Source organism: Eptesicus fuscus, chromosome 21 (genome assembly GCF_027574615.1).
Source record: "Eptesicus fuscus isolate TK198812 chromosome 21, DD_ASM_mEF_20220401, whole genome shotgun sequence".
Lineage (NCBI taxonomy): Eukaryota > Metazoa > Chordata > Mammalia > Chiroptera > Vespertilionidae > Eptesicus > Eptesicus fuscus.
Window position 1 is genome coordinate 4,923,642 of NC_072493.1, and position 223,637 is coordinate 5,147,278.

The following is a 223,637-nucleotide window of genomic DNA, read 5'->3' on the forward strand; positions in this document are numbered from 1 at the left end:
TGTTGACTCTGCCTTAGACCGGCCCGTGCGCGCAGGCGTCTTTGTAATCAGAGAGAACAGCAAAGCTTCGTTTTTGTGGGAAAGAAACACTCGGGGTAGAGAAACAGTTCTGGGGAGAACACCGGGCGGGGGGCGGGGGCACCGCTGTCCGGCCTGGTACCCGCCCGGCGTTGGGGAACGTGAGTTCCCGTTGGCATTCTGGGCAGAGCCTCCGCGTGGGCATCTCCGGGCTGGGCCCGCCTTTCCCGTAAGCTCCCGGCTCCCTGTGCCCTGCTTAGCGGGGTCTCTCCTGGGACCTCACTCCTGAGACCAGGCCTGGTGGGGCTCAGGGCTGCCTGCCGCCCCCCTGGGGTGGTGCCTTGGCCTAAGAAGGAGGTGCCCCTTCACCAGCCTCATCCCTGTTTACTGCCGCGGACATGGGACGGCCTTCTCCACGCGGAGAGCTGCGGGCTGTGAGCCCGGCCGGCGTGGCTCAGTGGTTGAGCGTCGGCCTAGGAACCAGGAGGTAAGGGTTCGATTCCCCGTCAGGTCACAGGCCCGGGTTGTGGGCTCCATCCCCAGTGTGGGGCGTGCAGGAGGCAGCCGATCCATGATTCTCTCTCATCGATGTTTCTATCCCTCTCTCCCTTCCTCTCTGAAAGCAATAAAAATATATTTTAAAAAGAGAAGACAGCTGCAGGCTGTGGCCAGGCCGTCTTTGCCGCGGCCTACAGCTCCCGGTCCACCCGTCTCTGCAGCGGGAGCTGGGCCAGGGGAGCGGAGAGCCAGGGGCCTGGGAGGCCCTCGTGCTCGGGTGGAGCGCCGGTCCCTCTCCAGCTGCGTTCCTTCCCTCTCCGGGACTCAGTTTCCCGTCGGTGGCTGAGGCTGTCACGGCACCTACCCCAGAGGACAGGAGGTCACAGCGGGTGCCGGCGAGCTGGCTCTTGTTCCCGGCAGAGAAGGGACTTCGCCGGAGAGGTTTCCGGATGCTGTTTGGGATTCTGATCCCGGCCACGTCCTGCCTGTGACGAGTGGCCATCGGAGGCGGCCTGCTGGGACTTCTCAGCCCCCGGCTCGCTGAGTCAGCCCCGCCCAGGCCCTCTCCTGCGCGGAGAGCGCGAGTAATTTTTTCCGCTCGGCCTGTGCCCCGGGAAGGGGGCCAGGGACGCATTTGCGCAGTACCTGGCCCTCCTTCCACGAGGCTGCTTTCCATTCTCAGCTCCCCAAAGGTGGCTTTCCGACTCCGCGTGAGTCACGGCTCAGCCTCCCGCAGGAGGGCCCGGAAATTGGTGAGAAGTCAGAGAGGGAGCATTGATTTTTTTATTTTTATTTTATTTTAAGACACGAATGTAAAAATCTGCATTTGCTTAAAAATGACTAACATGGCCTGGCCAGCGTGGCTCAGAGGTTGAGCGTCGACCTATGAACCAGGAGGTCAGGGTTTAATTCCTGGTCAGGGCACATGCCCCAGTTGTGGGCACCATCCCTAGTGGGGGGATGTGCAGGAGGCCGCCAATCACTGATGTTCTGTCTCATCATTGATGTTTCTCTCTCTCCCTCTCCCTTCCTCTCTGAAATCAATAAAAATATATTAAAAAAAAAAAAAAAAAAGGACTAACGTGGCGTGCCATCAGCAAAGGGCCCTGCCCCAGAGGGTCTGCTTTCCGGGATGGATGCCTAGACTTCAGTTCCTCTCAGTCTTCACCCATCCACCCACCCATCCACTCAGCAAGTAGATACGGTGCACCTACTGTGCACCAGGCACCCGTCTAGTGCCGGGGATTGCACAGCGCGTAAAACGGACAGCAGCCCCGAGCCAGGAGACCCAAAGCCTTGGGGGCTGTTTATTTTCTCCAGCCAGACACTCCCCTCCCTGCTGTGGCCCCTCCCCCTGCCCGTCACACTGGTCAGAGGGAAGGAGCTCGAGGCTGAGGGGGGATCTGCCACAAACCTGCCACGTGGCCCCGGAGCTTTCCCTCGGGCCTCAGGTCTGATAAAAGGCTGTGGATTGGGAGAGAGAGAGACATCCGTGATGAGACAGAACATCAGGGATTGGCTGCCTCCTGCACATCCCCCGACTGGGGATGGAACCCACAACCTGGGCATGTGCCCTGACAGGGAATCGAACCCTGACCTCCTGGTTCATAGGTCGACGCTCAACCTCTGAGCCACGCCGGCCACTCTTTTTGGAGAGGCTTCTTCGTCTAAAATCCCCTGATTCATTCACCCTCGGTGCTTTTAAAGATTTTAATTATTAAACATTTTTAGTGGCTCATCAATTGTTTGTTTACTTGTTTCAGAGAGAGGAAGGGAGAGGGAGACAGGAATAGAAGCATCCATGATGAGAATCATGGATCGGCGGCCTCCTGCACGCCCCCTAGTGGGGATCAAGCCCCAAAACCGGGCATGTGCCCGGACCGGGAATCGAACCTTGACCTCCTGGTTCATAGGCTGACTCGTAACCACTGAGCCACGCCGGCCAGCTTCAGCGCGTCCTTTTTAGAGATGGGGAAACTAAGGCTCACAGGGGCCTAAGAGGGTCCCCTGAGGTGACTGTGGGGCCCCCTCAGCCCGGGAAGGCCCCCTGCTCTTGTCCCCACGCCCCCTCCGGCTCTCAGAGGCCAGGTGGGACTCTTGCGGCTCCTGGAGAAGGTGGGGGGACCAGGCCAGGAGCAGGACGGGGCTCCCAGGCCCTTCCTTGTGCCGCTCCTCAACACGGCATGGCTGCAGGATGTTGGTACAGGTTGGGAAACAGGCGCAGGGACTGGAGGCCACCGGACTGACCCACGGCCACGCCAAGACTCAGGGACAAAGCTCGCAGGGCGACGTAGGCATCTCCTCAGTCCCCTTTGGTGCCGCATCCACCCGTCCCCCAGGCTGTTTCTCCGCCCCCGACGGAGCGGGCACGGCTGCCCGGACCCCCGTTGTACCTTCTACGAGGTGAGGAAATAGGCCGCTGGGCCCCGTGCCTTCAGCCCATCCCGCGGGCTCCCGAGTCCTCTCCTGCCTTTGATGCAGATTCCCCCGCTCTCCTCATCCTATCTGGGCTCTCCTCGACGAGCAGCTCGGCCACTTACAATTCCGGAGAGTTCTGTTGGTGGCCCGCGTTGGCATTAACAGAACCCGCCACCGCCTCTGACCCTATTGTGACAAGCTCGTGGCAGCGCCTCCGGGGACGCGGGGTAATTGCTCCACGCGGCGAGCCAGGAGTCCGCGTCGCGCTCCGCTCCGCTCCGGTGCGTTCGGAAACCGCCTCCACAATAGACGGTCAGGTGCGCGTTCGCTGAGCTTCGAGGGAAGGATTCCGACTCAATGCGACGCTCGATGAGGGAGCCCAGGCTTCCGGCTGGACGCAGCGTCGCTCCCGGTTCGGCCTGCCCGTCCCGCCTCGAGTGGCGACACCAATAATTCCTTCGTAACAAGTGCCTTTCCGAGGGGCCTGCCGCTGACAGCTAATGGGAGTTATTGCCCCTGAATGCATTTCGGTAATTACTTCCCCGAGAGCCGTCTTTGTGTTAGAAGACATTTCACACTTTGGTAACATAAGTGTTTGGGGAGCGCACGCGCAGTAATTACGAACAGGCTTTCCGTGAAAATAAGCCTCAAAAAATTATAAGCGCGAATGCTGATGTTGGTGAGAGTCGGGGAGGGATTGCATTTGATTCATGTATATTTATTCCAAGTGGAAGGACCTCTCCTGCATGGAAACTTCTCTCCTCTCTTCTCTCTCTCTCTCTCAAACAAAAGCACTCATGAGCCACGTAGCCTGCTTTCTCATTTTTGTGTAATGCAGACCCTGAAAAGGGACACGTTGCTTGAGACTGAATAGAAAGACCGCCTCGCAGATCCCGATAGGAGGCATTTGCAGTAATGGGAAACGAAATGATTCGAGGTGTGATCAATAAAAAATTAGCGGCGTTTAATCAAAGGTCCCGGCCTCCTGTTGACTGAAGACCATGGCGAGCCGCCGGAAACCCGGGCTGAGTGGCCAGCGAGGCCGCGCGGGGGCGGGCGGGTGGGGCGCGGGTGTGCGTGTGCATAGAGATGGCTGGGATGTGGGCCCTCCTGGTGGAGGAAGCCGGGTCCCTGGGGTGGGCCTGGAAGTTTCCATTTCTCTGCCCACTTGACCTTTGACCTGTGGCTCATCCTCTGCAGGTCTCCGCTCCTCGTTGTATGGGAATGTGTCTTGGTGAGTCCAGGGCTCCCAGCAGGCCTTGCTCTCACCGGCGGGTGTGGGCCCAGCGCCCTCGCCACCTAAATCACCGCCCCTCCCCCCCCATGGTGTGTTTCTGCAGAGGCCCCTCGGACGCGCTGTCTGGCCCTGTCGTGTGGGTTTGGAGACCTCCAGCATGCCTTGCGGCCCTGTTGTGGGTGGGCTCGGCCCCTCTTGGGGGCTGGAGGGAAATGAGCAGAACGCCAGCCTCAGCAGGCAGATGAGGTTAAGGGATGAAGGGGTGTGTGTGTGTGGGGGGGTGAAGAGCCCACAGCGCGGTGGGTCCATGGAGGGGCCCGGGGCCACCCCTCCTCTGGGTGGGGGGCAGGATGGGCTGTGGGTGCTGGGTGCCTGCAAGCTGAGAGCTGCCATTCGGCCTGTGCCTCCGTGGCTGCAACGCAATGAGAACTACTCCATCCGACCGCCCCTCCCCCTGTGGCTTCTTCAGGGCCCCTGGGACACGCTGCACACCCCGCTGTCCCCCTGCACAGCGACTTGTTACTTTTTAAAAAGTATATACATGTTTATTGATTTCAGAGAGGAAGGGAGAGGGAGAGATAGAAACATCCATGATGAGAGAGAATCATGGATCGGCTGCCTCCTGCACGCCCCCTACAGGGAATTGAACCTGCAACCCGGGCCTGTGCCCTGACCGGGAATCAAACTGTGACCTCCTGGGTCATAGGTCGGAGCACAACCAGCGAGCCAGGCTGGCCGGGCCTTGTTACTGTTTATAGGCGCGATACGGCCTCTCCACTGGGGCTGGGGGCGTGGGGTCCCCGGCCCCCCGGGCCTGCAAAGGAAACGCTGGGGTTGGAGGGTCCCCGGGGCAGCTGGCCTCTGGGTTGCAACACAGCTGGGAGCCCCGGGCCAAGGACAGGGGGTCCTTTTCCGCTCTCTGGGTCCTGCCTGGGGCAGCGGGTGGGACCGGGGCCTGTTCCTGGCTTTGCCCCACCGTCCCTTCTCTCCCCAGAGACTCACAGACCATGGCTGCCTCTTTAAATGTTGTGCTTTTGTTAATTCGCACCCGAGAATAGTTTTCCATTGATTTTTAGAGAGCGTGGACGGGATGGGGAGAGACACAGAGAGAGACACATGGATGTGAGAGAGACACATCCATGGGCTGCCTCCCACACCAGGGCCAGGAACCGAGCCTACAACTGAGGTACGTGCCGTTGACTGGAATTGAACCCGGCACCCTTCCGTCCATGGGCCGATGGGCCGATGCTCTATCCACTGAGCCACACCAGCCAGGGCCAGTGGCTGCCTCTTTAAGTGACAGAGTAGGAAGGGCCCTTCCACATGGCTTCATGCATTCCTTCCTTCCTCCATTCGGCCCTAGGAATCGAGCACCTGCAGTCTCCCGGGCCCCGTGCTGGGTGCGGGTGGGGCAGGGGGAGAGGGTCAGGAGCACCGATGCCGACCTGCTGCCCGGGGCCTGCTGGCCGCACAGGGGCCATCGCGCGTCCCGCAGAGGTAAGGACCGGGACTGCTGGGATGAGAGCGAGCACCCGGCCCGTGGGGAGCAAGCTCGCTGAGCCGAGACCCGGACGCGGGAGCAGATGGCTGGGCGGCCTGCTCACCTGGTTTACAGCTGACCTCCCGCAAAGCCCGCTCCGTGTGGCCGCGGTCGGCGCCGGGGCAGCCTCAGCGCTGTGCCGGGCCCGCCCCTGGTCCTGCCGCGAGCCGCTAAGGCGCACCGTCTAAAGTTAAACGTTTCTATTCTGAGCTCCATGCCTTAATGTGCAGGAGGGGCAGCCACGGCCCAGAGTCAGTGACCATGCATGGCCCTGGCTCCTGGCTCCTTCAGCCTGGCCTCTTGTCCTGTCTTTGGGGTACACACCCCTTCCTTGGCCCCTTCTCTCCCCCCTTCCCCCCGTGGGGCTCCTCTTTCTGCTGCGGCCGCCAGGGGGTGATTTGCACCCCAGCATCCTTGCCTTGAGCAATTAGGCGCGCCAGGCCACGGCGCTGGCCACAAACTAGCTGGATTTATTGAGCTCCCGCCTGCCCCTCTGGCCTCCCCCTCCCCCTCCCGTCTTCCTCCCGTCCGCGCCTCCATCTCCTCCTTCCCAGCGGCCATCGGAGACCAACATGACAGCGAGGCGAGGGCAGAGCGGTCCGAGCCTCGGGAGGCCACGGGGAAGGAACGGCGCACAATTTTCATGGTTCCAGGGTGGCCCCGTCCCACTGTTCCTCATTACTGCGTGCGGCGAGCCCGCGCTGCCGGGACCGGGAAGCGCGCAGGAGCCACACTGTTCACGCGCTGGAAAAAGAGAATTTTCTCCTTTTTGGCGGAGGTGTTGGTGATGGCTTTGTCTCCCGCTTCCTGCTCCTTCCTCCCTCCTCGCCTCCCTCCACCCACCATCTCTCCTTCCCGCCCCTTTCTCCCCGGGCAGAGCTGGGAGCTGCGGGCTCTGCCTTTGTGGGTGGGGCTTAGCACGTGACCGTCCCCAGGGGGTCGAGTCACAGACGCCCACAAGGGCGAGGTGCCGGTGACAGACGTCCGGCCAGTCGGTTCAGGCGCCAGCCGTGCTTTGTGCTTTGACGCAGCACTGGCACGCAGTAGGTGCTCAGTCCACGTTCACTGACCGACTAAAGACATGGACTGTGTGTCTGCTCTGGCTCCAGCTGTGTGGGGGAGGCCTGGGGTGAAGGCCCAGGGAGGCCGCCCCATTGGGAGCCCCACGGGCTGAGCAGGAGGGGACATCATTCCCATTTCCCAGGTGAGGAAACCGAGGCTCAGATGTATCCAATGTAACGGAGGTCGCGAGGCGTGGACTTGAACTTGGGTCCCAAATCTCCAAAGAAGGGACACGTTCACGAGTGCCCAGCGCACCTCCTGCCTCACCCTGGGCTCGAGGGGGCCTGTGGCTCTGGCTGGGCACGCTGCCCGCCCCCAGGCTGCCTCCAGCCTCCACGGGCTGTTGTTGTGCCCCCGCTGAGATCGTCAACCTTGACGTCAACCTTGAGTCATCGGGGAGATTTCACATAAAAATATGAATTTCCTTCTTTAAAAAAATAAACAGCTGAGGTGTCTGCACCGGGACCCCCTTTTTTGTATGGTGACCATGAGGGTTTGAGCAGGGGCTGCACCCTTAGGTGGGTGTACCCCCTCCCCTCCCCCAACCCCTCCCGGCTCATTCTGCTCATTTGCGTGAAGGGAGGCATTGGTCCACTGTGGTGAGTGTCCCGTGGGCTGTCTGACCCATCGGAGCCTCCGCCTGCCCGCCTGCCTGTCCCCCCGTCCGCCTGTCCGCCCATCCGCCCGTCCGCCTGTCCGCCCATCCGCCCGTCCGCCCGTCCGCCCGTCCGCCCGTCCGCCCATCCGCCCTCCGTAGCCCAGGTCGCGGGTGAGGAGGCCAACGAAGTGGAAGGTCTGGTCTGAGGGGAGAGATGGCCGTCACCCTGTGAATCATTTTGGCCTCAGGTTCTAGAATTCCTGACAACGGAGGAGACATCTTCTGGAAGATTCTAGTCATTTCCGTGGCCAACCATGGGCCTGTGGAGAGAGGGGCCGCGTACCCAGGCCCGCATGGCCATCCAGGGCGAGCGTCCCAGCAAGGCTCATGTGACGCAGCCTGGGTCACGTTCAGGGGTCACGTTCAGCGTGGGGCGACCGTGCTTTGAAATTCCGTGCACAGAGCCATCAGCGCTGACCGGAGAGCAGCAGGCACCCCAGCAGCTTCCTTATTTAAGAAGCGGATCTTGGACAGCAAATAGATGTTAAAATATTTGCCTGCAGCTCTGAGTGTTAAATGTCACCCCACTGTCCGCACTGCAAATAGTTTAAACCTGAAGATCAACAGTGGCTGCCTCCCGGAATTTGGGGCCAGCCGTGGGGGCACCAGCCGGGTGTCTGATTGGGTCGGCGGGCTCCCGGCCCAGCCCGGCGCAGCCCCTCCCGTCCCCCATCCCGCCAGCCCCGGCGTGCGTGTGTGCGTGCGTGCGAAAGTGTTCACGGAGCCGTGTCCTCTCCGGCAGGGCCAGGGGTTTGACCTCGCGCCCAGGTGCCTAAACAGAGCTGCCTCCCACCCTGGCCAGGGGAAGGAGCCTGGGGAAAGGGTTTGTAGGAACCAGGCCTGTCGGGCTGGAGTCTGGTTTCCTGTTGGAAACAATGTTGCTCCAGGCTGAGCACGTGGGAAACTGTAGCGACCTTGCTGGACGGGTGTTCTGTTGGGGGGCGGCACCCCAACTCCATCCAGGGGGACGGCGCAGGAAAAGGGCTTGTGAATTTCAGTTTATTACTGCTGTTTTTTAATCCTCACCTGAGAATATTTTTTCCATTGGGAGTGGAAAGGAGGTGGGGAGGGGAGAGAGAGAGAGAGAGAGAGAGAGAGAGAGAGAGAGAGAGACATCGATGTGAGAGAGACATTGGTTGCCTGCTGCACGCACCTGCTCAGGAGCAGGGACTGAACCTACAACTGAGGTACGTGCCCCTGACGGGGAATCAAACCTGCGGCCCTTCTGTGTAAGGGCCCACGCTCTAACCACTGAGCCGCCGTACAGGGTGGGGCTTGTGGAATTTAGAGCGACTTGTCCCCCCATAGGCTGGCGGGACACACCACGCAGAGGTCACTCACTCAAGGTCGCAGAGCCCTTGCTGGGCCTTGGGGGCCGGACGAGGACCTGACACGTGGCTCATTTTCCACTGAGTTGCTGCGGTAGGGAGACCTGTCGCAGGTGCTTGAGTCAGACACACACCCGCCACCTGTGGCCTCGCTTTGTCACCTCTCAGAGCCGCCGCCTCCTCTCCTGTGAGATGGGGCCGCGGTGGCGCTCACCGCCCGGGCTGCCGGCTGGCTGTGCTGGGGAGGGCCTGGCGGACAGCGAGGGCTCGGTAAGCGCTGCTGCCGCCCTCGGTGGAGCCCCGGGCGAAAGCGTGGGGTGTGCACGTTCTCGGGGGTCTGTCGGGGTGGAGTGTGAGGCCGCTTTTCAGGTGCCGATTCCGTCTGCTCCCCGTCCAGGCACGTGGCTTGGTCCTTCCCTGGGGCGCTTCATGCTGCTCCAGGCCGCCCCCAGGAGAACGTGGGTGGGGCCCGCCCGAGGGTCAGGTGCCCTGTTTGGGGGAGCTCTTCCCAACCCTAGGGCCTCGATGGGAAGAAAGGAGCTCCTTGCCTGGCCAGTGTGGCTCAGTGGTTGAGCGTCGACCTATGAGCCAGGAGGTCCCGGTTGGATTCCCGGTCGGGGCACATGCCCGGGTTGCGGGCTCCATCCCCAGTGTGGGCTGTGCAGGAGGCAGCCGGTCCATGATTCTCTCTCACCCTTGATGTTTCTCTCTCCCCCTTCCTCATTGACATCAATGGAAATATATTTAAAAAGAAAACCCAAATGAAGAAACCAGATTTGCATTCTTGGGTGACTTGGTGGGGTGGTGACTTTTGAAAGCCCAAGAGCTGACACTGAACCGCCTCCTCCCGAGCCCATAGGACGCACAGACGGCAAGAGAGCCGACGCGGTGGCGTGCGCTTCCACTTGTGGGTGAGATGCGCTATTCTGGAAAGCGCTGCCAAGGAAATACGGCCAAAAAAAAAAAAAAAAAAAGGAAAAGGATAGCAGGGGATCATTTAAACACGTCTATTAACTCGGGTGTTAAGTAAAGCAGCGCACGCGTGTGCTGGAGGGACGGAGTGTCTAGAGAGTTGGCGCAGTAGATGCCGCCGGGATTGCGCCTCCCTCCTTCCCTCCCTCCCTCCCCTGCCCTCCAGAACGTTTTCTTAAAAGTATATATTTTTATTGATTTCAGGGAGAGAGAGAGAGAGAAGCAGCAATGATGAGAGAGAATCATTGATCGGCTGCCTCCCGCACGCCCCCTACTGGGGACCAAGACCCACAACCCGGGCGTGTGCCCTTGATTGGAATTGAACCCGGGACCCTTCAGTCCGCAGGCCGATGCACTATCCACTGAGCCACACAGGCGAGGGCCAGGGCATTTTTTATCAGGGGAAGAGGCGGTGAGGAGGCACCGCACAGCCTCGCTGGCCGCCGTCACCACGGTTTGGTGGTGACTGACGATAGGGGAGGTTCCCAGCGACCGTGCTCACTTCTTCGCTTCCTCTTTCTCGCCGTCGCCGGAGCAGCAGCTCTGATTTCCGGAGAGAAGCAGGCTGCCTGGCTTTAGATGGGGCTTCTCTCTGGCTTGCCGGGGGTTGGCGTGTTCTGATGATAAAAAAAAAAAAAAAGGACCTAAACATTGTACATCCCTTAATTGGTAAGAGGCGAGCTGTTTTGATGGGCCACCGACGGCCACATTGATTTTCACTGCCTCGGCGCTGCTCCGCGCGGCGTGCTGGGCCCCGTGCCCCGTGCCCCGCCATGGGAGGCGGAGGCCGGCCCTCGGACCAGCTGATGTGTGTTCGCGGGTGCGTGGTGTCGGTGCTTGGGAGTGCGTGTGCGTGCGGCCGGGAGCAACAGAGCCCTTGCCCCCTGGCTGTTTCCAAATTGGTGCGTTTATGGGACTGGGGCTTTCGCCTCTCACCTTCGTTCTTCTGTTTGGTTTCGGGGACCAGCCCTCGGGGGCCTCCAGGTCGCGTGCGGAAGCCTTTCGCTGTAGCTGCAGGGTTGGGGTGACTCGCGCATGCACGCACGCTCCTTTGCACAGGCAGACGTGTTGGATCGGTATCTTGGCACGTAGCAGCGATTTCTCCCTTAAGTTAAATCAGCGCTGGTTTCTGGGCGGAGGTCTGACTTGCATACAGACCGTGGGCGGAGACACCACACACGCCACGCGGGCTCTTAGTCGGAGTCTCTGTGCTCAGTGGGTAGGTGTAACCCACTGGCGTGTTTTGGGATTGTGATCTGCTCTGTGCGTTACGCGGGCTTGTTTTGCACTTGGACGGACACGTCCTCCATGTGTCCTGTTCGTCTCTCCGCTGGAGGCCGGGTGCCGTTCCCCCAGCCCCGCGGGGACGCGCGCCCGACAGCAGGCAGGGTGCCGCGGGCATCGTCCGCAGGGTGTGGGCGCCGCTGCCCCCCGTGGCTGGCTCCGGGCGCCTTTCCTGTGAAATGGGAATAGCACATGGGGGCAGGGGCCCGGCCACATGCCGGCTTCCAGCTGCCGGGCGTGAGCCTGAGGAATGGGTCTGCGCGTGTAACTGCCGTTGACAGCGGGCAGGACGCGCCGCCAGGGTAAGACGTCCTCGTCCCGGTCGTGAGCTCACTTTATTTTTGTTGTTGTCCGTCCTCACCTGAGGATAGTTTCTCCCATTCATCTGTCTTTACGGAGAGTGGAAGGGAGGGGGAACGAGAGGGAGGGAGAAAGAGAGAAGCATCGATGTGAGTGAGAGAGGCCTATCAATCAGTTGCCTCCCCTGACCGGGAATTGAACCTGCAACCCTTTGGTGTCCGGGCTGACGCTCTAACCACTGAGCCACCGGCCAGGGCTTAACGCACTTCCCTGTGCAGATTTGGCGCTTGCTTGCACAGTGCTAAGTGGAGAGTAGGCATTTTATCTGAAAGAAATCGGCCCAGCGTTTCGAAGGCTGGCTCTCCCTGTCCACGCGGATACCGGGCACGAGCGAAGGCTCAGGTGCATCTGACACTTGCGAGCTGACTCCGTGGCCCTGCCAGCAGCCGTGCTTCCTGGTTCCCTGAGCCAGGACATCTGTGCCGAGAGCCCACCAGGGTCAGCGAGTTCCAGGCTTGGTGTGTGCACCGGGGTGGGGGGAGAGGGTGGGAGGTGGGGTGGGGGAGGGGGCGTGAACTTGGCTACACGATCTCCCAGCTCTAAATCGCAAGGCTTTGGGGGAAATGAAACGTTCTGTACGTCCGGAACAGCGGGTGGCGGCTCTGGAGACACGTGTAGGCGAATGGGTTTTGGGAGACAAATGCTGAGGCATTGTCACCTCCCTGATGGGTCACAGCCCCCAGGATCCATGCACAGGGGGACCGGGACAGGCAGTCCCCAGAGGAGATTTGCACCAACAACTAAAGAATCTAGTTGACGCCCTGGCCCGTTTGGCTCAGTGGATAGAGCGTCGGCCTGCGGACTGAAGGGTCCGGGTTCGATTCCGGTCAAGGGCATGTACCTCGGTTGCGGGCACATTCCCAGTAGGAGGTGTGCAGGAGGCAGCTGATCGATGTTTCTCTCTCATCGATGTTTCTAACTCTCTCTCCTTCTCCCTTCCTCTCTGTAAAAAAAAACAAAAAATCAATAAAATATATTAAAAAAAAGAAGAGAATCTAGTTAAGAACGAGGGCACCACATACTACAACCCACGCCCCCCCCCCAACCCCGATATTAACATACCGAGAGGCGCGCAGAACGCTCCCTGGGAGGCCGAGCAATTCAATGGGTCTTCATAAGCGCCGGGCACTTCTCTCCCAACCCTGTCCGAGACCCCGAGACCCCGAGACCCCGAGACCCCGGCCGCTCATGGGGACTGTGTCCTTCCCGTTGGCAGGAGGCCTGGACGGAGAGCCCGAGTGTGAGCAGAAGGCCAGCCGGGCGCTGGAGGACAGGAACAGCGTGACCAGCCAGGAGGAGAGAAATGAGGACGATGACGACATGGAGGATGAGTCCATCTACACCTGTGACCACTGCCAGCAGGACTTCGAGTCCCTGGCGGACCTGACGGACCACCGGGCCCACCGCTGTCCTGGAGGTAGGCTGCCGAGCGCCGCGATGCCGACAGGTGGCTCTGCGGGTAATTGGACGTGGCGACAGCTGGAAGCCTCCAGTGAGATCCGAGAATTAATCATGTAATTTTACAGCGAATGTCATTTTATTGTGGTGTCTGGGGTACCCTGGATCCGCCTTTTAAATAATTAACAATAAACGCGAGCGCGTTCCGGCCGGCGGGAACGGGGGGCGGCTCCCCTCCCTGTCCCCGGTCCCCGAGTCCGTCCTCCGAGGTATAGGGGCCTGCACCCCACGTTTCTGGAAGGCCGTTTCGAGAGGCTGACATGAAGAGGTTGTTAGTGCCCGGGGAGGCGGCTGAAGTGTGGAGAGCTGCGTGTAGCAGGCGCTCCCAGGCAGGGCTGGTGACGGGACGCGGGCGATTGCCCAGGCCAGGAAGAGTCTGTGCAGACACGGACCCGGGTTCACCCCTGTGCATGGCCTCCTGCTTGTCTGAGTGGCTGGTTGGACCAGAGGGTAGTCCTGGTCTCTGTGTCCTTGGTGCCTCGAGGAGGGGGCCAAGGCCAGTGGTTTGCAGGAGCGATTTCAGACTTCTCAAGTCGTGTGTGACTGTGTGTCTGGGGCACGGTGGGGTGTGCGTGTGCATGGAATGGGGGATGGTGACACATGTATTCCCTGGGGTGTGGCAGCCATGGTATCTGTGTTCCTTACACAACTATCTCCAGGCATCATCTTCCATTGAGATTGTTGGATGGAAATACCTTGGATGCTGGTTTATGGGGAAAGGAACCTAGAATCTCAGTCCACTATTCCAAAGGGGGCCTATTATCTGTTTTTTTTTTTTTTTTGGGGGGGGTGGTGGTGGGGGGAATCTGCTGGTAAGAAGTAGGTTGGGACTCAAAGTTCTCACTTTCCCCTACTTTTCATACCATCTTGGAAGTTTGAAAGCCAAGTATTTGGGAAACTGCTATGACTTTCCCTCAAGTGACATCCATACCTGCACCAGCCCTGGCTAGACCATGTGCCTGTTCTCAGTCTCTGAAGGGAACAGTTACCCCAATACAATGCTCCCAAGAGGACTCTTACAGGCTTGGAATTTCCAGGGGCTCAGCAAATCAAACCCCAGTCATTTGGAATTTGTGATATTTCAACCACAGGCAGAGGCGATGGCTGACTGTGGTCTTAGGATACTGAGGCACTGAAAGGTAAGGATGCTTGCTCGACCAAGGTCACATAGCGATTTGGTGGCCGAGCCAGGACCTCCTAAGGACCCTCAGCGGTAGACTCTGTCCTGCTTGAGAAATCGCAGATGCTATTGTATTTCTTCACTTAGCCACGGCCTGAGGTGGACTCTAACCTGTAAGAGAATGGAATACTGCCACTTACCTTTAAAGCAACCAACAAGCTGATCTTCTATAGGAAAGCCATTCCCGTTAGTTTGTAGAGGTGCAGTTCTCGGAGCAGGTCTGCTGAGGGAGGACACTGCTCAGCCGCTTTGTTCATCTCCAGCCCTCCCCCGAGGCCTTCCCGGCACTGCCCCGCGCCCCTCCCTCCTGTCCTCAGAGTCAAGGAGGTGTTTTATTTTATTTTTTAAAATATGTGTTTATTGATTTTTTTACAGAGAGGAAGGTAGAGGAAGAGAAAGTTAGAAACATCGATGAGAGAGAAACATCGATCAGCTGCCTCCTGCACACCTCCTACTGGGGATGTGCCCGCAACCAAGGTACATGCCCTTGACCGGTATCGAACCTGGGACCCTTCAGTCCACAGGCTGATGCTCTGTCCACTGAGCCAAACGGGTTAGGGCGAGGTGTTTTATTTTTAAAAAATATTTTTGTTGATTTCATAGAGTCAGGGAGAGGGAAGGAGAGAGAGAAACATCAATGATGAGAGAGGATCATTGATGGGCTGCCTCCTGCACGCCCCCTACTGGGGATCGAGCCCACAACCCAGGCATGTGCCCTGACTGGGAATTGAACTGTGACCTCCTGGTTCATAGGTCGACGCTCAACCCTTGAGCCACACAGCCGGTCTCAAGGAGGCGTTTATATCTGCCTGCCACACTTTGAAATTGGTGGCGTTTCTAGGTGGAGAAGGGAAACCGTGGGACTTGGGGGCTCTGTGTGGGGGGGGTCTGTGCTGGAATCAGCTCTCTGCGCTGCGGTCCCAGGCTGGACTCTTCCCAGCGCCGTCTCCTCTCTGAGCCCCAGACTTTGTCTAGCGTCATGGCAGCCCGTGTACAGGGAACCCATGTCGGTGCTGGGGTGTCCACCATAGGCCTGCCCGCTCCCTAAGCGGACCCCACTAACGACCTCCACGGGGAAGTGAGAGCCAGGACTATCCCCAACCCTGGAGCCCTGGAGGGAGTCAGGGATCCCTGGGAAGCGTGTGGGAGACGGCCTCGCTCGATAGCCTGCCTGAGACGCCCATTACGCCCCGGCCCGGTGGGACGCGCCTGGGAGAGGTCCCTGACGCGGAGATAGGTGAGGAGTGTGTCCCCCGGTCGCAGGCTCGGAGGGTTACCCAGCGACGGAAACCACTGGGGACCGCGTGTGCGTTGCCCACACGGGCCCCGACCTAGGACGCCCGCACCCTTCGTCCTGCAGTGGTTTCCCAACGCTGTCCCGGCCGTGTCTCTGGGGCCTTGGTGGGTATTGGGGCCTGTTTGGCTCATGGGCTGCCTCCTATATGCTCACCCACTCCTTAAAGTCTGTTTTATACACGGGGCTTCAGATAGGATGATTGGAAATTGGCTTCTGCTTTAAAAGTTTGGAATGGCTACAGAAAGGCAGTCACAGGCCCGCCCTGGCCGGGCTCGGGGTCTGCGGGGCTCGGGGTCGCGCTTCTGGGCATCCGGTCCTCAAGGAAGACACACTGGAGGACACTCGATGGCCCGACAGGACCTTTCCAGGGAGGGCCATGATCTGCTGGGCCCACGAGGGGCCCTCTGGGAGCCGAGCAGACGTTTCTGAGTCTTGTTTAGGGGGAAGGCGGCCCTCCCAGCTGTGGAGAACCTGGGGCCTGAGGGCAGACACCTGCGGTCAGCTGCCGGCTCCTGCCCCCTGCAGAGGGCTGTCCCCCTGGAATGTGGGGCCCGGCCTCCCAGGCAGGTGTGTGGGGGAGGTCAGCCCTCCCGTGTGCAGGGGGCAGGTGTGGGCCCATCTTGAATGCGGTTCTTCTTTTTAAACTGCTTTAGCAGAGCGACCTCTGGGCCAGTAGTGTGGCATTGAGTGTGTGTGTGTGTGTGTGGCGGGGGCAGTGCCTCGTTCCATAAGAATCAGGGGCCGGGGGCAATTTCAAATGAAACTACAGCCAGACACAGCTTTTTTGAATGCTCAAAAAAAAAGAAAAAAAAGAAAAAAAGAAGAGCCCTAGCCGGTTTGGCTCAGTGGATAGAGCATCGGCCCGTGGACCGAAGGTCCTTTGATTCCAGCCAAGGGCACATCCCTGGGTTGCAGGCTCGATTCTTGGCCTTGGTCAGGGTGTGTGCAGGAGGCAACCAATCGATGTGTCTCTCTCACATCGATGTTTCTCTCTCTGTCTCTCTCTCTCCCTTCCACTCTCTCTAAAAATCCATGGGTGAGGATTAACAACAACAACAAATAGGAGGAGGGGAATTCATTAAAATAGTGACAGCAAAACACACACACAAAAGTGCTCCCCGTGGCTGCATCTCACTGCTCAGCCGGGCTGCCCGCCGGGCCCAGGCCTGGGACCAGGGAGCGTGCCAGCCCCTTGGGCAGGGCGGACCCTCCTCCTGGCGCAGGCGAGTGCTGCATGAAGCGCGGCGGGGAGTTCATTACACCCCGTTTGTTCAGCTGTGGCCACGGTGACCCGGGGGCCCTCATCACAGGCTGGGCTCCTGGCGGCTGGCACCTCTGCCGCCTCGTGCCCATCTGCCCGCGGCCTGTGTGTGCCGGCTCGGCCCTCTCTGGCTCCGGCAGCGCGGGTGGGGGCCCACCTGCCTTACCGCGTAGGGTGCCCTGGTCCCGGTTCCATTTGGTCAGAACAGAGCGGGCACGTTCCAGCCGCTGGGCGATGCTCTGCCAAGGGCGCAGGTGCAGGGCGCCGGTGCCTTCCACCCGCGGAGCGCCCACAGCGCCTGGGTGCCAGCCGCCATCTCACCGTGCACAGGCCTGGGGTCTCGAGCCCCATTAGCACCCCCAGGTGAAGACCCTCCTGCAGGCAAACAGCATCCAGGCAAAGCTCCCGCATCCGACGGCCACGGGATGGACAAAGGCCAGGGGCCAATCCAGGAATTACGTGCCTGGGTTTGGAGGGGGCCTGCCCGCAGGATCAGCCGGCGGCGGACACAGAAGAGATCTGAGCCCTTACCCTGGGGTTTGAAGCTCCAATGTCGACGTGTCCACGTCCCCTGAATTCACCCGTTCGTGGAGCCTGAGCCAATGGAGGGGGCGGAGGACGGGCTTAGACTGATGGCTCCCCAGGAGAGAGGCCTGCAGGGCGGGGGGTGCCAGGAGGTGGATGCCCGGCCTGGGCAGGCTTCCTCTGACCTGCTGTCGGGGGCTGTAGGGTTGGCTCCCAGGGCTGTGGGACAGGCCAGGGGGACGGGGGAGCAGACGTGGGCCTGGTGTCCCTGCTGGGCGGTGGGGGCGCCGGGTCCCCGAGCAGGTGGGGTTGGGTGGGAGAGGGTGGCCATTCGGAAAAGAGGAAATTGGAGCCCTGCTCTCAACACCAAACAAATCCCAAACGGACCAGAAATCCAAACATGAAAAGAAAACTTAAAAATATGAAGAGAAAACAAGCAAGTTTAAAAAAAAAAAAAAAAGAATCAGAGGGGGAAGCCTTTTCTAAATATAACCCTCCGCCCAGAGGCCATAAAACAAAAGACAGAAATATTCCGCCGCATGAAAATAAAACGCGTCTGCACTGCCCACGCCACAGTAAATCAAGCCGGGGACACCCAGCGCCGGCCAAGGCGATTTTTCTGAATGTGCGAGGCGCCCCTACCAACGCCAGGAAAATACCCAATAAATCCACAGGACACGGGGCCCCGGCCGGGCTGCCCGAGGCCAGCGCCCACGTGGATGGGTTGTTAACGCACTGGTCCTTAGATAGTTTGAATACCTCCCATGTGCAAAGGACAGAGATGGAACCAGAAAAAGAAATACCACTGACCTTAAACCTTGAGAAAGATTCAGAACTGTCCATGTAAACCACAGAGATTACCTTTTTTTTTTTTTTTAACCTATAAGATTGTGTGCCCTTGATGCTGAGGCTTGGGGGTCTTGGTCTCCTCTCTGCCCCCAGGGTAGCCGCGGCCTGTGGCTGGAACACATAGTAGGTGCTCACTAAATGTTTGCTGATCTTGCCCCCAAGGAGGCCTCGGCCCGTGTGAGGGCCCGAGGTGTCAGATAAGGGAGACCGTGGGAATGCCCTGGATAACGGGCTTTGAGGCTGGAGACAGCAGGAATAAAGATCGGCGGCCTGTGCCCGGACATAGTAGGTCTTCAGTTAATGTGGAACCAGAGTGGGAGTTTAGAGCAGGAAGAGATGATTTTCCGTCATCAAATATCTGTTGAGCATGTGCTACGCGTGGGGGTGGAGGAGGCGAGTCCGTGCCCTCCGAGGCCAGAGCCAGGACGCGTTCCGGAAGCCACAGGGACCCCCACGGAAGGAGCGGCTTCCCGGTGGGCGCATCCGATGACCACAGGGCCAGGGGAGGGGGATGCCGAGGTGGGGTCCAGGGGCTGGCACTGGGCAACACTGCAGGTCCCTCTGAACCCCGAGACCCTGCGAGTGGCATCCCTGACACGACATCCTCACCCAGAAGGACAAAGAGCACCCCAAACAAAACGAGAAGCCAACCACATTTCTCTCCGCTGGCCGGGGCCTGCGTCCGGGGTGCAGCGGCAGGGGATCGGCGCGTTTTTCCTCGCGCTCCGCACACCACCCCGGCCGGCCTTGCAGCTGGGGTTGGGGCAGAGGCTGGGGCTGGGGCTGCCTCGTGTGGGCCGGGAAGGGAGCAAGGCCCCTGGAACCGGGCTCGGGCCCTGGCCTGGAATGAGTGAAGCTGTCGGTGGCGGGTTTGGCAGTGTGTTGAAACGCTGTGTACCAGCCCAGGGGAGAATGTACAGGGGATTCCAAAATGTGTCCTTTTCTGTTCAACTGTTCTATTTTGGAGGCGATGGCTAGGGTTTGGCTGCTTTTAGAAATGACATCAGTGCTGGGGGCCGGGGGGAGTAAGACTGAGGCCGTGAGGCAGCTGTGCAGGTGCGGGGACGGCGACTGGCGTGGTGGGGGCGCGCACACCCTGGCCCTTCCCCTCACCCCACCATCCTGGATGCCAGGAGTCTTGGCCTCGCCAAGCGGTGGGCTGTGCGTGTCAGCGCAGCCGAGGGACGGAGGTCAGATCTGTCGGAGTGGGTCTGCCCCTCTGAGGACAGGTGGGGGCTGCGTGGTGAGGAGGGGAGGAAGGAGGCCGAGGGGAAGGCAGGAGGGGACTGGGGAGGGCAGGAGACTGGCCTCTGCCTGTGGCCTCCCAACCCCTTCCCAGCATCTGCTCCCAAGGCAGCTTCTGCCTGATTCCCTGAACTTGGAACGAATCCATTGCACCGACCTGGCCTCCCCTCACCCCCTGCACCCCAGGGCCTTTGCACAACCTCCCCCTCCCCCTCCCCCTGGATGCTCGTATGCTCTTGCAGGCTTCGCTTGGAGAGCTCCTTCACCTCCTTTTGGGTCTCAGCTGCAACACCACCTTCTGAGCGTGGCCCTCTGACCCCAACCCCCCCTCAGCTAAAGCTGCTCTCCTTCACTCCCTAGCAAATCTCCCCCTTTGAGTTCCCTGACGGCCGTCACTTCACATTCTTCTTTATGATTTTATTTTGGATTATTGTCTTTGCTGCTGGAAGGTGACCTTTGAAGAGCAGTGCCTTTCGTGTGCCTGCATCCGGCTCTGGCCTGGCCGGGGCCTGGCGCACAGTAGGTGCCCAGGAGCTAGTCACTGAGTGATTTGTTGAAGTGGCCTGGGCGTTCCGTGGGTCACTCCCCGGGGTGTGCGAGGACCGGGAATTCTGTGGGCCGTCCCCTCTGGTCTAGAGATGGCTCCTGTCAGAGGCCACCGGCTCCCACACGGCCCTCCCACCTCCTTTCCTGCCCCTGAACGGCTGTGCCACCTGCTTCCTGGGGGCGGAGGACGGGACTGCGGACCAGACCGGCGGGTGCATCCTGCTGCTCTGGGGGATACGGCCCCCTCCCACTTGAGACCTTCCGTTTTTATCAACTCCCTACTGTGTGCAGGCCCTGGCTCGGTGCCGGGGATCGAGCGGGTTCCTTCGGGCGGGGGACATACGATAAAGAGGCGAGCGGATAAGCGCAGGGCACACTGGGGTGCTCATGGGTTGGGGTCAGTGCCGCTGGGTGCCCGCCCCAGGAGCTGCTGTCTCCCCGGGGGAGTGAAGCATAGGGTCCTGGGTGGGATTTGAGGGGCACGGATGGATGGAGTGGCAGGCGCGAGACCGGAGGCGGGCTTGGGGAGTGCCTGTCTTCCCCGTGGACGGGTGGCAGGGCTGCGGCAGCGGTCATGGTGCCGGACAGCCAGGGCACAGGCATAGGGCCCGGGACCCGGGCTGGGGAGTGAGTCCTCACCCGGTTTTCACTCTGGGCCACGGCGCGCCACCGACTCCAACCCGTGTCATTGTGGATTCCTGCGCAGCGATGCCGCATGTAGGCTGCTTCCGCTCACATCCCTTTATCAGGCTCTTAACAAACAGCTTGTCCAGTATTTACTTAAAAAGTTGTTTAAGCCCGTCCTGGCCGGCATGGCTCCGTGGCTGAGTGTCGACCTAGGAACCAGGAGGTCAGGGTTTGATTCCCGGTCAGGGCACAGGCCCAGGTTGCAGGCTGGATCCCCAGTGGGGGGCGTGTAGGAGGCAGCCGGCCCATGATTCTCTCATCATTGATGTTTCTATCTCTCTCTCCCTCTCCCTTCCTCTCTGAAACCAACAAAAAAATTTAAAAACAAAACAAACCAACAACGGTAACAAAAAACCAAATCACGCCGAAGCTGCCCGACGCCATGTGCTCAGAGGGAGAGAGCCGCACGGGGTGTGGCTGGTGAGGGCGGTACTGCTGGGCTGCGGGGCGCTTGGCACGGAGGGCACGTGGCCTGCCCCCTCCGCAGGTCACTCCCCGAGCGGCTCACCGGACGAAGGCGGGAGGAGTCAAGGGCAGCAGAAGGTCAGGGAGCTTCCGAGGAGCCGGTGTTCATTATGTATTTATTTATACGCACGTGCCTTCCATTTGCCGCCGCCGCCCGGACCCCGGAGGATGCGCTGGGGAACCGGGCCCTGAGCACCGAGCTATTTTTATGGAGACGCGGGGCGCGGTCCCGCGCTCCCCGCACGGAATTGGTATGGAGGCGGAATTGGGAGCTGGAGTCCGAGCCGGTCCCCTGTGGGCGCTGCGCCGGGATGCCGTGTGGCTTTGCAAACAGCTTTGCAGACCGTGCCGGGGTGGGTACAGCGGCCATTTGTGGGGACAACCCCAGGCCCCCAGGACCCCCAAGTGTTCCTCTGTGAGGAGCTCATGTCTAGCTGGAGAGAAGGCATGTGGTGAGACGCGGCTCCGTACCCCAGAGCACCCCAAGTGAAGCCTGGGGTAAGGGTACAGGGGCCCGTGCATTCCGACGAAGGTACTTCAGCCCGCGATTTACGCTCCTTCCAGGGCCCCGCAGGCCGGCGAGCCCCCCGGGAATAACAGAGCAGGCCTTCATGCCGACCGCGGCCCCCTGGACTCGCCTGCGGCATATGGGGACCCTCCCCCGGGGGGGCCTGGCGACTGCTGTGTGGGGTGGTGAGGAGGGCTCCCCGCTCCTGTTCTCGCCCTGTTGCCCTGAGGAGAGTGAAGAGCCGGCGCCGTCCTGCGCCCCGTGGGCTGCTCTCCGTGAAGGTGCTCACTGGGGTGCAGGAAGCCGGGGCCAGGGGTGGGGTGATCTAGGCAGATCGCCTCCCTTTTCTACTCTGCCGGGGGCTTCTGAACAGGGATCACCCCCCGAAGGCCGTCCCCAAGCGGCTTCAGGCTTCTCAGACCTGCAAGTGCGTGTGAGTCCGTGGGCCTGGTGGGGTGCAGATGACAAGTTAGCAGGTCGGGGGGTGGGGGGTGGGGGGGCAGGATTCTGCACTTGTTCCCAGGGCTGCAGGGGCTGCGGGTCCATGGGTCACACTTTTATTTTATCTTATTTCCCCATCACCCCGTGTATCCCCCATGCCCTCTCCCTCCTCCCCTCACTCCCCTCCCCACCCCACAACCACCACCCTGTTCTCTGTGTCCCTGAGTTCCCTCCCTCCCTCTCCCTCCCTCCCTCTTCTCTCTCTCTCTCTCTCTCTCTCTCTCTCTCTCTCTCTCTCTCTCTCTCCTTAATCCCTCTACCCCACCAGCACCTGCTCCCCAGAGCCGTCAGCCTGCGCTGTGAGTCTGTCCCCATTTTGCTGGATAGTCCAGGTTGTCCATCGGCTGCCACATCTGAGTGACATCACGTGGCGCCGGTCTTTCTCGCAGTGGCTTACATCACGTAGCGCGATGCTCTCCAGCACGGGCCACGCTTGGAGGAGCAAGGACCATATGACCGCTGGGCACACTCAGGGGCGGGAGGGGGGTGGGGGTGGGGGCCCGGGCCGTGGGAAGGGGAGTTTTCATGGGACCTAGGCTTTCTCGGGGCCAAGGCTGGACACATGGGCAGGTCCCTTCTTGGGACCACGGGCGGCTTGACGTGGCTTTGGGCCCTGCTCTCCCGCACTGAGTGCGTCCGGGCTGGAGCGGGGCTTGATCACGGCGGTGGATCTGTGCTAGCGTGTCCAGGCGGGCGGGGCGGGGGCGCAGAGCAGGCTGGGTCTGCAGTCCGGGCACCCCTGGCCGTGCCCATGAGATGCCAGGAGCTGCCTCTCTGATGACTGTAGTGCTTGAACACTACGCCCTTAAGGGCGGGCGGGCGGGCAGGCGGGCCCGGGTGAGAGCGTGGCATTGGACATGGCCCGGTTGCCATGGTCCAAGTGGCTGGCACTGTCTGTCTGGCACGGAGTGAGAGCTCGGTCTGCTTCCGGGCACTCAGGGAGGCGAGTTCTAATAATCCTGCCGGCTTCAGGGAGAAGCCCAGGTGTGAGCCCCGCTGCTCCTGGCGGGGGGAGAGGGGGGGGCTGCTGAGCCGCACTGTCCTGGCGTCGAGGGACAGCCCGGGGCACAGGACACAGAGGAAGCGTGCAGTATTCTAAGGTCCTCCGTTCCCCCAGCTCCCGAGGCTCCGTTTGCTCTTTTATTTTTGTTTTGTGTGTGAATCCTCAGTTGAGGATATTTTTCCATTGATTTTTTGGAGAGGGAGGGAGGGGGACAGAGAGAGAAACACTGATGTGAGAGACGCACATGGATTGGTTGCCTCTGGCATGCGCCCGACAAGGGCCAGGGATCAAGCCTGCAACCCAGGTACATGCCTTTGACCGGGGATTAAACCCGAGACCCTTCAGTGTGTGGGCTGACGCTCTAACCACTGAGCAACACCGGCCTGGGCGAGGACATATGTTTGTATTTTTATTGTTTCCCCCCATCACCTACAGAAAAAAGTTGTATGTTCTTAGTATGACACACAAAGCCCCAATGATCTCACCTTTGCTTGTGTCTCCAACATCATCTCTCGTTATAAATTCTCTAATCACCACCAGTCTTACTTGCACACACACACACGCACACGCACATATGTACACACATGCACATGCAGTACACACGTGCACACACACACACACACACACACTCACACACACACCCTCCAACAGGACTGAACTAGCTGCAGCTCCCTGTAGCACGTATGTTTTTAAAGCCCCCTGTGGCCGCCGTGTGGAGAGTGGACTCCCCCGTGAGCCGTGCTGGGGGCTGGTTGGTGAGGTTTGCTTTCGGGCCAGCAGTCACGTGGCCAGGCCCCCGTGGGCGCCGCTGCGTCGTTGGCACGCCAGGCCCAGCCGCACTCGGCTGGCTCCGCGTGCCTGGCTCCCTCTCCCCTTTGTGGGTCAGGCAGCCCCGGCCTCGGAGGCCAGATGGACCCGAGACCTTCGGGGCTGCTTAGAGTTCTAAGTCGCTGTACGTTTCACGGAAGTGACCTATTTTGCTTCGATCTCGCTCTTGTGTTTCCGAACGGGTGACAGAAAATGTGGCAGGGTCATCTGTTTTAATTTCCTTCTGAGGCCTGGACGCCATGGTCCCAGTGGCTGGCAGCGTCCGTGCCTGGCACGGAGTGAGGGCTCGCTCAGCTGCTGGGCACCGAGCGGTGGGTGGGAAGGCCACCTAGAGGTCAGCCGTTTGGCGGCAGCTGCCCCTCCAGCGGCGGGGAGCCCCCTCCAGGCGCTGGGCCGGGCCCCAGCACACCTGGCGCTGGCGGAGGGGGGCGGCTGAGGCCGCGGGCCCCGGCCCTGGCCCCGGCCCTCCTAACACAGCGAGCCCCTTCGAATGGGGACGGGCTCCGTTCCAGTGTGGCAGTCAGCTTGGCCAGACGCTGCAACAATGGCTGCCTGGGAGCTAGGAACCTGAAGGCTCCATCTTGTTTGGGGCTGCAGCCCGTCCATCTTATTAATCACGTGATGGAAACCAGTCCTGCCCGGCCGGCGTGGCTCGGTGGCTGAGCATTGACCGAGGAACCAGGAGGTCACCGGTTTGATTCCCGGTCAGGGCACAGGCCCGGGTTGCGGGCTCCATCCCCAGTGTGGGGTGTGCAGGAGGCAGCCGATCCATGATTCTCTCTCATCATGGATGTTTCTATCTCTCTCCCCTCTCCCTTCCTCTCTTTTTAATAATCAATAAGAAATATTAAAAAAAAACGATACCAGTCCTTCGAGGCAAACGGTGGCCTCCCCTGTGAAGGGAGTGGCGATGGGCCGAGCTCAGTGCCCGCAGGACCGCAGCCCGCCTCTTCCCTCAGGCGGCCATGGTGGCGGGCCTGTCCCGACGGGCCGCCTGTCTCTTCCCTTTCCACCCTGCCACGGCCCTTGAATCTGCTGTGCCCTTGCCGTGCCATTCTCTCTGCCTGGCACCCCAGCCACCCACCTGCCACCTTGCTTCCCTGGCAGAGCCCGACCTTCCTCCCCCAGCCTCCCGGCCTCTGAGTGGGTGGCCGCCCAGCTCCTTCTCTGGGGCTCCCAGGAGCACTTGGCCTGCTCCCTTGTTTTCAAAATACATTTTTCTCGTTTCATGCTTGTTAGACACATTCATTGTAGAAGATCCATTAAACAAAGACAGGCCAAAAAATAAAATAAAATCCAGCTGCAATCCAGAGATCCGGGGCGATCTCTCGGCCGTGGTCTTCCCAGCTTGTTCCGCCTCCTCCCCACTCCCCTGTGGACGGTGAACGCTCAGCGTGTGGTTGACCACAGCAGTGGTGTATCAGGGAGAGCTTCCTGGAGGCGGCGAGGTTGTGACAGCCAGGACGGGGTGATGCCGGGAAGGGTCTCCATCAGCCTCCTCCGATTGGCTGTACGGTGTTCCATGGGATGCTTGCGCTCAATGTCTAGTGCAGCGCCCTGTGGCTAGACTGGGTGCACCCACTCGGCCACCCACCCACCCACTTGTGAGGGGCCAGGACCTTGACTTCCTACCTTTGCTCGCCCAGGCGCTGGCGTTGACTGGCGGGTTCATGGACGTGTTTGTGGAATGAATCCTCATGCATGCTCACCTCGCTCCTCACCGAGCCAGAGCTGAGCTTGTATTTAAGGCCTTTTTCTTCTCCCACTGCAAGGACCCTCCCACCTGCCTCCAGAAAGGAGACTCAACCACTTGTTTGACCTTTGCAAGTCAAATCCGAAGGCTGGGGTTCGGGAGGGGGGTGTGGGTGGTGGATGGGGAGGCCACCTCGAGGTCAGTAGCATTGGTACCTGCTGGGAAGCGGCTTCCGCCTGGAGGGAACTGGGAGGTTCTGGATGGCCAAGGGGCCGCTCTGTGGTGAGAAGGAGGGACTGCCCTGCTTGGCTGTCTCCGGCGGCCATGTTTGAAGGCCTCCGTGTGCAGCCGAGGCAGCCGAGGCGTGCTGCTGCCATTGGTGCCTGGCGTGTGTGAAGACACACAAACCTTCGTGCTCCCTCCTGCAGACCTATTGGAACCCAGGGACAAAAGTCTTAGTTTAGGGACGCACGCATGGACTAAACACACGTTATTGCATCCTGTTCCACGCTGGTCCCGCCCCCACGGGGCTCACCGTTTGGGAGTCGGGGTGAAGGGTGACCAGCCGCCTGGGACTGAGGGGCTTCCCGTGGCGTAGGATTCGGAGGGCTAAAACTGGGAGAGTCCTGGACAGACTGGGACCTGTTGGTCACTCTCGTCAAACGGAAATGCAGATTCCTGCATTGCAAGGGGCAAGGGGTCGGAACTCTCGGGCAGGGCTGGGGGTTGGGGGAGGGGGACACAGGAGGGATCATCTGCTACGGGCCCAGCACACTAGTGGGGGCTTTCCATGGGGTTGTGACAGCCTGGACGGGGAGATGCCCCTCCTTAGGCCTTCAGGCACCTCCCCACCCCGGTGTCACCCTCAGGTGCTGGGCGAAGGCAGCTCTCTGGACGGTGGACCCCTGGGGCCCGGGTCCAATCACCTCGGTCAGCCTCCAGGACCAAGTCTCCTTTTGGAAGAAGAGGGTCCCCCAACATCTGTTTTGTAGGGGACACATGTCCTTCGCCCCTTGAGACCGAATGGAGTACATCTACAGCGTTTACTCAGACAGCCTCCTCCGTGGCCTGGGGGTGTCATTCCTCCATTTTTAAAAAATTGAATTTGTTGGGGTGACAGTGGTTCATAAGATGACATAGGTTACACGTGTGTCATTGTATGATACACCATCTGTGTGCCCAGGGCCAAATCCATGCCTCCATTTCTTCATCCATGCCTTCACTCAGCACGCGGTCCCCCCGCATCTAGTGTGCGTGTGCGTGATGCCCTCAGGCCAGGCGCCCAGGGCCCCGCACCCACGCAGGAGCCAGTAGATACAGCCCCTGCCCCCCAGCCCCGCAGCGGGGAGCCAGCCAACTCTGGAAGCCTTAGAATTTCTCCCCCAGGGCTGCTGTGGGGAGCACCCCCTTAAGGCAGCAGAGCCTCATCCATCCCCAGCTGGCCTCCCCCAGGGCTGACACCCCAGTGGGGGGCCAGGGCTCCCCTGCCGGGCACCTCTTGTCCCCAGAAGCCTGCGAGGGGCTGGGAGAATGGCATCCGGCACCTTCTCTTGCAAAAGGCCATTTGCCCATTGAAATGCAGCTTACTTCTCAAAGGAGGGCCAGGGCTTAGGAGGGCCACTGGGTGACCATGTGTTCCTGGTCCCTACAAGCCAGCCCCAAAGCCAGCTTCCAGCGTGGAGGTCAAGTCCTGGGCAGGGCTGGACACAGGTCACCATCCCCATGGGCGCCCCCCCACCCGCGCCCGCTACTGCATCAAAAGAAATGATTTTTATTTCTTAGGGTGCTTTAAAAATCTCCAGTCAAGGAAACCCCCAAGCTGACAATAGTACGGTTCAAAGGGAGTAAATTTAAAAAACAACACCACCACAATGACATTCCTCAGGAGGGTTTCTTTGTGTGCTCGGCCTTGGCTGGGGAGCAGGTCGCCTCCCCGCCCCTCCCCTCGGGGGCTCGTGGGGTGGGGGGAGGGAGGCCCTGGCGTTGAAGCCCGCGCTGGCGTTGGAATGTGCCTGCCTGTGTGTGGTGTGTGTGTTCTATCAACACATGTACACATTTATCACATTACATCTGCTTTTACCTTTAAAATTTTATGAACACGGGCATATGGCGCATTATCCTGCCACGGGGAGAGAGAGAGAGAGAGAGAGAGAGAGAGAGAGAGAGAGAGAGAGTGTGTTGTTCCTCGAGTGGCTGAGAAACTTGGAGAGGGGCGCCCGGGAGCGCGGGGCTGTGGGTGAGCGCCCTCCCCCGGGCCCCGCCTGGCCCTCGGCCCACCAGGCCAGGCATCCATTTCCATCCATCTCCGCCCCCATCACCTAGGCAGCTAATTCCTGGGAGCCCCTCTGCCTTATTAAAGTCACAGATCACTTTCCAAGCTTCACGCTGTCAAGACCAGCGCGCCCCCCGTCCAAACCCCCCCTCCCCGCCACGCTGCTGTCTCTCCTTGGAGGGCTGGGGGGTGGAGGTGCCGTCCTCCGGGGGGTCCCCCCACCCCGCCCTGCCCCCTCCTCCATCGGGCTGCCCGCCGCCTCGCCGCGATCAGCGAGGTGGCCTCGGATTCCTTCAGTAAAGCCCTTGGCAGGGAGACAAGGGCCGGCACAGCTGTGCTGCACAGCCCGGCGTCCAGAGGCGAGCGCGGGCCGGCCCACTCGAAGTGGCGGCTCCGCGCGGGGGTGCGAGGCCCGCTGCCGGCGCGGAGAACACGCCGCCGGGCCCCGGCTGCCGCGGCGAGGCCTCCCCCGCGATGAAATATGGACGGTCCCGCTTCCAGCGCCCGGAGACTCGCTGGCAGCGCCGGGCGTCTCCCAAGGCCCGCCTTGTGCATGCACCTAAACACTTCACTGAGCAATCTGTCAACATGTCAGCGACACATGTTTTGTAAAAAGCTTCCAGTGGGAGTAATGACTCCCACCAGGACTTCCAAAATGCTTTGAATTCAGCAGATTTCTATTGCGGGCGTCCCCTGGGGTGCCTTTACAATGCCTACATTTCAGAAATTTGAGCCACAGACCCCTGGGGGCTTCCTTTCATAATGCCTCGAAATGTAGGGTTATATTGTTGGGCGTCCCCGGGGGGTCTTTATTAATACCTGAATTCTGAGGAACTGGAAATTACACAGGGCGCTGCAGGGGCCCAGAGCCACACCAGGAAGAAGAGAAAAACTCTGTGGGGAGATTTTTTTTTTTGCTTCATGCAAGACTGAAAGAGAAGAATTTGCTAAAGGACAAAATTGAGTGTGTTTGAGCTCCCTTCATTTAATCTGCCTTCTAGAACGCGGCAGCAAAATCGGCGCCGGGGAGGCAGGGGGGGCAGGCGGCGCTCCTATTTTTAAGTCGCACTTTGATATGTTAGGGGCCGGAGTGTGCTCTCTTTAAACACCCGGTGTCCGGGGGCATTGTTTAAAAGGAATTATTTTTCTTTTTGGTAATTGGAAACACCTCTGCCCGGGCCCTCGCCGGGCCTCCCCTCTTCCTTAGCCGGGAAACGCCTAGAGGAGAGCGGGCTCCGGCTCTTTAGCGTTCACCGTGGGGGTCGATGTGCGATATCGGCCCCCTTGCCCTCCAGCTCCTCCTCCTCCCCTCCCTCCTGTGCATTAAAGATGAGAAAATCCGCCTTGGAGATCCACCCCAGAGCATCCTTCCCTTCCAGTTGGGCTGTCGGAGTAGGAGATGTGGAGGGGGCCTCCAGCTTTCTGGCAAGTGTTTTGTGGCTGAAGTCTTGGAGAGACAGAAGGGGTGCCCTCTGCCCCCCACTACACACATGCACACATGCACGTCCACATACACGCACACACACACACACACACTCACATGCACACAGCATACACGTGCACATACAGCATGCACACACACTTGCACGCACAGCATGCACACACACTTGCACGTACATGCACACACTTGCACATGCACACACGAACACACACTCTGCAGTTTCTGTGCGGGGCCTGTTCCACATCTACCATCCGTGCACCCACCTTCACTATTGTTTTTACAGGTTACAAGCCTTGGCCATGTTCGGCCTCGGGGTTAATTTGCACTGCTCTCCCCGCTTCTAAACCTGGCGCTCAGCGGGCTGGCTGAAAGAGGCCTCGCTATTCCTATTACAGCCTCATTGACGGGGCAGGAAAATAACACTGGGAAAGCTAACTTGCATCAACCAAGGCCAAGAAATGCTAAGTTGCTGATAAGACCCTCCCTCCTCCCTCACCCCCCCTCCCTCCCTCCTCCTCTCCGCCCCCCTGCTTTCTGCCAGAGTGAGTGGCTCACACAGGGGACTGGGGAACGCACATTCTCCCCCCTCGGTGAGACTCCCAGCCGGTGCTCAGCCATCTGTGGTCCCGAGGGCCCCGCAGAGGGGGCCTGCGGAGGGGGGTTAGCCCGCCAGGAGCTGGTTGGGTCAGACACTCACCAAGATCCCCTGCACCCACCCCTAGTGGGCTGATTAATTAAGCGATTGCATCATTGATTCAAGGTTTGCTATCGGGTGCCAGGGCGCTGGCTGGCGCGTTCCTCAGCTCTGCTTCCCTCCCCCGGGCCCTCAGTTGTGGGATCCGTTCTCTTTTTCCAGCTGGATTTTCCTCCTTGGTGTCCACACGGGGCCCCATGTCCCTTTCCCCCCAGCCAGGACGCCCTGGTGGCTCCTGGGGGGCTTGATGGGGCTGGGCTGCGGCTCACAGCCCTGGGCCCATCCCGGGGAGGGGCGGCTCTGCTCCCAGCCGGCCCGTGGGTGTCAGCAGGGGCTTGGGGACCCAGGGACCAGGAGCCCGTGGCGCTGACTTGACATTTTTAGCGGAAGGCCTTTGTTCACCGACTTCCAAGCAGCTTTGGGTTGGAGGGCATTCTGCTTTTTTCTCTTTCTTTCTTCTCCTTTTTAAAAATTTTATTTTAAATCCTGGGCCTATTTTTCCTTTTCCTTTCAAAGTGATGAAATAGAGTGTGACCCTGGGAATCCCATGCTTGCCATCTCTCTCCCCAAGTCACCTCTCTCGTCCGACCCAGGAGGCCTGGCTTTCCCAGCAGCCTCTGGGGCTCAGGCTGGGCCGCAGACTCCCAGGGGAGCCCGGTGCCCTGCCCGGGGCCTGGAGCCGCCTCCCGGGGTAGGAGCCGCCATTTCCGTGCCCTCCTTCCTCCTCAGACGGTGGCCTCTTTCTGGGGAGGCGGGGGCCGGGGGGGGGGGTCCACCCAGATGCTTCCAGGACCTCTGATCTCCGGAGGGGAGAGCCACCGCGGTGGGTGGCAGAAGGAACGGGAGAGGAAGGAAACTCGACCCACCTCGCAGGAGCGCAGGCTCTTTCCAGGGGAGCCCTGTGGCAGGAACCCCCAGAACTACCCCTGAGTGGAAGTCTCGTTATAAGAGCCAACTCACGGCGCGGGGTGGGGGGGGGACTGGGGGGGGAGTTGGAATAAATCAAAACCCAAAAACACAAAAGCAACCCCAAACCCAAACAATAGAAACGCCTGCTCCTGCGTGCCTGCGGGTACACAGCCGAGGCCCTGCTTCGGGAAAGGGGGAGGAGGGGTGGGGGGCTGCAAACTTAGCTCGTTTAGGAAACCCGTCCCGTTGGCCCACAGAGACGGCGAACCCCTCCCGCCACTAAAACCATGTGTTTCCAGGGAGGAAGGCGGGGGAGGCGGAGCCCTGGAGCCCCAGATGCCTGGGGCGGGGAGGCCAGAGAGCTTCCTCCCGGGGAGCCCCCGTGTATTTTATTTGTCCCACCTCTCGGCTCTGGCCCATTTATTTATTTATTTATTTATTTATTCATTCATTCATTCATTCATTCATTCATTCATTCCAAGGGGCTGTTTTTGGCGGCTGCCTGGACTCCTTTGTAGCGAAAGCCCCCTTTTCCTAGAATTTCTCTCCTTTATTAGAGTTACAGCTCAGCTTTGTGCGGGCCCGGGGGAGCCGGCCAGCCGCTGGCAATCTCTCTCAGACACCCAATTACCCCCTGACGTCACCGCTCCTGGCCCCGCTCCCCCGGGTGCCTGCGTTTTTTCCTGTGTAACACTAATAGCTGCCTAGCTAAGTGCCTGTCGGCTCCTTGGCAGAGCAGTTGGTTGTGTTTTCGGCTGGATACTAAATCCAAAAACTATGTAAAAATGTCAATAGGTGAGTGCGCATTGATTTTGGTGAGTCACAGTGATATTTGAGCCCCTTCGGGGACTCCGTCTGGGGAAGTATTTTACAAGAAAGATAATATAACAGAAAATTACTGGAGCTCCCCGGGTCTCCGGTGGGCTGCGGAGGGGCCTGCTAAATTGCTGGAGAATCAACAAATGCTTTATTAATCCAAATCTGTGGCTTTTTTGTTCTTTCTTCTCTTCGGAAGGCTGGCGTTTTAATGATGCCGGTGGTGAGGCAGAGCCGCTCGGCTGGGGCACCCTGGCTGGGAGTGAACCCCAGAGGACAGGAGGCTGGAGCGGGGCGGGGTGCTCCCCGCCAGCATCCTGGGGGTGCCGGGCCGCGCCTGGCCCGCAGCTCGCCAGGCTGAGGTCTGTGCGCGCAGATAAAGCGAGGGGCCGAGGGCCTGGAGCAGCTGGGCCCGGCCGGGCTGACTGGGAGCAGCTGATAAGGGCCCAGGAGGCGCCCAGGCGGCCGGCGTGGCACCGCCAGAAATCTGACGGGGTATCGGGACGGCCAAGAACATTAACGGCAGCCGGGGCCGGAGGTGGCTGGGGACCTGGGCAGAAAGATAATGGTAATGGATGGAATCAAAGTCACAGCACAGCCTGTTTTCTTGGCAATTAATCCCCCCCCCCGCCCCACAACTTGTACCCCCCTGGCATTCCGGAGCCCAGGGTGCCCGGGAGCCGCCTGTGCGCTCCCGGTGATCAGCGCCTGCCCTCCTGGCTCGGGGCGGGAGCGGGAGGCCGTGGCAGACTGGTTCTCAGAATCTCTCCCAAACAAACAAGTTGCCGAAAGAAAATGCACTGAGAAGTTGAGGGGTGTCACTCCCGGGGCGCATCTGATCTTGCTCGGAAGGGAAGGGGGAATCGATGTCTTTGTAAGCGTGTGGGGTGCTGTGTTGCCTGGCCAGGCAGGACAATGTGAGCCGGGCAACCCCCCCTCCCCCCCGCACACGCGGACACACACACACACACACACACACACACACACACACACACGCCTCCCACAGGCGGCTGCCGGCGAGATGCGGCGATAATGGGGCCGCAGTTTGCGCCTCTCCCGCGTGTGCCCCTTCTACCCTTTGTCCCTTGACAAGTAGCCCTTCTCAACAATGGCCCGGCCAGCCTGCTTCCCGCCCCCGCTGCCCGCCTGCTCTGTGGGTGAGGCCTTTTGTGGTGCACACGCTGGGACACACCTGCTCGCCCGGACGCGCGTGAACGCACAGCAGCCGGGGCCCTCCTGCCACTGCACGCCCGGCTTGCTGGTTCCTTAGCGGGTCCCCGTGTGCCCCAGGGGCCCCCCGAGTTGGCACCAGGGTCTTCAGGAAATAAAACACCCCCCCCCCAAATCCTTTAAAATGGAAACGAGCGCGTAGTAAAATGGTGCCTGGGTCCCGCGTGCGAGGTCCCGGCCTCCGGGCAGCTGGAGCTCTCAGAGGGAAGCAGGGAGGAGCCCCGCCTTGCAGGTGGCTCCACCTGGTGCTGGGCTTGGCGCAGATGCCAGGACCCCACGTGGGAGGCCATGCAGGAGCCCTCCTCTTGAGGAGGCCCTCAGCCAGGGGACTTTTGCCCCCATCTGTGGCGAGGTGACATGGGCTCTGTCCCGGCAGCCAGGCGACAGACAGAGGGACCCAGTGGGCAGGTCTGCGAGGCCCTGATCTTATTCTGACCCCTGGTGGGGCCCACCCCATCCTGCCTTAGTAGGCTGCTGGCAGCAGGGCCTGAAGGTGGTCAGAGGGGGCCTCCCCAGCAGCCCGCTCCCCAGGCCTGCATTCCTCCCTCAGCCCCCTGAGTGTCTCCTCCGCGGGGTGGGAGGGAGGAGGCGGGACAGGAGCCCCTGGTGACTGTGAGCATCAAAGCCCGGGCAGCAGGCCGGCCTGGGCTCTGCGGGCCAGCAGCTGTTCGGAGGCCTGGAGAGGAGGAAGGGGCTGGTCCTTTGTCCCGGCAAGGAGGCCTCCCAGGCCCAGGCCAGCATGGCCGGCGGCCCCTTAACCTTCCACCCTGGGGGGAAGGGGCTTGCCTGAGGTCAGGCTCATAATGAGGCCAGGTCCCGGCTGTCCCCTGCCTGGGCTCCGGCAACAAAGGCGCAGTCAGGCTGCACAATGGGGGAGAGGCGGGGTGGGGGCGGGTAGGTGCCTCTGGGCCCAGGGTTTCCTCCCACCCCACCCCATGCCGGGCACTTCAAAGGGGCCGCGGGAGAGGCCAGCCCTGCAGGGCGCCGAGGTCTCCTGCCCCCAGAGCTGCCCGGAGGTGGAAAAACACCTTGAGAACGCCATGGAGTCAGGGGTTTGGAATCTGGCGCCACGGGGAGCTCTTGGTATGGGGGCCTCTCGGGCAGCCTTGATTCACTTCCTTTGTCTGGAGCCAGAGCTCATTATGGGCCAGTTCTTTAAATCAGAGCCTCTCAGATCATCATCAACAACGACACCACCACATCCCTGGTAGGAGGACGCACGTCACCGAACTCAGAGCGTGTGCTCGCCCCGTCGCAGTGACATCCTACCTGCCCGGCGGGGCGGGCGGGGGAGCAGGCACCAGCACCCCTGCCTTCAGGTGGGAGGGACAAAAGGAAAGAGCCGATGAGCGGACTCGGGGCTCGACGCTGGACTCTTTTCCTGATCCCTCGGAATCCCCACGGCACTGCTGAGAGTCGGGCCATGGGACCCATTTCACACGTGACCCACTGGGACTCCCAGGAGGGAAACGCACCTGCCCGAGATCACGGGGCTCCGCCGCTGCAGACCCCGCGGCTCCTGTTCTTGGGCTGCCTCAGTGTTCCCCTCTGCAGAATGGGGCTGACGGTAGTACCTCCCGCAGGGTGTGCTGGGAGGATGCGCTGAGGTCCTGGGCGCCCAGGGCTCCGAGTGGGCGCCCAGGGCTCCGAGTGGGCGCCCAGGGCTCCGAGTGGGCACCCAGGGCTCTGAGTGGGCGCCCAGGGCTCCGAGTGGGCGCAGTAAGTGCTCAGGAGGCAGGAGCTGCCGTGTTGAAGGTGTCGGGTCTGGGCCCAGAGCTGGTGATCTTTTTGCCGAGGGACCAAGAAGGGAGCCCAGGGCCGGGGAGGGACGGTACGGGCCACAGGGTGAGTGGCTGTGGCTCCGGGAGCCAGAGGTGCCTCTGAAGCCACTCTTTCCTGTTGGCAGATTTTGTATTTTGTCAGCTTTTGCTTAATTGCAGAGCCTCGTTTCTTTAAGAAAAAAAAGGTTTTGATTTCCAGAGAGAGGGAGAGGGAGAGGGAGAAGGACAGAAACATCGATGCGAGAGAAACATTGAGCGGCTGCCTCCTGCACGCCGCCTGCTGGGGATGGAGCCCGAGACCCGGGCCTATACCCTGACTGGGAGTCGGACGGGTGACCTCTGGGTGCCTGGGTCGACGCTCAGTCCACTGAGCCACGCCGGCTGGGCGCGCCTTGTTTCTGTGCACGATCCGGGACCCCAGTTTGTATCTGGGGAACGCTCATGAGTGTTTTCCTCGGCCCTCCCAGCACGACCCCAAGAAGCTGGGAGGAGTCACGAACTGTAAGTGGCTGTCTGGTCCCCCCCCCCCCCCGCCCCTTGCTGTGGCCCAGGGGTGCCTGCCCTGGCCAGCGCGCCAGAGTCCCGCCCCTCGGAGGCCAGCCTGGGCCCTGTGCGTGGGGCACCCTTCGTGGGAGAGGATGGTGGAAGGAGGTCCGCGGGGTGGGAGGAGGTGGAAGGCGAGGGCATCTCGGCGCCGGCCCAGCGCAGCTCGCCACCCTGCTGCGAGGAGCAGAGGTTGTGTGGTCACCGCGGTGGCAAGGCGGCGCTTTGGGGAGTGGCTGGACCGGGAACACCGGGTTCCGTTAGGAGTCTGACAGGTCGGGTCCTAGTGTGCGTGGACTTGCCGTGAGGACTGAGTGGGCCGTCCCCAGCCACCCGGCGGGACGAGGCGCGGGCTCTGGTGCGGCTGTCACGCTGCCGCTCGTCACCTGTATTTTCGGAAGCCTGTGTCTGCCAGGCCCGGTGCTGGGCACATGGCGGCACGGAGATGAGCAAGAACAGGGGGTGTCCACTCCGTAGCACCACCCTGCGGGCCCCTCTCAGGCACCCCATCTTTGAACCCCCTCCGCATCCCTGTGGGATGTGTGTTTTGGGGATCCCTTGTTTTTATCGACAGAGACCCCAAGCCCCAGAGACGTTCAGTAACTCGCGGCCGGCTGTCCAGCGGGACGTGGCGGGGCCTGGCCCGTCGGGCCACAGCGGCTGGATTCCTGGGCGCCGGGTGGTCCCGTTCCACGGAGCGAGGGTGTGCCCAGCGTCTGCCCGCTGGGAGAGGCCCCGCGTGGCTGGTTTTCTTCCTACAAGTTAGACACCTCCGCCGGGGGCTGGCCAAGGGGGCGAGGGCCCGGGCAGACGGGAGCACGTCTGTGTATGCTCCTCATGCAGGGCGGGCAGGAGGGACTCACCGTCATAATAAACAGTGCAGTCACATACGCAACGTGCAGGAACACACCGGTGTCTCATGCTCACCGCTGTGAGCTCCTTCCACCCGCCCCTGTACCCGTGTATCGCCCCTACGTCTGTGTTGGAGGCTGTGTTCAGGCCGCTCTGAAGGACCCCCGTCTCGGTCGGGCCAGATCCTTCCCACCAAGGAAGGGCCCCCCACAGACCCCGCCTGGCGACCGGAGGCCAAGAGCCAGCAGCTCCGGCGGCTTCCGAGAAGGGAGGGATCGATGACCCCGATCAGGTGCCCGCGCCTCCGGCTGGAGCCACTGCTTCGGGGGCGTCGCCCCTCCTGTCTCCACAAGCTCCCCAGGGCCCCTGCCTGAGACGAGGCGGCTCGCAGGAGTTCATTACGTGCGTCTGCAGACCTGCAGGCCCGCTCTGAGCCTCCTCCCCGCCCCCGCTGCTCTCCCCCAGCCCGCCTTCTCCAGCCCGGGGTGCTGGGCGGGGCCATCGTCGGGCCTGGGCCTGGCCACCCAATTCAGTCCTGGGCGGCGGGAGCCTCGGGGGACGCGCCCTTGATTTTCTGTGCCCGCCTTTGGAAGCTGGTGGCTGGCGTGCCCTGCCCTCTGGGAGGGAGGGACAGAGGCTCACTGTTGGGAGCCCCTTGCCTTGCAGTCTGACCCCGTTCCTTCTCATCGGGAGCGCCTGTGGGGCGCGAGGGGGGACAGTCGGGGTGGGGTGTGAGGCTCCTGACAGGCAGGGCCTCGAGTTCTGTTTGGGGCACGAATGATGATTTGCTTAACCCGACAGCACCTCATGCTGCCTCCACCTCTGGCCTGCGCCCTTTTAGCGAAGGTGCTCATTGCTAGCGGTGCTGCCCTGAGGTGTGCAAAGAAGACAGTCTTTAACCCGACCTTCTGCCCGTCCCCGCCACCTGTGGGTGTGCAGTCTTTCCTCTCTCGGTGAGTCTCCGTTCACCACGTGGCTCACACGTGTACACGTGTGCTTGAAGGTGCGCCTGCTTTGTTCAAGTCCTTAGCCGTTTTCCATGCACCGGTTTCCCGCCCCGGCCTGGCCTCGCACCCTTCACGCAGGAAACACACGTGGGCTCTCATCGCTGGGAAGGCCCCAGCCTGACGCCCCCTCCGGGAGGCACCGCCTGCCAGCGAGGCCTCTTCCCACGGGGGCTCTGGCGGGGGATCGGGGTGGGGGGGCGTGCACTTGGCCTCTCGGGCCCAAAGCTCCATGGACTTCCCTCCACCGAGCAAGAGGGCGGCTCCCACGTGTCTTTTCTGTCTGAACGACCTCGCTGGCGCGTCCCCTTGCTGCAGGCCGGGCCGGGCCTGAGTAAGTTCTGGGGAATGCATTTCAGAGTCCACGCTGCAATATTGGCTCCGACTGTCCGCTGTGGAGGAGAAGGGGAGTTGGCGTTTGAAGTTTAATCCAGCGTCTACTTAAGCCGGGTCCCTGGGCAATGCTTTTTTCCGCCGCTGAGCTCAAACAGCCGGTGCTCAGGTTTGATCCGCTGCCCCACGGAGCCCTGCCCGATGTGAATTTGAAGTCTCCCCCCTCTCGACCAGGAAGACTTGCAAAAAAAAAAAAAAATCGCTGTGCTCTGCGGCTCCACAGCCACGGTGGGTCCCCCACTGCCTCGGGGAGTCCCTCTGGCTGCTGGGGGACTGGGGCCCCCCCCAGCTCCCGGCCCCTCGAGGGGATCCCGCGTCCCTTCTCTGGGGTCTCCGAGGAGCCCCTTTGAGCTCTCTCTGCCGGGGGACGGTGAGCGCTGGGGAGCCTGGGAGTCCTGTCTGGCATGCGGGGGGCCGAGGAAAAGGAGGGAAAAAAGGGAGGGAAATGAAAGGCGTGAGTTTGTCGGGAACTGGCGTCGGCGGTGGACACAGGCGCCGCGGCGGGACGGAGCCCGGCGGCCTTCAAAACTCTCCTCTCCCCTCGAGCCGCGGGACTGAGGCTGCGGGCAGTAATTAAAGGCCCCCCGGCCGCTCACTTTCTGCGCCCGGGCCTTTGATCCGGCTCCTGTCGGCCGAGGTTCCCATTGTCCCTGCCTGTCTCTCATTCTCTTTTGATGGCAGACACGATGATCTTTGATTCCCCAGTCGGAGGTGGGCAGGGGAGTGGGGCTGGCCTTACATAATGCGGCCTCACATCTTATTTTTAAACGAGGGCATAATCAGGCCCGGGTGGAGGCCGGGCGCGGCGTGCACCCCGCTTGGGGTGGGGGGGCTGCCTGCCCCGGGGCCTGGCCCGGCCCGGGGTAGGTGGGGCGGGCAGTCAGTCCCCAGCAGCTGAATGAAGATGCCTGGAGGAAGCGTCCCCCCCACCTCTTTCTAAATATAACCTGGAGGGAGTCTCCCTGAGGCTGCCCTCGTGGCCGAGATGTGCTGAGAGCAAGCAGGACAGCCAGGCTCCGGCTGTTTATCAGTGGATGTTAATAAACCATACGGCACGGCCCACGGGAGGAGGGATGTGAGCCGGGAACCCAGGCGCCGAGATAAGCGGAGGTGCTGTGCCCGGCGAGGGGCGGCGGGAGGCCGCGGGGTGGTGTCCCGTCCGATACATTCGTACGCCCGGCCCTGCTCCTTGAGTCCCACCCAGCAGACTCGGGGCACCTCCCAGTGTCGCGCCCCGTGGGACGGACAGAGATCAGAAATGATGTTTTTAAAAAAAATACATTTCTTTATTGATTTCAGAGAGGAAGGGAGAGGGAGAGAGATAGAAACATCAATGATGAGAGAGAACCATTGATCGGCTGCCTCCTGCACGCCCCCCACTGGGGATCGAGCCCACAACCCAGGCATGTGCCCTTGGCCAGAATCGAACCTGGGACCCTTCAGTCTGCAGGCCAACGTTCTATCCACTGAGCCAAGCCGGCTAGGGCAGAAATGATGTCTTTTTAAAAAATATATATATTTTTAGTATATGTGCTGCCGAAGCGAGCACAAAAAATATATTTTTATTGGTTTTAGAGATAGGAAAGGAGAGGGACAGAGAGATAGAAACATTGAGGAGAGAGAAATATTGATCAGCTGCCTCCTGCACGCCCCCTCCTGGGGATCAAGCCCGCAACCCTGGCATGGGCCCTGACTGGGAATCAAGCCGTGACCTCCTGGTTCATAGGTCGACGCTCAACCACTGAGCCACGCCAGCTGGTCCAGAGATGATGTCTTGGTGATAGGAAGCCTGCAGTCCAGGCCTGGGGTGGGGACGTACATGGCTAACTCGGGGTTTGCAGGGTCAGGTGATGGGGGGTCAGGCCGGTGGGGGCCACGTGGAGCTGGGTAACGGAGGTCACGTGCCTGCTCAGGGCACAGCAGCTCCTCAGTTTTGTCAGCTCTCCTGGGCGCCAGGCAGGGACATGCAGAGTCCCCCACACTGCCACTGTGCGATCCAGAGAGGGGTCCCCCTGATCAGGGTCACTGGTGGGTGGACGGGCTGCTGGGCCCACTCAGCCCTGAGGCTCCCATGCCTGACGCAGGTGCCCGGGCAGGAGGGGTGCTCAGAGTGGGGTGGGTCACCCCCTCGATGGCCACTCTGTTGAAGTCCTGACCCCTCCTCAGAGCTACCAACACAGGGTGCAGTGGTCATGGTTGTCGCCACAACATAAACGCTGCCGTTGGTAGAGTGCTTCGGATCCGCTGCCTCCCACTTCATCACCCAGAAGCCCTGTGAGGGAGTACGGGGCCATCATCCCATTTCACAGATGGGGAAACCGAGGCTCCGAGAAGGTCTCATTTGCCCAAGGTCAAACAGCCAGGAAGCTGTGGGGATGGCAGTTGGATCCGGCAGTCCTCCCTCCCGAGTTCATGTTCTCCGTGAGTGACCCGTCAGCCCAGCACCCCCAGAGCCTGGCTGGCCCTTCCTCCCCTCCCATCGCTCAGGCCCTCTGCCGCTCCCTCGGTGACATCCCATCTGCCGGAGGCTCTGTTCTGGCCCGAGGCGGTGCCCCCTGGACCCCAGGCTGGGCAGTTGCTGCAGGGGGAGGGGAGGGGACTTCTCAGGCCCCCACGGTGCTGCAGACCCTGGCTTTGCAAGTGTGGCCTGGGAGGGCTGGCAGCCTTAGGCGCTTCCCCGCGGCTGGGCCTTCTGTGCCCAGGATGAGCCCCCCACACCCCCTTTCCCTGAGCAGGTGGGCTGGGCTTTGCTTGGCTAGGCAGGGAGCTCAAAGCAAGCCCCGGCTCTCTACTCCCGCCCTGGCTCCTCTCTCCAATGGCTGAGAGAGCATCGGAGTCCGGTGGGCAAGGGGTGTGAGAGGAAGCGGGCAGGCAGGGACATGGGACAGCCCGGGGGCGGGGGAGAGGAAATGGGTGCAGAGGCTGCAGACAGGACAGAGGGCAGAGCTGGTTCCTAAGAGGGAGCCCAGAGGGAGGGGCTGGTAAGGAAGAGAAACGGGGTGGAGCGGGGAGGCAGGGAGGAAGGAGGAGAGAGGCTTGGGCAGGGATGCAGGGGGTTCTGTGTGCGGCACAGAAGGGATCCTGACGTTGGAAGCCTAAGTTAGGACCCGCAGCCGGCAGGAACCCGGGCAGGCGCCTGGCGGTGGTGGCGGAGGCCGGCGGGGCAGCTGGGTGTGCCGCGGGCTCCCCTCACTGGCAGACGGGCCGGAGCTGTCTCTTTGGAGCCCCTGACATTGTGGGGAAGCCCTCGTCTGAGGTCCCCTTGGCCTCTGCGTTGCTGTACACGCATCGGGGGCCATGGCGTGTAAACCGGCCCATTGCTTTGTGAAGTCTTTTGCGACGTGAACCAGACAGCTTAATGCCCTGGAGTGTTCCTCCCCTCCCCCACCCCACCAGCCCGGTCACCCAGCTCAGCTTCCAGGGGAGACCAGGAAATAGAACCAATCTCATTCGCCACTGAAACCTGGGGCAGCAGAGTCTGGGTGCTGGTGGGTCTCCCCAAACTGGCGCGGCACGGCGGCTGCTGGGAATGAGGGGCCCTCCCTGCAGGTGCCCTCCCCCACGCCCGCACGTGGTCTTCCTGCTTTGCTCACCTGAAGCCTGGACCCTCAAATCAGGGAAGCCCTTGGTGTCTTCACTGGATATGCTGGCTGCGTCCTGGGGTTCACAGAGCCGCGGACGCCGTGGGACATGGACTTTCTCAGAACCTTCTCTCGCGTCTCTCCCCACTGGCCTTGATGAACATGGTGCTTGTCTGGCCTTAAAGGCTGTGCTTTTACAAGGGCTGATGCTCCAGTCCTGCCTCCCGATGGTCCAGACCAGCTTCCTGATGGTCCAGACCTGCCTCCCGATGGTCCAGACCTACCTCCCGATGGTCCAGACCAGCCTCCCGATGGTCCAGACCTGCTTCCCGATGGTCCAGACCTGCCTCCCGATGGTCCAGACCAGCCTCCCGATGGTCCAGACCTGCCTCCCGATGGTCCAGACCAGCCTCCCGATGGTCCAGACCTGCCTCCCGATGGTCCAGACCTGCCTCCCGATGGTCCAGACCTGCCTCCCGATGGTCCAGACCTGCCTCCCGATGGTCCAGACCTGCTTACTAAGGCTCCAGACTTGTATACCGATGGACCCTGACATGAATGCCGCTGGGAAGACGGACCTACTGGGTTCCGAAGCAGCCGGGCTGGCAGTGTGGAGCCAGCGTTCACAGTGCCTCTGACCGTTTGTGTGGCGTGAGGACTGACGTGTGTGCCTCACGTCGGGTTCTTACAATGCTTCTTACTCATCATTCATCCGTTCGTTCAAGAAGTCATGGAGACTGGTCTCCCCAGACGGTGTGCCCAGGCACCCGGGCGCCGCCGCAGCCCACAGGAGCTGTGATGCATGAAAATGTCAGGGGACCACAGCAATGCTCAGCCCCTGCTGGCGCGACTCGACCTTCCAGCCCGAGGGGTCCCCGTCGGCGGGACGGCGCTCTGCATGCCGCTGTGTTGGTGGCGTCCTGTCTGCGAAGCTGGGCGTCCGGTGGCCGCGTGGGTAAAGCAAGCCTGACACGACAGCCACCCGGAAGGAGAGGGAGGACGGCGGGTCTGGTCTGATTCCCAGGGGGGAGAGGTGGCTGTCGCCGGGGGAAGGCGGCCTCGGGCCTGTGGGCTGGATGGGGACTTGGCCTTGGGACAGGGGAAGGCCAGAAAGGGACTCGGCGCAGGGCTGTGGCGTGAGTGGACGCACCACAGAGCCCCTCCGCCGCTGTGTCTGGATTAGACAGGCCGTGGGAAAGGCGTGGAGGCCACTGCGTGACCCAGGCAGACACCCGCCCGCCCAGAAGGCGTGGACTCCAGTGGTGGCAGTCGGCGGGGACTCTGGGGACAGAGTTGAGACCTGGCTGAAGGTAGGGGTGAGAGGCACGGCTTAGAGGGTCAGCGGTCCCTGTCACGTGGTCTGAGGTCCCCGCACAGCTGCCCCATGCCCATGAGCAGAAGTCCCTGCCTCCCTCATCCGGGCTCCGAGGGGCCGGCTTCCCGCTTGCGTGTCCAAGCCCCACCGAGAACGTGGCCGTTGGTGGCGCCCCCCAGCAAGGCGGTCCTGGTGGGCCCGGAGCGGGTGGAACTGCTGCTGGCAGGTCTGCCCGCTGTGTGACCACCTGCAGCCACCTGCCTGTGAGGCCTGGGTACCCAGCGTAGGCCCGGGGTGCCAGGAAGCCAGGGCACCGCCAAACACGCCTGCCTCCCTGTGGGATGGCTGGGCATCTCCTGGCCTCCATGGCTGGAGCCTCTCTTGTGGGCTCGTGGTGGTGATGGGTGTCCAGACCTGGGCAGGGGAGTCTCCGTGCGCTCACAGGTGCACACCCACATGTGTGTGCGATCCCAGTTAGTGCCTGGCGGGGCTCCACGGGGCAGGTGGGAGGGCAAGGGACACCCCCGTTCCCTGCCCACCTGTACTTCCTGTTCCCTGGGAACTCAGTCTGGTCCGCGGGTCCAGTGAGCATACGACATTGAACTTGGGGCCAGAGCCGTGCTGTTCCCTTTTGCTCAGTGCACCAACCATCCATCGACCCATTCATTCATTCATTCATTCACTCACGCCCTTGTGCCGCTAGCGTTTATTACTAACCTGGCTGATGTTCTGAGCTGGAGGGCAAAGTCGCTGGAGAAGGTTTCCTGGAAGCGGGAGCACTGTGCTGTGTGTGCCATGCACCGACACACACGAACATGCGTGCACACACATGTGCCTCATGTGCAGGCGTGTGCACATTCGGTCATATGAGCAAAGCCTTGGTGCCAGGAACAGGCGCCTTGGAAACCCCGCCCCGTGCGGGTCCCCGGCTGGAGGAGAGAGGCCGCCGGTGGGCAGAACAGACTTTTCAGCTTGGCTTCGCGAGCGTGTGAGCACTTGGGTGTGTTTTAATTAACTAGAACATTTGCCTGGAAATGAGCAGCGGCGGCAGCCGGCGCAGAGGCAGCTGGAGGGGGCGGGGCTGTGGCCGCCGAGGTGGCAGAGGCTGTGCAGCCAGGCGCTTGTTTCCGGGCCCCGTCCTGGCGAGGGCACCATGGAGCGGTGGGGTGGCCGGCCGCCGCTGGTGCTGGTCACTGGCCCAGCGGGACGGGGATCCGGGGAGTGGCTGGGTTCGTTAGGACAGCGGTCGCCACCCTTTTGGACCTCATGAACCACCAGTGGTCCGCGGACCATCAGTTGGCAACCGCGAGAATTCCCAAGACCCCTCCTCACCTGATCCCAGGGGGCCGGGGTCATGGTTCCAGCACGTGGGTGGGGACCTGCAGCTCCTGACGTGCATCCACGGGCTTTGCACCCCTGAGCCATCCAGCACGGACTGGCCCTCCTCTCTCTGTTGCGCAGCCCAGCCCCTGGCACATAGTGGGGCTCTGTGTTTGTTTGTTGCATGGATGACTCAACACATAGAGCAGCACAAGGCGCAGAGAGGTTAAGCGATGGCCCCAGGGTCACACAGCACATGGGTAGACCAGCTGGACATTTCGACGTTGTCCCCGGTGCTCTCCCCACGACCCCGTGCTGCTGGCGGAGGAGGTGCATGGGGAAGGCGAATCCACGCACCGCAGGAGTGGGTGCCTCGCCCCGTCTCGAGCGGTTCCTCCAGCTGTCCACCCACCATCTGTCCATCTGCACGGGCTTCTCCCACCTAGAGAGGCGGGGGGAGCGTGGTGACGACTGGGGGGAAGGGCTGAGACATCCCTTCCTAAGACATGGGCCACCAGGAGCTCAGAGCTCGGAGTTACAGGAGTGAATCTCAGCTCACACGGCACACTCCCCCCCCTGACCCCCCCCCCGGCTCCCCTCCTCTGCCACCCGGTGTTCCAGGGCCTCAGAGCGTCGCCGGGGCTGCCGTCCACCCCTCGGCCCCCCAGAGCGGCTTGCGGGGGCTTCGTCGCTGGGCCTCGGCTTTTGCTTTCTCTTTGTCCCATTCCTCGCTAGGGCCCTGCCGGTTATTTTGCTGAAATACAGCTTCGTTCATGTCTCCCGCGTGTCCAGGACTCCGGGGCGTGGGCTCCGGGCCGCACTGCCGGGGTCAGATGTAGGCTTGCCCCTTCCCGTCTGTGATTCCACTGAGGGTGTCACCTCTCGGAGCCCCACTCTGCTCACCTGTACAGCAGGAGAGCGCACGGCACACGACTCCTCACACTCGGCCGGGCTCCCGACCCTGCAGAGGCGCAGCCGGCCGCTGCTCACCCGAGGGCACTGTGTCCCGGCACGCGCACCCTGGCTCCTGGCACGCGGAGCGCAGACCCGCGGGAGGAGAAGCAGAGTTCGTCTCGTCTCCTCTCTCCCTCCTCCTGGCACCTGCCCCGGGTGAGGGCAGGGATCGCAGCGCTGCTGACAGCGGCCTGTCTTCCTGAACACACAGCCGCCCACGTGGTGAAAGGCTACACGGCAGCACTCCCGCTGCACCTGCCCTTACTGTTACCACTGTCTTGCCCTGGTCTCTATCCTCTGTCTTCAATAGCTCTGTCATCGGTATCTGTCATCACCTATCACACCTACCTACCTTCATCTGCATCTATCATCTACCTCATCTCTATCTATCATCAATATCTATCATCTAGACCAGTGGTCGGCAAACTCATTAGTCAACAGAGCCAGATATCAACAGTACAATGATTGACATTTCTTTTGAGAGCCAAATTTTTTTAACGTAAATTTCTTCTAACGCCACTTCTTCAAAATAGACTCGCCCAGGCCGTGGTATTTTGTGGAAGAGCCACACTCAAGGGGCCAAAGAGCCGCATGTGGCTCGCGAGCTGCAGTTTGCCGACCACGGATCTATACCTATCATTTATCACCATCTATCTATCTGTCATCCATATCTATCATTTATATTTATCTATCATCTATATTTATAATTTATCACCATCTATCTGTCATCTATATTTATCTATCATCTATCTGTCATCTATGTCTATCATGCCTATCTGTCGTCTATTTGTAATCTACAGTAGGTCCTCGGGTTACGTCAGAGATCCGTTGCTACAGCGCGACGTAACGCGATTTTCGCCGTAAGTTGGAACCCACCTACATAAGCACCTACGTCACTCACATGGAGCACATACACAGCAGTAATGAAGTGAAACTAAAAAAAATTTAAAAGATAACAATTCCTGACCTTCACTTGTGGTAAATAAATAATAAAAAACACAAAGCACATATGTACATATGTCAAAATGATGGAACTTTTTTAAATAAATAAATGGGAGATGGCGACGTAACCACGAAATGATGTACGTCGAGTCCGACGTAACCTGAGGACTGCCTGTATATATATATATATTTGTCATCTAGATCTATCTATCTATCTATCTATCTATCTATCTATCTATCTATCTATTTATCTATCTCTCTATCTATCATCTATCTGTCATCTATATCTGTGGTCTTTATCTATCATTGGTCTCTCTTATCCACTGGACTACTGTCCTCTATTCTCATGCCAGCCGCCTTTCTTGTCTTGACCTTTGCTGTGTCCTCGGCCCAGAATGTTCTCTCCACCCACCTCTGGCCTTTTGTTTTTTCCCACGGTCTAAGACCCAGCACAGGCCTGTCCGCCGTGGTGGTGGCTCCGATCAGCCGGCCAGCACTGAGCTCTCCGGGTCCGACAGGGACCCTCTGTGGTCCCACCCCGGCCTGCCCTGCCTTCTCCGTGTTCCTCGGCCCCCTCTTGGGGGTAAACTCTTGAGGGCCGACCCCACTCCTTCTCACGCACACACAGTGCCCAGACGTGTTGAGCCCTGTCAGTGCGTGTGGAGCGGATGGCTGCATGGGAAGCCAGGCAGGAAGAAGAGTTTTGCATGTATGCATGTGTGTGGAAGCATGTGCACACATGCACATTATATGTATGCATGCATGTGGTGATGTGCCTGCACACATGCGTGTGGAACTGTGCACACACACGTGTGCAGAAGCATTTGCACACATGCATGCATACATGTATGTTCATGTGCACACCGGGGCCTATGTGCATGTGCGCACATGTGCGTGTTTGGGCTTACCAGCTGATGCTCCTGGTAACTGGGTTTCTGAAGGCAGACGCCGCTTTGGTCTGTAATTGGCGATCAGAGCAGTGGAAGACGGGCCCGTGCTGCCGCGGACGGACGCCCCGTAACAAGCCCGGCCTCGGTTTGGCTGGAGGCTGCCGCGTGCTCGTCTGAGCGGCTCGCTGCCTGCGAGGCTGTCGTGTGACGATTGGGTGATGGAGCCTCGGGACTGTGCCAGGCGCAGTCTTCCCCGCAGTCGGGAAAATGCCGAGGGAGAGCAGGCGGAGAGGACCGGGGTGCACCTGAGGGGTCGGGATCCCACACTTGGAAGAGCTGGGTCCCTGCCCTCTGGGGGCCTGCGGAAGCCTGGCCTGTCTGAGGGGATTCCCCGTGCCTGCCTCTCCTATGTTGAGCATATGTGTTGTCGGTAACATGATCCGTGCAGACGGTCAGGTGGGGAGTCATTGCCTGGGCACCAGGGCGGGCGGGGGCCTCACCTGCCTCACCTGCTGGCGGAAACCTGCCCCAGGCTTCTGGGCTCCAGCAGGGCCCGGGCAGGTGTGGGGCTGCCCCAGGGCCTGTGCAGCCTCCAGGCAGGGCGCCTCCTGGTGGCGGTTGGCATGAATACCACCCACGTAGAGACTGGGTTGTGGACACTCTGGGGAAATGGGAAAATGCTCACGTTTTTAAAAAAAATTTGTCTTTATTGTTGAAAGTATTACAGATGTCCCCCCCCCCGCCCCCATTAACCCCTCAACCCTACTCCTGCCCCCTCCCCAGGCCTTCCCTGCACTATTGTCTGTCCATGGGCTATGCATGTATGCATCGAAGTTCTTTGGTTAATTTCTACCCCTCCCCACCCCCGCCTCCCCTCTGAAGTACAGCGGTCTCTCTCATGCTTCAGTGTCTCTGGATCTATCTTGTTCGTTAGATTCCACACGTGAGTGAGACCATGTGATGCTTGTCTTCCTCTGACGGGCTCTCTGGGCTCAGCATAATGCTCTCCAGGTCCCTCTGCTGTCTCCAAGGTGAGAGAGCCTTCTTTTCACAGCTGCATAGCATTCCATGGTGTACATGATGCTCCTGTTTTTCTCAGGAAGCTTTCCATGGGAAGTCACGACCTTGGTCAACTATAGGGCACCCTGGCATGGAGCCCCCAGACCCTCAGGCCAGGCAGCCACGGCCCCCCCTCCCCCGGCCCTGCTGTGTGACGACGGGACAATGACTTCTTACCCCTCGGTGCCTCGCTTTCCGCTTCTGCAACGCAGGGATGGCGACCAGCCCACCCCCTGGGGTCAGAGACACTGCGAGTCCGTAATCCCTGCTCACAGTTCTGAATTCTAGAAAGCCCGAAGCCTGGGTGTGTTCAGTGTTCCTGAAACTCACTTGAAGGGGCTGATGCGAAGCTATTTCTAGTCTTTATTTAATTCGCGTTGGTGACTACCTTTTGCTGCGGAAATATCGATATGTTTGGTTGCTTCTGAGGTGTTCCCCATACCAGGAGAGGGACAGCGTAACCTCCTAGAGACCGCACAGTTGAATTCTGGGACCCGTCTGGCTCCGGGAGTTTGCGGGGGAGGGGGAGGGAGTGTGGACCTGCACTGGCCCAGGGTGGGGGTGGGGAGAGCTCACTGGAGCGTCCTGCCACCAACCACCGAGTGGCAGTGCGTGGCCTTGGCCTTTCCCGTCTGCTGTCCCCGCGCAAGCTGGGCCTCCGCTGGCCCGGGGTCCATCCTGGCCCGGCGTGTGCACGGTGCGCCCGCACACGCTTGCTGGTGCCTTTCCCCCGGCGGGTTGTCCTGGGACACGGAGGAAGGGCCAATGGCTGGCCGGCCCGGGGGTGGGGCGGGTCCTCGGCCACAGGATCGATGCCCTCGGCTTGTCCTGTGTCAGAGGTGGCTGCTGCCAGGCCTCAGCTCCTCGTGGGAGCAGGGCCACGAGGGACCCCTCACTCCCTGTCCCTCTGCCTCTCCCGCCCCCGGGGCCACCATCCCTGTTCTGATGGATGAGCCCCTGCAGGCTGACACCACCTCTCCCGGCCCCCTGGGCGGCCGGGCACCGCTAATGAGGGCCGCCCGCCTTCCTGGCCGTGGGGATCCCGTCGGCTCCGACACCACCTTCCGAAGGGACGGCAGGGAGCCGAGCCCGTCGCCCGCGAAGGAAGGCAATTAGGGAAGCGGGAGCGGCCTCCCTTTCTTTGTGTGCGGGTCTCCCGAGAGGACATTTCTGTTGAGACGCTTGCCCCCGAGTTTCGGGTCTGACTCCCCACAGGCGCTGAGCATTTCTCCTGGCGGTGCTTCTGCCCGTGTGCCAATCCATTCACACCCCAGCATGTGCACGTGTGCGCGCACACACACATGCATGCACACACGGGAACACACACACGCGGGAACACACACACGGGAACACACACAGGAACATAAGCACACGTGCACACATGCACACACGCGCACACACACCATGCTCTCAGAGCCTCGCCTCAAGCCGGCGTTCTCAGCGAGCTGCGCTCTCCCTTCTGTTTGGGTGTAAAACTCCGCAGCTAAGAAAACCTCCTTTTCTGATGAACCAGAGTCGGCGCTGGCTCAGAACGAGGCGGCACGCTGTTTCGTTTGGGTTTCATAGTTTTGGGGGCCGTGGGAGCTGGAGCCCTTGGAGAAACTGAGTCTCGGAGAGGGGGGTCCTTGTAGGAGATGGCAGGGGACAGGCGTGCAGGGGCAGCGGTGGGGTGGGGGCCTGGGGGTCTGCCCGGCAGCCATCCTGCTGGTTTGGAGGAGGGGGCACCTCTGTCCTGTCCATCGCCGTGGTGCCGGGGCCTCCAGGGAGCCGAGTGGGAAACGAGGCAGGTTTGAGACCGTTCTTGGCTCCCTTCCCCATTGCCTGTGCGGACTAAGGCCTCCCAGTTGGGGGTCGGGCACTCCCCGAACTAAACACTTCCCGGACATCATGCCCTTTGACCCTCAGGTCGGGGGGGGGGGAGGGAGGCAATCACTGGTACTAGCTTCACTTGATAGTTGAGGGTTGTGGCTCAGAGAGGGGCGGTCACTTTCCCCAGGTCACACAGCATGTGTGTGGCAGAGACCTCCGCTGCCCACGCCTCTCTCCTCCTTGGGGGTCTGGTGCTTTCTGGGGGGCAGAGCTGGGGAAGCCTGCAAGCACTGGGGAGTTAGCAAAGGAGCTGAGTGCCCAGGTCCCACTGCGCTTACCCAGGAGGCCTCAGGTGGCTCTGAGCCTTGGCTGACCCCCAGGAAGCTGAGCGTGTGTGTGTGTGTGTGTGTGTGTGTGTGTGTGTGTGTGTCTGTGTGTGTGTGTCTGTGTGTGGTCAGCTTGGGCCCTGCCAATCAAATGGGGAATGGGACTGGTCACAGCCACCACCAGCCCAGTGGGACCTGCTGGGTGGAACCCATGTCCAGGCCCCTTTTCTGAACACTCCCTGGGGGTCCCGATGAGCAGCCCATGTGGCAGCCCCCAGGAGGGGTGCCTGTGGGAGGGCAGGGCGGGGGGTAGGAGTGCCAACCTGGGAGCACTCAAGACTTGCAGCCTCAGCTCCCCATTGGGAGTTGTGGTATCTTGAGCCCCCTGCTCCCCCACTTCTGGGCCTCAGTTTCCAAGTCTGTGAAATGGGCAAAGGCCCTTGCCGGCCCCCCTCCCCGCATGGGGGCGTTGAGGCCCTTGTGAGCCTCTGTGTGGGGGAAGCTGCCCTCCTGGGTCGGGGTCGGGTGGTCTGAGGCTCTTGCTGTCCCAGGGGCAGCCACAGCCCCCTGCCCGATAGACTGTCCTCCCCCGCCCCTCCCTCCAGGAGCCTCGAGCCAAGCAGACTCCGTCACAAGTCGCCTCTGCCCCTTGTCGTCCCGCGACATCAGCCCAGGCTCCTCAGCTCTCTGAGCCTCAGTTTCCCTTTCTGTGACTTGGGGACGACCATTGCCCCGTCCAGGGCGCCGCAGTGAAAATCGAATGGAGACGGCGTTTGGAAAAGGCTGTCGGACTCGGGGGGGATGCCTTCCTTCCGGGGGTTCCTGTCAGCCCGGTCGGTTCCTCCTTACACCCGTTTAGTCGCTGTGACTTGCTGTTTGGATTCCGCTTCCTCACTCTGGGGATGAGGGCCGGGAGACATGTACTAGCAGGTATAGAAACACCCACGGTGAGAGAGAATCACTGATCGGCTGCCTCCTGCACGCCCCACACGGGATCCAGCCCGTAATGCAGGGAGGCCGGAGGCTGCCAGCGCTGCCAACACCGAGTTCACCTCCCGTCCCGCCGCCCCGCCCGGCGACCTGCAGCCAGGCCGGGTTAGACCCTGACTCCGCCACGCCCGAGCCCTGAGCTTGACCTCATCCTCCAACACATGGCAAACGAGGAATCCAGCCGGGACCTCCTGGTTCAGAGGTCGCTGCTCAACCACCGAGCCAGGTGGGCCGGCCCGGTAAGCGAGGGAGTGCCGGGAAGCCACCAGCTGTTCTCGGCTGTGCCCCTGGCCCTCTGACCATTCCTGGGCGCCTGTGCCCACGTGCGTGGACGGAAGCAGCAGGAGCCTTTATGCGGCTTGTCTTTGCCGGGCAGTTTCCTGGCACGTCTAGTTTACGCGACACAGCTGTCCCAGGCGGCAAGCAGCTGGTGGCTTCCCGGCTCTCCCTCGCTTACCGGGCCGGCCGGTGTGGCTCGGTGGTTGAGCAGCGACCTCTGAACCAGGAGGTCCCGGCCGGATTCCTCGTTTGCCATGTGTTGGAGGATGAGGTCAAGCTCAGGGCTCGGGCGTGGCGGAGCCAGGGTCTGACCCGGCCTGGCTGCAGGTCGCCGGGCGGCGGCTGCGGGACAGGGAGGTGAACTCCGTGTTGGCAGCGCTGGCAGCCTCCGGCCTCCCTGCCAGGCCCGGGGAGGCCCCTGGCTCCTGCCCACCGGCATCGCGCACCCCGCCTTTTTCCCCTTGGCCCCTTCCTGGCCGCCCGCTCCCCCTCCCCGATGGCCCTAATGACTTAGCCCAGGTGGCGTGTTGCGGGGAGAAACTACTCCGGGGAAATAAGAGTCCTTGCTACCAGCCCGGGCCTCAGGTGTGCGCGCAGCGGCCTCTGGGGCTGGTGAGCGGCGCCTCCCCCTTCCCCGCCCCTGCCCCCCCCCCCCCCCCGCCCTCCCCCCCCCCCCCCGCTCCAGCTGTTAGATGGGAGCCCAGAGCCATGTATCATGGGCCTGTGTGCATATGTGTAGCCTGGTGTGTGGGGGGCTGTACACGCACCACCCTGCCCGTGTGGCTGTGCGTGGGTGACTACAGAATTGTGTGTGTGTGTGTGTGTGTGTGTGTGTGTGTGTGTGTCCGTGCTGTGTGTCGGTCCGTGTGTCTGTCTCTGTGGGGGGGAATCTGGTGGGAAGGGGAGGTGTTGGCCGCCTGGGGCATTGGCAGGGACCTCAGTCCCCTCCTTTGCTGGTTGGAGTGCTTTGTAGAAGTCACGCACGTGTTTAGGTAATTCAAACAAAAGCCAAAGGACAATGCGGTTCAGAGGGATGACGCCGGACCTGGGGGGCGCGTCCCGTCTCCCCGGCCTCGCCGTGTTCTGATTGCGCGTGGGGGGCACCCTTTGTGGGAGGAGACGCTGACATTGGCCCGTGCGCTGCCGCTGTGCTGTGTGCTGCGCTCCGGGCCCACTCGGGACGCCAGGCCATTAGGAGCTGATTAAATGAGCTAATTTTAATTTGTTCAGTGGTTACAGATGCACAGACCTTTCCGTGCCCTTTTCTTGAGGCTCCGTTTATTTATTAATTTTTTTTTCCTGAAAATAAAAAGACCTTCAGGATCCCTCTGCTCTCCCCATCCCCCTTTAAGAATAAACATCGGAAAACATTTCTAACAAGAACTGGAGTTGGGAGAGATGGGCGTGCATGTGGGCTTCGTCGCTCGAGGTACCGTGGGGTCGGGGGGGGTCCCCCAGTCTGTGACGTGGGGGCCGCCTCGCCTGGCTGGGCAGAAGGAACGGAGGTTCAGTGGAAATGGTCAAGGACGTCCGTCTCCCCTCCAGGCCGTTGCATGTGCTGGGGCGTGCATGGTCTCGGTTTCCACCCCGGCGGCATTTCCTCGACTCCTTCTCACTCATCCTGCTGGTCTCAGCATAAAGGCCGCTTCTTCCAGGAAGCCCTCAGCCCAGCCCCACGGGCATCACCGGTCAGAGCAGATATCACAACACACAGCGCCTGTCTCCATCGCGAGGCTGTGAGGCCCCCGGGGCAAGGACTGCCTGCCTGCTGCCCCGCGCCCCCCGGCACCATGGTGCTTCGTGGGCGGCAAGCACATCGCCAACATCTGGCCACTGACCGTAGGAGGGAATGCGGGTGACACCTGCACTCCCCGGACTCCTCTGCATTCCAAGCTCCTGGTGTCAGGGCCCAGGGGCCCCCGCTCCTGCGCTGCCCGCCCGCCACGTGTCCCTGGGCCGGGGAGTCGGGAGTCGGGCCTAGGTCTCCAAAAATGAACGCGTTTGCTCGGCGTGACCCTGACCCCAGGCCCAGGAGGCAGCTCAGGCCCAGGGACACGTGGAAACCGCCCGAAAGTGGGCCCTGGAGGACGTGCCGGCCATGAGGGTGTCAGAGCACAGGAAAGGGGAAGGGGGCGCTGTGGCCGCCGCCGCCGGGCACCCCTGTCTGCCCAGCGGCCCGGTCCCTCCCTGCTCTCTGACTTCTCACACCGCCTCTCTCCCGGCTGGGGCACCTTTGAGCGAGAGAGCGAGCAGCGGGCTGTTCCCCGGAGCTGAGCAGAGCCAGGGCCCGGCCCGATTCCCAGGCCTGGTTTCCATTTGCCGAGAGCTCCTTCCCGCAGACGGCACCCCACCCACCCCACCCGGGCCTCGGAGGGGCTGTCCCCCGCCCTGTCCTGGCAGCTCCGGCTGGCTCTCCGTGTCCCCCTCCAACCCCAACCTCAGTGCCGGCCCAGACCCCTCGTCTCTGCAAGAGCCCCAGAGCCCGTGGCGGGGGGGTGGGGAGTCCCACTTCCCGGCACCCCTGGGGCCTGGGGCCCTCAATTGGGTCAACATCTGGCCGAGTGGCCGAGCCTTTGGCGTCCTGCCTCCTCCCCGCCCCCCTCCCCGAGGCCCTTTCTCTCCCTGCTCGCTGGATGCTACGCCAAGAGCCGCGGCGGGAGCGCACGCTCGCTCAGCCCATCCTTCCCGGCTGAGGCCGAGGGTGGGGATGCGTCCGGGGGCTGAGGTCACCGGTGGGGCAGTGGGAAGCGCCTCCGGCCCTCGCCTGCCCGCTGCTGGGTGTCGGGGACAAGAGCAGCGACCGGCTTGTCCTGGGGCGCCCCGGTGAGCAGGGGCCGAGGTAAGGGGGGACAGGTCTGGGGGAGAATGAGCAAAACAGGCCAGTGTCTGCACCGGACGCCAGGAGTCCCTTTAGCGGCTCCCCGCTCGCCGGGAGGGGGGAGGACGGGGAACCCGGTCCAGAAGGAAGGAGACTTCCTGGATCCAGTGGCAGAGGGAAGGCCGGGCCCAGAGGCGCCGGCCGCCAGGTGTTAGGTCTGCGTTGGGTCCTCCAGCGTGGGGGTGGCGTGGGGCCCGCAGCGAGCACCCCGACTTGTGGGTCTGGCGCCGCGTTTGCTTCTCCCTGTCCTCCTCCGCGTGCTCCGCGTGCGGCCTCCTGGCCCCGCTGGTTCCTCGAGGAGGCCTGGCTGTGTCCCTGATGATGCCCGGGTGCCCTCGGGCTGGTGTGACCCTCAGCGCACGCCCCCGCCCACGCCCTCGTATCTGCCCCACCTCCGACCGCGGTGCCTGGCCTGGGCCCAGAGTGCCGGTTTCTGGGCCCAAACTTGCCACCCACCCACACAGCCAGCGTGGCCGGGCCATCGGCTCCTCCCCAGCCACAGAGGTGAGGCCCGAGAGGCACGGAGACAGGCCTCTGGACTATCCGTCACCGGCTCCTGATTCCCGTGGGCCTCGCTCGCGGGCGGGGGGCCTTCCGTGGCCGGCCTTCGCCTCGGGAGGGAGCTGGCGGGTTCCTCTCCGTGTGCGTCGTAACCAAGCTACCGAGATGGCAAACTCGGATTCCGCGATTGCACAGCGTTTCAGAAGCAAATGGATAGGGTAACGTGTTATTATTGGCTACCGGGTGACAGCTATGTTGGCAGCAGTACCAATCCTGCGTGGCGTTGCTGCCGCAGGCGTGAGAATGGCGCGACGGGGTAGAGAGGCGTGTGTGTGTGTGGGGTGCGTCCTGCACAGCGTGGGGGGCCCGGGGACCCTCCCTCCCTGGCAGTGCTGTGCCTTCTTGGAGGATGCTCAGCCCTGGTGAGCTGTCGCTGAAACCAGGACCAGAGAGGTTGAGACACCAGCTTCAGGTCACACAGTGAGTCGAGGCCGGGGCTGGCTCTGAGGTCCCTGGGGGAATGGATAGCTTGACCTGTGAACTCTGAAGCAGGGCCAGAGCCTCCGCTCTGCGCATCCCGTGGGCATCACAGGAATTGGGGTTTGGAAGGGACCCAGAGGAGCCTGCTCGGACTCGAGCCTCGCTGGGCCCCCTGCCTTCCTCCAGGTCCCGCCCGCTCCTTGCTCGCTGGCTGCGGGTCTGCTAGTGTCACCTGTCTCTGTGTAGAGCAGCACTCCGCGTCCTTCCCTGTCCCTCCCGGGGCCACCTGGCTGTGGCAGATGGAGGGAGCGCTGCATCCTGGGTCTCCCCTCTTTGCCGCGAGGCTCGTGGAGGGCAAGGACTGTGATGCTCACCACCGTCCGGAGCCAGGAGCTGGGCGGCAGCGGAGGCCCTGGTGGTGTTGCTGAAGGAAAAAGACCGTAACCTGCAGGGCCCCTTAGACAAGCGCTGCCATGCCCAGGGGCGGCGTCTCGCACTCCTCCCCGCGGGGCGGGGGGGGGGGGGCAGGTGCCCCCGAGGGCTCACGGTGACATCACTTCGTCCCGCTGAGGAAGCTCATAGGGAGTGAGTGCCCCATCACTGGGAGGGTCCAAGCCTCGTGACAGAGGGGATGTGAGGACCGAGGGGGTTTGGGGCCCCTCGCCGGCTCTTCTGTGTTTGGGCTCCGTGGGAAGACAGCGGGCTCGGCTCCCTCTGTCACCGACGTCACTACCCCCTGCTCCACCGGGGATGGTGGTGTGAGGGCGTGGCAAGCGGGGAGGCGCGGCTCGGCAAGAGCGGGTAGCCCGCGGTGACCCAGGGGCTCCCAGCACCGCCTCTTGCTGCCACTGATCTGGAAACGACACGTGGTGATACGTTCACGGAGGGTCTCCCGTGCGCCCGGCGCTGGGCCAAAGTGCTTAACCTGGATTATCCGGTTTAATCCTCACCGCACCAGCGGAGGCCGCATCCTCTGCCCGGGCGTCCCTGCGTGAGGCTGAGCGAGGCCCAGTCACAGACCCGGCCACACAGCTGGCCCGGGGGAGCTGGGACGCGCACCCAGCCGTCTCTGGCTCCGGGGCTTCCCGGATGCGATTCTGACCCCTGGGAGGCAGGCTCCGCGGCGGGCCGGCACCCGGAGGGCTGGCTGGACTAGCGCTCAGTACGGGTTTGGAGAAGGAACGAATGAACGAAGGAAGGAAGGAATGACAGGAGCTTCCCGAGGTGAGCAGGGAGTGCTCACCTCGTCGGGGAGGGAAGGGGAGCCCAGGGCAGGGGCACAGGAAGGGGCGACACACGTGTGCTTGGCCGGCCCCCTTCCACCCAGAGACACTCAGGGGCCACTGGGCTTATTTCTTGTGGAGGCGCACTTGTTCGTTGGGTAATGAGGTGGGAGGTGAGTGTTGGAGATGCCTGGTGGGGAAGACACACATGCACATGCATGGATGTGGGCACGCTTACACACACATGCACACACACACACCCTCACCCAACCGCTTGAGGGATGACTCCTTCCACAAATAAAAATGTACCCCCCCCACCTCAAATCACAGAGCTGAGCCTGTCCCTTTAAGAGTGTGGAGTCTCAGTTTATTATCTTACTAGAGGCCCAGTGCATGATTGAATCATGCACATTTAGCGGGGGAGCTGGGTGCCTGTCCGCTGGTGCACCAGGCCTTTCAGAAGCCTCCGGCGGGGCTGAGCGGACAGGCACCCAGCTCCCACACTTTTGCTTTCGATCTCGGGGGAGCTGGGTGGTCTGCGGTGGGTCTGTGGGTGGTGAGCTCGCTGCCCCAGAGGCCCCTTCTGTGCCGCAGCACAGCCATGGCGCAGACACTGAGCTCGAGCCGCCGCTGGCGACGCGAGCTCAGCGTCCCGCCGGCCCAATCGGCCACCCCGGCCACCCCGAGTCCCGCCCCCCCGCGCCTCCTGGCCAATCGCGGGCATAGCGAAGGTACGGTCAATTTGCATATTTGTCTATTATTGGGTAGGATTAGATCTGCATGTTTGTTGTGCGCTGGTCTGAATAAATAAAAGCCACCGCCTCCCCCCGCCCCCAGTGTCTCCTCATTCTAATGCACTCCTCCGGGGGTTCAGGCCTCCATCCCTGCCCTCTGCCCCCCCACCCCCCCAGTGTCTCTCGTTCTAATGCATTCCTCTGGGGGTTCAGGCCTCCATCACTGCCTCTCTGCCCCTACACCCCCCAGTGTCTCCTTGTTCTAATGAATTACTCTGGGGACTCAGGCCTCCACCCCTGCCCTCTGCCCCCCACGCCCTTGCTTTCCCCTTGGCCCATGATGTTCTTTCAAGAGGAAGAATGACCAACGCGCTCACCCTGGGCCTGCACTAATTGCATCCTGCCTCAATGTGCGGCCCCCAGGGGCCTCGGCGACACTGGACGGGCTCTGCAGAAGGCGGCCGCTCTGGGCCCAGGCGGTCAGGCCAGTGGTCAAGCTCATTAACTCCTCGATTCCAGCTGGAGACCCACCCGCCGGAGGGGCCCCTAGCACCTCTTTCGGTCTAGCTTTTCATTTCATCCATCCATCCGTCCACCATCCATCCATCCGTCCGTCCATCCTCCATCCGTCCACCATCCATCCATTCGTCCGTCCATCCGTCTGTCCGACCATTCATTCATTCATCCTTCCAGCCAGCCATCCATCCATCCATCCGTCCGTCCGTCTGTCCGTCTGTCCATCCAGTTATTCATTCAAACCATAGTTAGAAATCTATCCAGCCATTCATTCGTCCATCCACCCATCCATCTGTCTGTCCATCCATCTATCCATCCATCCATCCGTCTGTCCACCCATCCATTCATCCATCCATCCATCCATCCATCCATCCATCCATCCATCAGTCCATCCATCTGTCCATCTATCCATCCATCCAACCATCCATTCGTCCATCCATCCATCCATCCATCCATCCATCCATCCATCCATCCATCCATCCGTCCATCCATCTGTCCATCTATCCATCCATCCATCCATCCAGCCATCCATTTGTTCATCCACCCATCCATCCGTCTGTCCATCCATCTATCCATCCATCCATCTGTCTGTCCACCCGTCCACCCGTCCATCCATCCATCCATCCATCCATCCATCCATCCATCCATCCATCCATCCATCCGTCCATCCACCCATCCATTCATCCATCTGTCCGTCCATCCATCCATCCATCCAGCCAGCCATCCAGCCATCCATCCATCCATCTGTCCATCCATCCATCCATCCATCCATCCATCCATCCATCCATCCATCCAGTCGTCCGTCCATCCATCCATCCATCCATCCATCCATCCATCCATCCATCCATCCATCCAGTCATCCATCCATCCATCCATCCATCCATCCATCCATCCATCCGTCCGTCCGTCCATCCATCCGTCCAGCCATCCATCTGTCCAGCCATCCATCTGTCCGTTCATCCATCCGTACGCCCAGCCATCCATACGCCCAGCCATCCCATCCTTCATGCCTTCATTCCCTAGTTGCCAGGTGTTTCCTCTGGGCCAGGACCTGACGTGCACCTGTTCATCCATCCATTAATTTATCGACTTGTCACACAGATAGTTCCCTCCCAGCACCTGTGGGGGCTCCCAGGGATCCTGACATGAGGGGCCCCTCGGCATGGTCTCCAGGCGAGTCCCTGTGGGGAAACCCTTGTGTCACCCTTGGAAGGCCGCGCGCAGGGACAGGTGCAGAGCTGCTCAGATGTGGGCTGGCTGAGGGGGTGAGCAGCAGGCAGCTGGGTCCTTGCCCTGCGCGGCTCTGGCTGGGGGCCTGGCTGAAACACTCATTCATTCATTCGCTCGTGGCCCAGTCAGCAAATGCTGAGGACCTACTATGTGCCGGCGCTGGAGCAGCTGGTAACCAGCCCTGCCAGGGACAGGGGCAGCTGCAGGCCTGGCTCCCCCCTCAGGGACTCTGCTCGTCCGGGCTGGGGTGGGGGCAGTGTTTCCCCTTCGCAGATGCCCGGGGGGAGGACGTCCTCACACCTGAAGGGTGACCCGTGTGTGCAGGGGCCTGGGCGACCGATGATGCTCCCTCGGTCGTCTCTCTCAGTTTGCACGTCTGCGCCCTGCCAGTCTTCTCATCCTCCTGGGTGTGTGTGTGTGTGTGTGTGTGTGTGTGTGTGTGTGTGAGAGAGAGGGGGGGGGTCCCCAAAAACCCAACCCTACTGACATTTTCCCTGAGCCAGGCAGCCAGATCCTCTTGGCTCTGCCTTGGGCCGGTCCCTTCCTTGAGCCTGAAGGGCCTCAGTATCCCCATCTGCACAGTGGGTGGTTAGCGGGGCCCGAGGACCAGGCAGGGTCTGGGTGGGCAGTGGCCGTGAAGGGGCATCATTGGGGGTCACCGTGGCTGGAGCAAGGGCTCAGAGGCTGGGCCGGGTGAGGCAGGCTCCCTGAGAACAGTGGGCGGCTTTGGTGGCTTTTTGGGAGAATTATGGGATCATTCCGGACTCGCTCCACAAACTGCTGTGGGACGCGGCCCGTGCCCTCTCCGAGTCTGTACATGGGGCAAAGGATGGTGCCCCAGCGCAGGGTGGAGGTGAGGCCTGAACGAGGCTGAGTCTGTGACCAGCTTGGCACTGTGTCTGCACACGCCGAGGGCGCTGCGGCGGGCGGCTGCTGGGAGGGGCTGCCAGTCTGAAGTTGAAAACGGGGCTCCGTGTCCTTGTGTCCCAGCCCGGAAAGATCCCAGCACGGGACTCAGGGCTTCCCCACGGACTCGAAAATAAGCAGCAGTACCAAGACCCATGGTTCAGGGCGAGACATGGCCAGCCCAAAGGTGGGGCCGAGGGGTCGAGAAGGAATGGCCGGGGGAATCAAAGAGGACTTCCTGGAGGCGGTGTTTCGGAGGCGTGTCAGCCAGGACGGAGCGGGTTTGGTCGATGCCGCAGTGGCGGGACAGGCTCCCAGGAGCGTTGCTCACCTCCCTCCCCATCAAGGAGCAGGAACATCCACTCCCCATCAAGCCTCGGGTGGGGCGCGCTGTGGACGCTGCGTGCCTTTTCCCTCACGTGGCCGAGGAGACGCCTGAACACCTCTTAGAAGCTTCGAAGACTGGCAGCTGAAACTCAGCGAGCGGAAGAATGCTGCCCAGACAAGCTTACTCCCAACCAAAGGATTGTTTTCTGACTAGGACAGAAAAGCCTCACCTATGCTTAATAGTTTTAAGTTGTTCCGGGTACCAATTAAACTTTTAATTTTGCTGTTCCCTCTGGCAGCTGGAGGATGTGTGTGGTTTGCGTTTAATCAGAGTTTATTTTTTAATTTTTTTTTATTTGGGTGGTGGTGATGGCGGTTCTGGGACAGGGGAGGAGACGAGGAGACCATTTCGGGGTTCCTTCTGGGCCTGTGTCTGGGGGAGAGGCGCCAGGCACTCCGAATTTGGGGTTCCCCGTAGGGCCATGATGGATGTCTCTGGAGTGCCAACCAAGGCCCCCCGGCGGCGGTCGGAGGGGTTGCCGCCGCAGTCCCGCCTGGAGACGCCAACGCCAAGTGAACTCCGTGGACTCTCCCCCAGTTTCCGCAGCAATGGGGTGAGTTTTTATTGACTCACAGAGCACGACCAAGCAGCGCTGCATGAATTAGCAAACAGCTGTTTCTAATTGGAGTGTAGAACGGTACACAGAGGAACTTGTTTGTCTGTTCGCTCCTTTCATTGGTAATGAATTTTAATCACCGCTACAGGTGAGAAGAATGTAGGAACAAGCTTGTATCTCGTGGAAGAAACAAAGGAGAGACAGATGTAACAGATTTGCAGCCTGCGATGAAAGGGAGGTTTGCTGCACGCTACATGCAATTAGCACGCAGCTGTTGCTGGTCCCGGGTCCACGCACGCGGCCGAATGTGGGCTCCGCCGGTCTCCGAAGGGAGCCCAGAAAAACAGTGATTCAACCCCGAAAGCATGTGGCTCTCCCTCCGGGCGCCGAGCCCTTCGCTCCGGGCCTTGGCGGGGCTGTTTCCAGAAAGCTCCGAGATGACTTCAGGGGCATCTCCCTCCTCCCTCGAGGAGGTGGGAGGCGGCAGGGCGATGTTGGGGTGCGAGGGAGGCCAGGCCAGGCGCCGATGGGGGGCCCTTTGGAGCCCCTCCACTAACTACAAGCGCCCCATCTTTGGGGAGTCTCTCAGCGGGGAAGATTGGGGGGGCTTTATTTCCCCCCTAGTCTGTTTAATTTCTGCAATGAAAGTCAAGCTCAGTTGCGTTCTCAATGCCAGTGCTGAGTGAGTGTGTAGTGAAGGAACAGCCGGGCGGGCTGTGAGCTCCCGGGGAACGGCGGGCGCCTCCTCCTTGTCCTGTGGGCCCAGCGGCCCTCTGGGATGGCAGTGCCCTCTTGGGGGAGGGGTCAGGGGAGTCGGAGGGTCTCCGACCCACTCCACCAGGAGCCTGGAGACCCAAGTCCAAGCCCTTGCAAAGCGCTGGTGCCTCAATTTCTCCATCTGTACAATGAGGGGGTGGGCTGGGTGCCCTGGACAGTTGCGTTCCTCTCTGACACCCTGGGGTGGTAAGTGCAGGGGCCCTGGGGCCATGGTGCAGGGCCAGTAGCCTTTGCTTTGAAAACCACCTTTTGGCCCGGCTGGTGGGGCTCAGTGGTTGAGCATCAACCTTGAACCAGGAGGTCACGGTTCCATTCCCGGTCAGCGCACATGCCCGGGTTGCGGGCTCCATCCCCAGTGGGGGGCGTGCAGGAGGCAGCCGATCCATGATTCTCTCTCATCATTGATGTTTCTATCTCTCTCTTTCCCTCCCCTTTCCTCTCAGAAATCAAGAAAAATATATTTTAAAAAGTAAATAAAAACCATCTTCCGCAGGGTAACTCTTGGTCCTTAACGTAAGACCCTCCTGATAGTTACTCAGACCCAGACCCTCCCTGACTCATGCCCCGGGGAGCCATCACAGCGGTGGCCTCTGTCTTCCCCTCTGTCTGCCCTGTGGCCTCAGGTTGAGCAGGAGCCAGGAGCCAGTGACTATATTTATACAAGAGAGAGCATTTCTCGCATAGAACTCTTTATAAATATTCACTTATTTCATCTGCTTAGCAACGGTATAGGTGGGACTGTTCTTATCCCCATTTTACAGATGAGGAAACCGAGGCAGGTCTCTTCGTCTAACAAACAACAAGTGCTGGCGAGGATGTGGAGAAAAGTGAACACTAGTTCATGGCTGGTGGGAATGCAGACTGGTGCAGGCAACTATGGAAAACGCTATGGAGTTTCCTCAAAAAATTAAAAATGGAACTTCCGTTTGACCCAGCGATCCCACTTCTGGGAATACATCCTAAAGCCCTCAAAACTCTGCCCTAGCCGGTTTGGCTCAGTGGATAGAGCGTCAGCCTGCGGATGGAAGGGTCCCGGGTTCGATTCTGGAGAAGGACACGTACCTTGGTTGAGGCTCCTCCCTGGCCTGGGCCCTGGTCAGGGCTCGTGCAGGAGGCAACCAATCGGTGTGTTTCTCTCACGTCGATGTTTCTCCCTGTCTTTCCCTCTCCCACTCTCCCTAAGAATCAATGGAAAAATAGCCTCAGGTGAGGATTAACAAAAAAATACACACACACAAACAAAAACACCTCAAAACACCGATCGGAAAGAACAGATGCACCCTCTGTTCACAGCAGCGTTATTTACAGCAGCGAAGGTTTGGAAGCAGCCCAAGTGCCATCGGGCGATGAGTGGATAAAAAAGCCGTGGGGCCTCTACACAATGGAATACTATGCAGCTGTCAAAAGAGGGACCTCTTACCTTTGGGGACAGCATGGATGGACCTGGAAAATAGTATGCTCAGTGAAATAAGCCCATCTGAGAAAGACAGACATCACATGATCTCACTTATTTGTGGACTCGAATGACCAAAATGAACTGACCCAAAGCAGGGAGGCATGGGACAGACTGACATACCTCGATGTGGGGGTGGGGGGACAAGAAGAGATAAACCAAAGAACTTACACACTTACATGCACAGCCCGTGGACAATAGGGTGGTGAAGACCTGGGAAGTGTGTGGGGGGGATGGTGGTGGGCAGGGACTGGGAGGAGGGGGGGAGAGGGAGAGAAATAGGAGACATCTGTAATACTCTCAACAATAAAAATATATATTAATAATAAAAAAAAAAACACACCCGGCGGAGGCTAATTAACTTGGTGGAGCTGGGAGTCTAAGTCCACGTGTCCTCTTAGCCGCCAGGCAAACATCCGTGTCCCCAGGGCTGGACCCCACCTCACGGGAAAGAAGCAGGTGGCTGGCCGAGCGGGACTGCCCGTGAAATGTGCCCCATAAACATGGCGGCTGACGTTACCACTGGTGGTGCTGATTAGCACTCGCTCTTCTTTTTATTGTAAATATTTTTACTGATTTTTAGAGAGAGGAAGGGAGAGGGCGGGAGAGAGAAGCATCATCCATCCGCGGCCTCTCGCTCGCCCCCTACTGGGGTCGAGCACACAACCTGGGCCTGTGCCCTGACCGGGCCTGTGCCCTGACCGGGCCTCGAACCAGGGACCTTTTGGCGCCGGGACCACACCCAACCTCCTGAGCCAGGGCCGGTGCTCTTTCTTCTCACTGGCAAGCAGTGCTTTCTCTTCAGCAGCTCCAGTGACGGACCCTCTGCAAACCCTGACGTTCACGTGTGCCGGGCGAGCAGCTCCGAGCCGTGGTGCATTGACAGAGCCGTGCGCCCCCGCCAGTCCAGGGTCGGAGCGATCCCCCGACCTCGGCAGGTTGCCTGGCGCCCGTGGTACTCGTCTCCTGGCCCCCCCTTCCCCCTCCCCCCCGCCTCGGCCCAGCGCTCATCCACTCTCTGGAGCCCTGCGCCTCCTCAGGACGGTCCCGTAACGGAGATCGGCGCCTTCCCGCAGTCCATTCCCCTCCGCTCCTCACAGCGGCTCTCCTTCCTCAGATGCGGACAGTGTGCCCGGGCGGGCGAACAAACACGGGTCTCAGGGCAGGTGGCACGAGGTTCGGGAGCAGGTGACCATCCTGGGCCTCACCGGCCTCGGGGGGGGGGGGGTCCTCCCCGGAATGCGGACGGCGGGCCAGCCCCGTCCTCCCGCCACTGAGGCCCCCAGGAGGTCCAGACCGGGCCTGCGCTGGAGCCTGAGCGGGGCCCCTCCCTTCTCACCTGCGCCGGCAGCTCTTCTCCAGCTGACCGCGGAAGCTCACTCAGACCCGCGTCCTGGTGCGGTCATCTCCTGGGGAAACTGAGGCACCGGCTCCTCATCTGTGCAGTGGGAGGGGCCCTGGTTCCCCGCGTTGGTGGTCGCAGGACACGCTCCAGGGCAGCCTGCGTGAGCCTGAGCTCAGACATCGAAATAGTAAAGGCGGGCGTGGGGGCGGGGCCCTGCAGGTCCCCCGCGGCCCCCCCGCTCCAGCCACCTTCTCCCGTGGCCCCTTTGTCTGCGCCTGGAGCCTAGCGAGCAGGGCTGGGAGTTACCAGGGAGGGCGGGTATTTCTAATCCGAGGTGCTGATGGCGCCTGCGTCCTTGCCGTCCGAAGCGCCCCGTAACGTGAGACCCCAAGGGAGCAGGTGCTCACGCTGGGAGGGCGTGCGGGGCGGTGCCTGTGCCGGGCGGGGTGGCTGGGCTCCAGAGGTGGGGCGGCTGCCGGGGATGCGGGGCTCGGGGCCGGGAGCTTTGGCAGTCGTGCCTGCTGGCATCGGGCAGCCCTTCACACGGTCAGGGGTGCGGGGGGCACCAGGGTGGGGGTGCGGCCTAGGAGCAGGCTCAGAGGCAGCCCTGAGGGGCCCTGCCATCTCTCGAGGTCGGGGTTGGCCTGGGACAGCACAGGGAGCTGAGAGGGCCCGGTGTCCCTGTGAGTATGAGTGCGATGGCGGTGACAGTGTGTCTGCAGGGAGTGTGCGTGAGTATGTGAGTGCGTGTGCATGTGTGTTTGTACGAGCGATAGTGCATGAGTGGATGTGCATGTGTGGCAGAGTATGTGATCGTATGTGATGTGTGAAGGTAGGTGTGGCTGTGTAGGTGAGTGTGTGTTTGGGTTTAAGTCTCTGTGAGTTGTGGGGTGCTGCGTGAGCTGTGTGCGTGTGCATGCTGTGTCTGCCTGGGCCGGGATGTGGCCCCCTGCCCCCGCCCCCCTGCAGCTCAGACCCTCCGGCTGCGTCCAAGGCTGAGCCGGGCTGGCGGGGCCGGGGCGGGCCGTGCTGGATGTCCCAGTTACCGAGCAAGGCCAGTGCGGCCGAATCTGAGCCCCTGTCTGCCTCTCCCCTGCGCAGAGCAGCCTGCGGTCGGTTTCACTCGTTATTAAGTTTTAAATCCACCGCCGCCCCTTGAGCCTGGCACACCCTCTCGCCCAGCCCTGGGCTTGCCGTGCTCGGGGACCCTCCGCGGCTCCAGGTGCTGCGTCCGTGCGCCTTTGTTCTCCCAGAAACAGCCAGTCCCTGTTTGTTTCCTGTCCTCTGAGGCTGGGGGGGCCAGCAAAGGCCGGGGAGGAGGTGGGGGTGGCTCCGGCCCCGGGGAGGGGGGCCTCACGGGGCGTCTGTGTGAGGAGAGCCCCGCCCCCCAGTGGATGGAGGGGCCCACAGGCTCTGAGCTCCGTGACCACCTGGGTCCTGGCCCCTCCTCCACTCAGTCCCATCAGGCACCCCCTCCCCGGCCTTGGGTGGCCTTGGGTGAGCGTGGGGTGGAGGGAAGCAAAGAAAAGAGCCCCTTAGCATGGTTTGGGCTGGAAACACAGACCATGCTCCGTGGCCTCCGCCCGCTCCCGCGTGTGCCCTGGTGTCCGATGCCACGTGCCTGTGGCTTCCCGCCTCGTGTGTGTCTGCCACCGGGTGGAGCCGTCCGGCTTCCTCGGGGGCCCCCCATCCCCAACGACGTGGCGCAGCCCAATTCGTGAGCACGCGTGTGTTTCCTTGCGAAGCGGTGCCCATGCCCCCGGACCAGCCAGAGGGCTGCCCGCCGGGGCAGGGGGTGGGAAGGGAGGGGACCCCAGATCTCCATCCGGCGCGGGAACTTGTCTCATGTCCGGTGGCTCTGTCCCAGCAGCCCCTGCACCCCCTCAGGGAAGGGGCCAAGCCCGCCCTTCCCGCGGGGACACCTTGTCCATCGAGGCCCAGGCAGGTGTCGCCGAGGGGAAGGGCACGGCCCCTCCGTTTCCTGCCGCCGGCCCCCGGCCACCCCCTCTGCAGGCTGGAGGGCCCCCGGGGCCACTGCCTTCCCGCCCCCCATCCCCCCCGGCCGGCCAGCTGCAAGCCTCAGCCTCGCCGTGGAGACGCTGTCTCTGTCCTTGTCTCGCGGCCGCCCTGGGAATCGCCTCTAATCCGCTCTCCGCCTCCCCCGCCCCGCAGATGCTGACGACGACCCGCAGCTCTCCTGGGTGGCCTCGTCGCCCTCCAGCAAGGATGTGGCGTCACCCACGCAGATGATCGGGGATGGCTGCGACCTGGGCCTGGGCGAGGAGGAAGGGGGCACGGGCCTGCCGTACCCGTGCCAGTTCTGCGACAAGTCCTTCATCCGCCTGAGCTACCTGAAGCGGCACGAGCAGATCCACAGCGACAAGCTGCCGTTCAAGTGCACCTACTGCAGCCGCCTCTTCAAGCACAAGCGCAGCCGCGACCGCCACATCAAGCTGCACACGGGCGACAAGAAGTACCACTGCCACGAGTGCGAGGCCGCCTTCTCCCGCAGCGACCACCTCAAGATCCACCTGAAGACGCACAGCTCCAGCAAGCCCTTCAAGTGCTCCGTGTGCAAGCGCGGCTTCTCGTCCACCAGCTCGCTGCAGAGCCACATGCAGGCGCACAAGAAGAACAAGGAGCACCTGGCCAAGTGCGAGAAGGAGGCCCGCAAGGACGACTTCATGTGCGACTACTGCGAGGACACCTTCAGCCAGACGGAGGCGCTGGAGAAGCACGTGCTCACGCGGCACCCGCAGCTCTCCGAGAAGGCCGACCTGCAGTGCATCCACTGCCCCGAGGCCTTCGGCGACGAGAGCGCGCTGCTCGCCCACATCCACCAGGCCCACGCCCACCAGAAGCACAAGTGCCCCATGTGCCCCGAGCAGTTCTCCTCCGTGGAGGGCGTCTACTGCCACCTGGACAGCCACCGGCAGCCCGACTCCAGCAACCACAGCGCCAGCCCCGACCCCGTGCTGGGCAGCGTGGCCTCCATGAGCAGCGCCACGCCCGACTCCAGCGCCTCGGTGGAGCGCGGCTCCACCCCGGACTCCACCCTGAAGCCGCTGCGGGGCCCCAAGAAGATGCGGGAGGACGGGCAGGGCTGGTCCAAGGTGGCGTACAGCTGCCCCTACTGCTCCAAGCGGGACTTCCCCAGCCTGGCCGTGCTGGAGATCCACCTGAAGACCATGCACGCCGACAAGCCGCAGCAGAGCCACACGTGCCAGATCTGCCTGGACGCCGTGCCCACGCTCTACACCCTCAACGAGCACGTGCTCAAGCTGCACAAGAACCACGCCTCCCCCGCGCTGCCCTTCGGCGGCCTGTCCGCCTTCCACTGCAACTACTGCCCCGAGATGCTCGCCGACATCAACAGCCTGCAGGAGCACATCCGCGTCTCCCACGGCGGCCCCGGCGCCAACCCGCCCGACGGCAGCAACGCCTTCTTCTGCAACCAGTGCTCCATGGGCTTCCTGACCGAGTCCTCCCTCACCGAGCACATCCAGCAGGCCCACTGCGGCGTGGGCGGCGCCAAGCTCGAGTCCCCCGTGGCGCGGCCCGCGCAGTCCTTCATGGAGGTCTACTCCTGCCCCTACTGCACCAACTCGCCCATCTTCGGCTCCATCCTGAAGCTCACCAAGCACATCAAGGAGAACCACAAGAACATCCCGCTGGCCCACGGCAAGAAGTCCAAGGCCGAGCAGAGCCCCGTCTCCTCCGACGTGGAGGTGTCCTCCCCGAAGCGGCAGCGGCTCGCGCTGAGCGCCGACGCCATCTCCAACGGCGAGTACCCCTGCAACCAGTGCGACCTCAAGTTCTCCAACTTCGAGAGCTTCCAGACGCACCTGAAGCTGCACCTGGAGCTGCTGCTGCGGAAGCAGGCCTGCCCCCAGTGCAAGGAGGACTTCGACTCCCAGGAGTCCCTGCTGCAGCACCTCACGGTGCACTACATGACCACGTCCACCCACTACGTGTGCGAGAGCTGCGACAAGCAGTTCTCCTCGGTGGACGACCTGCAGAAGCACCTGCTGGACATGCACACCTTCGTGCTGTACCACTGCACGCTGTGCCAGGAGGTCTTCGACTCCAAGGTGTCCATCCAGGTGCACCTGGCGGTGAAGCACAGCAACGAGAAGAAGATGTACCGCTGCACGGCCTGCAACTGGGACTTCCGCAAGGAGGCCGACCTGCAGGCGCACGTCAAGCACAGCCACCTGGGCAACCCGGCCAGGGCGCACAAGTGCATCTTCTGCGGCGAGACCTTCAGCACCGAGGTGGAGCTGCAGTGCCACATCACCACGCACAGCAAGAAGTACAACTGCCGCTTCTGCAGCAAGGCCTTCCACGCCATCATCCTGCTGGAGAAGCACCTGCGCGAGAAGCACTGCGTGTTCGACGCCGCCGCCGAGAACGGCACGGCCAACGGGGTGCCCCCGGCCGCCGCCGCCAAGAAGGCCGAGCCCGCCGACCTGCAGGGCATGCTGCTCAAGAACCCCGAGGCGCCCAACAGCCACGAGGCCAGCGAGGACGACGTGGACGCGTCGGAGCCCATGTACGGCTGCGACATCTGCGGGGCGGCCTACACCATGGAGGTGCTGCTGCAGAACCACCGGCTGCGCGACCACAACATCCGGCCCGGCGAGGACGACGGCTCGCGCAAGAAGGCCGAGTTCATCAAGGGCAGCCACAAGTGCAACGTGTGCTCGCGGACTTTCTTCTCCGAGAACGGGCTCCGGGAGCACCTGCAGACGCACCGCGGCCCCGCCAAGCACTACATGTGCCCCATCTGCGGCGAGCGCTTCCCCTCGCTGCTCACGCTCACCGAGCACAAGGTGACCCACAGCAAGAGCCTGGACACGGGCACCTGCCGCATCTGCAAGCTGCCGCTGCAGAGCGAGGAGGAGTTCATCGAGCACTGCCAGATGCACCCCGACCTGCGCAACTCGCTCACGGGCTTCCGCTGCGTGGTCTGCATGCAGACCGTCACCTCCACGCTCGAGCTCAAGATCCACGGCACCTTCCACATGCAGAAGCTGGCGGGCAGCTCGGCCGCGTCCTCCCCCAACGGCCAGGGCCTGCCCAAGCTCTACAAGTGCGCGCTGTGCCTCAAGGAGTTCCGCAGCAAGCAGGACCTGGTGAAGCTCGACGTCAACGGGCTGCCCTACGGCCTCTGCGCCGGCTGCATGGCCCGCAGCGCCAACGGACAGGTGGGCGGCCTGGCCCCGCCCGAGCCCGCCGACCGGCCCTGCGCCGGCCTCCGCTGCCCCGAGTGCAGCGTCAAGTTCGAGAGCGCCGAGGACCTGGAGAGCCACATGCAGGTGGACCACCGGGACCTCACGCCGGAGACCAGCGGGCCCCGGAAAGGCACCCAGACGTCACCAGTGCCCCGGGTAAGTGTGGCCGCCGGAGCCTGCGCCCTGCGCCTTGGGGCTCGGCCGGTCCCCACAGGAGCCCCCACGCTGAGCTCTGTGCTGCCTGGGGGCGCCCTCTGCGGTGGCCCCGAGGAGCAGCTCGCTCACGTGGTGGGCGGGCACCTCTGTTTTGCGGTGGGTTTAGTAGGAACCCCGTGTCGCCAGGGCCCCTCCAGCTGTGTGACACGCGTACATTATTGATCTCGCTGAGCCTCCTTCGCCAAGAGCTCATGTGGGGAAGGGGAGTCGTTGTCTTGGCGTGATAGAACTGTGGGGCCCGTGATGTCGGCCCGTGATGTCATCTGGGGAAGGGCCGGCGCAGTGGCTGATGCAGTGCATGTTGCAATCATAAGTCGCACAGGGCGCGCTCCCGTCCTCCAAGCGTGTGGGGCCCGGTGAGAGCTCCAGTCGTAGTGCTGTCATCCATGTGATGGCTGGGGAGGGTGGGGAGGGAGGGTGGTCCTGAGGGGAAAGCCGCTTTGCTTCCCCAGCTTTAGAGCCAGGAGTCCTGACGACTCACGGAGGTGACAGCCCCATCGAGGCCCAGGCCTGGCGTTCAGGGCTCAGGCGTGCTGGCTCGAACCACCGGCCAGTACCATCCACAGCAGCAGCAGTGCAGTTAGTGCAGTTGCTGGTACATGAATGCCCTAGAAATGGTCCCGCTTACTGTTATCAATAACGATCCATTGACTGATGGATTGTCTTGAGTATCCATTCAAATTTGTCTTGGGTTGCCTAGCAGCCAAGGAGTTAGAAATGGACCCTGCCATGGGAGGTCCCAGACCAGGGGAGTCACAGGCCCATATCCAGTGGTTTCAACGAGGCAGCGGCGTCTGGGCTACTGGAGGGTCCACACGGGCTCTGGGGACAGCGGCCAGTGGGCACCTGATGGCGGGTCTGGAGCCGGCAGGGCCCTCGGGTGTCAGACAGGACGTTCTGGGGATCCCCATGGACTCAGGTAGTCTTGTTCCACACACACCTCAGGGGTGTCTCCCCCTGGAGGGCCGCTGTTGGTGCCGCGGGCAGGGAGGTGGGGTTTAGGGGCTGGTCCCTGCCACAGGAGCCTGTGGGGAGACAGGGGTGTTTGCTGTGGGCTCAGAACTGGGGCCTGGGCCAGGGAACACTGAGGGGGAGAGCTGGTGAGGGAACGAGGAGGCTGGAGAGAGTGAAGGCAGGCTGTGCAGTGGGAAGCACTATGGGGGTCCCTGGCCCAGCTCCCCAAGCTAGGTCCTGATCGTGGCCCTTCCTGGTCACTGCTGCCCGGCTCTGTCCTCGGCCTCAGCGTGCTGGCCGGCCAGTGTGGGAGGACCTGGGAGCATCTGGGCCTGAAGTCAGGGGGCTGGGTTAAAATCTCTCCCGGTCCCACCTGTGACTTTTTTTTTTTTGGTTAATCCTCATCTGAGGATATTTTCCCATTGGTTTTTAGAGACTGGAAGGGAGGGGGACAGAAAGAGAGAAGCATCGATGTGAGAGAGACACATCCATTGGTTGCCTCCTGCACGCACCCCAACCAGGGATCGAGCCTACAACCGAGGTACATGCCCTTGACCGGTATCGAACCCGGGACCCTTCAGTCCGCAGGCTGATGCTCTGTCCTCTGAGCCACACGGGCTTGGGCCCCACCTGTGACTGATGGCTCTGGCCTGTCCTCCCGGTCAGGCCAGCGGGTGATAGAAACAATGGCGTCAGAGCCGCAGCATCCTTCCCCAAAGCGGACACGGGCGGCCGCTCTGGGTGTGTCTCGGCGCTGATGGGCGGGGCCTGCTCCGCGTCAGGGGTTGAGTGTTGTGACTCATTCCCGGGCTGTGTTTCGCGCTGAGGATGGAGAGCGCATCGCGGACGGATGTCCCTGTCGTTTTCCCGTGTGTAATCACCACAGCCGTCTACGGCAGTGGTCGGCAAACTCATTAGTCCACAGAGCCAAATATCAACAGTACACTGACTGAAATTTCTTTTGAGAGCCCAATTTTTTAAACTTAAACTTCTAACGCCACTTCTTCAAAATAGACTCGCCCAGGCCGTGGTATTTTGTGGAAGAGCCACACTCAAGGGGCCAAAGAGCCACATGTGGCTGGCGAGCCGCAGTTTGCCGACCACGGGCTATGGGGATGAGGATGCCCAGAGCTTCACCTATTCAGTGCGCCCAGAGCTCACGAGGAGGCGGAGGCTCAGGACAGTCAGGAAGTGGGCCTCGAGCCCCAGGCCGTGAGCCAGGTGATGGGTGGTGCCACGGCCCGGCTTGACCCACCCTGAGCCCAACCTCCTTACGAGCCGGGCGAGGCCGGCGGGGGCGGGGTGTGGGGTGGTCACCCCCATGCCCCGGCTGGGCCCTGCTCTGCCCCCTCCCGGGTGCACCCGGCCCCATCCCTGTCTCTCGCGCTGCCCGCCGCGGCGCTGGGCTGCTGGAGCCGCCTCCTTCCCTGTCTCAGGCCTGGACCCCACCTCAGGTCCTGCTTCCTGAAGCCCCCACTGGGTAGGTATCGGTTCTTATATCGTTTCCATGGCAACAACCTGGGAGCCTTGCTGTGACCTCTGTCTTGGCAAAGAGAGGATCCAGGCTCAGAAAGGGGCGCCGTGGACCCCAGGATGCACAGCTGTGCGAGGCGGCGCCGGGGTCAGACCCGAGGGGCCTTGTTGGCGGCGCCCGGCGGGCCTTCCTGTCGGCGGCCAGGCCTGCGGGAGAGGAGGGGAGCTGGCGGCCCCAGCTCGAGGCCTGGGCAGAGGGGCCGTGTGCAGACAGGAGCGAGACAAAGCCCGGCACCTCCCCGCGGAGGGCGCCGTCTCCAGGGCCTGGCCCCCTGCCTGGGCACGCCCGGGGGCAGGGGCCCAGCTGTCTGCCAGCCGCCCGCCCGCCCGCCCTCCCCCAGGACTCCCGCAGGCAGGAGCAGGCTCTGGGGGCTGCCGGGGGCTTGGGGGCTGGCAGGCTGGGACCCTCGGGAGCGTATCCATAGCAACCAGCTCTCGGAGGACTGGGTTCCCGTGGGGCCGAGGCTGCTGTTGGCTGGAGCGTGAAGCATTGAGGTTTCCGCCTCCCCCTCTGTTTATGGGTAATAACAACATCACCCCAACTCCGGGCCACGGTGCCGCGCAGGTTATGGGGTGCTTCCCACTCACTCTCCGAGCGGGAATAGGCGTCCAGATCAGAGGGCTCGCCCAGGTCACACCAGCTTCCTGTCACCTGGACCAGAGCCGTCCTCGGTGGTCCGGGGCTGGCAGCCCCGAACGGCAGCTCAGACAGAAGGCTCCGGCGGGAGCCTGCCGGGCCTGAATCCCTGCACGGGGCTGTGGCCAAGTGGCTGAGCCTCTTGAAACTCCACTTTCTCATCCCTGCAGCGAGCTTGCAGCGATGGTGAGCATTCCGAGTAAACAGTGCCTGCACACAGTAGGTGGTGAGCGATGGTGAGCGTTCCGAGTAAACAGTGCCTGCACACAGTAGGTGGTGAGCGATGGTGAGCATTCCGAGTAAACAGTGCCTGCACACAGTAGGTGGTGAGCGTTCCGAGTAAACAGTACCTGCACACAGTAGGTGCTCATGAGCTGTGGTCACATCCCGGAAGCTCAGCAGCTCTGTGTCCTTCCCCTCTCCTGCCCTCCTGACCCCGTGTCCGCATCCTCTAGGGCAGTGGTCTGCAAACCGAGGCTCTTGAGCCACATGCGGCTCTTTGGCCCCTTGAGTGTGACTCTTCCACAAAATACCACGGCCTGGGCAAGTCTATTTTGAAGAAGTGGCGTTAGAGGAAGTTTAAGTTTAAAAAATTTGGCTCTCAGAAGAAATTTCAATCCTTGTGCTGTTGATACTTGGCTCTGTGGACTAAGGAGTTTGCCGACCACGGCTCCAGGGTGTTCTCCTTCTGCCAGGGCCTCTGCGGCTGTGCAGGGCCAGGCTGGGGAGGCAGCCCTGGCCTCAGGCCCTGGGCTCAGCGTTGCTTCTCCTGGGCCCCTGCCCTTCCCTGGGAACCGGCGGATGGGAAAGCAGCTGCTTTGAATGCCAGGTTCTGTGTGTGATTGTTGCCCAGCGGGGCTGAGGCTCCAGAGCGGGAGGGCGTCTCTTGGGGATGGAGAAGGGTGACAGACAGAGAGGAGGTGTTGGGGCGAGGAGGGGGCAGCGGCCCAGGGTGCAGCGGGAAATTAGGGAGGGAGAGAGAGAGAGAGAGAGAGAGAGTCCTCACCTGCTTCTCCCCGTGCTCGTCCCACCAGCCTGGGGACCGACAGCCCTGCCGTTGCCCTCTGCTCTGGACATGGGCGCCCCCGCCTCGCAGGCAAGGCCACAGGCCGTCTCTGTGCCGGGCTGCTGGGTCCACGCGCACCTTCGCGGGTGCGGTGTGGTGAGCCTGTGTGTGTGTGTGCACATGTGGGCACAGGCGTCTGCGGGAATGGTCACGGGGGTGCGTACCTGGGTGGGGCTGTGCACACGGCGTCAGAGGCTGCAGGTGCATGTCGGGACATGGAGATGGTGGGCGTGGCTACGGAGGGTCCAGGGAGGATGCCGAAACTGTGTTAGGGACAAGACTGGATGTCAGCCAGTGTGAACTTGGGGTCTTCACTCCTTGGGGGGTGTTGCGGCTATGCACCTGTGATGTGGGGAGCTGGTTGTTGTGTGGGGTGTGGGGGTGTGTTCAAGAGGGGCTTGTGTGTCACTGGTGAGTTTGGGTGAGGAGAGCATGGGGTGTACATATGTGTGTTGCATGTGCATGTCCAAGCCTGTGTAGATGGCTGTCTGGCTGGATAGATAGGTGTGTGTGTGTGTGTGTGTGTGTGTGTGTGTGTGTGTGTAGGTAGGTGGACAGATGGGTAGATGAATAGGTGAAGAGAAGGATGGGTGGGTAGGTGGAGGATGGGTGGGTGGGTGGAGGATGGGTGGGTGAATGGGTGAAGAGGAGGATGGGTGGGTGAATGGGTGAAGAGGAGGATGGGTGGGTGAATGGGTGAAGAGGAGGATGGGTGAGTGGAGGATGGGTGGGTGGATGGGTGAAGAGGAGGATGGGTGGGTGGAGGATGGGTGGGTGGATGGGTGAAGAGGAGGATGGGTGGGTGGAGGGGTGGGTGGAGGATGGGTGGGTGGGTGGGTAGAGGATGGGTGGGTGAATGGGTGAAGAGGAGGATGGGTGAGTGGAGGATGGGTGGGTGGGTGGGTGGAGGATGGGTGGGTGGATGGGTGAAGAGGAGGATGGGTGGGTGGAGGATGGGTAGGTGGATGGGTGAAGAGGAGGATGGGTGGGTGGATGGGTGGGTGGAGGATGGGTGGGTGGGTGGGTAGAGGATGGGTGGGTGAAGGGGTGAAGAGGAGGATGGGTGGGTGGGTGGAGGATGGGTGGGTGGATGGGTGAAGAAGAGGATGGGTGGGTGGGTGGAGGATGGGTGGGTGGATGGGTGAAGAGGAGGATGGGTGGGTGGGTGGAGGATGGGTGGGTGGATGGGTGAAGAGGAGGATGGGTAGGTGAAGGGGTGAAGAGGAGGATGGGTGGGTGGATGGGTGAAGAGGAGGATGGGTGGGTGGGTGGAGGATGGGTGGGTGGATGGGTGAAGAGGAGGATGGGTGGGTGGGTGGGTGGAGGATAGATGGGTGGATGGGTGAAGAGGAGGATGGGTAGGTGAAGGGGTGAAGAGGAGGATGGGTGGGTGGGTGGAGGATGGGTGGGTGGATGGGTGAAGGGGGTGGTGGGTGGATGGGTGAAGAGGGGTGGGTGGGTGGTTGGTGAAGAGGAGGATGGGTGGTGGATGGGTGAAGGGAGGATGGGTGGGTGATGGTGATGAGGAGGATGGGTGGGTGGATGGGTGAAGAGGAGGATGGGTAGGTGAAGGGGTGGAGAGGAGGATGGGTGGGTGGAGGATGGGTGGGTGGATGGGTGGAGAGGAGGATGGGTAGGTGAAGGAGTGAAGAGGAGGATGGGTGGGTGGAGGATGGGTGGGTGGTGGGTGAGGAGGGGTGGGTGGATGGGTGAAGAGGAGGATGGGTGGGTGGGTGGAGGATGGGTGGGTGGGTGAAGAGACAGAGGGCAGGCAGGTGGAGGTGGGTGGATGGACTGGCACACCCTCCCGCGGGCAGCCTCCCTCAGCTTCCTCGCATGGCCCTGCTGTGAGCTACGCGTGGCGGGGGAGGGGGGCAGGCCCGCAGGCTTCGCAGGGAGCAGCTGCTCTGGAATGCAGCCTGACCCCGTTTCCCTGGCTGGAGAGCTGGTTCGGAAGCAGGCGGGAAGAACACGGCCCACAGCGACTCGAGGGGACCAGAGCCATTCGGGGAACCCCAAGCAGGGCTGCAGGACCTCCTGCCTCTGCGCTCCCCTCCCTCCCGCCTGGCTAACTCCTTCCTGTTTCGGTTTCCAAACAGAAAAAGACCTACCAGTGCATCAAGTGCCAGATGACCTTCGAGAGCGAGCGGGAGATCCAGATCCACGTGGCCAACCACATGATCGGTAAGGGGGCCGCTTGCGCTCGCCGGCCGCGCTGGGGTCGCGGGCATGAGTTCCTGTCTTCACGGCCGGCTCTGAGGGCGAGGGCTGGGACGTGGCTGCTGTGGCGGGGCATTTCGGATGGGAGAGCGAGGGCCGGAGCTGGGCTCCTTCCCCATCCAGCCTCCAGGCCCGGCTCCGCTCCCATCACAGTCGCACCCCGACAGCCGCTTCACCTCCGTGTCCGGGACGAGGTGCTTTCCCGCGGTCAGGCACTCGGGCCCTTGTGCTTCCATTTCGTATGTCATGACGTTGAACGGACTTAATGGCTCACACCTCCCACGGAGCATGGCGGCTTCCTCAGGCCCATTGTCCCAACAGGACACGCACAGGTTCACGTGACATGTCCCTGTTCCTCTTCCAGCGGGTTGCACTTCGCAAAAGCCCGCCTTCCCAGGAGGGGAGCTTTCCACGTCCCGGGGGCCCCACGCAGCCCAAGAGGTGGTGTGGAGGGAAGCCGTGGGGTTCATTTGCCGTCCGTGGGTGGGCGTGGTCCCCTGGCAGGGGCCCCTGAAGAGAGGGGCGGTGGGGGTGGCGGCGCCGGCTCAGAGCTCTGCAGTCCTGCTGTCCGGGGTCATAGGTGGAGGTGTGGCCACCTTCTCCAGGACCCTGCCGTGGGAGACGTGGGGGTCAGTCTCGTCTTGAGTTTCCTGATGATCACTTCTGCCCTCCTTCTCTTCCTTGTAGTCTCTTCATTACAGTCTTTTTTTTTTTTTTTTAATATATTTTACTAGAGGCCTGGTGCACGAAATTCGTGCACGGAGGGGGGTTGTCCCTCAGCCCAGCCTGTACCCTCTCCAATATGGGACCCCTCGAGGGATGTCCGACTGCCTGTTTAGGCCCGATCCCGATGGGCAGTCGGATCCCTAAACGGGCAGTCGGACATCCCTCTCACAATCCAGGACTGCTGGCTCCAACTGCTTGCCTGCCTGCCTTCCTGATTGCCCCTAACCGCTTCTGCCTGCCAGCCTGATCACCCCCTAACCACTCTGCTGCCAGCCTGTTTGCCCCCAACTTCCCTCCTCTGTCAGCCTGGTCACCCCTAACTGCCCTCTCCTGCAGGGTTGATCACCTCCAACTGCCCTTCCTTGCAGGCTTTGTCCCTCTCAACTGCCCTCCCTTGCAGGCCGGGTGCCTCCCAACTGCCCTCTCCTGCTGGCCATCTTCTGGTGGCCATCTTGTGTCCACATGGGGGCAGGATCTTTGACCACATGGGGGCAGCTATATTGTGTGTTGCAGTGATGATCACTCTGTATATTACTCTTTTATTAGATAGGATAGAGGCCTGGTACAGGGGTGGGGGCCAGCTAGTTTGCCCTGAAGTGTGTCCCGGATCAGGTGGGGGTTCACTTGGGGTGTGGGGCGGCCTGAGCGAGAGGCCTGTGGTGGTTTGCAGGCCCGGCCACGCCCCCTGGCAACCCAAGCGGAGGTCCTGGTATCTGGAATTTATTTTCCTTCTACAATTGAAACTTTGTAGCCTGGAGTGGAGCCAAGCCTGGGGCTCCCTCCGAGGCCGGCAGCCATTTGTGTTGGGGTTATAATTGAAACTTTGTTGCCTTAAGCGGGTGGGCCCGGCCAGGGTGTGCGGAAAGCTTTGCTTCCACTGTTGCTGGCGGCAACCCTGGCCTGCTCTCTCAAGCTCCATTCTGCCGCCATTTGTTTGAATTTGTTTACCTTCTATAATTGAAACTTTGTAGCTTGAGTGGAGGCTTAGGCCTGCAATGGCTGGCAGAAAGCTTGGCTTCCTCTGTTACCTAGGAAACCTTGCTCTCTGTGGCTGTAGCCATCTTGGTTTGGGTTAATTTGCATACTCGCTCTGATTGGATGGTGGGCGTGGCTTGTGGGTGTGTCAGAGGTATGGTCAATTTGCATATTTGTCTATTATTAGATAGGATTGATTTTTTTACAGAGAGGAAGGGACAGGGAGAGAGAGTTAGAAACATTGATGAGAGAGAAACATCGATCAGCTGCCTCCTGCACGCCCCCTACTGGGGATGTGCCCGCAACCAAGGTACATGCCCTTAACTGAAATCAAACCTGGGACCCTTCAGTCCGCAGGCCGACGCTCTATCCACCGAGCCAGACCGGTCAGGGCTCATTATAGTCTTAACAGCGGCCATGCCACAGAGGAGTTTTGAAAAACCTTTGCATGGTTGTGAACATAAAAACAAACCATGGACGGGTACTGGGAATGAGTTCTCACGCACCGAGCACACCCATGTGTACGCCACCCGCTGAGGAAGCCAGCCTGTCCTGCACCCAGAACCCCCTGCGTGCCCTCCCCCCCTCCCCCCCACAGAAGGTCACCCCCATCCTGGCGCCCAGCAGCTTAGGTTGCGCTGGCCTGTTGGTGCTAAATGAGTTCGTGCCGGCTCCGCTCATTCGTATCGGTGTCTTTCGCCGTTCACGTGAGCACCTGTGGCTGGACGCTGTTCCTGTTCACGGGTGTGTCACATGCCATCGTGTGGCCACATTGCCATCCACCCGCTCCCATGGGCACCTGGGAGCTTGTGTTTGGAGTCATTTCCCTTACGCGCTGCGTGAGCGTTCCCGTAGGTGTCGGTCATGGTGAGCGTGTGCATGCCGTTCTCCATGGCCGTCTCCAGGGCTGGCTGGGTGGGCTACAGGCTGGTAGTCGGCTCACCTTCAGTGGGTGGGACCACTTTCCAAATCGGCTGTCTGACAGCATGCTCCCCCAGCAGCTGTGAGAGGGACCACCTCGGTGCTCAGGGCGAGTCTGGCCCCTGGTCCCCCCTCCTCCACCCCCAGATATAGCATCGCCGTGCTCAGTGGGTGCAGGGGCCCAGCATCCCAGGGACCAGGAGCGGGTCCCCCGAAGGCCATGACCCTGACCTTGTGTGTGTTGGGGCTCCCCCGTGGTGAGGGGACGCCAGGGGCCCAGGATGGGCAGGCAGGGCCCTGAGAGCTGGGCCTGACGGGGGGACTGGCGGCTTTCTCATTTCCTCCGTTTGAAAGCGCCCTGCCCATGTCGGGGAAGAAAACCGCCTGTCCGTCACGGCCACCGAGAGCGTGTCCAGGGGCGTCGGGAGGTGCAGATGAGGATGTCGGCAGGTGTGGGCCTCGAGCAGGTGCGCACACTTCTGCTTGTGAGCGTGAGGGGCGCGCCTGGCTAATGGGCCCGCAGCGATTTCAGAGGCGCCCCTCTCCGGCGCCGCGCCTCCCCTTTGTGGGGAGCCTGGAAGCTGCGTGGTGTCTTCAGGTGGCAGGCGAGCGCTTCCTCTTTTTTAAGTTTATAAATATGTTTGTATTGATTTCAGAGAGGAAGGGAGAGGGAGAGAGAGAGAAACACTCATGATGAGAGAGAATCATGGATCGGCCGCCTCCTGCACATCCCACACTGGGGATGGAGCCTGCAACCCAGGCATGTGGCCTGACTGGGAATCGAACCCTGACCTCCAGGCTCACAGGTCCACACTCAACCACGGAGCCCTGCCGGCTGGGCAAGAGGCTTCCTGTTGACTAGGGTGGTGGGTAATGTGAAAGGAGTGATGGGCTTGTGTGTGAGTGGGGGGCTGGGCGTCAGGGGCCTGCCCAGAGGGGGACAGGGACCCTCACGCACACCTGCTCTGCCATGCTATCTGCTGGCCGGGGAGCCAGGGGCCTGGGGAGCAGGCAGCAAAGAGCTGTGGTCTCAGAGCTGAGGTGTCAGCCCAGGCGAGACGTTTATGCACTAGCAGGTCTCACGAGGCACGAGCTAGTGACCCCATGGGCGCTGTACCCGCTCTGGGTCTAGCCTGCCCCCCACCGCCCGCCCTCCCCTGGCCACGCCCACTTGATTGATCCGAGAACATCGGCTGAGCAACAGCTGCAGGCGCATGCTGGGTGGTCTCTGTCCCTTCCCGCGTCCCCTGGAAGACGCCACAGCAGACCCTGCGCAGCGAAGGGCGGCGGTCACGGCGGGGGAGGATGGAGCAGGGGCCATGGCTGAGCCCACACGTGCCAGGCCCCCCGTGCAGGTGCCACTCGTCCGTCTCCCAGAGGAGGCTGCCCGCCCCCCCACCTCCTCCCAGCCAGGAACTCAAGGAGCCAAGGCCTTGCCTGTCCAGCGTGGCTCAGGGGTTGAGCGTCGACCTATGAACCAGGAGGTCACAGTTCGATTCCCCGTCAGGGCACATGCCTGGGTCTCTTGCTCGAGCCCCAGTAGAGGGCGTGCAGGAGGCAGCCGATCCATGATTCGCTCTCATCACGGATGTTTCTCTCTCTCTCTCCCTTCCTCTCTGTGGCCCGCCAGGGCCCGTGCTGGAGGAGACCCCACTCGGCACAGTGTGGGGGCTCGGCAGCAGCTGGGTCTGTGTGTCCCAGTCCCCACCAGTCCCTGCTGTGTTTGAAGGGGATACTTTGTGTCCCCAACCTGGTGTCTTGGGCTGAGGCACTGGGGAGCCATTGAAGCTTCTGGAGCAGGATGTGGCCTGGACATGGCTGCGTGCTGCAGGGATGTCAGTCTGGCGGCAGTGCTGAGGAGGGTGGGGGAGGACAGAGGCCGCCTGGTCTGGCCCAGAGGTGAGGGCATGAGACGGTGGGGGCTAGGGACAGAGAGGGGGAGGTGAGAGGCTATATTTGGCTTGTGCCTTGTGCCCCATCGGCCCTGGTGACTGGGAAGGTGGCAGGGCTGACAGTGGGAGGTGTGAATGGAGGAGAGCCAGGCACCGGAGCCCTGGCGGGGGCGGAGGGAGGCTCTGTAGTTTCAGAAAAGCTGTTGGGGCCCGGTCCCCGTGGACAGCTTCCCCTGCTAAGTGGCCCGGGCCCAGCGTGGCCGCCTGGCGCTAGTGGCACCAGGGGGCCTGGGCGGGCAGAGCGGCCCGTTCAGCTGGGCGGCCTTCTCATAAACCCGGGGCCTGGGGTCTGAGCAGGCCTCCCCGCGGACCCGGCTGCTGGAGCCCTCCCCGGGGGACGCTAAACGGGCCTGTTTATAGCGGGGCCTCTCCGTGGCTGTGCAGCCTCCGGCTGGCCGGGAGTTACGATGACTCGGGGACACAGACACGTCGCCTTGGAAACGTGTCCCCAGCACCCCTCTCCGGCGGCAGCTGGCCGGGCAGTGGTGTGGAGCTCACGGACGGGAGATGGCCTTTTGAAATCTTCTTAGCACTGGGGTCGCCTTTGAGTCCCCCTCCCCACGGAGAAGGAGGCCCCCCTGGGCTTCCCCAGCTTTTAGACACCCCTCTCCCCCCAGGCCCCCGCCCCCCCGCAGCCACTTCACACACTTGGGACAAGCACAGCTCTGTCTTGCTGGCCTCCTGCCCGCGTGGCCTGGCTCTGCCCAGCCACCCGTCCCCACCTCCCATCAGCCCCCCACTGCCCCCGGCCCCCCAGATGCTGGCAGCAAAGGCTCCCCGTGCTCCTCGGGGCCTTTGAGCAAGGGCTGAGGGAGAGGCCTGTGGGCGCTGGGCAGAGGCAGGCCCTCCGGTGGCTGGAGAAGGAGTTGGCCCCGGTGTGTTGGACATGTATGTGCGAGGCGTGTGTAGCCCTCCCAGGGCACTGGGGGGCCTCAGACCCCCAGGAGGAGATTTGCGGGGGAGACCTGCCCCCCCCTCGTCCGCCTGTGGACATTTCTCCTCTCAGCCTCTGTCGGATGAGCGGCTGGGTATGGGGGCTGAGAACGTGTCCTTGAAAGAATGAACTTGCTGTGACCTGGGTGGGCCCCCCAGGGAGTGAGTGGTCGGCTCTGGGCCCTGGTGTCCTTGCTCAGGGCTCTGTGGGCCCCTGGGGAGCCCGAGGAGGATCAGGGGGGCAGGGACCAGCCTCGGGGACCTCGTCAGGAACGCTTGCCCTCTGCGTCCTTGGGAAGTGGTGTGGCCCTTCGGGCCGGCAGCCGGGCCATCCCTGGGGCATCGGTCATTCTGGACTCGGTGCTTTCTTGGTCCCCTCAACCCCTTTCCAGGCGCCTCTGAAGGGCCGGGCTTTGCTGTGGGCGGTGAGCGGTGGAGGCGCGTAGATCGGCCTCTGACCCCCTGCTCAGGCCGCCCCTCCGTGCCGGGCCGGGGTCCTTTCTGTCTTCTCTCGGCGGCAGGATGGGCCCTGGTCCACCTGGCGGGGTGTGTGTGTGTGTGTGTGTGGGTGGGGGGGAGAGAGAGTGTGAGAGTGGGTGTGTGGGAGAGGGAGAGAGAGAGAGAGAGAGAGAGAGAGAGAGAGGGAGAGAGAGGGAGCTTTTTTGCCTTCTAAGTCTCCAAGGAGCACCTCCCGGAGCCGCCTCTCCCTGCGGAGTTCGGTGCCGGTCAGGCCGGTCCTGCCACAGCGCTGAGCTGTGCAGGGAGCCTTGACCCAGCTCTCCCCTCCTTTCTTACTCCCCACCTCCCGTAAGAGGGCATCGTCGCTTCCCCCCTTAACAGCCCCGCCCGGGGTTCGGGGTGCCAGCTGTGAGCGCAGCCGGGCCTCTCCCACGCAGCGTGCACGGACCCCGCCAGCCCCCGCTCCCTCTCATCGCGCCGTGGTGAGGACGCGGGCTCGGAGTCTTACTGGGGTTCTCTCGTTCACCCCGTTACCGGGTAGAGGCTAGGAAGCACCGTTCCGGGGGATCCCTTGTGCCTCCTCTTCTGGGCGCCAGGCAGTTGGAAAGTTTTGTCATCGGCACATATGTCCTTTGTCGCCCGGCGGGTGGCCTGTTGGGCAGCGAACGGAAAACCGACGCCTGTCCGTCCACCTGCCCGCTGGGCCGTCTCCAGGCCTCTGGGAGCCTCGGGCTCGTCCCCTGGACTGGCAGGCGCTCTGTCCCAGGTCGCGGGCAGACCCAATGTGATGTCTGTGGCGGCTGGTGTCTGGGTTGAGGGTCAGCGGGGAGGGGTGTGGGGGTCCAGTCGGGGGGTTGCTGACGGTGGCTGTCTCCTGCCCGCCTGCCTGCCTGTGTTCTCTGACCTGCTTTTTGCTCTTACCCTCTGCCCACATCCGGGTCTTGCGGCTCAGACATCTGAATAACATGAGAAAACACAAGGGCCTTTAGTCTCCATCGGGGGCCTGGCTATCAAAAGCTTCCTCCTGCCGCAGGCCCCCTGTGCCCGGGCCCACCCCAGGGCTCCCCTCAGAGTGGGCCCGCGTCTGCAGGACTTGGAGGGTGAGGAAGGAGGGACGCTGGGTATTTCCTTGCTCTTTTGATTAAGGCATTCAGTGATGGATAGCTCATCCCTCTTCTCTGTGGCCACGGAGCTCTCAGATACGGAGGGAGGACCCGCTCCGTCATTTGTGCGAAATGAAAATTCAGGGCCCTGTGTTAGAAAATGAAGACTTCCGCCCGGCCGCCATGGCGTGGTGGTTGAATGTGGACCTATGACCCAGGAGGTCACGGTTCGATTCCTGGTCAAGGGCACATGCCCGGGGTGCGGGCTCGATCCCCAGTAGGAGGTGTGCATGAGGCAGCCCATCCATGATTCTCTCTCATCATTGATGCTTCTATCTCTCTCTCTGAAATCAATAAAAAATTTTTTTTTTAAAAAGAAAGAAAATAAAAACTTCCAAGATCAAGCTATGAGACCAAGTTCAGGGCCCTTAACGCAGGCCCCTGTGCAGCCATACACATCTCGCACCCACGAAACCAGTGCTGTTTAGAGGCAAGAGTCTCTGAGTGGCAGGAAGCCCTGGGGACTTGGGTGTGTGGGCTGCGCTTGTGCAGGTTGTGGGTTGCACAACTCTAGGGGGCGCCACGCACACCCTCTACACGGGGCCCCGCCCGCCTCCGTGTGTCCAGATTCTCCCTCTGCCCGGGTGCTGTGACCTCCCCTCCCACCCTCCTTTCTCCTTGGCGTTTCAGGGACATGTTCCTTCGTGAAACCGAGGTGCCAGGCTTCGTGCGGGCGCTGCTGGGGCCGCTTCCGCTCCTCCGTGCCGCGCGCCCGCCGGCGGCTCCGCTGGTAACCTTTGGGGTTTGCGCGTAAAATAGAAACTCTCTTTGTAGGTCAGTTTGTCAGTAATTTTGGCAGCTGCGGGGCCACCGGGGGAATGAGGCTCGGTTCCCACTTGTCTCTCCTGCTCGGTTTGGAGACTTTCGCGGAGGCCTTCTGGGAGGAACGCTCACCCCGCCGGAAACGCCAGCCCGCTTCCCCTGACCTGGTTTCCAGTCGGCAGGAGCAGTCCCGCCCGCTGCACACGCAGGGCCGGAGAAGGAACCGGGTCCTCGCCAGCCCGCGGAGGCTGCTGCCCCGGCCGTGCTTTCCGGGCAGGTGGGCTTGGGTGAGGCTGCGAGGAGTCGACGTTCCTGCGGAACCCGCCACTCACCTGAGCCGCCACTCACCTCCGCAGTCCTGGTCCTGCACCACCCCTCCTGCCCTCGGTGCCCCAGCCCCCAGCCTGGGCTGTGGATATTCCGGGCATCTTCCATCGCGAGAAGCTCCCGGAGCCCAGCTGTGTGGCCCCTGCTGCAGGAGAGGGGGGTGGTGAGCAAGTCCTCATCAGACCTGGCCTCCACGGGCCTGGCAGCGGGACTGGGGCGCGGGCAGTTAGGTGAGGGGGGGCTGGTGGGATCGGTTGTCCAGAGAGAGCGGTGTTCAGGAAGTGCTCAGACAGGTGCCTAGCGAAGTCCAGGAGGGCTTCCTGACGGAGGTGGTGAGGCCCTGGACTCTGGCCCCCCCTCTATTATTTGGGGGGCCCCTGTGAAGTACTTTGGAACAAAGCATCTCTAGTTCAGGACCGGAAGCGGGAAATTCAGTCCCACCCAAACAGTAATTCGGCTCCAACTGCGAGTGCAGGACCTACTGCCAGGATCCGAGTTGCAGAACCTCTTACCTCCCCCCTCCCCCCGGTTCCCTTCCTCCTTCCCTCTTTCTGTAAACACCGATTCAGAGAAATTCGTGGATGGCACGGCCACGCGCGGACCCCGGCCCAGGCCGCTGAGCATTAGGGGACATCCTGAAATGAAGCCGGGAGCGCGGGCCCGGCCGGAGCCCCCCTGAGCGATGATGATTTATTTCGGGAACGTGGCAGTCATTAGTATCGTCGGTGTCGGAGCCGAGCGAGCGCCGGGCGGGTCTGCGGCCGAGGGAGCCTTCGGGCCATTACGAGCTAATGGCTCAGTGTGGGCGAAGGAGGCCGCAGTCAATCTCCGAGCTGGCGGGTAATAAACGCGCTGGTCCCTTCCCGCTCCCGCCCGGGGCGCCTGGGCTCACGGGCTCACGGGCTCACAGGCTCCTGCTCCGGACCCAGGCCCGGCTTCGTGCCCCTGCCCCGGGGGCTCTCACGTCCCTCCTCAGCGTGGAGAACGGAGGCTGCGAAGAGGCCCAGGACTGTGTCCATCTGGCCCAGATTTTAGAAGCCTGGGCTCGCTCGGGAGCTCTTGGTTCTGCCGGCTTGGTTTCCGGGCGTCTTCCTGAGTGCGGTGCAAAGCCTGCGTGACACGCTGGGTGGCGCTATCGAGGACTCTCTCAGCGTCAGAATGGCAGGTGCTCGGATTTATGGGGTCCTGAGACCCCAGACTCCAAGTCCCACAGAGCTCGGGACCTCAGCGCTGGGGACTCCCCCGGCCCCCGCTCCCCCCTTCCCTCCTCCCCCGTGGTGTCTGGAGAGCCGCACTCCTACGCGTGACCACAATGCAGGCTTTCCACGCCAACCAGGCGCAGTCCAGAGCGCGCTGTCCTGGAAGTGCGATTGCAGCCACGTGTGTGACGTACATATGGTACCAGCCACACCAAAGACAAGCCCACGGAAACATGCTTTACCTTCTTTATTTGACTCCGGTGCCCACATTACTGGTTGTACCATATCATCAATGAAAAGTGACGAGAGTTTTTGCCTTCTTTCTCTCATACTAAGTCTTCAAAATCCAATATATATATATATATATATATATATATTACATATTCTTATTGATTTCAGAGAGGAAGGGAGAAGGGTAGAGAGAGAGAAACATCAATGATGAGAGAGAATCATGGATCGGCTGCCTCCTTCACACCCCACACTGGGGACCAAGCCTGCAATCCGGGCCTGTGCCCTGACCGGGAATCAAACCGTGACCTCCTGGTTCATAGTGACGCTCAACCACTGAGCCCCGCCGGCCGGGCAATCCAATGTGTATTTTGCAGACAGCGCATCTCTGCCTGGACCAGCCCCATCTCAAGGGCTGTGGCTCGTGGCTGGCGAGGCGGACAGTACGGCCCTGGGTGGGACGTGGGGGCTGCAGGGCTCCCCTTCGTGGGAGGCTCCGGCATCAGTGGCAGAGACCCTGATTTCCATCCGGACTTTGGAAACCGGCAATTGCCACTTGCCGTCTTGCCAGCCCTCCCTTCATCACAGCTACTCCGGGGGTGGCCCCCAAGACGCCGCTCCTGCGCGGAGGGAGCCCCGAAACCCTCAGGTAGAGCCGGAGGCCCAGGCAGCCCCACGGGGAGAGAGGAGCCCCACAGCCCAGGCGCCCCCTTCCTTCTTGCTTCTGGCCTTGGGGGAGCAGAACCCTGGGCACTGCCTGCTGGCACGTGGCCTCCCGCCTGCCAGTGCCCAGGGGTGCAGATGGTGGGGGAGGGGCACCAGCTCTCTGCCTGATGCCCTCACCCCCCCCCCCCTCCTGCCGTCCTTCGAGGTCACCTTCCCGGCCTGGTGCTGTGAAAGTGCTTCTCAGGGCTCCTTCCGCAGCCCCGGGAGATAAAGCCAGGCTGTGGGGATGGTACGCAGGGAGCCAAATTCTATTTATAATATTAAAATGAGTGCATTTGTGCCTTGCTGTTCTCCAGGGTTTTTTTTTTTCTCGTAAGGAGAAAAACACAAATTAGCATTTTTCCATTTCCATATATTGACTAGAAAAATCGCCTGCTCTCAATTAAGACCTATAGCTTTTGGGATGTATGCAACAATTTTATAAAATATTTACAGCGAGATTTGCATTTTCCACGGTGCTGCGGTTTTTCTTGTGTTTAGGGAAAGGCGCCGAGGCCTGGGAGAGGAGAGGGAGGAGAGGCGCTCTCTGGAACGCAGGGGCAGGAAGGCTTCCGGCTGTTTTTCTTGCCTTCGAGGTTTCTGAGGTCGTCTTTGATAATTACCTCCGGCCAGCCATCCACCCACGGGCTATAGTATTTGTTAGCCACGGCTCCTTTTGACAAATCTATCACTTTCCCTTTAAAACTTGCGGGAATGGAGCTGTGTGTGGCTGTGGTGCGAACATTTCTTTCCGAACGTAAAAGCACGCCGTAAAGAACATAGCGATTTCCCGGATAATTTGCAGTTGTATATTTTATGTTAATTTCACCGAAAATACTGCGCCCCTGCCAGGCTTAGTAGCGGCTCACTGTGATATGAATAATTTCTAGTGAATCATTTTTTTTCCCTTCATTTAAGATTTGGCACCTTTTTAAGATTTTAATAATAGCAACAAGGAGGAAGATTTAGAACAAGTAGAAACATTAGTGCCAAAGAAATTCACGTTGAGCGCTAATGTGAGCTCGCACGAATAATTACATGGAAAGCAGTTGCCACAGATGTTTTTCCTTGTAACGTAATAACTGTTTACCAAACTGTTTATTTTAGGCCTTTTGGTTTATAATAAAATATTTATCCATTCTCAGCTGTAATAAAAAAATATTGACGAGATGCTATAGAGGTTTGAAAAGACGATTGATCTGTTTATTTTCCAGGAAGCGAGCGTGGTATCAAAGTTCTATTTCGGTGGATGGGTCAAGGTTAGCGGAACCGGGGTCCGTTTTAGAGTCTGTTTCCTGATTTACTGGTTGAAAGCCGATTAGGTACAAAAATTAGTATTTTGTTAGCCTGTTGTTGGGTCGGGATATTGGTAGATAGCGTAATTTAAATTTTTTTTATTTATTTATTGAATTGAGAGAGAGAGAAACATTGATTTGCTATTCCACTTATTGATGCATTAATTGGTTGCTTCTTGTATGTGTCCTGACTGGGGATCGAACCCACAACCTTGGCGTATCGGGATGCCGCTCCAACCAATTGAGCGATCCGGTCAGGGTCTAGAGAGTGTACTTTCAATAGAATCCTTAGATCTGAGTCCCTCTAGTGTACTGGGGAATATCAAGCTGCCGTCCATATGAGTCAGAGGGGATCTGGGGGTGGGGGCGGGGGCATGAAGGTGCTGTTGTCACATTTAGGTTCAGGCAGGAGCAGGGGCTGCTGGGAGGTCAGTTGGGTCCTGGGTTACAAAGATTTGACCTTGATTCTCAGCTTCTGTCTGCAGCCAGTGAGGAGGGGTGCCCAGTGTCGCTCTGCCCCACGTGAGCCCCCGCCTGGAGCCTGAGTGGCCAGGAAACCTACCTCATTGGGAAGGAACCCAGGAGAACCCCCCAACCTTCCCTACGCCTCCCTGCCCTCCAGCCTGGATGGGGAGGGTCCTGTCTGCGTCTCCCAAAAGGCCAGGGCTGGGACAGGAAGGAGCCTTAGGACCCTATCAAGAATGAGGCCACCTCGGAGTCCCGGAGTCCCTGCCCGTCCTCGCCCGATGCCCGGGGCCGCTGACCGCTCCCGTTTTGTAATAACCAGCCGATCCGGCCTCTTGCTCCCTGGAGGCTCCGTGTTGCAGTGGCCGGAGGGGATGTCTGTGGGCTGGGCGTTTGGTGTGTGACCTTGAGAGTTTGTGTGTCATTTGTGTCTATTTGTGTCTCTACCTTTGCATGCCTGGGAGTCTTCCTTGATGTCCTTGCACTCGTCTGTGTGTGTCTGTGTACGTGTGTGTGCGTGCGTGTGTAGTCAATGCATTTGATGTTTGTGGTTTTGGGTTTGGGTGTGTTTGTGGTTTTGTGTGTTTATTTGATTCTGCATATGTGCATCGGTAGGGTTGTTTCTCTGTGTATGTGCAGGTGTGTATGTGTGTGAGGGACAGGTAGCACCTTCTGCTGTGTTTCTGGGTCTAGGTGTGTGTGTGTGTGTGTGTGTGTGTGTGTGTGCGCGCGCGCGCGCGCGCGCGCCCCCCCCCCCCCCCCCCCCCCTGCGCTGAGGAGCCAGCCCCTTCCTTGGTGAGGTCCAGGCTGCCCAGGAGAAATGGTGGCTGTGCTATCACAGGTGTGTGGCCACTTCTCTCCCCCAAACTTTCCGCAGGAGGGAGGGGGAGGGGGAGGGGGTTAAGAGGGAGGAGTGGGGGGGGGTGGGGGGAGGGAAGAAGGTGGAGGTGGGAGGTGGGAGGTGGAGGAGGCGGGCAGAAGCTCCAAAGGGAAGGAAGTGTGGAATTTTTAAGACGGAGACAACGGGGCGGGGCGGGCCTCCCAGCCCCCAGCGGTCTGCGAGAGGGAGATGGCTACCTTCAGCTCTGAATCCAGAGAGCGCCTTCCTCTTGCTGGGGCGGCCAGTGCCAGGGCCTCTGCCCGGAGGCGCCCCCCACCTCGAAGCTGAGGGGCAGGCGGCCTGGGGGAGCGGCTCTTCAAGGACTCCTTGTGCTGCTGGTGGTCTTGGTTTGGGGTTCTATTCTCCTGGCGTGGGGCACCCCAGTCATTTAGGACAACATTTTCATCCTGATCTCCGGCAGGGGAGGGGGCAGCCTTGGGGGGGTGCTGTGGGGCCCTCCTCAAGGGGGTCCTGTGATTAGCTCTGCAGCCCCCCAGCACGCCCGGGAGGGGAGAGCGTGGCAGGTGGGAGATGATGCCGAGGAGCCCCTGGCGAAGTCCCCGGAGGAGCCGCCTTCTTCGAGGGGCCACCCCAGGGGGGGCTCGGGGCTGCTTGGAGAACCAAGGCGTCCCCCCCTCCCTGGGAACTGCCTGGGGCGCAGACCTAGATTTCCCACGTCATAGACAGAGAGCCTGAAGCCAGGGGGCACCTGGGACCTGGACGTCAGGGCAGAGTTAGGGAGCTGGCCGAGGGGAGGTGCTAGGAGAGTCCCAGATGGACTTTCTGGGGAGAGTCCCAGGAGGGCCCAGCGGGGGCAGGGCCGGACCCAGGGCCAGGCTCCCCCACAACCTCTCCGGGTGCCATCTGCTCCCTGCCGAGCTTTCGTTCTGCCCCAGGATGCATCTGGGGTCCGAGAGGATGGCTGGGGACGGGCTCAGGAGGCTGCGGCCGCCACCAGGGGTCCCCCTTCCGCTCATGCCCCACACAGCCTCCCTGTCCCTAGATGAAGCTCCATCTCGATGTAAAGGATGTAGGTTTGGGTTGGGGGCAAAGGATTGATCCCCCCGAATGACCGACTTCCTCCCCCAGGAGCTGTTTCTACCCCAATACCTGCTAACCTCCCCCCTTGGTGGACATCGGGGACACTGGGCGGGTGAACTGGGAAACAGGCGTTAAGAGCCACCTGCTAGAAAGTGATACAAAATGAACAAGAAATGGGGGGGATGGCCCTGTGGGCCGTGGGTCTGGCCACGGGGTGCCACGCCTTGGCCGGGGGTGTCTGACCCTCCGGCCGGCTTTGTCTCTGTCTCACGGTCCTGGCCGCCGTGCCGGCTCCGGCCAGCGCTGGGGAGCAGGTAGACTGGCCCCGAGGAGCTGGCCCAGCAGCTGCTTGTTAACGTGTTGGCTCTCACCGCTCACGGGCCAGGCCGGGGACACCGTTCACTCCGCAAGGGACTGGCGCGGAAGAGTTCTGTTTTTCTAGAAGTTTCTAGATGCAGGTCCCAAACGGCACGCGAGTGCTTTATTGGTTGAGTCAGGGGTGTGGTGGTGGTTGTCATATCCCTTCTGCTCATCGGTCCTGTTCCTTATAACGCCAGGCGAGTTGCCCCTCTGTGATAAAAAGCCTTAAAAAAACGCCAAAACCTCAAGGAATCTATTTTCCTTACGAGAAAAATAAAAGTGCGGAGACAGAGAGAAGAGAGCAAATCACCCTGAATCTCACCCCGGGAAAACGGCTGCTCAGCACCTGGCGTTGGCCGACCCTGACCCTGCGGTACACGGTACACGTGTAAGCGCAGCTTTAAAACTGCGCCGCAGTCGGACGTGTACGGGAAAGTGGCTCTCGGTGAGAATGGCTGTCACTGGTGTGTAACTCACACGCAGAAAAGCTCCCCGTCACAGCACAGCTTCCCCAGTTCCCCACAGGGAGGCCAGCAGCGCAGGTCCTGACCTGGGTCACCTGGGCCCAGAATGCCACCTCGTGTCCCCGCCCGGTCCCTGGGGCACCCTGGGCCCTGACCTCCGACCGCCCGACTACGGCCCCGTTTCCGCTCCCTCGTACGCCTGGGAACACTGCGCCCGCTCACGCACCTGTTTATCTCGCGTGGAGTTACAATGTTGGTACCGCCCTGTCACCTGTCCCCTCCGCCGTGTGCGTTTTAATGTCGCGTGTCCGCACACACGCCTGTCCTCCTCCACGTTCAGTGGCTGCGTGGTGTTCCCGGCTCGGAAGTGCCGCGGTTTGAATCCCCGGTGGGAGCCGTTGGCGTGTCAGTTACAAACCTCTTCCTGGGGAACGTCGTGCCGCGTGGGTGACGGTCGCCTTGTCCCCCGGGGCGGTGGCCAGCGAGGCCATGGCGGGGGCGGGGGGCGGGGGGCGTGCCCACGGCGGGAGCCAGGCTGCTGCGTGGAGGATGCTGGCACCACTTCAGCTTACCAGCTGGGCCTCATCAGCGGCGGGTGTTAATTACTGGGAGGCCCCGGTTCCAGGGGCGGGCGGGGCGCGGGGCGCACGCTGAAGCAGGGTCACCTTGAAACAGACGCTTCCGGGGAAGCGGAGCCGAGGGGAAGACCACGGGAAGCCGGGCCCGGCTCCCCACCAGGCTCCCCTCGGTCGCCTGCGGCCTGGGGCACCTGTGTGCCACTCCGCTCCCCGTGTCCCCACACACGTAAGCGCCGTTTGAAAACGCTGTGTCGAAGTCTGCCGTGTGTGCGGGACAGTGGCCTCTCAGTGAGGAAGTGACCGTCATTGACGTGTGACTCACACACAGAAAGGCTCGCCCGAAAGGGTCCGTGCGGCCCCGCGTGGCAGCGGCTCAGGTGACTTTGTCCTGCCTCTGATTGGGGTGAGCTGGGAGCAAGACCACGGGGCTGTGGCTGACCCCCTCCTGAAGACCCTTGGCCTCCCAGGCAGCTGGCCAGGCAGCTGGCCGTCCCGGGGATGTGGCCCGAGGGAGCACCCTGGCTCGGGAGCGGGGCTGGGCAGGGGGCTGCCTGGCAGAGCCAAGCGGGGGGAGGGGGGGAGCCCAGCCACGCAGCGTGCTTAGGTTGGGAGGCGCACCCCCAGACACCAGCCAGGTGAGCGCAGGGCTGCGGGCGGTTGGAGCCAGGCTGCAGGAGAATTAAGGGACCGGTTTCCACTGTGATTCTCCTCCGGGGCGGCCTCCCGGATCTGCAGCGGGAATCGGTGTGTCTGACTCCATCGTTTCCCAGGCTGCCTTCCTCCGAGCACGTTGTGCTGGGAAAGGAGACCTCCCCGGCCAGGTCGGCGTGGACCAGAGAGAGATATAAGCATATAGAGATCCCCTTTGCCCCTCCCCGCTCCCTCCCTGCACAGGTGTCGCTGGAATGTCCCCGACCTTGGCTGAGCTTTTGTGGACACACTCCCTCGTGTTGGCGCCAGGCCGCGCATGGCGGGCGCCCGGGTCCGCGGAGCCACCCTGCCCGGCTCTCGTGACGGCGAGGAATGCGCTGTTAATAATGCATCGGTGGAACTCAGCTGTGTGGGCGCCAAGTAATTACCCCACGGCCGCGCCCCGGCTCCGGTGTCATCACTACTGGGCTTCATTAACAGTGCAGCCGCGTCGGTGCTGCGCGCCGCCTGTATATATATTTTTTCATTTAACTGATCAGCCCTGCTCGGGCACAGAGGTAATTTGACTTTTTGAAACCGCTGAGCCCCTGCGAATTCCTTCCCCTGCTCCTCGTGCAGCTCCACCAGCTGATCAGCCCCTGAAGAACAAAAGGTTTATCTGGAGCCATGAAGCATATATTCACCAGCTTCTGGCGTCTGGATTAAAAAAAAAAAAAAAAATCAAAGTCCTCCATTGAACACGTTAATACTGAGCAAAACGCACACAGCCAGACACTCACCCTGCGCAGGGACTGGGCGTTGGGGAAGAGGTACCGGATCAGGCCCGGAGCTGCGTGGCTTAGCCGGAGCGGAGCGGGCAGCCGGGCGGGAGAAAGGGTATCGGTGAGCGGATAGGAAAGCAGCCGGAGCCTCGCCAGGGCTCCCGCCTGCCGGCTTCTCCCTTTGTCTGGTTTTGGGTGGGGGGCTGGCCAGAAGCTGGGGTGAGGGCACATCTTGGGGAACCCGGGGGAAAGGGGTTGGGGGGACCTTGGGAAGAAACGCCCAACTTGGGGGTGGTGGCTTTCCTTTGTTTCCCCGATTCGCTGTGGGGAGTGGAAGGCCCGGGAGAATCTCAGAAAGGGGCTCCGTCGCCCTGCCGGTGTGGCTCAGTGATTCAGCATCGACCTATGACCCAGGAGGTCACGGTTCGATTCCAGGTCAGGGCACAGGCCCGGATTGCGGGCTCGATCCCCAGTGGGGGCGTGCGGGAGGCAGCCGGTTCATGATTCTCTCTCATCATGGATGTTTCTATCTCTCTCCCCCTCTCCCTTCCTCTGAAATCAATAAAAATATATTTGGAAAAAAAAATAAAGAAAAGAAAAGGGGGCTTCCTCAGGCACCTCAGCATCTCCCAGCTCCTTCCTTCCATTCCTGATGGGGAGCAGCACCCCAGAAGACGCAGGAGCCACCAAGTCCCAGGAGCTGACCATTCATCACGGGGCGAGCGGATAGGCGCTCGATGGGCAATGTCTGCCACGGTGGCAGCGGGAGGGGGCCCACTTGTCTGTCAAACATGGTCCCTGAGTTTCTGTCCTGGCTGTGGATCCAGGGAGACAAAGATAGGAGTAGGATCCTTGTCTGCCCCCCGGAAGCTTTCAGGGGGGCAGTGCAGCTACGGAAAGCTTCTCACGTTAAAAGCAATTGGTGATGAAACGCCGGAGCGCACGTTGGCGTCGGGAAGGGGCAGTGGAGGATGGAGTGGTCCCCTGAGGTGCCCGGAAGGATGGCACACGTGGGCTCTGATGAGACCGGCTAGGGTGGGGTTTAACCACTCGGGGAGCCACGGATGGTGTAGAGCAAGCATGTCAAACTCAAAGGCTAACACGGGCCAGATAAACGAGGCGTGTAGCCCATGGGACGCGAGTGTGACATGCTTGGTGTAGAGCAGTTTGCAGCAGCTCCTACCCAGGTGGAGGGAAACGGCGAAGAATTCAGCCTTTCTTCGAGTGGCCCCCGAGGGGCCCTAAAGGAACCGTCATCTGGGGGTGGGGGGTCAGCCGTCCTGGGTTGGTGTGAGTGGGAATAGATATGTGAGGCAAGAGAGCTGTCAGTGGGGGTTTGAAAGAGGAGGGGTATTGGAGCTGGGCCTCTGCAGGGTGAATAGGAGTTCACTAGAGGGATACAGACAGGTAATTCCAGATGGTGGGCACACAGCTCAGAGGCATGAAAGCGAGCAGGAGGCTCCTTGAAACACTTCTCGCCAGGGTCCCCAGTGGTTCCCGACTGTAGGAGCCGAGAGCGTTTGTAGTCCTGTCAGGCCACTGCCCTGTTGACCACTCCCTGTCACTGTCCTGGGGGATATCAGACGCCCCCCAGAGCCATGATCTGCAGTCCTGGCCGCCTTTTCTCTCATGGCCCACACTCACTGCCAGCTGCCAGCTGGCCATCAGCTCAAGGTGCCTGAAAATGTCGCCCCCTTCCCTGCTCCGGGGTGACAGTCTCCCGGCCCAGTCCCCTGCCCCAGCAGCAGCCCCTGATCAGCTCCTTCCCCCACCCCCACCGCCCCTGCCCACATGGTTGTGGGCCCCTGTTTTGTTTTTTTTTAAGAGGGGTAAGGGAACTGGGGGAGGAGCCAAGAGAAAGGAACTATGTGTATTCATGTGTGTTATTTCAGTCCTTTCTCCAAGTGCAGGGTCCTTTCCTTTCCTTTCCTTTCCTTTCCTCTCCTTTCTCCTCTCTCCTCTCTCCTCTCTCCTCTCCTCTCCTCTCTCCTCTCTCCTCTCTCCTCTCTCCTCTCCTCTCTCCTCTCTCCTCTCTCCTCTCTCCTCTCTCCTCTCTCCTCTCTCCTCTCTCCTCTCTCCTCTCTCCTCTCTCCTCTCTCCTCTCCTCTCCTTCCCTTTTCTTTTTAAAATATAGTTTTATTGATTTCAGAGAGTAAGGAAGAGGGAGAGAGAGAGAGAGAAACGTCAATGATGAGAGAGAACCATGGATCGGCTGCCTCCCCCACTGGGGATGGAGCCCACAACCCGGGCCTGTGCCCTGACCGGGAATCCAACCGTGACCTCTTGGTTCCTAGGTCGACGCTCAACCACTGAGCCCCGCTGGCCGGGCTGTTGGGCCTCTGATGCCCAGGAGCTGGCTCTTCCTGCCAGCCCAGCCCCGGCTCCGGCCTGGCCCCCGCTTTGGGGTTTCTCTTTGTCAGACATGGACGCCTCCACGTTTGCCCAGCGTGCGGCCCATGCACGCCCTTCCTTGCTTTGCTTGTCTAAGAGCAGGGACTGGTCCCAGGGCCCATCGTGGTCGGGTCTCAGGGGCGGGGATGGGGGATTCGGGCTTTCAGGAGCGCGTCGGGCCCTGAACGTTGTCCCCAAGGTACATGCACACGGGCCTTGGCCAGCAGCCTCCGCCCACGTGTGGGAGAATTGGTCGTCGCCTCCGTTTGGGGCGGGAGTCTGTGCTCCTGTGAAGCATTTTGGAAACATTTGGGCGCTGGAGCCTCTACAAGGGCCCCTGTCCCCATCGTGCCCGGCGAAGGAACACCCACCAGGAATGCAGTCGCCCTTCTCCTGGCAACTGGGCTGGGGTTTCAGGAACAGTGCCTGCCGCCGTCCTCGCCGAAGATGGGCCAAGCACGCGCGGGCACCGGGGACCCCCTCCCAGGCCTCCGGCCCGGTTCTCCCTGGTCCCGGTTCTCCCTGGCCCGGAGCTGGAAGGCGGGGGAAGGAGTGTGTGAGTGCCCTGCGGTGGAGGGAGCAGGCCCGCGGCGAGGTGCTTGTGATAGGAGAGCGGGCTCCTCAGAGATCCCCTGGCTCCGAGCTGTGATCCGCACACCACACGCGCAGACAGCTGGTCGCCCAGCGTGGGCCGCGCCTGCCGCTCGGCGCGGGCACATGGCGGGGACCAGGTAATGCTCTGATTTCCCCCGTGCAGATGTGGCCAGGAATATCTTAATTTACCCATGTGCTGGCATGCGAGGGGGACGCTGGGGCGGCCGCGCGTCCATGCGGGGAGCACTGGGCGGCCGGGGCTGCATCTGCCTAAAGTGGCGCGGAGACCCTGGCCGCCTTTTGTTGTGCGGAGGGGCTCGCACGACTCTTAATGATTTAATTAGGGACGCCGTGCCAGGGATGCTGGGGGCGGGGACATGGGTAGTTACCGGAGGGGGAGTGGTAATTACACGGAAGCGTGGTTTGCACCATGCCCGTTACTCCGCCAGCCACCGGGCGGGCAGCGGGCTCGGGGCCTGGCCTCGGAAGCTCTGATGGAGTTTAGGACCCGCAGAGGCGCGGCCACCTTCCTCCGGGCGTGGCCACAGCGCCAGCCGGGCTCTGGGCGAGGTGCCCGCTTCGGGCTGTGGGACAGACGCTGTGGTCCCCGTGCAAGGATGGGGAAAGGCTCTCCGGGCTGGCCCGAGGGCACACGTCGCTCGGGCTGGGAGCCACGGCTCGTGTTGCTGGGCACCCGGGCGGCCTGCCCTGTCTCCGGCCCCCAACGCGGGTGACTGCTCGCCCGCATTGGTGTCGGCCGCCGCGACATGCCTCTCGTGACGGACACCTTGTCATTATCCCTCCTGGCGTTCCTCCCGTTAATTTCCTGGGGGCTGTTCCACTGGATAGATGCGTTGAGCATGCTATGGCTCTCTCTACACACGGAACGGAGCCGCCTTTGAACAGGCAGCCGGCTAATTGCCGGTAATTGGCGCTCTGACGCGAGGCAGAATGGCCGTGCAGCATTCCACGCGGCAGTCAGTTAACAAATTCGCCGGTTCGGGCTGCAGGCATGCCCTCCGTGGCAGCGGCGGGCCGCGGCTCACCGTGGATAGATTTTTAAAAACACACACCGCTAAGAAGTGGTGACGTCTCCCCCTTTCCTCACGGGCGGGGCAGCACGGCGGGAAGGGGTGCCGGCGGGTGCGTGGGTCTGGAAGACAGGAGATGCTGGGGGCGGGGCTGGGAGCGGGAGGGCCGGCCTCGGCTGCTCTGCTGGGGGCCTGAGAGGCCCTGAGTGAGGTACCTCCCCACCCCTTGTCCGTGGTCTGGGGGCACCCGTGGCCCTGGCCTTCTGATGGTAATTAGGTGGCGTCTGCCCTGGGCCTTCCATTCGGGTCTTGCCACCCTAAGGAGCTCTGGGGAGAGGTGGGGTGAGGTTACCTGCAAGGCCCCCTGCCACAGCCGAGAGCAGTGGGACTGGGGAGGGTCATCCTCCCCGGGTTCCGTGCCCATTCTGATCCCCGCTTTGAGGAAGGCATGGCGGACGGCACCTGGAGACGCGGGGGAGCAGGTGCATTGGCTAATGAGGTGATGGGGGGCCTGGCATGGATGAGACAGGAGCATCTTCCATCTGGAACAACAGAGGCCCCCAATTCCTACGTGGAAGCCCCAACACCCAGCCCCTCCGAACGTCACTGTGTTTGGAGAGGGGGCCGTTAAAGAGGTGGTTCCGATAGAAGGGGCATGAGGGTGGCCCTAATCCAGTCTCACTGGCGTTTATGAGAAGAGGAAATTTGGCCCGGCTGGTGTGGCTCAGTGGTTGAGTGTTGACCTATGAACCTGGAGGTCACGGTTCTATTTCTGGTCAGGCCACATGCCCGGGTTGTGGGCTCCATCCCCAGTGGGGGGACATGCAGGAGGCAGCCGATCAATGATTCTCTCTCATCGTTGAGGTTTCTCTCTCATCGATGTTTTTATCCCTCTCCCTTCTCTCTTTCTAAAATCAATTAAAACATATCTATATATAAAAGCCTAAGCAACTGTTATGACCCTACGACCAGCCGGTAGCTATGATGCACACTGACCACCAGGGGCAGGTGCTCAACGCAGGAGCTGCCCCCTGGTGGTCAGTGTGCTCCCACAGCCTACCTCCTGCGGCCAGCCAACCTCCCGGGCCCGAGCGGATCAGCCCTATTGGAACGGTGAGACGGGCCCTGAATGGCCCGATTGCGGGCCAGGCTGAGGGACCCCACCTGTGCACGAATTCATGCACTGGGCCTCTAGTTTAAAAAATAAAAAGAAGAGGCAGTTGGGACACCCAGAGCCATGAGGCATGCGAGCTGTCGGGGGAAGGACCCCGTGAGAGTGCAGCAGGGAGGAGGCCGTGCCAAGGAGAGGTGCCTCGAGAAGCCTACCCGGCCGACAGGTGCCTTGATCTTGGACTTGGAGCGTCCAGAGCTGTGAGAGTGGATTTCTGACCTTTAAGGCCTGCCCAGTCTTAAAGGTCAGAAAGTTTTGTTGGGTGTCTGAGCAGACGTGTGCAGTTCATGCCAGCAAAGCCGTCAGAGTGGGGTGGGAGGGGTGTGGGATGAATCTGTTAGCCAAATCCAGAAAACCAAAGGCAACAGCCCCCTTCGAGCTCGAAAAGCCTCGTTTTAGGACAGAGAACAGGAAGCTCCAGGCGCAGGCATGGGGGCAGCCACCCAGAGTGCAGTCCGTAGCAGAGGCATGTGGATGGGAGTGGGGGGCCTTGTCCTGTCTGCCAGTCAGTGAGCAAGTGCCACGGGGGCCTCCGGGGAGGGCGCTCCTTGGTAATTTGCAAACGAGCCATCTCAGCTCCCATTTAAAAAAAAATATTTTTATTGATTTCAGAGAGGAAGGGAGAGGAGAGAGAGATAGAAACATCAATGATGAGAGAGAATCATTGATCGGTTGCCTCCTGCACACCCCCTACTGGGGATCGAGCCTTCAGCCCAGGCATGTGTCCTTGACTGGAATCAAACCTGGGACCCTTCAGTCCGCAGGCCTATTCTCTATCCACTGAGCCACACCGATCAGAGCTCAGCCGCCATTTTAACGGAAGACATAGAGGTGCGCGTTCATTCCCATGTCTTCCTCCCTGGGCATGCAGGACAGGGACGTTTTAAACGTGGGAGTCCATGCCGTGCCCTCGAGGTCACTGCAGCCTGTCCCAGGCTGTGGATGTGCTCAGGGAGCCAGCCAGTCTGTGACGGACACATTCCTCAGCACTCGGTCCTCACTTCTTTCTGCCCCATAGCTCCGGCACAGCATTAAAAAAATAATAATAATAACTGTTTTTATTTATTTTTATTTTTTTGTTAATCCTCTCATGAGGATGTGTTTCCATTGATATTTTAGAGAGAGTGGAAGGGAGGGGGAGAGACAGAGAGAGAAACATCGATGTGAGAGAGACACGTCGATTGGTTGCCTCCTGCACGCACCCTGACCAGGGCTGGGATCAAGCCTGCAACTGAGGCACCTGCCCTTGACCGGAATCGAACCCATGACCCTTCAGTCCGCGGACCCACACTCAATCCACTGAGTCAGACTGGCTAGGGCTCTGGTCCATAAGTTTAAAAGAATTTAATTTTCTTTTAATTTATGAAGCAAAGGAGCAATTAACTCCTCAATTATGCGGCGCAATGTCGCTGTTTCCAGGCTCGCTGAACCTGGTTGTGGACAAACACGATGGACACGTGATGGTTTGCGCACGGGCCTGGGTCACACGGTGCTGGGCGCCTTGGTCTTCCTGGGTGTAGCCTGGGTCCGGCCTCCACCCCTGAGCGCCTTCCCCTCTGGCCAGCGGGCAGTTTGTGGAGGTGGATGGTACGTGCTTGTGTCTGAATTACATATGCAGTACGTGGGCACTTCTCGGGCGGGTAATGTGTTAGTAGAGATAATTACGGCATTAGAAGGAAATTGACAGGTTTAATCATTTTGTGCCTAAACAGATTTGTTTTCCAACAATTTCGAATCCATTGACATTTCACACAGCACGGCAATGGTCTCACCATTGTGACTCCCCTCCCCACCCCCTCCCGCCATGGAGGGTGTAATTAGCTCATCACAATATATTTTTCTCACATCAGATGGCAGCTTTATCGGAAGGGCCCAGATGTCGGTACTCCCGGCCATATTATTCTGCCTCGTCTTTCCTCCAAGGACGGGGACAGAGCACATGAGGAAACCTTCTGTCTGCAGTTGGCCAAGCTGCCCCAGGCCCTGACCCCAGTCCACTGAGGCCTGAGTGTCCTGCCCCCTCCCTGTCCCCTGAGTTGGTGGCCCAGTGCTGGCCTGGGTGGCCTGTCCCTGTGTCCAGCCAGCCAGGCCAGGGGGAGGCATCTGAGCTCAGATCTGACCAGGGCACCCCGAGAACCTCATCGTGGGCGGGTTTCTGTATGTACCATAAACAAACCCCCATCATGCTGCCACGACATTCCCGCATGGCTCTGGATGGCGAGTGTGGGTCCTTGAGGAAGTCCTGGGAGACTGAGAGTTAGTGGCGGTGATCGGTCCGTGATGACATTCATGAAGGTGAGTTACAGGTGGAAACTCAAGATGGCATTGAGGCCTTGTCATCCACACAGAGGGATCTTTCTCTACTCAGAAAAGGAACCCCGGGCCCAGCTGGCGTGGCTCTGTGGTTGAGCGTCTACCTATGAACCAGGAGGTCATGGTTCCATTCCCGGTCAGGGCACACGCCCGGATTGTGGGCTTGATCCCCAGTGTGGGGCGTGCAGGAGGCAGCCGATCCATGGTTATCTCTCATCATTGATATTTCTATCTCTCTCCCTTTCTCCCTTCCTCTCTGAAGTCAATAAAAATATATTTTAAGAAACGAAAAGGAACCCTTGCACCTGGAGAAAGGATTGAAATAACACACCAGAGTATACATCCTTCCCGTCTCTCGCCTCCTCCCCCAACTCCCACCTCCTGAAGTCGCTCGCTCCTCTTCCTGATTTTTTCTGGACTCATCTGGGCGTATACACGTGCATTATTCCATAGGTGTCAGTCGTGTTTGTTATTCCGTGTCCTGCTCACTTCCCTTTCAGCGTCACGTAGCAGGGACAACGCTCCTTACCCACCCCCTTGGCAGTGTTTTATTGGGTGGCTGCCCAATACTTCATTTAATCGCACCTCTCTGCGTGGAGCCAAAGCCTTTGCCGATGGTGACGGAAGGGCGGATGCCTTCTGATGCTGGGAGGGCTTCAGAGAGGAGGTGGCATTTGCTAGAGGGTTCCGAGGAGTGTGCTGGAGCTGGTGGGGTGAAGTTTGTAAGGTTGTTGATGACAATTTAATTGGGAGGGAAGCCACGTAGGATGCAGCGAGGCTGAGGGAGCCTCAGTGGACTCAGGGGGAGACTGGAGCAGGCTCGCACGTCCCTGCTGCCTGGAGGAACCTCCTCCGAGGGCTCACCCTGCCGTTGGAGACGGGGCCACATTCCGGCCTCCACAGTCTAACGTAGGTGTGGGTGGGCTCAGGGGACCACCTGAGCATGGTGGGTTGCAGCTGGAAGACATGCAACTTGTACAAATGACCAAATGCTTTAGCCAAGGGATCCCAGCATGCCAGGAGAGAGAGAGAGAGAGAGAGAGAGAGAGAGAAGAGAGAGAGAAGAGAAAACCCACCCACTTGCTGGAAACCCTGGCGATTGCCCGGAGAATGTTGCGGGGGGCGCCCGCCGGGTGGCATGTCAGCTCCTGATGGAAACCCGGGTTGGCAGGCCCCGTGCGGAGCGCGAGTGCCTGTCGCCTGCCAGATCGCATTTGGATTGAGCGGCTGGCACTCCTCGAGCCTCGCTTTAATAGGATTGAAAGAAAAGAAATGTTACTTTTCATCGCACCAGACAACAAAGAGAAACGGGGAAAGGAAAATATTATTTCGTTTGAACAAATTACCGGGAGACCCTCTGGGGCGCTGTCAGGGAGTTCGATGAGGAAAAGCACTTCAATGCCCTTCCATCAGACTTCATGTTTAACTGCGATTCTCCTCTCGGCTCAGATGTGTGGGGAGGGTCCAAAGACAATTAGCGCCCACCTCAGACACGGCATTCAGATTCCACCCGCCCGCGCTGGCCCCGCAGGAAGCGCTAATGCCTAGGACGCGCCCCCACGGGGCAGAGAGTTCAGGATTCTTATAAAAACACAGAGGCTGATTCCATTTCGGGGTCTCCACAGACCCCCTGGTGTCACTGCGGTAAGTGTTATGAATGTTGTTTTAAGTATTATAATAGCCATCCCTCCTGACAGGCAGCATCACGCCCCCCCCCGCCCCCGCCCCCAGGTGGTGTTTGCCTCTGACACCACGCAACTGTTTGCTTTTCCCACAGTAAACCCTCTGCTCCCAGCTGCTTCAGCAGCCACGGAAAAGCGAGGACACGGCGCACTGCGTAAGGTGCTTCCCATGGCCCTAGAGTGAGGGGCGAGCCGTGATGGGGGGCTGGGCGGAGGAGTGGACCCCCCCTTCCTTCCCCTTCTTTTCCCCCTGAAAAAAATATTTTTATTGAATTCAGAGAAGGGAGAGGGGAGAGAGATAGAAACGTCAGTGATGAGAGAGAATCTTGGGTCGGCTGCCTTCTGCACGCCCCCTACTGGCGATCGAGCCTGCAACCCGGGCACGTGCCCTGATTGGGAATCGAACCTTGACCTCCTGGTTCATAGGTCCACGGCTCAACCACTGAGCCACGTGGACCGGCCCCCTTCTTTGTTGTGTGTGTATGTGTTTGATGGTTTGTCCACGTTCTTAAGGAGGACTGCTGTGGCTGTGGCGGCTGCGTGCATTTCATGGTCATAAGTATCACGCCAGGCCTTTCTCCCAGCGAGCACTGGGCGGCCAGGCCCCGGGCCTCCTCCTGGCGGGCCCCTGGGACCCCCGTATTCCGGTCACAGACTGGTTTCTGCGCCTCAGGATCCAGAGCGCCCCGTGTGCTCTCTGAGTGGGCTCTCCGCAGCCTGCTCCATGGAAGCCACATCTCACTAGGTTTTATGAAGGTGAAACTCTTCTACCCTCCTGCGGGGTACCCGGGGGATGGGGACGCATGGCAGCTTATCAGGTTTTTGCCTCTGGCCAGCAACTGGGGGCGTGGCTAGTGGTTAGGGGCGTGGCCATAGAGCAGGGGCATGGCCAGTAACCTTGTGGGAGGTTTAGCCAGTGACTGGGGGCGTGGCCAGAGACCAGGGGCGTGGCCAGTTATTGTGGGGGCGTGGTCAGTGATGGGGGTGTGGCTGCAATGCCCTGTGAGAGGCGTGTGGTTCAGAACTGGGGTTTCGGTCTCTGAGGTGAGAAACCAGCGCGGGGCCCTGCTTTAAGCTGTGGAAAGACTGCGTGGCTACCCCGTGGAGGAGCTCAGCAGGGAGCAGGAGTGGGAGCGCCGGCCCCGTGTGCAGCCACTGATGTTCTGGCCAGAGAGGTGGTGCGTGGCCGTGGCCGTGGCCGTGGGTGAAGGTGGTCAAGGTGCACCTGGAGAGGCAGGTGGCCATGCCCGCTGGGAAAGTGCTTTAGGTTAGGAAGATGGGGGCACCGAGTGACTCATGCCTCTGAGTTCCTACAGGGGTCCACCTCTGCCTGTGCCCCCCCTGCTGTGTCCTTCCCCGGGGGAGGGCCTCTTGCTTCCCAGGACTGACCCCTAGGGGGTCTGTCTCCTTCCCCCAGACAGTCCCTGAGGAAGGAAGAGCAGGCCTGGCTGGGCTCCCCATCGCCCCGCCCTCCATGTGTTACCTTACTCATTCTCTAGCCCCAGTTTCCCCAGCTCCTCATGGGGAAGGGATGGGAGTAGCTCAGCTAGCCCGACCCTTCCTCCCCCCTGTCCCTCCCCCGCCCCCTCCCTCTCCCCCACACCAGCCCGTCCTCCAGCCACCACTCCGAGGTCCCCCAGGCCCGTGGGGTAATTGAGCGCCAGCCTTAGTTACAGACCAGGGCCAGTAGGTAGCTGATTGTCCGGTCCTCGGTGGGCACCTGGTCCTCGGGTGGGCGCTCGACAGGTTCCCGTGATGGGGACGGGGTGGGGGGGGCGGGGAAGGAGGGGGCTGGCGGATAATTAAAACGCCCTGAGGGCCCGGTCTGGTCCGCTCGGTGCAAGGGGCCTCCCGGTGCCTGGTCAGCAGGCTTGTGTGTGCACGACCCGCTGGAAGGTGGGCGCTGGGAGGGCGTGGGGGCTGCTTGGTCAGAGCATCCCAGTGCCCGGCTGTGGGGTGAATGAACGTCCAGTCTCTCTCTCTCCTCTCCCGTGGAGAGGCAGCGCCGTGGTGGCTCCGTCGCCTGGGTCTCTCCCACTCCCTGCATCCCAGGGACCATCAAGGGATCCCCAGAAGTATTGCTCAGATCAAGGGGAACCTCCCGGACTCCCAGGTGTGCTGGGTCGTAGAGGAAGAGGGGCAACAACGGTTTTGTCTGCAACACACATACACACGCACACACACACTCGCATGCGGCACACATGTGCACACACACTCATGCATGCACACGCACATGCATGCACACACATATGTGTGCACACACACACGCCCTCTGTCCCTACCCAAACCAGATGAACATTTGAACGCCACAGCATTTAGCTCCAGCCCTGGCACGGCCGGAGAATGACCTGAAAACCTGCATATTCCAGGGAACAAAAGGTCCTTGCGTGGCCTCCCCGAGCAGGGCCTCGGCCAGGGTTATCTGAAGGCCGCCTGGCAGGGGGGGGGGGGGGGGGGGGAGGTGGCGGGAGGGTTCTGGGCCTCTCCTCCCTCCAGGGCCCGGTGCCTGCTGTGGGAGCCCCTGCCCGCTCCTTGGCACAGGCAGCGAGGCCCAGCCTCCGGCCCGCAGCCGCGCACCAGGCGAGCGGAGCCGAGCGGAGGGGGAGTGGGCCTGCTGAAACAAACTCTATTTTCTGCTCGGCTGTGGCGAGGGCTCCCGCGGCCGCAGGCTCACGGAGTGAAGCAATTTCAGGCTGCATGAGTGTCTGCTTTTCCCTGGAGCAGAGACGAAAACCCCGCAAGCCCTTGGTTTCTCTGCCTTAATATCCTGTTCTGGAAAGTGCGGGGAGGGGAGAGGGCCCTTAGCCAATGGGAGGGGCTCTTCCCTGTGCGCATGGGGCTGGACGGAGGAGAGAAGCGGGGGGGGGGGGGGGGCGGGGGGTAGCGGAGAGGGGAGCCTGGAGGGGCGCCTCTGGGGGAGGGAGAGGACCTTGTCCCTGGAGGGGCCCTGTGTGGGCGGCCACTGCCCACAGAGACCCCCATTCCTGTCTCGGGGTGTTTGCTGGGACTGGTGCCACCTTCAAAGGCCTTGGACAATGGCGTGCAGGCTTCCTGCCCAGAGGGGCGAGGAGTTCGGAATTCTGTTGCTGTGTTTGGTCTCTGTCATCCCACAGCTCCGGCACTGGGCCCTGTCCCTTCCTGCCGCCGCCCCCACGGTGCAGGTGTCCGGCTCACGTCCAGGCCAAGCAGGCTCGGACCTTCTCCCCACCTGAGAGCAGGTTCAGAAGCAGCGCTGGGAGCTGGGAGCTGGGAGCTGGGTCTCCAGAAACCAGAGAGGCTGTTGGGGCTCAGAAGGGCCCCCCCCCCCCCATCCCCATCACCTAGGAGGGAGCTAGAAATACAGCATCCAAGGCCCCCCAGCCCCCCCACCCCCACCCCCGTCCTGTCCAACCGGAATCTGCATTTTAAAGACAGGCCACCAGGGCAGGCGGGAGGGAGGGAGGAGGCCGGCACCTTTGCTGCAAACACAGATGCCCGGTGTCCCATCCCAGCGCCCTGATGCTATGACCCCTGTGGCGTGTGCCTGTCCTGGCTCGGTGCCCCCCGGGTAAAGCGGGACCCTCCCTTAGGCTGCTGACCGGGTTGGACGTAATGGTGTGTAACGTATGCCATCCTCAGCCCACAGCCCAGGCGGGGAGCACGCGGGGCGAGGGCTGGCGCTGGGAGGGAGGCTGGGTTTGCGCTGGGCTTGTCAGAGGGGCTTCACGGGGAGCTGAGTCCCAGCAGGACGCCCTGGGGATTATCAGGTGGAGGAGGGGGCTGGGGAGCCTGTGTGAATGCTGGTGGTAGCCATGTTTTTAAAGTTAAAAAAAGTAACGTGTTAAAGGCAAGGGAAGCCCCTGGGATCGCAAATGAGGGGCCCGCAAATGAGGGGCCCGGCTTCTCTCAGCAGATCCACCTTGTGAGGGCGGCTGGGGGCGGGGTGAGCCGCTGTTCCTTTCCCAAGGGGGGGGGGGAGCATCGGGCCCAGGATGGCCCCTGGCAGAGGCTCCCAGCCCTGGGCCGAGGAGGTGGGAGGAGGCGCCCCGGCATCTGGGCCTCCTGGCAGCTGAGTCAGCCTGTGATTAGCAAGTGGGGCGGGAAGAGGTGCTAAAAAGAAGCCTTCCCTCCTCCTCCTCCTCCTCCTCCTCCTCCTCCTCCTCCCCTGGCATGTTTTGAAGGGAGTTCAGTTATGAGACGATTAAAATGTTATTTTGATAATTAAGCCCACAGCTGTTCCGAGGGCAGCAGGGGCAGGCGGCGTGCAGGCGGCAGAAGGCTCTGGAGAAAGCAAGCAGGCGGGGAGCGTGGTGGAGGGAGAGTGGGCACCAGGCCTGGGGAAGGGCCGGCTGGAGGGCCGAGGGCCACCCCACTCATCATGTCCGAGGTGGCTTCTGGGTGACTGGAGGGGACAGTGGCTCAGGAGGCCCCTTACGTGGGTCAGGGTGACCTCCTGCCCCCCCTCAAAGTGTCAGAGAAGGTAGCCGACAGCGATGCCTAGATGGGTGGTTCTCAAAGTGGGGTCCAATGGGGCCCACCAGCACCGGGCTTTGCACACAGCGGGCTGCTGACACATAGTTTCTGAATGAGTGAACAGAAAGGACACATAGTAGGTACTCAGTAAATGGCGAATGAAGCAGGAAAGGGGCCAGCCAATGCCTGTTGAGCAAATGAATGCATGACTAGGGAGGGAGGCTCAGGGCCTTCCTTCTTGGATAAGCTTGGAAAAGCTCTGCCTGAGGAGGGCCCCTCCAGACCAGACTGTCTGTCCACCCCTCCCCTCAGCCCTCCTGCTCTCACCCACCAGTTCCTGCAGGCTGTGCCCAGCCAGGCCTCTGAGCCTCTTGCCCGCCCCTCGCCCGGCTGTGTCAGGGGTGGGAACAGTTGTACAGGGGGTGGTAGGGATGGTTGGGGTGGCCTCCTGGGGAGAAGCAGGAGGGAGCCCGCCCTGGCCCCGGGCCCCTGGTGTCTTGGCCGTCTTTGCATCTGCAGAATCCTTTCAACTCCGCGGCCATCGTTCGGCCCTGGTCTGGAGTCGGCTTCCAGAACAGCTGTTTCCTCCTTGGTCAGGACACTCCCCAAAGAGGGCGGACGTGCAGAGCGTTCCCGATGCCATCCAACGGGCTGTCTGCATTCAGTGCAGGGACGTGGTTGGGGAGGAGTGTGTGGTAATTAAGCATACTGTTTTGGAGCAAAATGTAGCAAACTATTTCACTCTCCATTAGCAAAGCACCTCTCTGGATTCCCCATGAGGAAGGGAGGGAGGGAAGGAGAGAGAGAGAGAGAGAGAGAGAGAGAGAGAGAGAGAGAGAGAGAGAGAGAGAGAGAGATATTAAAGAAACAGCTCAATAGCCATTCAACATGATTACTGGAACCATGAGGGGTTTGATTTCCTGCTCTCTTGCGCTCTGTGACCACAGCGAAGTCTCCTACCCTCTCTGAGCCACAGCCTTCTGGTCTGTGAGACGGCATAATCCCACCCTCTCGCGGGGCGCTGTGGGGATCACACAAGATCGTGAAGGGAAGGCAGGGTGCCCAGCACGCAGTGGCCCTCCCTGCGTTGAGGCCCACCGTGGCCCGGAGGAACAGCGGGGCTGCGTGCTTTATGTTCTCTTGGTCCGGGCCTTGTCACCCTGAAAGACACACCTTGCAGACCCGACCCCTACCTGCCTGAGGGGGGACATTTGTCATTCATTCATGCATTTGGGCCGACCATCGCTGTATTTGATACTGCAGGGCCGGAGAGCAGGGGGAGGGAGGGAGGGAAACAGGGACAGACCCCTCCCTGGGAGGAGCCAAAGCTTTACAAGCAGCACAGCGGTCAGGCCTTTTAAAGTTGCAAGAGCGCAGACCCAGCCTCAAACTGGCTTACGGAACCAGGGGATGGGGCCACTGGGCCTCGAACAGGAAGTTCTCAGGCCCAGGTGGGCCCCCTCATCAGGAGGGGGGAGTCCCCAGATAGTAGGACAAATCGCCACAGTCCCTGCAGGCTCTTATCCCAGTAGCTCAACAACCCCCATCTGAAAATGGTCTCTGATTGGCCAGGCCTGTGTCACATGTTCATCTCTGAACCAATCACCTTATCCAGAAGCATGGAGAACACTGATTGGCCAGGCCTGGATCCATGGTCATCCCTGAACCAATCACCTTATCCAGAAGCATGGAGATCACTGATTGGCCAGGCCTGAGTCACATGCTCACTAGGGCGTCAGGGGTTGTTGGTAGGAGAAGGGAGGTAGAAGCCAGCAGGACTGAAATGAGGTTCCTTTGGGGGGGGGGGGGTAAGCCGTCTCTCCTGGTGGGACAGCAGACAAGTGGGAGGTCAGACGCTGGCCGACCACGGAGGGGAGGTGCTTGGGCCAAGACATGATGGATTCTGGTGGAGGCCCGTGGGCAGAGGGGCCCCTTGCCCTCTCCAGTTTCCCGACACCCCGTGCGCCTGGTTTTCTGGGGTCTGCACTGGACGTCCACCCTTTGGCCCCTCCCCAGCAGTCTCCGCGATAGTGCTCCCGGGTCTGACTCCCGTGGGGCCCAGTGAATGGTCATCAGACTCGGGCCTTGCGTTCCTTTGCACCCGCCCGGCAGCGTCCAGCCGGCTGTCTGGGCAGCGTGTGGTGTTTTCTGGGCGAAGCCCCGAGCTCACCCCGTCCCCGCTTTGTGGGATGAGTTGTCAGCCTCACGGGGGACTGCTCCGGGACCTCTGTCCCTCATTTTCGTCGCCGGGGGGATCCAGGCCGGGCTGGGAAAGGAAAAGCTTGGCAAATGCCATCTGAAGTCACCTCAGCGGCAGCCCCAGCAGGTGCGCTCGCTCAGCTCAGCTCCCCCGCAGGTGTGCGGTTCGGGCTGTCGGTGGCCGGGCCCGTCCCAGCCCTGCTGTGACTCGTTGCGTGATCTTGGGCAAGTCTCCATCTTCCTGGGCCTCGGTTTCCTCATCTGTCCACACAGGCACGTGAACAGTTTCCAGGGGGTGTATGTGTACACGGGAGTGATGCCATCGACTCTGGTGCCAGCCCTTTCTGTCCCCCTTGGAGACACCCCGTGAGCTGCCTCTCTCCCCGTGGCCGTCCCCTGTAGCCAGTGGGGGCTCGGACCCGCGGCCTGGAGATTTGTAGACTGGCCACGCCTCCCCTGGTCACCCCCCCTCGCCGCCCCTGCCCTCCGAGGCGGAGCTTGGCTGGGCCACCACCTCCCAGCGCTGGCCGCCGAGCCATTAGCCTCCCTCCTCACTGGCTGGGCATCAGCGCAGTAATCACTTTCAGATTTGCAAGCATTAAATATTTTAATTTAATGCCTTGGCTCCCTTGTAATTCATGCACTTAATTATATGATAATTACTCAAATGAAAGAGATACAGCTGCTGCAGCTCCGTTCGAGGGAAGACTGGGTTTCTAGTTGGACTGATTTGGGGAGGTGGGCGCCCCCCGAAGCTCTTCTCTGGGCTGTGTGCTCTGTAATAGCCCCTTCTCCCCCAACTAGTGCTGAAGCTGGGCTGGGGGCTGGGGTGGGGGAGCGGGTAACCTGCACCCATCTGCTCTAGGAACGGGGTGTGGGGCCCGCCCTGGCTGGGTGACCCTGGTTCCTGGGGGTGCTGCTGTGCAAACAGAGACCCGCTGACTGAAGCGTGGGGAGAGGGGGTCTTGGGGTCTCCATGCTGGTGGAGAACCAGGGAGTCTGTCTCCTTAGTGATGGGTGTCTCCTCTGAGCATCGCTACAGAGAGGGGAGAACCTGGGCCTTTTCCCACTGACCACGGGGTTGGCAGAGGCAGATGGGGAGGGCTGGTCTGGGTGGGTGGTGCTTCCTGCTGAGAGCCCCTTCTTTGTCACCCAGCCCCGCCTCTCCCCTCCTCATCGGTCCCCTCCTCCTGTCTTCCCTTCCCTTTTCTATTTTTTAAAATTTATCTTATTGATTTCAGAGAGGAAGGGAGAGGGAGAGGGAGAGAGAGAGAAACATCAATAAGAGAGAATCATGGATTGGCTGCCTCCTGCACGCCCCCTACTGGGGATCAAGCCCACACCCCAGGCCTGTGCCCTGATGGGGAATCAAACCATGACCTCCTGGCTCATAGGTTGACACTCAACCCCTGGGCCACGCTGGCCTGGCCCTTTTCTTTTTCTATTTTTCTCCCCTTTTTCTCTTTGACATTTAAAATAGTTGGTATTTTGCGAGAACACTAATGTGTTCTATTTGGCAAGTATTGCAGCTCCCCCCGACCCTCCCATGTTTTTGGAGACCCCGCTGGGTCTGATGCTGACCAGGGAGTGACTAGGGACCCTCTCCAGTTGGTGGCACCAGCAGATTTGAGGATCAGATGGCGTTGCCCTGGGCCAGGCCCTCCTTGGGGCTGGGCTGGTGGCCCAGGTCGAGCTAAGCCTGCTTCCTTGGGGAGAAAAGCCCTCTTCTCACCAAGAATCCAGCTGAGCCCGGCCGGCGTGCCTCAGTGGGTGAGCGTCAACCTGTGAACCAGGAGGTCACAGTTCGATTCCTGGTCAGGGCACATGCCCAGGTTGCCGGCTTGATCCCCAGTGTGGGGGGTGTGCAGGAGGCAGCTGATCCATGATTCTTTCTCATCATTGATGTTTCTCTCCCTCTCCCTTCCTCTCTGAAATCAATAATAACAACAACAAAATATTTAAAAAAAAAAAAAAGAATGCAGTTGAGCGCCAGTTAGAGTGGCACTGAGGCCGGGCAGGGCTCCGTGCTCTGGGTACAGCTCTGGAGAAGTTGAGTCAGGAGTGGGGAGCGAAGAATTTCCAACCAACAGTGAGTTCAGGCTCCTGGACGTCTCTGGGCCTCTAGGTGAGGGTCCCCCAGGTGCAGGGGGGCGGCTCGCCGCGCTGGGCCCGCACTGGGCGCATGTGCAGGCCTGGGAGCTGGGTGGCGGTCTTGCAGGAGGGCGCGGGCACGGGGAAGGGGGGCCCGCGGTCCGCCCCGCGCACACAATCTAGCTCGCTTACAGCAGCTGCGGCGCCGTGCTGCTAGATTAAAAGCAGCAACCAGCCCCGGAATGGAGTGTATTAGCTCGCCCGCTGGGCCGCGCTGGGGAGAGGCCCACACAGCTGTCATCTAGGCCAAGTTTCCACCCGCCGCCGCCAGGGCTGGATGGAACTCGAGAAAAGTTAGCTCTCTAAGCGAGGCGGCCGCTGTGCATCGGGAGCCGGGAGGGGCGGGGGAGCTGGGGGTTAGGAGGCAGGAGGAGGTGGGGATTGGTGGGGGTCCTGCCCGGACCAGGACTTCGGCCAGGAACCCAGGCTGCTGCCACGGCCCAGGCAGGCGACCTCCCAGCCTTCCTCTGGGCCTTGCTCCGGGCGGCTGGCGGGGGAGTTGGGCGAATGAGAAGGACATCCAGGGGTCCCACATTATGTCCCGAGGGCCCCCTTGCTCAGCGCCCCGGGGCCATGCCCGGGCTCCCTGGCTAAGATGACAGGGTGGCTCTCCGGCTTGGGGCCACACAGGTCTCCCTTGTTCCAGTCGCGTGCTGCCGCCGACCTCGGTTTCCTCCCGGCTTTTTTACTTTGATTTTTATTCTTCTAAGGGGTGCCTTCTCCTCTTAGGAGACAAGTGGCTCTTGGCAGGGGCTGGCTCCGGCCCCTGAGTCTGCTGGAGGCTGGGGGAGGGATGTCCATTGTCACAGATGCCACTTGACCACTGGAAGCCCATCTGGACACAGCATCCTTAGAACAACCAGAATGCCACGGGCAAACCGAGTATGTTCTTTCCTCCCTTCCTCCCCCACTCCCTTCCTCCTATACTTTTTTTTTTTTTTAATATGTCCTTATTTTGCAAAAAAAGCAAAATGGAGGGGTTATATGAGTCTTTACCAAAAAAGAGAGAAATACATGCAACTAAGCTGCCACGACGAGGATGACTAGACCCAGTGCAGCAGGAGCTCGCGCTGGCAGTTGTGTGCGGTGCCTCAGAGCGATTCTCCCGTGAACACACGTTCCCTGCATCCTCGCTGAGCAGCCCGTCAGCTGTGTGTGCGTGTGTGTGTGTGTGTGTGTGTGTGTGTGTGTGTGTGTGTCTTGGGCGGGGGGGGGGGGGGCGCTGTAAATAGCAGGTGCACTTGATCACTGAGGCAGCACAAACCCAGGCATGGAACCTGCTGGCGATGCTGCCGGCGTCACATCCCCTGGGACGCTCTGCTGTCGGGACGAGGCCTGGCTCCCGAGCCGCCACGCCATCGCGCCCTCTGCCCGTCAGGGGCTGGGCCACGAGCTCCGCTGGCCGATGCCAGGACCCGAGGCTCCCGAGCAGAGGTGGCGACGGCGGCATCTTTCCTGACGCGCAGTCGGGTCTCAGGCGTTTGCCTGGGTTCAGGGCCGGCCTCGCAGGTGGGATGGGTGGGGCCCGGCTGCAGGCCGGGGCGAGCGGGGGTGCAGGCCGATGCCGTGGGCGTGGTGCACCCTGGTCCTGGGCTGTGGGTGGGGCAGTGCACAGGTGTAGAGGCCAAGGCCCCTTGGCGCTGAGTCCCGGCGGCTTCTCCTCCTGGCCGCGGGGACCCAAGGAATGCAAATGAGCAATTAGGTCCAATTCCTCTTGTATCTTTAAGCGTTCGAGAATGCATGTACAGGCCAGGTCTGTTCCACAAACTCTCGGCTCCCCTTGCATACCTCCCACGCCGGGGAGCTCACCCCCAGGCTGCAGTTACAATCTACAGTTTTCTGCAGTTACAGGCTGCAGTTACAATCATCTACAGTTTTCTTGGCCCCAGTTTGGAAACGCTGTCCTTTTTTTGGACAAAGACTTTCCTCTTCTGGGGAGAGCCCCAAGAAGAGACCATAGCCGCCCCCGACCGGTCGCTCACCAGGTGCCAGACATCGTGCCGAGCCCTGCACACACCTGCCTCCTGCCTGCCTCCTCCCGAGACCGAGGGGCAGGTATTGTTTTGCCTTCTTTTGACAGCTGAGGAGACGGGAGGTCAGGGAGGTGACTAGCAGAAGGGTCAGGCGGATCGTGGTGGGCAGGCGGGGACCACGATTACATCTTTCTGGCGTCAAAACTCGTGACCTTACTCAGTGCCCTTCCCAAGCGAGCTCAGCACCCGCCCGCGGTTCTCTGCGTGCTGTTCTTGCTTTCTCCCCTCTCAGGCTCAGTTCTGCCCAGCAACGTTCTAGCCGCACGATACGGGGCGCATGTGTAGGGCCCTGACCTTTTAGCCAGGGGTGACCTAGCCAGTTCCTCCCAGCACCGGGAGCCGGTAGGGAAACTTCAGGGTGTATAGTCTCTCAGATTCATAAAACTACTAATCTGATAAACCGGTGATTGTAATTTATCCACATACAGCAGAGCATGTGCCTGAATTGCCCACCGGGACTCAGGCCGGTAGAAAATAGCCCGCAATTACCAGGAGCTGGGCGAGCTGGGCCGCTGCAGCCCCGCGGTCTTGGAATTAGGAGGAAGAATGAATGCAGCCAGCATGCATCCATTTTCAGCAAGTGCTGCATGGATTATTAAATTTATTATCAATAAAGTTATTCATTGGGACCCTCTACCGCACTTAATGCACCTGAAGTGAGAAATTAGACGTGGGTTTAATTCTGGCGACGGCAGAAGATTCCTGTGCAGCAAATTTGCGGTAATAGGAGAAAGTTAATACCCGGCAAAAAGGAATCAATTTAGCTCTTGCTATTATATTTGGGGAGAACAGGTTGGTGTTCCTTCCTTTTTTATTATAAAAAGCATACAGAGGCACTTGGATCCCTGGTTCCAGTATTGCTTTCAAAGAACATTTAAAGGGAAGTTATGCATTAGGGATAACATGCAAAATGTGAATGATGTATGCATGTAATGTCTCTATGCATTTATATCTATCTATAAAATATGAACATATATATATACATATATATATATATATATATATATACACACACACACACACGCATATATATATATATCTGTGCATCTCCATCCATCCATTCATGCACACACAAAGTTAGTTATATGATGTACTGGTGAATATTTAACAATGAGCTGTCTACAAAAAAAAAGTCTGCCTTGTCGCGTTTGCCCATTTCTGTGGTGTAAATACTCCCACTGCTGAGTTTGAGCTGCCACTGTGACTGCGCTGAGCATGGGGCTAAGGAAAGAAGCAGGTCACATTGGCTCCTGCACGCCGCTGTTTTCCATCTGCACGGGTCACATCCTGTCTGTGATTTAAGGAGAAAGAAGAAAGGAGATGTCAGTTTCACCCATCAGTTTGAGCCCTCAGTTTCCTGTGTGTTTCTCTCGGGGACCCATCTCCTTTGGCGAACTTGCATTGTATTTTATGCACATACAGAGCAGGCCTCCTCCCCGGGAAAAAGGGTGGCTTTATCTTCATTAAATTCCAAACGACAAAAGGCAAAACCTCCAGGAGGGAGAGGGAAGGCGAGGCGGAGGCAGGAGGGGCTCGGCTTCCGGGGCATCAGAAACGCGGCGCGTCTTCCTTCGGCGCAGGGTGGACTTGCCTGGGTTTTCATCCAGCCATTGTTCATGTTTACCCCGCGCCGGCACACGGCGGCGCGTCCGGGGAATCTCAGCCGTTGGAATATACATGAAAAGAGTTCCGTTCCACTTTCAGAAGGTCCCCGGATGGCTCGGACGAGGCCCCGCGGCCCCGCGGTGGAGCCGGCGCCGCATTCTTATTCCTCGCCACCCCCCGCACCCGCGGTCGCGTGCGCGCTCAGACCAAATGAAAACTTGACAGTGAGCCTTTTGATTTGCGGGGAAACCTCCACCGTGCTGCGCGAGGGAAGGGAAGGAGGCCAGACCCGGCTGCATACTGTGGCGAGCTTGAAATCCCAGCCCCACCGCCGCGCCGGCTGATTGGAATCCTTGGACGCCGCGTCCAGGAACTGGGCTGCGAGAGGTTGGCTCCCAGCTCCTTCTGCCTTTTTGAAAGAAACACCGGCAGCGGGGAGCGCCACTTGAGGCCTGGGTTTCATCTGTCCAGGCAGCAAGGACGCGCGGAAGCGACTGCTAAGCCTTCCCAAAATGCTTAGGGCCCCTGCCTAGGAGGGGACTCCAGTGGGGGAGTGAGGGGCGGGCGCGATGGCTCCGGGGACGGCTGCCACTCCTGACACGGCCCTGGCACTTGCAGGCCGCGGTGCTGTTGCTGTTTTGCTCGTGGCCAGCCTGCTGCTTGGGGGGCAGCGGAGTTGGAGGCGCAAACAAAGCCGCTCGGCACCCATCTTCTGCGTGCTCCCCCCTCCCCCCTCCCCCCCCCCCGGGCTGCAGGGACAGGGTGCTGTTCTTCTGGGGACGCCTTTCACCCTGGCCAGGTCACCACAGCATTGAGGGGGCCAGAGGCTGACCTTGAACTTACGGATGTCCCTGTGGCGAATCCGTAACCAGCCTCGTTCTGTTTGTTGGGGGAATGTCTATGGGTCACGTAGCTGGGGTTGGGGGGAGTCTCCATGTCACTGGCCGTGGTGTGAAGATGCTCCTCGTGGGTGAGGGGCCCTGAGGGGACATCCCTGTGACGGGCAGGGTCTCCGGTGCCTTCGCCCAGCGGCGTCCTGACGAATCGCGTGCGGACAGGAGACTTGGCTCAGAGGCACAGATGATGGGGCGGGACCCGGTCAGCAGGGCAGGGGTCCAGGGCGTGCCGTCCGTGGGAGGACACGTCGCTGTCAACCTCTTTTTCCCGGAGAGGATGTGACGTCCTGGTGTTTTAAGTGGGGAAGGTGCGTGCGCGTGGGGGAGAGGTGGTCAGCACTGCGGAGACGGGTGGTGGTGGAGCAGTTTCTGCAGCAGGGAGAGCCTGGGAGGACGTGGCCGGGCCTCCCGGTAAGACGGGGGCAGCGGGGGCTCTCTGGCCACCTGGCCCTGGCGGATACTCGTGCCCGCCCTCCCTCATGGCCAAGGGCCCCTCTGCTCTGCCTTCTGTCTTCTTACTTCCCGTGTGCTCGGCCCACGGGTCCCTTGACTCAGAGGCGCCCGCCCACCTGGGCTAGTTTTCTCCGGCGACCTGACAGATGCGCCCGTGTGTCCGCGCACTGAGGGGGAGGGACAGAGCAGGAGAGGGCCTGCCGAGGGTGCAGCCCTGGCTTCGGTCCTTTAGTGGAGGGAGGCTGCCGTGAGGGCGGAGACCTCGCTGGCCTCAGTTTCCCCATCTGTGAGACAGAAAGCACCCCACCCCAGACACACACCTGCCTCTCAGTGGCGCTTAGGAGGTGAGGACACGGGGGATGATAGAGAGTGTGCACTCAGACCCCCAGAATTGTGCATCATGGGGGCATCCTGGTTGGGCATGTGTTTCTGAGGATCTCAGGAGCTCAGATTTGGACCCACCCTGGGCAGGCCCCACCCTGGGCAGGCCCCACCTCTGAGATTCACGGCCAGTGACAGCCATTGCTAGGCCTCGCCGAGCGGGTCCCCCGTCCTCACTCCCAGACACACCTTGGTGCTTCTTGGTGCCAAGACAATTCAGGGAAGAGCAGGAACCTGGAAATTTCTCAGCTGGAGAGCGATGTAAAAATAAACGTCTTCCGTGGGCGGAAAGGTTGTCAAACACACGCTGAGCCTAACTGAGTCCTTAAGACGTGCAGTTCCTGCCGATTTTTGTGGAGGGTGTGGAGGTGGGTGTGTGTGTGTGTGTGTGTGTGTGTGTGTCTGTGTGTCTGAGAATCCCCGGGAAAATTGGGCGAATGCCTACTTTAGAGATGTGTGAATCAGTACAGGTGCCTGGCCTGCCTGGCATGGCTCAGTGATTGAGCGTTGACCTTTGAACCCGACCTATGAACCTATGGCTCAGTGATTTAGCATTGACCTTTGAACCCGACCTATGAACCTATTGAACTCGACCTATGAATCGGTTCAATGCCCGGTCAGGGCACAGGCCCGGGTTGCGGGCTCCATCCCCAGTGTGGGGCGTGCAGGAGGCAGCCGATCCGTGATTCTCTCTCATCATGGATGTTTCTAACCCTCTCTCCCTATCCCTTCCTCTCTCAAATCAGTTAAAATAATTTTTAAAAAAAGTAAGTACAGGAACCTGGGCCTCTCGGCGAGCCCACTCTTGAGCCAGGGGCCTGCTGTCCCTCGTCCACTTCCGGTCACCAGGCTGGAAATGAGCCAGGGGCCAGGCACCGTGTTTTGTGCCACGGGACTGTCTCCCGGAGTGGACGGCGCAGCTCTAGGCCACACCTCTCTCGTGTCCGGGTGCCGGGCCCAGTGGAGCGCTTCCCGTGTAGCAGCTCCTTTAAATGGCCCTCCGCCGGCAGCTGGGACTCAGCCCAGGACCGCAGGGCCCGCACGCTCCCCCAGGAGCCCGGGTTAGGGACGCCCGCCCTGGGGAGCTGACCGCGGGCTCGGCACTGCTTTCCCCAACAGGCTTCACTGCGTTTTCCGAAGGCAGAGCTGGCCTAGAGGCCCTGGCCCCGCAGGCCACCCTGTAGCTCCGAGGGCCCAGCGGCCCACTAGTGTCTCTGTGACAGACGCCCACCCTTCCCCTCTCGGGCTGCTCCCCGGTTGAGGACGGCCCCCTGGGGTCCTGCCTCTCCTGCGTTGGGGTCCTGGTTCCCAGTCCCGGGGTCCTGCCCTGCCGTCTAGCTTCCAGCATCGATTTATTTCCTCGCACCGGAGGCCCCGACCTGTCTGGTAGCAGCGAGGGCTGGAACCGAGGGCGTCTCCAGGGTGGGACCTCCACCCCCCCGCCATGGCCTGGCAGCTCTGCCTGCCTGGGAGCAGAGGTGCCCCCACTGCCCTGTAGCGGATGAATAGTTGCTCTTCCATCAGGTCCAGCCCCTGGCCGTGCCACCCTTGGCCACCCATGCCTCTGTGTGCCCACTGCCAGGCTCTGGAGTCGGGGCTCAGAGCCCTGCCCTGGCACCGTCTGCCGCAGCCCCCAATCCACCTCTGTCTGGTCCCACCCCGCCTGCTTCTGGGCTGAGACGGGCAGCCCGGGAGGGGGCGGGCTCTGGCAGTGCGTCTGGCCGTCCCTCCTGCCAGGGACTTGCTTGTCTGCAGAGGGATTAGCGGGCATTGACGGGGCCTCATCCCCGGAGCTCCTGGCGCCCCGGGAACACCTCGGATGGCAGCGTGCAGGTGGCAAGATTAGAGCAGACCCTCCTGCCGCCACGCACGCCCTGGTCACTCTCCAGGCCGCCAGCCTCAAGGTCATTTTCATGTCTAACCTTTTGGCTCCTCCAGCCTCAGAGAAGGCCCGCCGCGCGTGACAGCGGGCACCCACGTGGCCCGGGTATTCGGAGGAGGAGGGCGCAGCGGAGAACAGTCCGACGTGAGCGCCGGGCACTGGCGGGCTCGCGCTGCCTCCCTGCCTGCTCCCGCCGATACTTCTGCAGCCGTTGACGTGTGTTGAGTTACGCGGGCCGGGCCGATCCCGCGGTCCCGTTTCCGGGATGTGTTCACCATAAAGCGCGGTGTTGTGGAGTCAGTGACTGACTTCGAGAAAGCACCGGCGTTTAATGATCCTATAAATACAGGCGCGAAGACGTTTTAATTATAATTTTTGAGTTATACGGGGTTCTGTCAGTACACGGGCATCTGTGGAAGACTCTGTGCTCTCGTGAATGAAGAGGTAGCTGCAGGGTGCTGGCCCGCAGCCCGTGGCCTGGAGGGGAGGGGAGGGGAGGGGACACCTCTGCTTCGTCTTTGGGATGAGAAGAGCCGCAGGGACTGTTTGGAAGTGAGCCGAGCCCCAGTCGGTCTGCAGTGTGACGGCGTGTCCGAGGGAGCTGAATGGGTTGTCCTGCCTCTGCGTGTGGCTGGCCTCCCTCACGCCCTTAAGGCCCCCCCGAACCCTCCCCCCCCCCAGCGGGAACGCTCCAAGGGCAGGGAGCTGGCAGGGGCTCGGTGGGCTTGGAAACTGAGCCCTCGGAGGGGTGGGTGAAGACAGTGGGTAGGGGAGACGAGAGGGAAGCTGGCCAGGGCTCTTGTGTTATCGTAGTTGGGACGGGAGCAGCCTTTGGGGCGTCTCCTTCTTTATGTTGTTTGTTTCAGTGCCGAGGGGTCGGACTGAGGGAGGGAGTCCACCTGGACGGGGGCATGACTGTCATCCATCTGACATCAACGCGTCCGCCATTCACTCACCTTCCTGCCATCCACCCCCATGCCATCCACCATGTCTCCTCCACCCTCTACCCATCTATCCATCCACCCATCCATTATCCATCCATCCATCCATCCATCCATCCATCCATCCATCTATTCATGTATCCTCCACTGTCCAACCCTCCATATATACATCCACCTATCCATTCATCCTTCTATCCATCTATTCATTCATCTACTCATTCATCATTCATCCATCCATGTTTCATCCATTCTCCACCCATTCATCCATTCATTCTTCTATCCATCCATCCATCCATTCATTCATTGACCTATTCATCATCCATCCATCCATCCATCCATCCATCCATCCATCATCCATCCTCCATTGACCCATCCATCATCCACTTTCACATCTGTCTGTCCATCTCCCATCCATCTAGACATTCACCCACTGTGTATCCATCTGTCCACCTGCCACCTCTCCATCCACCCACCTGTTTATAACCCAAGACACATGATCGTGTCGGAATTAAAAGCACAGATTCTGTAGTCAGATTTCCCGAATTTGAATTCCACCCCCATCGCTCACTAGCGCCATGCCCCGGGAGAAGCTGCTGACCCACCACACACACCGTGTTGAGCACAGTGCCTGGCACACAGTACATGCTCAGTACACGGTGGTGGTGTTTCCTGGGTGACACCGTGTGCTGGACGCTGTCCCTGCGGCCAGACTGAACTCTTAGTGCCGCCGGCACAGTCTGGAGAGGTTCCTGCAGGGGACAGGGGCGTCTGTCCCTGGGCTGGCGTCCAGCAGAGCTCTACAAGCTGGGCAGTGAGGACTGTGAAGGAGTGGCCAGTGCGTTCTGTTGTTAGTGCTGTTTTTTTGGGGAAATTCCTGCTGTTAATGGAGGTTTGTTTGCCCTGTGTCCAGGAGGGTCTCTTAAAATTTTTTTTAAAAATCATGAAACAAACATATCAAATATAAAAGAAAACCACACTCCTTGGTGAGATGTCCGGGGGGTGGGGGTGTCCGAGGGCGCCCTTGGGATCTGGCCCGGCCGCGAGGGGGAGCCCACGGTGCTGTGGACTCCGTGTCCTCACTCGGGACCGCGTGCAGCTTCCACTCTGCCCCGCCTCCCGGAACGCCGCCTGTTCCCCTGGGCTCAGCGGAGCCGGGAAGTGTGTCTTCGCAGATGCGGACTGACGCGCCTCTTTTATAAATTCCCGGGCATCACGATTGATTTGGGGCCGAGGATTTCGAATCCGATCTGCAAGGCTCTGGAGATTTCCCGCCGCAGTAATAATGCACTGTCATCCTTAATATCTCCAGCCCCTGGCACCACATTCATATCCTGCGATACTCTATCAGGCTGCCTAGGCGTGGCTCCGGCACAGCCTGGGGGGGATGGGGGAGATGGGGGGGTGAGGGGGTGGCTGCTGTGAGGGCCCCACTGTCCCCTCCCCCTCCCCCAGGCTGTCTCCCCACCTGCAAACCACACCTGCGCCCTCAGCTGAAGGGGCCTGAGGTTGCGTCCTGGGGGCACCAAGTGTATTCCTACCCCGCCGCCCCCCCCCCCCCCCCCCCCCGCCCCGCATTGCACAGTTTTCACTTGGGCCCAGAGAGGGGTGGGACTTGCCCAAGGTCATACAGCAAGTTGGTGGGGGCTGGGAGAGCTGAAACCCTGGTCTCCTTTGCCCTCTTTCACCCTGTAGTTCAAGGGTCACCCGGTCTGTGTCCCCAGGGGCCAAGCATTAACCAGGAAGTGAAACAGAGGGGTGTGAGGGGGTGTGAGTAAGCTGGGCCACTGTCTCCCCCAGGCCAGGCCCTTCCAGGGGCTGCATCTGGGAGAGTCCACAGCTTCTGAATTTTGTAGACAAGCCCCGAATCCAGAATCTATATCACCTTTCTTGCTTTAAAGAAAAGTTGGGTCCAGCCAGTATGGCTCAGTGGGTTGAGCTTCCACCCATGAGCCAGGAGGTCACAGTTCGATTCCCGGTCAGGGCACATACCTGGGTTGCAGGCTTGATCCCTGGTAGGGGGCGTGCAGGAGGCAGCCGATCCGTGATTCTCTCTCATCATTGGTGTTTCTCTCTCTCTCTCTCTCTCTCTCTCTCTCCTCTCTCTCCCTCTCTTTCTCTCTCTTTCTCCCTCCCTCTCCCTTCCTCTCTGAAATCAATAAAAAAATATTTTTTAACAAAGAAAATAAAACAAGGGAGTGGAGCAGCCGTTTTCCAGGTCACAGACTGCTGGCCAATAGCCAGCCATGGTGTCCACGTAGCCGGTCATGGTCATGGCCAACAGAATGAAAGAGGGAACGGTCAGCAGAGCAGAGAAATAGAACGGGAGGGACGGGGAGGAGTGCGGGGACCTCCCACTTGGCAAGTGTCGTTCCCTGAAAGAGTGTTGGTCTCCGCGTGGGGAGTAGTGCGGGGCCAGGTCGTGGCGTGTGTGCACCTGAAAGCTTAGAAAAGCACAGGCTCGACGGCTGCATAGATGCTCCCAACCCTCATGGCTCCTGCGCGCAGTCCCCTGGCCAGTGAGGCCGTCTGACTCGGTGGCCTCATCTGTACAATGGGTGATAGACCGCCCTGCCCAAGGCGTGGTGGGAGGAGCAGTGAGGGAAGCCCACAGCGCACAGTAGGTGCTGCAGGCCAGCTGTTACCTGGGCTGCGCATGGGCTCTCAGACATGGGGAAAGGAGACGGGGCCAGATCCGCCCCCCCAGGGCCTCCCCTGCCAGCCTGGGGGTAGGGGGGGAGGTCAAGGTTTTCAGGGATCCCCAGGGACAGTCCCGGGGAGCCCCAGCTGATGCTCAGCCTGGCACTAAACCCTGCACGGCCTGGGGGCCAGGTCTGCGGTGCCGTCTGGTGGACCCCTGGCAGGCGGGTCCCTCCACCTTCCATGGCCCCCAGAACCATCTCTGCCTGCCTCATTGCCCTCCCTGGGCCGAGCGGAGAGCTTGGGCTCCAGCAGTGGGAAGCCTGGTGGGTGGTCTCAGCCACCGACCTGTGACCCGGGGCATCTGCATCTCCCCTTGCTGGCCCGTTTGCACCTCTGTGCCTGTGACTCTGTTTCAAACCCTGCAGCCCGGCCCACCTCTGTGACAATAACTACTTCTTCCCCTGCGTGTCCCCCCCGCCCCCCCCCCCCCCCCCCCGCACCTCCCGCTTTCCTTAACGATGCGTGACAGGTCTGGGAAGAAGTGTTAACATCCAAAAAATAAAGAGGGAAAGAAGCAAATGAAGATGTTGTCAAGGATGCAGGGGCAGCCGGAAAGGACACCTGAGACTTATTGTTGGCGGGAGGGGGAGGGGGGAGGAGGCAGGCGTGGGGGGCTGGGGCGGGGCCGGGGCGGGGCCTGGGCAATGGAGAGGGACCCGCTGGTGTCTGGGAACTTTCCCAGATCGGGGCCTGGCCCTGAGGAGCAAGGTCACAGGACGTGGTGGGGGGTGCGCGCCCCGAGGTGAGGGGCCCTTCCCGCCCCTCCCGGCCCCCCCTCTCCGCGTGCAGATGGCCACATTTGCGGGTTAACTGGAACAGCTGGAGACGCATTATTAGTTCCCTGCTGCTCCTTCATATTTGCTAGGGGTTTTTTTTTTAACGGCAACATAATTTACAACTCGCGCGCTGGTGACAGAGCCGGCTCGCTCTAAATCCGAGTCAGATTTATGCTGCGCCGCTGCTTATCAGTGAATGAAGTCATAATTATTGCTTTGTACCATTAAATAGCATAAATATATAAACTGGTATACAAATTGCAGGCGACGTCTCCTCTGGGGAGCTCTAGACCAAATTTTAATGTCGCGCATTTGTCTGGGATGGCAGTTTCTAGGGTATATAATAATGTTGATAAATTTTTCTGTAGCAAGTGACATTTGAAAGCATTAATTTTGATGCTGAAAAAAAAATTTCGAAGGATGCCCGGCCCCGAACTGGGCTGTGTTTCGAGGACCCGCCAGGTGAGGCCCCCCGCCCCTCCATAAGGCGGGTGTCTCTTTAAGAGCACGGTGGTGGTGGGGGCTGTGGAAGGGGGACATGTGTCACCTCCCAAGGCCCCTGGGCACAGGAGATCACCCCCTCCTCCCTCAACTCCCGAAGGAAGGCGGCGGATACATTTTCCATGGCAATGATGATAATTAATTTCAAAAAATTCAAATCGATTCCTTTCTCCCTGAAATGTGAAGTGTGCGAGGGAACGCGGAAGGAGGGCGCGGAAGGCGCGCCGTCGGCGGGAGGGTCCGCGTCCTAACCTCCTTCCCAATTATGTAAATGCTGCGCCGGGCGGAGAGAATCCCCGTCCTAATTAGAGATGCGGCACCTGGCCTGGCCCGGCCTCCCTCCAGAAGCCCAAAGCCCGTGACAGCGCGTGGCATTTACCTGGCGGGCTCTGCGGAGAGCGGGTGGCCGGAGGGAGGGCACCCCCTCCGCCCTCAGGAGGGGGCGTGGGGACTGGGATGCTCTGGCCACTCGGGAGCTGACAGAGAGAGAGAGAGAGAGAGAGAGACTCCGCTTCTCGCTCTCCAAACCTCGAGCCTGGGCGAGCCCTGTGGCCATTGTGAGTCCTCTTTCTTACTCTCCCGACTCCTGTTTCCAGCTCTCCAGGGGGTGACATGGCCCTGGTGAACGTGGCAGGGCCGGCACTGGCCCAGTTCCCCCACCTGGCCCCTTTATGTGGGGCGGTGCAGGGGCTCATTCTGGCAGAGAGCTGCCTGGTGGTGGCCTGTGTCACTGCCGGGCCGGAGCACTGAGCTGCCAGGACGAGACCCTCCAGACGTCTCCCCTGCCCTGGGGTGTGGCGACTGTCAATGCCACAGACGAAGGGGCCCCGCCCACTTGGGAGCCCCACTGTCTCCACGCACAGAGCCCCCCGCGGCCTTTGTGGTTCGGGGGTTGTTTGTCACCTACCGCTCATTTCCAGCCTGGCTGACGGATCCACATCTCCGTGGGTTCCCCTGAACTTCATGATTTTCCTTGGGGTGCTGGGAAACTCGGTCCCCCCCACCCCCGGAAAGGATAGCAAACAGACGCAGATGTGTGCCCACCATTGGCAGCGAGGGAGCTGCGGCTCAGAGATGTTAGGCGACTTTCCTGAAGTCACACAGCGTATCGGCGTCGGGCAGCCGAGCCCCCTCGTCGCAAATACGCTTTCTCTGCTTTCGCTCCGTCTTTGGAAACGAATTCTCCTTCCCGGGTCAGTTGCTGAACTCGGAGCACCCGGCAGGTCAGGGCGGGGCGGTGGAGGGTGAGACAGTAGGGATTGGTGGCGACTTCAGGGAAGAGTCCAGAAGCACGAAACTCAGCGTCTCGCCTGCAGCCTGTGTCCTCCGGCATTGAATCCTGTGCCTCAGAGAACCCTTCCTTTAGCGGCTGCTGTGCATCGCTCGTGGTGTTCTGCTCTCAGGTTTCAACCTTGAACTTTCTAAGAAGTTCTCACGTGCCGCCTCTGTCTGTCCTCCAGCTCCCAGAGAAAGGCCTTTCCCGGGAGGATGGGGACTTGCCCTTCACCTCCTGCTCCGAGGGACCCTGTGGGCTCTCTGATCCCACCTCCTCCTCTCTCAGACCAGGACTCTGGGCTCAGAGAGGGAAAGCATCTTCCCCAAGGGCACACAGCAGGAAGAGGCGCAGGGAGCAACTGAGTGTGTGTGTGTGTGTGTTTGTGTGTGGGTGTGTGGGTGGGGGGGTGACGTGGAAAAGAGGCAGCAGGGAATAAATAAAAAGGGACACCCTAAACAATGTTAACTTTAAAAAATATTTTTTTTTATTGATTTCAGAGAGGAAGGGAGAGGGAGGGAGAGGGAGATAGAAACATCAACGATGAGGGAGAATCATGAATTGGCTGCCTCCTGCACGCCCCGCACTGGGGATTGAGCCCACAACCCGGGCCTGTGCCCTGACTGGGAATCGAACTGTGACCTCCAGGTTCCTAGGTCGATGTTGAACCCCTGAGCCCCGCCGCCGGGCACAATGTGAACTTGTTTTTGCTGAGTCGGCGCAATGTGGACTTGTTTTTGCTGAGTCGGGGTGCCATGTTAACGTGGTTTTGCTGAGTCAGCGTGACCTTGCTGGGCAGCAGGAAGGTCTCCACGAGGGGACAGCTGCCTGTGGGCACAAGCGTTGGAAAGGTCACACGGGCGCTGGCGCGCCTGCCTGTGTCCAGTCCTCGGCGCGGCGCCCTGCACCGCCCGAAACTGTATTGGATTTAACTCCTTTCCGCCTCTGCTGCCAGCAGTCACACTCAGGAATGAGCCCGGAGCTCTGTGGCCGGGACGCCGGGCTCCGTCACTGTCGCCCCCGGAGAGGCTGCAGAGCCCACCCCGGCGGAGAGCGTTCGGCACGGTGCCCGGCACACGGCCCCTGGCCAGGGTTAACCCTGATCAGCCCTCCGTCCCGTCTCAGCTGGCAGCTGGGGCTGGGCCGTGTCCGCAGGTTTGCGTGGGCGGCAGGCAGGACTGCCCCTCAGCACGGCGGATCCATTCTGCCGGCTCCCCATGTGCCGTGGAACACAATCTTGCGCCCCACGTTGCAACATCTCCACTTCAGGGCGACGTCGGCTCTCAGGCCGCGTGGAGACGGTTCAGCGTGAGCTCAGGGCAGCCACGCCGCTTTCTCCGGGGCCGGAGGCAGGGAGCCGGTGGGGAGGCGGGTCCACAGGCTGGCGCGTGGCGGGCGGGGCCGGGAATGCCACCCGCGTGGTTCACAGCTCTGAGCAGCTCCCTGAGCTGCGTGGGTCTGCGGGAGCCGGGGCCCAGGCTCACCCGTTACACCCCAGGGTGCTGGGCCTGCCCTCGGGGAGCCTGCCCGCCCCCTCTCCGGTCTCCGCCGTCCCGCCCCAGCTTTGGGCAGGGCGAGTGCCCTGGACGAGCCGCCGGTGTCCCTTCCCGCTGCCACCTGTTCCCTCTGTGGCCCGGAGCTGACTCTCACGTTCTGTCCGTGAGGCGGTGCCTCTGCCCAGCTGACTCGCAGGGCCCAGGGCAGGGGTCAGCGGGGGCTCCCGGGCCAGCTGCCCCAGAGGCAGTGCAGAGGGGAGGAGCGGGGTCCCGCGCCGGCTCAGCCACGGCCGGGAGCCCTGTGACCTTGGACCAGTTGCTGAACTTCATTCAGTGTCGGCGTGCTCACCCGGTCCTGGGCCTGGAGGTGGCACGGCCTGAGCGTCGCTGGGATGATGACCGATGGGCTGGGAGCCGCGTGGCTCCAGTGTTCATGTTATTTACACGAGATTGGTTGTTGTTCCGAGTGCTGCCCTGCAGGAAGCAGGAAACGCTGTGTGGTCAGGGCCCGTCAGCCCCTTGACCTGCGTGTCCTTGTCACGCGGCACTGTGCTCCGCCCTGGGCACTCGGTCTACACCTGCAGCCTGGACAGCGAATGGGCCCCCGGGGATGGTTTCTCGGATGCCGCCCCTCCCCCTCTTCCCTGGAACCCAGCAAAGGCAGAAGGCCCACGGGGCCTTTGCCCCGAGAGAACCCTTCTCCAGATCATCTCCACGTGCTCCTGCCAGGCCACCTCCTCCAGGAAGCCATGGGGATTCACTCGTTCACTCAGCCCGTATCTGTTGGGCACAGACTAGGCGCAGACACCTGCGAAGGTGCTCCCCACCTCTCCCGGGAGGCTGCCCTCCCTTCTGGTGCTGCCCTGCCCCCCATCCCAAGTGTATAGACACCCCCATGGCGCTAGGCCTTCCTGCCTGCTGTTACCCACACACCTGGCTCCCTGCCCTCCCCGAGGAGGCGAGAGGCTTTAAAAACGTGATTGAAGCCTGACGTACGTCCAGAAAAACGCACACATCAGGAATCACGGTGTGAGGAGTTTTCAGCAACGAAGGCGTCCAGACACAGGCAGAGCTGCGGCACCCGCGGCTCCCAGGTGCCCCGCCGCCCAGCCTGCCTCCGGGGCACGTGCTGCCCTCCCATCGGGGCCTCGGATGGTTTGGTCCCTGAGGCGATTTAAAGGTGGGAAGGGTTTCATTCGTCCCCGGGCCTCCTGGACCGCCCTGCCCAGTACCTGGCATGTGTGAATCAAGAAACGGATGGATGGATGGATGGATGGATAGATGGATGGATGGAGGGATGGATGGATGGGGGGATGGATGGATGGGGGGATGGAAGGATGGATGGATGGGGGATGGATGGATGGATGGATGGATGGATGGATGGATGGATAAATGGATGGATGGATGGATGGATGGATGGATGGGGGGATGGGTGGATGGGGGGATGGAAGGATGGATGGATGGGGGATGGATGGATGGATGGGTCAAATGATGCCCGGATAAGAATGATGATGGTGTTAAGTTCATAATGGCCGACAGCGGCTGCCTTCTCTCCGCCTGTCTAATCGGGGCTTCACCAGCTGCCTCGTCGGCTCCTACTGCGATTCGGAGAGGTCAGCCGTCCGCCCAAGGTCAGCCAGCCCGAGAGCGGCGGTCGCTATGACCGGATCTGCCCGGCCCGCGTCTGGAGCTGGCACTCGGAGCCCGGCGTCCCGCTGGTTCCCAGCCCTGGGCAGTCTTTCCTCCGCGGGGCCAGCTGGACACGGGCTCAGCGGGCGACGGAGCTGAGCTGTGCTTGGCGGGCGCGCTGCCCGCTCCTCGCGCCCCCGCCCACCTGCTGGGCGCCCCCTCCTCCCGGGCCCCACGGAGCCCTCTCTGTGTCTCTCGGAAGGACAGGGCATATTTCTTCCCAACCCTCCCAAGGCCCAGCCCGCGCTGGAGGGCTTCATCATTATGCAAATTAGCTGGATCGGATCTGCTCCCACAGAGGACTGGGGAGGGGGGGGCGGGCTGGCAGGGGGGCGGCAGAAGGACGGATCAAGCCTCCGAGTAGGCCCTGGATGGGTGGGGGCGGGGAGAAGGTTGGGCATGGAGACCGGGCTGGTGCCAATGATTTGCCACCCCTGGGGAGACTGCGGGACTGGGGGGGCTGGGGACAGGGACTGGGGGGCTGGGGACAGGTGCTGGGGGTGGGGGCCCAGGCTCCCAGCATGGCTGCCAAGGACGGGGCCGGAGGCAGACCTCCCTCCTGGTTGGCTTTGTGCTGAGCCCTGTATGGTTCACCAGGAAGGGAACGTCGGCGGGTGATGGGTGTCTAACGAGCTTATGAAATACTGGCGTCGTTTGTGGGCTCATTGCAGTGCTGATTGTAAACACTCCCCCATGCCCACTCCTTTCTGTCAAATTAGCATCCAAAACACAGATCCCGGGTCTCTGCAGCGCTTTCTGCCGCCTCTCCGGAAGCTGGCGGGACCGCAAGGGAAGGGGTGGCGATAGGACCCAGGCCTCGGACGGGGCGTTGAGGACTCCCAGACTCCCCCTCAAGTCAGTGCTTGAGGCCCCGGGAGCCCAGCTGCTCCCCCTGCCTCTCTCCTTGCCAAGCCTCCTGCCCCAGCTCCTCCGGCCCCCGAGCCTGTCAGCCTCAGTCTCACCCTGGCGCAGGCCTGGGCAGGCGGCATCTGGCCTGGGAGCCTTGGAGCCGCCGCCTCCTCCGCCCCTCCCCCCGGGGCCGGCCCGCTCTGACCCAGGGGAGGCAGGGAGGCAGGGAGGCCGGGAGGCTAAAGATGTCTGAGTGGCTGGGGGCTGCCACGCACCAGCTCCCCTCCTCTCTGTCCATCTCCCCACACCACCCGGCCTCTGGCGTTGTGGCCATGAGTCACACCGGGCAGGCCCCCTTCCCTGTGGGGCACGGGCCTGGACAGCCCCTCCCCTGTGGCCCGGCGCCCTCAGAAGGCCCGTAAGAGGTGCGTAAGCAGCCGGAGGATGCTCCCGGCTCCACCCCAGCCTCAGAGCCGGACACTGGGCGGGGCGTTTCCCTCCAGGCCTCAGTCTCCTCGTCTGTGAAGTGGGGAAAGAGTCGTGCTGGTGACGCAGGTCTTTCCGGAACACCTTCCCAGCCACGCGTGGGGGCTGGCGAGAGAGAACCCAGCAGGTGCGCCCAGGCTCGGCTGCCGATGCGTCTCTTCCAGCTCCGTCCTGTCTTAGGCGGGCACAGAGCGGGGATGGTGGGGGCCCAGGTAGCAGGGTCGGAGGGGAGGACGTGGGAATGGCCGTGTCCAGGCTGAGCCCGAGGTCTGCTTGCGTGAAGTGTCAGTCACGACGGGCAGGCCCGGGTCTACCTGAGACGTCTGCAAAGCGCATTCTGTGGGCGCCCGTGGTGGCACACGCCGGTCGACGTCTGGCTCGTGGATGGGTTGCTGCGGCTCATTTAAAAAATGCCCGGCCGGCCTGGCGCAGTGGCCGAGCATCGACCTATGAACCAGGAGGTCACGGTTTGATTCCCGGTCAGGGCTTGTGCCTGGGTTGTGGGCTCGATCCCCAGTGTGGGGCGTGCAGGAGGCAGCCGATCCATGATTCTCTCTCATCATGGAAGTGTCTCTCTCCCTCTCCCTTCCTCTCTGAAATCCATACAAATATATCTTAGAAACTGATCTGGCCGGGGTCGGGGGAGCAGGGGCAGTGACAGGAGGGTTTGCCGCCTGCCTGTCACGTTCCCTGTATGCGGTCAGAGCCGTTAACCTGAGGGTGATGGGTGCGGTGGGTTTTCCCGCGGTCGCCTTGCTGTGGAGAACCTGAAGGCCAGGGACAAGGGCCGTGGGCGTCGGTGTGTTAGGGCTGAGATTGAGTAGGCGTCCTGTGCTCACGGAGGGGCCCCGGGGCGGGGAGGGGGGGGTGGCAGATCTTCCTGTTCGGAGGGGCCTGGTCTCGTGCAGGTGGAGGGGCCTGTCAAGAGGCAGGGACTGTGTTCACTCAGGGGGGTCAGGCCCTGAGCCCCCAGTTCTAGAGGTTTGGAGTCAGAGAAGCCCTTACATCTTTAGGGCTCCAAGCCCCCTCCTGACCCACGGGTCCGAAGGCTTGGCTTGCCACTCACTGCATTCCCCTCTCTGTCCATCAGGGGACCGAGGTGCGCCCCTCCCGTCTCTCGGTGACGTGTCCCGGGCCTGAATGGTGACCTCTCTCTCCCTCTCGTTAATTCTCTCCCATGGATACTTTTCCATTGATTCTTAGGGAAAGCTGAAGAGAGAGGGAAAGAAATAGAGAAAATGGATGTGAGAGAAACACATCGATGGGTTGCCTCCTGCACGAGCCCCAACCAGGACCCGGGCCAGGGAGGAGCCTGCAACCGAGGTACGTGCCCTTGATTGGAATCGAACCCAGGATCCTTCGATCCTCAGGCTGACGCTCTATCCACTGAGCCACACTGGCTAGGGTGTGGCTTCTCTTTTGCCAAAGACAGCTCATCTAGCCACCATGTCCCGAATGTCCCAAACGCTCACTAGCCGACGGGCCCAGGACAGGCGGTGTCCCCTGCATTTTCTCAGACCACCTGGGGCTGCTGGCTCCTGGGGCTGGGTTCCCTGGCGGTGTGCGAGCGGATCGGGGTGCCTGGAGGAGCCCCCTCCCTCCAAGCCCATCCAGCGGGGCTGCCTCTGTGGGAGGTCCTTAGGGCACCGGGCCCGGCCGTGAGGAAGGCCCGGGTGGACCTGAGTCACGCCCGCGTCTCGGGCCCTGCTTTGACCTGCACGGGGATCCCACTGCGTTTCAGGAGTGGGACGAGGAGAAGATCCACACACACATACACACACGTGGAACTTTGGTCCTGGGGACACCTGAGGGGTGACCGGAAGGAGGGAGCTGCCGTCAGCTGCGGTTGGACAGAAGGCTTTGAAATCGGACCCGAGTTCTACCGTTGCAAATATGGCGAGTGGTCGGAGGCGGAAGGGCGTCCAGACGAGGAAAGTGACAGAGGCATTGGCAGAGGGACGTCACGTCGACCCAGGACCTGCCACGGCAGGTGCTGCCTAAACCCGGGGGAGGGGGCGTTCCACGGCCCGTGAGCCACGGGGGCTCGTGCACACCGTTCACAAGGCCCGGGCTGTGGCACATCTCAGGGCGGAGCCGCGTCCAGAATCCCCGCAGCAGAGTCCGGGTGATGGAGTGGCGGGGACGGCAGCACGTGATCAGATCTAATCACCTTGCTCTCTCTCGCGCCCTCCGTCTAACAGCCCCATGAGGGCCGGCTCCCTCCCCACTTCACGGACCAGGAGACTGAGGCCTGGAGGGCAGTGCCCGCCCAGTGTCTCGCTCGAAGTCTGGGTGCGGCCTGAGCATCCTCCGGCTGCCTCCTTCTCAGCCAGGTTTTTCTCCTTCCAGAGGGCTCCTCTTGTCGGAACAGGGTGCGCGGGGGTGGGGTGGGGGGCGTCAGCTGAGCTGTCCTGTTTGCTGTGACGGGAAACCTCCAGGGGGCTTTACCCGGCCTTGTCCTCAGGCTTAGCTGACCCCCAGCTCAGATCCATCTGACGGGCTCCTGGGAGCAGGTGGTCCGTGGAGCCATCTGGAGCCTCTGATTGCAGTTTCGGGGGAGGGAGCAGCGGAGTCCTGGGACTCAGGAGAGCGGCGTCCTGGACGCGGCCCCGGCCAGATGGCCAGTATTGCCGTGGGAACCCCGGGGCACGGGCGGCAGTGGCTGCGCCAGCCAGGCCTCCCCCAGGAGGGAGGTTGTCCCCCCTCTCGGCCCTCCTTCCTCAAGCCCCATCTCGACACCTCCCCTAGGTGTGCAGAGCGATGCCCACCTGCCTGGGAACGGGACTCTGGTAGGGAGAGACTGGTCCAACCCGGGAACAAAGCCAGGCCGCCCAGGGACCAGGCCAGGCCCGGGCACAGGCGGAGGGAGGGACTCGGGGCCCCTCCTGGGCGCAGTTTCACTGGGTGCCGGAGGGCAGAGGGCCCAGTGCTCCTGGTAAGATTGAGTGGAGGGGCGCGGGGGTGGGCAGCCCTTTCCACGGTGGGCACAGCAACGTCGTGCTGCGATCGGGGAGTTCGGCCGCCCCTTCCTCCTGCCGGTCGGCGGTCTCCGCACAGGCCTGGGACTCCGGCGTCGGGCGGAAGGGGGATGCTGGTGGGGACCTGGGTGAAGAAGTCTGAATAGTTTTCTTTCTCATATGTGACCGGATTATTTTCCAGTTGATTTCAAGCCTTGGCCCCAAGTGGCCCACAGATCAAAAAAAGATAAGGGTCAGTTACAAGGTTGAGCTCATTCTCCGTTGCCACGGCAACCGACCTCAGTCCCCCCCCACCTTGGAGGACTACACCCCGCTCCCCAGGTGATGCTGTGACTGTCCACGCCATCAATCCCGCGCCTTTCAAGATGCAGGCCCCTAATTGTCAGGGCTCCGCGTGGAGGAGGCTCCGTCCCAGGGGGCCCGGAGCGGGCTGCCGAGCTCATTTATAAGCCTCCGTGAGACGCAGGGGACCCCGATGGGTCCCTCCTGGCCAGCGGGGCCGGGGAAGGGGCCCCGCAGGGGAGGCAGGAGGGCAAAGCCCGTCTTTCGGGATTAATTAGGAAAGTGGGGGTGCTGTGCTGAGGCCCGGGGGATGCCCCACGCCTCTACCCCCGGAAGACCCCTCCGAAGACCCCGACACCGCCCACCCCGTCGGGATAACAGGAGAGTGTCTCCCACCCTCAGGCTGGGTCACAGCCTCCGGGGGTGTGGACTCTAGAAAACTTGTGCCCTTTGGAGACCCGTAGCATGCGCTCTCGGTAAAAGCCGTGTGATGGCTCCGAGCACACACGGCAGGATCCCAGCAGGGCCCGTGTCCCGAGCGCGGGGTGGAGCTCAGCGCCGCCCAGACCTGAACGAACGCCCGTCTGGGCCCTTTCTCGCTCGGCGGGCCTGGGTGCGGCCTGAGAGTCCGCATCTCCGACCAGCTCCCCAGGGCGCCCATCGGGGGACCACACCTGCCCACCCCGGCTAGAGCGGCTTGAGGGCAGCCGGGGTGGGGGGGCTGGGGATCCCAAGATCAGCCCTCGTCCCCGCACACGCGCCCCGATTCCCGCCTGGCCTCTGGTGAGGCCTGCCCCGCGGGCCGTGCTTTCTTTGTGGCCCATGTCAACTCCAAGCCCAAATGCCACCCTGCCCCGCCCTCCGCTCGCCTGGGTTCACTTCCCGGTGGTGTTTGAGGACAAATGAACAGAACAGCCCGCCCCGCTGCCCCATCGCATTCTCTGCCCGCTTCTCTCTCTGCCTGAAGGTCTTTGTTCCTCAGAACAAAGGACCGAGCCCCCATCGGCCCAGGTCTCTGGTTCCTCTCCGGCACCTGTTTGTGGTCGCTTATTTGTCGGGGTGGCATCAGAGGGGCATCTCTCAGGGTCCCCTCTTACCCCCTCGTTTTCCTGGACGAATGCCCGGCCCTGTGCCCCGTGATCCTTATCTCCACGTCTCCGGTGTGTGTCTGAGCCCGGCCTCTGGGCCTCGTAGGTCTTTGCCGACCGGATATTTGGGGTGGGCATGGGCTCAGCCGCCGGAGCTGTGGCACTGAAGCGTGGTGACGTTCATTCCCTGAGCTGGTGACGGAGGCAGCCCGTGGTGGCCGGGACTGCCCACGCGGCCAGGGTTGGGGCTGCCTCCTCTCCTCGCCCGGATAGCCCCCAGCCCTCCTTCACCGGAGCTGTGGCCGGCCAGCGGGCCTCTCCGCCCGCCTCACCTGTGGTTTTGAATGATCCAGTGACCAAGGAGCTGGGGTGGCTCGCTGGGTCCCAGGTGGGGGCCCTGCCTGTCCACGCTTCCTTCCTGGCCGCCAGGTGAGGGAGGCCCTCCACGCCCCTGCCCCTGGAGCTGGCCAAGGCGCCCGTCCTCAAGTCAGCAGGTGTCCGGAATCAGCCCCCACTTCTGGGGACCGGTGTGTGGTACCCCGTGTTTACCAGCACCCCTCCCCCACATTCCAAGCATCGTACTAAGCGCTTTACACAAATCATTCACTGCCTGTTTATTGAGTGCCTACTGTGTGCCAGGTTCTGTTCTAGGTACTGGGGATGTAGCAATGGACAAAACAGCCCGCATGGAGTGTGTGTGTGTGTGTATGTGTGTGTGTGTGTGTGTGTGTGTGTGAGAGAGAGAGAGAGTGAATTGGTTAAAAAAGCCATCAAGCCGAAACCGGTTTGGCTCAGTGGATAGAGCGTCGGCCTGCGGACTCAAGGGTCCCGGGTTCGATTCCAGTCAAGGGCATGTACCTTGGTTGCAGGCACATTCCCAGTGGGGGGTGTGCAGGAGGCAGCTGATAGATGTTTCTAACTCATCGATGTTTCTAACTCTCTATCCCTCTCTCTTCCTCTCTGTAAAAAATCAATAAAATATATATTTTTTAAAAAAAGCCATCAACTCTGTAATATACCGGGGGGGGGGGGGGAGGGGGGTGCCAGCGCTATGAAGGAATTAAAGGTGGTTGAGTTGCTGGAAAGGATGGGGTGTGTGCCGTTAGTGGGGTGTCTGCAGCGTTCTCTTGGAGGAAGTCTCCTTTGAGCAGATGCTTGAGTGAAGGAGGGGAGGAGGAGGAGATGGTCCTGGGGCAGAGGAGCCAGCCAGCGGGAAGCGTTGAAGCTCAGAGAGGTTAAGTAACTTACCCAAGCACACACAGCAAGTGGGCGATGGAACCTAACTTTGTGTCCTTCATCGCCGCTCCCTGCACAGCAGAGGAGGCCCATGAGGCCCCTGTCCGCACAGCCCACAGCCAGTCCCTGGTTCTCGGCCGGAGGGGAGAGGGGACACGCATTAAAGACACGACTGTGGGGTCAGCTTCCCTCGTGGGGCCCCGGCTTAGAGAAGGGCCCGGCGAGGCCTGAGGATGCCGCTGTGGCCGGTCACTGGAGCGTGAGAGCTGGGGAACAATGCCCTGCCCACGGCCCGCTGCCCGCTGCCCGCAGCCCCTCCCTCCCGGCAGCAAATTGCAGCCTCTGAGTGCGGCCCAGGCCTGCCTTTGACCTCGGCGGGCCCGCCTGCGCTTCACCTTCAGCTTCTGGTAATCAGCTCTCTCTCCTCCCGCTTCCCCCAAGACCCGTATGGAAATAAGTGCGTGTCTGCCAGGGATCAAATGCTGGCGGAGACAAAAGTCGGCGCGGAGGACGGTGCAGGGACTGTCATCGCCGCACGGCGCTGCCCCACAAAGCCCGCGCCTCTCGGCTGACACAGTTTCAGCCTGAAAGGTGCCAGCAGGCCGACTTGGTTTTAAGCAGAAGCACAGCCTATTATTATTATTTTTTTTTTTTGAGAAATGAAATGTAAAATTAACACTTATTATTCCTGAGCAGAGTTGAGAGAGACACACTCACTCTGGGATGTTCAGGCTGGCTGGGTTGTTTGGCAGTGTTGATGTTTTGTTGTTTTTGTTTTTTTAATTTTTAAGGAATCATAATAGCCCGGCGGGCGTGGCTCAGTGGTTGAGCGTTGACCTATGCACCAGGAGGTCATTGTTCCATTCCCGGTCAGGGCACATGCCCAAGTTACGGGCTCCATCCCCAGTGTGGGGGGTGCAGGAGGCAGCCGATCGATGTTCTCTCTCATTGTCGATGTTTCTCTCTCTCTCCCTCTTCCTTCCTTTCTGAAATCAATAAAAATACATTTTTTAAAAATCATAATAACTCAATAGACTCCTGGCACCAGCCCCCACTTGTGGGGACCGCGAGGCAAGATGGGGCGCAGGGAGCTGGGAATCTGCACTGCACGTGAGTGGGGCTGCATAACCCACTTGAGTTGTATGCGTGGGTCTCACTTGCGGATGCCTGTCATGTGCTGTTAAAACAGACAAAAGGAATAGAAAGGAGGGGTCTTAACTCACAGAATCCTGCACCCCCAGCCGGCGCGGGACCCGAGCTTCCCAGGCAGCCTGGCTATTCTGTACTAGGGTCCCCGAGTGCTGTGCGCTCTTAGAGAACTCCGGGAAGTCATTCTCGAGGGTGCTGCTGTCTGGACCCTGGGACTTGGGACAGAATGAGAGGTTGTAAACATGGCAGGGTGGAGATAACGGAGGAGGTGAAGTCTGTCAGCATCTGAGGGCTGGCTCACCTGGTCACCTCGGGCCGGCCCACCTGGTCACCTCGGGTTGGCTCACCTGGTCACCTCGGGCCGGCCCACCTGGTCACCTCGGGCCGGCCCACCTGGTCACCTCGGGCCGGCCCACCTGGTCACCTCGGGCCGGCCCACCTGGTCACCTCGGGCCGGCCCACCTGGTCACCTCGGGCCGGCCCACCTGGTCACCTCGGGTTGGCTCACCTGGTCACCTCGGGCCGGCCCACCTGGTCACCTCGGGCCGGCCCACCTGGTCACCTCGGGCCGGCCCACCTGGTCACCTCGGGCCGGCCCACCTGTTATTTTCCTTCTCCGGTCTCCCCATTTTCAGCACTTCGGGGAGAAGGAGGAACTGGATCTGATTAGCCCAGAACCTTGCACCCACGCTGGGTTAGGGCTCAGTCTGTTGCAGTGGCAGCTGCCTGGCCGTGGAACCGCCGCAGCCCCGGCTGCCTGACTGGGCGCGTGTTTAGGAACGTGGGTTACGGCGTAGCTGCGTCTCTGAATCAGGGGACCCGCTGACGAATCACTCAGCACTCGGAGGACAGAAAGGGGTGTCGGATTTATGAGCTGCAGGAGCCTTCTTTGTCCTCTCGGTGCTGGTGTGTCAGACGGGCACAGCTCCGTTCACAGCCAAGTGGCTGAAGGCCTCGCTGGGCAGAGGAATCAATCCTCCTCTGCCATCTCAGCCTGGCCGGGGCCCGCCCGGGGCCTCTCTCCTCCGTATTTCCCGAGCCTTTCCTGTGGACCCAGGCGGGACTTGGTGTTTCAGGGCTCAGAGGAGGAGAAGACAGCGTCTGCGCCCCTCGCCTGGTTGCCAGGGTCAGAAGGAATCGGAGGGTACGGTGAGATGCATCCAGGGTCGCTCTGCCCAGCCAGGGGCAGCTGTGTGTGTTGGCATTGTCCGGGGAGGCTGCCTGGAGGAGGTGTCCAGGTGGGACACACACGGATGGGGAAGGCTTCAGAGCACCCCTCTCCATCCCCTGCAAGGCTGTGCTAACTCAGACGTAGTCAGATTCTCTGAGCCCACGTTTTTCTTTTCTAGAAATGTGTTTTTCCCAGCCAGCAGGGTGAATTCTGAGGTTTAGCTTATGTTATAAATGGTCATAGAGTCCTCCGTACAGTGTCTTTTTCACACACCCTCTGCCTCATTAATGTCCAAGAGGTGTCCCCATTCTGATAGGAAGGCCATGTGTAAGGGTGCTGTCTCCCATTCATTCATTCATTCATTCATTCATTCAGTTTTCATTCCTTGAATCCATACTCTATGCCAGGCACTGAGAAGCATGGTTTGTGGGGCAGGGTGTGCGCTGGGGGGTCTCTGAGGCAGCCCCCCACATTGGAGGCCATCTCTAATTACGGTGACGGTCTCCCCGAGGGAAGAGGAGGACGTGCGTGGGGCCTGTGCGGCGAGCGTGCTGAGCCCGCCCCGTGTCCCTGAACTTGTCAATGAATTCTTTTCCGCTAGGATCCGTGGAAGAGCTGCCGGGATCTCTGCCGGGTGCGTGTGGCCTAGTTGCCAGGGCTCCAGGGGCAGGACAAACACCCGGTAGATGCCGCCAGTGGGCTATGTGGGGCAGGCCCACCGGCACGCCCACGTGTGCGTGCGCCTCTGCGGCGGGGTGCCGGGCCGGGGGGACGCCTGCTGTCGCTGCCAGCCCCTGCCAGGGCCCGGGGACCCAGGGGCTGGCTGAGAGCCTCAGCCCATCTGTGTTCGTGTCTTGCCACCGGCAGAGCCCCTCTGCCACCGAATCCTTGCCTTTGCGGGCAAATCAGAGCACCTGGCGCCTTTGGTGAGGCTGGGCCCCCGGGAGCCCGAGGGGAGCCCACGTCCTTGGCTGTCCCAGATAATGTCCTCGCTGATACACGGAACTGGCGGCACGCACTTATGGAGCACTTGCTGTGTGCGGGGCAGGTCAGAACCCCTTTTCTGCCCGTCCGCTGTGGCTCAGTGGTTGAGTGCCGGCCCAGGCACCAGGAGGTCGCCGGTTCGATTCCCAGTCAGGACACATGCCTAGGTTTCGGGCTCGATCCCCAGCAGGAGGCGTGCAGGAGGCCGCCAATGGGTGTTTCTCTCTCATCAATGTTTCTGTTTCTCTCTCTTCCTTGCTCTGAAATCAAGTATAAAAAATTAAAAACAAAAACAACACTTTTCTTTGTAATTATTAATATTTTTAGCTTATTTAATCCTCACATCAACTCTAAGAGGAGAAGGGTGTTTTTGGATGGCAGTAACTTTTTTTTAAAAAAGCCTTTATTTTTGGGGTCACACTGGTCAGAAGACGGGGTCACTGCGGTCACAGGTGCCACAGCCCGTGGGGCAGGGCCGGGTGGCCCTTATTCACCAGCAGGAACAGGTTTGGAGGAGCCGGGATTTGAACTCTGCCCCGCTGATTCCGGCGGGGCTGCGAGGCCTGGGCTCCGGACGTGGGCGTGACGCGGCTGCTCAGGGCACCCCCTCTTCCCTGGGAGCCTTTGAGTGGATGTTCGGGGTCTCAGCAGCTCCCAGGTGGGGAGATGGAGCCAGGTTCTCATCTGGAAGCCGGACAGGGTGCCTGCCCCTTGTGTGTGAGCCAGGGGTTAGGCCGCCTGTTAACCATAGGACAAAGAGCGCTTCATGGCGTGTGTTTCTGTGCGAGGCCTTCCAGTGGCTGCCCGTCCCTCTGAGAGGAAAATCCCAGAGTCCTCCGCGGCCAGAGGCCCTTTGCACTGTGCGTCCACGTGCCCCCTGTGCCCTCACCCCCTCCCTGCCCCGGCCCCAGCACAGGCTCACCCAGAACTTTGCCTTCGACCCACCGGGAGGACTCCCATGTTCCCACGGCACCTCCCGTTGCCGTTACGTGTGAATCATCTTTGTGTGTGATCCGTTTGCCTCACCACTAGAATGGGGGGCAGCATATTATCTGTTTTGTTCCCCCTCCACTGCCCCCCCCCCCCGAATCCCCAGCTCCAGGTGCCTGGCACATAGTACCTGCTCAGTAAATACTCTATTGGATTTTTAAAGTCCTGGCTGGACCCCTCCTGGGGCCCGCTCCATGTGACACGGTCTGGGGTTCGGGCCTTGGAGGTGGCCTGTGCAGCCTGCCGCTGGACCTGCAGGACAAATGCCTGCAAATGGCGCCTTCACGTGCCAGCTCTTGGGAGCCAGTCCCCTGGGGTCCGTAAGCTGGGGGTGGCTGGACCGTCTGGGGCTGGGACAGGGATGGCATCCGCAGTCCCACACCAGCCCGGGTTCTGGGGATCGGGTCAGGGCTGGGGCATTCGGGGCGTGGCTCTGCAGGGAGGGGCGTGGCTCTGCAGGGAGGGGCGTGGCTCTGCAGGGAGGGGCGTGGCTCTGCAGGGAGGGGCGTGGCGGGGCGTGGCTCTGCAGGGAGGGGCGTGGCTCTGCAGGGAGGGCGTGGCGGGGCGTGGCTCTGCAGGGAGGGGCGTGGCTCTGCAGGGAGGGGCGTGGCTCTGCAGGGAGGGGCGTGGCTCTGCAGGGAGGGGCGTGGCGGGGCGTGCAGGTCACTGACATCCGCTTCCTTGCAGAGGAAGGCATCAACCACGAGTGTAAGCTGTGCAACCAGATGTTCGACTCCCCGGCCAAGCTGCTCTGCCACCTCATCGAGCACAGCTTCGAGGGCATGGGCGGCACCTTCAAGTGCCCCGTGTGCTTCACAGGTAAGGGGCCGCACCGGCGTGTGTGGAGAGGGAGGGGACCTCAGCATAGGCGCCCGGCATGACAGGGACCCTGGGCTCCTGGGGAGGCCCCGAGGGACCCCCAACCCCGCTGCCCTGCGGACCTGCCCCCTGCTCTCTGCCTCTCCTGGGAGGCTGCTGGGTGGCTGCCTCCCCTGGCCCTCCCCTCAGCCCTGCTCAGCTGCTCTGAGTCCTGGCTGGCCCAGCCTCCCCTCCGATTTGGAGGCATGGGCTCCAGACTCGCCTCCGTGACCTTGTGCTCCGTCCAGCAGCAGTGGCTCTCCTGGCCACGCCTCCTCCCCGCCTGCTCAGCCCATGTCCCCTCCACGCTCCGGCTGGAGAGGTCAAGGGCAGCTCTGCCGGTCAAGCCCCTAGGCTGGCTGCCGGCCCAGGCAAGCGGCGGTCCCAGCCCCAGGCCGGTCTCGGGGGCTCTGCCGGCCCCCCTTCCACTGCCCAGATGGCAGCCGGTGTGCGCCCGGGAGCCTGGCCTCCCCCTGCCTCCCCCAACATCTGCCGTCTGCCAGGCAGGAAGCCCACCCTGGGGAGGGCGCCTGGCGGGGGGGCCTCTGAAGTGCTCACCTCCCAGACACACAGCTGCTTCAGGGCCGCCTCCTGCCTGCCCGCGCCTGGGCTCCCGCCACCGGGAAGCGGGTGGGTGACCCGCCTGGTGACAGGCCTGAGGAAGGGGTTCTGCCGTGGGAACGTCCACACACTCACACCCTCGGCTCTCCCTCCCCCTCCGTCTAGGAGCCCCACCGCTCTGTTCCATCACGCTCTGTGGGCTCGGGTGGGGGCTGACTCCGAGGGGCCCCAGGTCTGCTGGCCCAGGACACGGGTCCTGTGTGTGGGGTCAGGATGCTGACACCCCTCGGCAACAAGCATAGCCATTCACAGGTATCCAGCACCTTCCTGCCCCAGGCACTGCGCTCAGCCTGTTTAAACTCCAGTCTCGGCCCCGCCACCTGCCAGCCGTGGGGCCTGGGACACGCCACTGAATATTCCCGGTGCCTCAGTTTTCCCTCCTGTAAAATGGGGACAACAGCAGTGCCAGCCTTACGGGCCTGGGCTCTAGTCCAGGAGCCCCCGGGTGGAAGGCACCTGGCGGGTGTTGGCATGCATTGGCCTCATTATGTGCCAGGCCATCGTCTAAGCATTTTTAAAGCTAACCCATGTGATCCTCCCAGATGCTCAGTGAGCTGCACACTTGAAAGGTCCCCATTTTTCAGACGAGGACACGGAGCCCAGAGAGGTTAAGTGGCTTGCCCAAGGTTGCACAGCCCGTAGGTGGCAGAGCTCAGCTTCCCTGGTGTGAGCCCCAGTAGCCCCCGGTCGGCCGGCTATGTCCAGGCTGGGCGGCCGCTCCTGCGAGTGGCGTGGGCGGCCCTCGGGGCCGGGGCTGGCGTCCCGCCCGCGCTGACGCCGTGCCCCGTGCAGTCTTCGTCCAGGCCAACAAGCTGCAGCAGCACATCTTCGCGGTGCACGGGCAGGAGGACAAGATCTACGACTGCGCACAGTGCCCCCAGAAGTTCTTCTTCCAGACCGAGCTGCAGGTCAGTGCCCTGGCCCGCGCACATCCCGCCGGCGGTGCTCTTCGGGGCCCCCGCCCGCACCGGGGGTCTCGGGGTGCAGCCGGGATGGCGGGGTCTTGTACTCAGCACCCCCGGCTGCAAAAGCTCCAGGCGACCGGACGTGGCTTGTGAGTGTGGAGCCGGCGGTTGCCCTCCAGGCTGGCATCGGGGTGGGCTTGGCCTCTGCTGGCCCCGCACGGTCAGCAGGGCCAGTGCAGAGCGCTGAGCCGGGCAGGAGTCACGGGGCCGTGCCCAGTTTCAGATGGGGGGACGGTCATCGCTCTGTGCTCAGGAGGGGAGTGCTGGCTTTCGTCCTCAGCGCACTGGCTGCAGGTGTGTCTGTCCATGAGGACCCCCCGACACACACACCCGCCTGCACACACACCCACGTGGGCCTTGCGCTCAGCAGCCCGCCCACCCGGACAATGGCCCACGGCTGTGCCAGGGCCCCCTTGCCGAGTGGAGGTGTGGAGCGAGGCCACCACAGCCAGAGCGGAGTCAGACGCTGCCGGGGCACGTGGTGTCCCCCTGGGGTGGGAGGGGCGCATTGGTGTGGCCGGTGGCGGGCAAACTCGCGTGGGCGCTGCAGCCGTCACGGAGCTGGGCCTGGGCCGTCCTATCTGCGCAGCCGGTGGTCGTCACCCAGATGAGAACAGGCCCGTGGAGGGCGCCGGGGGAGGTGGGGGGGTGGTCGTTGCCAGGGGGCATCGTCCAGTGGTCAGGGCCCCGCTCCCGCCGCTGCTCTCTGACCTCTGACCCGGGCGGCTTGCTGGAGAGCCTGTTCTTTCCTCTCTGGGCCCCCCTCGGAGCCCCTGTGAGTCTTCGCCTCGCTCACACCGCCGTCACCTGATCGCTGTGTGGGATGAGGTTATGAACCTAATTATATCGAGAGAGGGGTGCCACTTCGAAACAGCCCCCGCAAGTCAGGGACCCCACCCCACGGCCCACCGCTGACTCCCCATGGATTCAAACCTGAGCGTGTGCCTTTGGGCTGGGGACTGGGGGGACGGCTCGCTGCCCGCACTGTCATGTGACCATAGGGTGCGCGGTGTCAGTGTCCGGTGGGCAGGCCGTCTGGGAGCCTCCTTACCCCCGCACGGGCTCTCCATGCCTCACCACCTCCACCGGCCTTACCGGCCTTACCGGCCTTACCGGCCTGGCCCAGCTGCCAACATAGGCCCGGCCTCCCCGACAGCTGGAGCTTTCCGTAGCCGCAGGGCAGGCCGCTAAACCCGGGAGCGCGTAAACTGATTTCCTTACACCGGGGATGCGCCTTGTCCCGGGAGCCAGGAGCGAAGGCGGCTCTCCTCCGCGGCCCCTGGGTCTGTCCCAGACACATTTCCCATCTGCCTTTTTATTTATTTATTTTAAAATTTTTATTTCATTTACTTATTTTTATTTATTTTTTGTTAATCCTCACCTGAGGATGGATATTTTTCCATTTATTTTTTTAGAGAGAGTGGAAGGGAGGGGGAGAGACAGATAAAGAGAAACATCGATGTGAGAGAGACACATCGATTGGTTGCCTCCCATACGGGCCCTGAGCAGGGCTGGGATCGAGCCTACAACTGAGATCCGTGCCCTTGGCTGGAATCGAACTCGGAATCCTTCAGTCCATGGGCCGACGTCCTAGCCACTGAGCCACACTGGCTAGGGCTACCCGTTGGCCTTTTTTGAGCTTTGTGGGTACCGCGGTGCCAGGCCCACCTCGCCGGCAGAGTGTGGAGCTGCGGCCTCCGTCCCATCTGGCGTCAGCCACGCCCTCCCCGGCTGCCGAGGGCCCCAGGCCCCAGGCCGGTTCCCGGGAGCCGCGGGTTCCTGGGTCACCCCGTCAGCCTTTAAGGCAGATCCTCAAGTGCCGAGGACCTCCCTAAATTATAGCTTTAACGAGTCCCTATTTTCTGCAATTACTGATTTTAATTACAGACCGTTTAAATGTGGAAGTGTTGTCGCAACGCCAAATCTATGCAAATAATGGCTTTCGTTAAGTGGTTCAAACAGCAATTTTCTGGGTTTTGAGAGGAGGGTTTTCCAGCCGTGGGAGTTTTCGTCGCCATCTCGCTGAAGCCCGGGCCGGCAGGCAGGGTGGCTTCCCTCGCTGACGTGGGGTTAAGTGTGCAGCCGGAGCACGGCCTGGTCCCCGGGCCTCAACTGGCTCACATGGCCGAGTGTCATTGAGGTCCAGTGGGGATTCCGGGAAGATACTATTTATAGGTGCAAGTGACACGGGGCTGAGAGGTCTTGAGAAGACGCAGGGACGGCGGCTGTTCTCACTGTCGGACTGGAAATACCGCTGTGGACATAGAAGCCATACGGTGGATTAGCTGGCCAGCGTGGCTCAGTGGTTGAGCGTCGACCCATGCACCAGGAGGTAGCTGGTTCGATTCCCAGTCAGGGCACATGCCGGGTTTGCAGGTGTGATCCCCAGTGTGGGGTGAGGTGGGGTACTCCTTGGTGAGGTGGTCAGGGAGAGCCTCTCTGAGGAGGTCACATTTGAACCGAGGCCTGGGTGCCGAGAAGGAGAGAGCGTGTGGAAGAGAGCCGTGCAAAGGCCCTGTGGTCAGAGGGAGCTAGGTGTGCTGCTGGCACAGAAGGCAAAGTGGGGCTGGAGCACAAAAGAATGGGGACTGGAGGGAGGGGCTGGCAGGTGGCCCAGGTCATGGCAAGGTTTGCAGGGCAGCAGAGGCTTTGGGGTTTTATCCCGTTGCAGTGGGAAGCCCAGCAGGGAAGAGGTATTATCTGACTTATTCTGTGCCTCAGCATTTAAGACAGTGGTTGGCAAACCGCAGCTCGAGAGCCACATGCGGCTCTTTGGCCCCTGGAGTGTGGCTCTTCCACAAAATACCACGGCCTGAGCAAGTCTATTTTGAAGAAGTGGCGTTAGAAGAAGTTTAAGTTTAAAAAATGTGGCTCTCAAAAGAAATTTCAATCGTTGTCCTGTTGATCTTTGGCTCTGCTGACTAATGAGTGTGCCGACCACTGACTTAAGAAGTTTAGTCTTTGAAAGGACACTGTTAAGTGATGAGAAGTCACAGACTTAAGTGAAAACATTTACAGGTCACATGCTTGTAGCCAGAACATATAAAATAAAACTTTCAATACTCGTGAATGGTGGCGGGGAGGGGATCCACAAAAAGTGAGCAAAACCTTCAGGCCTTCACCTACGAGGTGTGGATGCTCACGTCCCTCGTCCTTAGGGACGTGCCGGCGAAAACCATGATGATAAGCCACCGTGACGAAAACCAAACAAACCGCGACAACACCGAGTGGGTCCGGGGTGTGGACGAGGCGTCGGAACGCCCAGACTTTGCTGGTGAAGCGCAAGGGGCCCAGCCACTCGGCGGCGTAGCTTGTGAGTTTCTTCTGTAGAGAAACATGCATGTGACACGCCACCTGGCGGCCCTTCTCCTAGCTGCTCCCCCAGGAGAACTGCAAACGTGCTCCCCACAGCCTCGCCAGGAATGAGGACAGAGCGCTCCTCGCGCGCCCTACCTGTCTCTTAGTGGATGGAGGGTGGAGGGTGGAGGGTGGAGGGTGGAGGGTGGATGGTGGAGGGACGAGGTCCAGGCATCCTCCCGGCGACGGCTCAGGAGCAAGCAGCACGTCAGCAGCAAGAGCTGCAGATGCCAATGGAGGGAAGCCAGACTCAACAAGCTCTGCCTGGGTGTTTGTGTCCGCGACGTCCCGGGAACGGGCAGAAATGCTGGAAGGGAAAACAGTAGGTGCAGGGGCTGCAGGTGGGGGCAGAAATGGAGACTTCACAAGGTTCTCCTAAACATGCAGGCAGCAAGCGCCCACATGCACATGCTTACATAGGCTTGCGCGCACATGCACGCGCACATGCACATGCACACATGCACACATGCACGCCCACACCCTGAGCGCTCGTTGTGCCGGGCTGGGCGGGTCCAGCCTCACTTCCGGGAGCTCCCAGACCCGTTTGGCTGGAAGAGCCTCGGGTGGACGGCAGGCAGGTGCGGGGACCATTGTCGGCAAGTGTGTAAGCGCCGTCGGGAGGAGGATACTGTCCACATGCTTCCGCGGCCTGAAGACTCCGGGCGTGGGCAGAAGCTCAGGACGTGGCCCTGGTCTCTGGCCATCCCAGGTCAGGGGCGAGTTCACTCTAGCTGGGCCTTTCGATGGGAGGGGCTCAGGGTGGGTTTGGATGCCAGGAGCTGTTTCGGGGGTCCTGCTCCCAGGAGTCAAGCATCCCTTCATCGAGGCAGGGACACGCAGCCTCAGCCTGGCTCTGCCGTCCTCTGTCCTGGGTGTCCTGGGTGTGGGAAGGTGGCCCGCACCGCCCGACCCCTGTTGCTTCCGCTGAGGCCCCTCTTCCTCCGCTGCGCCCGGGCCCCGTGGAGGCGGTGGGCGGACCCGGTTGGGAGGGTGAGACAGACTGCAAGCCATAGACTCCCACAGTGTCAGGGCTGTCGGCCTGTGTGTCCAGCCTCAGGCCTCGGCAGATGAAGGCCTGGGGCTCTGTGGGCCCCCTGCCAGGGCTGAGCTGACCCGAGAGGAAGGGCAGGCTCGGCCCGTGCCGCCCAGCTGTCCCCGAGTCCCCGCAGACACCTCTGTGCACGCAGACCCTGGCATGGAGGGCACCTCCTCTCCTTCCTGACGGCTTCACTGAATCCCGCTCTTCAGCATCACCGGGGAGGGCACGAGGGAGTGTGCCCATCGCCAGCCTAGCAGGGCCGGCTCCGGCGTGCGGGACAAGACCCACCGAAACCGGAGGAGAAATAGAACAGCCCCACCCCTGGGCAGGTCCCTGCTGCGGGCCGGGCCCCGCTCTAAGCATTTTGCTTGAATTGGTCTCAACACAGCCCAGGATGGCGGAGCTCTCGTCTCCACGGACTGATGTGGGAACGAGGCTCCCGGAGGCCCGGGGACTGGCCCAAGGTTACGGGCGCACGGCAGAGGCGTGTGCAAAGCCAGATCGTGGCGGCCACCAAGGCACACGAAAACCCCCCAAAGTTTACACGCGCTGCCGTTTGTATGAGCTAATAGATTAAATGAGGCCTGCGGTGCTGAACTATAAAAAGCCTGCATGTCAGGGGACCAGAAACTATTTTCGTAGTTGGGCCAAGCAGGTAGCACAAGCAGCGGCGCCGACAGGGGATGCGCGGGAGCCTGGCGGTGGGTGGCCCAGGTGGGAGCGCCGGGGCCCCTGCTGGGGAGCCGGCCTGGGGGCCGCGTTCGCTGGGCTGGAGCGGGAGACCAGGAGCCTGCAAACGTCGCAACGAGCGAGGGGGTGAGTCCCGCTCTGGCCAGGCCTGGGGAGAAGGATTCAGGCCAGTCGTGGAGGCAGGGACCTCGTAAGACCTCAAGCTTCCCAGACCTCCCCCCTGCCCCACACACACACCTACAGAAACGTGGGGCGCACAGAGAGCTGTCACAGGGAGGCGGGGCCCGGGAACGGCTCTTCTGGCCTCTGGTGTCCTGGCTTCCTGCAGGCCTCGGGGAAGGGGGCCGTGGGCTGGGGCTGTGGGCTGCCCGGGGCCCAGGAGGCCAGACTCCCTCACGGACAGACCGAGAGGCGGCAGGAAACGCCTCCTGAGGGCCCCCGGCGGCCAAGCGGCCAGCCAGGCCGTGAGCGGATGCATTTAAAGGATTAGCTCATGCTGTCTGCTTGCATGTGCCTAATCGTGCCACTTCCAGCTAAATGATTGCCATTGATTAAAAGCAGGGCTAGGGACGCTCACGCGCAGCCCAGTGCCCTTCCGATGGGGCACTCTGGGCCCTGCCCGCGGGTCCTGGGACCCAGCCAGGGGAGGTGCCCATGAGCCCGGGCGCCCCCTGAGCTCCCCTGGGATGCTTCCTTCCCAGCCCTGAGCGCGCTCGGGGGGGGGGGGGGGCACTCACTTGCTGCATTTCCTTGAACAAGTCTTGACCTAGCACCTAGCCAGGGCGCTGCCAGGGAGCAGCATCCCTGCTCGCCCAGCGCTGGCGTTCCGTGGGAAACGCCAACGCTGAGTCAGTGAGCACACGAACTAGGTCATGGCACACGGCGGGATTCCGAAGACAATGAAACACGGCGTCGTGATAGAGAGTGATGCACGTGTGTGTGCGTGTGTGTGTGTGTGTGTGTGTGTGTGCCAGGGTGTGTGTGTCAGGGCAAGGGGAGGGGATGTTAGGGATGGAAAACCGATTGGGTGTCCAGGGAAGGCTGGCATGTCAACTGGTCCTGAAGGCTGAGAAGGCGCCAGTGGGGAGAGGGGCTGGGGTTCTTCCAGGAAAGGGAGGAGGCAGTGAGAGGCTGGAGGCAGGGCTTTGGGGTGTCTGCGGAGCAGAGGAAAGGGCGCGGTGAGTGGGACGGACAGCAGTGCCTTCTCACTTCGTTCCTCTGGGCGGTACCATCTCGCCTGCTCAGGCGTGGATGCTTCTGGTGCACCTGCACCTGCTGGTCCTTCTGCTTGAAGGCCCTTCCTGTCTCGGGCCTCAGGGCCCAGCTCACATGGGTCCGGCTCAGAATCCCTCTCTGCTGCTTCTCCTTTGGCTTCTTCAGCCCTGGGTGTAACCCCAGCTCCCTTTGCCAATACAGATTGTCGTAACTAGATCTACACCTGAGTTCCCACTCTACCCTGAGATTTTTTTTGAGAGTGAAGACTCCTTTGCCATCCACCCACCCATCCATCCATCCATCCATCCATCCACTCATCCATCCATCCATCACTCATCCATCCATCCATCCATCCATCCCACCCATCCACCCATCCATGCATGCATCCATCCATCCATCCATCCATCTATCCATCCATCCATCCATCACTCATCCATCCATTCATCCATCCATCCATCACTCATTCATCTATCCATCCATCCATCACTCATTCATCTATCCATCCATCCATCATTCATCCATCCATCCATCCATCCATCCATTCATCCATCCATCCATCCATCCGTCCATCACTCATTCATCTATCCATCCATCCATCACTCATCCATCCATCCATCCATCCATCTACCTATGCATGCATCCATCCATCCATCCACTCATCCATCCATCCATCCATCCATCTACCTATCCATGCATCCATCCATCCATCACTCATCCATCCATCCATCCATCTACCTATGCATGCATCCATCCATCCATCACTCCATCCATCCATCCATCCACCTATGCATCCATCCATCCATCCATCCATCCATCCATCCATCCACCTATGCATCCCATCCATCCATCCATCCATCCATCCATCATTCATCTATCCATCCATCTACCTATGCATCCGTCCATCCATCCATCCATCTACCTATGCATCCATCCATCCATCCATCCATCCATCTATCTATCCATCCATCTATCCATCCATCTATCCATCCATCCATCCATCCATCCATCACTCACTTATCCACTCATCCATCCATCCATCCATCTACCTATGCATGCATCCATCCATCCATCACTCATTCATCTATCCATCCATCTACCTATGCATGCATCCATCCTTCCATCACTCCATCCATCCATCCATCCATCACTCACTCACTTATCCACCCATCCATCCATGTATCCATCCATCCACTTATTCCTTCATCCCTCCACCCATCGCCATATATTTCACCGTATTTCCTGTAGTTCCTAGGAAGTAGGAAATGGAGGGAAGAACATACAGGGGGAGGAGAAGAAGCAGGGGGGCTGTCGCTGCACATTCCAGGGGCCCAGCTAGAAGTTCCTGGTTTCCTTGCCTCTTTGTGCGCTGCCATCGGATCCAGCCGGATAATTACAACTAATAATAATTAAAAGTTAAAAGTGCTCTAGGCACATGCTTAGCATTTGACTCTTTGGCTGAGCTTTCTGTGAGCAGCAGCGTCTTCCTCCTTCCTGCTTTGAAGTCAGCCAGCCCGTGGCTGGGCCTGGCCTGGGGGAGCTATGGGGAGGTGCCGGTGACTCCGGCAGGGAGAGCCTGCTGCTTGCATTGGCGTCTTCTCCAGATCGCCGCCTCCCAAGTTATTTCCTATTGCTGACATTTGCACCTCAGTTTCCTCATCTGTAAAATGGGGTGAGACCATGTGCCTCGGGCTGTGACGATGGAGAGGTCCAGTGTGTGAAGCACCGAGGATCCGAGCTTTCCTTGGGCAGTGGTGGCACCGTTCAGGGGGTTGTCACTTTGAGCCCAGCACAGCTCGGATTCTATCACATGTGGCAGCATGGAGTGGCAGCGCCGTGCCCACACCCTGGGACGGACAGCCTGACTTCACGACCCAGCCCCACCACCGCGCAGCTCTGTGACCTCGAGCAGGTCACTGACCCTCTCTGGGCCTCAGTAGACGGGGATGATGCCAGTGCCCTCCTGTGGATGCTGGGGGCCGGGGGCGGTGAGCACCAGCCACTGTCATCATCACCGTGTTCGAGGTCTGGGTGCCACGAGCTTTCGGTTCACATCTCCATCGGCTCATCCACTCAGTGTAGCCTCCGGGGTTTCCTGGGCACCTGCCATGGGCCAATGTGTGCCGGTGCTGGGGACACATGGAGGTCTCAGCCCCTTGTGTGTTGTGGGGAGGGGACCCGTAAGCTGGTGAAGGCAGTGGGAAGCCTGTGTGTGATGTGTCTGGAGCGATGGGGTGTAATGAACTGCAGTATTATCTCTACGCATCGGATAGGCCTGTATCACAGCTGCTGTGGCAGCGGAGCCGTGTGCATCACGGCGGCCAGGGGCCTGCACCCTGACCGTGTCACCAGCGCCAGCCTCTTGTCTCGGTTCATCCGCTCCTGAGCGGGCGAAGCATTTCCCGCATCCGGGGACGCGGAGCAGTGTCACCATCGCCTCCTCCCGCTCCTGCTCTTGGGACACGGGCCCTCCTGCAGGGCCACGGGGGGGGGGGGGGAAGGGGTGCTGTGGAGTCCGCCTCTGGAAGAGGCGGAGGGTGGGCACTGGCTTGCCCCTTGGTACCCGGGGCCCAGGATGCAGGCCCGAGTCACTGGCCCCAACGTAGTGAAAACCAGACGGCGTTTCTGAGGGCCTCCCGGGAGCCTGACGCCGCGGGGACAGACTTCCAGACCTCGCCGTGACCCGGGAGCGTGGCGTCCTGTGAACTGCACGCCACAGAAGGTAAACCGAGGCCCCGGGGCTGCCCAGCTGCTGGGGTTGCACGAGACTCTCGGGCCAGGGGTAGGCCTCTGGTCCCGGGCGTAGGGGGCCGGCAGGCCTCCCCTCCAAAAGGGCAGGCGTCCAGAGGTGACCGAGAGGCCTCCCCGCTCCTGGGCGCGTGCTGTCCTGCTCTTGGCAGCTGCCGCGGTCACTGCCGGGAAGGGCAGGCGGGAGCGGGCAGGGGGCGCCTGCCCAGCTGTGTTCAGATGCACGCGCCCCGGGGCTCTGCCTGCCAGAGCGATGAAGTGTGTGGAGGCCCAGGTGGGGACTGGGAGGAGGGCTCCCCAACGGCCCAGCTCCGGGCAGAGATGGCACTTGGAATCGGCCTCGGGCTGCCCGTCTGCCCATCAGAGCCTGTCATTTATGCCCTAGGGCGGGGGGCCAACCAGCGTTAGAGGGGCACGGTGCCATTGCGACAGATGGGCACGGGGGAGCTGCCAGGAGCCTCGAGCCAGCAGCCATCGAGTGCCGGGAGCCCAGCCCCTCCGGGCGCGGCCCAGCCGGACCACATGCCTTCAGTTTCTTAGAAGCAGTGAGACTGCCAATCACAGTAGGCGCCCTGTGGGCCCAGGGCTCCCGGAGGTTGGCACCTTACAAAGCCCTACCCCCCCCCCCCAACTTAGAAAAGAAGGTGTTACCACCGTCCAACCTACAGGAAAGAAAGACCGGGGCCCTGGGGGACGGAGGTGGATTTCAGCTGCGTCTTGCTGTCGCTGAGACATGGTTGTGCGACCTGGTCTGTGAGACCGCCCCCCCCCCCCCACCCGCAGCCCTGGCCTCACCTGGACAATGGCCCACCTGCCTCCCCTTGAGGGTCAGGGTGGAATGCCCGGGGGGGCTGTGAAACGTGGGACACTGTGCCCGGCCCTGGGAGGCCTAACAGAATGGGGCCGGGGTGGAACTGAGGTGACGTTGCTGTCCCATTTCACAGATGGGAGGCTCAATACCCTGTCACACAGCAGGGACGTGGCAGGGCCGAGCTACCCTGGAGGGAACAGTAGTGACAGCGACAGCCCCCGGGCACTGTGGGGAGCCCTTCGCTCTGCTCATCCTGTTGCATCTGGGACCCTCCTATGAGGCCAATGCTGTTTTTCCTCCCCATTTTACAGATGGGGAGACTGAGGCACAGCGAGGCAGTGGCCGAGATGGGATCTGAGGGTGGGACCACTGCCCGGACACCGTGCCGGTCTTTTCTCTGCCCTTGAGCCCCATCCCTGTTAAAACGCGCCCTGCTTTGTCTCCTGCTCCGGAAGTCTGTCTTCCCAGCTCGCCGGGCCTGGCGTGCGGGTGCTCGGCCCACCGCCACGCGGCGAGAACTGGGTGCTCTCGGCGGGAGCCTGCGTTGCACCCCTCGGTCGAGCAGCAGCAATTACTAATGACATTTAGGCAGAAATTAATGATGAGAAATGCAAGTTGGCATTTCAGGAGCGCCCGTCAGCCGCTGCGCAGCAGCCCTCGCGGGAGAGGCCGGGAGGGGCTGGGCACGGAGGCCGAGGGCAGGGCGAGAATTAATATCGCTGTGTCAATAGTGAGCGCGGCCCACGCTGCTTCTGGACCTCAGACAAAATCACACGCTGACTGGCCGGGGCTGGCCCAGGGTCGCAGTGAGTTCACGGTGTGCTGGGAGGGGGGCGAGGCCAGGTACAGGTTCACAGGTGCCAGGAGGCGGTGGGGGCAGCAGGGGGCAGTGAGAAAGGAGAGGTGGCCTTTGGCCAGGGTCATGAGGGCTCAAATCCAAGCACCGCCTCTTACCAGCTGTGTAACTTACCAAGTGACATGGCCTTTCTCAGCCTCAGTTTCCTCATCAGTAAAATGGGGCCACCGGTGGACTGGGCACCCTGCGGGATAGGGGAGCACACCATCCCCTTCCCTCCCTTCAGTGAGAGGTCCCAGCCCGGCTGCCCTCACCCCGAGGGCCAGACGCACACTCAGGGACCAGTCGCTGTCACGGGAATGAACGTGTTTACAGCGCAGCGCCTGGGGGATTTGGGAAACTTGAAATGGCTGTCTGTGTTTCAAATAGGGGCGTTTCTTGTAATTACAGTGGCTAACATTTATATAGTGTGCATTGAGTGCCATTGTCCTTAGCACGTTTATACACTGAAACATTCGATTCTCACAATGCGGGTATTGTTAAAGTAAGGAAACAGAGGCACAGAGTAGCTAACTAACTCCCCGAGGCCACCATCCATCCATCTATCAATCCATTACTCCATATCGTTCACCCATCTATTCATGGACCCATCTATCTATTCACCATCATCCACTCATCTGTAAATCTACACATTCATCTATCCATCCATCCATCCATCATCCACCCATCTCTCTCCATCCATCCATCCATCCATCCATCCACCCATCTCTCCATCCATCCATCCATCCATCCATCCATCCATCATTCACTCATCGGTAAATCTACACATTCATCTATCCATCCATTCATCCATCTATCATCCATCTCTCCATCCATCCACCCATCCACGCATCCATCCATCCATCAATCCATCATCCACTCATCTGTAAATCTACACATCCATCCATCCATCCATCCATCCATCATCTATTCATTATCCATTCACCACTCATCTATCCATTCATCCACCCACTCATTCTTCCACCCACCCATCCACCCTCTATCCTTCTGTCCATCCATTATCTACCCATCCACCCATCTATTCATCCATCCATCTATCCATCTACCACCCGCCCATCTATTCGTCCATCATTCACTCATCTATTCATCTACCCATCTCTCTATTCACCATCCGTTCATCCATTATCCGCTCATCTACACGTTCATCTATCCATACATCATCTACTGATCATCCGTCCTCCATCCATCCATCCATCCATCCATCCAGTCATCCACCTGCCACCATCTATCATCAGCCATCCATCCAGCTGCACATCCATGAGTACTGAGTGCTGGGTAAGTGCCAGGGACTACACCCTTTCATGATGCTTCCTCATACACTTTAACACCATGCTTACCTGGTGCCCATCCCTCCCTCCCCTAACACTGCACATGCACCTACACACACACACACACACACGCTGGTGAGGTGAGTGGAATGGGACAGACGGGGGTATGGAGTATCCTTGGTTCGCCTCATGGACACCCGTGAGTTCTGCCTGGTGGTGGGAGGGAAGCGCAGGGCGGACCCACCTGGTCATGGAGGGGCAGGTGTGTGGGTGGGGATGCTGTGCCCACAGTTGGTTTGGGAGCTGGGTGAGGACGAGCGGGGAAGACAGGCTGGGCCGCCGTGTTCTTCGGCCCCTGCGATGGGCGCCGCTCGGAGGAGCCTGCCGTTCTGGGAGGCAGGGGCCCCTTCGCCCTTCGCTTTGCGCCAGACCGGACGTCCTCTCCGGACGGGCAAGGGTGTACAGCCGAGTGCTTCCCGAGAACCGTGGCGATCATTGGACATAATCGGTCTCAGCTGCGGCTTTGCTCGCTGGCGCATGGACACAATTCATCACAGCAAATGAGGTCCAGCTCCAGCACGCCGGGCCCTGCGGCCGCCGGGGCTCTCGGCGAGGGGCTGCCGGCGAGGGGCCGGCCACGTGGGCGCTGGGAGCCACGGGGAGCAGTGGGCCATGTTTTCTGAAGGACGTCACCCACAGAATACCCGCCAGGCAGCTCTGCATCCGCGGGGTTCCTTTCCTAGAAATGTTAAGGATGCAGGAAAGCTTTCCTTTGAGGAGGGGTGTGAGGATGGTTCCTTTGAGGAGGGGTGTGAGGATGGTGGCAGGGGGATGATCGAAGTCTGAAAACAGCACTGAGAGCACCTACAAGCACGGGGCTGGGTTAGGGACCTGTGTGTTGGTATGGTTAGTGACGCGGGACCTGGGTTTTCCAGAACAGCCCTCATGTCCGGGTTCCGTCCCCGCTACTGGCACGGCGTCCTGACCGTGGGCTCGTGAAACACAGCGACTGTATGTGGAGCTGGGTTTTCTCATCACATGTTGACGAATGAGGATTTAAAGTTGTAAAGACCTTTTTTTCCTAACGTGGCAAAATGTTCCACGCCTGCAGGCGAGCCTGCCCACCTCTCCGGGGCCCGGGCTGAGAGGGCACGGCTCCTCCAGAACAAGGGACTTAAAGGCCCAGATCCTTCCGGGCCTGGCCTGGGCGCCGAGTCCTGGACAGTGGGCTGGCCCCGGGCACGGCGGAGGCCCCCACGTAGCAGAGAGGTGGAGGAGGCCTGGCACGGAACGCCAGCGGGCGCTCGCGGGTGGCGTGCCCCTTCGTCTCTCTGCCTCCGTCTGTGCAGCTTCCAACTTCCAGCCCTGAGCCAGAGCCGTGGGGGCAGCGGAGCAGGCACATCCCGAGCGCCCACCTGACCACTCACCCTGTGGGGCCCCACCCAATTTTTTTAAATACATTTTTTATTCATTTTTTTAGAAAGAGAGGAAGGGAGAGGGAGAGAGATAGAAACATCAATGGGAGAGAAGCATCATCTATCAGCTCCCTCCTGCACACCACCCAACCCCACTGGGGATCAAGCCCTCCACCCGGCATGTGCCCCGACCAGGAATCCAACTGTGACCTCTTGGTTCCTGTGTCGACGCTCAACCACTGAGCCATGCCACTGGGCCAATTCTTTTTGGTTGTGGTAAAATACACGTAATATACATACACATAATACATATACACGCAATAAAATACTTAAGTAAAAATAAAATATCCTATATAATAAAGAGGTGATATGCAAATTGACCCTCATACCCTCACAAGATGGCTGCCTATGACCAGGCCGGCAGGGGGGTTAGTGAGGGACGACCAAACAACTGAGCAGCAGGCTGCGTGGGATGACCAGGCCAGTGGGGAGGAGGGGGGCAGTTAGGAGCAACCAGACCGGCAGGGAGGGGGGCAGTTGGGGGTGACCTGGCTGGTAGCGGGGGGCAGTTAGGGGCAACCAGGCAGGCAGGCAAGTGAGCAATTAGGAGCCAGCAGTCCAGGATTGTGAGAGGGATGTCCAACTGCCAGTTTAGGCCTGATCCCGGGGATCGGACCTAAATCGGCAGTCGGACATCCCCCAAGTGGTCCCAGATTGGAGAGGGTGCAGGCTGGGCTGAGGGGACACCCCCCCCCCTGTGCACAAATTTCGTGCACCGGGCCTCTAGTATTAATATAAGTAAATCAATAAAATATAAAAATGGATAAAAATGCCCCTAATAAAATGCACGTCTGAACCACTGTTCGGTGTGGTGTTCAGGGACAGCCAGCACACTCCCACGGACAGTGTCGTGCACACAACACCTCTCACCTGGCAAAACGGAAAGTCTGTCCCCACTACGCATGACCCCCAGCCGCGGCCCCACTAGTCGAGGACCTCACAGAGGCGGAACCCGGGGCGTTTGTCCTTCTGTGCCCGGCTTGTGACCCTCAGCATTGTGTCTTCAGAGGCTCCCCTACTTTTCAGGAAAAAACAGAACTGCCCCAGGCAGGGCCGGCAGGGCCGGCAGGGGCAGGAGAAGGGGCTCTAGTTTTGCTCCTCGCTGCCCCATCGTGCAGGGCTTTCTGGCTGCGTAGCTAGCTAGCGGTCATTTCTGCCTCCTCACTGTGTTCCCAGCACCCGCGGGCTCTGCGCTGACACCAGGCACCGCCGAGAGCTGAGAGCCACGTGGGGAGACACCCAGATCCGTGCAGGCAGAGCGGGTGCGGGTGCGGAGCTGCACGGGAGGGGCTCACCACATGGCAGGAAGGCCCTGCGGAGGGGACAGGATTCCGCTCGGGAAGCTGGAGGAAGGTGGTTTCACAGGGCTTCGTGGCCATCGGGCACCAGGTCGTGTGTGGCTTTCAGGACCATGGACAGGGTGAGCGCGTCCCTGGGTGTGGTGGGGACCCATGGTACCCACAGAGATCTCCCCCTGCCCTGCCTCTGGAAGTGAGAACCTGGCCGTGCCTCTTGTGGGCACTTGATCTTCCCAGCTTCCCACTGCCAGGAAGCCCAAGCCCCACGGGAACCCGGATCGTCGGCAGGTGGGGGGCTTCGAGGGGTCCTAGCAGTGCTGGGTGCAGGGACCGGGGCAACTGCACAGTGGGAGACGGAATCCAACAAGTAGCAGCCACGTCTGAACCACCACAGCAGGCGGGCAGTGGGATGGCCGTGTGTGCGTGGGGTTGAGGGTGTATGTGAGTGTGTGCACACATGTGAGCCTGGGACAGGGGGTATCCATGAGTGTGTGTACATGTGTAGGCCTGGGACGGTGGGGTATTCGTGAGTATGTGTATATGTGTGGGCCTGGGACGGTGGGATATCCATGAATGTGTGTACACATGTGGGCCTGGGACGGTGGGGTATCCGTGAATGTGTGTGTACATGTGGGCCTGGGACGGTGGGGTATCCGTGAGTGTGTGTACACATGTGGGCCTGGGACGGTGGGGTATCCGTGAATGTGTGTGTACATGTGGGCCTGGGACGGTGGGGTATCCGTGAATGTGTGTGTACATGTGGGCCTGGGACGGTGGGGTATCCGTGAGTGTGTGTACACATGTGGGCCTGGGACGGTGGGGTATCCGTGAATGTCTGTGTACATGTGGACCTGGGACGGTGGGGTATCCGTGAATGTGTGTACATGTGGACCTGGGACGGTGGGGTATCCGTGAATGTGTGTACATGTGGACCTGGGACGGTGGGGTATCCGTGAATGTGTGTACATGTGGACCTGGGACGGTGGGGTATCCGTGAATGTGTGTGTACATGTGGGCCTGGGACGGTGGGGTATCCGTGATTGTGTGTGTACATGTGGGCCTGGGACGGTGGGGTATCCGTGAATGTCTGTGTACATGTGGGCCTGGGACGGTGGGGTATCCGTGAATGTCTGTGTACATGTGGGCCTGGGACAGTGGGGTATCCGTGATTGTCTGTGTACATGTGGCCAGGCCAGGGCAGTCCCCCCAGGAGGGGGCCACCATGCACAGAAGGAGTTTGTGGCCGCCTGGAACACCATTGCTGGGAACCTCCATTCTAGGTGCTTAGGCCCGTCCATCAGGCACCCGTCCCCACGGGGCCCAGCCACCGGGGATCTTACCTCACGTGAGAAGCAGCAACCGTGGCAGCAGCCCCATTACCTTGGGACGTGGGGTCAGGGGTGGCCTGTCGCCGAGGTGGGCAAATCCACGGCTGTCCCGGAGCGATGCCGTCTCCTGCGCCGTGGTAACAGCGTGGAACCCGTCCCCGCGCCACCCGTCTCCGCTGGCGGCGGGCCCCTGGGCCTGTGCGTCCAGAGGGCAGTCCTCGGCCCCGCCCGCGGCACGGCATCCCTGTCCCCTCGTTCTGCTGGGTGGCTGACGGGAGCCTGTTTAGAAGCTGCGAATAGAAGCCTCCCGCTCCCTCCCAGGCATCTGTTCTCCGCGGGTTTATTTCCAAAGCACAGAACCGCACACCGACCCGTTGGGAGTTTGTTGGACTTTTTTTTTACATTATTTTCTCCCACATTTTCCCTCGAAGGAAGTTGTTTTCTCGTTCGTGGAATTTGTCGCTGGCCCCCTTCTGTGTTCCGGGTGCTGCAGAGCCGGGGAGAGGGGGTTAGAGAGGGCGCCGCCTCCCGCATGGGCTCAGAGCAGCGAGACGGGAACCCCGCAGGCAGCCTTTTTGGGGGAACCTCCAACAAATTCAGTCCGGGTCACACGGCTCCTCATGTGCCCCCGGGTGACTTCGGGCCTGCTCTTGGGTCTCACAAGTAACCTACGCCCCCTCCCCCAAAAGCCAACCTGCTGCCCCCTGGAAGGCGGACCCCCGCAGGCTGGGCGTCCAGATGAATTGCTCACCCAAGAGACAGACACACTCCCCGGCTGCCCGGGTGCGAGGCTCGCTCCCTGCTGCTCTGGAGTGGCAGACGGTCTGGCTGTCTGGCTGTCTGGCTGGCTATCTGGCTGTCTGTCTGTCTGGCTGCCTGTCTGTCTGTCTGGCTATCTGGGTGTCTGGCTGCCTGGCTATCTGGGTTTCTGGCTGCCTGGCTGTTTGGGTGTCTGGCTGTCTGGGTTTCTGGCTGCCTGGCTGTTTGGGTGTCTGGCTGTTTGGGTGTCTGGCTGTCTGGCTATCTGTCTGTCTGTCTGTCTGGCTGGCTATCTGCCTGTCTGTCTGTCTGTCTGGCTGGCTATCTGGCTGTCTGTCTGTCTGGCTGCCTGTCTGTCTGTCTGGCTGCCTGTCTGTCTGGCTGGCTGCCTGGCTGCCTGTCTGTCTGGCTGCCTGGCTGTTTGGGTGTCTGGCTATCTGGCTGCCTGTCTGTCTGGCTGTCTGGCTGTCTGGGTGTCTGGCTCTCTGGCTGCCTGGCTGTCTGGGTGTCTGGCTGTTTGGCTGTCTGGCTGGCTGGCTGTCTGACTGTTTGGGTGTCTGGCTGCCTGGCTGTCTGGCTGACTGGCTGTCTGGGTGTCTGGCTGTCTGGGTGTCTGGCTGCCTGGCTGTCTGGCTGCCTGGCTGTCTGGGTGTCTGGCTGTTTGGCTGTCTGGCTGTCTGACTGTTTGGGTGTCTGGCTGCCTGGCTCTCTGACTGTCTGGGTGTCTGGCTGCCTGGCTGTCTGGCTGTCTGACTGTCTGGGTGTCTGGCTGCCTGGCTGTCTGGCTGTCTGGGTATCTGGCTCTCTGGCTGCCTGGCTGTCTGGGTGTCTGGCTGCCTGGCTGTCTGACTGTTTGGGTGTCTGGCTGCCTGGCTCTCTGACTGTCTGGCTGTCTGGCTGCCTGGCTGTCTGGCTGTCTGGCTGCCTGGCTGTCTGTCTGTCTGGCTGTCTGGAGGAGGGCCGGGAAAGCTTCACACACATCCACGCGCGGAGGAGCCGCCTTGGCCTCCACGGACCTCCAGGGCTGTCCCAGGCCAGTGGACTGCCAGCTACATCCAGGACCCTGACGCCAAGGGGGGGGGGGGTCACTTCCACGCAGTGAGCCTTTTCCTGCCGTCTGTGTGAAGGGGGTAAACTCCGACCAACCGGGTTGGGGGCCCCAAGGAAAGGGGGGTGCACGCACGTCACAGCCGTGCTCCCGGGAGCGTCTGCGTCATCAGGCAGGCATTGAGGGGACCTTGGCCGTCACTCTCTCCTAATTTTAGTGACGTGCGTTGGCTCAGTTGCTCGGAGCATTCATTCTGGGCTGTTGACGGCTGCTCTCGAGTGCGCTCACCGTTCGTGAGAAGTGCAGACCAGCGAGCATACGGGCCTTCAAGACAGGCCATCTGTTCGCCTAGCCCCTTGGATGACTGTCAGACGCCTCCAGAAATAAGTGTTCACCGCAGGGGGCTGCCCAGTGAGACGCAGCAGAGCGGGGAGCCGACTGCCTGTGCCCGCACCCTCCCCCCAGGGAGGGGCAGACTGCGTGTGCATGTGCCTGTGCCTGTGTGTGCGCATGCATGTGTGTGTGTGTTGCGGGAGGCTTGGAGGGGTCCCGGGAAGGGAGCAGAGGGAGATGAGGAGCACGAAGCCCCGCCATACATCTTTTTGAGCTTCTCCCTCTTCCTTGCCTCTTGGGTGACTCCACAGCTCCGACACCTTCGATGGCTCCCCGTGGCCCAGAGTGAAGGGCAAGCTGCCTCATCTCGCATCCAGGCTGTCTCCACGGCACGCACCCTGTGCCTCCGCCACATGAATTATTCATGGCTCGCCCGGCACACGCTGCGCTTCCGCGGTTCACAGGCAGCGGTGCTGTGGCGAAGACGGCTCCGCGCAGACCGCATGGGAGCACCCCGGCCTGCCGGGACTGGCGGGGGCAGGGGGGGGGCCTCGGCGCTCTGTGCCTCGGTTTCCCGTCTGTGAAATGGGGAGAATCAGAGTATTGAGGCTTAGTGAGTTCATCGATGTGAAGGGTTAAGAATGGGTGTGGCCCACAGGTACATGTGAGCTGTGACCACCATGGGTATCTGCACTCCACGCCGGTATCCAGGAGGTTCATTGTCGGTGGGAAGCTACCTCTGTGTGCACATGCCTGCACACACGCACACACGCACACACGCACACGCATGTGCCCAGTGCAAGGTGTCCTCAGAGACTCAACTGGAAGGCCAGCATCTTCCCTAAGCATCTCCCAATAGAAGTCCTCTCATCATAGTGTGTGTGGTGTGGTGTGTGCGTGGGGTGTGTGTGTATGTGTGGTGTGTGTGTGTATGTGTGGTGTGTGTGTGTATGTGTGGTGTGTGTATGTGTGGTGTGTGTGGGGGTGTGTGTATGTGTTGGGGGTGTGTGTGTATGTGTGGTGTGTGTGAGTGTGTGGTGTGTGTGTATGGTGTGTGTGTGATGTGTATGTGTATAGTGTGTGTGTGTGTATGTGTGGGGTGTGTGAGTGTGTGTGTGTGTATATGTGTGTGTGTGTGTGTGTGTATGGTGTGTGTGTGGTGTGTGTGTAGGTGAGTGTGTGTGTGTTGTGTGTGTGTGAGTGTATGTGTGTGTGGTGTGTATGGTGTGTGTGGGGTGTGTGTGCGTAGAGTGGGTGTGGTGTGTGCGAGGTGTGTGAATGTGTGTGGGTGTGTGTGGGGTGTGGGTGTGTGCGAGGTGTGTGGATGTGTGTGGGTGTGTGTGGGGTGTGGGGTGTGCGAGGTGTGTGGATGTGTGTGTGGAATTGTGTGGGGTGTGGGTGTGTGAATGTGTGTGTGGGTGTGTGCGGGGTGTGGGGTGTGCGAGGTGTGTGGATGTGTGTGTGGAATTGTGTGGGGTGTGGGTGTGTGCGAGGTGTGTGGATGTGTGTGTGGTTGTGTGTGGGGTGTGGGGTGTGCGAGGTGTGTGGATGTGTGTGTGGTTGTGTGTGGGGTGTGCGAGGTGTGTGGATGTGTGTGTGGAATTGTGTGGGGTGTGGGTGTGTGAATGTGTGTGTGGATGTGTGTGTGGATGTGTGTGGGTGTGTGTGGGGTGTGGGGTGTGCGAGGTGTGTGGATGTGTGTGTGGAATTGTGTGGGGTGTGGGTGTGTGAATGTGTGTGGGTGTGTGTGGGGTGTGGGTGTGTGCGAGGTGTGTGGATGTGTGTGGGGTGTGGGGTGTGGGTGTGTGAATGTGTGTGGATGTGTGTGTGGAATTGTGTGGGGTGTGGGTGTGTGAATGTGTGTGGATGTGTGTGTGTGTGTGGGGTGTGGGGTGTGAGAGGTGTGTGGATGTGTGTGGGTGTGTGTGGGGTGTGGGGTGTGCGAGGTGTGTGGATGTGTGTGTGGAATTGTGTGGGGTGTGGGTGTGTGAGTGTGTGTGGGTGTGTGTGTGGGTTGTGTGGGTGTGTGGGTGTGTGATGTGTGTGTGGGTGTGTGTGGAGGTGTGGGGTGTGGGTGTGTGAATGTGTGTGTGTGTGTGTGTGTGTGGGTGTGTGTGGGGGGTGGGGGGTGTGGGTGTGTGTGTGGAATTGTGTGGGGTGTGGGTGTGTGAATGTGTGTGTGGGTGTGTGTGGGGTGTGGGTGTGTGAATGTGTGTGGATGTGTGTGTGGAATTGTGTGGGGTGTGGGTGTGTGAATGTGTGTGTGGGTGTGTGTGGGGTGTGGGGTGTGTGTGAATGTGTGTGTGGGTGTGTGTGGGTGTGGGGTGTGTGAATGTGTGTGGATGTGTGTGTGGAATTGTGTGGGGTGTGGGTGTGTGAATGTGTGTGTGGGTGTGTGGGGTGTGGGGTGTGGGGTGTGTGGGTGTGTGTGTGGGGTGTGTGAATGTGTGTGGATGTGTGTGTGGAATTGTGTGGGGTGTGGGTGTGTGGATGTGTGTGTGGGTGTGTGGGGTGTGGGGTGTGCGAGGTGTGTGAATGTGTGTGTGGTGTGTGTGGGGTGTGGTGTGTGCGAGGTGTGTGAATGTGTGTGGGTGTGTGTGGGTGTGTGTGGGTGTGGGTGTGTGAATGTGTGTGGATGTGTGTGTGGAATTGTGTGGGGTGTGGGTGTGTGAATGTGTGTGGGGGTGTGTGTGGAATTGTGTGGGGTGTGGGTGTGTGGATGTGTGTGGGGGTGTGTGAATGTGTGTGGATGTGTGTGTGGAATTGTGTGGGGTGTGGGTGTGTGGATGTGTGTGTGGAATTGTGTGGGGTGTGGGTGTGTGAATGTGTGTGGATGTGTGTGGGGTGTGGGGTGTGGGTGTGTGAATGTGTGTGTGGGTGTGTGTGGGGTGTGGGTGTGTGAATGTGTGTGGGGGTGTGTGTGGAATTGTGTGGGGTGTGGGTGTGTGGATGTGTGTGGGGGTGAAACACCCCCCTCCTGGCCACGAGCTGGGGAAGGCCAGGCGGCCTGACTCCCTCTCTGCGCCCGCGGGCGGCTCCGCGTGTTAATGAGCAAACAGCAGAGCCCACCAGCCGGACGTGGCTCAGGCTGGGCCGAGGATCCGCCTCTTCCCCCGGAAGGTGAATCTCCCTGGGGTTCAGGCAGGTCCCCGCTCCTGGGGACAGCTCTCTGTTACGCCAGCCGCCAGGGGTGGCCTCGTGGGGGGCAGTGGGAGCAAAGAGGTCAACCACAGTTTCTCTCCCATCCCAGCACCAGCTGGAGGCGACGTGGGTCCGCATGCAGCTGGGGGGCTCTGCTGGGGGTGAGCCAGGTGTGGGAGGCTCTGGATGTGGGGGCTACATCCCTGCCCTGCAGCCTTACTCTGCCACAGGGGCCTTAGGGCCAGGGCCAGGGACCAGTCCTCCTCTGGGGCCCCTTGAGAATGAGGGTCCCCCCCTCACCATGGAAACAAGAATTTCTCAGGGGAGGGGGCCCGACACGTGCCGGGCCTGGGCCCTGGGTTGCGGTCATTTTGCTGCCAATTGCCCAGCAGCGAGCACGTGGCTGTGACCTGGCAGGTTTGTGCAATGAATGAATGAATGAGTGAGTGAATGAATGAATGAGTGAGTGAGTGAGTGAATGAATGAATGAGTGAGTGAATGAATGAGTGAATGAATGAATGAATGAATGAGCGAGCATGTGAGTGAAGGTGAGGGCCTCACAAAGGAAGCCTGGGCCTGAGCTCTTTGCTGAGGACTCGCCCGGAGGGCTCAGCAGGGCCCCAGCCAGGGCCCCACCCCTGACACTGACCACCGGCCGCCCTCGCCCGTCACTGAGCCGTGTCCGAGGGGCGGATGGGCCAGTGCGCCTGGGACTGGCCTGGGAGTCCTGAGAGCCGGGAGGCTTGCCGAGGGGCTGTATCTCGGCTGCAAACCAGCGCCCCCCACCCCTCCCGCTCTCCCGTTTATTTCTCTCACCTGCTCCCGGCCCACACCTGCGTCTCCCTGGCAGGCGGAGGGCTGAGGGGATGCCAGGCCTCCCCTCAGGCCCCTCCCCGGCTCCCGGCTCCCACTCCCGCCCCCACATGGCCTGTGTGGTGCTGGGAAGCCACCCTCATTGGCGAGGTCTGCAGCATCTTTAAAAACCGATTTTCTTCCTCCTCCCCAGAGACTATACAGCGCTGGCAGCACAGCGAAATGGACAGGAAGCCTACGTGCCCCCCTGGTGAGAGGCCGCGGGCGGGAGGCCCCGTGGTGGGGGCCTGATGGGGTTCTCGGACCCTGAACTGTAGCCCCGAGCCCGGGAAGGCGCTGTGGTTCCTTCAGGGTTATTGACCCGGGCCCGTGAGCAGGGCCGGGGGAACCGCTGGGCGCACAGGTGCTGGGTGATCTGTGGGTCCCGGTGACTCCCCGCCCCCCACCCTCCCAGAGGCTGCATCCTCTGCCTGGGAGGGGCCGCTGCCACCCCGGAGCACCTGGGCCCTCGGCGCCCGGCCACAGCGCTGCTGGGTGGCACTGACCGATGTCCTCCGCCGAGCGGCCATCTGCACCGTTCGGCCCCCACAAACATTAGGGTGTCTGTGCCTCAGGCCCCGAGGGGGTGGGCCCGGCTGGAGTGTCCCCCTGCCCTCCACGTGGTGCCCAGAGCAGAGCATCCAGCAGGCGCTTCATCGTGCGGGCTGAGTGGATGCGGGGCCCGGCCCCCAGGCTTCCGTGCGGACTGTCCAGGGGCTGGGACATCCGGGTGGAGCCGCAGGGACGGGGTTCCCCTCCGTCTCAGACCCTCCGTCTCAGACCCTGCTGCTGCTCCGTGAGAGGGGGGCTCGCTGTGGTTCCTGCCCAGCCGGCATTGCCCTCCCAGGGGTCCCTGCGTGGGCTTCTGTGCCCGGGTCTCTGAGCCGTCAGCCCCTGGACGGGCCGGTGTGGGCCCCGTGTGTCTCCCCGGCCCTGCATCCAGAGGTCCCGGATGCCCCCAGCACTGGTGGGTGGTCCTTGGGGGCTCTGTGGAGATGTCTCCCCATCTCTGGTTTCCTGCGGCCTCGGGAGCAAAGGCACATTCGGCCTCGCTGTGCAGAGTCCAAACTCCCCCGTCCTCCCTGACTCTGCGGGGGTGACCCTCCCTGCCTGCATGTGCACCTCATTCCAGCCCGTACCTTTGTCTCCGCTGTGCCTTCCCCTCGAGCGCCCTCTCCCCTTCCCACGTAGCCACCCCCCGCACCCCCACGTGTGTACCTTCCCTCCGTGCGTTCGGAAATACTCACTGCGTGTCTGCGTGGTGCGGGCCCTGGGGCTGTACTGTGGGGACAGGAAGAGTTGTCCGTGTTTACCTTCCCAGCGTGCCTCCTCTCCCTCCTCCCCAGCCCCCACAAATAAAGAAGGGCCGGCCACGTGGCCCTGGGAGTGGACGGCTGTTGGCAAGACATTCCTGGGCAGCTGTGCCGGGCATAGCGTGCCCAGCGCTGGGCCGAGTGTGGTGGGCCGGACAGGAAGCGAGGCCCCTGCCCGCTGCTGGGCAGAGGCCTTCCGCCTGCAGTGAGGGGCACTGGGTGATGGGAGGTGGCCCCAAGTGCCTCAGCCTCCAGGGGCTGGGGGATGGGGCCTGACCTGGTGACCAGGCGACCTCAGAGCGGCTCGATCCGGGAGGGAGGAGAGGAGGTGGAACAGACTCGGCGAAGACTTGAAGCTCGGAGGGTGATTGGGTGGAGGGTGGGTTGGCTCCCGAGGGACTGGCTGGTTGTCCCTGCACAGTTGGGAGGAGAGGTGGGGGCTGGGGGCGTTCCCATGGAAACCGCTGCAACCCATCTGTGGTCTCAGACAACCCGCTGGAGCCCCCGGGTTCCTGACACCCCCGCCGAGGTGCCAGGCCACGCTGGCAGAGTGTGTGTTCGTGTCTGGGGTGGAGCGCGGACGAACCGTGTATCGGGGTGCCTGTGGGGCGTGGGGCCCTGGGAAGTCTGCCTGCTTGCCCCAGCCCCTCGCTCTCTGGGGTTCCCGTTGCCTGGGTGACCTTGGAGCCAGTGACTGAGCCTCACTGAGCCTCTTTGTTCTCATCGTACCTCGTCCCACCTTGTGAGGCTGCGGTGGGATGGGAGGAAAGGTACCTGCGACAGCACACGGCACGTGCGCGTGCCGACCGCCAGCCATGTGGCCTGCGCCCAGGAGCCTGAGGAAGGAGACCAGCAGTGGTGGCACCTGTGCTGCCGCGCCAGCCGCATCTTCTGTCTGAGCGCCGGGCGCTGCCCCTCCCTGGCTGGGAGCTCGCCGGAGGGGGTGGTGACATCACCACGGAGGTGGAGGCCAGGGCAGCAGTGCCTGCAGTGGGAGGCGGCTGCTCCAGGGCCCCGGGCCCCGGGTGGGGGTGTCCTCACGCCTCCCAGCAAAGCCTCAGGCATCCGGGCATCCGGCACTGTCTTGTGGCCCTCCCTGCCCAGACCTGGAGCCCAGGAGAGACGCAGTCACGTCTGCCCCCTGGTGGTCCTCGGCAGAACTGCAGGCCGGGAGCTCCTGGTCTGGGGAGGCAGGCGCATCCGTGGGACGGGACGTGGCCGGGATTGGGGTTTCTGTGCTGCCCCCACGCAGGCTCCTCTGCCGCGGGTAGATTTGCTTCCTTTCTCCAGGTGTCATGAGGCTTTGATGCGATGGGTCTAGATTTGGAACATGGACCCCTGGAAAGAAACAAAAGAACTGCAGGCTCTTAGAGGCCAAACCCCACCACCTGCCCCGGGGCCACTGGCTCCTGTGAAGACAGACCGCACTGCTGGCCGGCTCGGCTGGGCTGCGGCTGTGGCGAGAGGGAAGCATCTGGCCAGAGGGTCACCTGGGCCCTGGGTTCCCAGGCGGATTTGGCCAAACTATACAATGTTCTTCTGGCCGGAGAGCTGTCATGTGACCGAGCGGGCAGGCGCCCTCCTTCCGCGCCCTCTCTGCTGGGGGACTCGCTGCCTGGGCTGCAGGCACCACCACCAGGAGCAGGTCTGTGCCACCGGGTACTTCTCGGCTGGAGGGCTGCTTGGCACACGTGCCTCTCCCCGCACTGGGCTCAGAGCCGCTCCTGGGCTGGACCGAGAGGATCTGGGGCAGCTTGCAGGGATCAGATATCACTTCCTCCTCCTCATTAGAGCCAAAGGGATGCCTCTCATTCCTGCTCCCTCCCCAGCATTTCCCCTTTCCTTCCGTAGAGCCAGTCCCCACGGTGAGACCCGAATGGCAAAAAAAAAAAAAAGACAGTTTATCGGGAGCCCAGGTTGGCAGCAACGGGCACCGATGCCCGGGCCCCACATCGACGCGGCGTCTTGGCAGCTGCGTCCCGATGCACTCTCCCAGCTGCATTCTGTTCTGGAATAATCGCGGCTTTTCTGTGGCTCGGGGCCTACGTGCGTGGAGTGGGGAGGTGGGGGGCGGGCAGGCTCTCCGTTCTTCTGCCCTCATGCGTGTCTCCTTTCTTCGCCTTCGCAGAATCACACGATGAGCCAGCACGCACAGTGAGGGAGCGCGCGACAGGACACCTCTCCGCGGAAGGCCTGCCGGAGACGCCGTGCGGAGGGCCATTTGAACATTACATCCAATCAAAGTGTCATTTGCAACCCAGATGTAAAACTCTAATGATTTGGCCATGAGGCGCTGCTATTATAAGCAGCTGGAAATGAATATTAATGGCAGAGATTAAAAGTATTCCATGCTCAGTATTTTTTATTGCCCTGCTCCAGCTAGCGCGCTTTTAGACTTTCTGCCGCAGACTACGTTTCTAGAGTTAGAGGACCCCGCTTTTTTGAGCCTATTGTCCTTTGTTCCTTCATGTATTATATTGATAGTTTTTAAAGAGAAAGAATTAGTGTGGTTCTTTTTTTTTTTTTTCTCTCCTTGGCTTTTTCTTTCTTTCTTGTTTTTCTCCCCCCCACCCCACCCCCCTTCGGTTAACTAATTTTTAATTGCAGTTCTAGATAATTGTGCATTGTGACGTGATTGCTTGGCGATTGTCGGAATATCTCCTTTCCCTTTTTTAATTAAAGACGAATGCTTTGATTGGATTTGCCAGTTCACCGGACAGTGATTACAACTCTGTAACGAGCAGCGCCGGTGTCAGTGCCACCGGAAGGTCTGCTTGGCAGCGTGGCTGTTGACCGCGGCCACTGTGCGGTTCAATAAAAGGGAAACAGCTCTCCGCGTCCGCTGCCTGCTTCTCTCCTCCCAGCCTGGGGCCCTGGGGGGAGGGGGTCGCCCGTGGGCGTGTCCTCGAGTTCACCTGCCAGGGACCAGCACACAACAGACCCAGCTTCCCTCGGACAAGAAGTGCCTCGCCTGGTGCCCGCTCACAGCCGGGAGGGGCTGGCGGGGGCTGCCGAGTGGGAAGGCCCCTAAAGATGAGCTGCTCTGCCCCCTCCCTTTGAGGGATGCGGAGACGGAGGCCCCGGGGGAAGTGGGCAGCTTCTCCACAGCATCCGCCTTGTGCCTTGTGCCCCTGTGTCCCCCGTGGGATGGCTTTCCCAGGGGCGGATGTAGTCAGCCACGTGGTTAACCCTTACCTGGCCAGGCATGGGGCCGTGGCAGGAGCTGGGGTTCCAGGTAGGGGCAGCAGGCTCCCTCCCTCACAGAGACCCATGGGATGTGCTGGTGCAGAGACCCGTGGCGGGTCCAGGACTCCAGTGGGGCAAAGGGGGTGCTGAGGGTAAAAGGCTCAGGGGTCCCTGCTCTCAGGGGCCACCTGCATTTGCCAGCCCCCGGAATGGGTGTCTCCTGACACTTTGCACCTGCCCCGCCTCGCCTGCCTCCCCTTCCCCTGTCCCTGCTGGCGCCCCCGAGCCCACCCAGCACCTGGGCCTCTCACCTGGCCCTCCTCCCACACCTGTCCATCATGCTGGTGCTCGGCGGATCCACCAATCAGAGGCCAGGGTTTCAGAACCTGCCCGGGAAAGCCCTTCCTTGTTAACTTTTCACAAGAGGCAAGAAAATTGGTTATTACCCTCCGCAGAGCCGAAACGAAGCAGGCAGACAGATTGCACCTAATTATAATGCAATACGAAGTCACGGGCGTGGAATTGGGAGCAATTACCCCAGCGTCATCCGACTCCCGAATCCGGGGCTTCGGGGGACGGGGAAGAGATCCCCTCTCTGCCACCTGGGGTCACGCCCTTGCACGGGTGGGGCGCTTTGTTTTTCCAAAGGCATTTTACACCTGCCAATCACAGAGCAGACTCCACGGTGTGGACACAAAGGAGCGGTTGCCCTTCCAATTCAGGGCTCTTGCCTCCTGGAAGCCAAAGGCCGTGAACCCCCACTTTTAGCCCCCTGGAGACTTGGCTGTTTTAGGGGAAGGCCTCAGGGCAGGCATTGGTGTTCCCCCAAGTGTGGCCGCGGCTGGGTCAGCTGTCCTGCATCCACAGCCAGGCCTGGCGTGTCCAGGAGCCGAGACTGGGGGAGGACCTGCACATCCTGGGCTCCCCATCACTGTCTCTGGGCCCCCTGCCGCCCGGATCTCATCCCCCACCCCACAGAGCCCAGGTGAGTCCCAGTAAGTACCAACGGGAAGATGTGATTTGCCGGTCGGTGGCGTAGGGCTAAATTAGTCACTGCCCCCATTAAAAATGCAGCGGGGGCTTAAGAGCTTTTCTCGCCATGTGGGAGTCGGCAGCGGAGCGGCGGATGCCTTGGGTAAGGAGAGAGGCGGCCTAGGGGACCACGAGGTAATGAGGTTTATGGTGATGGCAAGGCAGCCCGGGAACCCCACGGACTCCCCCTCGCCTGGCCCCATTGTTCTCTGGCTGGCTCTGCCCCCGCCCCTTCCGCTGAGAGCCCCTCGTGGCTTCTTGCAGGGAGGGGGCTGGGAGGGGGACCCCGAGGCCCTTCCTGGGGCTGGATCTGTCCCCATCAGGCTGGGAGGGTGCAGGACGATGAACCTGTGCTTTGGGGACAGCCCACCTCCTTCCAGTCAAAGGGTTTGGAGCTGGGACGAGGCAGCTTCCCGCTCAGGTCCCAGGGGCCTGGGACAGGCATTGGGAGGCTCAGGAAGGTCGAGGACCCGATAGCGGCTTGGCCATTGTTAAAGGGACGGCGCACCGGGCCCCGACCCTCCTTCCAGCTCGGAGGGGTGATGGAGCCAGGCCCTAGTGTCTGGATGCAGGTGCAGGATGCAGCCATGGAGGGTGGGCAAGGTGATGGGGAGCCGAGGGTTCAAGGTCACTGGGTTTTGCTTGTGTACATTGTCAGTATCTAGTGGCTCTGCGGATGGAATTGTTGCCCAGGCTAACCCCTGGGCCTCAGACCCCTGTCACTGGGTACCTGCCTAGGGCTTCTAGAAGCAGGTGGCTAAGGGGTTTTTTAAAAATAAATTTGTACTGATTTCAGAGAGGGAGGGAGAGATAGAAACATCAATGATGAGAGAGAATCATGGATCGCTGCCTCCTGCACGCCCCGCACTGGGGATTAAACCCGTATTGCAACCCCGGGCGTGTGCCCTGACCAGGAAGTGACCGTGATCTCCTGGTTCATAGGTCAAAGCTCCACCCCTGAGCCACGCCAGCCGGGCCGGATGAGGGTTCTGGTCTCCATGGAGAGCGACACTCTCTTCACTGGGGTTGATTCGAGGTGTGGGTCCTCCGGGGTGTGCCTTTGCCTGGGGAGACCTCCTGGCCAGGCTGAGCTGGACCGAGCAGGTCCATCTGGGACCCCAGTTGCGGAGGCCGCGATTTAGCCCGCCCCTCCCTCCCCTGAGCTCCGATTGGCCCGACTCTGCGCCGGCCCCGCCCACCCGGGGCCCCGCCCCCCGGCTCCCGCTGTGCCCGGAGCAGCGCGGTGCTAACGTATTTGTGGTTATTAATTACTGAAGGGCGCACGCAAACCGTGCTTCTGTGCATAAAAATATGTTTGAGCAGTTTCTACTTAAACTTTAAAGAGAACGTTAATCAATTTTATTTTAACAAAATGACCTTAAGCAGGAAAAAAAAAAGGGTGTTATTTGCCCAAACAGGCAAATTAATTTCTCTCTCTGGAGAAATCTGAGAAGTTTCCAGAAATAGCTATGCATAATTTACACCTGCCCTGGCCGCTCCTAGTTTAGCGCCAAGCCCCAGCACCGGCCCTACCCGCCCCAAACCCAGAAAGAACCGGAAACAGGTCCTTGCAAAGGCCCTGCCTGACAGCCCCGCCCTCCCTCCCTCCCACCTTGGGAAAGGGGTGCTGAGGGAGGTGCAATGGAGTCTCCGAGAGGCCAACCCAGCCTGGGTCAAGGTCACTGGGAGGAGAGGGCTGGCTCCCAGACTAGGGCCTGGGACTTCTCGGGAGGCCCAGAGAGGGGTCTCCAGCAGGTAGCCAACCCCAACCCCGGGGCGCCCTTCGGAAGCACAGGTCCTGCGGGTGCCTGCCTGTCACTCTTCACCTCCTGCCTCCCCACCTTAAGAGGTTCCCAGGGAGGCAAGCTCCAGATCCCGAGCCTCAGAATATCCTGCTCCCCGCCCAGAGGCCACACCCCAGACCACACCCCAGAGACCTGCTGCTCTTCCCCTTCGGGTGGGTGGGTTTGGGGGGGGCGGGGTTGGTAGACCCACGTGGTCTGCCTGGAGTAGGGGGCTTAGAAGCAGAGCATGGGGGCTGCTGGACTGTGGTCAGCCTTCCGTCCATCCTCTAGTCCCGACTTTTAGAGGCCATTCAGCCTCCCGGCCCTGGGTGTAGTCCCGCCTTCTCAAGACTGCTCCGAGGATGGCATGAGAGTCCTGGAGAAGGCTGCTCTCAGCGGGCAGTTTCGTCTCCGCTGTCTCCCCAGCACCCAGAGCAGTGCCAGGACATGGCGGATGCTCCATAGATATTCGTTGACTAAGTGAGTGGATGAAAGTGCTGAGCGCGCAGTTGTTCCATTATTATTACTACTTTCTGCAGTTGGGTTATTTTATTTTTCAAACATAAACTTAGGCCATCATACAGAAATTTGTTTTTCAAACCACATTTGCCCACTAGCCCCCCTCAGCTCCTGGAGATTTGGAGAGGATGGGTTGGAGGGGAGAAGTCCTGCCTCCTCTCCCTTCCACACCGGTCCCTTGCATCTACCGAGTGGGTGCTCAAGGCATGTTTTGGATGAATGCATGAGTGCGTTTAGCAGGAGCCCAAACTCAGGACCTGAAACTTTGGAGAGAGGAGAGGGTGTGAGCAGCTCCGTCGTGAATCACAGAGGGACGGAGCAGCTTGGAGAGGCTGGGAGCCCGGCTCTGGGGCCAAGGGCCGTGGGCTGGAGCTGTTATACAGCAATGCGACATTACAGGAGGGTTGTGACCAGTCACGCTTACTGGGGGCCTGGGAAACAGTATTGATCATCAGAGGCAAGACGGCTTTGAGCAGCCATGACAGAGATAGGCAGGCACCCAAAGGCACACACAGCCCGGGCTCAGCCAGTTACATGCATGCACACACACACACAACAGAGCTATACATGTACACACACACAGACACAGACAAAGAGCTATACATGTACACGTACACAGACAGACAGACCACAGAGCTATACATGTACACACACAGACAACAGAGCTATACATGTACACACGCAGACAACAGAGCTATACATGTACACACACAGACAGACAACAGAGCTATACATGTACACACACAACAGAGCTATTCATGTACACACACAGACAACAGAGCTATACATGTACACACACACACAACAGAGCTATACATGTACACACACACACAGACAACAGAGCTATACATGTACACACACAGACAACAGAGCTATACATGTACACACACACACACAGACAACAGAGCTATACATGTACGCACACACAGACAGACCACAGAGCTATACATGTACACACACACAACAGAGCTATTCATGTACACACACACAGACAACAGAGCTATACATGTACACACACACACACACAGCATGCACCAGGCAGGTGTACACAGATGGCCCACTCAGGCACACACGTACACACGGAGACAGGCCCCCAGACACACGGGCACACATGCACACGCACCACACCCCGCGCAGCGGCATATGGAGCAGCCCCGCCTTCCCGCGGTTTCCAGGAGGCTCCGCGGGGGGTGCGGCTCCACATCTGACTTTCCTGGTGTTGTCAGGCGCGGCTGTAATTAAACGTTACATTGAATAATCCGGCGAGGGCTCCGTGGTGGCAGAGGCGGCTGTGCGGCCGGGGCTGGGGGGCTGCAGGCCTGTCTCGGGCCCCATCCTTCCTGCCCACAGGCTCCTCCAGCCGCCACCCTGCCCGGGACTCTGGGGCGGAGGAACCCTTGGCCACAGGGTCACTGGTCAGGCCTGGAGGCAGGATGGGGTGGACAGTGGTCTGGGGAGACCCCTGGGCTGTCCTGTGGCTTGGGGGTCCCTGTCTCCTGTTCCTGCTGCGCAGGAAGCTCCCCCGGGGCCTCCCGAGCAGCGGAGGGACATCTGGGTGCTGGGGCGCCCCACGTCCAGAGGGCCCTTCTCCCCTCTGCTGGGCAGAGCGGATGTCCCTCCTCCTCGGTGCTCTGGGATGCACCCCCTGGGAGGCAGCCAGGAGTGGCGGTCACCGTCCACCCCCATGGGTGCCACTCGCTAACCGTGTGACTTGGGTCAAATGACCCGAGGTCTGTGTGCTCAGTGTCCTCGTGGGTAAGATGGGGTCACAGGGGTACACCCCCCTGGGGCTGCTGGGGGGACTGAACCAGCCCCGAAAGCAGGGCCTCAGACACACAGCAGTCACCTGGCCGGGCAGTGAGACTACCCTGCCGACGGCTCTCCCACGGAGCCGCCTGGGCCAGGCCTGCCCGCCTGCTGAGGGGAGGCTGGGATCCACGCCCATGACGCCACCATGCAGCCTCCGTCCCCCTCGTCGGTGGGATGGGCTGACGGTCACTCCGGCCGGGCAGGGTGGCAGGCTGGGCTGGGCCATGGCACTGGGAAGCAAGCTGAACTGTGGGTGCTGGGCCCAGGGCAACTGGACCCCCTTCACTCTTCCCAGACCACCCTTGGGGCTCCTGAGCCATAACCCCTCCCCTCTGCAGCGTGCTCCCCGGGGGCTGCCCCTTTGCTCGGAGCCCAGCCAGGCCCCTGTCCAGCTCGCCCGGCCTGTGAGCGAGGGCCTGGAGCAGAGAACCGAGCCCCCGACCCAGGCCCGGGTGCTGTTGGGGTGCAGAGTGATTTCAGCACCAGGGCTAGCCACTGGCGGAAGCCTGCTGGACCCTGGGTGGTGAGCTGAGGCTGAGCCACCAAGGGGTGCGGTGGCCTCCGCCAGCCCCAGCATGCCCGCCCTGAGCGAGGGTGGCTAAACTAGGTGTCTCAGGGCACGTCCTCCCTGGGACGTCCGTCATCGTCGCCTGGCCCGAGCCGGTGAGCCCGGGAGGGGCCGCTCCCTTGTGCATACACTGGTGCCCGCTCGGACCTCCGTACATGTAACCCCCAGGCACAAAGGTGGGCAAGAGCCAAGTCACGCCAGAGTCTCATGTGCACACCCAGGTGGCCCACCTGGAGGCGGTGACATGTGTGCCTGCCCACAGACAGATCCAAGCTCACTAGAGAGCACCCAGTGGCCACCGCTGCTGGGCCCGGTCCTCGCTCCCCTGTCTCCTCTCCTCTCTAATCGGCACAGCCATCCTGCACCTGTTTTAAGAGGGTCTCAGAGCCCTAGTGGTTTGGCTCAGTGGATAGAGCATCGGCCGGCAGACTGAAGGGTCCCGGGTTTGATTCCAGTCAAGGGCACATGCCTGGGTTGTAGGCTCGATCACCAGTGCGGGGTGTGCAGGAGGCAGCCGGTCAATGACTCTCTCTCATCATTGATGTTTCTCTCTTCCTCTCCCTTCTCTGAAATCAATAAAAATATATTTTAAAAAGGGGGTGGTCTCAAAACGGCTCCGTGGGTGGACAGCCAGGCCCTGGCTCCCAGTCCACAGGGGACGCCAGAGAAGGGGTGCATCCTAAGGGAAAGCTGCGACGTTGGGAGGATGTTTCCAAGATGGAGCGCCCTCCTCGCCTCCCCCGGGCCAGGACTCTGCGCCCGCACAGCCGGCTCGTGAATATTCAGGAACCACCGCACTCCGGTCTCTTCCCCTGCTCCTCTTTGGTGCTGAGTCTTAAGTGAAATTGATCTTTTTTTTTTTAAGGCAAGAGAAATCTGTCTTTTGTTCTCCTGCTCCCCCCAGGGGCGCCTCAGAAGAGGAGGCCCCCCGCCCGGTTTAAGGGGCACGCCTCAGAACCAATCGCTGCCTGGCACGGTTCCCCGGGCTCTGGGCTCGGCCCGGTGCCATGCGAGCAGATGGCCGTGATTGCTGGCAACCCGGAGACCCTGCAGGAGAGTCGAGTATGGGTGTTTACAGCATCCCGGTCCTGCCGAGAGCATCAGAATGGCAGACCGAGTGGCGCCTGCCCCCCCCCCCCCGGGCGGGGGAGGGGCGGCGCACATTCCTGAAAGAGGAGACAGGGCCCCCTTCTCCCCCCAAGGGGAGCCCTGCCCAGAACCCAGCACCCAGAATCATGTCCCATGTAGGTAACAGCAAACCCTTGATGCTGGGTACCTCCCGCCCTGCCCCTCTGCCTCCTTCAAGCACCCTTCCTGAGGATCCCAGAGCCTCCTGCAATCATTCAGAAAACAGATAGGAGCACCTACTGTGTGCTCAAATCGTGAGGAACAAGAGAGAGGCCTCACAGCCTCCTTCCTTTCCCAGAAAGCCCCTCGGCATGCACATTGCTTGGATGAGTTCTGGCCTCCGTCACGAGACCGAGCTCCCTGAGGGCAGCGTCCTGGCACGTAGGAGGGGCTCAGTAAAGTCTCTGTTGAATGATTTCGGGGACCCTGCCCGCATGGGGATTCCAGTCCTCCTGGAATTCCTCCCTTCTTCCCCTCATCCTGTTTCCCAGTTACACGGCAGCCCCTGAGGATGGGGTGTGTGTGGGGAGGGTGACCTTTGCCTCTCCAAGGTGCCAACCAGCTTGTGGCTCTTGCTATGCAGATCGTGTGGCCAATATGGGAATGAGTCTCCGGCCAGGGCAGTTCCCGGAGAGGAACTTCAACAGTGCCAACCCGAGCCTGCCATGATGTCCGTAGCCCTCGGAGGGCCGCCATGCCTACGCCTCACACTGGCATTCAAGGCTCTTCACGGTTTGCCTGGCATCCTACCATTTTCCTTTTCATTCAAATACATTTTCTGAGCACCTACACGTGGCAAATGCTATCCCGGGGCTGGGGAGAGACAGTGAGTGAACTGCAGTCGCTGTCCTGTGGCTGACACCCACGGGTGGGGATGAGGGACAGGTGTGCGCTGGGGAGTAAGGGCTCTGGTGCAGGACAAAGCAGGGGCAGCGCGGGGCCGTGGGCCGTGGGGCGGGGGGAGCCTCGGGACCGGGCGGGGCTTCCCTGACACTGGAGCAGGGATCTGAATGCAGTGAGAGCGTGGCTGGGGGGCCATCCTGGAGTCAGTGCCCCTGTAAGCCGTGGTTCCCAGCGTCCCTGGCTCCAGGCCGTGGTCACGAGAGCGCTGAGCCTGGTGAGGACAAAGGCACCAGCCGACACTCGCTCTGTGCGGGTGAGCGGTAGGGGGTGGTGAGGACTGCGGCAGACGTGGCGGGCCCGGCGACGTGGGGAGGCAGGCTTGGAGCGGCCGGAGCGGCTCATGTTTCAGGCAAAGCCAACACCTTCCTCTTGACACACGTGCAGTCTCCCAGTGTTGACATGTTGGAAGGAAGCACAGCTCAGCTCCTGGCCAGTCCCAGGCGGTGAGCAGCCCGTCGCAGCGTGGGATTCGGTGATCCACGGGGACAACCCTGAGTCATGGAGGCCAAGCCCAGTGGGCGGCCAGACGGCCCTCGAGCGGCCAGGGCCAGGGTCGGGGCAGGACCAGCTCATCCCCTGGACTCGGCTGTGGCCCGCAGACTGGGGGTCCGTGAGGTCCCAAAGGTTGGTGACGGCTGCTCTGGGGGACTGTCTCCTGGGACCCTTCTCCTGCAGGCCGGCCCCTCCCGGGGGGGCCCTCCGCCTCTCCCCAGACCCACTCTTTCTGCCCCTGGCAGGGTCCAGCAGCCTTCCCCGCCAGCTTTCCTGGGACCCCCCCCCACTGAATGTGACCCCGAGGGCCCCCTGAGCCCCCCCCCCACAGTCCCCCCACAGCCCCCCCACCCCCCACCCCCTTGCTCTCGGCAGCCTCGGGCTCACAGCCCTGCCTGCCCGGGACACGGCTCCCCCAGCAGCCTCATCGGGAATGACTTCTGCATCCACACGCGGGGCCGGCACCTCCAGCTCCCGCCCTTCGCCCGCCGCCCCCATTCGAGCTAATGGAAGGCCCGCGGTGCAGCCGGGCGCCCCGCTGCAAAGAGGCCTCGGGACGCCCTCCCGCAAGCATGACCTTTAACTGTGAGAGACGAGATTCAAAATCAATCCGGCCGCGGGCTGCCCATCCTCGCCATCCGCACTCGCAGGAAGAGGCTCCGGCCCCAGGACGGGCGGGAATCTCCAGCCTCAGGAAACCGCTGTCTCCCCTCACCCCCGAGTGTCTGTCCCAAAGGCCACGGACGGTCCACGTCTTCGCTCGGTCCCACCACGCCCGCTGGGACCAGCTCAGCCCTGGGGGCACCCGCTCGCACGGGGAGCCCTTCGCTGTGCCGCACACGCGCACCTGCGGGCGGTTCTCCCCTGGCCGCTGCAGTGGGCGCTGGGACGACCCCCGTTTCACACACGGGGAGGCTGGGGACAGAGGCTTCGGCCACTCGCTGAGGCCACACAGCCGGGCGAGGAGGTGCAGGCACGGACCCGGGCCCGGGCGTGTACAGTGACCGTCACAGGCGTCCCACCAGGCCAGGCCTAGCACCTGGGGCCGCTTGGCTTTCTGCCACCTGCATAGGAGGGGGGGGCCTGCGGCTGGGAGCCCCGATGTCCCCCCCATTCCCTGTCTTGAAAGGACTCCAAGTTTCCTCCGTTTAAAGGGAAAGGAGTGAGTTTCCAGTTGGGAAACGGGGTGGGTGTCCGGTGCCCTGGCACGGCGGTCTGGCCTCCAGCCCCGGTGGTGGGGGCAGGAAAGGGGCCCTCCGAGGGGAGAACAGAGGAGCTCAGGCCGGGGTGCCCCCCTCCCCTGCACCTGCTTCAGAAGCCCCTGTGGGGCCCCCAGGTAAACCCCGCTCCCTTCCTTCATCCAGGCCTCTTTTTTGAAGTTTGGCTGCATTTTGATCGTCATGAGTTTTCTTTCTTTTCTGTGCCTGTGTCCTCTTTGCCGGGGCTTTGACAACGCGGCTGCCTTTTATTTTAAAACGGTGGCTTTCAAGCCTCCTCTCATCTCCGACTGTTTCATGTTTGCAGGTTTCTGGAAGGTTCGGAGCGGGGTCCTGGGTGGGCGCCTTCCCAGCGACTCCTGCTCTGCTCGCCGCCCGGGAGGGGCCGGGCCTCGGAGCAGCGGCCTCCTCCCGGCCCCTCTGGCTGGGCAGTGTGGATGGAGGAAGGGGCAGGGCCCGCGCTGCCCGCCTCACCCGAACTCCTCCTCGTTCTCCACGGAGCGGGACACCGCGGTGGCAGGCAGGCGGCCGGCGGTCCAGCCTCCGGCGGGTCCTCCACCCTCTGGGCCTCAGCTGCCCCTTCTGGACAGTGGGAACAGTCATTGTCCTCTCAGATAATAGTAATAAGGACGTAGTCATCGTATAAGTCACAGGCATCTCAGGCGGCGATTTTCAACAGGCGTGCCGCGGCCGGGCCTGACCATTTAATCAGGGGCACGGGCCTCTTTCCCCTTAGATGGTCAAATAAAAAATGACAACTGCCCGGCCGGTGTGCTCAGTGGGTTGGGCATCCGCCCATGAACAAGGAGGTCAGGGTTCGATTCTGGGTCACGGCACATGCCCGGTTTTCGGGCTCTATCTCCTGTAGGGGGTGTGCAGAAGGCAGCCGATCCATGATTCTCTCTCATCATTGATGTTTCAATTTCTCTCTCCCTATCTCTTTGAAATCATTAAAACCATTAAAAAAAAAAAAAAAAGACAATAGCCAACACACTATCCATCTGGTGTGAAGGAAGCGAAATTATACTTTTTTTTTTATCAGATCCCCAAAAATGTATTTTTTGGTGTGCCACAGAATTTCAGTAATTTATGTGTACCATGATGTGAAAAAGATTGAAAACTGCTGCTGTACGGTATTAGCAACAAGTACTTACTAATAGTATAGACAGTGATACTCTAGATAGGGGCTTAATCACAAGGAACAACAACAGCCTGTAATTATTGGAATCAAGAGTCTAGGTCAGGGGTCGGCAAACCGCGGCTCTCGAGCCACATGCGGCTCTTTGGCCCCTTGAGTGTGGCTCTTCCACAAAATACCACGGCCTGGGCGAGTCTATTTTGAAGAAGTGGCGTTAGAAGAAGTTTAAGTTTAAAAAATTTGGCTCTCAAGAGAAATTTCAATCGTTGTCCTGTTGATATTTGGCTCTGTTGACTAATGAGTTTGCCGACCACGGCTCTCGGTAATAGCAGTAAGTACTCACTAATACTAGGAGTATAGGCAGCAATACTCTGAGGTACTAGCCATGACTACTAATGAGTACTTTTCCCCGCTTAAGCCACTTAGAACTGGATTTTCGTCCCTTTTGCCACGGAAACAGCTATTGGCTGGGGCTTCCTGTGGATTTGAGCTCCCGGCCCCTGAAGCAGGAGGACCGTACGGCGACCCGAAGGCACCTCCTCCGCGGATCCCAGGTCCATCTGCCGAGCAGCACCGTGGCCTCTTCCTGTCCCAGGGGCCTGGCCTGGCCGAGAGGGCCTGCCCCGTCCTCCGAGCGGGAAGCCCACCCCGTCTCCTCTGCTGGGGGGGGGGGGGGGGGCCCTCTCCTCGGGTTTTTATGTTGTTTTGCCTTTTTTATTTTTTGTTTTGTTTTGTTTTTCAGATTTACCTTCCTAATTAGGTTTCACTCGGGCAAATATATTCGGATTAGTGTGTAATCCTTGAGCTCACAGACAGCGAGGGCAGGCCTCCCCGAGCGGCTGGGAGGCGGGAGGAGGTGCTGCTGGGAAACCGCCCGGGCGGGAAGCGTGGCTGCCCAGGTGGCCACGCCGGAAGTGGGTTCCAGGCTCCTCGGTACCCCCCGTCTAACCTCCATGCAATTAGAGTTACCAGGTACAGCCTGGCTGACGAGGCTCACGGTTCGATTCCCGGTGAGGGCACAGGCCCGGGTTGCGGGCTCCATCCCCAGGTGGGGGCGTGCAGGAGGCATCTGATCCATGATTCTCTCTCATCATTGATGTTCCTCTCCCTCCCTCCCTCCCCCTTCCTCTCTGAAATAAAAACCAAACAAAACCCCCCACAAGTTATCCGTCTTGTGCTGGATCCTGTGAGCAGGACAAGGTGGTCTCCCCGGGCCCCAGTGCAGGGGAGAGGCAGTGCGAGGGGTGGCCCGCGCTCCGGGGCCACGGGTGCTGCGGGAGACTGGGGTCCCGCCCGCGGAGGTGGATGCCCTGCTGCTGCGGCCCCGCCAGGGGGGAAGGCTCTTCAAGGAAGACACTCCCACCGCCCTATGCTGCGTTTGGCTCCCCGGTTCCAGCCCCGGCGCTCACAGCCCCACCCCCTCCGTGTTCCCGAAGCACACCCCTCCAGCCAGGCAGCTGAGCCAGGTGCACCCCGGGCTGTGTGGGAGCCGGGCCCCTCCGCTCCCACCCCTCCAGGCTTCCCCTCGGGGTCCTCGGGGTCCCTTCCGGCCAGAGGTCGCGGCCAGGCCCCACCCATCCACAAAGGTCCCTGCTTAGGAAGGACGAGACCATTCTGGTCCAAACGTGTCCAGCTGAGGGCGGGGGCGGGGGTTGTGGACGGGCAGCCGTGGCCAGGTCCCCAGCGGTGTGGACACAATGTTCCCCTCGCCATGGTGCCCACTCTCCGGACACGTGCCCACCCAAGGGGGCCTCGTGAAATGTGCCCCACGGCACGGCCAAGGGTGACCCTGAGAGGGGGCGGTGAAAGGCTTAGAAAAGACAGACCAGAGAATGAAGGCTGGGTCTGGGTGGGACGCTGCTTCCTGAGAGACAGTGCCGACGCCCACAAGCCGTGTCTTTATTTTATAGCCGATGCCACGAGGCAAAGGAAGGGCGTGGTCAAGATGTTCACAGCATTCTCGTGGGTTTCGATCCCACTCAACTACATGCACCTGAACTCTATCAAGCCCACATCACTCAGACACGTGGGGCCACGTGTTCGGACCATAGGCTCAAGCTCACAACTCCAGCTGTTGGCTATCATTGTGCTGGGAGGGCTCTGCCCTCCAGGCTGGGCCATGCACGTGGCCACGAGAGGACTGTGCCCTCTCCTCAGTCCGAGGCTTGAACCTGTCCAAACTCTGTAGCCGCGCCCCACAGTGAAAGGCCTCGTGGGCAGAGAGGACCTGCCCCCACACAGCTGGCACTTCGGTTTGCAAACAGCTCCTTCTCCAAGCTCTGCCCGAGCAAGTGGGCCCTGGAGCTGCCGGCCGAGTCCCTGGGCATCAGGCCTCTCGGGGACTCAGCGATGGGCCGCCCCTGGACCCCACTCTGCCCATCGGGTGGGAGGTGGTTCTGCTCGGGAGGGCCTGTGCCACCGCCGCCTTGAGAGCTTCCTGAGCTGCTGGAGCCGGGGCTGCTGGGGTGTGTGTGTGTGAGGGGGCGGGGGGTGGGGGGGCAGAGAGGCCTGGCAGGTGTGCGGAAAGGCGCTCTGACCCTGCAGGAGCAGGGGAGCCTTTGGGTGGGGGGTGCCCCCTCCAGGAAAGCATGGGGCCACCTGGCCTCTAATCATCACCTACAAATGGCCACAATGGGGCCCGGGGCTCCCCAGAAGGCGGTCCACCCTGGGGGGGCGGGCGGAGAGGGGGCGCTCTCAGCCCATCTTTCTGGTGGAGGGGTTTGCATCCTGGTAGTTTACACGAGTTCAATGGGGCTCGATGGCCCCACGAGAAGGTGGGTTCTCTGCTTGGTGACTGTGAGCAGGTCACGCACGGTGCCCGGCCTGCTACAGGGGACTCCTCCCCGGGTGGGGCGTCTCTCCCCCACACCACCCAGGGCTGGCACTGCTACAGGGGACTCCTGCCCGGGTGGGGCGTCCCTCCCCCACACCACCCAGGGCTGGCACTGCTACAGGGGACTCCTGCCCGGGTGGGGCGTCCCTCCCCCACACCACCCAGGGCTGGCACTGCGAAGGCTCAGCCTGGGGGCAGGAGACGTGGGAGGGACCGGGAGAGAGGCTGTGGTGGGGCTTGCAGTCCCTGCCTCCCTTAGCCTCGTCCTCTCCTCTGGGCTGAGGCATCTCAGGCCCTGGCTCAGCTCAGGTCCCTGGGTCCTGGCCGAGAGCCCCACGTCATTGGCAGGAGTAGGGGGTGGGCGTGGGTAGCTTTCTCCAGCCCCCAGGGCATCGAGGTCGGCGGTGATGGGGCGTCTACACCAGAGGTTACAGGGAGCGAGCGGCGTGGCCTGCGTCAATGCTGCGCGTGGAGGGTGTGGCCTGCGTCTGCCAGGCCACGGGGCCACAGAGGGCCTCGCACAGTGACTCAGAGCCACACGGTTCTTGCTCTCGCCTGACACGGCAGGACTCCCGGGGACCCCTCCAATGGTCACCGCGCCGTTTCGGGGCCTCTCGCGGCTTACCTCACGGGGGCTCATACACAAGCCTGCGCTGGTGGCTGACCTTCGGCTACGTCTTCCTGAGAAGCGTGGAGTGACCCCCCTCCCCCCCGTTCTCCGTGCCCCCAATGTAGCTCATCCTGTAGGCACCGCAGGGGCAGGGGGACCCACCCTAGACCCAGCGGCCTCCAGGGGACCCCCTGCTGCCGGCCCCACAGCCTCCTCTGAGCATCAGGCCTCCAGGCGGATGGGCTGACACCCTGAACTGCCCATTGCTCCCCACATTTTGTCGTCCTCCCTGCCTCTGTCCCATCCCTGCTGCTCTGTCATTGGTCCCCATGTCTTCTGAGTTTCATGCAAGCCATTCCATTTTCACGGACCGCCTCTCTCCGGGGAGGACTTGGGGCGGAATCTCGGGGTGTGGTCAGCAGAGAAATCTACAAGCCAAACACGGAGTCCTGGCCCCTCGGTGCCTCAGCCCCAGATCTTTGCTGTGAAGCCACGCTCTCCCTTTAGAAGGAGGTCTACCCCAGGGGGCTTCTCCAATCACCATGCAGGTGGACTTCTGGTCTACCCAGAACGCAGCGACGCCCTGTCTCCACCAGGAGGCGCTATTTAACCTCAAGCTGTCCCTTTAGGATCCCTAAGTAGCTTGTGGTCATGGTCGGTTCCTGCTCTGCCTTAAATGGGGTTGGAATTGGCGGGGGGGTGGGGGGGTGGGGGGGTGGCCGGGGCGTAGGGGGTGTTGGGTGTGTAGGACCTGCCCCCCTGCCTCCCCTACCCTCTTCCTCTCCCTCAGGTCCTCCCGTCTCCCCATGCTGCCATCCTGCCCAGGCCGGCTGTGGGGACTCCCAGGTGGGGGTGATCACACCTGGGGAAGGAGAGGGCGTCCCACTGCACACCCTCCTCCCAGCATGCCTCCCCTCCCATCTCACTGGCTAGCCTGAGGTCACATGCCTACCCTGGAGTCACGGGAGAGGGTCCTGGGACAATCAGGATTCGCTGAGTCCTACGGGTCCCATCCTCCGAAGCCGGGGAGGGTCCGAGCCAGCATCCGGCACCAGACCCTGGTGGGAGGGTGAATGCCCACGAAAATGCCCTTCACACCTTTGCACGCCTGTGTTGGTGTCTGAGGCTGTGACAAGAGATGGCTGCACGCGGGCAGCTTTGAACAACAGACATTTATTCCTGCACAGCCTGGGGCCAGAGGCCAGGCGTCAGCAAGGCCTGCTCTCTCCAGACCCGAGGGGACACCGTTCCTCCCCTCCTCCCCATGGCGCCCCTCTCCGCCTCGGAGGTCACGGGGCTCCCCTCCCCGGGGTGCCTCTCTGAGGGCATCCGCCATCGCAGTTAGCCCCCCTGGCCGGCCCAGGGCTTCTCCCCTTAGTGAAGTCCGCAAAGGTCCTCGCTCCGAGTTAAGGTCGCCCCGCAGAGCGCAGGGTGGACGCAGACGTATCTTTATTCAACGGTCCATTTTAGGTGATGCGTCGATTCCCACTTTTTTTTTTAAAGGTGGGCAAGCAATTGGGTATTTTAAATATGTTTCTTCAATTGGTTTCAGAGAGGAAGGGGAGAGAGAGACAGAGACAGAAGCATCAATGATGAGAGAGAATCACGGATCGGCTGCCTCCTGCATGCCCCCCACTGGGGATCGAGCCCACAACCCGGCCTGTGCCCTGACTGGGAATCGGACTGTGACCTCCTGGTTCATAGGTTGACGCTCAACCGCTGAGCCACGCCAGCAGGCCAGTCATATCTTGTTGGGAGCCACTATGCACCCACCTTCATGGAGGGTGGCGGGGAGTTGCTCTGGGACTCAGTGGTCGGCAAACTCATTAGTCAACAGAGCCAAGTATCAACAGCACAACGATTGACATTTCTTTTGAGAGCCAAATTTTTTAAACTTAAACTTCTTCTAACGCCACTTCTTCACAATAGACTCGCCCAGGCCATGGTATTTTGTGGAAGAGCCACACTCCAGGGGCCAAAGAGCCGCATGTGGCTCGCGAGCCGCAGTTTGCCGACCACGGCTCTGGGTAGACAAACAGCCGCAGAGTGTCTCCCTGGGCCCCGGAGGCTGTGGTGAGGCTGCAGCCGGTGGGGGCGCAAGGCCTTCTGGGAAGAGGAAGACAAGCTGGGGCGGCTGCAGGGTTTGCGAGGTTCACACCCCTCCGGCCCCCGCCCCGTCCCATTTGGTCCTGAGGACCTGAAGTTCCCGGACGGCAGAACCCTCCCATCGTGCCCTGCCCGGCATCTGCACCAGCGCGTGCCTGCCCGGCATTGAAAAGGACAGAGTTTCGGGGGACCCACAGGGCTAGGCGCCTGGAAGTGCTGTGTGTGGGCCTGGGCTGGCGAGGAAAGCTGAGCTGGGGAGGGCTGAGTGACAGGGGGAGATGGTCTCCCCATCCAGACCCCTGGCCCCGGGAGCGGGAATGGTGCCTGTGGGGGGCCGTCGGGGTCCGCTCAGGCCCCGATGAGAGGCGTCCTGCTGCCTTTCTCAGGCCCCCGCCTGACCGCGGAGCTCTGGGGAGAAGAAAGCAGCCCCGGCAGAAAGGCCCGGAAGCCGCTCACAGACAGAGAGAGACGGAGCGAAGTTTTCCAGCCGCCGCCGGAGGGAGGGCTTTCATCGGCGCCTTTGAACCGGGAATCCGGCGGCAAAGGGACTCCCAGGTTAAAGTGGAAATGGCACCGAAGGGCGCCGGGAGGATGAAGCGCCGGCCGCCTGGCCTGGAACAAAGCGGCCCAGCCGGGCACCTGGCGCAGCGGCCGCGCGGCCGGGGCCCACGAGGAGGGCCGGGCTGCTGCTGTTCGGCGAGGCACACAGGGACCTGAAGGGAGAGGTGCCAAGGCGAGGCCTGGCCGTGCGGCGGGTCCTTAGGAAAGAACGGAAGGGAGCAGGCCCGTCAGGCAGGTTCTCTGGGAAAGGCCGGCACTGAGGGGGGCGGGGGTGGGGGAGGGACGCCTTTTCCTTCTTTGAAAAGAGTGACTGTGTTTTTTCCACTCACCGACTGCAGATGTGAACCTCATCGGAAAGCCCTGCAGTTGGCCACGTTGCTTCACACGCTAACTGCCTGAGCTGGGGTCCTCCCCTGTGGGCGGGGGGTCCTCCCCAGTGGGCGGGGTCCTCCCCAATGGGCGGGGTCCTCTCCAATGGGTGGGGGCCCTCCCCAATGGGTGGGGGTCCTCTCCAATGGGCTGGGGTCCTCCCCAATGGGCTGGGGTCCTCCCCAGTGAGCGGGGTCCTCTCCAATGGGCTGGGGTCTTCCCCAATGGGCGGGGTCCTCCCCAGTGAGCGGGGTCCTCTCCAATGGGCTGGGGTCTTCCCCAATGGGCGGGGTCCTCCCCAGTGAGCGGGGTCCTCCCCAATGGGTGGGGGCCCTCCCCAATGGGCGGGGTCCTCCCCAATGGGCGGGGTCCTCCCCAATGGGCGGGGCCCTCTCCAGTGGGCGGGGTCCTCTCCAATGGGCTGGGGTCCTCTCCAATGGGTGGGGGTCCTCTCCAATGGGTGGGGTCCTCCCCAATGGGTGGGGGTCCTCTCCAGTGGGCGGGAGCCCTCCCCAATGGGCTGGGGTCCTCTCCAATGGGTGGGGTCCTCCCCAATGGGTGGGGGTCCTCTCCAGTGGGCGGGGGCCCTCCCCAATGGGTGGGGGTCCTCTCCAGTGGGTGGGGGTCCTCCCCAATGGGCTGGGGTCCTCTCCAATGGGCTGGGGTCCTCTCCAGTGGGTGGGGGTCCTCTCCAGTGGGCGGGGGCCCTCCCCAATGGGCTGGGGTCCTCTCCAATGGCTGGGGTCCTCTCCAATGGGTGGGGGCCCTCCCCAATGGGCTGGGGTCCTCCCCAGTGAGCGGGGTCCTCTCCAGTGGGCTGGGGTCCTCTCCAGTGGGTGGGGGCCCTCCCCAGTGAGCGGGGTCCTCTCCAATGGGCTGGGGTCCTCTCCAGTGGGTGGGGGCCCTCCCCAGTGGGCGGGGTCCTCCCCAATGGGCGGGGGTCCTTCCCAGTGGGCGGGGTCCTCTCCAGTGGGTGGGGGCCCTCCCCAGTGAGCGGGGTCCTCTCCAATGGGCTGGGGTCCTCTCCAGTGGGTGGGGGCCCTCCCCAATGGGCTGGGGTCCTCTCCAATGGGCTGGGGTCCTCTCCAGTGGGTGGGGGCCCTCCCCAATGGGCTGGGGTCCTCTCCAATGGGCTGGGGTCCTCTCCAGTGGGTGGGGGCCCTCCCCAATGGGCTGGGGTCCTCTCCAGTGGGTGGGGGCCCTCCCCAATGGGCTGGGGTCCTCTCCAGCATGCGGGGTTTGGGGAGCTGGCGTTTTGGGGGGTCACGCCGCTGTATGAGACAGGCTGGCTGCTTGCTCAGGAAGCCTGGCCCCGGGGCGACCTGCTCTCAGCTTCTGCCTGCTTCCTTCTCACCTGCCCTGCCCGTGTATAATTGCTGGACTGGCTACCAAGGGTGATTTCTGGGGCGGGGGTGTGTGTGTGTGTGTGTTAGCATCTGACCCCGGAGCACAGTGCCCCTCACACCCACACCTTTCTAGAGGAAACCTCCCTGCGCCCAGGATCTGGCTGGACACCAGAGGGACATCCCTGCCAACTGTGTTCCTCTTCTGGAGCGAAAACATGCAGAATTGTCAGCGTCAATCAGGCACCTGTTCCCTGCCAGGCAAAGTCCAGTGAGCGAGACATACGCCCCACAGTCTAGTGGGGAGGTGAGCAGATAAGCCATAGCCACGCAGACAAATAAAACCAGGAAAAGGAGGCGGTGTGGCCGTGGGGCCGAGAGCAGGAGTGCCTAACCTGGTCTATGGCCATCAGGGAAGGCTGCCTGGAGGAGGTGACGTTTGAGCTGAGTTGGGGAGATTCATTGGTCGCTAGTGAGGGAGCTCCTACTTCCTGCTGAGAAGGAGTCACACGGATCAGACCGAACTTCCTGCCTGACACGACCAAAGCCCTGGCCCAATCCCTGCATCAGTGGTTTGCGAGGCACTGGACTTGGAGATAGGAAGGGCAGGGGTCCCCGAGGCGGGGGAGCATGAGGGGTGCCCTGAGATGGCTCCGGCTCCCGGCCCTAAGAGAGGTGCCAGGTCAGGGCTCCGGGAGGAACACCTGGGTGGGGTGGGGTGGCCGACTCCCCAGAGCTGAGCACGGGGAGACCAGGTGGCCGCAGAGCCCGGGAAGGAGGATCCGAGAGGGAACGCTGCCCACAGAGAACACGGGGGTCCGCGGGGGCCCCCTCAGGCTTCCGCGGAAGGCCAGGCTGGGTCCGCCTGAAGAGCGCTCGACCTGCAGCTGCAGTAAAGCACAGCCACGGTCCAGGGGCACAGAGCGACCAGGGAACCAGCACGGTGGTCTGGGGATGAGCCCCAAGGGGGTGGCCCGGGGTTCGGCTGAGGGAGACCTGGGGCCAGAGGGGCAGCGGGCATCCTTGAATGTGTTTTTGGGGAGACAGGATTGAAGACAAGACGAATTCATCATTTTAAAAGAGGTTTCTTTATTGATTTTCAGAGAGGAAGGGGGCGGGAGAGAGAGATAGAAACATCCATGTGAAAGTGAGCCACCCATCCACTGGCTGCCTCCCGCACGCCCCCTACTGGGGACCCAGCACACAACCCGGGCACGTGCCCTGACCGGGAATCAAACCAGCAACCTTTTGGTTCACGTACGACACCCAACCAACTGAGCCTCCAGCCAGGGCCACTGGATGAATTTAAATTGGGGTCAGGACAGGCAGCGGGAAAGGCCCGAGCTGAGGGAGGGGACGCGACGGGCCATGGCCAGCGTGTTCTGTACGTGTCAGCGCTGAGTGGACCTCGCCCTGAGACCATCCCACCTCATACAAAGCCGCCCTTGGTGACGGAGGGAGGGCAGCCGGGGCGGCGATGCGGCAGCAGTTGAGAGTGTGGGCGAGAGGACTTGCGTGTTTGTTCATCTGTGGCTGGTTTTTCCCTGGTTTTCCCACCATGGCTCTACATACATGTATTCCTGTGCACTTCAAAACCGTCAGGACTCTGCAAAGGAACAAATCTAACCTCCCAATCCCAAGGCCGTCGGGCAGGAGGGCGAACGCAGACCGGCCCCTCGCAGGCCGCAGACTGGACCGGAACCGGCTCCGCTGGCATTGCGAGGTGCCAGGCCCACCTGAGCGGCCAGGCAGGTGTGACAGACGGCCGGACCACCTGGAGCTGGCTGGGCCTCGCGCACACACAGCCGCCCCCGCCCCCCGCCCTCCCTCTGCGCCCGCTAGCTCAGGTGTGGCGCATCTGCGGCCGTTGGCAGCTCTCGGGCCGCGGAGCCGGGGAGCTGTCAGGTTAAAAGCTGGCTTGCTCGATGTGATCCCACACGTGAGCTCTTTTATTTCCCTCTCCCTCGCTTACCCGGCTTCGGTGTGCTTTTATGAATATTTCACTAGCCCTGCTAACGTCTATTTCATCTCTCTCTTAAATGTATTAAATATAAATGCGGCGACAACTGTACCATAAGTCTCGCTTTGCTGTCACACTCTCGGGCTCCGTGGAAGTAAATAGAATTTGCTTTGTGTGCTGCGGGTAATGCGGAGCCCTCTCTGCCGTATACGCACCCCGCCCCGTGCTCCCCACGCCTTCCTGCTTTCATTCGTGGGGGTCCGCCCACCCCTGCGCAGGGCGCCGCCCGGGCCAGGGTCCCTCTCTGAAGAGGGCGTGACTGAGGACCAGGAGGGCTGTTCTCCAAGGCTCCCGAGCAGCACCCCTCGGTGGGCAGCACCCCCCGATGGTACCCTGAGTGTGGGTGAGGGGCGACCTGCCAGGAAGGACTCCCATGGCTGTGGGGCAGTGGGGGACGTGGGCAGCCCCTGCTTCCCCCCAGACTCAGAGTCGCAGGGCCAGGGGCAAGGCAGGAATTCTGTCCCCGAGCCCCTGCACGTCCTTTGTTCTTTGTTAATTGCAAAATAACACAACCCTGTTTATTTTGGTAGAAAAATACAACCAAAAATAAAGAAATAAATAAAAGCCCACATTCTACCCAAGGTTAGAAGAGGCGCCATACAAGGCAACAATCTGTAGTATATAGATTCTATACCATTTTACCAGGTAAAATTTTTCCTTGAAAATCCTGTGCATCCTTAGGACCTGGTGGGTGCTGAGGATCTAACTCCTGTTGCTCATGGGCATTTTCGCTGCGGCTTCCCTCTCCCTGGGCGTGGGGGCCCGGGGAGAGGGACAGGCTCCGTAAGCCCCCACCCCCCACCCCGCTGTCCGTCTGTCTTTCTGTCCCTCTCGGGCTGCGCGCACTGAGCTCTGGGTGAGCCGGCCCCTGGTGTGGATGGATTCTATTGTACCTCCGCACACGCCCTCCTCTTGCCAAAATCCTTTCCCTCCCTCCCCACCCCCACCCCCACGTTCTCACGCCTCCGGCGGCTGCAGGGGAGGCATCGGTGTTTCCGTCTGTAAGCGGGCACGGAGCTGGTCACACAGGAGCAGCTGGGACCCGAGGCGGCGGTGGGCCTGTGTGGGCGCCTCCCCCGCCCCGTGCCGCCCCGGCCCCTGCTAGGATCCCGGGTCCCACGGAGGAGCCAGGAGAGGCGCTGGTCAACGTCGGGGCCCAGGCTGGGGTCTCCCCGAACCGTGGCTCCGGGAAGGTGGATGGGTTAGGGCGCGGGGAGCACAGGTGCCTCTCGGGGACATTTGAAAGCCTAGAGCCGCCTGTGGTTGCACAGCCGGGGCTGCTACTGGCGTCCAGTGGGGAGAGGCAGTTCCACACCCTACGGCACCCGAGCCGGCCGCTCCCCCAGGACAGGGAGCAGGGGCTCAGGGATGGATAGGGGCTCGGGCTCAGGGCCACGGAGGCCGTGTGGCTGGTGACGAGGCCACAGGGGCACTGCCTTCCCCTATGACTCACTGCACGGTGGCAGCAACGAGTGAGTGCCTGCTGCATGCAGGGCAGCCTGCTCTGCCCACCGGCACCCTCCTGTTACACCCGCATACGATGCCATAAGCAAGCGAGTCTCCCGTGGGACCGAGGACGGGGTTGGAGTGCAGGAGGGCATCACGGGGGTGGGGGGTTTCTGGGAGGTGCCCGCAGGAGCTGCATCTGGAGGGGGGAGGGAGGCAGGCCTGGGCAGAGGGAGGGGCCAGGCCACGGTGCAGCCACAGGCAAGATCTCACTGGGCCACGGTCCTGCCTGGAGCTGGGGGGACAGTGGGCAGCGGGCAGTGGGCAGCGGGCAGCTGTGTCCTTGCACGGAGCGGGCGGTCTGGCCACTCTGCCGCTGTGCCCCTGACCCACAACCCTGGGTCGCTCACTCGTGTCACGGCGCCTCCTCGCCACACAAGCGCTGGCCGTCCCCCCTCCCCGGCCGATCGAGCACCCGGTTTCGCCTGCTCTACGAGGTCAGGCACTTCCCTATGCCCAGCTCCCACTGTTGCTTTTAAAGAAACTCTCAGAAAATTAAATTAAATAAATAAATAAATCCACAGAGCCCGGCCAGTGTGGCTCAGTGGTTGAGCGTTGACCTCTGAACCAGGAGGTCATGATTCAATTCCTGGTCAGGGCACAGCCTGGGTTGCGGGCTCATATCCAGTAGGGGGCGTGCAGAAGGCAGCCGATCAGTGGTTCTCTCTGGTCATTGATGTCTCTCTCTCCCTCTCCCTTCCTCTCTGAATCAATAAAAACATGTTAAAAAAGAAAAAGCACAGAGGAAGCGTCTCCATCTGCCCTGTCGCGGGGCATCCCCGCCCGCTGGCCGCTCGGAGGCTGCGGGCACCAGGCGGTCCCGGCTCAAGGACGCGCCTCCCCCTCTGCGTGGGCGATGCCACGGGCGGGTTCCTGAGCGCGTCTGCCATCGCGCGCGGTAACGGCTTCATTACGCGGCGAGGAGTGACCCATATTTCCTGACATGATTTCCCTGCTGTAACTCAAATTGAGTTCATGTTATTCTAATGATATCACTTGACCTTGAGAATTAGACCAAGAAGCCTGGGGTGGTTCTTCCCACTTCCGCTGCCGACTCTCCGGCTGCGGGTGGAGATGCGCTCTGCTCTCTGTCGCCCTGGAGTGGGCTCCGGGAAACCAGAACACAAAACCTCAAACGGCTCGGCGTTTCGGAAAAGCACCCGGCGATTTCCCACCCGGGAGGCTCCTGTCTGCCGCTGGCGTTTCTGGGCGCCCGCGGACTGCGGGCTAAAGGCCTCCGGGGCCTCCTCCCTCCCCGCCGCTTCCCAGGCCCTTGGGCCTCCCCAGCCAGGTCCCCTAGGGCCTCCTGCCGGTCCTTCTCCCCAAACCAGAGAGAGTCGCATCCCGGCCCTCACCAGCTCCCCACTGCCCATTGGTAAAGCCCCAGTCCTCAGCCTGGCATCCCAGACCCTTAATCCCAGCGCGCCTGCACCCCTCCGCCTGCGCCGCCCTGGCCCAGGGCCTGGATGGCCTCGGAGCCGCTGTGTCTGCGCCAACCTGCCTTCGCGCCCCGTCCTCCGCTCCCGAACCCGCCGGATCACCTGCTCGGGGGCTCCGGACAAGCCCAGATCTCACTCTCCTTGCATTTCCCGGCAGCTCCTCCCGCGAGAGGGAGACTTCCACGGTCCCTTGCAGCTGCGTGGCCCCGTCACGTGCTCTCATCACTGGGGTCGGAGCAAACGTGAACCCGAGAAAGGCTGGCCCTCTCCCCGCTCTCGAACCCCGGCACAGCCGTGCAGGAGCCTGGGCTAGCCGGCTGGGTCCAGCTGTCCCCGCCACCCCGGCCGGCCGGCTGCCAGCCCACCCCCAGGACGCAGCCACCTGCCCACCCGCTCCGACCACAGGCGCACCAGGGAGCCGGCCACGTTCGGAAGTCCTGCCCGGCTGAGTCCGGCCCCGGCTGCCAACTGACGGCATCACGAGCCCAATGAGAGGTTGTTTGCCGTCACTGCGTTGTGGGTGCTCTTCATGCAGGAAACGCGGGGGACACACTCCCTGTGGCCGACACTCCTAGCGTCGAGCAGCATGTCTGTAGGCTTGTGGTGGAGGCCGGAGTTCGTGAGGTTTCCTCTCGGGCGTCTAGGGTTGTAGACTGCAGACAGGGAGGGCTTGTTGTTTGCGTCTGTTTCGTTAGCCCCTGAACTGGGCTTAGTAAGTGTTTGTTGAAAGACCCAGTGAGTGAGTTCCATTGACAAACACCACGTGACCCGGCGTTGGGTGGTAACAATGTATCCATGTAGGTTCGCTACCGTAACGACGTCCCAGTCTGGGGTGGGATGTGCCCTGTGGGCTGTGCGTGAGGGGGGAGGGGGTGGCAGAGGGCGCGTATGGGGAACTCTCTGTAGTTTCTGCTCAGTCTTGCTGGGAACCTGAAAATGCTCTAAAAAAGAACGTTCCCTAATTACCCACAGGAGCGACCCCCCCCCCCACATACACCCGCCCACCCACACGCACATACATGCGCGTGTACCACCGGAGATCCCCCCCTGCGGACACCTGGTCCACCTCCCTGTACACCCCCACGTGTAACTCCTGCAAGGGGACCCCAGTGGCATGTGGAGGAGACGCTGGATAGAATATCCTCTCTCCCTCCTCCTCAAAACCCACAATATCGGGCCCCCCAAGTCAATCTCCTTCGGGGACTGTGATTGGGGTGCAGCATGCCTTTCGCTGGCTGGCCGAGGATGGGGCCCCGCCTGCCTTCGTGAACAGCCTCACCGTGAGGGACCCTTCAGAGCAGGGACGTTCTGCCGGCTGGTGGGCGGATTAGGCACTTGGCTGACGGCTCATCAACTCATCGCCATTACTCTCCCATTAACATACTCGCTTCAGCCGGGCGGCCGGGGCTGCGTGCCGGCCGGCCGCTTCATCGCCCTCACCTTCGGGCCCTGCGCTTGGAGACGGGTTCCAGGTGTGGCCAGTGCCGTGCGCGCCAGGGGCTGCAGGAGCCGCGAGTCGCTGCCTCTCACCCGGGCCCGCAAAGCCCGTCGGCGCGTCTCTCCTGTGAAATCCACCGGCTTTGTTGGAAGGCCTTGGGGAGTTGCTTGCTCATTAAATACACCAAATACAGAGTCTCTCTCCACACAGGATTATCTGGGTAACAGAAGACTTCCTCAGTGTGGCCTCCGAGAGAGGGAATTGTCGAAGCTTCGGGGGGAAACCCATCGCGACCCAGGTCACAGCGCGGCCAACTGCACGCCCGCTCGCAGAATCCCAGACAACTCACCGCCAGGTGACCCCAGTGACCTTTAGCATCAGGAGCGGGAAATGGCTTGGAAACAGGCGCTGCTGCCCGGCCGGTGTGGCTCAGCGGCTGAGCATCAACCTATGACCCAGGAGGTCACGGTTCAATTCCTGGACGGGGCACATGCCCGGGTGGCGGGCGTGCAGGAGGCAGCTGATCCATGATTCTCTCTCATCACTGATGTTTCTCTCTCTCTCTCCCTCTCCCTTCCTCTCTGAAATCAACAAAAACATGTTTTAAGAAAATGAAACAGGCACTTCTTCCACCAGGTGTCAGCTCTGGCGTCCGGTGGTGGCAGGAGGGTTCATCTGGTGGTAGGAACGGGGCCGGGACCATGATTGGCTTTTCCCACCGCGGCTGCCAGTGTTTGGGACCCAACCTGAGTGAGAACGTGGGGCCTGGGCCCTGAGTCAGAGCCGGCCACAGCCCGCGGGGCGCTCCTGCCCGTGGGACCGGTGGGAAAGGAGGGGGTCCCCTCCCCCGCAGGCGGGCGGGCGGAGCCGCGGGAACCTGAGGCGGAGGGCCCTTCCTCGGTGTGAGATCTTTGCCAAGTCACTTCTACATCCTGACTGTCAGTTTCCTTCTGAGTCAAATTAGGTTAAAAATGCCTTTTTTTCTTGACAGGTTGGCTCAAAAAAAAAAAGAAGATTCCATCACTTTCCTAAAAGGATGTGGGTCAGCGAACAGCACAGGCAGGAAGTCTCGGATAATTTTAACAGGAATCGCAGGGAAGCCCTGAGTGTGTGTGTGTGTGGGGGGGGGGGGGGCGGGGAGGGACCTGCCTCCTAGCCAACCTCCCCCACGTTCCCGCTCCCTCTGCCCAGGCCCAGGCCCCTGTCCTCCTCACCCGCCCAGCTGGTCCCCACCGCAGCCCTCGCCCTCGCCCCAGAAGTGTTGCCGGCTCCCCTTCTCGTCCCTTCCCACGGCCCTGACCACCACCGGTGCCACGGCAAGTACACCCTTCCGCAGGCACGCCCCTCCTCAGACCCTTGTGGGCTCGCACGTCTCCTTCACCCGTGTGTTTAGCGAGTGTCCACGCCCCTCGAGGGAACCCGGCTCTGTTCGTGCCCCCTGCCTGCTCACCGTGGCACCCCGGGGCCCACGCCGTGCCTGGTCCCTAAATACCTGTGGAAAACAGAACGGGCCTCTTCTTCCGCCCCCCACCCTCCCCAAAGCTCCTGGCCCCTCGGGTCCCGTGGGAAGCCTGGCCCGGCCTCGCGGGGGACGCGCCCCTCCCGGGACTTGGCCGTTGCCAATGGCGCCTTCTTGAAGTCGCCTCCATCTCCACGCCGGCCCGCTGGGGCCGGGATAACGAAGCGGCTTTAACATACATAATTTGCTTCCGAGGGGCGAGGGACGGGGTGTATTTTTAGAAGGCCGGCCCTCCTAGGGGAAGCAAATGACTTGCGAGGACGGGTTTTCTTCAAAGTGGCCTTCAAGAGCCTGCGTGAGGGCCGGGCCGAACGCTATGAATTAGAGCGACTCATTATTCCGGCGTCCGCACACGCTCGCTCCTCTCCTCCCGCCGCGGCCCCGTCTCAGCTCCGCTCTGGAATGAAACCACGCAGGCCTCCTCCCGGCCCCAGCGGCGGCCGGTCTGATTGGATGCCTCCCGCCGCCCCGAGGACCGGAGGACGGCGCTTCAAGGAGGAGGCCCGGGGACACGCTGAGCCCTCGCTCCTTCAAGTGCGCGCCGTACGTTACCTTGAAATGTTTTCTTTTCTTTTTGAAAAATAAAAACGTATTTTAGGTTCCACAGACCCGTGGGCTCCATTGAAGGAGAAGGCGGGGGGAGGCGGGCAGATCAAGGCTCCGTGACAACGCGGGCCCCTCGCCTCGGCACCCTGACCGCGTGGCCGGGATGAAAGGGTCCGTGGAGACGCGGGTTTCGAGGAGCCGGGCAGGCGGGCGGGCGAGGAGGATGGCGGCGGCGGCCACGGAGACGCGGACGCCTCGGGACGGGCTTTGTCTGGATAATGGAGACTGGCGATCGGAGGGAGCGGGAGGGGGACCCGGAACCGAGACACAAAACGCACTCTGTGGCCATTGTGTTCCACCGGCGTCTTGATCAGGGCCACGCGCTGCTCGGGGAACTGATGGGACGCGGCTCCTGGATGAGGCCGCGCGGAAAACCCGGGCGAGGACTCATCCGTGGCCGCCAGCCTCTCTCCTCCTCCACACACTCTGGCCTCCGGGGGGCACGGGTGTGTGGTCCGCCCACCCATCACCCCGAAACCCCAGACCACCAGTCCCGGCCCTTCGTCGGAAGGGTCTGGAGGCCTCCATGGGCCACAGGCTCCCTCAGACCGCGGCCCAGCGAGCGAGGTCGACCATGGTCCACTGTCCTGGCCCTTTCCGCGCCCCCACCTCAGACCTCTACCCCCCACGCCCATCCCTCCCTCATCCCACGCTCTCCTCCCGCCCCCACGGAAGGTCCTCTCTGCTCCACTCCTCCCTGCTTGTCCGGCAGGCCTGACTCCCAGCAGCCCCCGAGACGCCTGTCCTCATGGTTCCGAGCAGGGGCCCATCCCAGGGTGGCCGGTCCCGTCTGCTCTGCCCAGAGGACTGCTGGCTTCCCAGGGCCAGGCTCCTGCCCCGCGAGCACCGCACCTGGCGCAGCGCCCGCAGAGCGGGCACCGGACGCCCCGCTTCCGAAGGGGGAGGCGTGGCCAGGCCGAGGGCTGGAGAGCGCACGTGTGGGCGCCCCGCCCTCTCTAGTCCAGGGGCCAGTCCGAGCCTCGTTTCTGGGGTGCCCGGGCAGGTTTTACAAGCACCTCCTCTGAAGGTTCCCTGTCCCCCGATTGCTTTCTACAACTGAACCCCGTTTTTGCCTGGCCGGCGTGGCTCAGTGGTTGAGCATTGACCTATGAACCAGGAGGTCAGGGGTCAATTCCCGGTCAGGGCACATGCCCGGGGTTGTGGGCTCCATCCCCAGTGGGGGGCCTGCAGGAGGCAGCCGGTCCATGATTCCCTCTCATCACTGATGCTTCTCTCTCTCTCCCTCTCCCTCCCCTGCCTCTCTGACATCAATAAACATAAACAGCCCGTTCTCGCTCCCAGCGCTCCTCGCCCTCAGCGGTGATGTCCTTTCGGGGCGGAAGCCTGTTCACCAGCTCCACGAGGTGGGACCGTGGGGGCTCCTCACAGAACCTGTGGGCGGGCGGCCTTGGTCCAGAGGCAACGGCTCCGTAATATCGGCTGCCCGGTGCCTGGAGCCGAGTCCACGGGTGACTGAGAGCGCCCGGCTGCCCTGTCCCAGCGGCTGGCTCCTGCCCTGCCGCCTCCAGCCGGGTGAGCGGGCCCCTCCCTTCGCCACCCAGGGCCTGTGCGTGGGGGCCTCACCTCCTACCGGCATCAGCAGGTCTGGGACGAGGCCTGTCCCCCTGAGCTCGACGGCCAAGGGGAATTTTAATGTGTTTTTATTGACTTCAGAGAGGAAGGGAGAGGGTGAGAGACAGAAACATCAATGATGAGAGGGAATCATGGACCGGCTGCCTCCTTCACGCCCCACACTGGGGATCGAGCCTGCAACCTGGGCAAGTGCCCTGACTGGGAATCGAACCCTGACCTCCTGGTTCATAGGTCGCCTCTCAGCCACTGAGCCACGCCAGCCAGGCAAGGGGGATTTTATTCTGGACTTGAGCATGGGGCCCAGGAGACAGGTGCCAGAGGTGGGCAGAGCGGGCCGGGTTCCGTGGGCAGGAGGCGGGGCCTTGAGGCCCGATCCAGCAGGATCCAGCCCGATCCAGCATCGCCAGCTGTCTCTCAGCATCCTTCCCTCCTCCACGGGGAGCGGAGGGGGCGCCGCCTGGACCCCTTTGTTCTTCCCGCAGCTGGGGCTCTTCGGCCGCTCCCTCCGGGACGGGAGGCCCCCTGAGCCTGTCTCCCCGCAGCCTCGCCCGCTCTGACCAGCGGAGCCTGCCTCACGCGTCCTGGGGGAGGCTGCCGCCGCCGGCACAGTGGCTCCGCTGGCCTGCAGCCGGTGGGAATTCGGGGCGTTTCGGGGGTGGAGGAGGAGGGTGGGGGCTTCAGGGTGGCCCAGTGGGTTGTGAGGGCCCTTCCTGAGGGGGATGGCAGTGTCTCGGGGGCAGGGGGGCCGCCAGGGGCCCCGCAGGAAGCCTTGTGCCGCCTGGTGCAGACCCGCTCCACGGCCCGTCTTCGGGGCCTTTGGGCTTCTGTGGCTGTGACCTGCCGTGACGCCGCAGTGACCGGTGGGGACCCCTACACACCCCGCCGGCCGGCTCTGGGGGACGCCCCAGGACGATCGAGGAGGGGGTTCTCACCAGCCACGCCCCGGGGGCGCGACGCGGGGTTCACCGTGCTTCGGCCACAGGAAAACGGGCCGTTTCTTCCACACCCACGTCTGCGGGCCGGGACTCAGCCCCGAGGGCGGCAGGCACGTTCCGTGGTCTTTCTGTTCGTTAGGGGCGGCCGTGCCTGATGCCCAGAAAGCACTCAGCCAGTGCTAACGTGCAGAGGCCCACGCAGGCCACGATGGACCGGGGCCACCGAGCCTGGAACGGCAGGCGTTTCCCAGACTCCTCACAGGAACCCTAGAAAACCGGTTCTCGTCCACGTTTCCCCTCCCTTTCTCCTCGTCCCGCTCCAGCCGACCTAATGAACTTGCACAGTTCTCAGAAGCAGCACGTTGTCCACATGTATGTGGTCTGCAGGTAGCAGACCGCAGCTGTCCTGCTCTCACCTTTCCACAGCTGCGGGTTACCATCACTTTCCCGGGGTGGGCCGCACCCCTGCTACCCCCCAGCTCTGGCACCTCCCCACAGCCCTCTCCACCCCGAGTGGGCTTGCCCGTCACAGCGATGCCTGTGCTGACATCGCCAGGGGAGGCTGCAGTGACCCCGCTTCCACAGGCAGGGCTTCCTCCCGCCCCTGTCGGGGCCTCGCTGGCATCCCCCAGCTCACTAACGTTTTCCAGCCTAATTAGCTGTAAAGCAATGCCTCCGTGTTGTTTTAAATTGCATTTCATGCCTGTTTTTGGAGGAAGAACGGAGGCTCGGAGAAGTGGCCAGAGGTCCTCGGCGGGTGTGTGAGTAGCTGGGCTTTGCCGCCCCCTCTGGGCTGAGCTGGAGGCAGAGGGGGTCCAGGGGCCCCTCACCTGGGCAGAGGGCTGGGCCAGCGCTGGCTCCCACCTGTGTGGGTGCATCTTCCGCTGTGATCGAGCGCCACCTGGTGGCACTTGGCAGGAACTACAGCTGCGGAGGGGCAGGGCGGAAACCCGGATCGCCTTACTTTTGAGGCTCCTGTGGCTGTTTTTTACATTTAAATTTTAATTATTTCTGAGATACACTCGACATATAACATGACATTCGTTTCAGGTGTACGGCGTGATGTTTTTCTCGCGATGAGAATGTTCCCATCCACTCTCTTCGCACCCCCAAATGGACAGCCCCCCAGTTTCAGCCGCACTTCACCACGGAGGTGGTGTCTCTTCTGAAAGCCCTCACGGCCTGTGCCCCCCTGGGATGGACTTGGCGTGCGGGGGGGTGGGTGGGAGTGGAGGGCCGATACCTCTTCCCTGCGGGCATTTCACTGACCGCCCACTTATTTATTTATTTATTTTTGGTTAGTCCTCACCTGGGATATTTCCCATTGGTTTTTAGAGAGAGTGGAAGGGAGGGGGAGGGACATCCATGTGAGAGAGACTCATCAAATGGTTGCCTCCTGCCCATGCCCCAGCCAAGGCTGGGGATCGAGCCTGCAATTGAGGTACATGCCCTTGAATGGAATCGAACCCAGGACCCTTCAGTCCACGGTCTGACCCTCTATCCACCGAGCCAAACCAGCTAGGGCTGACTGCTGATTTATTGAGAAGGTCTTTTCCCCACGGGCCACGGGCCACGGGCCACGGGCCACGGGCTGCACCGGCACACGTGTGTCTGTCTCTGTTTCTGGCGGACACTGTCTTAGAAGATGCAGTGTAACCAGGCCATGCACAAGGTCACTTCCGAGTGTGGGAAATACTGGAGTGTGCTGTCTGCCCGGGCCCTGGGGAGCATTTCTTTCTAAAACTTCTCCGTGGATCTTGGGGCTCACTGTGGACTCCTGTGGCCAGAACATCGGGAAGCCGAGTCGGAGGCTCCCTATGCCGTGGGGGCCGCACCTGAAAACCCTCTGCACCCCAGAGCAACCCTGTGGCCCTAGCCGCTGGGGTGAGGGGGCTCTCCTCTGAAGTCCTCTCCCTCCCTTCTCCCATCCGCTCTGGGCCCAGAGGCCGGCCACCTGCTGGGCAGCAGAACCCGGGGTCTGAGGGGTGTGCTTCCCACAGCAATACCCGCCCCCGCCCTGAGGGTCGGGAACACCAGGCAGCCCCTTGAAGCCGTGGCACTGAACTCAGCAGGGGCTGGGCGGACCTCCGGCCAAAATGACTCTACCTTGTGGAAAGGGGGTGCGTGCTGATGAATGAGTCCCAGATGGTTGGCTTCTCCGACCATCTCCCAGAGACCCTGGCTGAGGACGGGAGCAGCGTGCCAGGTGGGCCTGCCTCCTCTGGGGGCCATCAGCCTTGGCCCGAATTCCGGCCATCTCAGTGGGCTGAGGTGGGCAGTGTGGGCAGTGGAGGAGGGAGGGTCCCAGTGCCAACTGTCCTGAACTCAGGGGTGTTGAGGGACCTCTCTGCCTCTCTGGGAGCCTCCACCTCCTCACGTCTGGCCTCTGCGTTGTGGGCTGAACTGCGTCCCCCTAAGGTTTTGTTGAAGTTCTCGCCCTGGTGCTTCGATGTCATTTGCAAACAGGGTCTTTGCGAAGTAATCAGGTTAAGGAGCCCAATTTCATCGGATTGGAGTCCTCACAAGAAGAACAGACACAGAGAAGACGGCCATGCGGAGCCGGAGCAGAGATGGGAGTGATGCTGCCACAAGCCAAGGACACCTGGGCCTGAACGAGGTGCGCATGGACCCTTCTCTCAAGGCTTCAGAAGGCACTGGCCCCGCGGTGCCTTCCATTTGGACTTCTGGCCCCGCACCGTTGTTTTCAGCCGCCCAATCCGGGGTCCTTCTGACAGCACCCCATCTCTGAGCTTGCCCTCCCCCTGCCCCTCCCCAGGTCACTTTCCTGCTTCCTGCCTGCCCGTGGCTCCAGACCATGGAACCGCTGCGGATGCTGACGGCACGTCCCCGCACCAGACCATCTGCATCCCGGCTCCTGCCTTCCTCTCCCTTGGTCCCACCCCCCCCATCTCGTTTCAAGCACCCCAATAGTCACCCAGGCCAAGGATGCCTCTCCCCCATGCCCACATCCAGCGCAATGACAAAGTGGCAACCATACCTCCCATGTATTCTCAATGAATGGCTCCACTGCCACCCACTGTACACGCCTCTAACTTCTCTCTTAAAAAAAAATCTGCCCTGACCAGTTTGGCTCAGTGGATAGAGCGTCGGCCTGCAGACTCAAGGGTCCCGGGTTTGATTCCGGTCAAGGGCATGTGCCTTGGTTGCAGGCACATCCCCAGTAGGGGGTGTGCAGGAGGCAGCTGATGGATGTTTCTCTCTCATGGATGTTTCCAGCTCTCTATCCCTCTCCCTTCCTCTCTGTAAAAAATCAATAAAATATATTTAAAAAAATCTATATCCTATCTAATAAAAGAGTAATATGCAAATTGACCATTACTCCAAAACACGAGATGGCCACCCCATGTGGCCAAAGATGGCTGCCCCCATGTAGACACAAGATGGCCACCACAAGATGGCTGGCAGGGGTGGGCAGTTGTGGGCAGTTGGGAGAGACCAGGCCAGCAAGGGAGGGCAGTTGGGGGGACCCAGGCCTGCAGGGGAGGGCAGTTGGGGGGACCAGGCCTGCAGGGGAGGGCAGTTGGGGAGGACCAGGTCTGCAGGGGAGGGCAGTTGTGGGCGATCAGGCCAGCAGGGGAGGGCAGTTGTGGGCAACCAGGCCTGCAGGAGAGGACAGTTAGGGACAATCAGGCCGGCCAGGGAGCAGTTAGGCATCCATCAGGCTGGCAGGGGAGTGGTTAGGGGGTGATCAGGCTGGCAGGCAGAAATGGTTAGGGGCAATCAGGCAAAGGCAGGTAAGCGGTTGGGAGCCAGCAGTCCTGGATTGTGAGTGGGATGTCCAATTGCCTGTTTAGGCCCAACCCACCCCCATGCACGAATTTCGTGCACCAGGCCTCTAGTATCTCTCTCTCTCTCTCTATCTATCTCTCTCTATTTATCTATCTATCTATATATATTTCTTTTTTTATTTATTTCAAAGAGGAAGGGAGAGGGGGAGAGGGAGAAACATCAGTGATGAGAGAGAATCATGGATCGGCTGCCTCCTGCACGCCCCACACTGGGGATGGAGCCTGCAACTCTGGCCTGTGCCCTAACCTGGAATTGAACCATCACCTCCTGGTTCATAGGTCAACGCTCAACTACTGAGCCACACCAGCTGGGCCTCTCCCCCTTTTTAAAGAGTTAGTTTTCCCGGAGGGTCAGACACTCATTGGAGAGACGGGCATCATGCAGCCATTTGCTGCTGGAGAGGCTGGTGGATGCTGAGGATGGTGGGTGGGGAGGATGGTGGGTGGGGAGGCTGGTGGGTGGGGAGGCTGGGGAGGATGGCGGGTGGGGAGGCTGGGGAGGATGGTGGGTGGGGAGGCTGGGGAGGATGGCGGGTGGGGAGGCTGGGGAGGATGGTGGGTGGGGAGGCTGGTGGGTGGGGAGGATGGCGGGTGGGGAGGATGGTGTGGGGGAGGCTGGCGGGTGGGGAGGATGGCGGGTGGGGAGGCTGGTGGGTGGGGAGGATGGTGGGTGGGGAGGATGGCGGGCGGGGAGGCTGGCGGGTGGGGAGGCTGGTGAATGCTGAGGATGGTGCTGGGGAGGCTGGTGGGTGGGGAGGATGGTGCGGGGGAGGCTGGTGGGTGGGGAGGCTGGCGGGTGGGGAGGCTGGCGGGTGGGGAGGCTGGTGGGTGGGGAGGATGGCGGGTGGGGAGGATGGCGGGTGGGGAGGCTGGCGGGTGGGGAGGATGGTGGGTGGGGAGGATGGTGGATGCTGAGGATGGTGGGTGGGGAGGATGGTGGATGCTGAGGATGGTGGGTGGGGAGGATGGTGGGTGGGGAGGATGGTGGGTGGGGAGGATGGTGGGTGGGGAGGATGGTGGGTGGGGAGGCTGGTGGGTGGGGAAGCTGGTGGGTGGGGAGCCTGGCCGGGGCCCTGCTGGAACATGGCAGAGGCAGCAGCTCCCGCCCGCGTGTCTGACCTGCTGCTCCTCTAAGGGCTCGCCTGTCCCTGTTGGTGATGGGTGTGGGCTGGGGCCGCAGGTCTGACTCCCAGCAGTGACTCAGTGAGGACATCCCTCGGAGCGAGGCTTGGAGCCTCAGGGAGCGGACATGTGAAAGCAGGCGGAGCCCGCCCTGCGGGTGGTGGGAGGCAGGGAGACCTCTGGCCTGGCTGCTCACCAGCGACCTGGGGTCAGCGTGCGGGGATACGGGTTTGCCATCAGCAGCTTTGCAACAGGGTTTGGCTCCACGATGCCGCGCCCGGTTCCCAGGGCAGGGGTCCTCCCCAGGGCCTGCGGGAGCGTCCGCATCCCTCTCCACAGCACCCTCCCACAGGCACGACCACCAGCCCTTTTACAGACGGGGAACAAGGCGCGAGGGCTGAAGGGGCGGCGGCCCAGTGGGGCGGCGGGACGCTCTTACTTGAGATGCTCGCGGGGCCCAGAAGGCCCGGGCCTCTAACCTCCGTGGGCAGCTGCTCCGGACGGGCCGTGTCTGCAGGGTCTGCAGGGCCTTCGGATCTGCCCAGGCCTCCGGGACGCGGGACGCAGAGCGGGCCCGTGGTGAGGACACGGTCCCAGCAGCCCCGCTGCTTCTCATCCGTGGGACCCGCGGGCTCCTCCCCTCCGCGGCTTCTTTTCATCCCAGGAGCCCTTGTTTCCGTGCGGTGATGGGTCTCCTCCCACTGCCCCCCCTGCCCCAGACAGGCTCCCCACCGACACAGGAGAGAGCGGCTCCCCACAGAGCCTCGCCACGTGGCGTGGGAGACCTGGGTGGGTGCATGTGTCCCCCACCAGCCCCCCACCCTCCGTCCCCTGCAGCGAGGGGGCCCTGGGCCTGCAGCTTGTGGGAGGAGGGGCTGGGGAGCCGGCTCCGCGTCGGGGGAGGACAAAGGCCGCTGGGCACCGCCATCCATGCAGCTGAGCCTTGTTTGCAGGGCAACGCGGTCCAAAGGGCCGGGCGTGGTGAGCCGGGTCCCGGGCAGAGCCAGCCCGGGGGTGGGGTGGGGCGGGGGGAGGGGCGGCTTAGAGGGCCACGGTGGGGTACGGGGCGAACACCTTCTTGGCGTCGATCTCCGACTCCACCATGTGGGGGTGGATGTCCACCGCCATCCCGGCGTCCGTGCACAGCTTGAGCAGCGTCCGGATGTTGTTCTTGGACAGCCGCAGGTACCTGTGCGGGCGGCCGGGAGGTCAGGGGCCGCGGAGAGCGAGGCCAGCCCCCCGGGCCCCCGGAGGCTCAGGAGGCCTCCCGGAGCTGACGGGGCTGGTGAAACAGCAGGCGCCTCCGAGTTGCTGGGAGGTTTTTGGTTGTTTTTTTCTTTTAATGTGTTTTTATTGATGTCAGAGAGGAAGGGAGAGGGAGAGAGAAACATCAATGATGAGAATCATTCATTGGCCGCCTCTTGCACGCCCCTCAATGGGGATGGAGCCTGCAACCCGGGCCCGGGCCCTGACCGGGAATCAAACCGTGACCTCCTGGTTCCTAGGTGGATGCTCAACCCCTGAGCCCCGCCGGCCGGGTGAGTTGGTGGGGGTTTATGGTAATAAAGTCTTTGGAAATCACTGTGGCGACACAGGTACAAGCACCGCCCCTGCCCGTCCCCTCCCCGCAAAAGGTCGTGTCCACCTGGGACACGGGTCACGGGCAGGTGGCCCGGGGTGTGGGCGGGGACAGCCGGGGCAGAGCGCTCCCCGGGCGCCGCCGCGGCTCACCGGCAGCTCAGCACCTCCTCGGGCTTCAGGGTCCTCACCATCTCCACCTTGGGCTCCGCGCCCTTCTCCATGAGGCTCTTCAGCCGGCGCTCGTACGCCGTGTCCGGCAGCTTGCCCACCCAGTCCCGCAGGAGGGTGGACTTCCGGCTGCCGAAGATGGTGTCCTGCAGCGTGGGGTCCGTCATGCTCTGGTGGTGGAAGGACATCAGCCGCGGGGTGGTGTCCATGGCCAGCGAGTCCTTCATCTCCAGCTCTGAAACTGGGCACAGGTCAGTCACCGGAGTCAGGTCCCCGTCGGGGCGCGGCAAGGGAGCCGGAGCGGGAGGGGCCCAGCCCACAGGCCGCCTCCTCAGCACTGGTTCACCCCCCTTCCCCTCCCTCCTTCCTCCCCGATCCCACCTCCTCCTCTCCCCTCCGTCCTTTATCCTCTTCCCTCCATTTTCTTTTCCTCCCGCTTCCCAGACAGGGCTGCCCTGGACGGCAACATCAGCCTCGAAGGGTTCAAGGACGGGACCAGAGGAGAACAACTGAGAACCACTGATCAACAACTGAGCTGGGTTTTAAAGGACAAACAGACGAAAAGGGAGGAGAGTATTGCAGGGGGGAGGAGGGGCGGGTGCAGGGGGGAGGAGGAGCGGGTGCAGGGGGGAGGAGGGGCGGGTGCAGGGGGGGAGGAGGGGCGGGTGCACAACGTCAAAAAGTAGAAATACATGAACTGGTGTCTGATGTCGCCCAAATGTGGGGTTTGTACTGAATGAAATACTGTTGGGGTTAGAGCTTGGAGACCTTAATGATTGATTGATTGTTAAATTTACTCCTAAATATTTTACAGATTTTTTTACGTGGGGGATGGGAGAATTTCTTCCCATTTCCATTTCTAACTGGTGTGACTAATAGAGAAAAAAAAGACTGTTATTTTTTTAAAAATATTTTTTTCTGCTACACCAACCAGCATACCAACTTTCATTAGTTTCCGACCAGACTTCTTTGTTTGAGGTTTGCCTCGATGCGATCTCATCGGGGGAAATGAAAACATCTCCCTTCCACTGTTTACAGAAGCCACTCTCTCTCCCAAACGCAGCGTCCGGCCGGCGTGGCTCCGTGGCTGAGCGTCGACCTATGAACCAGGAGATCACAGCGCGGCTCCGGGTGTGGGCTTGATCCCCAGTAGGGGGCGTGCAGGAGGCCGCCGATCCATGATTCTCTCTCATCATGGATGTTTCTCTCTCTCTCTCTCCCTTCCCCTCTGAAATCAATAAAAAGATATTTTAAAAACATCCCCTTTTGTCCACGTGTTGATTTTGGCCGTCACCGAACCTCATCTGTTTGCCTTTGTTCCTGATTTTCCGGAAAAGCGTGAAGCCTTGCGTCCCGGAGAGGACACTGGCCGCTTTTGGGTGCACATCTGCTCCCTGCCGGCTCCTCCGCTCCACCCAGCTTCTCATTAGGCATCCTGGCTTGCTTCTGTTAATTGATTTTCTATCATCAGCGATCAGACGGTTTTCCCTTTCACGTGCTGATGTCATCAATGATGTTATCAGATACGTTGATATCGATACCCTAGCCCAGTGGTCGGCAAACTCACTAGTCAACAGAGCCAAATATCAACAGGACAACGATGGAAATTTCTTCTGAGAGCCAAATTTTTTAAACTTAAACTTCTTCTAACGCCACTTCTTCACAATAGACTCGCCCAGGCCGTGGTATATTGTGGAAGAGCCACACTCAAGGGGCCAAAGAGCCGACCACGGGCCTAGCCCTTCCCAGCCTGCTAGAATAACCCCTGTGTGTGGACTATTCATCCCAAACATGGAGGCAGGCGAGGTGCTGTCCTACGTTGGCTCCGTTTGCCGGAAGCTTCTATCCTTTGGCATCTGGGTTCTGGCGGGATTGACCCCCGTTTTGCATCACGTCTGACTATGAGGACGAGGAGCGCGTGTTAAATGAACGCCGCACATCTCTTTCCGGGGCCTGCGGTCCGTGGAGGAACGCTGGGGTTACCTGCTCTGCGAAGGCTCGAGGGACCCGGTGTGGGACCCGGGCCCTACGGCTCCTCGTTAGCGAGCACGGGGCACCTGGAGCCGGGAGCATTTTACTCCCCAGGGTCACCCCAAAAGCGCCCCAAGGCCACGGTGTGCGTTTCCAATCAGATCCTTCTTGCATTTCCGCGTGTTTACGTTCTTGGCTCCTGTAGCGCGGGGTGTGCGGTCTGAGGATGTCATTTCTCCTCGCGGACACGGAGGAACATCCCTGTTCGTCCACGTGTTGGTCTGGCCTCAGGAACCTCATCTCTGCCTCTTGTGTCTTGGCTTGTCCTTCCTGGTTCGTTTTCCTCTAGCGACTGGGCTCCGGTGTGTCCAGTTTTTATGTTAAACCAGTTATCCCCCCATTTGGCACCTCCGCTTTCTTCTATTTTTATATGATTTCATCGTATTTTTTTAATCCTCACCCGAAGATACGTTTTCCATTGATTTTTAGAGAGTGAAAGGGAGGGAGGAGGACGGAGGTGGGGGCAGGGGAGAGAGAGAGAGATAGAGAGAGATAGAGAGAGAGAGAGAGAGGCAGCATCGATGTGAGAGAGACACAACGGATTGCCTCCCGCAAGTGCCTGATCGGGGGCAGGGAGCGAACCCTCAATGCCCGGACCCACACTCGAACCCGAGACTCTTGGGTCTGAGAACCGAGGCTGTAACCACTGAGCCGCACCACCAGGGCTCAGCTCTCTCCTACAGTTTCCTGCGGGCGAAGGGGTGCATGGCGGAGAGCACCCCTAAATCTGCAGCCGCCCCTCACTCGCTGGGAAGGACGCTGGGCTGAGGTCTCAGGGCCAGGGCCAGGCCTCTGGGATCCGCTGTCAGTGGGGCTCGGGGCCTTGCCAGGACGTCTCACCGGATTTGCCGAGGCTCTCCTTGCTGTAGTTGCCGGGCACGATGCTCAGGCGCTTCCCCTTGGGCTCCACCCCGTAGAGCCTGCGGTAGGAGGACGCGTCCCCGTCCCTCCGGCCCGGCTTGGCCTGGGAGGGGAGAACAGCTGTGCTGGGGCTCCGGCTGGGTCCCCACCCCACCCTGGGCGGTGGCGGGGGTTCACGGAGAGGCCGGCGCAGGGGGGGGGGGCGTCGGGGGGTCAGGGGTAGCACGTGGGTGCCCGTCACCAGCGCCTCGCTGTGTGACTCCATACCCACGGGAAAGGTGAGGGGCCTGGAAACGCGGATCGGGGCGGGGGGTGTTCCATCTTGGGGGGCGGAGGAGCCGGGCCCACCACAGGGCAGGGCTCCCACTACCTGCTCGGAGAAGGTCACTTGGCGGGTTTTCTCTTTCGCCCTTTTCAAGGTGACTTTGACTTTCTTGGCCTCCTTCCCAGTTGCTTTCAGGGGCGCCCATGGCACCTTGCTGGCTCTCTGAGAGGGCAGAGAGAGGACTGTGCCCGTGCCCGCCCTGGGCACCGCCCGCCCTCGGCCCCTCCGTGGTGAGCGGACGTCAGCTCCCGCCTGGCACGCCTGCCCCCTCCCTGCCCCTCAGACCTCCTCAAACACTGACCGAGGGGCCGTCCCCTTGTTAAGCCTTTGAGAAGCTTTCACCCAGACAGACTGCGCCCCTGCCTCCGCCTCCGTCCCTGCGGGAGGGGGAGCCCAGCTACAGGGGCAACCATCAGGGGCCACAGCGGCCTGCTCTCCGGACCGGCTCTGATGTCCTCCAGTACTTCCCGCCCCCCCACCCCAGGCTTAAAGCTCCTCCGGCCTTTCCCCCTGGGCCCGTCACATCTCTCCCCCTTGGGGACAGGCTGGAACCAAGCCTTCCCGGCAGCGTCTCCGCGGTGCACACCTTGGGCGCCTGCGGCTGCGGCTGGGCCTGCGGCTGTGGCTGCGCCTGCGCCTGCGCTTGTTTCTGCAGCTGTGCCTGCACCAGCGACAGCTTCTTCCCCCGCCGCCGCTCCAGCCACTCCATCACCCGCGTGAGGTCAGACATCCGCCTCTCGTCGGCCGTCCTCCACATGGACTTCCTCTCCGTGGGCATTAGGTCCTTCGGGTCCTCTGACTTCTCGGGTATGATGGAGCCTAGGTGCTGCATTGGGTCAGACGGTGGCACAGGCTCGCTCTGGGGAGCCCTCTTTCCCTAGCTGCTGGCCTGGGTGACACCCAAGGTAGGGCCTGGCTTCCGGGTGTGAACAGAAAGGGCAGAGTTAGGGCCTGGCTGCTGGGATATTGGCCTTAAGGGGGGCGGTCCAGAGGGGGATTGTGAGGTCACGCTCAGCTGTCAGATAATGGCTCTCTGAGGCCACAGTGGTAAGTGGAGGGGAGCGAGGGGCCTGGAGGAGGGCCTGTTGTCTCTGAAAGCCGGTGACAGGAGAACTAGATGAGGTGGGCTGGCGGTGGCTCACACTTGAGCTAGGAGCTGAAGAGCGAGTTGGCCCCACAGGGCTCTGGCCCTGACGGAGGAGCACGTGCAAAGGCCCTGTGGTGGATGGATTCAGGCACACGTGAGGGACGGCAGGAGGCAGGTGTCTAGTGAGGAACGGAGCTGGAGAGGTGGGCAGCGGCCGGATCTGACAGGACCTTGGAACCCACGTGTTGCCTTAAAGGGGAAGGAAAGGGAGGCCAAAGAGAACCAACAAAGGAATTCAAACGGGGAGGAGGGCGTGAAGGATCAGGGCTGCTTTCTGAAGGAACCCGGGCGTGTGCCCTGACGGGGAACCCACGGGGCTTTCCACGAGGTGCCGTGTGGTTCGGTTCCCGCAGACGGGCGGCCTGTCTTTTTTACTCTGTCCTCCTTTCTGGGGTTCTCATACTCGGGGTCCCTGCAATCCTCAAGGGCTGTGTAAAACAGGTACCCCATTATTAGCGAGGACGGGGTCCCTGGGGCGGGTCCATGGCCCACAGAGCAGCACGGGGCCATCCCGCAGGCAGGGCGTCGGGCGCTCCCAGTGAACGTGTCCATCAGGCCACAGGATCGATGGGCTGGGATCCGCATATTCAGAGCCTGAGGTCTCCTGCCTCCCCAAAGCCCGTCCTTCCTCCTGCTCTGCGGGGCGGGGGAGGCCTCTGGCTTCCTTGCCAGGGCACCGGGCTCAAGGCTGGAGGCCCGGACGCGGCCCCCTGGCTCTGCGTCCTTGGCTGTGACCCCGGGACCTTGGCCTTGCTCTGCCTTTCAGTCTTGCATTTCAACTCCTCAGGGACTGGGACCCCATCGGGGGTTGCGAACCGGGGCAAGTGGTGTTTGGCCCACGGGCGTTATTTTATGCAGCCTGAAAAGTGTTTTAGAAACGAGGGCACTTCATTTTTTAAACATCCAGAGTTCAGCCCGGCCGGCATGGCTCAGTGGTTGAGTAATGACCTATGAACCAAGAGGTCACAGTTCGATTCCTGGTCAGGGCACATGCCCGGGTTGCAGGCTGGGGGCGTGCAGGAGGCAGCCAATAGATGATGCTCTCTCATCATTAATGTTTCTATCTCTCCCTCCCTCTCCCTTCCTCTCTCTGAAACCAATCTATATATAAAAGGCTAATATGCAAAGTTGTCTCCTCGGGAGTTCAATTGCTCGCTATTACATGTGCTGACCACCAGGGGGTGGTGTGGAATGAAGGAAGGCCCTGGCCAGCAGCCAGAAGGCCCCAATTGGCCCTGATTGCCGGCGAGGCCTAGGGACCCTGCCCGTGCATGAATTTCGTGCACTGGGCCTCTAGTAAAAATATAAAAAACAACATCCGGAGTTCAGAATTTTTTAATAAACAAAGAATCTGGTAGGACTGGGCTAGACCTGCCCTGGGAGATGAGGCCTGCGTGCCATCTGCCGCCGCGGCCCAGGCCTGGCCCTCTTCACCGTCTCTGCCACCTGCCTGTCCCCGAGGACAGTTGAGTTTGCGGCCCCCGGACCGAGCAATAATCCTGACCACTTTACAAAGTACGGAGACAAGGTTAGCTCCTCTCTTTGAGCTGGAAAAGGAGGGATTCTTACCCCATTTCACAGGCTGGAGCCCAAGGATCAGAGACACCCAGCCCCCGGAGGGTGCCGGCGCTGGGAAGTCCTGTCCTGTGATGCGAGGCGGCCACACGGTTAAGGAGAAATGTGGGGAGGCAGGACTGGAAGGCAAGCCCGGGTCACCTGGAGGCGGGAGGAAGTCAGGGGGCGGGAGAGAAGCAGGGGGCCCGCCGTGGGTGTGGTGAGGACCTCGCTGTCCATCCAGGCCTCACGTAAGCTCCTCGCGGTCACTGGCACGTCGCCGTGCGAGCGCTGCTCTCCCGGTGGCTCAGGGCTGCCCTGGGGATGCCATTTCCACCCCTGGATCCAGTTGAGTCTCAGACTCCCAGTGGCCCCTACAGGTGTCTCTACTCCTTGCGCTAGTTTTTAAAAAATATATTTTTATTGATTTCAGAGAGGAAGGGAGAGGGAGAGAGAGAAACATCAATGATGAGAATCACTGATGGGCTGCCTCCTGCATGCCACACACTTGGGATGGAGCCCACAACCCGGGCCTGTGCCCTTGACCGGGAATCGAACCCTGACCTCCTGGTACCTAGGTTGATGCTCAACCACTGAGCCACGCCGGCCGGGCCTCACCCTGGTTTGAGTTGTGTTAGTTCTGATGCACAGATACCCACACGCCACTCAGCGACGTACCCCCTGCGCGGACTTCCTTCTCACCCTCGCTGGCCTGAGGGCTCCTGACGGACAGCTGCCCCCCATCTCCCGTCCCAGGTTGGCAGCCTCCACTCCTGCAGCATCGACACACCCGAGCGCGAGGTGCGTGGTCCCGTGCTCCATCGGCCGGACCGGGGAGTTGCGGTCAGACGGGGCTGAGGGGCAGCTGCCCGTGCAGGGCTGGCAGTTAATTAAAAGCTCTGAGCACGTCCTCACCAGTGTGGCTCAGTGGATAGAGCATCGGCCTGCGGACAGAGGGGTCCCAGGTTCGATTCCAGTCAAGGGCACATGCCCAGGTTGCAGGCTCTTCCCCAGTACGGGCCCTGGTCGGGGTGCGTGCAGGCAGCAACCAATCAATGTGTTTCTCTCACATGGATGTTTCTCTCTCTCTCCTCTCTCTCTAAAAATCAGTGGGAAAGTGTCCTCGTGAGGATTAACAAAAAATCAGAATAAAAGCTCGTGCACGCGGTGCTCATGTCGGCGTGGTGGCCGAGGGACCAGTGCCGGGGCTTCTCCGCTGGAAGCCGCCCAGAAGCTCCCAGGCGGCCCTCCCTCCCAGCGGGCCGGCCAGCGGGAGGCCGGGCGCCCCAGCCCAGCGCCAAGGATTTGCAGGGCGGCTCCCAGCCGCTGCCTGTCCGGAGCTCCCGGGAGAAAAGGTGAAGGGGAAGCAGGAGGCGGTGAGGACGCGGACATCACGGCCCCAGGTGGGGCAGGTGGGGCAGGTGGGGATGTGGGAACCGCCAGGCGGGAGGCCTGCTGGGACGTCAGCCACGAGGAGGGGGTCGCAGAGACCTGGGAGGACACACCCTCTTCATTCAGGGCAGCGTGGCAGCGTGGACAGGGGCCGCCGTGAGCCAGGGCCCTGCCGTTCACTGCCCGCCGTTTGTCACCTCAGTTTCCTCACTGGGTGATTAACTGTCTGGGACTAACAACCACACCTAGGTTGGCCGCCGTGCTCCGTGTGAGTGTCAACCTATGAACCAGGAGGTCACCGTTCCATTCCGGTCAGGGCACATGCCCGGGCGGTGGGCTCCATCCCCGGTGGGGGTGCAGGAGGCAGCCGGTCCATGATTTTCCTCATCATGGATGTTTCTCTTCCTCCCGCCCCCTTCCTCTCTGACAGCAGTGAAAAGACAGACATTGGAAAAGAAGGCAGTCATACCCAGGCCCGAGGGAGGGCTCGCTGCTTCCCCTCAGAGGCTCCCACCTGCCTGGGAGTGTGTGTGTGTGTGTGTGTGAGTGTGTGTGTGTGTGTGTGTGTGAGAGTGTGTGAGTGTGTGTGTGTGTGTGTGTGGGAGAGTGTGTGTGTGAGTGTGTGTGTGTGTGTGTGTGAGAGTGTGTGTGTGTGTGAGAGTGTGTGTGTGAGTGTGTGTGTGAGTGTGTGTGTGTGTGTGTGTGTGTGAGTGTGTGTGTGTGAGAGTGTGTGTGTGTGTGTGGGGTGTGTGTGTGTGAGAGTGTGTGTGTGGGTGAGTGTGTGTGTGTGTGTGGGTGTGTGAGTGTGTGTGTGGGGGTGTGTGTGTGTGTGAGAGTGTGTGTGTGTGTGGGTGAGTGTGTGTGTGGGAGTGTGTGTGTGTGTGTGTGTGTGTGTGTGTGTGTGTGTGTGTGTGTGTGTGTGTGTGTGTGTGTGGGGGTGTGTGTTTGTGTGGGGTCTGTGTGTGTGTGGGTGGGTGTGGGTGTGGGAGTGTATGTATGTGTGTGTGTGGGTGTGGGAGTGTGTGTGTGTGGGTGGGTGTGTGGGTGTGTGTGTGTGGGTGGGTGGGTGTGGGAGTGTGTGTGGGAGTGTGTGTTTGTGTGGGGGGTGTGTGTGTGTGTGTGTGGGAGTGTGTGTGTGTGGGGGGGTGGGTTGTGGGAGTGTGTGTATGTGTGTGGGAGTGTGTGTGTGTGTGTGTGTGGGAGTGTGGGTGTGGGTGGGGATGGGTGTATGTGTGTGGGTATGTGTGTGGGTGTGGGAAGGGGTGTGGGTGGGTGTGGGTGTGTGGGTGGGTGTGGATGAGTGTAGCTGTGAGAAGGGGTATGGGTGGGGGTGGGGATGGGGATGTGTGTGTGTGTGTGTGTGTGTGGGTGGGTGTGGGTGGGTGTGGGGATGTGGGTATGGGTGGGTGTGGGTGTGAGAAGGGGTGTGGGTGGGGGTGGGTGTATGGGTGGGTGTGAGGGGTGTGGGTGGGTGTGGGTGTGGGGGTGTGGGTGTGAGAAGGGGTGTGGGTGGGTGTGGGTGTGGGATGTGGGTGTGAGTGTGGGTGTGTGGGTGTGGGTGGGGCAGGGGGTGGAGGTTGGGGTGGGGCAGTGCTGGCCCAGGAGGGGCCCACCCTGGCCTTGGAAGAAGTGGAGCCTCTGAGGCCTGGGTCTTGCCTGCTATCCTGAGACTGACCAGCAGATGGCGGCAGTGCTCCGGGAAAGCCAGGGAGGGTTGGGGCGGGAGGGAGGACAGAGAGAGGGAGAGGTGGAGAGAGTGGCAGACAGGGACACAGTGAGGGCACATTCATCATCACGGGCTGCCTTACGAAAACCATAGGCCAGGTGGCCAGGACGCAGGATGTGCTTCTCACCGTGCCGGAGGCTGGAGGTCAAGGTCAAGGTCAAGGCGTGACCAGGAAGGTTGCACTCTGAGGCCCCCTTCCCTTGGCCTGTTTGTGGCCAGCATCCCGCCAGGGGCCCTCGTGGCCTTTCCTTGGGGGTGCATGTGGTGGGGGGGGAGGCTCTTCCCTCGTCTATTGGGTCAGGGCCCCACATTGTGACCTCATTCAACCCTAAGGACCCCCTAAAGACCTGGCTCCAAACACACTGGGGGTAGGATTTCGGCACATGAATTTGGGGGGCGGGGCACAACTCAGTCCACTTTCTTTGGGGACGGGGCTGGGGGGAAAGAGCCAGCCTTCCACTCACTTGATGGAAACCCGCACAGGTCACTTGTCTCTGAGCAGCTGCATCCTCACCCCCACACCCCGCACCCACAGAAGCAGGGACCGGAGCTCCCGGTTCCTCACTCCACTGACGCAGCGACCCTGTGGGACAGGCGTTCACATCATCGCCATCTTCCCCAGGACGGACTGGGAGTCAGGGAAGTTACAGGTCTTTCCAGAGCCTCCACGAAACCCCTGAGAGAGGGCGAGTTTGGGGGAGTGCCCTGGTAGGACACGCGGGCCCCCAGGACTAACGGCCTGGCCCGGGGTCGTGGGGACCTGGGGAAACACTCCTGGACACAAGGCCCCCACACACCGCGGCCTGTGTCCGCCTCGCGCGCTGGGCCAGGGAGCCCGCCCGCCCTTGGCTTCGGCGGTGGGACGCGCAAGACAGAGAGGAGGACGGAGCGGAGGACGCCCCTCTCCCAGGAGGCACCGCAGGGAAGCCTAAATCTAATAAGCTAATCTAGACTCCGGGAAACAAGATTAAATTTTCAAATAAAGGCCGCGCTGACAGCCGGGGCATCAATCTTTTATTTAAAATAAAGACGGAGCCCATTCAAATGCAATCAGCGGTGACGGATGCGGAGAGGAGCGAGCTCCGGGAGAATCCTCAGCGCGGTTGCTCGCGCCGGGACGCTCCCCCAGGGTGACCTTAAGGACAGTCTGGGTGTCACTGAGCCGCGGGGCCTCCACATCCATCTCCCTGAGGCTTGTGGGCCCCGGAGCCCCGAGGCCCGAGGTAGACGCTGAGGCAGGTGGGAGGAGCCAGCCTCAGAGCCAGGGGCCCAGGTCCACCCCCCTCCAGTGGCCAGGAGGGCAGGGGAGAGGGTCGGCATGTCCGGAGAAGCACTGGAGCAGCCACAGGAGGAGAGAGTGGTGGGTGGGGGGGGGGGGGGGGCTGTGGAGAGCAGGTGGGGGATGGTTGAGGCAAGAGGGGAGGTGGGGAAGGAGATGGGGTATCTGCTGTGAGGGCACCTCCAATGCAGAGGCTGTGCGTCCCCGCACCATGTCACTCAGGCCCCACATCAAACCCTTCCCCCGTGGCCCCCGCCGCTTCTAACCGACCCACTGGGAGCAGGAGAGAGTGCCGCTCCCAGACTCCACGGACAAAAACTCCGGGGCGTCGGTCCACATTCCTCGTCTCCTGTCCTGACGGGGACCTCGGAGGCCAGGTCAGAGCCACAAAGGGTCCCAGAGCCCCTCTTGGAGGCGCCTCCTGAGTCAGGACCCCCGCGGGTTTGCACAGGGAGAAGTACGTGTCCCCCGAGCCCCTGGGACCAGGCTGATCTGCCAGCTGCTTCCTTAGCAGTGAATTCTGTGTGAACCTCCGAGAGCGTCTCCCCCAGAGGCTCATCTGTGCCTCAGAAACGCGGGGCGCCGCCTGGGAGGCGTCTCACAGATACAGCGCTGGCCCCAGCTCCTGCGGACGGAGCGGGCAGACAGGGTCCAACAGAGCTCTTTCGTCGGAGGTGGAGAGCCTACGCTGATGTGTCCTTCCCGGGCCCTGGGCCCCTTCCTATTGGTCCAGGCCCCCCTCCTCGGCCCTGGCCCCCTTCCCCAGCCCTGACCCACCTTCGGGGCCCTGACCCCCTTCCTGGGCCCTGGGCCCCTTCCTATCGGTCCAGGCTTTCCTGTAGTTAGGGCTTTTTCCTGGGACCCAGCACCCTCTTGCCAGCCTCTGCCCCATCCCTGGCCCTGGAAGCTCTGTCCGTGGTGCTGAACCTGGTGCCGGGGCATGGAGCCTGGGCTTGAACACGAGACAGCGCCGGCAGCTACTTGTGAACACACGTGAACACACGTGCTCCTTGGAAAGCTTTCTGCAGAATGGGAGACGGAAGCTTTCCTCGTGAGATGCTGTGAGGACAGGCATGTGGAGGAACTTGTATTTTTGTGTCTCTCTCCCTCTTAAAGGAGCCCGGCTGGTGTGGCTCAATGGTGAGCGTCGACCTATGAACCAGGAGGCCCGGGTTTGATTCCCGGTCAGGGCACAGGCCCGGGTTGTGGGCTCGATTCCCAGTGTGGGGCGTGCGGGCGGCAGCGGATCCAGGATTCTCTCTCATCATTGATGTTTCTCTCTCTCTCTCTCCCTCTCCCTTTCTTTCTGAAATCAATAAAAATACACATTTTTAAAGAGCGAGCCTCCTCCCTACCCCCCCTCTTAAGAGTAACAGGTGAGCGGGTGACAACTTCATACTTAGGCATAACATTGACTTCGAGGGCCAGACCGATCGGGCACTGAGCCGTGCGTGAATGAAGAGAATAAAAAGCAAACAGCCTCCAGAGAGACCCTCCCATGATTCCAGCTGCTACAGGCGGCAGGGGTTCCGGAATATTCCGAGTTGACGGAGAGGGGGAGCGTGAGGAGGAGTGTGTTTTCTGGTCCCTGGTTTCTTCACTTGTGAGTGGGGGTGGGGTGGCCGCTCCAGCAAGGACCCCTCTCACCGCTCTCACCCTCCCTGGTCCCCGACTCTGTAAAGATCTTGTCGACGAAACACACTGCACTTACTAAGGAATAGCAAATTAATTCCCCCATTTTATTAATAAGGGACATTAAGAAGCGATTGTGCCATAAAAACAGAATGACGCCTCCCGGTTTAATGAGCCGGCGGCTGCTTCCGCCGGGCTGCGTGGCCTCGTCATGGGCTGACGCGTGTGGAGCCCCTCAGGTGTTTGGAACGTTTGCCAAGAACCCGGGACCCGGGGCTGCTTCTGGGACCTCAGCGCGGGAGCCACTGCGCCGGGCTCTCCGCGCTCCCCGCTCCGCGCTGACCCGAGGCTCCGGGGCGGGCAGAGTGGGCGCAGGAGAGAGGAGGCGGCACCCGAGAGGGCCCCCTGGGGTTTCTCCCACCCACACTGGGAGGTGGAATGCAGGATCCCCAGCGTGCCCTTCACAGCAAAAGTAGTAAGAGGCATTGCATGTGTGCGCACATGTGTGTGCATGTGTGTACATGCGTGTGTGCGCATGTAGTAACTGGAAAGTTGGCTTATTAAAGAAACACATGCCTGCCAGGGGAAACACGCTCTCTGCTGCTGCACGTGACACGGGACCTCGTTTGGAATCCGAAGGGCGCCGGGTGGGCGGACGCTGCGCTCAGGGAGCTCGGCGCAGGGTCAGGGACAGTCTTCAGGCCCCGGGGCTCGTGGTCCTGGAAGGATTCCTCAGGCCCCGTCGCACGGAGACCCCACGCTGTCCCAGGCCACGCTGGAGGCAGCCACGGACACCGGCCCTTGGTCTCTGCCCCCGACCTGTGCCCGCTGGCAGGGGACCCCTGAGGTACAGGCTGCTGCCCTTCCTACCTGCTTGGGGGTTTGGTGAGCGTTGGTCTGCTCTCTGAGGGGGGTGGGCACCGAGGCGGGCACCGAGGCTGGCCTCCAGTGTGGGCACTGAGGTGGGCACCGAGGCTGGCTTCCAGCGTGGACACGGGGAGGCCAGCCCCTCCCTCCTGCTGCCGCCTTGCTCACTTGGTGGTTCAGCCTCAGCGGTGCCCCTCAGGTGGGGCTGGTGGCCAGTCTGGATGCGAATGGACATCACTGTGAGCCCCGAGCCACTCCCTGGACTGCAGCCCTGCACGGCCTCTCCAAGGCCGGCCCTGAGCTCCAGGGCCCAGCCCCCCTCGCCCACTGTGCCAGGGCCCAGGGCGCGGGGGCGGGAGGAGCCGTCGCCCCAGAGCGGGCCGCCCGGACCAAGCTCAGCAGGTCTCAGCGCCGGAGGCCCCATTCTTCTCCCGAAGCCTCGGGGCCCCGCTCCCCCCACAGCTCATGAGCCCAGCGGGTGCTCCTCCCTGCTCGTCCCGCAGCCACGGCAGAGAAAACACTCCCCCAGAGCCGTGCTCCAGGCGCCTGCTGCCTCGCAGGGGCCTTGGGAGGGGTGCGCCCGCAGCTCCGGTGGCTGAACAAGGAGGGGCCGTCCGGTCCTTCGAAGGTGGCTTGCAGGGAAGCGGACGCCCGGGCCCTCATTCTCAGCTGCGGGGTCCGGGTCACGAGAGCGTGGAGGCCGCACCTCACACCGCAGACGTGTTGATGGGAAACGGGGCACCCGCCTAAGAAGCCGGGCGTCGGAGGGACGCACACAGCCTCCTGACAGCTGAAAATTGCAAACCGCAACGGTTCCTTTTCACTTGTCAGCGGCCCAGCCCCCTGCTCCGTGGGCTCTGAGCCTTGCCCTGCCGGCAGCGCCTCCCACAGCCCCGGGGCCAGCAAGCTGGTGCCGTGGGCCCACCGTGGGCACAGCCTCTCGACTGTCCCGGGCGCTCGCGTTTCGCTGTTCACCAGGACTCTCAGTTACAAGCAATTCTCAAAAGGAGATATATTGGCTCAAGCGCTGAAAAGATGTGGGGTCGAGCGGCTTCAGGCATGGCTGGATCCAGGGGCTCTGTCTGTCTCTGTTTAGTTTCTTCTTCATATGGCTCTCCCCAGGGGACGGCTGCTGGGGCCTCAGATTCATCCATTTCATTTCATGGTCCAAACACGCTACTCACTCTGTCCCAGCCGCTCTCCTTTTTCTGTCCCTTAAAGAAACAGGCACACTCCTGCTTTAGGATATTTGCACTATTTCAGGAGCCTGGGAATCCCTACCCTGACCCCTCCACAGCCACATCCTCACTCCCTGACCCCCGACAAGGCTTGACCCAAACACTCCTTCTCAGCAAGGCAGAGCCTGAGTGCCCGACTGAAAAGTAGAATCCATCTCCTCAGCGCCTGCCCTCCCCTGCACACGCCCCGCCCACGGCAATGACTGCCTCTCCTGCCCTCTCCTGGGCACTTCCTTATCGCCTCCGTCGACCGAGAGCCCACCGGGGTGTCTGTTTTGTTCACAGATGTGTCCTGAGAGCCTGGCAGGGTCCTGTCACGTAGCAGTAGCTCAGCTTTTGGGGGTAAATGAGTGGAACCGAACACCCAGACCTCGGAATGCACAGCCGTGAACAAAGCAGATGAGAAACCTGCCCCTTTGGACCTGACTGGTGGGGAAGGCGAGGCAGGGTCTGGACCCCACTGGAGCCGGCGGCTGGAGGAGGAGCAGCCGCTCACACCAAGGGGAAGAGGAGAGGGAGTGTTTAAGCCCTGGCTGGTGTGGCCCAGTGGATAGAGCGTTGGCCTGCGGACTGAGGGGTCCCAGGTTCGATTCCAGTCAAGGGCACATGCCTGGGTTGCAGGCTTGATCCCTTGTGGGGGGTGTGCAGGAGGCAGCCGATCCATGATTCTCTCTCATCATTGATGTTTCTCTCTCTCTCCCTCTCCCTTCCTCTCTGAAATCAATCAATAAATAAAATATATTAAAAAATTTAAGCCGAGGCCGGTTTGGCTCAGTGGATAGAGTGTCGGCCTTCGGACTGAAAGGTCCCAGGTTCGATTCCGGTCAAGGGCATGTATGTTGGTTGCGGGCACATCCCCAGTAGGGGGCGTGCAGGAGGCAGCTGATCAATGTCTCTCTCTCTCATAGATGTTTCTGACTATCCATCTCTCTTCCTCTCTGTAAAAAAAATATATTAAAAAATTTAAAAAGTAAAAAAAGGACTCTTTCTTTAAAAAAAAAAAAAAAAGAAGTGCCAAAGCGAGAGTTTCCAGGCAGTGAGTGCCGGGCGGGCAGGCACAGGGGATGCCAGGCGAGATGGGACCCGTCTCTGTCCCTCGCTGAGCGCCAACAAGGGCAGAGCTCCTTCTTGCTTTTGACTGTTTCAATGTTACTCTTTCTTTCTTTTTTAAAAAATATGTTTTCATTGAATTTAGAGAGGAAGGGAGAGGGAGAGAGAGAAACATCCATGATGAGAGAGGATCATGGATCCGCTGCCTCCTGCATGCCCCCCACTGGGGACGGAGCCCACGACCCGGGCATGTGCCCTGACTGGGAATCGAACCGTGGCCTCCTGGTTCACAGGTTGATGCTAAACCACTGAGCCTCGCCGGCTGGGCTTCATGTTCCTCTTTCTGACACGGAGAGAGGACACACGCATGGCTCCCGGCAGCAATACAGCTTCCTCCCGGTCTGTCCGTGGGCACTGCCTGCTGGCTTCGGGAGCGGGTGCGGGCAGCCCCCCGCCAGCCTGCTCCCCGGACACTTCCCACCCGCGTGATGTAAATGAAGAAACAGGCCTCCGACCGGCTGGGTGTGGGTGCTGCGGGGTCCGGACGCCCCTGGAGCCGGCGGCCGGAGGAGCAGCAGCCGCCCACCAGTAAGGGGATGTTGAGTTGCACTGACATTGAGGTCCTCTTGTGTGGACACGAGTATTTTATCAAGACTGGCCTGGGGGGGACATCCATCTTCATATCGACGTAAAATAGACGATATTACAGGCCGGCGTCCTGGCCCCGGAGTACAGGCCTCTGTACAGACACAGATGTGGAATCGATACGTCATCATCGAATTATGATCGGCTCTCTGTTCCGCAAAGAGCCACGAGAAGAAAAATGAAGAGCAACAATAATGTTGAAACAGATACAAAGATTCCTTTGCATTTTTAAAAATACATTTTTATTGATTTCAGAGAGGAAGGGAGAGGAAGAGAGAGAAACATCAATGACGAGAGAATCATGGATCAGCTGCCTCCTGCACGCCCCCTACTGGGCATGGAGGCCGAAAGCCAGGCATGTGCCCTGACCGGGAATCGAACAGTGACCTCCTGGTTCCTAGGTCGATGCTGAACCCCTGAGCCGTGCCGGTCGGCCTTCTTTGCATTTTAATAAGAGTTGGGGCTCCCACTGGCCGTCCTGTGAGGGCAGCAGGAAGGGATCCCTCGGGCTGGGGGAGGGGTGCGGGGTGAGAGCTGCCTCAGCTTGGCTGTTTAGCATCAATGGACACACCCAGGGCCTGTTCACTCATCTGAATGGTAGGCATTGCTCCCCTCCTTCCCCTGCCCCCCACCCCGCAGTCCAGCCCCTCTGGGATGCCTTTGCCTCCAGCGGCCAGCAGGGGCCACTCTTGGGCTCCTGGCCCCGCTCTGGGAGGGTCCGGGGGGTTACCCCCTGGGCTGCTGGGCAGGCTCAGCAACCTTGCCCCCCTCAGGACAACTCCACTCAGGGCTCCGGGCTCAGGGGGAAGCCCTGCTCCAGTTCTGCCCCCCCTTCCCCACCCCCCCACTTCCCCTATCGTCTTGGCCCCTCGCACGCACAGGAAGCCGTCTCGGGGCTGCCCTGGAAACCCTGACTACGTGTTTTTTCGGTACGGGCCGTTTTATTCAAAGTTATTTTCCTTCTGTGTCTTCTGAAATATTATTTCATTTGGGGTATGTGGCAGCGCTCTTGAAAGTCTGCGGGGAGATGGGTTATGGGCCTGGCCCTCATTTGAGGATAATGAAGGAGGCGTAACAAGATCTGCTGTTTAAAAAGGAAACGCTGGGCTGCGGCGTGAGCAGCGAGGGCTGAGGCCTGAGTCGGAGGCTGCTGCCGCATCCCAGCCCCTCGCAGGTCGCGGGGGCGGAGAGGGCGCTTGGGCTCTGCTTGTGTTCGGCACCCGCCCTGGCCCCGCTCCTGCCACAGCTATTCACCGAGGCCCTACTCTGTGCCGACGGGCAGGCTGGATGGGAAAAAATAAGGGAAGGGTTGGGGGGAGTACGTTCTAGAATAACGACCATTCTGTCCAAAACGGGCTGGAAGGCCGTGGGAAAGCGTAGAATTAGGTGCTGGGAGGCCCGCCTTCGCGTCCCAGTGGCCGCTCCGCAGCTGCGTGACCATGCGGGGGGCCTGGCCTCTCGTCTTACCGTCCTCCCTGTACGGCCTGCCGGGTGCCCACAGGGCGTCAGAAGGTGACTGGATGTGAAGCGAGACGATGCTGGGGAGCGCACACAAAAGAGAGAGAGAGAGAGAGAGAGAGAGAGAGAGAGACAATGATGTGCGATAGACACATCCATCGGTTACCTCCTGCATGCACCCCAACGGGGTGGAGAGTGAACCTACAACCCAGGTATGTGCCCTTGACTGGAAATCAAACCTGAGGATTTAGTCAATCATGACTGTGTACCAGGGCCCTGGCCGGTGGCTCAGTAGTTAGAGTGCCCTGGCCCGGGGTCCCCGTACACACAGCCCGCCTCCCGCCCTCCCATCTCCTGGCCGCGCTCCCAGGCCCTGCTTCCGAGGCCCACGCATTTAGGCACTTGCTGTGCGGTGTCTTCTCTGCTCCTTTGGACATCTGTCCAAATGTCACTTCCCGAGAGCCCGCCTCGCTCCCGCCGTCACCCCGACGCCCCGCCCTCATTCCGCCCGTCTCCCTGGCCCTTACGCACCGGGCGCTATCCATCCATCGCGTTCAGGGCACCGCCGCCTCCCCACCAGGAGGAAGGCCCCGGTCAAAGACTGCGTTTGTTTTGTTTTCTGCTGTAATTTGTCCACCGTTCGGCCAAGCCCGGCACACAGTAGGTGCTCAGGAAGCGCTTGCTGAGGGGATTTGTTGGAACCCACGCCCCTGAGTGTTGCTGCATGCGGCTGGGCGCCAGGGACCGGGGCGGCCCTGGGGTTCCCGGCTGCGATTTCGCAAGCACTGACTGTCCCTTTAATCTGTCTGCCTTGATCGCTTCAAATGTCCGGACCAGCGCAATTGACCAATTATGAGCACTTACCGTCTTGTTACATCATTTGTAACCCATGATGCTCCTTCTATTCACAAAGACCTTTCAATTTTTCATGAATCGGAGTGGAGGGCATGCATAATGAATATAAATGGCACATTGATGGCGGTAATGCGTGGTCCGCTGTGGGCTGGGTTCGCGCCTGTGGGGAGTGACAGAAACCCAGCAAATTCTCACGGAAACGCCGATGACACACAACCTCGGATGGCAGACGTTGGAGCACGAGGCGTCCTCAATTTTGCTGATTACTGGGCGACAGCAGACACCCATTCCTGACGGCAACCTCTGTGAGTAAGACCATCAGCGTGGCTGCTTTGCCCAGGTTCCCGTCGCTGAGCTCAAAACCCCACACGCACCCCGTCTTACCCCGCCAGACCCTGTGTGCTGTGTTTCAGGAAAGGAAGGTCCACTGGAGAGACTGCCTTAGGAGCCAAGTATAAAGGACGGCACGTGTGCAAATCAGATGTACTGTCTGCTCGGGGACTGCGTGGTTTTGGGGATGCGAATATTCGGGGCACAGGTTCCACATGGCTCCCGCTGGCGTGCTGAGCATTGTGGCGTCGCCAAGGTGATAAAGCAGAGCAAGAAAGAAGACGCGGCCGGCTGGGTGGCTCAGTGGTTGAGCTTCGACCTATGAACCAGGAGGTCACAGTTCCATTCCCGGTCAGAGCACAGGCCCAGGTTACGGGTTCCATCCCCAGTGGGGGGGGGGGGGGGAGGGGTTGGGCAGGAGGCAGCCGATCCATGATTCTCTCTCATCATGGATGTTTCCATCTCTCTCTCCCTCCCTCTTCCTCTCTGCCATCAATAAATCATATTTTTAAAAAGTCACTCCAGGGGTTAGGGCTCTCTCTGGTATATATAAGATCCACACCCACACCCCGACTGCGGAAGGCTCCCCCATGACTCAGGGTCAATGCCTCCGATTAGATTAGCGTGCAGGCGCATTAGGGGCCCTGCTCAGCGTGACTGTGATTTGAAAGGGGAAGGAAACTGACGCTCTCCCGGCCGAGGTGTCCACTCGATGGCAATGGCGAGACAGGCTTCTTGCTAGAACTTAGGAGGCAGACACGCCCGCCCCGCTCCGTCATATGTCTATGTGCGAGAATAAAGAATTCACAGCTAGCTCTAAAATAGAGCGGATGCATCCATAGACCACAGCGTGAGAGGCAGGGTGAAGGGGGCAGAGGGCGGGGGCTGGAGATTTCACTCATTATCACTTGAAAAACACACACAAAATAACTCGGGGGCGGCATTGAACGCCTTCCCGGGGCGGGGGGGGGGACGGGACGCATGTGCATCTGGGCTGGAACGTCCTGATGGTCTGGTACCAGGTGGGGCCTCCTTTGCACTGAAAATCATCTTTAAAAGCCAAAGACCTCGCAGCCCCTCCCCTTCCTTTGACATCTTTTTAAAAAATATTTTTATTGATTTTTTACAGAGAGGAAGGGAGAGGGATAGAGAACTAGAAACATCGATGAGAGAGAAACATCGATCAGCTGCCTCCTGCACACCCCCTACTGGGGATCAAGCTTGCAACCAAGGTACATGCCCTTGACCTGAATCGAACCTGGGACCTTTCAGTCCACAGCCCGACGCTCTATCCACTGAGCCAAACCGGTCAGGGCTCCTTTGACATCTTAGTGAGAATCCTCTCTGAACACATCCTCGTGGGCATCACCACAGCGAGCATGAGTGTGGTGCTTGTTGTATGTGAACTGTATCCCGTGGATCAGCTCATTGGATCCTCTCAGGGAACCTGGCCGGCTAACGTCGCCCGTTTTCTACAGAAGGAAGCCGAGGCTCGGAGAGGGCCCGTGAGCAGCCCAAGGTCGGCCGTGAATGCGCTGGGCTGGGAAGCGGGCGTGGTCCCTGCAGAGCCCACACCTCCGCTCTCTCCTCTTCCAGGGCCTCCTT

At 61.2% G+C, this 223,637-nt stretch overlaps 2 protein-coding genes across 5 annotated transcripts; one reads left to right on the top strand and one right to left on the bottom strand.

The window, feature by feature from the left end:
* Window positions 1-12,591: 12,591 nt before the first annotated feature.
* On the top strand, window positions 12,592-167,116 carry ZNF423 (zinc finger protein 423). Its single transcript, XM_008152348.3, has 6 exons — window positions 12,592-12,792; window positions 65,981-69,198; window positions 75,548-75,632; window positions 139,024-139,155; window positions 140,608-140,723; window positions 166,437-167,116. Exons 1-6 carry the CDS (start codon window positions 12,696-12,698, stop codon window positions 166,464-166,466), a joined length of 3,678 nt encoding a protein of 1,225 aa, XP_008150570.2. The 5' UTR covers window positions 12,592-12,695; the 3' UTR covers window positions 166,467-167,116.
* A 35,786-nt stretch (window positions 167,117-202,902) lies between these two features.
* Window positions 202,903-207,828, bottom strand: C21H16orf78 (chromosome 21 C16orf78 homolog). Of its 4 annotated transcripts, none has more exons than XM_028126896.2 (5): window positions 207,446-207,827; window positions 206,905-207,021; window positions 206,514-206,637; window positions 203,625-203,877; window positions 202,903-203,082 (listed from the first exon to the last, which is right to left on the bottom strand). In XM_028126896.2, the coding sequence occupies exons 1-5, from the start codon at window positions 207,689-207,691 to the stop codon at window positions 202,935-202,937; spliced, it is 888 nt and encodes a 295-aa protein (XP_027982697.2). In that variant the 5' UTR covers window positions 207,692-207,827; the 3' UTR covers window positions 202,903-202,934. The 4 variants fall into 4 exon arrangements, with proteins under 4 accessions (XP_027982697.2, XP_027982696.2, XP_054566822.1 ...); XM_028126895.2 differs by having other exon boundaries at window positions 203,625-203,883; XM_054710847.1 differs by lacking the exon at window positions 202,903-203,082 and adding an exon at window positions 203,125-203,229 and having other exon boundaries at window positions 203,663-203,883; window positions 207,446-207,828.
* Between the last annotated feature and the right edge of the window lie 15,809 nt (window positions 207,829-223,637).

Coding starts and splice junctions, on each gene's coding strand:
- ZNF423 (XM_008152348.3), top strand. CDS start 12,696: ATGGAGGATGAGTCCATCTACACCTGTGACCACTGCCAGCAGGACTTC. Junction 12,793..65,980: donor GGCCCACCGCTGTCCTGGAG/GTAGGCTGCCGA, acceptor CCCGCCCCGCAG/ATGCTGACGACGACCCGCAG. Junction 69,199..75,547: donor AGACGTCACCAGTGCCCCGG/GTAAGTGTGGCC, acceptor GTTTCCAAACAG/AAAAAGACCTACCAGTGCAT.
- C21H16orf78 (XM_028126895.2), bottom strand. CDS start 207,691: ATGCAGCACCTAGGCTCCATCATACCCGAGAAGTCAGAGGACCCGAAG. Junction 203,884..206,513: donor GGAGAGCCTCGGCAAATCCG/GTGAGACGTCCT, acceptor ACCTGTGCCCAG/TTTCAGAGCTGGAGATGAAG. Junction 203,083..203,624: donor GAGGAGGTGCTGAGCTGCCG/GTGAGCCGCGGC, acceptor CCGCCCGCACAG/GTACCTGCGGCTGTCCAAGA.